Raw genomic sequence first — 288,358 nt, 5'->3', positions numbered from 1 at the left:
GAGTCTGTTTTGCCCGTGACCATAATTGCTGAATAATCCCTCCCTGTCCTTGTCTCAGCTCTTGAGCCTTTTGTTATATTTTCATCTCTCCATCCCACTGGGGGAGGGGAGAGAGATCAGTGAGCAGTTGCGTGGTGCTTAGTTGTCAGCTGCGCTAAACCACAACATCTCGTTACATGTGCATAAATGAAGGAGAATTTTCATATGCCCAAGGTGGAACATGGGTGAATAAAAGACTTCAGACATTATATAATAACAGCTGAAAGTAGAGACCTTTGCATTACAAGTGAAAAGTGACCTTTATGGTTTTAGTTCCTATTTTTTCTCATTGAACGTGATCTGTCTTTTTTTCTCCCACTGGCAAAAAAGGATTGTAAAAATTTAGGGCCTGACTTTCTAGAATAGCTTTCAGAAGGCTATTCGAAGTGACCAGGTGTTGTTGATGCTTGGCATTTTTTAAATTCAAAAGCAAACAAGTAAGCATATCTGAGATGTATCAGGTCCTGAATAAATTTCCAATATGCAGGAAAGGACTTAGGGGTCTTAGTCATCAAGGAGTTGAACATGAGTCAGTAGCATGCTCTTGAACCAAAAAAGGCCAAATGCATCCTGGGCTGTATCAACAAAAGCATAGCCAAAAATGTGAGAGATTATTTTTTCCCACTGTTTGTCTTTTGCAAGATTGCACCAGGAGTACTGTGTCCAGTTTGGGTCTTCCCAGTACAAGAAAGACATGTATAAACTAGGAATAGTCCAGCAGAATGCCATCAAGAACATTAGGAAGCAGGAGCGTGACATACACACAGAGAACTGGGTTGTTCAGCCTTAAGGACAGAAGGACAAGAGGAGAATCTTAATTTTATTTTCAGCTTTCTAACAGGATGGTGCAGAGAAGATGGAGTCAGACTCTTTAGAGACATCTAGTGATTGGGCAAGAGACAACAGCTGTAACAAGGGAAACCCCATTCGGATACTGGGAAAAATAAATTTCATGATGAGAATGGTCAAATATTGAAACAGGGGCCCAGAAAGTCTGTGAAATCTCTGTGCTTGGAGATACTAAAAACACGACAAGTCATGGCCCTGCTCTAAGCATATCCTGCTTTGGGTGGGGCTGGGACCAGATGACTTTCATTGGTGCCTTCAAACCTATATCGGTCTATGATCCTATGATAACATCTTGACTGGATTTCTCTGGACCTGCTAAATGCAGGAGAAATGCAACAGTGGTAAGGCATCTGGGAGTAGCCAGAATTTCCACTGTGGTCATGGACTATGTGGATGCTAGCTGGTTAGCTTGATATCATTAAACTGAGGTAGGTAAAATTAAAATTAATAAATGTATTTAATTACTAAATCACAAGTTAGAGAAACAACCATCTCCTCTTCCCCTTTCGCTACACTACATAGATCAGCATCAAAATGTGTCTTCTTCCTTCTGCAGTCATCTGTTTAAGTGGTAGATGCTCAAAACTCTGGTTATAAAATTCTGAGAGTGCAAATGGAAAATTTGTACCAAATCTGAGGAAATCAATGCCATTCTAACAGACATATGAAAACTATATAAAGTGAACACAACTTTGAAGACTCAGGCTATTCCAACACCAAGTTTGTCCTGTTCTGACAAAATGGTATGGAAAAGAAATGAGCTTCAGTAAAACACAAAGATTACTTCAGCTAAGATTTTCTTTCTTTAAAACTTTAATAGCATATGTATCTTTTAAAGAACAGATTATGCTAATTATATCTCTTGCTTGCAGTAACTTAACTTTTTAAATAATGCAGCTTCTGATAATCACAGTTTCAACGTAACTGTTGAAGGAAATAGCTCCAGTGGTGGATATCATTCCCAGAGTGCTTCAGGCTATAATGCCTAACAGTTTTCTAATTCCATTCACAGAAAGCACAAATCAGGATTAGATTTCAGTAATTTGCCCATGCTCTGACAGTGATTAGCACAGTGTGCAATATGGACTGCAATCTTCAGAGAAAGTTCATACGAGTAACTGCATCGACACAGGAATGAATTCGATCACCTTTCCTGGTACAGAGCAAAGACTGAATTCTCACTGGGATGGAAAGCATTGCTTTGAACAAGGACCCATCATGGCAAGAACATATCCAGGTGTTCCTTTATCTCAAATGCAGAGATATTAATAGACTATTTAACTTTTACTAAAAAGAGAGCTAGTAACAGAGTCTTACTTTTAATTTATGGTTCGTTAGGTCTATTGCTTAATGTGATTAATGACATATCACTACTTAAAGCACAGGACATTCATCAGCAGAACTGCATGCCCTTAAAACAGGTGTTGAGGGAATTTGAGAACATTACAATGCAAAGTTTTACTATTTCTATAATAGTCTAAAATGACAAATTGCCAAAGAACAGAAACCATTACAGTCTTGAAAAAGGAATTAATTTTTGTGTATTTATTTTGACATATTTTTCTCTAAAATTGCACAGCTTTCATAAATCTGTATGGAGAGGACATATGACTGTAGATGTAAATATGAATATAGGAAAGCTACAGAATAAGAAAGAGTTCAAATTTCAAAATTTTCCAGTGCAGAATGTGAGAACACAGGAAAATGGAACCTTTCTTAAAGCTAGAAACAAGCTTTGGTCAAGATTGGTCCTTCTTAATGGAGGAATCATGTTTTGCATCTTGATTATTGGGAAAAGAAAATAAGAGATATTGGAAGAAGAAAGAAAATCTAGAATATAACTATGAAGAATTAACAACTATGGAGATTACTGACCTAGAGCATGTTCTACATATAATCCAAAAATAATACAACTGACTTGTAAGAATCTCTGTAATTAGAGCATGAAAGATCAGTTCTCAAAATTAGTTATTTATTGCACAAAATAAGTAATGAAATAACTGTCCACAGAGGACACTACTGATAAAATTGAAAAGTAGACCCGATAAGCCAAAGATCCTAAGGACAAAGGCCCTCAAAATTCTCAGAGAAATAGAAAACACCCTAAAAAGTAGATAGAGGCAGTGAGTCTCATTCCCTAAAATGTTCAGAAAGCTAGGAAATTAAATAATTATAAATAATTGAAGTATATACTATTAATTATTACTTTTTTTCTAAAATCTGTGCACCTAAGAACATTTCTGATCAGATATCATATTTTAAAATTCATGTTTCTTGTTTTACCAGGAGTCATCAGTGACTTTTGCTTTTCTGCTCAGATCTGTTCATTTTTTATTTTATCTTCCTTCTGTTCCCCCAACCCTGATTGTCTGTCTTGCTTTGTTATTTCATCTTCTCTTTCATGTATATTGTAAATTCTCTGGAGTAAAAACTTGTTTCTTTGTTATAGGTCTGCAGAGAGCCTTGCATAACCTAGCCATGATCTACAAATGGGAGGTTTAAGTGATAGCATACAATTAAATGAATAAAAGAATGTTTATTACACTTACATCCCAGCAGAAATAGATGACTAATAGATATTAAACACTCATGTTATTAATTTAGAAAAACAACTAAGGAAAATCCTGTTGATAAATAAATCTTTAAAAAAATATTTCAACACAATCTGTTGAAGTTATCACCAGAAAACCCTCCTGGTTCTGCCTTCAAAGGCAGAGCATATCCTGAAAGAATGAAAAAGTGAAAAAAAAAGAAAAAAGCAATAAGCTGTACTGTCTGTCAAAAGGAGACCTGTGAATTATGCAGTGCCTTAGTGTCCTGACCGCTGTGGAAGACTGAAGACTGACTCTTTGGAATTGAAATTAAAGAGATGTTGCAAAGTTTGACCCCAAATAAACATTTTTCATGGGTCCAATTTATTCAGAAATGGCCATTATAAAAATGTACATTAATAATAGAATGCAACTTTTTTTTATTATTTAATCATTGAGCAGCTGGTGAAGAAGTGCAAATGTCAAATATTAATAATTCCAGTCTGAGATTTCTCACCTGAATGATGACTTCCAGCCATTGTTTCAATTCAGGTCGTGCAAGGAACCAGAGCCTGTCTGGACCCTAGGCAGATCCAGGACTAGGAACAGAGAAGTAGCTTAGATCTACCCTCCCTTCAGCTTCACTAGACTGGACTTTTGATCAGCTAAGGGTCTTGATTTCCACAGTCATTCTTACTTGTAAAACAAAGAATATAATTTTTAATACATCTGCAATTTTATTCAATATATCACAAACTCCTTTCAGAACATCAGTGAAAAACAAAACTTTAGCCAACATACCATAATTGTCCATGTGTTTTTGTCTACCATTCAAGAACACCTCGGCTTCCTGGATTCCTGACACAGTTCAGCCCAGGAAAAAAAAAATCTGGGATCTGTAAATGGTGAAATAATAAAAAGGGACATCAAAAAGAAGACTTTGAAGTGCAAGCGTAACTACATCTCTGTTGTCTTTGTGGACTTTGTCAGGGAGAGATCCTTGATCTCTGAGCCACTCGGTATGGTGAAAATCATACTAGGGCTAGTTTCTTCCAAATCACATCAGTGTCACAGACCAACCCAAGTGGGTGGTTTTCTTTGTAGCATGATATATGCTGGATAATGTTGATTGCTGTGCAAGAACGTTTGAGAATGACTGATACTATGCCAAGATGCTGGAAAAGCTCTCAAATGGGACATTTTACTTCTCATATCCATGTCGTTTCTTATGTTTCTTTCCAAATCTGATTTCTAATTCATCCTCGTAAGTATTTCTAAAATAATGGTACTCTACAATAACAATTGCTAAAACTTTTCATGGTTTATTTTACCTCATTAACAACCGTACTTACAAAATTATTCTCATCTCTACTTTGATATTCTTCCCCTCTTTAAAAATCAACAATCTGCTAATAATAGATACTTCACAAAAGATGTGTTAACTGGTCTTTCACATGTGATGTTTTATAGCAACAGATTACTGATAACATGCCAGCCATCTAAATCAGAATATGCTTTAATACAGAAATGGAAGATTACCTTGTTTGAGTAATAAATATAAACTTTGTATTTAACTTTTTGTGTATTTAACTTTATATATATTTCCATTTTCAGTTATTCAATATCTCGAAAATCAGAATAATTCTGTACCTGTTTTAGACTGAAACAAAACAAAAATGGTTTTTTTTGCTGCTTCTTCAAGATGCTGTCTTTCACTGGCTGACCATACATCTCAATGCACACTTCTACACAGGCAAGGCCAGGAATGAAGTTGTATCTGTCTCTCAGGGATGTAGTCCTATTTGCCCAGTTTTCCAGTTTTGACTGGCTGGAACACAATATCTGTTGCTTTTCCAAGCCATGCAACTGGAGGTTGAACATCGTTATGAGCTTTTCAAAAAGTTAAACCCTGAAGTTTTTCTGATAGTGTTTGAAAAAACCCTCAACTTAACAGACCAATGCTGTTCTACTATTGCTCACCATCAGCATGTCTTTCTGGACAATGTCAACCACAGTACCACTCTGTGTAATTTTTGTTGGAAAAACAGAATGCAGAGCAAATTAACAAAGAAGAAACGATCATTTTTGTTGGCTTTAAGTCATCTATTGGCTTTCATCTATTCAAGTAGTCATACATAGAAAAGTAAGAGAATATTAGCACAATTTATTTAGGTTTTTGCATATGATAAAAGTCACTTTTACTCATCATTGGGAAAAAAATTTGTAGCAACAGAATTTGGGTTTATTTTTCTCCTTCCTGTGTTAAAATTTTAGCAGTCCATTTTTATTTGTCCTGGTCAACTTCTGACCAACATGCTATTTTAGAAGTATTCGAAGATCTTGTTTTTAATTTTTGTTTCCAAGCAATTAAAAGTATTTGTCCTCAATGTATTTGTCCTGTTTATGTGATTGCTCCTTTGATTACAGACTGTCTGGTCAAGTTTTTCTCTGACACTACATGAGAAGTACTGTAGAGACAGCGTTGTTTCTGCTTGTGAAACATCTGCGCCATGAAAAGATATTGCCTGGGAAATGAATTAGGCATGAATCAGTTTTTATATCCTCATATAAAACAAATATGAAATAAATCAAATTATTGTTTAATATACTTAATTACCTTTTAATGTGTCTCAAGTCACATAGCATATGTCCTGTAAAAAGCACTTGGTTTGGTCCTCTGAACATGTCATGTATATGTTAATGATGAGAGATGGCACAACACATTCCTGCCAGAGTCAGAATCATCTGGGAAAAAATGAGTTCCAAAATAGAGTCCTACTCTAAAAACTGTGATAGTGTAGGCATATTTGATTTTGAAAAGGGTTGTATTAATTAGAAATTCCTTTCTCTGAATGCAGCGAATAATACATTTTACTGACTAATATTTATCGTAGAATTGTTGACATTGGAAGGGACCTCCTGAGCTCAGCTACTTCAACCCCCGTGCCCAAAGCAGGTCAACTACAAGAGGCTGCCAAGGGCCTTGGTCCTATCTCTTTGCGTATGCAAGAACGCATATTTCACAGCCCACCCGGGCAAACCTGTGTGGTCACCTTAATTGCAAAAAAAAGGGGTTTTTTATGTTTAACGTTGATTTCCTGTATCATGATTTGTTACCATTACCTCTCACCCTGTCACTGGGCACCACTGACATCTGGTTGTCATTTTCAAAGGGACTTAATTCTAATAATAGTTTATACAGGAAAAAAAATTGTAAATAAATTAAAAAAAAATATTTGCAGTTCTGGAAAAATGCAAAAGGTGCCACTTAGTTCAAAGTGTATTGTATCCACAACTGAACTCTTGGTGAACACTGGACTCTCAAAATAGGTAAAGCACCTTTCAGTAATAAATTCATTAAAGGACTTTGAAAATTAAAAGAAATAGCAGTTTATTTGTAAATAATCTAATAGTGTTTGCTTGGCTCTAAACAAAAATGTGGCATAGTCCAAATTATTTTGTGGCCTAATAACACTGCGATCAGCAAAATTCTGTTACAGAAGTTCACAGTCACTAAAATCTAGATTCTGGGTTACACTAACTATACATACTTTTACTTTGCCTATATACGCTCACACTCACAAATGTATATATCTACACTTGTAATGTCATGTATTCAGTTGGGCAACATTTGCATTTACTAAGCTCTCCATTTTTAACGAGCCTGATCTAAGGAACCTGTTAAATGTCTACAATATGTTCACCTTTCACAGTGCATAATAAAGTCAAACACACTCTTACAGCTACTTCATTGCAAACATACTGGCAAAGAAATGAAATCTTTAACGGAGAGAACTCATTGGAAGGTGGTGATTGAAAGCATTTTCACATCTCAGGAAAGGAGCATTTTAACATTGCTTGTCACAGACATCCTGTCAGGCCTTCATGTGTTCCCGATAACACCTTTGGTACAGCGTCTTCAAGCATCAGAGTGAACTTTTGCCATTGATTCTACTGTAAAATTAGATTAATGCATTGTACTCATGGGTTGTTGTATTCAAATGATAATTTTTGCTTGCTTCTCGCTATTCACTGAGAAATAACCAGTTCCATATGACTCATCATGTTGTGGGAGTTCAATGCCAAGCCTGCTTGCACACAAAAGAAAATTACATAATTATACTAAATTTTGCAAATCAAAAACTTCTTTGTAATTGCCTTAAGATTATTTTATATTCCATTTTCAGAAGATGCTTCCCTGTGTAGCTATTTAGCAGGAACATTTATTGTAAAAGTTAATTATAGTTTCTTAAAGAATTAAAGAGGGTTTTTGGTTCTTTTGGATTTTTTTTTTAACCAAAGACTATCGCTGTTATACACATTTCTGAATTTTGGGGTTATGATTTGGTTTTGCCCACATTCCTGACAATTCAATTAAGGAGGTGTCATTTATTTTTACTGTACATGTATCTGATGAGTACTTCATATTTTATTGAAAAGACATACTAGTGGGAAAAAAAAACCCAAACAAATGAGCACTGCTGTTCTTAACAGTCTCTGCACTACTTCAATCTAAGAAAAATATATTAAAATTAATAAGGAATAGAAAAATTACTGAAACATTTTAAATAACATATTATTTCAACATAGAAATGAAAACATACAGCACTTCCAAAACACCACTTTGTTGGAGGAAAGAAGGGCCAGGGAAAAAATTGATTAAAAAATAAAGTTTTTCCACTTTCTGACATTTATTTTTGTCTTCCTGGTCTTCTTGGAGTCCAACACTGCCAATCCAGCAATCAGCAGTTATTTCTGATGTGTTGCTTCCTAACTTAACCACGGACTGTCACTTTAATCTCTAGAGAATGTTATTGCCTAGGAAGACTGAACTGGTAAGAGGGAGAAAGAAATCAAGAAAATCACTTCTAATTACTGTTATGTCAATTTGGAGACTGACTGGAAACATCAAAAATCTATTCTTATTTCTTACAATAGAGTAGAACAAAATAGAAGTCTTAACTTCTTGAGCCACAGCTCTGTCTGGTTCCTGGAAATGCCAGTTTCACTAAACAGGATTTCTAAACCAAAGGCAAGTGGGGAGAGGTAATAAAGGACTTCTCATTATTTAATGATAACCGGTCACAGAGTTCTGCTTAGCCAATTCTAACGCTTCAGAAAATTGGATTTTGATGAGGTTTCTGCACCTTAATTTCCTCTCCCTATGCATTTCCTACAAAGGACTATTACATAAAATACTGACTGCAAGGTAGCCCACACGCTGCATACTTCAAGATGTTTTATTGCCTTTGTGAACATTAGACACCCTGCTTAGATTTACCACCTCCTAACAGGACAGGGCAGAAAATAAAATACATGCTGTGAAACTCACTGATAGTTTCTCCTATCTTTGGCACTTTCCTCTGCCTTTCTTTGAACGTTCTGCAAAGCAGCTCTCTCTATTTCTCACTTTTCCCCTTTACCTCCGTACGTTAAAAGCAGAGAAAGGGAACAGAATTCTTAGCCTAATACTGTGTAGGTGACAAAACAGTTCTTTTCCCTCGACTTTGGGGACAACTTTGAGATGTTTCATAGCTGCTTGACAGATCCACGACTCCTCCTGCCTGAATCCTGGCTGAATTCCAGTCTCCTAATTACACTCCACCTACCTAAAATTCTCCCTTTAGTTCAAGCGGGATAGTGTGCCATTTTCTGAGCTCTGTTACTTTGCTTATAAACTCCCACCGAAACTAAAGAGAAAGGCAGGCAGGATTCGGTTCACTGGTCTAAAAACATTATATACAATGAACCAATTGTTCAGCAAAGCTCGTGAAACTATTTCCATAGACCTAGGCTGGAATACTGAATCAAAAGCTGTTGCTGACCAATTAACATACTGGTCTGTGACAGCATTTAAGCTCCTGTTCTACTCGATTCAAAGTGGTGTGGAATGAAAATCTTTTGATATGGAATCTGGAACTCATAAGCCAATGCCCAATATAAACTTTGCAATAGCATTCCCATTTTCTGAAAACAATTAAGTGGCTCCATTGTTGTTTCAGAAAACTTTATTTTCCAGGAAAGAGAAATGTCAGTCACTAGTGGAATTTGCATTTCAGATCCCATTGTAAATCCCATTCTTGGATCAGAGGAGTAACTTAAATCTTCTATAAGTTCTAAGCTTTCCTTTCTTTATTAACATCTTCCAGTCATCTGAATTTTCATTCATTCTAGAAAAATATTGCTAAACATTTGCAACGTTCTAACTCCTGATTACTAAATACTCATGAAACCTAAAAGAAGATCAACCAGTTTAGACAGTAGAAGGACTGACATTTGCAAGATATAAGTAGATCAACATGAGTTAAATATGAACTATTAAGTAGTAAGATTTTTGAAACTTCCAAGATCTTTTGGTGTTTAAGCATTAAAGCCAGAACAGAGAAGAATAATTAGTAAGAGGAATAAAGGTAGCATCTTGATGCATATGACAAAAGCGGCTATAACTATGGATGCAAAAAACTGATCTTGGAGAAAGAACAATCATCAGAAAATTAATAAAATGAGAAAAATTATATGAGCTAGTGTTCAGACAGACAAAAGAAAGTTAAAAATGAGGACAGTAAAAGGTAAATTGATGTCATCTCTTGCTTAGGGTTTCAATTAATTCTTGTCCTTTAGCTTATGGCAAAACCATGTATCCAGCATTTTCTTTTATCATGTTCATCCTAGTAAAATTTGTGGTGTTTAGATTTGTCAGTAATTTGCTTTGGTTGCTTAGTGATTGCCAGTCTGTTGTGATATATATTCACACAGAACATATTTGTTTGCCTACTGAGTAGGAGGAATGGAAAGAGGAGAAAAAAATCATTGAGGACATGGTGACCTCCACTGTGAATTTTACTAAATGACTTAATGGTTGCTGTGAATTTGTGTGACTGTCATGCTCTTTTACAAACAGTGTCACAGACCTGATGGCTATACACAGCACACACACAAATGACACATTTTCCCCTTTGTATCAATGATATCCTCCCAAGAAAGCACTTTGAAACATGCTGAGTACTGAGTGCAGAGTTGGCTTGATCTGATGGCTAATAACATGAAACTGGGAGCCAGAAAAGCCTGTCTTAATTTGTTTTTTCCTCCACCAACTCTTATGCCTTAGGGAAAGTCACTGAACTTCACTAAGAACCTCCTGTACCTCCAAGGGAAAAAAAAAAAGTTTTCCAAAACAGATTCTGGGTCTCAGCAACTTTACAAGATGAAGACAAGATTTCATCTGCTACTTGGAAAATGTAAAAACTAACAAATGCTGGATGTCTGGGGTTTTATGTACTTTAACAAATGAACAAAATTCATATTACAGTCATTTATGTGCATGTGGAAATAGTTGTCTTTCTACTGCAAATGCATTGAGCGTCAAATTCTGATCTTAGGGATGAGTACTTATCAGTACGAGGCCAAGGACACAGGACAATTACCGTATTTATCAATGTTCACTAATTGCATACCACACAAAAATTACATCTACACTCAGTAAGTAAATACATTACATTAGAAGTCAGAGAAATCAAACATTTTCTATCAAGCTGGAAATGAGAATTGTCATTAGACTTTCTCCTGTAGACTCTTTTGCAGTTCCTCTAACAGTTCGGTGTGACAAGACAAGCAACAACTATTTTTCCTGGGCATCACTGAGCTTCCTAAAGCAGTCTAGCTCACTTGCTTTTCAGTTATTAATAACATTTGCATCTGCTGTACCTGGTCTTCTCTGATCGTTTTGTCTACTGCTAATGTTTCACCTTTTCCTTTTGAATTACTGCAGATGTTTGCTGATCATATGCAAACTGCAGCTGCCTTTTAAACAAGCTACAAATTTATCAGGAAATGCACTGGACATCAGAAGAAAACTTCACTAGCAAACAGGTTTTCCAGATGATGAAGAGACAGAATGCTAAGAAAATCTAATTTACTTTTTGTGTGAGGTAGAAGGGTTATATTCCTCTGGGCCTGTATTCCTGTACATGCCACTTTGCAAATGAAACACATCACATGAGTGCTGCATGAAGAAAAGCATCATGAATACTAAGTCAGCCTTGAGTTTCACAGGAGCATAAAATGCATTGGTTCTACTTAAAATCAATTTCACCTTGGAAAAAAGTATTGGATTCACTTTCTCTCTCTCCTCAAAACACTTAGACGGATGGAAAATACCACTGTAGCTGCTGTATATTAAAGTGGTAAATATACAATCAAGCAATCCAGAAATCTGGTTGGTAGTTTCAGTAAAACCCATTATCATTGTTTCACTGCAAAGAGGTACAGCCTCTCGAATGAATTCACAGAGTTAATCTGTGTTGATTCAAAAAATGAGCAATTCCTTTCTCCCCACCCAGTACTAAAAAGGTATAATTGGAGCAGAGCAGTTTCCAGAAGTTTGGAGTCACTAGTTACTATGGGATTATCAAAAGAAAGGAGGAGAAGTAATGGAACAGGAGCCACTCACGGAATCCATCCCATTTATGTTCTGAGCAGAATTTTTTTTTAAGTTTTTCATTTTCAAAAAAGTTCAGGAAGGAAAGGGCCTGTATGAAATTATAGAAACAATTTTGTGTACTGCAGTAATAAATACAGCAGCTGCTGAATTCTTCACGCTTCCCTTCATATTAAGTTAAAATAAATTACCGATCTAAAATTTTTTAGTAATTACCGACTTTAAGTAAAGACACTGATGAGTATTAATGAGATTAGGTACACTAATAGAACTCAGTTTTCACAATCTTTTGAAGGCCCAAATGCCTTTGAATATCTTAACCCTGTAAAATGAATTCAAATATTTTTCCCACGTGAAAGCTGGAATTATAGTACTTGACAAAGATTTTCAAGCTTTTCATGTGGACTTCTTCACAGTCTGTATGAAACTGAACCATACAACCGATTTCTGCTATATTGTAAAATATTCAACAGTATTTAAAGAACTGAGAAGACGTTTTGCCTAGGATACTTCAGGTGGATAAATAGCCACCAGAGTTCACCGATACAGCTCATCAGAAGTCTAAGATACATCTGTGAGATCACAGAGATCTTGGCCAGGCATAAAGGAGATGATGTATGCTCTAGTATTTCAGGCTTGGACTATAAACTATTAATGAAAAAATTTGGTGAAAATTTTCTGTAAAGCTGATTAGGTGTGAGTTGTGAAACATGAGTAAAGAATGAAAAGAGAACTGTAAGGTATTGGAAGTGAGGAAAAAACATTTACTTCTAAGATGAAAATTGAAACAGAATTGTGTGTGAAACTAGGACACAAAACTTGGAAAGAACATTCTCCAGCCCAAGAAACCTCCTGCCTACTGCCAAACACTGCAGATAGGAAACACCCACTGTGTTGGTGAACACAGTGTGCTACAGCTCTAGTACATGGACGACACTGGCGTGCATTAACACAGCAGGTGCTGTGCAGTGAAGGAATTAAATGTTGTAAGAGTCTTCACTCAGCAGAATCTGTTGCTTCTCCACCTCCCAGCTGTTTTTCTCTTTCACTGTGAATGTCAGAGGACTGCACAATCTGGTTTGAAGCATGGCAAAAGTCATTATCTTTCTATTGTAATTCCTATTTTCTCTTGTGTTCTCTGTGAGGCTTCTGCAAATCCATCCACTATTTCTCTGCTGCGTTGTATAAATGGCAAATATTTGCCTTTAAAGATTAACTAATATTTTCTTGAATTTGCATGCAAACTGTTATGAACGGAGAATGCTCTTCTGTTCAATTTTATACTTCTGCACTAGGCCTTTTTGTATTATGTTACACCACACATTTACCTTATTACTTAATCAAACTGCAGCTAATAACTATAACAAAACACTTACTCATTTCTCTATCCTTTTAGTGTACATTTGATTCTTTATATGAAATGCCACATTTTGCATATCTGTGCCAAACTCTCCCATAGTCGAATTCTGAGCTTCAGAGCTTTACACTGTATGAAATGTCATTCTTCAGGGTTGAATACATTCTAATAAAATACAGAGATTTATTTTCCCAGCTCCCCAAAATACATCCTTTTCCCTGAAAAATCTCCAAAGCTTTCTGTAAATTATTCACTTTGTGATTATACATACTCTTTCAACATATGGAAAAGCGCTTGTTCGAACTAAGAATTAGCTGTCTGTTACCATTCCTTTCTCTCCCTGGATCTCAGACATATGCACACAGACCCACACAGTCCTCTACACTTTTAAAAATGAAACCAATTTGTCTGCTATTCTGATGTAAGATACAGCAGGAGAATAACACTTCCAAGAAATCTGGGTGAAAACGCTTGAGAGATGTACAAGATTAGCTTGTTTAAGATTGGATTTTCTGTTTGGTAGACTTAACATTTTTCCAAAATGACCTGGCACAGAAATGATCACTTTGCTTTGCCTAGTTGAGCATGGTGAATAGTATCTCTTGTATAATTCTCCTGGGGAAAGATACTGAGATAATGAGACATATTCATGTACATGAAGTATATCCAGTTAATGTGGATTCACAATTACAAGAAATTAAATTCTAAATGCTCCTGTATTAAAAACACACCTCTGAAAGCCTCACCAAGGGCAGAGAGAGACCTTATAAAGGATAAGACAGTCATCTAATTAAGGGAAAAAAGAAGTGATATTTTGGGGGTGGGAATTGAGATGATCATAAAAAAATAGTTGCAAGTTTTGTCTTAGTCCTTACACGTGTCTATTATTACAACACCTGAGTGCCTTCAAACATCTTCTGGGACATTTTTAGAGTCTACTAAATTTCCAAATAAAATAAGTGGTTAAACTACAGTTAAGTTGGAAAAGTTAAAGTATAGTTTTTAAAGAAGCTGAAAATTGATAAAAATCATTGCTGTTCAGTGTTTTCTCTGACTATGATTTACTTAGTTAACAGTTTTTCACTTATTTCCTATATACAGTTGAAAATACTTTAAAAATATGCTTCCTTTGCAGAATAAAATATCAAATCTGCCCTTCACAGTTCACTTTTGAGTTTAAGAATTCCTAAATCTAGGACAACAGATGTCTTGCATTTGGGAAGACATTAAAGTGCTTGTCCCACTTGCATTTAGAAGTTGTAAATCTAAACATGGTTTTAAGCCTTTGTATTTTTCTGAAGCAAAGTCTAATCATCAATCATTACACTCACTTTTGCTTTTATTCTGCAAATCAAACTATTTAAGCATATTAGACCTGGAGGTTTAGGTTTACACCTGTATCAAGCTCGTCAATAATGGCACTTGTGTAACTGATGTCATGTACTGTGCCTTTTGGGAAGTGTGTAGCATCTCTTCTTAGGATGCTTATTTTCCACCGGAGAAGGCAGACTGTGTCTTCTGTGGATTTTGCCTGCCCAAAACATATCAGGCAGAACTCATGATAGTTTCTGTTTGTTGAAAATATGAGTGCAGTTTGGCTCAATAATCCTGTTGTATAGAAGTAATGTAAAATAGAGATTATAACATAAGATGTTCATTTTACACTTCACTGACTATATAAAGAAAACAAATTATCAGAGAGAAGTAGACTTGCATTTTGTGCATTGACTTGTAATCTGGACATAACGAATCTTTACCTGTTTAATTAGTAACAGTCTTATAGCATAATGATATCAGCAACAGCCTATTTTAGGGACCTGAAATATATTATCCTCCTTTCAGATATTAACAAAGGCTGCCTTGGATTTGAATCCATTTTGCCAGTTTCACCCTAAGAATATGATTCAGAGCTAGCTTATTGCAGGAACTTAAGTTGCACCAATAACCACACACCTTATTAGAAGGCAGAGTTAATTCTTACCTCTTCTTGGCATCAACTGTTTGAAGAGCTGTGGTACATAAGAGAGACAGAATGTGTCTTAAAAATATTACGCTTGAAAGAACAGCACATGGGATTAAATATCGAATTGATCATTGTGCTTGAAGAAACGGCCCAGAGAAGCCAGATAACTGAAAAGCTTTATTTTTCACTCATCTTCTTCCAATCTGTTTTTACTCTTTGTCACTTGTTAATGTTTCTTATAGTTACGGAAAGTTTGAGATTGCACCATTTTCATAACATAAAACACTAAAATGAATGCTTCTCCTTGAAAGTTCATTGTGTTACCAGTGGGTCTTCTGCTTAACTACTAAAGGATGTACTTTAAGATAATTTTTCAGATAGATTTTAATAAAAGCCAAATAGTACAAATATTCACTTAATTTAGAACACTGAAAAAAATATTTAGAGAACTTTTAACTGAGGTTTCCAGTATTACCTTCTCCAGGCTGAGCTAAATAGATAAAAGTAATTATCATAGACATAATGTGACACTTTACCATTTATTAATTATGAAAGAATAAGGGTGGAGAAAAACAACCCACACATCTTTCAGGTGTCCATGTGTGTTTATTTCTTGATATGTAATAACTAACTTCCTTACGAGATTGCATATAGCGTACATCTGTTTGAACTTGACTTCAATCAAGCCTTTTCAAAGTCACTTACTTTGTCCTAAAAGTGATAAATTATAGAAGGGTAGAAAAGCAGAACAAAGACAGGAAGTCTTCAGAACAAATTGCCAGACACCCATTGCTATACATTTACATAAGAGCCGCTCATGTAGTACTAATATGGAATTCATAGCTAAATCTCAGATTTAAAAGAGGTCACACACCACATGACAGATTTCTTGTAGAACAATCTTGATAATTTATTCATCAAGATGGTATCAACTAGGATATGACAGTGGGGAAGGGAAGCAGAAACAGAAACAGCAGGATGGGGAAAGATGTGGTAGAATTGTAATACACTGTACAGTTTCTAGAACAGGAGGAGAACATTATTAGTAGGAGTCAAAGACTAAAAGCAGGTAAAATAATATAATAAAGGAAGGTAATAAGATAGCATCATGTCAGTATAATAATTATAGTGACAAAAAACTGGAATGAAAGCAAAAAGCACTACAGTTGGAAAATACAATACAAAAGATAAAGCAAACTATAAAACTGTGATTGAAGGGCACACAGCAACAAGCACAACAACGTGGAGAGAGCATAACATATATTTAGAACAAAACACCAGCATAGAAGCACTTGAGGAAATCTTCATTAGTTCAGATGTAGGAAAAGGACAAATGTTATGTTGCTGATGTCAAATTGTTGAATAAAATATGAAAGGAGAGGAACAGGCAGTTAAAAAATGTTAGCTATTTGCAGGACCTAAACAAAGATGAAGAATAAAGATAAACAATGCACTCTATAAACAAGTGATAAATTAATAGAGAGTTATATCACAAAACAGGAAAACAAACAATGTCTTGCAGAAATAAAAAGAAAAAATACAGTATATCAATCGCATGGACAGAAATTCTTAGGTTCAGAAGCTATTAAAGAGTTACTAAAAATTAAATGTGGTAACATCATCTGCAAAAACAACAAATTAATTATTGACTGAGAAAAAATGATGATGCAGTTTTGCTGTACTTCATCTTGCCAATTAGTAAAATTATTATTTGTTATAGAAATTCTTAGGAGTTCTGTATTGAAAAAGGCAACGCAGAAACATACACAATTTGCTACTTCTATTGCTCAACGGATTTCTCTAAAAGCCTTTAAAAATGGGGAAAATATACGTTGAAAATTGTACTTTAGTTCACTGAAGATTACAGAAATATCTCTGACTTCAGCAGAAATCAGGTTAGATGATCAGAAGAGACTCACTGTTCCCTGTGGGAGTACTGTCTGAGAGAACACAGCCGTATTTTGCCCTGCCCAGTAACCGAAGTCCAAGTCTAGTGGCTCTCAGGAAACAACACACTCACTCGCTTATCCTTCAGTTATTCTTGACAATAACTTCAGCTAGCTGTTAGCTTGCAAGATGAGTATGGGCAGCCAGAATTACACAGTTTACTTGGTGGAGAAATTGCAACAAATCTGTTTTTAAGCATGACTGTTGCATGCTCGAGTTCTGAATAAGACTTTTAAATACCCATTGAAAACACCTGAACGGTGTTTGCTTTTCAGATGAAATAAAAAAAAAAAAACAAACAAAACAAAAACCTAAGTTTGAGAAAAATCTGGCAGGTTTTTCTCTTTTTTTCCAGATATGGGCAGCTTTCAACAAAGACCCAATAATTTCTAAGTCCCAAAATGGAAAATCATTCCGTTTCTGTCAAGGTAGATTTCAATAGCCATTGAGAGAAGACAGAAACTAATTCAGTAGCAGTTCTTCATGCCTCAGTTATAGGTCTATTCTCTTTCTGAAATCTGTCTGAGCACATAACACAACTTGACTGGATGGTCTGGAAAACAACAAATGAGGAACTTAAGTTCTGGCATAAACATGTTGGAAGCAGTTGTTCTATTATATACTCACATCAAGCAATGCCAATCAACCATAGTTCAGACACTGAATCAAGGATACATTTTGGCACCAAAGGATGCTTGAAAACAGAAACATATTAACAGTTATCTCCGAACTAATCCTTTTTCCCCCTCTATAACACATCTTGTCAGGTTTTTCTATCGCAGCCCAGAAAGCCAACCGTGTCCTGGACTGCATCAAAAGCAGCGCGGCCAGCAGGTCGAGGGAGGTGATTCTGCCCCTCTACTCAGCTCTCGTGAGACCCCACTTGGAATACTGCATTCAGCTCTGGAGTCCTCAGCACAGGAAAGACATGGACCTGTTGGAGCAGGTCCAGAGGAGGGCCACAAAAATGATCACAGGGATGGAAAGCCTCTCCTATGAAGAAAGGCTAAGAGAGTTGAGGTTGCTCAGCCTGGAGAAGAGAAGGCTCCAGGGAGACCTTATTGCAGCCTTTCAATAATTAAAGGGGGTTTATAAGAAAGACGGAGACAGACTTTTTAGCAGGGCTTGTAGCATAGGACAAGGGGTAACGGTTCTAAACTAAAAGAGGGTAGATTCAGACTGGACATAAAGAAGACATTGTTTACGATGAGGGTGGTGAAACACTGGAACAGGTTGCCCAGAGAGGTGGTAGATGCCCCATCCCTGGAAATATTCAAGGTCAGGTTTGATGGGGCTCTGAGCAATGGCATGAAGGTTGAAGATGTCCCTGCTCACTGCAGGGGGGTTGGACTAGATGACCTTTAAATCTCCCTTCCAGCCCAAACCATTCTATGATTCCATCAATCGGCAGCAGCAACAGCCTAGAGAAGTGCAGGTAAATTTAACATAAATAACAAATGGAAGAAAAATGCTGACTGCTCACAAAACATCAAGGCTTCAGTCAGCCATTCAAATATTGTCTGGTGTAGAGCATAGACAGAGAAGTATCATAGCAGGAAGCCAAAATCTGCAAAGCTATGACATTAGCTTATCAAACAAATGACCGTGATAACTCACCAGCACAGGCTTTATCTACTGTGAGAACAGAAACAAGATGAAGAACTGGTTCTCAGTCATGGCTCTTATGCATTCTAGGAATTCTGTGTCCACCACCACCTAAATCAGGCCAGAGGAAAAAAAAAATAACTGCCCCAGAATCACAGAAATTCTCAATTTTTCAAATTCTATTTTTCATGTGCTGCTGCAAATATCTTTTTTTAGTGAACGTTACAAAAAAAAAAGTAGTCAGAGAAACTGTCAGCTAAACATTTTTTTAGATCCCTTAGCTATTAAAAATTGATTAGGCTGAGTTTCTAACTTCTTGCTTTTTCCGATGGGAGACTAATGCAGGAAATTAAACACCTTTCATATAGAGTCTTCAGTTAATCTGAGCAGAAACTGTAAGCAAAATATGACAGCAAAGTCTGCCTAATTCCAAACAATAGTACTGGCCTGGGCAGAAAGCTATTGTAACAGCCAAACTGGTATTTTCAGTTTAAAATATAGCTTTGGTTAAAAAAAGGTAAGCTAAAAACATCTTAAAAATCCACATGGAATACAAATATTTTCAGACTAGACTGTAAGAACTCCCTCCCTTCCATTGTGGGCACTTTTAATTAGAAAGGTGCTTTGTTGAGTTAGCAGACAAAAACAAAGGCTGAGGGAAGGAGGAAAGGTCAGCAGTTTCTGTCAGTCTCAGTAGTGTCCCACTTTGCCAGCTGAAGTGGCAGCATACACTATGAGCATCACTTTTCTTACTGTAAGTCAATATAAAATCCTTCCATTTTACTCATAAAAATGTTAGTGTTAAAATTGTGTAAGAAGTAAATAAAGGATAGCAAGATATTGAACTAACTTAAAATTATCTTAGAAAAAGACTATCGATTCAAATGAAAACTTTTTGAGAAGAGACTAATTAGCAAAACTTTCCTTAATACATACAAGTAAACTATCAGTAAAAATGTGTATCATGTACTACTTTTTATCTAAAAATAGCATGCTCCTTAACACCACGACAAAAGGTAAAACTTTGTGATGTGTCTCTAGAGATGTAAAAGAAAGAATTCTGCACAGAAAGCAAACAAGATGATGACTCCATATGTGGGAAACATGTATGCATCAGCAGAGTATACCAGCATGGAAATTCCTTTTTATACAGAGGTGTAAGAAATCTTAAGCAGGATTTTAAGAACCTCTGCAGAAAAGAATTCTTTCCTATATTTGTCCTTCCATAGTTGTCCATGCCCGCCAACATGACAAGTCCTTTCCACAATCCCAAATGCCCTGAGTAAGGAGGATTATACTGCAAGTCATGAGGTACCACAATTATCAGAATGTCTAATTTGATCAACTTGTAGCGGATAAATTACCTTCAGCAGGAGGTGTAATCTAAAGCAGTATGTCTTCATATTGCTTCCTTATATTTTGCAATAGTATTAGAAGAAAACATGAAAGAAACAAAGAAACATCTTACTTGGCTGCAGGGATTAGGTCAGTGTAACTGCTCAGTATACGTTCCTCTGAGACTGGTGGTATCAGTGATACAAATGGTGCGTTCATCAACTCCTGTCTAAATTACTCTGAGCACATTTTTATATTCCTGGGAAATTTCAGTCCAGGTGTTTCCATGCTTTTCATTATTTGAAGTTTTGTACTGATAGCAGGAAGACACTGTAAAGTTGGAGATGAGAGATCAAATCAAAACTTCTATGTTTAAGCTCTGTCCTTCTAAAAAACGTAGCTGAGTACCCTCAAATACAATTAAATACATAACAAGACACAATCAAATCCTCTGGACAGTAGCATTAAGGACAAGATAGGAAGCTTTTTTTAGAGAACAGATTTTGAAGTACCTGAATTTGATTAATAGTGCACAAGTAGTCAATATGCGTTTTGTGATCATGACAGCCATGGCCAGTTCATTCTGCTGCCTGCTAATGTGCAAACTGATCCTATGTTGCAGAGGCAGGGGATCAGGAACAAACTTCAGGCAGTTGGTACCGCGGACTGTGTGGGTAGGCAAAATGAGTGCTTCCCGGGAGAAATGTGTGAGCTTAGTCTACTCTTGAAAGTTTCCAATCCATGTTCTACTTCTTATATTGAATTGAGACTGGCTTTTATGCAAAAGCAATCAGATGCAAAAGTGCTGGCCAAGCAGATACCATGAATATAAACAAGGGATAGAACAGGAATGCTAGATGACTACGTTTCCATTCAATTAAAACTTCTGGACTGTTGTATTGGAATTTCCAGCGAAGTGGAATAACATATTTGAATTTTGTTGGTCAACTACCTGGACAATCCTCTAGTCCACCTGGCAGATGACAAATAGCAAGCTAGCCAGCACCTTGCCTTCCCAACTCCCCAGAGTTTTCTGTCTTCCTGGAAAAAAAAATGAAAGCATATCAGGGCAATCAACTACTTGATTTCTACTGAAAACTTTAACAATCATGCATCCTCGAAAAACAGACCCACTGATTCTATGAAATCTGCATTTTGTATTAGAAAATTGCTTCCCTAGAAACAACTTCAGTATAAGCTTCTCTCTCTATTCCAATTCCATTTCACATGTTGTGCCACAGTAGGAAGTGATGTCTGAGGAACACTGCACACATGTATTAATCTAGATATTTTGTTCCCATAAAGGAACTAAAATATATCTGGATCGATTTTTTTTTCTGAAATGGAAAACTATTTCATTTACCCTAAAACTAACCATCCTAAATAGCAGTGCAAAATGTGCTTATTTACTAATATAGTAAGCAACAATTTTGCACACTGCTGAGTAGGATTCCAGTTTTGTTTTCTCCTCTGGCAGGTTGAAATTATTGTCTTGGTTGATAAACAAAAACTTACAGGAAGCCCTGTAATTTAATTAATCTTTTTAGTTCTCTATTAAATAGCAAAAAATATGTGTGTTGGTATAACCTCGCCATAACTCGCAACAACTCCAGCTGTAATGGGTCTCCTGTATTCTCAAAAAATTATAATAAAGTAGAAACCATGATGAGTAGGAAGTGAATAAGCTTACATCCTGGCTTCAAAATCCAAAAGGCTTTAAGATTCTTCAAAAGAATCCAAGATTCTCCAGACTTCTCAGCACAAAGCCCACCTGAAATATTTTTCTAGGTTTTAAAAATAGTCAAACTGTGCAAGTAAAGGCAGTGACTTTTTCTGTACCTTTTAGCCATTTTCATCTATAGTTTTATAACACCATTTCTGGTTCTTTACTGCAGCTATTAATAGATCTGTGCAAAAGATCAGTTGTAGTTTGCTCATACAGAAAGACATTTTATTGAATTAATGAGATTATGATTCTTTGGTTTGGAATACTTGTAGTAATTAGACTTAATACAAGAATTCTCACAGGAGATCAGAGGTGCGAAAGGTATCTTATAATTAAGACATATATAACACCACATTGTCTGTACTTTTCAGCTGCTCGGTCATACATCAACAGATTATATAGGCTACTTAACAGTTTGTGTTGTGAATACCTTATTGCAAGAAAAAAAGACAGAAATATCTTGCATTCCTTATCAAGAACATTATATTTCTAAGCATTTTTTCTCATGGTGCTCTATCATCAAATTTAGCGAAAAAGGAACACTGATCCAGAGATAATAGCTTTGCTATTACCAACAAATAGAATCTTAATCAGTAAATCTGAAAGACAGCTGACATTTAATCACTGACAAATTCTTGCTGTTTTTTAAATGCAATCTGTATGAAGCTTTTAAAATTATACATATTGATAAGCTGATCTTTGACTTAGCAAAATGTCCAGCAGCTTTGTATTCTGACGGATTCAAAACGCAGCGCACCATGAAATGTTCAGCAATGAGGTGCCTTTTCATTGTGATATCAATTGTCTAAAAAGCAGTTATTTATTGTGGCCACTTAATGTTTAGTCACTGTAGGAACTGAAAGACTAGTATCCCTCCCTTGATAGATCAATATTTTAGCTTTGGGAAGAAACTTGTGGTACATCGATGTCCAATTACATGAAAAGAGGCAGAAATTACTATGGATGCCTAAAATGCATTGATTAATTTATGTGCCATCAGTCAGCTCTACACTAATTTCTGATACTGCATGGACGAGCTTGAGCATGTGAAACCAAATATTTAAACTCTTCCACTAATATTTATAGACAAAATGTCATTTTTCATAAATATTGATTCAGTTTCACCTATTTTTATATGTAGCATAAGTACCCAAAATGCATAAAATTCCCAGAGCTGTGTTCTACTGTGTAGGTATTAAAACAAAATTGCTTTTCTTAGATCTTCAGTCGCTACTGACAGTGAATACTTTAAACTACAGGGAAGGATACAGACATAAATTCCAAAATAAGCTTTGAGTTTCTTCCTTCCAAAAATCTGCAACTTTTAAAACACAGGTGAGAGTTCTGCTCCTCAGTAGATAGTAATTCTGGCATGCCATATACAAAGATGCAAGTGGCATTATGAAGCATCTAGTTAACAACAAACCCATCTTTAGATACTGCCAGTTTCACTAAAGGTTACTCAGAAATGGTAAATCGCACTGATGTATGCTAGAATGGACGGAAAAAAATTCCCAAAATTTTCAGTTTCTTTTAATACAGAAACAAACATTTTAGAATCTCCTCAAAAAAAACCCACAACTTATACCAAAATGTACACTTGGTTTTCTTTAGAATGTAATAATAGTTATTTCTTCACAAAGGTATAGTGTTTACTAAGAAATCTGCTCCGAGGGTAAGCTATTATAACTTCAGCAGTCTCCAGGCTCCAAAAGGAATGAAAATAATTTCAAAGATGCAGGATGTTCATGAAATGGAGAAATGGATGATGAACTTGTGCTACTTACTGCACCTTGACAACTGTTTGCTTTTCATCATAAACTGAAAAGACTGCACAGACCAGCCACATTGAAGCACGGCCAGTCTGAGGACTAGGGAAAAGAGGAGGCTGCCTAACCTAGCAAGAAATGAACAATAGCAACAGAAGCAAATCTGGTAGCATGGAACATCTAGGATTCACCTGCAGTAATTTGTTGCCTGACAAGAGCTGATGAATCCAATTTTGAGAGTATTTTACCAAGAATTAAGAAGTTTACAAAGGAATATCGGTACAAATATTCTTTCCTGTTTTAGAAAGAATCTAAAGTCATCACTGGAAATCTGTCATTTTTGATAACCTGACCAGAGTTAAATCAATGGTCAGCATCCAGCTGGAGATGGGAATGTTGAAATTTCTTAGGCAAAGGTCTGCTTCACTCTCGGATGGTACAGGAGAAGAAGCAGAAGAGATGAAAGGGAGAGGTTCTGGTTCACTGCAGGTGATCTGGAGCATGGTGAAAGGTCTTCCTCAATCACAAAAAGGGTGGCATCTGAAACTATTGCCAGATAATCCTTCCAGCATACCAAAATCACACTTCTTACAGCAGTGACTGAGAATAGCAATACACAAGCTGGTTTTATCATCAGCATTTTGCAATGGCCTAAATTCGTTTCAACTGAAATTAATACTATGGCATCATGGGTAGGACAGTTACAGGAGGATCTTTCTCTTTTTTTTTTAGCTCATCAGCATATATAGTGTAAAATATGCGACTTGTCCCATTAACACCACAAATACAGGAAAAACGCTCGTACATGCACTGGATCTATATCCGGTTTTGTGCCAGCTTTCTAAAAATTTGTCTACAAAAGGAAGATTTTCGTAACAAATAGAATTCATGTGTTGGCTAATACACTGGGGAACAGACAGAATCTCTACTTCATCCAGCAAAGCAGAAAGAAGCAAACCAATCTCAATTTTCTTTTTTTTTTTTCTGTGCCATAGGACTAAAGTTAGCACAAATGTTGTTCATAATAAAAACCTAAGTTTATTGATCTTGAGAGTGACATGATGGTAACTAAATTGAAAAGTTTTGTTCATAAATGCTGACTTGTCAAGTAAAGAAACAAATCTTTTAAAATAAGGAATTAATCACTCTTAGAATTTTAATGTCTAATAAAATAAAAACTCATTTCACTATTACTCTGACTTCTTATTATGAGCTACAATTTATACCATATTACAAATCCTCCTAAAGGTAATAAATTTGACATAGAAAAAATTAATACAAAATCTAATTATATTTAATTTGATTAAATTAGAATGGACTTTTTCTGTAATCTCATTTAATTCAAGACATTTGTAAAACAGTAAAATTACTAAAAATGCCTGAAAAAAAAACCACATAAAAAGTTATAGACTTTATCAACTGTCTACCTTCCTCTCCACTATAGGAGAGATGAGAATGGAAATCTCATGTTCTGGGCCAAATTCTGCCATAGGCAGCCACTTTCTACGCTCCGCTGACCTGAATCTGCGTTACTTGGATCTATAGTTCTAAAGGCAGAGAAGAAATAGGGCACAGGGAGGGCAGAGTATTTCTATAACTCACTATTTCTCTGAAAATGTACAGGAACCTCACTGCTGTTTCTCTGAAAATGAAAAAGAATCTCACTGCTTGTCTCATCACATTTACCCTAAAAGAATTCCCAATTCACACTAGTAAAACCTTTTCCTTTTCAGGAAAGGAGCTTTGTTCTGACACAAGCCTGGGTCTGATGTTCCTTGCTGATATTGCCGATCTTAATATATGTGGGATGGGATGGTCATGCACTGTATTGCCCAACTGAGGAGTTACATCTTCAGTCATCTAATGGAAGACCACAGCACAAAATCTACTGAACTCCTCTTGTGTGCTTTTCATTTAACCTAGCAATTTAGCCTAGCTGAAAACCCTGGGTACTCAAACTTCACCAGGAAGAACTTTTTAGAATGCTGTTTTTCTCTGTGTGCCAACAAAGTCGACTTTGTAAGTTCTCTGATGATTATTCTCAAAACAGATTCCTCTGAAGAGATTTGATGCTTCCTTCTTGAAGTGTTTTGCTAATCATGCCTTTTAACTTTGTTCACTAAAGACACAGTCAGTCAAAGAAACTTACTTTGTGTCAAAAACATTTTGCATAGGTACCATTAGTAGGATGAAACGGTAATTAGTTTCTATTGTTGACAACCAGTCTTTTCAACTACCAATTCCTGATCTATCTGGAGGTCTGTTTTTTTGTTTTGTTTTGTTTTTTTTTTGTTATGTATGAAAAGTTGAGTTAGGCATCTTACATATCTACAGAACAATCTAAGCAAAGCTCTTCTCCCATTACTTGTCTTTCTTCCAATCTTTGTGTGCTGCAGAACTGGCTTTTAAAATACCAGCACAAACTAGTCATTAAAAGAAAACCAAATCTAGTTGTGAGAAAGAACAGCCACCATTTTTACACAGTACATACAAAAATGTGTTCAACACAGAAAAGGTTTAGGCAGATTTTTTAAATTAACAGCAGTGCTAAGGCTTTCTTAAAGATTTATTCACTTCAATGACTCAGTATCTCATGTTTTTTTCTCTTTTTTTTTTTTTAATTTCTGTGCCACAATAAATCAGGCTGTGAAATAAGCTTGGTTTAAGTAGCAAAAACATTATGATTTCACATTCAGCAGCATAAAAACTGCCTTATGTTCAAATTCATGCTTCTCAGTAAGGTTCCCAGATACCTTCCACAGAATGGCAGTTTATTATCAGAACAGAAAAATGCTTCCTATGGGCAAAGTAAGGCTTGCCATCACAAGCTGCGATCGTATGTATTGACGAGACGCCAGAACCTGAAGGAATTTTAGGTTTGTATTTGGTATTCACTAAATTAAGTTTGTGGCAATCAGCTGAGATTATATCTAAATTAACTTACACAGTTTTGTTTGATGATTATTAGAACTTTCCAACTTGAATATATATATATGTAAGCAACCTCCAGCAAACCAAAGTCTTAATGTACTCCCACAAAAATAAGCCAATACAATTGCTAAAGATAGCAAGTTTCTTGTGCACACAAAATTAAATTCTGAATGTGTTAATAGGTTGTACTCGATACTAGTCAAGTTCAATGACAAAATGGAAAAATTCCAGTTAATATTTACTTTGGGTTAGAATGAAATTCAATGACAGTTTTGTATTTTTTGAAAATGGCTGGAAATCTGAGAAAAATCTGAAAATCTTAATAATGTTAAGCTATTCAAAGTTTCCCATATTAATATTCATATTCAAATAGATAACAGAAAAAAAAAAAACAAGATCAAAAAAAATGAAGCAAACAGAAAGCTAGATGAACCAAAAAACTCCTTCTGAAAATTAAACATTTCAGCATTATTGACATGAAATATGTTCATAATTTCAAATAAAAATATAAATAGCTACAATATTTTAGCTTGGTTTAGTTATTCCCTATTTTCAAATAAATGCTTTTTCGTAAAGGGCTTTTTTTTTTAGAAAAATATTTTAACAGTTCTATGTATAAGATTTATAGCTGTGTCTACATGCTTGTGATTACAACTGTGATATATGTATACAAAATTGTGATTGTATCATATTTGAGTCAAGGACTGAATTTTATTTAATTAACTGAAGTAATTAAAAATTTAATTCCATCTCAAGATGCCTTCCTTTGGATATCATTCCTATAGTTACTATTTAGTATTTTTTCAGTCTTGATATGTCATAACTGTTTTATAAGGATGGCCTCAAAACTTTATGCTTCACTGTTACAGCTTCATAAATGAAAAGAAACCTCAACCGCATAAACTAATGAATACTGAAAAGAAAGCTTGTTCTTTGTAATCTTTAAGACAAAAGGAAAAGCTCAGAAGACGTATTCCAGCAACACATATCCACTCCAGACTTAGCAACTCTTACCAGAAAACATGGATCATGTCTTCCTGCCCATTAAAAATATCATCCTATTTCCACAGGTTTCAGAAGCAGTAGAATAATTTATTCACGAGAGAAGTGAAATATAAAGCTTGTGTTAAAATATATTAACTAGAAATTGCATTCTGTAAGTAAAGCCTTCAAAACCTGCAACTGTGCTTAGGAAACACAGCAATGAATGAGGAATACAAACCTTTTAGAAATATCACTGCTCTGGAAGTCTGAAGATATCAGAATGAGCATTCATAAGACATTTGTTCTTTTACTTCAAGACACGATGATGAGCATTTCTTTTAACACCTTCCTACATGGATATTTGAGCATCCAGGCATTTAAAAACAGATGGGAAGGGGGAGAGGCAAAAGTCTTAATGTGACCAAAATAGTAATTTTTCCTAAGAGTTTCAAGAGTTCTGAACAATCGCTCTTTGGATCTGACCTAATGGGCTTGAAATGATACCGAGCACTAAGCTGGGAAGTAAACATATTTTGGCCTACATACTGTGATACATAGAGAATATCTGGGATGCTCTAAGGAGAAAAATTACTGCCAGGATGAGTCTGCATGTTAGGTTTTATTTATTTTGAATGTAACCTTTATATATTACAAGCCCTTCTGTAGGTAGCAAGCAGCATACTTAAGACATTTATTTTACCAGAAGAAAATAAATGGTAAACTACATACCACTGAAGTGAACGCTTTGCTTTATCGCTAAAATGTTCTAGCAGTAAAGAATGGGTGTGCAGAATGCACCACTTTTCACATCTCATAATCTTTCACAATACTTAAATATTGTTTAAACACAAGCAAATAAAAGGAACACTTAATATGAAAATAATTAATGAACTGATAACATGGTTCAGTAACTGAAGAATATTTTACGTTCTTTTTGTTTGTCCATTATACTAACTACATCAAGATGGCATGTGACCATCTTCAGTAGGGTGGAAGAGGGAAAACACAGCATAAGTGCATAGGAGGGAAAATATTTGGCACACATATGCTATCTCTGCCTCCTGTATTGCAATTACTGCAATAGCAATTTACATAAAATACAAATTTGCAAAATACAAAAATACCTTTTTGCTGCATGTTTGCATTTATTTCATGCTGTATATGCAAATGCAAAAGTGACCATTGCTAAAGTTCATCATCTGGAACGCCCAAGATCACTGATGCTGACTACAGAAGAAAGGCATCAAAAAGAATTAGCCAAGGACAGTATCCAGCTTTATATCAGTTCCATCGGAAAGAGAGATTGGGATAAAATCAGAAAGCTGTTTCTTAGATTAAAGCCAGAGCATAATGGCCATTCTTTTCTGTGTACAAAAAGTAGCATCAGCCTAGATGGTTGACCACACGGTCAATGTACCAACAACAACAAAATAGCTGTCCACTATTCTCAAATACAACCAGAAACTGGAGCTGCAACCAGCTCACTGTTGCCAAGCCTCATTATAGTGCAGGCAAGTTTTTACCAGTCAGGGAGATACAGCTGCCATCCAACAGCTTTGCAAATTTTCTTCTAAATCTTATGGAACTGCACACACATGAACTGTCTCTGCCCAGCTCTTGTAAAAACTATCTTTCAACAATGCCATAGAGTGATATCCTTCTGAGAAGAAGTAAAGAATATCCAGGTACGTTATTGTTATATTATTGCTGAACCATTTCTAGAAGGAAGTTCCCATCCACATATGGGAATTTCACTTGGTATGCTTCAAACACCCTCTTTAATAGGCTTGATCTTAAGGGAAAACATTCTCACCAAATTTTCAGTGATGATCACATTTTCCTGACTCACAAATATTGTTTATTCAGAAATGGAAGACACCTCTGCATCCTTGGATAACTGCAAAAGAGATGCCAAAATCGCCTTTATAGCCAGGTTTCTGTACAAATAGTAATGCACTATTTGGCTTGTAGAAAAATATACATTAGCTAGTACACAAAACAGCAACTTCAGTGTTATCTCCATGAAGGTCTTTCCAAAAGGGAAAACATATGTATATTTTATTTTTTAACATTAAATATTCACAGAATGTTTATTAAGACAAATACATAGCCTCATCAAGATGAAAGACTTGGGAAGACTTGTGATTTTTTAAAATTAAAAATAAAACCATAATGTTAATAGAACTTAATGGCATAGTTAAACATTTAAAATACATCTGTGGAAAAACTCTTTTAATGCCTAGATAGCTAAATAGATTTTTCTCTATGAAACAACATCAGCTACCAAAATCTTGTGGTGCATCAGCTGACTTAATCAAAATGGACTTTTTTTATGCTCTCTTACAGTTTCTGTCTTCTTCACACATAAATAATGCACATTTCTTCTGAATCAGCTGGCTAAGACAGATAAAGCTTACAGAAATAGATATTGCACCACATTTTAGATATATTAGGCATCACAGTTCTCCAAACAGAGACTTGAAACATACTGCTTTCTGTGCAAACTTGTTTGCATTGTTTATATTATGCTACTTGAAATCCATGCCAAATGGAAAATCAAGTAGGTAAATTATTTCATACATCCTAATGTTGTATAGTTATTTATAAGATAGGTCCTACAAGAGGACTATGGCTACTTTGTTCCAGATAGTGGCACAGATAACAATCAGTAAGAGCAGGATTAATTGCCATGGTGAAATCTAACTATCGGCATTGTTTGCTTTTTTATGGCTAGATCAATGATGAGATTTGTGACCATTCCTTAAAATATTCCTTGATGCTTAAGTTTGCCTTCTCGGCTGTTGCTAGAATTAGCTCTTATGGGGATCGTGATCATCAGTCATTTCAGATTCATTAGAGAAATATTCATTCACAGACGTATCTTTAGACAAAAAGGCATGTAGAAACAGCAGCTAAGCTCTGTAACACTTGATGTCTTTATTCAGGACATTTTCATAAAATTACTTTAAAATAATGTTTAAATAAAACAGTTCTATCAATCTTTGACCTCTGTTCTTAAAATTTAGATGAAAATAGATGAGTAAACTTTGCTGGAAGTGCCTGAAATGAAAATCAGAGTTTTAAATTACTTGATCATTCAACCCAGGGATCACTAACTTTCTCATGCTTCTTTTGGAAAAGGTCTGATGGCCAATGCTTTTCACTGAAAAAAAAAAAAAAATCTTCTTGAAGCTGTAAACAAAGAGCTTTGTCTTCACGATCATTATAAGGAGGGAGAAACGAGCGTGGGTTGTACAATAAGACTATCGGAAGGATTCAGCCCACCAAACTATACATACTTCCTGGCACTCTTCTTCACTTGGAATATGACAGAAACATTATACTAGCCAGATCTTTTGTTTAGCTCTGACTTTACTGATTGCCAAAGTGGTAAGCACAATGCCTTAACGTAGCCCCTAAAACTGCTTAAGCAGTCTGTTCACCAATGGCTGAACACGGTTTCCACTTCGTCCACACAACTTTTGCAAAAACAGAAAAACGACTGTGAAAATGGAGTGTGTCTCACTGTTTCCTCTCAGCTGTATTGACATTCTACCAAGAAAATGACATCAGTGTCCATCTTTAAAGTGTCAGTCCCTGGCTTGATCTTTAATTTGATTAGTTTTAAATCCTAAAGGTTTAAACTGAATCCTGTACTTCTGCAAAAACAAAGTGATGCTAGATTGCTGCATTAAACACAGATGTCGCTGATCTGCACAGTGATCCTGAAATCATGTTTTTCATTTCTTGTTCAAAAACTAGTGTGATCTTTAAACAGCTGCTTTGTTGAGTCCCACAGGTAGCTGCACTTTATTTTGAGAGAAATAATTCCTATATATAGCGTCCATATGTTCCTTTTCTTTCAAAGACTTAGTGGAATTTAGGTAAACAAACAAAATTCCCACTTCAAACTGCACTTTACAGGCTATCCTCTGCCTCTATACAGATGCTAGAAAGCTTTCTGTGAAGACCATGGAGTCCCATAGCAGTATAAAGGTGGTAAATGGGGTCAAAAATCTCTCAATTTACAGCTGACCTTTAATGTTAAAGTCAATAGAGCTTATTTACGTTTAAAGCCTGCCACATGAGTAAGTACCCTGCAATATCGGGACTTTCATGGAGAGTTAAGATTTTCAATGTGTTTTCAGATGAGCAGTGAAAAAGTAGTAATGGATTGAAATAAGATTTTTTACCACATTCAAATCTGCATTACAAAAAAAAAAAAAAAAAAAAAAGCAATAGCTCCAAGACCAAGAACAAGAAGCATTTGAAGAAATGGGGTCACGAGCCTTATCATTCTAAGTTAAAGATTACCTTCTCTATTTTTCTCCAGTACATTGCCACACAAATTGCAAGATAGTATTTATTTCATTCTTAGATAACTACAAAAGAGGTTCCTATCAATTCACTCCTGTTCAAGTTTCAGCTCCTACAGTATTTGATTTCAATTCTTGTATCATTTTTTTTACAATTTTTGCTTGATTTGATTCTTATATTTGTGCCGGGTCACACCACCACAAAAAAATCTGTTCAATTTATGATGTGGGCAAAAAAAACTTTGATGCATCTGACGTTCAATCCCAGCTTAATTTGTAAGTGATAAGTTAGGAGGTTTAATCTCAGTGCCCATATGTCACATCTCAAAACCAGATCACACTTTGGCATGAATGGCAGGCTCTGCTTAGCAAAGCTCTAGATTGACATACTGGAATGGGTTTGGGAGATGCTCCTGGGGAAAGCTTATTCATCTTTCATCACTGGTGGAAATATTCATACTTCCGATATCTCATGTGGAAAAGCAGCATTTTCAAATCAAAGGATTCTTATGGACAACTATGAAATCAGTTTTTTCTTAGAGTCAGTGATCTATGTGTAAGGATGGTTTTTAACCTGAGCCAGTGCTCTAAATAAAAGGAACAGCTTCCATCTAGCAGTTTCTGGTCCCATAGTTATGAAAACAGAATACAGACAGGCAAGAACAATCAAAAGACGCAGGGTGCAGACTTCCATGTAATTACTAGTTCAATAAAATCTTTTTTTTTTTTCTACTAAACATGTTCCTGTCTATACTTCAGACTTTTGTAAGGCAGTAAAACACTATGTACAGCACATGACTACTCAAATACCACATTTGAGTATGTTTATTCACTGTTCCAAAACTAGTTGTAAAAATTATCTCAGAAATTTAGAGGAAGAGAAAACTAACCCCTAAACCACATAATCCAGTTCCTAACAATGTAAGAGTAATAGAAAGACCGTTGTTTTTTTCATTTAGGCAATACATATTAGTATTGAATAAAATTAACCTGTGCCTGTATAGTCTATTTTAATTTTTGTGTATCATGGTGTTTGATCTTAATAGTATTTATTGCAGAGAATAGTATTAAAGAGGTACAGATTCTTCCATTCAGTGCCATTTACTTGCTTAATCACACTGAAACCTCCCACCGGAACTCAATCCTACTGTTTCCTCATCCATACAGTTTTAGACCAAATTCTATGTTTTCCTTTTACAAACAAATGGAACGTACTGCAGTGCATCCCAAACCCTGAAGTTTCAAACACAATCTTCTGCAGCTTCAAAAGCTAAGCATGGCCAGCTAGCTATCACATCTTCAACTCATCCTCAGACAACCCTTACTAAACCAGCCGTTTGCTAGGACTGGGGTCACAACAGACGTTTTGTTTGCTGTTCTCTAAACACCAGCTTATGCCAGAATGGAAACATTTTGTGCCCAGAAACGCATCTTAAATCAAGTTTTCTGAGGACTCTAAACTCACTACTTGCAATCACATTATAAAGAAATGCATTCCAATTGCCAGGAGTAGATAGAGAGAACTTTTCTTTGGGGTTGTTTCCCCCACCCAAGTGTGTCTTAACAACTTTATAAGGAAATGGAAAGCCATTATGAGCAAAATACTATGAAATATTATGGCCACAGCATTAGTCATCTGATACATAAATGAATGATTAGGAAGGCTATAGAATTAGCCCATTTCACTGCAAAAAAAAACCCCAAAATTTGCCAGTGGTCTTTGTTTCCTTCATTAGATGATTAAAAGAACAGAATTCTTTAATTCTACCTTTTCGGGCAGAAGGGTTTAAAGGGAGGATAGTTGGAAAGGGAGACATTACAAGATCTGATATGATGGATCAAGATAAACTAGAACATGACAACATGAAATACCTTTAAAGAGAATTTTATTTTAACAGAAACTTTTTCTCTATCTTTTCTGCAAATAATGAAGCAGTGTAGTAGAAGAGTTACGAACATAGAAAAACGAACTCACGTGTCGTAGCTCATATGATTACTGGGTCAGATTCTGTTATGCTGTTGCCCGAGGGTTAGGTGGTTTCCCGAGTCATGCAGCACTCCTGTAAGCTGTGCAACCCTGCTAGACAGAACTAAGCACAAAATAGAAGAGGTCTTCACATTCTACTGTGTATGACTGCCATCATTTCAATTCTGGCAGATTTGCTCTGATATGCACCGGAATTGAAACTGGGGCTAAGATTTGTACAATATCGTAGATTCCAATTTTAACCTTTGCTCTAGCCCTGTGGCATAGTTCAGCATTTCACATTGCTTTGCAGAGACTGAATTCTATTATTTTGGGGTTTTTTTTTGTTTCTATTTTACCCTTTCCTTCTACAAACCTCCTGTTGAATGAAATCTGATGTTGCCTTCTTATTTCCTTAAACCTCACAAGAAACCGTGTCCAACTCACGCAGTGCTTTCAGGAATTCTGTTCTGCCAGTTGCTCAGCTCCGTTACAAAAGCACTCGCAGTAATTTTTCACTGTTTCTCTCATGAGCTCGGCTGTATGTAAGGAGATGGGTTAGAGGTATTCCCATGGAATATGAAGCAGTGACTGGCCGGATGAAGCTGACTATGTGGATAATGATCATCTCTGATATTTCTTCATCATTCCTGGAGAGCACAGCTATCAATCCGTGCCTAATCTAGGTAATATATTTCTAACATAAAGCCCCCATATAGCAGGGAATGACAACTGCGAAAGCTGATTTATCCAAGCTGCTCTGCTAGTTCCTATTCCATGACAGAATAGCTAATATGCTGACAGACAGACAGCTTAAGGCTGAGCTGTTACTTGATCTCATTTTGTGCCAGCTGATGCAAGTTAGCAATCAAAGTAGTAAACTGTCACATAGACAAACAAAACTTTCACAACAGCTAGTAGAAATAGTTTAAAGCTAAAGCCAATAAACTTTCTTTCATTTGTATTCTTGAAAAGTAGCTTAAAAGTTGACCGGTGACACTACAGCTTCTTTTGGGATAATTTAAATCAAAGCTGCTATACCAGAGAAATATTTTGAAGAATAGCATTTCACTAGGTTTCATGCATGCTTAAATTCGAAATTATTAGTGATTGATTAGACCCAGTTATATCTAGGTCAAAATGTTAAATATAGATGTAGCCGTTTGCCTGAGAAGTGCTTGGAGAGACATTTATTCCCGATTCTTGTGCAAAATACCAACGTGGTCTGACTCCATTCCCTTCTAGACAAAGCAAAGCAGAACTTGATTTTTGTGGTGAAGCATCAGCAGTAATACTACAGACTGTCAGAGTCTGTGGGATGATTTCACAGACGCAGTGCTGTCTTACTTCATCGACAAGGTAGTCAGTTGTATCTGAAACTTGTAATCTCACAGAAGCAGGAAAAAGACAAGAGCTCCCTATTTGAATAATATGGGGATTTGCCTATATTTGTGAGTCTTCTCAACAATGATACAATTTTCAACAAAAAAACATTTTCAACAGCATGTTAAAAATTAAGAAAACAAATTAGTGTTAATCCTGGAAAACAAATACAATATTTACAATTTTATTTTTCCCTGTACCTTTCACTGACTTCGAAAGTCAATCCTATTTCCTGGCTTCATTTTGACACTTCATTAGCCAGCAGGTCACCACCTTTTGCTCCACTGACTAGTTGTTATTTTTCATGCCAACACAGATAGAAGATTCAGACCTGATTTGTATTGCAGTTAATAAATGGTAATTATCTGCACCTTTTTTCTGATGTGAATCACTGTCTCTGCATCAGAGGAACTAAATCTTTGTAACTTTGATGACGGCGGATTATAGTATAACCAGTCTTTCTCCGGTGTACTTACTGGGGCAAAGACTTAGAGGTCAGGCATTCAATTTTGTGCAATTACTGTCAGTTTAATGATGAAGACGAAAGAAGGTAGTGTATACTTAATCAAGCAGATAAGCATATGAAGCTTTTGCATTAAAGATTTAATGGAACAATAGATACAGAACTGGAAAATGGACAGTGGGCAATGCATGTCCCTTCTGCGACTGCTCATGCTTTACTCAGAAAAATCAGGACAAACAGTAAATACTTTCTTCTTTTTCCTTCATTCTTTTTCTAAAAATGCTATAATGAAAATCAGGAATATAAGAGGTCAAGAAAAACTTCAGGAAGTGCAGCTGAATTCCACATTTTTTCCTTTAGAATATAATTGTGAAAAGTGCCAGAGTAGATGCATTAGGGTCTGAAATTATCCACAGAACAGAGACAACACTGACACAACGGCATAAGCTTTGTTTTCCCTGACTGTGATGCTATCACAAGCAGAAATGAAATCTGACATAGTTCATTTATTTAAAATTCAAAACTTTTATTCTATTTATCTTCATAGCACTGGTAATCACTGTAGTGTCTACAGTGTACAAAGTTCTACCTTTCCTCATACTCGAAAGGACCACACTCTTAGGACTGCCTTTTACTAGACTGAGGGGCTCAGCACAGGTGTCACATCTAAACCCACCCAAGCTGCCTGTCCCTTCTGTGTAACACATCCCAGTGGGCTTTTCCTGGCCAGACTGTACATGCATTATCATGCTCTGCAGGAAACACAGCAAGCACAGCAGCTTGCCACAGTAAAAGCAGTCGGCTAGGGCTTCTTGTAATGCAGTGGTTCAACAGTTGAAAGGATTGTCTGTACGTTTTACAGAGAGGAAAAAAAAAATTGTTGAATAAACATATTCCATGGAGCAGGAACATGAGCATGAGCCTACAGTGCTATAGAGAAATGCTAACACAAAGCTAGTGTAATGCTACCACCTGTTTCTGGGAAGATTATTTCAACTACTCAAGAAAATGATAGGGCCACAAAGTTACTATATGAAAGGAGACAGCATGGCAGCAAACTGAGTCCAGGTCCCTTGAATCTCAGGCTGTGTCCCACTTGCTGGCCTCTTTGTCCCTCAGAAAGCAGCACTGATAAAGAGCAATGAGTCCGAATCTAACTGGATCCTGAAGATCATTATATTTTCTAGTTTGTACAGATTAGTCCACTAAAATGGTGACGGCAATTCTCAACTATATTTGAATATACGAACTGGAAATGTGAAGTTCTGTTACTCATTTTACAAGCTCATGAAATTTCAAGGGGATACAGTTCTAATTACCTCTCATATCCAATTTGCCAAGATAAGTAATAATTTCTACTCTTCTATTAAATGCAGATGTAAGGAGCATGTCAAACAGCTCAAGAGTACAGTGCTCCCCAGATGCTACACCTGTTTCTCATATATCATCTTCCTCTGTTTCATCGCTTGTGTTTACCAGAAGGTTATGAATAGCTAAACTCGGCCACCAGGGAAGGTCATCTCTGAATGATTCTTATTACTTATTACTACTATTTACTTACCTTTTATTAACGGTCCAAAGGCTTTACTCAGGATCTAACTTGGCTGAACATTATAAGAACATATGGTGAACTGCCCCTGCTGAACTTTCTAAGTAGAGAAAGATAACTGACTGGAAAATGCTATACTGGAATGATTATGAAAACAGGTTGACATATTAGTTCTGTTCTCTCTACTTATCCTTACTTCTAAATATCTGTCCATAAAATCAAATATTAGGTTATACTTCTGTTGCATTTAAGCTACAATTATGTTAAAAAACCAAACCAAACAGGGACCAGGACAATAAAAGAGAAGTTCAGTGAACAAGTGACAACGTCAAGAGGAGATGAATTGCTTTAGACTTCTGGCATCCCTTGGGAAGGAGCTTCCACCGCTGTTTTCGATAAAGTTACACAAAAGTGTGTTGACATATTTACTTATACAGAAACAATGGGTCTTTTCTCCTATTGTTAGAAACTGTTTCAGGCATATATTCTCCCTGGATTTTGGACTCATCAACTTCCTCACAGATTTAGTGGGCTTCAGGTCTGATGTCAAGGTTCAGAGTCATCAAAAGAGACTTAGTTGGATAAAGTCTGTATTAGACCAAAAGCCAGGGGCTTTGTAGTTGCCATCATTTTGTTCAGACTGATGATCTGGACCTGACACACAATTCTGTGAAAGAAGAGTGCTACTGTAGAATACAGTATTTAGAGCAATATTAGTTATTTGCTCCATCTAGTTAGAGCCTCTAAAAGCAGTGGTACTGAAATTCCAGAGATAACTGGCAACAGAGGCAAGGCAAGGATAACAAGGTAAACAAGGGAGAGGTACACTGTAGGTTTTCCAAACATCAAATAATTGTGAGATAAGACTTAGTAAAATATCTTACTGTGTCATTTCTATTTCTGAATGCAATTCTTCACCTTCTGCCACGATGGCTCTGTTTACCAGTGCAGCACTAGTGGTTAAATATCTCTTGTCTGCAACATCTGTTAAGAACTGGAGGGGTTTCAGACTGTGAACTGTAAAACTCTGACAACAAGACAGTAAGCCTGGCCCGGTGACCCAAAACAAAGGAAGCAATGAACGTAAAAGGGTAATGCTGGGAGAAAGAAGGAAAGTTCTGAATTAACCTGGGATGATTATGTGTTCTGACAGAATGAAGTAACTCCTACTCGCTATACAAAAGCTACATGGCAGCAGAAGGGAACAAAAACAGATGTAGACTTTGCATGCAGCAGATAATGGAGTATCTTCTCTCATACATGTGTAAGTAGAGCTGCTGGAATAAATTCTGTCAACAGCCACTAAAAATACAAGTAATTAGACATGTATTTAATATAGCAGACTTAATACATATCCTTATGGAAAAGACCATAAAGGTATAGCATAAAATCACAAAGGAGCATGCATACTTTCCATAAGATGTTTTGTTATGTTTATCTACAAAATATATTCTTATTATTATCCCTATTACAGCAGCTCCTCATGCAGCTTTGCATTATCCACATATCATTTCTATTAAAACTATGGAATAGCTGTATAAAGAAGGGTTTGTTTTAATCTTGCAGCGCACCTGCTGGCTCTTCCAATTCATACCCCTTACAGTTAGAGGGACTAACAGAAGCAATAACCCACATACTGGGTTCCACTGGACCAGGATCTGGACCAGGATCTCTTCCTTTTCCCAGAAGGATGATTACTTGTCTACCTTAGATCTCCCACTCTCACTGGAGTCAGTTGGCACTGTTGAGCAAATTTGTGTTACCTAAGTAGCAGTAAAAGTAATACCATATTGTGCAAATAGCACTCAGCTGTGCTCCCCAGCCCATGCACTTCCCTGGCCTCTAACCACCTTCACCACGGTGAAATGGAGTGCAAACAAAACTATGCAAGCAACATAAGCACATCTCTAGCAATTAACCATGGAACCCTTACTGCTCTTACTGCTTGGATCCACATGGCCACTGCTACGCAGATATTAGCCTCGCCTGAAAGCCAGACTTGGACGTGACACAGTTTAATATCTGCACATTGACGGACTATACGCTTAAAAGCATATTACAATCATCTTAGATGGCCTGTATATTGCTTGGCCGAACACTCTCAGCAAAGAAAAGGTCAGTAGGATCCAAATAAACAGGTATTGTTTCACTGGTCACTTCGGGAGTTGAAGAGTTTTGAGGCAGATCTGGTCAAGACATACTGGCAACAGTTTTCAAGGCAGCTAAGTGCTGTAGGAACAGTAGAGTCAATGGTGCTGTGTGGTATCTGCCACTCAGAGCAATTCCAAGGTCAGGACACAGCTGCCCATTTTTCATACTCAGAGTTGGCAACAAAGTACTAACAGGCATTAAGATAGGTGAAGTTTACGCAAGCAAACTTGAAAGGCAGAAGAGTGAAATTCCAGACTCCTCTGTGTGTTTCTCTCCCACAATCACTATTGATTTCCCCAGAGCTTGCTAATGCCAAATACAGTGGCCATGTTTGCATACACCCTATGTGAATACACACCCCTTCGTGTTCTTAGACACAGCCTCCTGGCTAATGGCTCCCTCCTGGCTTTCAGGATTAAACTTCAGTTAAAGGCCTATGGAAACCCCAAGCACTTACAGTTGTTCTTGCTATTATCCAGTGTTTGAGGAGAGCCAAAAAGAACAGCAATACATTTGAAAGGTAACCTTCATATGGGGAAGAATGAAAGCCCGATGCTGTTACTGTTTTTAAACCAAAGTGTGGGAGTTTGTGGAAAAGAACATAAACAGCCAAAGGACACTAGTCTTTTTAGGTGTGTACTATCCGCCCAGACTGCCAATTTTCCATTTGCCTTGTCAACTTTCTTGTGTTAGTTTTAAATGTTAGATATTGTTAGCCCCAAATAAATACGGTAGCAATGGTTGTACCTTTTCATGGGGATAAAAAAAAAAAAAAAAAGCACTATACCCTGTAAGATTCTTTTTCTTCTACTCAGGAATTTACTAAAGCTAATTTTGAACTATGAGAATCTTCTCTGGGTTCTAATTTGAGCCAAGGCTCTTAAAGGACCGGTCTATTGCGTTTATTAAAGCTTCATAGTTTGATTTGCACACTTGAGGAAAGTGAAGTGATGCTTGACTTGATATAACTGTAGTTTGTAAATATTTCAATACGATAATGGTTGAAATTCTGGTCATCACTGGATCTCAGAGAAATTATGTCTTAGAATGTCATGTTAGTGGTTGAAAACGCGGATAGTAGCATCAAGTTATGAAAGACACATTAAGTGAAAACAAAAATAGTAATTCCCCAAATGCCAGTGTAATAAATAATATTACAAGAAACATTTGAAAAGATTTAAATCTATCCTCTGAAAATTTCCTTTTGTGACATTCACCTCAAGACACAGGAAGGGGCTTTTTGTGGAATTACTTTACAAATACTTCTAAATAAATATTGTCAGTATATAATACCCTTCTTTTCTTGCATCCCCTAGAGTTAAAATGTTCGCTATCATTCTGCTCCAGAACACTTTCTGTGATCAAGGAATTCCTGAAGCTTGCTGGCTTACCATGATGGAAACGGTACCCAGGTTTGTGCCTGAAAGGGATCCCAAGAAAGCTGTCATGCAGACGAAAATTTGACAGTTGTCCCATTATCAGTGTAATTCACTGATGTGTCAATGTGGGAAGGAAACCTGTGTTTATTTATTTGAGGAGTTTCTTTGGTTCAGCAACTGTCCTCTCCTGATACTACTGCATACCCCTAATATCAAATGGAATATCTGAGCCTTACTTTTCTGTAGGAGTGTGCTGTAGCACGGTAAAATGTTAAGTTAGGCATGCATAAATGTTTCTTATGTGAATCCAGTGGAGGATGCCTGACTGACAGACAGAGAGAGAAAAGTCTATTTATATAAAAACAGGCAGTGTTGATGGACGCTTCCTCCTCTTCTGCCATTTCTTCCCCAGTGCCTTGCCAACATATCTTACGCTTAATTTGCATGGCCTACAATGGCAGGCAAAAGAGCAGTTCAGTCTTGAGTCCATTCAGCCTTTAACCTCTCTTCCAAAATTGCAAATAAGCTTGCAGATGTCTCTGTAAACTGTTGGGATCATCAGTCACCAAAGGTATATTTGACTGTTGATGATTTGACCCACTATCAGATAGTCAGATAAAGACTCTGCATGCCAGTTAGGAGAAGATAAAGATCAAGCCAAACATCATCTATCCAGCATTCAGGATTCTCTTCCTGCACCTTTATCTATGAGCAAAGAAAGTCACCTGCAAATGCCTCTCAGCCTAAGGATTAACATTATTGTACAAATGTTTCACTCCCAGTGACCATTCTCCAGTCAATAGGATGAACTCGACATACAAGCTAATGAATCCATACAGTGAAGAAGAGTTACTCCACTGTGGCGACAGATCTTAAGATCCCAAAGCCTTACAAGAGCAATTCAGAACTGAGAACAGAGGGACTAATGTTAAGAGTCTTACTTTAAATTTTACCTTCCCAGTTTTCTAGGCAAAGAAGGTACAATGACAAATGGACTACACGTTAAAAGTGGATGCCATTACGTGGAAAAGTTGCAAGAATAACACTACTGTCCAGTAAACCAGGAGAATATGGCATGGTTTAAATCTCTGCATTCTCCTAAAATATCTTTTGCTATTGTTAAAATACATAAGCTGAAACACTGCAAATATTAGAAAGCTGGTTTATTCTGTTTTACACGTTCTTAGAGATCCTTTCTGCCATTAGCCTTAATGTCTGTTGTGATTATGGGGTGTTTTTCTATCCTGCACAAAATGTCTGGCTTGAAGCAAAAATATTGTGGTATGTCAAATAAAACAAATTTAATACCAATCAGCTGCACTAATTGGAATGACAGTGACATTCTGCACTACACATAAGAGCGGAAATACCTTACAGACAAGAAGCCTGACATTTGACTGAGATTCCACAGTTAGACTTACTGCATTGCTTGTTTAGAAATGCAACCCCTAAAATTGCAATCATAGGAAGCAAAATATATCACCACAATTACAGTATTTGTAAAATGTTAAACCTTTCACACAAGAAATTCTGCTTATTGACAGAGTAGTTCCCCCCTTACTCTGTGAAAGAATGCTCTCCTTTTATATTAACATTTTCTTTCTTTTTTTTGAGACAAGCAAGAAATTCTTTCTGTCAGTTAGTAGTGAAAAATGGTAGTCATTTGCCTGCAGGAGGAGTCCTTGCCAGTTCACACACATCTATAAAGTCCTCATCTCAGGGAGACGAGACTGAGACTAGGCATAAACTGCTGCTTAGTTTGCATTGCCTAGTCAGTCACTGGTAAGACTAAATGTCAAGACTGGTGGAATTTTTGTAGTCTAGACACTTGGTCACTAAAAAACAATCAATACTAGCAAGGAGAATTGCATAAGAAAGAAATTATAAACCCAAAAGAAATAACAGTTAATAGTAACTATTAACTGGATTAAAAGCTGTTTTGGGATGGAGTTCACTCTCTTTTCCAGATAGCATCTCTCAGAAGATCGATTCATGGCAATTCACAAATGCTAGGAAACAAAACCGAATTGGGATAAAAGAACATTTTCACAAGCCAGAATTCTGGGAATAAAACTCTGGAATTCTTAGTTAACTCTGGACAGCAATCACAGACCACATTTCTGAAGAAATCTCTAGAACAGATAGCTCAATTGTGACACAAACCACTGACGTAGATGACAGCTGCAACACCTTTGCCTTTCAGTAGGAATCTTGGGTGCTGAATTTCCCCCAGCATAATTCTATAAGCATCTAAAACTGAGAACAAAATCAACATGACTAAAACGATGTCTGAAATCCAGATCACAATCTTTCTGCACTTTTCCTTCTCCTAGCAATTAAATAGGATAAATGTTTAATTAAAAAATGTTTAAAAAAAGCATACTCCACAGAGCTAAGGACGTTAAAAACTTATAACAATAAAGAAGTTCAGAGCATTCTGCCAAGTTAGTTCACTGATGCTTAAATGGGTTTAAATATTAGCTATAGTTAGAGCTGTGCAAAATAGACTTTGTTTTTCAGGAATTACACAGAACTTTTCAATTTCATAGAATTCTGCACTGCCTCAGTTATGGGCTTCATTTGCAGTGTTGATTAAGTAGACTTTTGCATCAAAAATGCAAATGTATACACATATTTGATGCAAAACATTCTTTGCTTGAATGCTGTTACGTCTGCTATGATACTGGCCTGTTTGTGCTCAACAAATATTTCTGTGTTACTGAAACTTCACAGTACATTATGGGCTCAGAACAGACCCACTTGGGGATAAAGAAAACATCCTTAAAGTTATGCAAAATATTCATAACAAAATGCAAATACTGTTTACAGTTTTCACCATCTCAGCATAGCAACTCATTCTAAATTGCAACGAGCTATATGGAAAACTTTTTAATCAGTCTCTGTGCTGGATACTTATATCATTGTCTTGTACAACAAATGTTGCAAAAAGGCTGAGCACAGCATCAGGTATAAAAATACTAGTTTTAGAGTAAGATAGTGGTTTTAGATACATTTAACATTGACTCATTCAGAATGAGTTTCATTTTTACTGAGAAGATTTTCTAAGAAGGGCATTCAGCCAGACAGGGGACTGTTTCCTCTGGGGAAGACAAAACCTATAGTTAAAGGATTGGATTTTAATTCCACCAATGTTGAATTGCACCAAAAATGAATTGAGGCCAAAATAATTATTCACATCACACACTGCTGGGCAGTTATAGATTGACGTATTTACATTTTGCCAGAATAAGCAAATATTCTTGAGCATATATTTCTGAGAAATATAAACCTCTGCTTCTTTTACCTTTGCATCATTGATGAATGCAATTCTTGTCATTGCTCGCTGACACAGTGATCATACATCCTCTCATCCTTCCATGCATATTTACCTTGCTGTCTTCCTTGCACTAAGTAAAAAGTCCTCCACGTCTAGGACACAATGTTCTGCTTCCTAGTGTGCTGCATCAATAAACCAATGACACTTCTGTCCGTCTCTCTTGTGGTCAATTCTGCCTCCTCAAGACACGTCCGTAAAACTGACTATTTCTCTCCACTGTACCTCACTCAGCCTCACTGATTCGCAAAATGATTCTGGAGAGCGAGAAAGACAAAACAGTTATATTGCAAACGTCTGTCGGCTTGCAGAAAAAGAAACACAGGAAGCTATATGAATGAGATCTCCACTGTACTAAGATCCTTGTTTAATCCTGCACCTCATGTAATAGTCATTTTCAACGAGTAGAGATAAAGGCAGCATGTTTTAAAAGTATAGACTAACATGTAGGGCTTCATTGGGCTGAAGTCTACCTGTATGAGTGAAGACAGCTTCCATGAAAATTTCAAGGACCTAGTCTCACTCCGTTTGCTGAATTTTGTTTCTTTAGAAAATTCTCCAAGACATTCTGCTGAATACTCCCTGTTTTTCCAGTCTGAAAATGTGTAGTGCAGATGTTCACTGATAACTTCAATCCTCTGCTATGCAAAGGACGGCCACCACCACAGTGGCAACTGAAATCATATGGAGAGAGACTAACTGAAAGAATACTGGAGGAAACACACAGAGGAAGCAAAAGATTGCAGAATTTGTTCCACAGGTGAAAAAAAACATAAAGTTCAATAGAAACCTTTTGGTTTAAATTAGGCATCAGATCCTACCTGATCTTTCACTTCTGTTCCTTTTTAGACTCAGGCAGCTGCAACTGATCGTCCATGAAAGAAATACGATCAAAATCAAAATGAAAGAAAATTATGACTGCATTGGTACGGGATTGTACCAAAATAGCTAGCTATGTCCTCATTACAAGCAAATGCTTTCTTAATGCAGGAAAACTAGTATACTTCATAAAGAAAATAACTTGATGATGACAGATCTTTGTTTTCTATAATTGGGTTCCTTGATTATATAGTATATTACACATCAGAATTTACATTGAAGGCTTCCCCTGCTTAACTACATCAGTAGAGACTGGTGTCTCTTACCTACCTTGATCAATGACATGCATTAGCTGAAATTGGCAGGGTACACCTCTCCTCAAATGTAATAGTGTTCATCAGTCTGACTCAAACTGAAAGCCAATAACGGTGACATTAGTGAGCAACGACAGAAACTTGGTTATGTGAATAATCCTAGTAATATCTAAGACTAATCCTGGCATAAGTCTTCTACCAGGTATTTTAACAACATGCATGAACAGATTTTATTCAAGGCCAAAATTTTCTAACAGTCCAACCAAACCAAAGACATCAGAGATAGCATTCAACAGATGCATTTTCATTACATTCCGAGTTCTGTTTTCTTCACAAGAAATTGTGCTTGACCCTCAGATTTGAGTCTGTGTAGCTCATAGATAAATAGCTGCAAGTCTGAATCACTTGGTGGACAACACAAGGGAACAGATCAAGAGACCTTTCATCTACTATGTCAGTTCTTTGCCAAACGCAGGAATCAAGAACGCTCAAGATTTTATAGGGCAAAACACATCGTGAGCTCAAGGCAAACACAGTAACTAAATGAATGGGAAAAGACACTTCCTGACACAGTTCACTGAAACCCATAAAAATGAAGTTTATCCTTTTTAAACTGTTCCTTTGTGTAAAAGGGATTATACCGCCTATGATTTAGTGCTTCTTTAAATGGTTGCTGCTGTAAAAGTAAGATTACAGAAATGAAATTATTTAGGAAGAAAATACAAGGACAGATGCAAAAAGCCCCCAGAAGCACTTGAAATAGTTTTTGCTGAATTATTTAGCACAGTTATGCTCTTGTCCCCTTTTGTAACTGCCATAGTTTAGCCAGGCTGGCAACTAAACGGTACCCAGCCGCTCACTCACCCTTCCCCGGTCCCAGGGGATAGGGAAGACAAGTAAAGGGGAAAAGGGAAGGAGACCTGTGGGTTGAGATAAGAACAATTTAATAACAATAATAATAAAAAATGTGTGTAATGTTAATAATACATAAAAACAAGTGATGCACAGTGTAATTGCTCATCACCCGATGACCAATGCCTGTCCTGTCCCAGCAAACAATCCCGAAACTGTTAAGTCCCAACATCACAATCCTGGATGGGTGAGAGGCCCAAAAAGAGAGCGAGAACGAGATAGCACTCAGAGTTTGAGATTGAGAGCCCCTGGCAGAGCACAGGCCATTCTTTCCGGTCAGCCCTCATCTATATCCTGGGCATAACGTTGCATGATATGGATGGAATACTTCATTGGCCAGTTGAGTCCTCAATCCTAAGTCTAAGTTCAAATCACAAGGGGAGTTGTGGACCCTTTGTCCCGGCCATGCTCCCCTCAGCCTGTTGTGCTCCTGCACATTGGCAAGAACACGGGAAACTGAAAAGTCCTCGAGGTCTCAGTGCCTACTGTAAACATCAGTGCACTACCAACATTATTCTCATAATGAATCCCAGACTAAAACCACAACACAGAGCTCTTCTAGCTGCTTAGAAGAAGAACTAACTCTGTCCCAGCCAAAGCCAGGACAGTAACTTGAGTCTACTTCAGTTTATGGTTATCATATTCTGGAAAAATTCCGTTTTAAAAAAGCACTAAGTCACCTCACTTCAGCATGTACAGGAGTCTAAGAATAGAGAAGTATTTCAGTGGCAAAGCAGTTTCTCCTGTTTCCACATTTTAAAAAGTTAAATATAAGGTGGAATTAGATATCTAAGAAACATTCTTTAAATCAAATTTAGCTTTATGTATTGTAAGGTGACATTAGAGAAACCCATTTTCTAAGCTATGTCTGCTTGTTAATGGCATTTCTTAAGTGATTTCTTACGAGAATACTCACAGCTTGTATGTGGTCTGCTTTACAGAGATGTGGGCTGAGTTTTGTTAGTGAAGTGCTGTGGCAGTAACGCCTAAAGATGACCACCAAATCTCAGCAGGCAGGAAAATAATGGTTCTTATTTTTAAAATGCAATTTAGACCCAGTTCTGGCTGACTGAGCAAATTAACCCCTACCCTTTGCTCTTCCCCACACTGGCACCTTTCACGAGCTGTGCAACAGTATTAACCTCATGGACAAACATGCTGGTGCTTTATACTGCAAACTGAAGGATGAGAGCTGAGCAACACCTTGTGTTAGATGATAAAACTAACCATATGCTGTGCATTTGCTCCTTTTCTTCCTTAACATAGCAGAACTTTCCTCTCTGTGCTACCAATTTCCATGTTTTCTCTTTGAGGCATTTACATATTTTCATTTCTTTCTGAAAAGCTTTCATAAATCACTTTATAACACTATTTTATGTCTATTTTGTTCTTCCTCGTTATTTCTTTCCTATCCTTTCTGGCATTATTCACTATACCAAATGTTGCTTTCCAGTGTAAATCATAAAGTTCCTTGAGATATTTTCACCAGTATGATTGAGAGCTGAGACTGACAGCTGATTATCACCGTTCCACTTCCTTTTTTTTGCCGATCCTCCACCAGTAAAAAGTTAGATGCTTGTCTCCCACTCACTTCAATTGGAGATAGCTCTTTTCTATCAATGTATACCTTGAATATCCAGCTGGGCAGGAAGGCTATAATTAAGTAATTATTAAGTTATGTTGTTGTGAATGACTGCAGATTATTCACTTCTGTTAAATGACTGTACTGTGCAAACGTAACAGATGATTCAAAAGGCATTTTCATTATGTTAATTTCACAATAGCTAGATACTTCGAAATATTTTCTCCCAAACAGAATCCATGCCCAGTTTTGTGATTAAAAAAATGTATAAAATAATTTTTAACCACCTGATACTACAATTAAGTTTACCTTTAAACTTCAGAATATGAGTATTCAAATGTGGGGAACCAGCTACTTTTAGCAACTAATGAGATAAAACAATCTGTGTAATAAACCAGCACATATTCTATTAGTAAATAAAGGGTATTAAAGAAAGCAACAAATTTCAATAAATTTATAAAATTGATATTACCTATTTTTTTACCCAATTTAATCATGCTTCAAGAATTAAAACTCATATAAAGTTAAATATTTATGTGGGTACTTGCAGATAGTTTGGGGAAATTTTTTATATAACGAAACTTTGCCTTCGACAGAAAACTTACCTTTCATTAAAATTATAGATATGGATAACTGTAATTTCACATACAGATGGGGAATGATTCTGAAGTCCACAGAAAAGCTGCAATTTATTTCATCCAGTGTCAGAGTATCATCCTGAAATCAGCAGAGCCAGGCTTGATATGCATAACCTACACAGCAGCAGCCAGATGACTGACTATAGCACACCAACACTGCAATATTACATTAGGTAACTGCTCTAATAACACTAAACTGAAAAGCATTTTGGATGTCTGGCTTGCCATATTAACCAGACCTAAAGATCCAAATATGAACTAATTAAGGCTTTCTATAAATTATACCAGTTACATTTGGTACCTTATCGCTACGTAACAAAAATTGATGTGCTTTTGTGTCTTATTAGCTCTTGAAGTAGGGTTTTGTTTCCCCTAAGGCCTGCATTTTAGCTTGTGGTACCAGTAGGTCATAAGAGACTATAAATTACCCTCATTACCTTAATAATCACAGGATTGCTGAATAAGCTCCATTCCATCATAACATAATCACATTCCAGCATCTGCATCAGGCTTTAAGACTTCCTACTGCTCATGAAGAATAGCGGGCTGAGTCAATCAATACAGAAAGCATTAACATTGTGCAACATATTGTATATGCGATAGAGACACTTGCATTCATTACAGCAGCAATACCTCAATGATAAAATTATGTATCTCAAGTAAATCAATACAAATTTTTGTTTCAAATAACACGTGCAGGTCATAGCAACAAAATTTGTTTGCTGTATTTTATCTGAGGGCATTACTATTTTCAGTATTTTTGTTCTTTCCACTGCAATTCACTGTTCAGAATTCTACAGATGTTAGTGCTGAGGAAATGTAAATGGGTTTGCAGATTAAATACAGAAATCTGCTAATGTTTCACTTAGGAGAGGGAAGACAAAATGAACTTGTACCAATTAATCTAGTCAATACAAGGAACAATATCTTTGCCAACCTTTCAAAAATCAATCTGATAACAGCATAATCTTGTGCAGGTTTTGCTAATCTATCTTTACTTTAAAGGTGATGAAATTAAAGTCAGAGTCTAAGTTACTAAGAATCAAAGGACCATGATCACCAGCTCTCTGTATCTATATGCAGGGCTCTTGTATTGCACAGAATTCCTCCACGTTGTTCAAGTGTAACTAAAAATCATCCTTTTATTTTAAATTGTTCTTAACCTTTACGGTGCAGAGAAAGCTGAAACATGTAAACAAACCACTGCAATAACACCTGCTTGAGTCTGCAGTGTGAAACTGTGACTTGGAGGAAGCAACAGCTCTTTGCATCTCATAGCATCCAAGATAGCAGAGAGCATTCCCTTTCTCCTGCTTTGTCTTCCTGCCCTGCTGGGAACCGGCTTGCAGCACCATTTTGCTTTCTAAAATTCCTTTCCAAGACGTGTCAATGAAAATGCAACACATGCCTCCTGCACTGCTCCAAAGGCAGACAACAGGACCTCCCAGAAGCACAGCCTGAGGAGCAGACACAGCTGTCTGCTCAAACTGCCCAGTGCTGAAGCTACCCTGCTACGTGTGTCAGTGGTTTGGGTCTTCACTTGCGTAAGATTGGGTTAAAAAGTGAAGACTACAACAGGAAAATAAGAGTCACTGTTGTACTGATGTTGATCTTCTTTCCACATCCTTCTCATTCACTAGTTGCGTAATTTTTTCCCTGAGTGCTTCTCAGCTGTAATAATTAAACGTCAGCTTTTTCTGCTTTTCATTTGACGGTGAGATGTCTGCCATCAATAATTTTTCTCAAAAAAAGAAAACTAAAAAGATACAGTTCAAAGCATTTCAAATAATCTGTGACTACTTTCTGAGGAAAAAAAAAAGACAAAAGACAGACACACACCAAAAAAAGACAGCATTATCACCATTATAGAAACTATGTAACCCACCAGTTCACAATTTTTGATTTTATACTTTTCATGAACAGTGAGTAAAATATCTATTTAGACGTAATGATGCCACAACAACTGACTCACATTGCGACACTACTCCCATTGCTAAGCTTTGTTGCTAACTGCCAACATCCTGTGATGAGCTAAATTCTCCAAGTAAAAAAAACCTCAAACCACCTTATAAAAACATAAAAATCACAATCTCAATCATTATCAGTTTATTCTCATGCTCCAAAAATCTTTGCAAAAAAGGCAATTCATTGAGCAGACTGCTTGGAACACTCTATGTTCCTCTCCCCCTCCACAAATAACACACTGGCAGACTTCTGCAGTCAGGCAGCCTGCAAGCCTCATCTTAATTTCTTAGCACTCAAAAATTTGAGTACAACTCTGGGCAGTGAAATGCAATAGAGAACACAAATATATTCTGGTGAAATGTAAAAACTCTCTTAGTTTTGACTTATGTTATCTGAAATAAAAATAATTTTATTAATGTTTGCAAGTGCATCTTGTCCTAAGAAAGAAAAACATGCTATGACTCTTTCGAGACCTGTCACCTAGACATAAAATAAATAAGCTATATAAAATATTGTGTTACTTTATTTTAGGTACTATTTGAAACTTATTCAATATTGCTCAAATTGTGGTTTACTGGAATTAAAATTATAGCTTATTGGAAGAGATTTTAATTAGTTTCAGGTAAAATACATATTACATCTGCACATACATTGTCAGAGATTAAATTAGATCCTTCTTGGGTTAACAGAATTTTGAAATATTTCTGGAAACAAAATTTTCATTTGGCCATTCTATGTTACCACAGCTTTCAATATCCCACAATATTCATTAAAATCAGACCAACTTCAAAATCTATTATGCACAGCGCCAATGCATGTAGGCAAATTTGCTCCTCTTGTTTTTCTGTTTGGTTTTAGTACTACTCATTACATGTAGTGCCTTTTGACAGGTTTGTCATATTTTGCCTTTGTAATCTCCTTTCTCTTCATGGCAATGAATTCAATCATTGAATTCTCTTTTTTTTTTTAATTTATTCTGTTGGGGTTTTTTTTAATCTGCAAATGACTAGTTCTTTAAATTGACCAATCCTGTACCACTTAAGTAGAAGAACTTCACTTGAATAGGCATGGAATTAAGCTGTGGTGCATTTAAAATGTTATTTATTTAAATAGTGTTTTATTCATAGTTTATTCATAGTTTATAATACACATACCTTTGTGTATAACCAAACACTGTGTTTTATCTCTTCAAAGTAATCCTTTTCCCTTTTTACTACTCCAGTAGATAAAGAATGTTTGAGAAAGTGGGATCCTTAACAATTTCTTCCACAAATGGAATAGCCTTCTGAGCCACTTCAGGGTATCTGCATCACCAAAATGCTAAAACAACCACAGCCTGACATGAATTTCTAACACCACTGAATCGCCAGTCTGGTAACTATTCATCAAGTCATTCTTGTACTCTCAAAGTCTGTTTTAAAAAGTTAATTTCTGAGTGTTGCAGGAGTAACTTCTGCAGGTCAGAGGCCTGGATATGTGGTGTAATGACAGTGGAGAATTAGAATTAGTCTGCATCAGATCTGACCAATGCTGTCTCGGGATAAGGTCTCTCTTTATTTTTTTTTTCTTAAGGACTTGGGCACTTTAAAAAGCAGATAAGCACTCACAGGGCCTTTCAGTCATCTGCTCCTCCCAAATAATTTGCCCCTTAAGACTCAGGGATCAATTATTTCAATGGAAGAAAGTAGGGCACATTGCCCTTATAAAAACCTGGCCCCAAGACCTGGCCAGTGCACCGACAGCAGCATGCTGCAGGCTGACCCGAGCCTGCTCTACACGTGCCCTGAGCAGGCAGAGGGAGAGCCACATAAAACCAAAAAGCTGCGTGATTTTGTTAGAATGGCCCCTGAGATAATGTCCTTTGCCTCTCAGATGGGTTTCTTAGGTCGGCCTTGTTACTCCACTAACACAAATAAACAGCTTTCAGTACCTTGTGAATTTAAGTGGACTAAATTAGGGTTTGCTCACAGCCTACAGGCAAAAAAACTCAACGCTTATTTGGATTTTCCTTCTTAATCTTAGTTTCACATCTATTGAAAGGGATTAATTACGGCTATTAAATACTCAAATGCTTCTGAGCAAATAAATTGAATGTTTTAATAATTTTACTACAGCCCAGTAATATTGACTTCCTTAACATGTAGAAAGGCTAATTTTGAGATGATGACTGGAAGAACTAACAGAGAGGAGGAGTATAGCTCAATTTTACAGAAAGTATCCAAAGATAAGAAAGAAAACCATCTATGTGGCAGAGTGCCACAACTTGCTAAAAATCTGAAGTTCCCATACACGATTTCTTAGGCATCTGATGAAACAGCAGAAATAATACACTGACAAAGGTATTAAGGTACCTGATACTTGTTTCAGGACAAATTCTGCCTGCCAATCTCCCCAAAGGAAAAATATCTCAGAGGATGATGGGAATCCCAGACTCCCACACTAGAAAGCCAAGAACATTTACCTAAAAGTAAGGAACAAGAATATGGTATATGTGGGATACCATTACTACATTTTTCTTAATCGTGACAATCACAGCATTTACATCTATAGTTGGCACTTAGAAGTTTTCTTTTTTTTTTTTTGTTATTCCCATAAGAAGATAAACCTCTGCTGCTTCACCATATATCAAATCATGCATTCATTAGAAATAAAATGGTGCCTTTGACCATCCCTTGGCATATCTTTTCCACATATAGATGTTACTTAAGGATTGTTATATCAACATGGCTGAGTGTATTTATTAGAATCCCATTCAGTTAGAATCTTAAGTATTTATTGCAGAAATATAATGCTACCTCTCTACACTGTCGTGCAGTTCAGTCTGTTATGGTGACATCATTAAGTTGCTTAAGGTGCAATATAGGTCCTCCTCCATTGGAAAAGGCATTTTTCCCCCAAATTCCAGTCAAATACACTTGACACCTTAGAGGGGGAAAAAAACCCTAGAGATCCATAAAACGTCAGTAGGCTAAAACAGAAAGTAATTTCAGCATAATTTTATATAACACACACATTTTGAGGTGATGGCATTCAATAGGTAATAATCATTATAAACAAGTGAGACATTGGCGCACCTAGCAAAATCATGTCATGGATATCTTTATTACAGTTTTCAGAATACATGGATTAACAATGGCCAGGCTGTGATTTCATCAAATTCCTATTTTAAACATTACATACAAACACAAAGCTGTTTAAAAAATAGAAATGCATGAGTTTTGTCACTTTTTTTTTTTTTTTTTGGCATCAGGAGTCATATGACTTCCAAAAGGGAAACCAAATGGTGCATGACAGCAGACTGACTAAACTGTAATAGATTATTGTTCACTTTCTGTGGCATATGTATCACCTCAAACAGTGCTAAAAGCAGCACTACAAGAACAAATCTTTCTCCTTTAACATTCTCCTAATGACATCAGTGGGTGCTGAGTGACAGCTTGCAGGACTGCAGAATTCACAGGCTTACACAACTCCCTTTCTTGTGCACAAAAGCAATATGTGATCTGAAATAGAGACACCTGAAGCTGAGGGATTTGGCTTTATCTGCTTGGATTTTTTTATTATTTATTTACATTTTGTGTGCATGCGTGGGCGTCTGTGTACATACTGCAGAATAAGAGATGTAGAGGTTTCTCACAATACTTATTTGAAAATGAATAACTTGCAAATACAGTATGGCACATAAGAGGTGTGCTTTACAGTGCTTTATCACATACATTTGTTATGCCTGACCTCTCAGCAATTTGAAGGCAAACATTAAAGTATAATTCAGCCAAGCCTTTGTTTAATGGATAAGAAGCAATTTACATACATAGGTAAGTTTGCTCCCACGTTACTATTACCAGCTTTAAATATTTACTAGCTATATCATTCTCAATATAGGAAGTACTAAATTCACCCATCAAAGCAGGATTTGCCTGAGGGATGCAAAAGCTGAACATTGCAAAGTTTTCTTAATGAAAGCTACAGGAGGATTTCCACAGCCAAACCTAAAACTCAGCCAGATTCTCAGAGTTTTGCAAACCATTTGTATATCGTGGGATGAATTTAAAGTAGGTCACTGATGAATTGTGGTTTGGATAAAAACCATGAAAACATTATGTTTTTTACAGCATTTGTCTGAGGTAGTACATATACCACACACAAAAATATACAGATATAACTATTTGCATATTACAGAAGGGAACTATGGGACTGCTTGCATTTGTATCTGAATTTTCAAGAAAGAACAGATGATTTTAGATAACATTTTTCGTATTGACCATGGTTGTCTAAAACCAGAACAAATGATGTAATAGTATTTCTGGGAATACTTCCTGAAGCTGTTAGTCAATGCCCTCTGAGGCACTAATTTTGTTTTGGCTTTAGAATCAGTTCATAATATGATTAACACTTAAACCAAACACCACTTATGTGTTGGGAAAGGATATTTGTTGAATCACAAACAAACATACATGACAAACTGTGTTGCACATTTTTCCTCAGTAAACTGCATAAAACTTGAGCAAAAAATCTCTAGTGTCTTTACATTTTTGATCTATACAGCCAGTAGTTGAGCAACAGAGATGTATATTTGTATATGATTTAAGCATTTCATTCCCATGTCAATTGCAAATTTAGTTCAATTCATTGCAAAGGTAAGATTATCTTTCTCTTAAATAAACTAAGAAATGTAAACAGTGTAACATCATTAAAAAAAAAAAATCTCTTCAGTACTTGTAACTGGTAAAATGTGAATGCAAACAGATGTGCTGGTATATTGTTAACGTAATGTCTCAGAGGACAGAGTGAAACATAATTATCAAGAAATTTATGTATGAACCCTCCAGCGATTTTCTTTCTGGGACTACTTTGAATACAAATATAATTTAACTGATATATTTCATTTTTTAAAATTAGAAAATAAGGCAAGTGCATTGCTGAAAAAGGTGCTACTCTTCTACACTTCTAGATAAACATGTGACACCTCTGAAAATTAGATCAATAATAAAAACATTAAAAATATCTGCAATTTAATATAGACTGAAAAACTATCAAAAGACAAAGTGACCAGCATCAATTTCAGAAAATATTTTAGACTTCATAAATACGAGCACCCTATATTTACATAAATTATCTTCTAAACTAGTTTCGCCTTGAAAGACACTTTTGTTCTAACAGATATGTCCATTAAATTATATAAATGTTTCAAATACGAAAAAATAGTAGTAAAATAGAAGCATCAGATGATGTTATTTTGGAATTGCTTTTTTTTTTCCCCAAGATTTGGTTCTTGAAAATCTGTAGTCAGCTTTCACAGAGCTTTAAGAAAAATATAACCCATGGAAATGAAAAACTCGTGCACTAATAACTACCGCTACAGTATAAAGATTCTGTCATGAGCTTTTGAGTTTTCCCATATAAAGATTATACCAATACTTGTAAATCCCAGCAAAATGCTCATTTTAAAATTTGAATTCTAATACACTGTTGATTGTAGTATAAATTTATAAAGACATTATGAACCTAATCCTTCTGAACCGGCTTTGTACATTAAGCACATGTTTATAACTGTAAATGTAATAGTTCCGTTCTAAAAAGTTATGCTTCAATACAAGGTTGATGTTGACCTTACATGAAACAGGATGTAATTCTTTGTATCTCTTACTGATAAACAAGGAGAGAGAATCCTTGCATGCATTTTTTAAGTACCATACAACTCTTTAGTTTGTTACTAAAAACACAAAAAACCCCAAACAGTTTAGGAAGAGTATTAGTTGACAGCACACATTTCACTAGGCTTCAGTCATATTCCTATGTTTAGAGATATAGCAACGGGCAAAACCCATGTTTCCTTTGAAGATAAGTTTTTCAAAAAATTGTTTCAATACCAGATTGAAAAGGAGCTGTATCTTTCCTTACAATAATTGGATATTGATCACTGTAGTTTGAAATTGTGAGAATTTATTCCAAACTAGTCAGATAGTCTTAGGAGTATCTTACCAGAGAAGCAAAAAGCATGTACTGTACAAAGACGCTTGGCTCAAGCAGTAGTGCAAAGTTACACTGCCCCACTATGGAATGCTCCTCTAGAGCTAGCAGTTTGTGCACAGAAAACAACGTGACACCTTACCTTCCAAATATTCTTTATACAACTTAAAAAAAAAAGTTCCCCATAACACCAGATAATAAAAGTATTCATAATAATTCATGAATCAGTGAAAAGCAAAGATAATTTGAGAACAAGTGCCATCTACTACATTGTATCTCATTTTTTAAAATATCATAGCTGAGCAACATACGAGTAGTTCCACTGGAACTCCCTCTTAAAATCCTCCTTCCCATCCAGATAAGCAATGAATCTTTAGCAAAAAGGATGGTGAAGACTGCCCTGAACACCAAATGGACTGTACATTCAACTAGAGTCTGGGGAGAAAGGGAACTACAGCTTCCCGTCGAGTGGCAGAACATACACAGTGTCAGCTACTAAACTGACTGCTCACCTGAGGTACTGCAGTGCAGGGGCCTGTACACAAAGGAGAACAGGAGGAGCTTTCCGAAAAATCAGACTGCTGCAACCATTGATCACTGCTAGATAGTGCTCCAGGTGGAAAATTTCTTAGCTGCTAAACCCTCAGCACTAAAATCCACCAGTAGAGATCCCGCTACATATTTTACCTGAGAAACAGAGGAAAAACTCAGAGGCAGTTCTGAATAACTTCATGATGTGTCTTGTCTCTACAAACCTACACAAAGGTATTTTTAGCATAATTAAAATAGGACAATCATATTTTCCCCCAAATATCTTTATAAAGAATATATAAGTGCATAATTAGAAAAATCCCTCCTTAGTTACAGCTAAAAACATATCCTGTCCTTGATATAATTTAATTTTGGTAAAATCCTATGCTCTGTTTTATTTAAATATTTTTTTAGCAGTGGTAAGTAACTATACATCATCATATCACCAAAAATGTAGATATGTGGTATATCCTACTTGCAGCCAAAACAGCTGAATCGACCAGGCTTTACATTGAGATAAGATTTTCAGCAACCTGACTGGGGTTGTGTTGGTTTTTTATGGTTACAAAAAAGATTCTGATAATGTACACCAGCTCATCTCTGAATTCATTAACATACAATTTTATTATTTTTTCCTTTCATGTCCAGATCAGAACTGCAAATGGAATCCACAGCTGTATTCTTTCAACAACTTTGTATTTTCTTATCCATATAAAACATAACCTAGAAATCCCCAACTCCTTTCATGTAAGTTGCCAGCGTTTTTTTTTTTTAAAAAAAAAGGGGGGAGAAAAAAAAAAGAACGAACATAAGAAAATAAGATGTATATCTTACTGTTTAACACTGTTTACAGATCTTGGTAGTTGGGGTAATAAGATACAGTATGTGGATTATTTAGCAATACCTTGAAAAATACATACTATTTATACACCTTCTCATTTAATCAACACCAGTATTCCTTTATGATCATTGCCAATTTGTATGATAAACTCTTTTCAAAGTATATCCATTTAATTGTAAATAAAACAATTCACTAATTCTTTGGCATCAGAAGAATCATACAGCTGCAATTGTTCCATTGTGGCGAGAACGAGACCTTTCCAAAGTTACTCGTCTGTTATCTGTAATACAAAGAGAGGAAAAAACAAATCACCATAAGATTTGAAACATGGATAATGCAATGTCAAGAGGTTTTCAAACAGCCCTGAAAATAATTTCAAATGATATGTAAATAAGTAACTGGGAGACTGGATCAGAGAAGTTTTACACTGCAGCTGCCAGGCTGAGTTCAAGAGTTCTGCAATCAGCAATAAATTACTTTCTTGATCAGAGAAGCTGGGTGATAAAAGCATTAAGAGAATCCTGAAACACAGTCCCCTTGGAAACAGCACACAATACCTAAAATTCTAGGTAAAAGTCTTATTTTATAAACAATTTACACACAAAAGCTCTGGAAAAACACACTTCATGTTTCATGAGAAGGTACTGACCTGCGTGGTGGTGAAAAGCCTACTAGATGCTACAAGTATAAAAGCACTAACACTGTTCACCATAATTTGGTACAGAGTTAAAAATAGAACAGTTAAATCAGCCACTTCCTAAGCATTTCCTGAATGAACAACTTTTAGTATAAAATATTACACAGTAATTATTGCAATGAATAATAAATATGTCTCTATCACAGGAAAACAATCATGAAGTACCAGCCACACTCATAAATGGCTTTAAAATAAAATTTTAAAGCGATGAATATACACACGCACACACACAAAAAGGGGCAGAAAATTAACCTCCATTTGGTTTTCTGGAGGTTTTGATCGTTCTTTTAGAAAACGTGGTCCTGCCATGCCATTTTTTTTATATTTTTTTTTTCGGTGCCTGATGGCTTTTGACCTAGCCTTTTCTATTCCTTCATGTCATATTCATGTTGCTGCTTCTTGTTTGCATCAGTACAGTATCTACATTGCTACAGCACCAAGGTGTCCCAATATATGGCTGGAACTCTGATGTAGTACTGAAATATTATAAAACAACCGTTACTTCAGAAGCAAAAAGTCTAACAGACAATCTGCTGGCAAACATGTTTTCTCAGCTTTTTTTCAAATGGTTGGCTTAGTTGGTTTAGTTCTGTTTCCACAGTGCAACAGACCATAAAAAGCGTGTGTTACTGGTACTGCTGTGGCACAGCACGAAACTTAGGCCAAGGCAGAAGGTTCAGGCATAAAGCACGAGACCCCAACACATCTGATGGGTAGAAATAATCCTCTGAAAAAGCTATTTACTGAATCGCTATGTTCTAGAGATAGGGGGGAAAAGGTTGGAGCAAAGACCAATCTGGGATCTCATCAAAGTACACAAATACCTGGAGGGAGGGTGCAAAGAGGCCGGAGCCTCTGGAGAAGACAAAGAAAGTCATCTCTGTGATCTGCTTCTGGACAAAGAACAGAGGATGCTGTGGAGACTGCACGGGCTCTGCAAAATCAACCTTCCTTTTCCCTGTTCAACGAAAGCGTCTCCAATGCTTTAGGGAATTAACGGCTCCTTTAGCAAGATTATTAGTTCTTTTTATAGTTCTGCCTTGCCTCCTCTTCCTAATGAATCTATCCATGCATAAAGTATTCAAATTACCCTAAGTCAATCTGTTTTGCATGGGAATAAATCTCTGCACTGGTTGCAGTGTCACTAGGCGCTGGAAATTAAAGCACAAAAATTCCGTCGAAAACCCAAGAAGGAGAGTTATCATCTCAAATGTGCTGCTGTTCCTCTAGAACAGTGAATAGTAATGAGTCCAGTGATACTTGCTCTCAGTGGGGAGAAATACCTTCACCAGTAAACTATTTCTTGATATAATTTCAAGATTGTCAACTGCATAGATTAAAAACAGATAAAGAGAGTCTAGGAACTGTTGATTTTTCTCTTTTCTGGTGTTTTGTGGTTTTTTATCATAGTAAAGACAAACATTTTCTGCAAATGACAGTTCAGATTGTCCTATAATTGCACAACTGAGCTGGGACTTAAATAAAACACAAAACAAAACTGTACAAATAAAACTGTAAAAACCAGAAGCATTATCATTTCCTTCTTCAGCTGATGACAAAGTATTTCCCCAATTATTAGAAGTAAGCTATTCTTTTCAATTACTTCCAGTTTCTAAATGGAAGTAATTACATTTTCTAGAGATACAAAATCTGAAAGATTCAAGAGAGATTGGAAAGAACCACAAGGTTCTTATAGTCAAGGAAACTGGGATACAATCGTCCAGTTATTACCAGTAAAAAACAACGTCAGTACTAGCAAGTGATTTTCCTGCAAAGCTTGGAGTGCTTTATAGTGAACCTTACCAAACCAAAGGCAAGTAGGATATAAATTACACTTTGATAAAATTTTCAGCTCATTATAAAAAATGGATGGGAGGATTAGATTTAGTTATTATTAACATGAAAGCTTTAACACGTTCAAAAATTTTTGAGGTTAATATGAAGTATTTCTTGTTTTTTAGGAAGATATTTATTTTACCCAACAGTGACTCTGCAAGCAACCTTGTGTGTGTATGCATATTTAAATCTGGTTAAAAAAGAAGCATTAGTATGTGTGCATACATATATACATACACATAAAGAAATTGCTCATTCCCTCACTAGATATAAAAAGTGCCTGTAGAAGTATAAACATATTTGTTAGATTAAAACAAAAGGTTTCATATTGGGATCTGAAACTGGATTGGGCTGGTATTTCAGTGACTCAAGCAAAATTTTTTAAAAATCATGACATTTATTACACTTTCAACATACACATTCAGTTATCTCCAACAGCTGTATTTACATTTTTTTATGTTACAGACCATATTGAATACAGCACAAAGCAAGACTGGCTTATAAACATGACTATTCTAGCATAAATCGATGTATAACTTCAATAAATGATAAAACTATTTACTTGTATTGTGAGGGGGTGGGGAGGGAAAATAAAAAGCATCAGTAGTAACCTAAGAGTATTTAAAATTAAGCCAAAAATCATTGCCAAAAAGCTCAGGTCTGCACTTTGGAAGTATGTAAAAATGACCAGAAAACATTATACTAGTTTCTGTGTGAATCAGTCACGCCTTCTGGGCAACTGATCTACCTGTGTACATGAAAACTTTGTTTCTTACTTTACTGTCAGAAGTCTCTCTTTGAAAAGTAATTTAAGAAGCATCCACAATGCTTGCATTAGAGAAATTGAAATCTGCCTCAGAAATGAACACATGAACTTAAAAATGGTCTCTTAATCAAATGAATGGACCTTTTCTTGTGGCAGTACAAGTTAAAGCAGTGAAGGATTAAAACGGAAAACAAAGCATGTTTCTATATCATAAAATAACCTTTATCTTTTAGCTAGCTGCATCAAATTCAAACGAAGTAAATATACAATGAAATACTGAGAAATCAGATCAGTAGTTCCTTTTTAATATCTATAATACTGGAATGTAATCTTGACCATGCAAACGCCACACCTCCACTGGAAGAAATATACGGACTTCGTTGTAACGACAATTACTGGCTCAAGTCTTCTTGCACTCAATATAGTACTGAGATGGAAATAACTAATATCTACATTATACAAGATATTTGTAGAGGTTCTTTTGATACATACACATCATTCACCAACTGATATGAACCTACTCATGTAAAAAATATAAGCACAACCACAAAAAGTTTAGTACAATAAATATATGCCATGAAGTAAACAAAAAAAAATAATCTAAACAGTTATTTTTACACAATGTGTTTTAATTTTATGGAATTTGACAACTTCACCCTTAAGACATTCTCCCTCACACTCTGTATGTATAAAGCATTAGAAATTATGATCAATTAAAAACACATTGGTAGGGGAGGGGAAAATATTTTCACAACAACTATACCCTGCAAAATGTATTTTTCCTTTCCTTAATGTTCCTTCATTAGTTCTGTTATTAAAAGAAAATTCTCAATAGCTGCAATAGATTTATTAACTCATTAGGTTGTTACCAACATAAAACTCAGCTGTATTAGGAGAAAAATAAATTATATTTTGCAGAACTGCAATACTAAGATTAAGTGACTTTTCTATTTCACTTTCTTCTTATCCACTCTTCCAGGTAGTAACTCTGTACTCTCCTAATTATAAACCTTACTTTTTATGAGCAATCAATGCTAATAATAATATAGATGTTGTGCAATCGAATGGACTAGTCATGATACTGAGATCTCTGATAATAGAAAAAGACAGTCTACAAAACCATACTTCAAGGATACTCAATTAGAATTTGTATTATCCTGTAACCACCAGAAAAAAAAAAAAGTTCTCTCTTTGACATGCTTGTTATTAAATTTATACATGCATTATAAACTGCCACCTTGGGCTTGGTACCTTAGTTGACTAACTCCCTAAGATTAATTTTTCTTTTTTCAGTGAATTAAAGCATTAAAAGTGTTTCTTTGTGCCTTAATTACAGCAGTCAATTCAAACACTAGACAGATTTTGAAATCTTATTTCCCTGTAGACTTTTCTAGAGTGCTCATCAGGAGACTAAGTTCCTCCCAAATGTAAATAATTGCAGCACCCCTGCATTAGCATTATAAACCCAACAACAAACCCCAAAACCACACAAAAAAACCCAGAAAACCACCAACCAAACATGGCCAGTACAGATAACTACTTTTTGCTTTTTTTTTTAAACTCAAAAGGTTGAAACGTTTATCTATAAGCAGAAGATGAAGCATCTAAATGTTGCAGGAAAACGGGCTAAAAAGAATACTGAGGTTTTCAGGAATGAGTCCCACCAGAACTATTTTGCCTTCTTCAAAGACAGTGGTCACAGGACCCTCACACCTGAACAACACATATTTTAAAGAGTGTCTTAGTTAATAAATGCTATGTTGATCACATGGATAAGAGCTTAAAATAATGTCAAAATGTTGAATCTGGAAGAGGGGTAGTGCACGGCACTAGGTGCCCACGAACAACTGTTGTGCTGAAGCAGATGCTGGAGGGCATGAGCCCCAGTAAGTAGAACTCTGAAATGCTGATTTATTTAAAAAGCTCACACCATTATCCTACACAATCACTACACATTTTTTTCTTTTTTTTTTTCCTGTTCCTGACTCCAAGGTGAAAGAATTAACCTTCCTATAGCTGGCAATTATAAAAGGTGTTTAATGCTCAGAGAAAGAAGGTACCAGCTTGAGCTGATTTGAAAATGACCATATAAAGAAGGTAGAACACTCAGCAATGAATAAAATATTTAAAATTTCATCTTTGTGAAATAATTTTGACTATGCAAAAGATGCAGAAATGCATGTTGTAAGGGATTTTGTGTAGTCTATGCCTTTGGGAATCAAGGAAAGCATTTACATAAAATATTTATTTATTCATTCATGTAAAATTTTGTTCACTGGCAAATCTTACTGAAACACATCTTGTTTTCATGAGCAACCTCAGAGAAAACACTAACACAGGCGCAGGTACTTCAGCAAGCACCATAAACATATATAACATGGAAACAATCAGAAGAGCAAGATAATTTCCTATAAGTATGGAATAATTACACAAAAAATGAGTAAGCTGGTCATTTCAGAATGTTTTAAATGGATAAACTGTGACAAGAGATGATAATTCCAATGGGCCAACTGCATCTTTGATATCGATGACACTGGTATGTCGTCTAGAAAAAGGTGGAAATCTGAACTGCACTCTACAAGTGTCCCTTTTTTCTTACAGAAATAACTAAATATTTTCTGTATAGGGTCATTGATTAGAATTAGGACAAGTTAGAAGAAATTTATATCACTATATAGCCTGGGTAGCCTCTAGTTTTCCCCTTGAGCCATCTACACATAGCGAAAACTGAAGCCAAGTTACAATGTCATTTATGTAACAGCATATTATCAATTGCTTTAAAGAGCAACCCATGACAAGAATTAACTTTATTATTTTTTCCTCTATTGACCACATGCACCTTCATCAGCGTAGCTTACCAACAATGAAAGGCAAATCTTTTTAGAAATAGGAACTGATAGAACATAAGACAGAAACAGAATTGATACAGTGCAAGACAGCAGGGAAGCCCGTCCATCTCCAGCACCTCTTTAACAGCTACGGCAGAACACCGTTCCCTGTATTTCCTGGCCTGGGCCTATGACATTATTGGAGAATACCAACTGAGAAACAAGCTAGTCAAGGAAATTAAGAGCTTCAAAACCGTTGTCGGTGTCTAGGACACAATCCTTTTGAGAAACAGCACCTTGAGGGAAAAACGGCTCTCCTAACCTCAACTCTGTTAAGATTCAGTCCATCTCTGTGAGATTTGATTTCAAATTGATCCCTCAAAATGTGTGGCCTGTATAAAAAAAATAGCAATGAGGTAAAAATGAGTTATGGGAGAAATGCAGTCAAAATAAGACCTCAGAAAGCACTCTCTGGAATAGCACTTTCAAAAGATCTTTATTGCAAATAGATGAAACAAGCAAATAAAAGTTTATAGAAAAATAAAAGTTTTCTAACCGGGTTAAGGGAAACTGCACAGGAAATATGCAGTTTATTTTTAAAATTTATTTTAATCCTTTAGTATTTTAAACACTCTTATTTCAACCTCAACAGGCACCCTACACATGCCTGGCAAAATCTGAACTAGACTCTATAATCATCACACTGGGTCACTTCACATTCCTTCGGATTTGGTATTTTTGTAACCAAAAATGAGAAAAGATCAAGTGATACAACATCCCTGTTCTCAACTTTTTTGTCTCAAACAGAATCTAAAATTCTTGACAATCAAATGACAGCTAAAATGGTTATTTTAGCATCAATTTCAAAGAAAACACAGATATTTCAAGCAAACTCTGTAGCTGTGAGGTTAAATTCCATAAAGCCTGTTTTATTTTGGTTTAGGTCCAACCCCAGACTTTCAAGTGAAAGCTGAGTGATAACCTGAGCATTCACACAGTGTATGTTGCTACAATGGAGGAAAAGAAACTTACCCTTAGGCCAAAGAAATCAGGGGTTTTGGTTTGGTTGGTTTTCGTTGGGGTTTTTTGTGTGTGGTTTTGTTTTTTTTTTAAAGCCCTCAAAACCAATCAGCACATATAAACAGCCCAAACACGTTAATTATAAATGCATCCTGTGTTGATCTTACGATAATTTAAAAATGATGTTCTTGACCTAGTTAGTGGGATGCTTACCAATATATTGACACATAGGAAAAGGTGTCGAAGAGTAAGAAAGTTGTTCGAAGAAATAAGGAGGAAGAAAAAAAAATGGGTCTGTGTAGCTATTAAGAAGATTTCTAGGATAGGAAGAGAAAGTACTAAGAATTGTAATGGACTTAAAAGGATGTCTCTCAAGACTGAATAGTTCCTCCTCAGAAAAAAAGTGGAAAACCACACATCTCCTGAGTTATCTGCAGAAGTCAGGAGTGCCAAAATTATCATCAAAACGTAGTGAGCCTTAAGATAAGATAGATTTGTATGTAGATATGTATTCTGTTTGAAACTATTTCCTTCAAAAGCATTAGTCATTTAGATAACACACAGCATCCTCAGTTTAAGAAGGTTCCCAGACCAGCCTATGTGCACAATTTCTCATTGAGAAGATACGTGGATGCCTGGATTCTTTTTAACTTGCTAAATAAAAGTCATTAATATCCAGAAGCACTGTTGTACAGAGCCAGGTCTAAAATACAGAGAACTGAAGGATTTAAGTCCTGACACAAAGGGGTTTCACTCAGATTAAAAGGGAACAAAGACACGTCTAATCTTACTGCTGCCACTCCGACCCGGCTTGCAGGGCGCTGTTAATTGTAGCCTTTGAGTTGTATGAAAAGGCAGAACATCAGTAGAAAACCATTTATTTACGTTCTATGAGTTATACATAAAAACGCTTTGAAAATGACAAACGTGACAAGTTTTCATGTTAAACAGCATGTCTGATGACATTTACCAGCTCAGCGCAATCCAGCTGTGACCACAGCCCATACAGTACGGGAGCACAATAAAAGCAACACTTTTACAACCAAAATCTAGGATGTTGACCATCTGTATCGCAATTTCATTAAGCAAATAAATACTTATCCTACTTAGAGCTGAAGAAAATAAAGTACTTATAGAATAAAAATGGATTTGTAAACCCTACTTTCATGTAATCCGTTTAAAATAAATTTTACTATTGCTTACTCCATGACTTCAAGATTTTTAAAAAAAACAACGCCGAATTGTCCCAATAAGCTAAGATTCCTTAAACCGTTCAATGATCTATTTAATATTTTAATTTGACTTTGCTTTCTTTGTTAATAGCACCACTTGGGATATGCATTGAAAGTTCTTCCACAAGAGTTGCAATGGAAAAGCCTTACTTTGAGACAACACATGCCTGCCTCAGGGGCTACAAGACAAATCAATCTATTTTTCTCCTTTCCTCCAAGGGTAATTGGCCTTTAAAATTACAGAGGAAAATAGGTCTTCATGTCAGTACAATGCTGGCACATATACAGCCATTTTCCATTTCTTTTTCAGTTTGAATTCTCAGCTGAGAACTAAACTTATAAAGGTGGGAAAATAAAAAGAAGATGAAGAGGAACGATTGTATCAGTTCAGATCCTCTCCAATAATAAGCAGCACTGTGACCAGCATCTGGAATTTACTGAAACCTGCTCTGAATAGCTGTCATTTTCCTAGTCAGTATTTTTTTATTCTTCTTTGTAATAAAACTTGAGTTTTTGTGACAGCCTGTACCACCAGTACTCATGGAGATTTGCCACAGAATTTAGTTAAACTGAGAAGTTAAAATTGTTGCTTTATTTCTCATACAATCTCAAAAAATAATGCTGATTTTTACGTCATCCTTATGAAATTGCCTTTTTCAAGCAACAATCATGGCTATGAGCATCCCTGCAATCCTGATGCTGTGCTACACACAATCACATATAAACTTGCGTGTTTCAGACTTTGAATACTGTTGAATTGCATACAGTAAATTTCAACTTGGTTAATAAATTGTTTCAAAGCAGTGAAACTCAGATGACAGTCTTCATATTTTTCTGATTGCTATTAAATATGATTTGTAATACATTACTCATATCATACCCTTAGTAAGAAATTCTCATGCAAAAATATTTTCCAGTGCATAAAGATGAGTAATCAGCTAAAAGGCAACTAATAAACAAAAACAACAACAAAAAAGTTGAAGAAAGTCAAAACAACTTAGCCTTTTAAAAACAGTACTAAAATCTCCTTGAAACAGAGTATTGAAAATGTACCACTAAACCTTTAATGTGAACTTGCTCACTGGGAGAGTGTATACAGGTGTAAAGCAATTATTAGATTTGATATCTGAATGAACTCAGGTTCCCATCAGAGCTTGAATGCTTCAATGACCCTATTTTCCTTCCAATGCTCCCAGACCTGATCAACTTAATTATTCTGACTAGTGAAACATTTAGGACATGAATGTATGATTTGTTTTAAACCAAATGAGACCACTGAAAGTACTTGATGAAATAACACAAAAAATAGAACAAGGTATGTGATGTGTCAAATCCTGGAAGGAGGTCAGGTCTAAGTAACAGTAACAAAGAAACAGAAAGTGAGATCTACTGCAATAAAATTATATTTATTGAGGCGTTTTCCCTTGAACTTCTAATTTGTAACCTTCTTTGAATTTCATGTACAGTGCAAAAGGTATGTCTTAGGAATCAGAAGGGAAAAACATACTTCAGAGAATAAATAAACTAGATCTACTTCAGTTAGGAAAAAAACTAAACCTCAAAACACAGAGAACATGTCTCTCCCTTCATGACTACACACATGCTTTTAGCAGTTGTTCAAAAGTAAAGTTAGATCCTCTAATAAAAAACATTACATGTCAGAGGACAGATTTGCTGATGTAAAAGATGTGTTTCCCTATTTTAAATTTACCTACTATTTTACTGCTAAAGTGTGTGACATTGTGAAAATATGCATTCACATTTTCAACAGCTTTGATCTGATGGTAATAAACCATCCTCTTCACAAATAATGTAATTTTAAAATGGCTTCCAAAATGTCCTGTTCCCAGCTCCCCTATTAACCCTACTGCTTTTAGAATTTGTATTTGCTTTAAAAATATGTTGACTGTAAGGTTACAAACAGGACAAAGAAATAAAGACACTAATAGATTCTGAACTTCAAGTATACAAGGAGCCATAAAGTTAGCATCTTCTCATCCGAACGCATTTGTCCTTAAAAAGAATCAAACTGACACCAAAGTGGTCCCCTTGCCCCCTGCCTCCTTTCACTAATGATACGTAATGGCTGCTGAGCCTGCAATAAACGTGTTTATGTCCAGCCAGATTGCCATCATTTTACAATCTAATCTGAGACTTTTAAGAAAGAAGAAAGTCGCGAGAGACCAGCACCAGCTTGTGCTGAAGGCATTTCTTGACATCAGCCTTCACTTCGCACTTCAAATGGAAGTATTTGATTTGACAAAACGTACAGAAAGTCAAGAGAGAAAGCTCTTCACCTCTTCTCCAAAATTGCCTGATAGAAGTCAATACCAATTCCTTCACAAAGTTACAATCAAAACCTGCCAGATGAAAGTCAAAGGGGAAGCTTTCTAGCTATTCCTTACAATATTTTATTAAAGAGTGGTGTACGAACGTGGTTGCCTCAGTGGGATCACCCCCACTTCTCGTTTTTACCGGTTGGTAGTTTAAATACTGGAAGTTACATTTCCCATGCACAGATGCTTTATTCTTTGCATAGAACATGAAAATAATGAACTCAAAGATAGGGTAAAAAAGAGAAAGCTCTCTTTTCTGTAAAGGAATTTCTTTCAGAACAGGAGTTGTATCACACTCCTGAAAAGCAAGTATTTCCTGCTGTTCCACATAAACTGGCTACCGTACTTTTTCTCATTACTCTGACAATTGACAGCCCTTGTCAAAAGCAAATAATTTTCCTTGTAGCCTGCAAAAGTCCATCTCCTGTATTTTTTATGTATCAGAAACAAATTCTCTTTATATATATATATATAAAAATAACTCTGCAATAACTTGTATTCCACATGTAAAATGAAATATTTTAAATAATACAATAAAGGCAGACTATCCATAATTATTTTTGATTAAATAAAATATCAGCATTTTTTATTTATGGCTAGGTTAACATTTACAATTCAGCATTTTGCAATATTTAAACGGAACTGAATATGCTATGAGAAAACTTAAAACTACATCACTTCTGTATGACCGGCTGGCACAGGCTGTCGTCTGCTGTGCCTGTCTGCACCTTCGCTGCGTAACATTAAAGAAAAGCCCCTGTCTGAGCCTGGTAAGAAGATCTCATCACTACCTGTTACTTGTCCACACACCCCAGCTAACTGAATAGAATAACTAGACACTGCATGTGATTTTTCTATAAATTATTTGCAACGAAGGCACATGCAAGTTATGTGAAACTTGCTTATTAAAAGAATTCATACAAGAAATTAATTTAGACTACACATGACAGGCTCGGAGGTAAAATACAACACCTTTTGGGGACTTAGGAGTTAAATTTGCACAGACAACTCCTTTACAATTCAGTGTGAGACCTCTGTGCTCACATAGGGCAGAATTTGACCCTTTATGTTCACATAAAGAATAAAAGTATAGAAGCAGTTAATGCTGTAAGAGGGCAACAAGTTTTCATTAAAGAGCTCAGAATAGTTTCTATTTACTAATACTTGTATTGATGAGCATCATTTTCTAAGGCTTCCTGTGCCATTTCAGTAACAACTCTCTCACATTAGCGGAACTCAAAAATTAACACTTGATCACTCCATAATCCTATTCTGCTTGCAAATTCTGCCCATGTATCCCTTCCCCATCAATACAGTTCCTAATAATAGCAAGGACCTCAAAGGGAGAAGGGCAGGAGCGGCATGTGGTTACAGCACATGCATCTGTTATTCAGATGGTTCCTAAAATCCTCTGAGGATTTTAGGACTGCCTTAAAAACCTTTTTGCAAAGACTAAGGGGATAATGATGTTTAGGTGTGCTATTACTGTCTGCTTTTTAAAAACAGGTGTAAAAATTCCAGGGCTTTTTAAGACTATAGGCCAAAATATTACTTCGAAATGAGACTGACTACCTAAACGAATCCCTATTTAGAAAAAAAAAATGCAATTATATAAATAGGGAAATAACTGTTTCAGAAGCAAAATACCTGCATACACATGATCACTTCTTTCTGAGGTCAAGCTTTTCTACTTTTCCCAGATGTTTAACTACAAACCCTTTACTAAACAGTGAGCTGTGACAGTGCTGATAGCCTGTATTAATGTTATCATCTGTACTAAAAGAATGATCAGGTCTGGCTTGATAGACATTAAAGAACACATCCAATTAGTAACAAGAATATGTAGCAAATTCTGAATGCAAGTTCCAGAAGTTTTAAATAACAATTTCACTTTATTTTAAGAGAAAAAACAAACAACACAGAGCTAAAAAGAAGTTAAGCTCTTCTAACCGACTGAGATTTCTTCATCCCACTATTTCTACCTAAAAAGCTCTTGAGGTCACCAGTTAACAGATGATATCTTATTACAATCCACAAGTGTTGCACTCTCAACAAACGCCAGAAATGGAAAACTAATTGGCATCTTTCAAGCTCTCAATATCAGAGCTATAAACTTTTATGAAATTACTTACCACTTATGAAAGAAACCCCAGAGCAAGCAATGCCAAGGTTAACATTGATTGCCATTGGTTTTGTCAGATAGTGATACAATCTTAATATTGCTTACACATTTAAAAAAATATTTTGTTAAATGTTTGTATGTTGTCTTTTAGGCACTTTTAGTTGAAATTAACTTACACTACAATTCAAAGCTAGGTAACAGATGAATGAGTTAAGAGAAGTATTTTTCCACGAGTTTTTAAATATTATTCTGACTCAAAAACAACTATACCCAAATGCTAATGCCAACATTCATAATATGAATAAAAATATTTTTACATGCATGATGCTAAGAAAGTAAAATTATAGTAATGTGCTGACCACATCTGAAAATTAGTCCTTCTTTCGTAACTTCAGGCACGACCTTCTTTTAAATAATGTACTCATCCAAAAAGTTCCTGGCAATAGTCTACAGTTTTTCTCCTGGAGATCTTACATAAATAGAAACAGATACTTCTCTGTCCCTTTTGGTGTTGAAGAAGTTTATCTAGTTACCTAATCTTAATTAAGATAAGATAGAACTGCTGGTTATGGACATCTACCATGCAGTCTGGCTTTTCTGCATCTTTACTGCCCCTCCTGCTCACTGAAGAATTCTAGCTATGCTGTGTTGGAAAATACACTTCTACACCTCCTCTGAGCAGTGAGAACTGCTATTCTATGCTTTTAAGTCTCACTTAATTACTGCATTGTTTCTGAAAGTTAAACTACTTCATATCAATTGCTCACAATCCTCCTGTGTTCTCTGACCTCTTTATCAGTTACTAATTCCCTTAATACATTGTCTATGTTATTCTTCCCTGACATACTAAACTCACAGTACGTTAAAATTGTCTTTAAGATAACACTGATACCATGCTCCAACTTCTACACTGATAACTGAAAATGAGCTGCATATAGAACTATGAACAGACGAACTGAGCAGATCTATTTTGAGCAGGAATAGAAAATCATTTGTACTTTCTCAACTCTTGCACAAGCCAGATAACACAAATTCTAGGTAACAAAGACAACTATAAGGAATCCTGTATTTCACCTTTTTGTTTAGCTAATCAACACTCACTAGATGCTTTTGTCACTTATTTATGCTTCTATCAGTAAGAATCTGAAACACAGCACCAACAAAGGACTGGTTAAGTATGTTTCCCCAACTGATTACACCACAGGAGAACATAAATTCCCATGATTGTACTTTCATGGTTCCAACAGTGACCAAGACAGACAGGAGAGGGAAAAAAAAAAGAAAAAAAGAAAAAAAGAAAAAAAAAACACTATCTCGTACATTCCCTTACTTCATTAGTAGGAATGACAAGGTCAGTCTCATTTCTCTTACTGTTTGTTTCAACTCCTCTCCCATTCTCAGCCTTTTCACCACAGAACATGAAACATAACTATTACACAGACTTCAAATCTTTTTGGAGTTCTCCATCAACTTCCTTTCCACACTGAACCCATTCTACCCATACACCTGATTTTGCTTTCATTTGTAGGTCAATCAGGTTCATTTTTACCTGCTTTTCCCTCTCAGCATTTTCAGAACACAGCAATATTGCCTTTCTTCCGAAAATGTTGGTTGGTATCCACAACACTAGGTAAGCTTCCCACCATTCCCCATGCCACTCCATATCTTGGAGGAGGCAGTCAGTCAGTCTTTTTATCTATCCTGATGCAGTGGGACAAAACCAGCCCACTTATTCGGCTCGTGCAATGCGTGTGAATGTAAAGCTTCTAGAAATATTTTCATATTCTCTTGGGCTGTATGAGTGACACCTTATACCAAGACGTTTAGGAAGATTTTGGAATTTAAATTCTGCTCTTCATCCTCCTCCAGACTGAAGCGACAAAAAGGGAAGGATAGGGCAAGGGTAGTTTGGCTGTGGATAAGGCAGCAGCAGAGGCTCAGAACAGGTCACTGCTGAGCGTGCAGAAAAATGAGCGAGTCATTCAGGGACAAATCTTGGCCTTAAGCATCTTCTTGAGCACAGAGGCCAAGATTTGCTAGTAAGGATGAGGGTTGTCGGGTGATCTTTTTCACTGTCACATGGAAGAGACTTGAGAATCCCACGTCTCCTCTTAGATGCCTTCTAGCCTTGAAAATGTTTTGTGCTGCAAAATAAACATCATTTTTCTTTCCAACATTTTTTATCTTTTAGAAATCTAGTTTACAGTACCACTCCCAAACTAGTTTTACCATACAAACAAGGAAATTATAAATTTAGGTGGAAGAAAAGAATGTCAGGAGCTTCTGTCTGGGGTGGGAGAGAGTAGGAACTTCTACAGATTTTGCTGCCAGATAAAATGATTAGGAAAATACATCCTTAATGCCACTAAAATAACATTAATCCATCAGATATTTTTTGCCCAAAGCTGGCAATGTCCTTTAGAATTATGTTTTGCTGTATGTAAACACTTTTAACTACAAGCTCCTTCAATTTCATCTGAGGGAAAATTTTTTCATGCTTGAACTAGTTTCATCTGTACAAATAACAAAGTCAGTGGGTTAACAGCTTACACCTATTTGTGATTCACTAGGCACTGTGGCCTTTTAATTATCACCCACCTCTTCCTCGTATTGTCTTATAACTCCTAAAAGCAAAGAATTCTGCTTGCTTTTAAAGCCAAAGCAATGAAAATCATGAAAATCATGAACATCTTGTCCCTTGTCCACCAGAAGCAGAGTGAATGAGATTGCAGTGCACAAAATGCAAAACCTGTTTTGTTGAATTAAACTTTATCACAGGATGTTACCTTTTTTTGTTTGTATTATCTTTAACTAGATGTTCAAGACAGCATTTTCTGCAAAACAGGCTGAGACTTTGCTGAACATTGATGATAATTCCTGTTGATGTCCAAGTACTTCTCTTGCACTAGATGCTCAAGGAACCAATGATGTAAATGTAAAGAACTAATGACATTTTTGAGGCTCTTAAACTACTTCGTCAGCTGTTTATGATGAATGAAAAAATCAATTAGCAAACTTCTCCAATTTTCCAACCTAATATATCAACAGAAAACTGCAAGAAAAACAATAGTAAACGAAAGAGAGCCTGCATTTCAGCTTAACAACTTGACTTGCAAGTTAGCCAGGCTTTGGATAGACAAAGTCACCTCTACAGACTTTTTTTTTGTGAGGATCAGAACTTTTTAAATTATTTTTTTTTTTTATTTCTATGAAATTTACATCTGCAATTTTGGAATATCCTACTCAGCAGTAATGGAAAAACAAACGGTAAATGAAAATTTTCAAAAGCTTTAATATAAAATTTGTTACACAGATTATTTTTTTTTATAAAGTACACAAATCTTGCACTTACATTCCAAGTGTTTTACTGTCTGCAGACTAAGGCAAATAATAATTTCATAAAATGGCATGCTTGCAGAAGGCTGAAAATGATATCTCTAATACAGAAGGGGGAAAAAAGGAAGATAAATACTCTGAGGTACGCAAAGTATTTTCATATTCTCTTTTTAAATTTTTGACAAGAATGCATTTAAATATTCTTTGAATGATACAGATGCTTGAACAGTAAAAAAGAGTCAAAGTGCGAACTGCAATTTGATTTATTGTGTTTGTTTTGAGTTATAGTTCAAAATCAAGCCTTATGTACTTCAAGTCAAGCACAGCGTGAGACAGCCATAATGTCTGGAAAGTCCAGTGGGAAGGATTAGTAAATGTCACAACACCTTCAGGGCACAGTAGCTCCTTAAAATAGGTAACGATTCAAGCGTTTAAACAGGAAAAGTACAGCAGGACGCCTCGGAAAAAAAAAAAAATCTGCATCAGGCTGAAAGGTCTACTAACTTAAGCTTAATGAGGAGCAAACTAAAAGGTCACTCCGCGTTGTGACCAGCGGATGTTGAGTTACAGCTGTTGGATGTGACTGATGCAATCATTCGGCAGCCCAGCGAAAGAACTACCCAAACGGTTCAAGTCACACGGTACCTCTTAAAAAAAGATCATCCCCTTTCCTTCTACGTTATCACACACATCTATGAGGACACGACTGTTCACAGAAGGGACCTTTTGAACATGAAATAAAAATGCTTTACATACTCTAAAATAAGTGTATCTGTTTATGTGTATATAAACGCATTTTATCATTTAGAGAAACAATGTCTTTTAACATGCAAAGTCTCACTGTAAAAAATGACACAGTAGTTAATCTAAATAGTTAATATCCAAGACTTCTGATTTTTATTTACAACATAGGTAATGACTACCTGTATGATGCCTAGAAATTAATAAGCTTTATAACAATGCAGTAAAGATAGTTATCATCTATATTACTGTTCACATGTGGTCTTTTGAACATGGTCTAGTATATGAAAACAATTATGATTTTGCAGTTTAAAGACACTATGAGCAAATCACTTTCCAACTAGTTGTAAATTTTAGCTCTTTAAAAATGCTCTCAAAGTAGGGCATTTCAAAAATCTTTGCCATCTGAAATCGCAATAAAAAACATACAGGTCTAAAAACGTTCTCAAAAAATTCCTAGAAATAATATTAAAATGAAGTTTTGATAAACTGACTAAATGAAGAATGAAAACCCTTTCCTTTAAAAAAAGCTGAAATGGAATATTGAACCATTTTCAACACTTTTCCTAAAATATTTTTGAAACAGAGAAGTCAACTTTAGGTTTAGGGCAACTACAGGTTTCTGTAAACAATATGGTTCCAGCAAGTTATAAGTTTGCTGAAAACACTTTATCAAAGTTTATTTCCTCCTCCTTAGGAAGACTGTTAAGTACTGACACAATTCAGTTTTCCTTGGCTGCTCCCCATCCAGTCTTCCCTGTCAGCTTTGCAGACAAGACAGCTGATATAATGGGAATATTTTGTGCAACAGCTGCTGAGAATATTAGTTTCATTCTCATTTGCCTTCCCTCGATCTCTCAACTCTAATTAAGGGGTTAATAACATACTGCTACATTTTATTATGAAATATCTATGTTCATTTACAGATTATTTCAAGTTTGTACACTTCTGGGTTTCTTTTTAGTGTCTTCTGAGTTTGCTTGTAAACAAATTATTTTTTTTCAAATTATTTTATTTCTGCTTCATAAAAGGAAGTACAAAGGTTAAATTTGCTGCTAAATGTTTGTCTCTTTAGAGAACAATAAGGAGATGCAATAGAAAGTTTCAGAATCTTTGCAAAAACCAAAACAAAGCAACAGTAACCACGAGGCCTTAATATTTTAATTTCTTTTTGTGAATGGGGATCATTAACAGGAGTTTAGCCTGCAGTTTGCCAAGGGCTAATTGATAAGATTCATGACAGAGATAAGCCTCAGAAAGACTGTTTTGTACATTAAATTGTGTCACCAAAACCCCCTCAGGTTTCTCAAAAAAAAAAAGTAAACATCTTCACAGCAGTTTATCACTAAGAAAAATAATTTATATCCCACCAAGCCCATTTCCTCACAATATTACATTTTGAAGTCTCCAACAAACGCATAGCACTCATACTTCTGTAAATAAAGGATTAGTTAACTTAGTAGTTAACTTGTAGAGCAGTGAGATCTACATCTACAATCTCATTTCACCTAAGCTGTTTAACAACACAATTTAGCCACTCTAGAAAAGAAAGGTGAATATATAGGAGAGACCAATGGGAGAAACAAATTGAGTGTTGCACTATATGGAAGGCTGCTAAGACTATAAAATAACAGCAGTGGGCAAATACACAGGGCTATACTGCTAACAGTCTAGGCAAACAGAGATGTTGGCTGCAACACAAGAAGAGGAAAGAACGGGCACAGCAGCACCAGAGTGGCCTTTACCCACCCCGTACACGTTGGACTGTTACGTAGAGACCAACCTTTTCAGCACTATCAGTGACCATCCCATGGAGCAGCCCAAAAGAGGAAAGGCAACCTTTAGGTTGGTGCACAATGGCTTTTAGAGGATCTAGTTTGAGACCCATGCTGTAACAGTAACCATGTGGTACTGTGACTTGACATCCTCACACGAGCAAAACCACACCAAAAATTGGCTAGTTCTGTTCAACTTGAACAAGGAGGCCTATACAAAAACAAACAAACAAAAAAGAGGAAAGTTGTTAAAGTTAAGGGACAGATTATTCGCTGCTTACAGACGGCATGAAGAATGCTTAAACATACCGTATTCGGAAATACACAGTAAAGACATACCAAGTAACAGCAACAGCTTTAAGACATGAGGGGGGAAAAAAGTGTGATTATGCAGTAAGATACCAGAAATTGTTATAAACAAGCAGGTATCCTTCCAAATGCTTGACTCTTGTCTAAATTAACGAAACAAGCATAATCTTTGCACCATAACTGCAGCACTAGGTACGTATTACACATACACACAGCACAATAACAAAAATTTACAAAGACAAAACAAAATCTGATAAAAAAATAGTTATTTCCATGACTATTTCCACTATAGCATACAACAAAGGGCAAGAGCATAAAGCTTTTTGAAAACCTCCCCAACACCTTATAGATGTCTAACACAATTATTTCCTGTACATTTAAGTGGTGCTGAAAACCTCACTAAGTATCTCTACAAAATCCAAGGTCAAATGCAGAGTCAGTTTCTAAGCAAACCACTTAGCCCCAGATATTCTGGGTCTAATCCTAACAGTTTAGCCAGCAGTTAAGCTGTCTTTCCTTCTTTCACTCTGAAAATGGCTTACTCATCCAGTCTGGCTTTATGCAATCAAAAATCTCCCTGCTTGTGACTGAAAACTGATGTAACTAAACGTTAATGCTCATCCTACAGAATTTATGTTTAATCTATAATACCAATATTGACCATATGCAGATAATACACTAAAATCATTGATTCTTACATCTCCAATCCCTCTGCCTTTGCAAAATTTACTTTTTGTACAAAACCCCAAATTAATCCTATCATACAGCCTCTGTATTTCTTCCTCATGAAAGGAAGAAAATTCAGTTTCTTAATATGTTTTGTCTTGCTTTTTCTTTCAGGTGACCTATGAGATGACTGTTCACATGAACTACCAAGAGACTGATGAAGTTGGACTTCTTGGCTCTTGTGAAGAGAAGAGCTAAGGAGGGATCAAACAGCAGCCTTCGGCTGCCTGAAGGTGAATCACAAAACTCTGAGTCAAATGCTTCTTGGTTGTAGCAGAAGATAAAATAAGAGACAGCAGTCTAAATCTGCAGCTTAAATGTTAGGGGAAAAAAAAATTCTATGCAAGGAATGCAGGACAGCACTAGAATGGGTTACTCAGGAGGTTATGCAGGTTTCCAGGACTTGGTTTGACAAGTCACAGCTGACTCCATCTAGTGTGGTGATAATCCTGTTTCAAGCAGGAGGCTGTACCAAACGCTTTCCAAAAGCCCTTCCAAACATTTCTCACACCCTATCAAATCCCTGATTCTTGGCAAGAACATATCAAGGATTCATAAATAATAAGTATTAACACTAGTTATTTTTGGCTTGTCATTAGTATTTACATCCATACTCTTAGCAGCTCTAAATGCCAAGGCTTTGGTTTCAGCGATATTTTTCAAATAGGAAAGGGCATTTTTGCCAATTTATCATTCCTAATCGGTTCAAATCTTCAGCCATAATTCTTCAGTGAGACTTCTTCATAAGTAGCTGTACATAATGAAAATAAACTAACATCTATTATTTAGCTTTGTTCTTAAAATAGTTAACATACGCCTGCAGGCTAAAGCATATATTGAAAAAATAAACAAAAGTTATAGATAGCAGATCTTCCCTGCTCTCTGAGGACTCAGTGATAAGATAGGGTAGAACCAGGACTCAGGCTAGCTGCCTGATAAATTCCTGATTGCACAAAACTACCACTAATGGTTCAGAATTTAACAGATGCAAAATACTACTACTAACATATTCATAACTACAACAGTCGTAGTTAGGAATGATTGAACCCGTAACAGGCATTGAAGAAGTGCTTCTATGGATATGGTGCTGGAGTTCTATGGTTTTGGCTATGTTTATTTCACAGTATTTTATACTCCTGCATCCATGGTGTATGTGCTGGCCACATCCTAGTTACAGAGCAGATGCATTCCTCAGCAAGGCACCCTACTCATTTTATTTGGGGTACCCTGTAGAGAATAAGCCAGGTCACTTCTGGCTTGTGTGTCTGAGTTTCCTTCCAAATTGCCCGGAGGAATACTGTGCATCAGGATGCAGATGCAGTGAACATGTGGACCAAGGCTCTTGAAGATGCCATGAAACATCTGTCCATGCCACAGACACAGCCAAAGGGACTTCAGTCAGCACTGCAATGGGGAGAACAGCCTCCCTGGTTTATGCAAAAGTAAATAAATAAAAAGCTCTTGAGATTGTCTCCCATCATCTTCAGCTAAAAGCCAAGAGAGGAAGTTGTGCAAGGATAATGAAGGGGTGGAGGGAGAAAAGTGGAAGACCGAGAAAACTTAGTTATCCTTCCTTAATTTGATTATGCCTAGATTTCTAAAAGATTTCACCAAAGAAACACGTACTGCCAGAATCTGCTCTATAACAACAAAGAAGAAGAATCTACCAAGAAGACAAGTAAGCTTTGACAAATTCTTGAGATGTCACCGAGATTCCTGAACGTTGTGTACCATAGGAAAAAAGATATATAACTGAGAAAAGTCAGTGTGGAAAACAGAAGGAAATTAAAATGTTAAAAGAAACCAATGGAGGGGAAAAAAAAAAATAGAGCACTGACTGCTTTATGAAATACCAAGAGAAAATAGATTTCTGGTATCTGTATGGAGTTTTGGTGTGGTAGGTTTTTTTGGTGGCTTTTTTTATATGTTGTTCTGTTACTTTTTTTGGCCTTATTACAGCAAAGATTGTATCTGTAAGGACAAGAGTGACTGACAAATGTCCCTCCACCTCCAGTGTGCATGATCTGAAAATATGAAGCACAAGTAATTTCAGCATCACTTTATTCTAAATATATGACATATGCTAAATGTATTTAAAAAAAACCTTATAGGGCAACTTCAAGGAAATCATCAATTATTTCATCTAAAACTGTCATGATCATCTTGTTGATTCTGCTTTTGAGCTGCTGTATAAGTATCAGTCACCACTGAAAACTGCATCTGCCAAGAAAACTATTGTTCAGGGCAGAATTACAGTCCAAACAGGACTGAAGAGAGGAATCACCAAGAGGTACGAGAGAGTAATATGCTGTCATCCTACGTGCCTGCAAAGTTTGAATATGCATGGATGTTGGGGTTAAAACCCTAAGGAGTCCTGTGTGGAATGCAAACAAATCCATTTCAGGTGAAATTGCACCAAATTCTCCTGTATCTGTCTAGGGAGATTTTGTGCTCTTTGTCTCAAAGACATAATGGGGAAAAAAGTCTCCAACTAAAAAACATTATTAAAAAGAGCTTTTATTCTAGAAAGTATAAATATTATTTTATATAGAAAGACTAGGCATTAACAACAGGAAGGTAAAATAAGACATAAACTAACTTTTATGATAGTACAACATAGTAATTTTGACCTTCTGACTACATATTTTCCTGTAGCTTTTAGTAAACTTGCTTGTTATCCCAAAAAGTATTAATTTCCACTGTCGTTACATCTAAAATTTAAAATAAACATTCAGATTTAATTGCAAATACGCCTTTGCTTGTAGTTCATGGTTTTCGAAGCTGGATTTCAGAAACTAAAACACGATTTAGATTTGGAAAATCACTGAGGGCTGAATATCATATCCTCAAGCTCAGCCTAAACACAGGAGGAACAACAAAATCCAGGCGAGTCATTTTATTTATTTTAGAAGGACAGACGGGATGGCATATGGGTTCAAAACACTGTGGGGACTCCAAGCCTAAAGCTACAAACACATACATGATATGTACATTTACGATGTATGCACTGTATGCATATTATGTATATAGGTATACAAATATATATGGGATAAACACATGAGATTTGGGAAAGTTGATCAGAAATCTGTCACACTAGGAAAAATCAGGAAAAGAAGCTAATTAACGGGAAATAATATAGCTCAGGAAAACATTTTCACACAGGTTCAGAAAAGACAATAAATGGTGTGCAGCAGCACATACCAGTTAAAGAAACAAAATAAAGCAAGCAGAGAATAAAACTGCCTCCCATCTCTTGTAAATATAATGCCACACTATGTGGTTGTTGGACATACTGTGTCAATAAAAGCATCCTGTTACGTCACTCCAAGAGAATATAAGGTGTGGGGACAACATGGCTCTGTATTCACCGATACCTCAGACACAAAAATACATAAAACATGAAACAGATTATAAAAATCTCTTAAAAGTTTTTGCAGCTTAATTGATTTTTCTCTCAAAGGTCCTTGTGATTGTGATTGAGGAGTGAAAATATATCTAATTCATAAAAATACAGCCATTGAACATAAATACAATAATAGACAATAACCAGAAACACAGGCTCTAACGTTAAGTGACAGTTTCTTGTAAGATACTATTAGAATATGAAAGTATTTCCTCTAAATTTAGCTTTCCTTTAAAGTTGATCAATTCACCCAGAAGCCAATTCTTATTTTATTCCACTGATTTTTTGTTTAACCTTTAAGATAACATTACGTGTGATCTACACATATGGCTACATAAGTTCTTTATTAGAACATGCATAAAAAGGTGTTCTAGAAACAAGGCGCCCAAGCAGCAATCCCCACCTGAAATCATGTACATTTTTAACCCAGTTGGGGGGAATATTAAAAATGCAAAGAAGGATTTATGAATTGAATTTATTTTTTATCTACTAGTCGAAACATGAATAACTGATTTAACACTGAAATGTTATTCAAATATTTGACTCCAATCCCCTATTGCTTCTAAATTCACTCAGAAGTCAAGATTATTAATTCTTCCTGACAGAAAATCAAGATTTAATGATCATCTTATAACCCTTAGGAATTACAAAGTAAACTTAGATGATAATTCAGAGAAAATAAAATTATTTTACATATGTAAGAAAAACATGATGCAGAATGTTTGTTTTGGGGCAGTAACTAATTTTTAAGAAAATACAGAGCAAAAAAGCATGTTTCCATGTTTACAGTAAAAATACAAGAAAAAGAGGACCTTTATTAATATCTGGACCTTTTACCATGCTAGCCCCTACTTAGATAAAACAGACAAGCAGAACCCCATCAAGCACACCTTCAAAAGAGCCTATGGTAGGAAAACGTATGAAATAATTTTTACTCAATGACCTTGTTGCAATAATAACATTTACTTTAAGACCACGTCACATTTAAGACCAAGCTGTCTATTCACCAAGGCCCATCAGGCCAAAATTGTTAAGATAATGTGCTTGGTACAATTTTATAGAGAAACTGATTTCAACTTAGCAAAAATGATATGGCGTAAATTATTTTTAGATAAATTTTTAGCTTTCAGGTCACGTCTGAAGGGAAGTAACATTAGAACTAACAGTGGTGTGAAAAATGGAGATGCAGAAACTGTACAGCCTGTGCATTGATTTTTCTTTTTTTGCCCCAGAGTCCTCTTTGCCAGCAGAAACACTTTAAAACAAAGTACAAGCCAATGACAATCTATCTATATATGTCTGTGTTCATTTTTTATTTTATATATTTTTAATGAAATTTATACTTCAACACAATTAAAACTGAATCTCTCCACTGTACGTACATTGCCTTTTCCTTGATGCAAAGTTACTATAAACACAAAAAATTCAACCAGGGCAGCATTCTGTCTGGCACTGAGTAAAAGATAATTTAAGAGCCGAAGTAAACGCTATCCAGCACATTCTGGCTGCAATAAAAAATCCTGACAGACGCTTCTCTGAAATCCTCTAGTTGTACAAATTTGAAACAGGATTTAGAGGTTCCTACTCATCTGACTTGTGAAAAAAAATATTCTGATGCCAAATCTATTTGTTTTACCCTGACCACTTCAGCAATACACATCAAATGGAAGAAAGAGGGTGGGAGCATCCCCTTCTCTGCAACACTGTGTAAAGCTTCAGGGAGGGAGACAAAAACAGCTAAGAGACCTTCCCTGATCTCAGGCACTAATATATAAGTGGTTAAGAAATGCTAATTCCTTGAATGAGAACCACAGCAAAATCTCAAGTTTTTGCCTTCCATAAAATCTTAAGACATCAATGTGAAACACAAACTTTCATAAAGCACAGTTTGTTTTTTTTTCTTAACGTTTTTGTACAACAATCAACAAAAGATTTTGGAGACCTTCTTTATATCTGCAGAAATTATGGGTGAAGATGAAAGACAAAACCAGCATTTCCGTTTCCCTTATTGAAACTCCTTTAGCATTTTTGCCCCGTCATCATGTATTTCACCTAAATGCAGCTTTATTTTTAACAGTATGTTTCTGACATTGGCAAAGGGCTTCCACATATTTCTATGACATTCACCACACATTTAAATTGTGCATTTAATCCATTTAATTTTTTGATCTGTATATAGGTCTTGATTTGTATACAACACTAGTATTAAGTGGATTGCAAAATACAGACTTAGTTAAAGGTGAAAGCTTCTTTGAGTTGTCCTTCATTCTGACTTTATATGACTTCTGGGTTCCCTAGTGATGCCATTCTTACCTATAAAATCTATTTCTTTGCTATTTTAAACATAAAACTTAAAAGGCACACTGAAAAGTGCTGAATATCTTAAGTAGTATATGAGGAACTTGGGACTTGCAGGAAGTAATTAACTCTCTTTTGCCTTCAAACCTCTCCCTTACTCTATCTTCCCATTCAGCTTTGTTAATTTGAAAAAGTATTTTGAGATACCATCTAGCTATTAAAGAGAGTGGAAGAGGGAGACTTTAAAAGCAGACACAGTAATGATAAAAAACACAGTCACCCAGTACCTGCACCAAAAAAGAATGGCCAAAATAATTTATTGTTCAATCATAGAATCATAGAATCATAGAATGGTTAGGGCTGGAAGGGACCTTCAAAGGTCATCTAGTCCAACCCCCCTGCAAGGAACAGGGATATCTCCAACTAGATCAGGTTGCTCAGGGCCTCATCCAACCGGGCCTTGAACGTCTCCAGGGATGGAGCATCCACCACCTCTCTGGGCAACCTGTTCCAGTGTTCTACAACTCTCATGGTAAAAAATTTTTTCCTAATATCCAACCTGAATCTACCTCCCTCTATTTTAAAACCATTACCCCTTTTTTTCTTCACCTAGGGCTTACAGTAAAAGCAAGAAAAGCAACATGAAACCTGTTTTTAAAATCCATTTAGTATTTTTTTGATTTAGGTTTTAGGTAAGTTTTCCAATACATATGACTTTTCAGAAGTACATGGACTTGATCTAATCCTAAGAGTTACCCCTGAAACTTCCTCCTCCTGCCCCCATCCCCAAACATTCTGAATTGAATTACATCATTTTAACGAGCATTGAGCATTGGATTGAAACGCCAACAGAATTTGGGGATAAAATTCCTACAAAAGCTCATATAACAAAACAACAATAAACAAAACTTCCAACAGAAAACATTTTAGACTGATAATCTGAACATATTTGCACACTAATCAAGTACCTCTAAGAATTACCACAAAAAGCAAAGATACACCTATATTTATTATAAAGATCAGTACTACTTTATCTACTATGCATGTTATGACTAAGGAAACAAATCCCATCAGACATGTTCTAGACAGGAAGGGCTGATGATTGAAAAGAACATGATTTTGTTCTCAAATACAAAAATAAGTTTCAATGCCTGTGTCCTGTGACAGATTTCAGCAAAAATAACCACTTTCCACATCTGTATTCAGCCATGAATTTGATTTAGCCATGAATTTGCTTGGTCAAGTCCTTGCTACTTTTCTCTATGAATTTCTCCATCTCCAAAGCATTTTATTTGTACATGAATCTACAAAACAAAGTAACTATTTTATGTGAAGACCCTTCCTCGAGGATACCTGCACGACTGGAATGCATATTCTATTAACAGCTGTCTAGAACAGATCGCTTTGACACACAGCGTTGATATATGGTGTGTGCATCTCCCTAAAGCTTCTATACAGGGAAATTCAGCATTACATACAGAAGTTTAAGTAAATGTTGGTTCAAGTTAATCTTTCTCCTTTTAAGTACATGCAGAGGTAATGGGTGCGTGTGTGTGGCGTTAAAAGTCAATGACACGAGGACAAAACTGTAATGCAGGTTGCATTGAATATGTGAAATAGAAATAATAAGGAAGTACCTAGGAAGTTTAGTGAGGAATATAAAAATATATCAAAGTTCAAACATGCAGTGAACTTGGTCTATAAAAGTAACCAAACTTATGACCCTCTACAGTCACAGAACTTGATTTCAGTAATGCTACTAGATAGTAACCTGAGTTCCTAGGGAAACAACATCAGTTGTAAGATTTAAGATCATTTTGACATTTTTAATACAGCTTCTCATACCATCATAGTAAGTGAAGAAAGACAGGTAAAAATACAAAGATCTAAAGTGGCAATGCATACACAAAAAAATCTGAAAATATATAGGTCAGAGTGATCACAGAGGAAAAAAATAAAATAAATGCCAGTATTTCTTTAAGAGAACTTAGTAATCTTTGCTACTCAATAGCAATACATATGCATCATTCTGTCATCAAGGAATAATATTTTCCCTTCATAAAGGATAAACATAAAACATTGAACTTATAGAAGGAACTGGATAAATTTAAACAATCAAACACAGGAACTTTAAAACATTGTAATATTTACTGAAAATGAAAAGCAGACATTTTCTTGAAGTATTTCTAAAGAAACGCTATTTTTTCCCTAAGCTCTTTCTATACACAAACATTCATTTATATAGGTTATGAAAAATATTTCTGGCTAGCAGTATACATCCATCTTCTAAATACTAAATTTGAACTTTGAATAAGGCTCAAGTTTACGCCAGCCTTAAGTGCTGGATGATGATGTTTTGCCAGCAAGCTGCTTTCAAGTACATAATGATATAGGGGTTTTAAATGTAAAAATATACAGAGTTCATATGTTAAAAACTTAATGCAGTAAATCTAAGCTTTTATGTGGAAGGTGTTCTGCATGGATTAATGAACCCTGGTAAGAGTTTGGACAAGAAACTTCTTATGAAAGATGCTTTAAAATTCTTTGATATCACCTTTCCTGTTTCAGCATATAAATCTTTATGTGCTTTAACTTAAAATTGCTAGCAGTTCATGTCAAGAATATTAGAAAATGAGCAGGAAATAAGTTTTGATATTTATTGTACATTTTGGCAGCTGCTCAGGAGAGCAGTGCTTAATCCACCCCTGTTCATCTCATGAGGATATAGGCAGAAGAACAACCCTTTTTTCTGCATAAAGTGTTAAGAGGATATATACTGCTGTCTTTGTTGGGAATCAGCTTGCCTTACAGCTTTCTTAAACCATGAGAACCACAGTCCTGCTCCTGAAGAGCTTTAAACTTTGCAGGCCAAGCATTAACTCCCCTCCTAACTTCCCTCCTTTCCCCCACAGAGTTGCTGTCTGAAATTTTAAATGCCAAAGTTGTAACATAAAAAATTACAGATGTTGACATTTGTGGAATTGAGGTAATTGCTGTCTTCCATGCAGTAAATAGAAGTGATAATGATAAACGATGCTAACAATTATGCTGTTATGGTTTTAAATTAACTACAAACACAAAATTTCCCTTTAGATTAACATTCCCTAAACCCTTTATATTAGACTGGTCAAAAAAAAACTAACATCTTGAATATTTTAATAAAAATGCCTACCTCATACTACTTTCCTATGTTAACTTCCTAGGAAAAAAAACCTACTTCAAGGGCAAAAGCCGAGATCCGTGTTTGCAAAACATATTTCTGTACATGATGAAAAAAAAAGTGAACTTTTCACTAGAAACTTTTTTCAATCTCAATATAGAAGAGAAAATTCTTTGACGTGTGTCAATGAAACCTTTGAATAACTAACTTGTAATAAGTATAACCTACAGTATAGTCCCTAAACACATTCCCTACAATTCCTTCATTAAATCTAAATTCCTATCTCCACCTGCTCCTCTGTTGCTGTTTACTGTCCCCTCGTTGTGCTGAGGAAGCTGTTTTGTAGAGTCACAATTTATACAGAACCACACATCACTGGGTACTAACCACAGCCAATCACAGACAGAACATCATCCTGAGATGCCAATGACTAACAGAGCAGGAATTGCACATTTCAAAAGTCATTAATATTTTATTAAAAGTATTAAATTAGAGAATCCGTTATTTCTAGAAGATCTGTGACCAAACTTCAGATTCCTATATTGACAGCACTATATGTATATATACGTATGCAGATATATACATACAAAAGTGGGATTGTGCATACATATATACACACATACACACCTAACACACACACATTTTGTTCTTTCAGACATTATCGAAATGGTGAAAAGCTGATTTTACATATGTATCACTGTTAAATGATGCTGAAGTGGCTTTTTTCTCCTTCACACTATATGTGTATATTTTATGTTTCTAATAGCAAATTATATTTGACATTTAATTTAAAAAACAAGTTACCCAAATCTAGAGCTCTGCTACAACATCACTGATGAAGCTTTCCATAGGACAAAACCATTTTTTTTTAATTTAAGATAATTTTAGTCACAAGTAATTGAAACCGTAATTTAGAATTCATTACTTTGCGTGGTTAATTACAGCAAAACAGTTCCAAAAGATGATGATCCAATAAAGTAATCATTTTCCCTCTGAAACATTGTATCAGAGTAAATAAAATGCAAATTAATAGGAATATTTGAATTATATTGAAAACATTAAACGTATACCAACATAATCCAGTCCTGATGCTTAATATTACACCTACAGGCACGTTCTAGCAATTTATAAAACTGAACAATCTAGACAAATCTACAAAACTTGTAACAGGCAGTTCTTACATCCTCAAATCATCACAAGGACAAAATGGTTTCATTCAATTATGACCATGCAATTAGTCCACAACTCTTCTGGAGCTGAGAAGAATGTATTTCCTAACCTCATCAGCTGCAGAACACAAGGCAGACAAGGCTTTATCTCCATTCTCTATTAATTTTGTACCTCTCTCTTCAAAAAGAAAATAGAGGATATGTGTTTAACCAAAATATCTGACTTAGAAAGATAATGAAAATTCTTTTGCAGCGATTGAGTCCAATCCACCTGCAGCTGTTTAGCAGCAGCAGAACCCGTGACCTTATTCCTCTTTCATAAAGGGCACAGAAGCTAAATGAACTCCTTGTCCATGTCCATGAAAACAGAAGTCTGAATTAACCTAAAAATTTTTGCATCAGTCCCCAAAGTCAGTATCTTTTTTCTATCTCACTTCAGCAGTTTGGAACATTATCAGTAAGTACAGGCTTGCTGCAATTAAATCCTTCTGAATGTTTTTGTCTGAAGATCACAGCTGAGCAGAAAACAACTGTCATGCATGACCACACAAGACATTTGCTGTGCTGAGATATATGGCTCATTTTAAAATTGCCATTATCACACCTGAAGTTAAATTTTCTATTTTGGTAATGCAAGATGTCTTAGTCTGGCCTAAAATATGGATTTTCCTAATAAAATTAGGGCATAGTTAATTTTAAACTCAGAATTTCATCTTCCCAAGGATGTGTGTCCCTACAGAAAGTCTGTAGCCTCTGTGTTTACTCTAAAGGATGGTTTCATGATAGATTATACCTGACAATACTTAGCAAGAATGTCACATATCACAAATATTGGCCAATAAGGCACAGTGCAAAGGCTGCAAATGTCAGTATAATATTAAGAGGTATCACAACGCTAAACCACAGCATCAGAAACATTTGCAGAGACACTGTCATGATACCACAACTAGTGCACAACAGTGCTTTCAAGACAAGTTTATTAGGATGTCTTTAAATACTTAGCTTTATAAAACATAAATACCATGTTCCTGTCTATTTTCATTTGCACATAATCCAGCGAGGGGATGTGAAAGTCAAGTTGCCTGTGGGTTTTGTTATGGTAAGTCACCTTGACTATACCACCACACTGCTGCTGAAAGCAGAGACTGCACAACATTAACAGCCAAGTCACCAAGGTTGTCTCTCGTCACATTTGTATTGCTCTTTTCCACCTCTCTCTCCTAAAAGCCTTAAATACTTCATTTCAAAACTGTAAGATCTATTTCATTATGGTCACAATCATATTCTACTTTAAAGAATTGTTTTAAAGAATCAGACTATATTTGAAGTTGCATGAGAAGAGTCAAGCAAGGTATTTCAATTTATTAATTTTGAGGTTATAACTTTAAAATGAACACCGTCTTAAAGAAAACTTGTTGCTCTTTACATAAGATGAATTTTGTTAGAATAAAATGACCATTATAGCTTTATCAGTATGGAAGTCACTTCCAAGCTGAACTTCCTCAAAGAGCATCTAAAAATCTACACTATGTAGCCAAATTAAAAACAAACTAAACAAAGAAATAGGCAAAGATTTTTTTTTTTTTTTTTTTTTTTTGTTCTGGGGTTGGTGTTTTTTTGTTTTGTTTTGTTCCCCCCTCTCCCCCTCAAACAGCCAATGACACCTGTACTCATATAAGTGGCTAAAATCAAGATGGAATCAGATTACTAAGTATGGGAAATCACTTGAGTTCGAAGTGTCAATGGATCATTTGCTCTTTCATTAATAGCTGAGAAAATGCTAAATTAAGAAAACCTAAAATCAGAAATACAGCAATATAAACTATACTGAACTAGCTACTGCCTTGTGAAGGAGTATGGAAGCCTGATTACTAAGAGTTGATATAATTTAAGTACTCTTCCCTTGATCAATAACTGAAAGTATTGAAAATATCTTTCTTTTTGCCTGCCTAAGTCAACAAAGCTGTAGAATGTGGAAGAAATTTCGTAAGAAATGAAAATGGTACAGTTAATGTATAAAAACATAACAAACAAAAAGTACACATATTGAACATTGCTGCTTAAAATTTCACAGCAAAAAAAAACAGTAGCAAGATACTTGTGTAGAAAATAAGGAACAAAGACAAATCAAATATTCAAAGAAATAATTACAATTACTTTGTAATTTAAACATTTGCTCGAAGTATAACAATCAGAGAGATAAATGGGGAAGTGACACTAAAATTAACAGGCAGCATGGATTATCATAAAAGTAAAATTTACAAGCCAGATAAACTGAAAGTTTATAAACTGAAACTACACATCAGCTTTCTCACACAGATTATTTGATATTTTGGTTTATTTCATCATGCAGAGTCAGTTTTGAACTAAAGTCTGCTTAGGGTCAATATAGAATTTTATAGCTTCACAAAATATTTGTGCCAGGACAGAACTTTTATATATGTATGTGTGTGTCTTTATGACACACACATACATTTGCACACATATAATATGTATACAGACACATATTTTTCAGTCTCATTTTCTGCACAGCAAAAATTACTTTTAAGACCTGCATATTCCCATTACACGGCATCAAGATGAAGTGAATGATAAAAAGACATGGTATTTTTTGAGTAAGAAAATGTTTTGACATTTACTTTGAAAGTGTTTTACCTCTCACATCTGCAATTTGCACCACAGACAGGTTGCCTAAAATATGTTCCTAAATAGATCAGTCTCACTTATGGAGCATTTTACTCAAAGATTTGTCTGCTACATTCAAATATTATCCGAGGTACTCCTATGTATAACATGACATCAAGGATTTCTTTATCATTCCTGAAATTTGCTAGAATCAGGACAACAGCACACTGTCAAACACAAAGATCATCATCACTCTCTATGATTTTGAGGTAGATGTAACAAAAGGCATCCAAAGATCCTAAATAATGGAACTAAAGTATAATAGAGACATGACATTTGCTCCAGAATACTACTTTTTTCCCCCTTTTGGATTATCGCAAAATTCAAAACACACTGAAAAAATAAATTATTTATTTTAAGTTTGCCACTGTTTCTTTAACATACTTGAACTACAAACCATGATGGTTTTCATTACATGCTGAACACAATTTTGATAATCATATCTGCACAGTTACAGGTTCAAACTGGGCTGAAAATGAAGCTCTCATGATTAAAAACTTCTCATCCTCAACCATGATGTTTGAACATAGCTGAGATCACAATTGTCATAAGCTTTTTCAACAGTAATATTTCACACATATCTGTAAAAAGTAGTCCTGTATAAGGCAAATGTTTAATACTCCCATTAAATTACAGTTTCATAATGAACTGCAGAGTTGGGTTTTCTTGTTCTGTCCTCTGACCAGGAATCATAATAGGCTCATATTCTTAGAGCATTTTACTTTTGGACATTTCTGTTTAGAAATTTCTACAGTTTCTTGGACAACGTATTTTTTAGAAGTAAGATAGTAAGTATTGATTTACAAGGGAATCAGTGTTTTATTTCTAAATAATTCACCAATGATCAGAGGTAAAACTTGATATACCAACTTATATCTTCACCTTCCTTTGTAGTGGCTTCCTTTGCCATATGGCTGGATTTTCTGACTCTTCATCAAGAGGTTTAGGAGCCTGTTTACCTTTTTTTTTAAACTTTAAGTTTGAAAATCTAAATGCTTAATTACCAAATATGTTCTATTAAAATTTACTTAAATAATGACTTGTAAAGAAGCATAGCTACATGAATGATGGAGTCCTATACAATGTTACAACTTAAACATCTTCAATACGTATATCCAGAGTGAAATCTTTAATATTCATTTGAGGCATTTAAGCAGTATCTCAATCTATATGCAACAACCACTGTCCATCTGAACCCAGGAAAGTCAGGGATTCCCAATCACTGAGTTTGTACAAAGAAACTCATAACCTTTTCTCACCCACATACCTATAGCTCATAAAAAGTTCAGTATTTGAGAGTACAGTGAGAACAATAGATCCTCAGAATGATTTCAAACTATGGGTAATCTCTTATCAAATTATGAGTAATCATTATCTTTTATGAAAATAAACAGTCCATGACATTTTAGCTACAGAATACATAACTATATACATGTATAATTAAATGTATAGTTCACTACTTGGAAAACTTTATACCTCCACTTTGATTATTCTTCTCTAATACTAATTGTAGAGGACATTTGTAGAAACAGTAACTAAATGATACGCTCATACTTCTTCCATGCAACACTGCAGTTCTTTTGTAGTTCACAATACACTAATATTTAAACAGAATGTCTAGAGATCTCATAAGATATATATCTCATATTTATTGTTGATAGATAATTATCAGGTTGATTTGCTCTCCAAATTCACAGGTAATGTGCTATATAAATTATGAATTTATTTAGTATTACATCAAGACGCACTCTGCTATTATAACAGCTGTTTGAAATAGCTCATAAGTGAGAAATTCTGTAAGCGCTAAGTACTTCAAAACTAATAAAAAATGAGTACACCTTCTAAATTTTGCCCATATATGTAAGTACAAAAACACAGGCCTCATACTTCTGAGACATGAGAGCATTCACAAAACAAAGCATAAAAGCACAGAAAATATGCAGAGAACAAGTCCATAGTCTCTATATGTCTTCAGAGATATGGCCAAATTTTCAGTGTAGTTAAGTCTTATTTCTTGACAAATGCTCACAAAAAAAATCCCACCAGACCAGTGTGAAAGCCAGCAAGACCATAGTTACAGTTACATTCCCATGTAAAAACGCAGAACTTTTAGAAGAACACAGGGAGGACATGAAGATTACATTATTGTCACTGCATTTTTTATAATTTCTTAGAAGTGATCACATTATACACTGAAATATGCACATTGCTGTCTTCAATATTAGTAATAGATTACAGTATCCAAACTGCAAAGAAACTCAGTTTACAACTTAAGAGCTACTCACTTGAATATTTGCAATTTTGAATGTGTAAAAAAACTCTGCAAAATATTATTTCCAGTTAAATTACCACTGTACTGTTAGTAAGTTAACAAATCTTTACAAAGATCAGACATTGAGGAGGACGTATGATTATATTTCTGATGGAAGGAAATGGTACGGTTAGGGAGGATGGTTCTTTCTGCATCTTGAGGATGTGTAAAAAAAAGTTTCTGTCTTAATTTATGCTGTTTGAAAGCCCTGAACTAGTTTTCAAAACTTTATCCTTCAAAGGCATTCTTAATATTCAAAAAGACCTTGCTAATTAACTCCCAAAACTACCTCAAGTCCAACCTGCTTTTCCCGCTCCTTAGAAAAGTTTTAATTACACAGATTAAGCACTGGAATTCCAGCTGTCACCTTCCAATAGCTTTCTTCCTTTTTAAATAAGGTGCTTTTGTGCTGATCTCTCCTTTGCTTTGAGAAGAGCTTTGGACGGGTTGTTTTTATGATTTAGCAATTCCACATGACTATTAAAAATGATGTGACAGTATGGAAAGCACATTTAACCACGTACAGAACACGTAGCTCTTTTCTGAAATGTTATGACATCTGGCGATCACAGTAGTTTTTACCTAACACAGACACAGAATTATTTGAATACCTAAATGGTAGAGAAGGTAGGTAGAGAAGATCATGGCACCATCACCACCAGGGCGCATGATGACAGGACAAGGGGCAAAAAGCATGAGTTCCTTCAGGGTGAATTACTTCTTTGCGTAAGAAAAAATAACTCCATTGTGACAGCAGTTAAACATAACAGGCTTCCCAGACAAGTGTCAGAAACTGTTTTGCTAGAAATACTCCAGACATTTTGACAGGGAAGCAGACCCTAATCTATAGCCCTTCTTTCAGCAGAAGGATTTCAATCAGATGCCCTCCAGAGGTCCCTTCCAGACTAGACTTTTCTATGATCCTGTGAACACATCATGCATCAGGCTGCACAAACCACCACCACTGCAGTTCTCCCCCCCTTTCTCTATAACCGTTTGGAGGAAGATGGCTAGAAGAATATTTCAAAGGATGAAGGGGATTTTATCTATGCAATTTCAGCTACCCTTACTGTATATATAAAGAAGGCAGTGCAGTGGGACCAGCTCCATGGAAATGTACTTAGTTGTGAAAAGGTCTCTGGATTACTTTTCCCAGTGTGGAGGCCTCCTCATGTCAGGCTACATGACAGGGCCTGCACAAGATATATGTGCATATAAGACAAGTAATGCAGCAGTGGCCACCATCTTCCATTTACACACAGTGCTCTCCAGCTTGGAGAGGGCCATCTCCTGGATTTCCTTTGGCTTTAAGCCTTGTGCGGGTCACGGGCTGACTAGATACGCCTGAGACGTAGGCACATGCAATTAGTGAAGGACGGTGATGCTGACCAATTTGAAAATAGAATAAAAATCATTAGAAATGCCTAAAAAACCCTGGACCAGAAATTATTATTAATACAATAGCTCACACAGAATTTGCAGTAAAAATCTAAACTACTTAAACTATATTTTAATCAAAGCCTGCTGATATTTACTACAGTGCGCTTAGTAGGAAGCACTTTCCTAGTTCCAGCTCCAATAATTAGGGAAAGCAGTAATCTGTCACAAATGTCTCCAAAAACATTGAAAGTACGTACACACTTCCCCACAAATCCGAAAGAGAATTCATGCATTTTGGAGTTAATGTAAAATTTATCTGGGGTTCAGATCCAGACTAACTCAGCACTGGCAGACAAATGATCCAGAGTCAGGTTAATCCAGGCAACTCTCCTCATCAGCTGGGCATTCTTCCTGCCATCACCTTCTAGCTGTCTGGATGAATTTCTCATGGCTAAATAATGTGAACTTTTCAATTCCCACTAGTCCCACCTTCCTTGCTACATCATTTCTAGCTCACTGTGAACAATACAAGCATCATCCCTGCTACCGAACTTCAGCATTACCTTCAAGCTAAGACTTCTTAAAGTTTCTTCTGAGAAGGTACACAAACAGCATTCCTTTCAAACATAAGTAGGCAGATATGTTATAATTTTCAGTTACTGCAAATCTATGCTGGTATTTATCTAAACTGGGTATTTATCTTCATGAGAATAACACAGAAATTAGTAGTTATATGTTGCAGTTCAATTATCTACAGCCCTTAAAAGTGAAACTTAAGACAGAAAAAAAAAAATTTACTATAAACAGTACTACTTCTATATAGAATATTCTCTTGCTTACTGTTATCAGAAAATACCAGAAACACTCTAAAATAGTTTCATATTATGAAGATACATTTTTCTTTACTTCTTTGACAGCTCAAAACCAGGGTGTAACTTGTGGTATTAACATTTTTTAAATTATAAAATACACTGAAACGCAACAACACTCACTTAAAGGAAATAGTTTCATAAAACCTTTTGAAGACATCAAAACAACATTTTCAGTATAAAGCAAGAGACTGAGATTTCAAGAAAAAGATATAATCTATGGGCATTAAACATACACCTCTGCAAAGAGAGTATCAACACGTTAAGCTCCAAGGATGTGTAACAATAAAATAAACTATTTCCCCAGGTAATCAGATAGTTATGGATGCAACAACTAGTCATGTCTATGACTGAGAATTCACTTCAACATTAAGACTCAAATCAATTCCCAACAGCTGCCAACAACTAGACCTCCTGTAAAAAAAAATTTTCTTCCTTTACCAAAAATACGATAAATATTCTCTTCAAATTTCTTTTGCACAAAAGCCAGAAAGGGAGATTTGGACAAATACCACAATTTTAAAATATTTGCAAGTTGTCAGAAAGGATAGTTTTATCTTTTGGTAGAAAACGCCATAGCATTCTAGTCACTAACTAGCTGACAGTATATCCTGCTTTCCTAGAGTTCTTGAAACAGCAGATTGCAAAGGTTTTACTGTTGAAATGGGAGTATATTTTAGGCCAATAATTTCTGGCCAGGCTATCTGTGGAAAATGTGATCATCTTCAAACCATGATAACTCTTTCTACAACACATTGTACAATTTGTGTGCTTATATAGCTAGAAATGCATTTGCACAAAAGTGTTTCAATGCACATTTATATATTGTAATAAATATTTCTGCTAATTACGTGTCAAAAGATAAAATTCTGGGAAGTATGTATGCTCCACTAGTATCAGATCATACCTAAGAATGACCAGATGATTTCTAGCAATGTAATACAAACGATAACACTATACACTTACCATAAAAATTCAGGAATATATGTAATTACTTCTTGTAACCTGAATCAACTTCAGAGAAATAAGAGTGTAACGACTGAGTTCAACAGCAGCAGAATCAGACACTAAGACTGCTTTAATGCAAAGACAGCACTGCCACTGGAGTCCTTCTCTCATTTGGTTTTGAAACTTTCTGAAAATTCTTAGAGATGGAACAGATACCATGCTTGAAATCCTACAGCTTTCTACACAGCAGTGAAAGCCTTTGCCAGCCATCAGCTGGATAACATAGCAGGAAAAAAAAAATCCAGTGATAAGTAGAACAAATCTTGAAAGACAGACGGGCTGCAGAAATATGCAACCCTTAAACTGGGGCAGTACTATTACAAAAAAAAAAAATCTCAATATGCATACTGGTTTTCAATCAAAATGAGGTTCCTTTGCAGATAAAAATACATATTTATTAAAATATTTCATATAAAAATGACATAGCCCGGATTTCAGACTGATCACAGGTAATGGTTCATTTGCACAGTGATACCAGCATGACTGAGTCCTGCTCAAATACACTGTCTTGCAAAAAATTCTTTCATCATCATCCCTCTTCAATCAAGCAAAAACAACTACAGATGTTCACAAGACAGGTATGAGAGAGATAAAGGAATAAAGCTGATAAACCTCAGCTTTCCTGAGCTAGACTATTTTTTCTTTTAATGTAGCAAACACACAACAACTGGAAAAGACAAGGAAAAAACACATAAAGGGGAGAAGTAGTGCAGGAAAAATAGAAAAAGTGACCGGGAATAACTTAAATATTGGTGAGAGGTAATGAATTTGGCAGTGAATTAGGTATTGCAAGCTGATGCTCCACCACAGCCAGAAAGGATCAAGGGTCCTGGGCATAAATTTCTACATTTGTGCAGCAATTATTTCTTTTAAGGTACAGATACCATCTTCATTTCCTTGCACCCAGGGAGAGAGGTAGAAATCAGATATACATCCCATTAAGGGGATGAATTTTGAGATCTGTTTATTTGACATGTAGGCCATTTAATACCTCACTAAACTGTTTCTGCATGTGCACAGGAAGTCACATGAGAGTAAGATTGGTCAATTCTTCATTAAATCTTCATTAAGTGTCAGTTTTTCTGATGCATCTGGGTTTCATTTTTGTACCTCTCCTCAAACAACAAGGAAGGATCTAAAAGCAGCAGTATAGATCATTCAACGTTTCATGCCACGTGTGATGTCTGTTTCCTGTCCATAAATTTAATGGAGTGTTTTAAAACTTAGAAGTTTTCTAGGTAAGTGGATAGAAAGCCAGAAAGAATTCGAAGGAATAGACATACACATTCTCCCACTTTTGGATGCTTAACATATTGGCAAATTGTGAGCTTCTGCTTCCAGTATAGAAAAATGGAATTTTAAAAGTCATAATAAAGAAAATTTAAATATTCTCCTAATAAATTAGTATGTCTTTTTTGTAACTTCCTTTATATGTCTAGATTATTTGCCTGCTTACACCAACTATTAGCTCATTAAGACAGGCAAGGTACTTCCAAAAACTGAAAATTAGAGACAGTAACATTTATATATGACCTGGAAGAGCATACTTACAACCTCCTGCTATTTCAGCAAGCTCCTCTTTTTCAGTTTTTACTGTTAAATTACAGTTACCTCTGCTTTGCTGTGTATAAAAGATTTAAGACTATGAATACAAAGAGTTCAGCAAAGCTGAAGGACCACACTGTTTTTGCAAGTAAATATGCATCACTCAAAAGACAAACCAGTTCTGATTACAGTGTTGTGTTTCGATAGCTCATGTCTTTTATCTGGTTTTGTCTGGTTTTCTAAATTGATGACAGGGTGCATAGTTGAGCTGGCAGTCGTGATTAAGAGGTCAAGCATTGAATTCAAAAGTTTTTTAATCCACTTTTTTCCTCAACTAGCATTTTAGTGTCCTAAGTTATTCATATCAGCAGGAGGCTATGGGTGAACACTACCCCCTAGTCAAAAATACAGAGACAAGCTTCATTATCATCTATTGCTTGAAGTAAATAAACTCAACAGGAGTTTGGATAATCCAAGCACAGATATTGCCTTTCGAATTCAATAATTGCTTTCTCTTCCTTCTTCCGAACTATCAATTCCTCTTTGAAAGCTTAAAAAAAATTCAGTGTTGTTTTCATTTTTCTTTAGGAAAGGGAACCTCTTTTGTCGTTACACAAAAAAAGCAGTAAAAAAGGTACTCCCATGGACAGAGTCCGTTAAAAATCAGATTATTTCCACAGCATTCTCCTATTATTCACCTGCCAGTAAAATATGTCCACTTATTGTCTCTGTTTGAATGCCTATTTTTATCTGACTGAGGCTATATGGTCATTTTTGTATTTATTACTGAGTTACTAAGTTTTTTTTCTTCCTTCTTCTAAAGCATGTTTTTCTGTTCTCAAAAACTGGGCCACATGCCTCTGAGGAGAAAGTAGTGCATTATTTCATTCCCACCTTTTCTTCTTTTTTGGCATCTCTGAGGCCTGCTATGCCCAGAAGTGCTTCCACTCAAGCTGGACCATCAAATCAATTATCACAGCAGTCTGCTTTCTAAATATGAATGGCAATGAATGACAACAGGCAAGGCGAACTTTCAGCTTTGATTTGTCATTGGTAATGTAAATTTTTTTGTTTTGTTTTATAGATGTTTGTTATAGTGGCAATTTGACCAAACTCTTCCCCCTGCTGTCTGCAGCTGCATTGCATACATCCCAAGATTAAAAGCTTCACCTTTGCTAAGTCAAAGACACAAGAGAAAACATGGGATAGGGAACCATTATCAACATAAAAGTTCTCTTTTCTGCTAATCTTTTATTATGATCATTACTGACAATAAAAAAAAACGCACAATAACTAACTTCATCTGTTTCCATTACTAGGTGTTCCACAATTTCCAGGTGCAATTGTTTTTTACTGCTATTGCATCATTTCACAACAATCTCCATTGACAGTAATATGTTTCAGGTTTTTGCAGCTAGAATTAGCACGGCCTTGTGACAGTACTAAAAGATTAATAAGTGTATAAAAGCATTCATGTATAAGAGCTAAAGTATAACACAATGCAAGCAAACACAATAAATAAGAAAAAAAAGAGGTCTTATCCCTTATTCACAATCATGGTTTGAAATTGATGGTTTCTCCAACGAGGACTCATTGTTTTAAGAAGAGAATTAAGTTACATAAATATAAATAGTGATTCTGAAAATGTATTTTTAGTGCTTTCCTGCATTGACACTACTGGTTCCAAAAATGTACAAAACTGCAGTTTATATTAAAAGTCTGAATTATTTTTGAAGAACTGGTTACATACGATGAAAGTGGATTTTAGACAACAACTGGGACACATACTCAAAAAACTTCAGTGAGTACACCTGAAAGTTGGCATTATTGTCAGTAATATAATCTCAGTAGTATTGGAAAAAACATATTGCCTCGTTTAGTGAAAACAATTTCAACCAAGCAGGTAGCAATTTATTTCTGCATTTACAAAAAAAAAAAAAAAAGTCTTTATTTAAGTCCTTTTAAAACATTCTTTGATTGCTAGTCAGTTGTAATACTCTGAAAAAGGGAGGTTTAATGGTACCACCTAGTGGTGTCCACAGACATATGGACCAAGTGGGTATCACACGGACAAGCACTAGGAAAGAATCTCAGTCCCTTCAGCCAAACCCTACAACTCTTAATGACATCACCTGAACCCTGACTTCAGATGCTATTTGAGCACAAAGCCTTTGAAATATTCTACTCCAGGAAGGTAACCAGGCTTTTTTTCCCTGCATAGTATTGAAATCTTATGTAAAATAGATTATAACTGATTTCCAAACAAGCAATTCTATTTAAAATTATTTTTTCATACATGCTACTAATCTGACCATTAAAAGGCTATGCCTTTAAAAGGCATGAGGATACAGCAAAATGAAATCTCACACTACTTCATTCATCTAGAAATAAGACTTCATGAAACATAAAGATTCTTGTAGTAGGACAAATACTACCGGGATTGGAGTATTTGTCCCAGAATATCCCAGAAGCACAAGCAGTATCGAGTGATTGCCATTTTAAAAACAAAACACAATTTTTCTTTTCCCCACAGACATATTATTACCAAGTAGTTTGAACTTTTCTACACGCATACTTGCAAGCAAATGCAGAACTGTATAACGCCCCATCATATTCAAACCAAACTGATCCAGAAGAGCAGTTCTGAAAATGGGATTAACCTTACATCTATGATTCTTATACCAAAACACAGCACTTCAAAAAGAACATTTAATACTGTAATTAATGTAACACATAACTAAGAAGTAACTTCATCTGTACATGAATACCTGCAGCACCAGTCTCTCAGATTCAGTACAAGTACAAATACACAGTCATTTAAAATCCAGTTTAATATTTTCATGACAAAAAAAGGGTTTTTACGAGAATGATGAGGTCCACACTACCACTTATTTATATAGTCTAAAGTTGTGAGAAAACTACTGGTTTGGAGAGTTTTCAAAAGTGTCAATAAATTTTTATTTTATTTTTTTAAAATACTTTTCCTTTTATGTTTCTGGTGAGGTTTGCATCGAAAGGCTTCCATTGTTTTTGCTTATCCTAGAAAACTGTAAAACCAAGGAGAATGCAATTGCAGGCTTTTCTGTATGGGTTAAAAAGATTGGCCATAACTGGAACAGGTGACAGGCAAATTAACAGCACATGAACTAGGAAAAGACAGATCCCTCCAAGCGCATACTAAACACAAATCTGGATTAAAGCATTTGTAGACAACAAAGAGGTATGCTCAGTTTTGAAGCTCTCTTTTATAGTTTTCATATGCCTATAGATCTATCAAGTATTTAAAGGATAAGCTTTGAATTTGCACAAGTTTTTCAGATCAGTTATTCACTTGCTTAGAAATAATTTTAATTGTAAACTAGAATTCAAGACGAAATCATTTTCTCCTTAAACCAGGGTTCTCCCCCTGTGTCCCTTCCAATTGCTAAAAAGTTAAAGCTTCTACAATGAATTGTTGGAATATTCTGTGTAGTTAAAGACAACATTTGTGGATCCTTTTGGTTTTTTTAAACATCTTGTTCTCTTCTATGGCCAAGGAACAATTTCTTTCCGGATCAAACTACTTCAGTAACTTCATGAAAAAAGGGTTTGCTGCTGGGTACTTGAATGTTCTCTCAAGAAAGCTTCTTTCACCAAGTGAGCATTTTGCATGCATCAGCACATGAATTTGAAGACCATGTACCTTGGTTTCAATGACTTATACCTACCAACCTATGGAGAGACAGTCTTTGGTAAAAGATTTTTGATTCTTTGATTCTTCTGTATGTCTGCAGCAACAGCAGATATTCAGAAACAATTCATCACTTTCCTTTCAAATAAAATCTACAGATATCTTAGATTACAAGCTGAATTTAAAAAAAAATTATTTAGCTACAGACCATGAGTACCTCTCTTGTGAAGACATTTTAACGATAATCTTCTGGAATTATGCAATATTCTGGAAATGCAAAATGTTAAAAATTGCTTGTAATAAAAACTTCTTGCAGAATATTATTTATAACAGAGCACAGTTAAAGATACATATTTCAGAATATACAGCCCTAAGAGTTTACAGTAACCAAAACATGCTATGTTTGAGCGTGTTTAGCCATGTAAACAATCCTGAAACACAGGAATGGGAGCTGCACCCACATCTACAAACCATTTCATACTGCATGAAAGAAGGAAAGGAAGGCTTGGAACATTTCCTGTGGACCTCCCCACTTTCCATATGCCAGTTGTGAATTATGCTTCATAAGATAAATAACTAGTCAAGAGTGAAGAGATGAGCTGCTTCAGAGCACATCCTCAGGCTTGATGGGCTGACTACCTGTCAGATAATGTTGAAAGCAGGATTATGTCTGAAAAGGTTGACAGACCACAGATTTATCTCTCTAAATCAAACACTGTTTTTTTAGCTAAACTCAGTGAACTTTAACTAATTAACCCATCATTAGAGTAAATTCCTATTGAATAGTTTTCAAAAGGCTAAATCCAGAGCCTATACTGCATATACTTAACTTGAAATACTGATAGTAAAGCAAAGTGTTATCAGAGACTTTTTACTACAAATTTCAACTGAAAAAACAGCAAATGCAACTTTTTTATCCTAATCATTCAAGATGAAGCCTCTTCTAAAAAAGACATTAAAAATAATTGAAAAAAATATATACACACACAAAACATGCTGCTAGATTTGAAGGTGGAAATCAAAAGATAATGCAGTCCTATACACATTTTGTTCTCTAGTATGTTTAGTATTTTATACCAAGTTCTAAATTCACGAAAAAAAATACCGAGGAACAGGAATCTCACTTGAAGAGAAGAACATTATAAAGATATTAAAATCTACAAGATAAATCTATTGAAAAAAATAAAATCTAAATTGCAGAAACACTTTTGGAAAAAAAAAATGAAGAAACATGATTATCTTCCAGTTTACAGTGGCACGAAAGTGTTCTTATTGGAATAGGGTATACGTAACAAATGCAAGGAGTGTTAAAAAAGAAATAGAGATCTTCTGTGCTTGGTAAGCATAGCAGAGTTGTTGTTGGACTTCTCCAAATGTTCTCCTTTCTTTGTTACTGACTTGTGAAACAGGCAGTCATGAAAGAACAGGAAATACAACACAGCAGAGGTGGAGCCTTCTGGCTGAGTACAGAAAGCTTCAAGACTGCACTTGAAACAAAAAATATGATGGGGAGAATATTTGTCCAATTTAAGAGTTCTGTATCTGCTCTTTAATATTTATTTCTATTGAAAGAGTACAGAAATGAAGAGGAAGAATATGCCGCCTCCAGTTCTCTGCATTTCAGAGAAAAACAAAGTCTCTTCAAGCTAAGGAGGACCTTATTTCTCCTGCTGCCCACAACAATTCTACAAGTGAATCGTGGTGAGGAGCAGAAGGGCCACTCCAGTACAAAGTATCACAATCTGCATGCACATACTTATCTTCAACAGACAACGATGCGTTTGCTTGAACACGCTCACTCATCTTTCAAGTACCTAGTTCTACTGTTTCTGTTCACTTTCACTCAAGATCACATCACTTCGTCACCTGCATCAATACAACCACCACATTTCTGAGCTCATTTTTAGCAAGATAAACCAGAGCACTCTGTATTTCAATTTCAACCAGAGCACACTCTGTATTTCAGTTTCTGATACAATCCTTACAGAACACATCAGCTGTTAATTTGTAGATAAAAGATTAGCTGCTTTTTTTTTTTTTTTTTTTTTTTAAGAACTGCTCTGTTCAGATTTGGTCACTATTTCTCACTGGTTTTGTAATCAAAAAATTGAGTACAAGATTTCAACTGCTTCTAAACAATCCTACAAACTTAAAACATTTATATATGTAATCGACAGTGGTCCTTGTTTCTGTATTAAATGCAATCTGCTAATATCTTGGATCTGCAATTTTTTTCTTTCTTGTTTTCAGACTGCTTCTATTGAGATTAAACTATTTTTTCCACTTCTAAGTAAAAATGATGTTTTAGGAAAGAATACATCTTCATATCTTATAAACAGAATAATGAAACAGATACATCACTGAAGCAGAAGACACCCTTTTACCCAACATGCATCTGGATTCATGGCATTCCTTGTAACAACAATAAAGGTGTATACAAGAAGCTGGTAATGTATTGTGGCCTAAATTTAAAAGACCTGTCTGAAAACGTTGTATAGTTGTAGACCTAGGATGTCTGAGCATTGTTTCTAATTCTGTTTTTTTGTCATTTAGTCTACTATATTCCTCCTTAATCCTTGGAAGAAAAAAAATAAATAAATTACATTTTAAGGAAAGCTCCTACTTCCATTTAAAATAAGCTGTGCCATATTTGAATTCTGGTAGTCCAAACCCTACAAAAGTATTTTATACTTGAAAACACAAACTGTTCGAACAATATTTTCCAAATGTACTCTACCTACTATCCTTAATAGGTCCATTTATAAGTAAGCTTTTAAAAAGTCCTTAGCAGTCTAAAGTTAAGGCCATCCTATCTAAAGATGACAATTTGCAATTAAAATCCGTCGATACAGGCTTTACACATGTGTACACATATAATTCTCAGACTAACACTGCCTTATTATCAATATTTTGCAAAACCTTTTCTCTCAGATTCATGTTTAAGAATCCTCTTGCACCTTTTTCCTTTAGGAAATGTTTCGATCTCTTGGCAGCATTAGGATAATGCTCTCTGGTATACACCACTAAAAGAGGACACAACTGAAAGACAGCTAGTGGGTAAAGAATTTGCAGTAAACCTTTGCTTTTTACTCTGAGACATTTTTAAAGTTTTTCCATAGTACATGAACATCTTTGAAACAAAAGACAGGAATATTCAAGCTTGCATTGATCTTTCTGTTCTTCAGTATAAATAAACTGTAAAGAAACTGCAAGCCGTGGGAGACGTGTTTTGGGAACATGGGAAATTCCAAGACACATCAAAATTTGAACAGATTCTAGACTATTTTTGTCATGTTGCAACTATCTTCTTGGGTTTACTGACAACTCTATTCCTGACTACATGGGCCAGATAACACCTCCAGGATCTGAAGGCATTAAACAACAATTTTTTGGAGTTTTGTTGGTTGTTTTTTAGTTTTGGTTGTTTCGGGGTTTTTTAAATAAAAAATATGAAATTTTATCTCCAGTTATAGAGACTTTTTGACTTTTTAAAACTTTGTTTTCCTGAAAATACCAGAAGATTTTTCCAAGTCAGGGATGCTAGCCACACAAGAGAATGAAAATTATATTGAAGATGTTACTACTGACATCTGGAGGGCAGAATGCACTCCAAAATGAGGCACTGGACTCCCAGTAAGTGAAGAGTTACCTGTGAGTCAGTATAATAAATGTGGTGCTTTAAGAGGTTTCAAATAGAACATGAGCAATTGCTTGCTAAGAAACACAAGGTGCTTTATGTTTTGTTAGTTATGTCCCTTGCTCTATAATAATTTGTCTAATGTTAAGTTTTACTTTTATTTATGAGACCTTATTGTATTCATCCTGAAAGAAAATAATACTGCAGGTATGACAAAGCAAGCATGAAACAATCACAGGAAATTACAGAGCACTTTTTCTCAAAATTCTGCAGGAGAACAAAACCTACAAAGGATGGCATCTAATGACCTGTATCCAGAAAACTATCAGTAATAATTCAAAAACAATCTTTATATTATGTGAAGCTTCAGTGCAGAAAAAAAAGATTCAGACAATTTCAGAAAGCTCCCTGAACATTAAATGTTCCTGTGATATGCCAGCAAAGCAAAAACCCACATCATTTATGCTATTCTGGAAGACAAAAAAACCCACCCAACAGCATACAATGTATTGACGCTGTTCAGGATATTTTTACCAGGAAATCTGTACACATGTGCACTCCCTCTCACACACACCATCTCACCCCCATATGGCAAGAGATAAATGTTTCAGTGGATATTTAAATACACAGGTGCTGTTTGCAAATGTGTGGCCTTAATACCAAACGACAAGGTCAGCTACGCATTCGCACCAGTCCCTGCCTGCAGGCTCACCCAGACAGGTACCTGTCTGGTGTCTTCCTAACAGAACTTCAATGCCTGCCAATTGACAGTGCATTGAGAACAAAATGTTTTTGTTTTTCTCTCTCATGATATAATTTTATCCTCCATTATACTTTATGTGGCCAGAATTACAGAATTTTCTGCAGAACTTGGCCTTTATCTCCATACAATGAAGAGCAATTTCTCTATGGGTTTTATGTTCCATTAGATTGCTTTGTCTTTGAACGTTGCATCCATTCAACTACTTTTCTAACAATGAGAGCACTAACAGCAATGCAATTCCAGCAAACTGCTAAAAAAGCTTTTTAAAAGCTTATACATACCCCTAAATTCTCTCCTCTAACTGCTACAAAACTTTCAAATTATTTAACAATACATTTTAAAAAAATTTTAAGCACAACACAGAAATAGATCCGAACTCTGTTCACTTAGATGATATGTTGTTAATGTTTTAAAGGAAAATCATGATTGCCTTCAGTGAAGAGATATCACCTTTTTCTGAATTGTATATTCCTTAGAAAAGAAAAAAAGTATTCAAAAGGCTCCATAAACATAATTCTATCTTCCTTCAGAGTGGCTGTCCATTAGGAGAAGAAATGAAACTTTTAGTAAATCTCTCTTTAAGGTTCTCACTCTAGTAAAGAAGACTTTAAAATAAAATATGCTTTTTCCAAGTCCACCTTGTAATGAGCAGTGTTTATATGTGAAGAAATTATGAAGCATCTTTGGTATGTCTGACAAAAGTGATAAACTATTTTTCAGGAGTGAATCATCAGATATCCTTAATTATTATTTTTTTTTGTTAAGGTAATCGTTAATTAATTTCCAAATAGTTGATTCAACACCTTGCTGGATTTTAATCAGCATCCAATAATGGCGAAATTTGGTTTTGTTCTCAAATCAACTTAATTCAAACTCAATCTATGCTCTATGAAGTTATAAGGACCTTTTATGTCCTCCATCATTCCTGTAGAGCTTAAAGGTACATAATTTGACAATGTCACTCGATTACAGAATAAGAATGCTGTACCCCCATTAAAGTTGGATTATTTCTCCCTCCGCCTTTTACTGAGGAAAAATCCCAAACACATTCTCTTGCCTGTGTAGTCTGACTGACAGCTTCTATAGACTGACCTAAAGAACCTTTTAGCCCGAGAGCTTTCACACATCCCTTGAGTAAGTGGTGCACTAAAGTTTTACCTTGGGCATTCTCTCATAAGCCACCAATTATATCACTGTAGTTCCAAGGTCTCCAAAAGAACCTCACTGTAAACACTTCAGGAAGATAAGCTCCTGCAGGAACACTGTCAATAAATTTTTTTTTTTCTTCTATTCTGTTGTTTTAGAAATCTGTTCACTTTCAAATAAAAAAAAATCCTCGCAATAACTGAACATTTTCCCTATTTCAATGTGATATGTCTATTTTTCTCTGTAACTTACATTTGTAGAAAAAAATGCAGAACGGCTAACATTCCACTCCAGTAATATATTAATGGAGTTACAGGCACATAGACACTGTCACACAATTTTATATACCTGACATAATTATTTAAATAGAATCCTCTTCAACAATAGAAGAAATACCTAATGCATTAACAGAAAATGGAAGAAAAAACCACAGAAATCACACAGAAAATGAGAAGTAAACATAATATAGATCTAACGTGAAGAACTCCAGTATCTTGTTTATTTTTAGACATCCATCTGGAAGACACTATACAGTATGTATACAGTTTTTCAATAACAATATTATATGTTATATACTTCCATGAGAAGGTAAAAGAGGACAAGCTAATGCACACACTGATAAATAGACTAGTTGCAATATTCTCACAAAATCTTACAGCCTATATCACTTTTTCTTAAAAAAAAAGAAATCAGAAGTGTAATATGAAGAGATCTTCTCCTAAGAAAAAAATAGCAAATCATATCAAAGGTTATCTCCCGCAGTATGTTTTGAAGAGGACTAAACAAAATCAACTCTTTCAAGGTTGGTGTCTTGTTTTTACAAAATATAGATCATTCTAGATTTGGAATTAGAGTTACTCAAAATATATCACTATTAGAATTATTATTAACCTACATCATTGATATCTCACATCTGCTTTTATTCATCATTAAGAATAACTTCACCCTAATTGTAGAACCCTTTAAAATATAAGAGTATTCAAATTGAAACAATTTAGTAACACATTTGTGTTGCAATTAACTAGCACTGATAGTTTTTAGGATGTGACAGCAATTTTAGAACTACATGTGTTACAACGGTAACAACTCAGCGCCATTATGCGGAAGCAATAACGCGCAATAATTAGAGGAACCACCTGTGCTACAGTTTCAGAAATGCAATGAAGATACAAGGCAATGAAGTTGTGTTAAAAACATTGATTGACCAGGTCTCAATATGCTCCCTGAAATTTAAACTTGCCTGCAGCACAACAGTAGGAAATGTACTCCAACAAAGTGCATTGCCATGCAAAGTCAGACCTGTACTCCTTTAAGATCAATATATTATGAATGAATTGTCGAAGATGCTTTGGAGAAGGATCCAAAAAAGCATAGCACTTGCCAATACACAAAATACCTTCCTAAAATTATCTTCTTCAAAATTCCTAGAAGCATAAAAGCAATCGAGTTCAAGCCAAGAAGATATTACAAAACTCTACACCCCAAAATTGGTAAAATTTTCCACTTTTAATAAGCTACAAAGATCAAAGTAGGTTTTTTGGTAGCATGCCTCTAATTAACATCATCATAATAGCAAAAAATTAAGCATAGAAAAAAATAACACATATCATAAAAAGTCTTATCTATAACTCTAACAAAGACAAGTTTGCTTCCTCAGCTAAACTATTATTTTTCACAGGGAAGTTCTTCTGTTTCATGATATTTTCTGTTGTCTATCATTGACCTCCATTCTTTGATCTTGTATTTGCAATAGTACTCTCCAGTTCAGTAGCTTAATCATTCATTACAGTATGCTAAAAATACATTAAGAATTGCTCTTTTAATGAATATCTTAATAGGAACATACAGACTTGACCAGTATCATCTAACCAACAGCATATTTCCATAAGAAACCATTAATGTTTGTCTAGAAACAGTCTTCTGTGAAAATTAAGCTAAATGAGTATTACACAAGTCAGTGAACAGGAAAAATATTGAGACACAAATGTTTATAAGGGATTGATAAATATACATAAACTACTCAGCTCTCCCAAGAATTAACCTACTGGACGCTATGTAAAACAAAAACTAAAAAAAAAAGTTTCTCCCCTGTTGCTGAAACTTTGAGAAGAAAAACAGTAATACCCTCAAATTAGTCTCAGCTGACGTACCTAAGAAAGGCCTTCAGCCAGCTGCTGAAGGTCGCCATCACAAAGACATGGCTTCAGAACAGCTGGCTGTTCAGCCTACTCCTGCCTGCAATATACTCTGGACTTATGTACAGCTGTTTGCATGAAGAACAGACCCTCTAGACAGTCAAATAAAGGTTTGGGCTAGTCACAAAGTCAAACTGAATCATGGAATTCATTACAAGCTTAAAAAAAAAAAAAATAATAAGCTGCCAGAGCAAGACTGCTCTTTCGGCACTAGTGCTAGGGTATGCCAGCTTTGAAAGATGGCAGAACTACAGCATTTGTTTATTCATCTGTTAAATGATGGAAAGAAGAGTAGTGCCCACTTCCATAAAGAGTTTTCAGATTTTCAGATAAAGACAACACAATGAATACAGAGTAATACCACCAATATCCTCTTTTATACACATCGCTTGTTTGACTTCAGAATAAAACATGAGGCACTGAGCCAGGAATCCATTAGACTGCTATTAACAAACTTTCTCCCAGATAACAAGTTTAAAACATTGAGAATCCCCTGTAACTGAAAAATAAAAGACTATGGTTTCAGGACAAGAGTATTTCAGATAAAGTACTGTAAAAAAGTATGAACAAGTTGCTAGAGAAAGGGGTTAAGACAAAGATTGTACAGTACGTTCAAAATATCTTGACGTTTTGTTGGGTTTTTTTTTTGAGAATCATGCACTTGAAAAATAAAAGTATATAGAGAAGACAGTATTTCTAAAAAAAGAAGCAAAGTTGGTGGGTTACATTGTCAAGTCCATATGTACTGTCCTCCTATCCTTCTCTTGGCAGAGCTTTTCTATCATTTTTAGAAATCTTTTTAGCCTGTTTCTTCAACAGCAACTGCTGGCCTCTACCTGTCCTTCTGTCATTAGACACCCTGGCTTAGATTCTTAATTTAACCTACCATGGATTACTAAACTAAAAATATCAGTATAGTAAAAAGAGTTGTGGCAATATACAACAACTGAGATTCTAGCTACTCACACAAGGACTTAACCACCTAACTACTAACATTGTCTACTGCTAGGATGACATCAGTGCTTTGTAACTAAACACTATTATTTTGGGTATGCTGAGCAGAGGATCTCATTTTCTCCTGATAAGGCAACAAGAAAAATCAGAATTTCTGTGATTCGTTCTGTTACGCCATAACCAGTAGGGTGAATGTTGTCTTTGTAGAAAGTAAACTAATTAAAATGTTACAGCCAAGATGACAAGCACTAGGAAAAAACATGGGACAGCCTCTCTGTGCTGAGGTTAGAGGACTGTCAATTCTACACTACATGTCTAAAACAGGATGGAACACCTCTATCTGCAAAATAACCATTTTGACCTAATGTCAATTAAATTTATATACCAAGTCATACACAGCAACAATGACTTTCATCTCTTTCCTTTATTTTAGGTTCATTATGTATATATAAAAATATTAAAGCTAATGTGCATTACTTCAGTAAACAGTACTGTGGTAGAAAATTTTTCAAATAGAAGTGTTCCACAAGAAATGCAAGATAAGTGTTTGTGCTGACAAAGAAAATTCAAATGTCTAAAAGAAAATGGAGTTAGCCTTGCGTGTCATTCATCACTACTTATGTAGCTGGTAAATTAATGCATGAATATCCATTGTCTGTGGGTAAAAGTCGTTCCTCTAACTTCAGCTACTGCATACAGATGTAGCCAAAACTCAGTTATCCTCTAGAAGTGGAGGCCTTAACATCTAGCAAGACACACCTCATTAAAACAGAACAGTTTTCAGATTCAGTGTGAATTCAGTAAAAAAAAAAATAATTTAAAAATTCAGAACTATGGGTGACTTCCAAATCACAGAAAATTCTACCGTGTGAATTTGGCAGCCTCCTTCTGGATTATGCTTTTTGAGAGGCTGATTACTATGAAGAATTCTCTAGTTCTCAGAAAAGCCTTGTTTTAATTCTAAAAAAAAAATCTATTTCACAACGTCAGACATTCAAAAAGGCTTCTGGAATTCTAAAGGCTTTTAAAAGCTTCAGAAGCAAATGTGCCAAGTCAACTCCCAGAAAAAGAAACTCTAAAACTCTATAGCTGTTCTGGGTACCTGCAAAGCCCTGTGATGAAGTGACTGGCACAGTGCTGCAACTGGCTGGCATAAGCTCAGATCTTATGTGATGCAATTTACAAATGTCACAAGGCTGGAGAATAATCTCAGTACTTCCATGTAATTCTCATCATCATTAATGGGCAATGTGTTTTTACTTCAAAGGGAAACAGGCATTCTAGTACGTCTTAGAGTCACAAAAAATTGGAACTTATATATTTTGTGATCTTCGGATAACTGATGAGTAAAGTAACAATGGTGTTGACTTTTTAAAACACTAAAACTTGAAAAACATTCTAATACTTTCAGTGTAAAATTTTACGTAAGGCTTTTCCAGAAGAACTTACAAGAAATATTTTCTTATACTATGCTGAAATGTATTTTGAAGCACTTATACCAATAAAAGCACGGGGCACATAACCTGCCGTAGCCTATGTAAGTTATTAAATGCTTTAGATGAATGACAAACTCAGATGCAAATACTAACAATTATACAGAATCATCTTTTTGAAGGACATTTTTCAGAATGTGTATATGATTTTCCGATTTCATGGCATATTTTCATTTATTCAGGTAAAATTCCTGCCTCAGGAAAAAAAAAAAAAAAACTTAATGGCAAGAAACAAGTTAGAATTAGGTAAAGTAGCAGCAATACATACAAATTCTAGAGTTCACAACAACACTTCTCTAAGTCTGTCTAGCTTACCACACATTCGTAAGGATTTTGCACGGTCTATCTCAACATGTGAACAATCTCATGCATACCAAGATGAGAAAATCAATTTGAAAGAAAAATCAATCTTCAACACTTGCACCAGAGAAGGGTAATTACTACAATAACACAGGTGAAAACAATTATTCAAACATGCACAATTCTTGAACTTTTGTCTTGATTATGAGGTGTTTTCAGAGCTTCTTCATTCCCTGCATGCTGAAGGGTGTTGTCCATCTAAAAACCTGGAGAATCCTGTCTAAGTAAGCTGGAGGCTAAAGTTTGCTTTAGTTCCCTTTTCACCACCACTCCTTCAGCCTGCTTGTAAGTAGAATCCCTTGGAAATGCTAAGCAAAACCTTTGTATAATACAGCTGTTGCTTTCATGCTGAACCACCAGAATAATGTATTATCTAATAATACTCCTTAGTTACAAAAATCATAAGCCAAAATGCATACACAGTAAAAACAGATTACACCACAAATAGCTATTTTTAAACAGCTTTGGGCCTGTTTATGGAGCTCTCTGGACTAAAGCAATTTGCTAAGACTCTATTTGAATGGTACCATCAATACATTTTCCTTATACAGCTCATCTTTAATATTTAGAAATAAAAGCAAACTTAAATCTCACAATCATGCCTTGACGGCAAAACCAGTAGATTTATTATTGGTGATCTTTGTTTAGCTCTTGCTATCATAGTTGTGATAATTCTGTGCACTTAGATCATACGTGTAAGTCTCATTAGTCCATGATTCCTGACTGTAAGCAAAAAGCCTCCATTATATAACTTCTGCAGCAAACATGCTTTTAAATACTCAGCTTCTCAAAGTAAAATAACAAAAAATTACGGGATGCTAGCTGAACATAACAATACGACTATTAGTTCTTTAGCATGGAATGTTTAAAAAGATGACCAAATACATATTATATCTTAAATCTTGAGACTAGCATTTTTATAGTCCATTGTGGATATTTCTATCTTCATAATAGACACTTAATGATGAAGACAATGGCACACTGTTCAACTGAAAGACAGCCCACAAGGCCACTCAAACACCGTAATAGCTGAGTACAAATCATGATCTATTAAAACTGCACCTACCACCTTTTTGGATTTAAACACTGATAAATCTTCTCATCAACTCACAGACTGATGTAAGCATGTCAAAAATCAGGTTATTTATAACACTGCCACATACAAAAGATTCATGATGCTTTCAGTAAAGCAGATAAGCTTTGACTGAAGATTTTTATCTGAATCTGTTTTAGATAAATAAGGATTGTGCACCCAGAAACCTAACTTTCATGACTTTATTTAATATAATCAATGCAAACGTAAATATAGAAGTCAGTCTTTAATTTTAAGAATAGATATGTGTTCAAGCAGAAGACACAAAATTCCTAAAACTATAACTTTTTTATCAGAATTCTGATGAACTTCAATATAAAATACGCACATAGTTTTGGTTTTTGTTTGTTTGTTTTTAAAGTATGTTTTAAATTAAAGGAAGTGTCTGAACGTCATTTGAAAATGATCAAAAGTCATTAAAAAGTAGTTATTCCATTGCCTCAACTCCTTTTTTATTTTACAGAAGTTAAACAAGTGGTGGCAGCACTTCAGATGGCTTGCATAAAAGAGTCAAATTAGATGTTGAAATTGAACAAGGAAGGTTCATTCTTGCTCTCTCAAGGTGTATTGCTATTATAGAAATAGTAATGACAGTTGTCATGGTCTGATGCGGAGGGGGTGGGGGTTCTGGTGGCAGGAAAGGGGTTTTGCTCCCTGCGACCTCCCCGGTTTTGGAACCAGGTTAGGCTTAGTTCTGGCCACCAGGTCAGACTGCCATCCCCCTCGGGATTGAGCCAATAGGGCGCCTCTGCGAATTGCCCTATTTAAGTCAGGACAAGGGAACCGGAAAAGGTGCTTCGCCCAGGATCGACCAGAGAAGGGAGGAGGGCACTGCCCCCGCTCCCTGGCTCCCGGCTGGGCGGCTGCCTGCGTCGGGCCGGCGCCGCCCACGGAGAATGGCGGCGGCGGAGCCAGCTGGGGAACTCGGGGGCACCCCACTCCCGGGGTGCCCACTGGGCTGAGTTCACCTGGAGAGGACTGAGACCTGAGAGAAACAGCCGCATCGACAGCAGGTCAGTGAGGATGGAGCGGGAGGAGGTGTGCCGGAGCCGAGTTTCCCCTGCGGCTGATGGTGAGACAGCAGGCGGCCCCCCTGCAACCAGGACGGCCTCGGTGGAGCAGAGACCCACTCGCAGCCCGTGGGGAGAAGATGCCTGAGCCCGAGGATGGTCGTGTTGGGGTGCACGACACGGCAGAGAGGCATCTGGAGTCTGCGTGACGACCCACGCCGGAGCGAGTGGCTACAGCTCCCTAAGTACCCGAGACTGTGGTAAAGCCCACACCGGAGCAATCTGTGGGGAGGATTGTTTCCAGTGGGCTGGACTCACGCTGGAGAAGTTTGTGGATTTTTCCTCGTGGGTAGGGGATCCACTGGAGCAGGGGAAAAGGGTGTAAGGACTCCTTCTCCTTTAAGAAAGAAGCAGCAGTAACAGCACGGAATGAACTGACCTGCACTCCCCCAGTCCCTGCCCCCTGTGCTGCTGGGGGGAGGAGGTAGAGCCGGGAGGAAAAGGAAAGGTGGGGGGGGGGAAGGTGTCGGTTTTAAGATCTGGTTTTGTTTCTTTCTGTCCTCTCGAGTAACCGGTTTTGTTTCTCTTTGTCCTTCTAAGTAACCATTAATAAATTGTTTTGCTTTTAAGAAAGCCCTGTCTTTTTTGCCCAGGACCATGGTTGGTGGGTGCTCCCTCTGTTCTCGTCTCATCCCTCAGTCCCTTTATTATATTTTTTTTCTCCTCTCCACTTTACTGGAGAAGGAGAGACTGTGTGAGTTTTAGTTTCTAGATCAGCCTAAAACCACGACAACAGTGTAGCAATTCTCAATAAAATCAAATCCAGAAGTTGCTAAATTGTTCCTACTATGCATCTCACTATACTGATTTGATTTTGATGCATGGATTAAAAAATAACCCAAAACATGTACTAACAGACCGCATTAAATAATTGATATTCTTCACACTGCAATCTAAAGCAGAAAGAACCTGCTTACAGCTAGGTTTTCCCAGTAGTGAAAGACTATAGAAATAATAGCACATATTACTATTGCAGTTGCAGTAATTTGGATATATAGGAGAGGGCATTAGTTATTAACGTTTCTGAAAATATTAAACTTAAATTCCATGGCAAAAAATTTAGCAGCTTAACAGAAAAAACTCTAACTGAATAGTTAGCTCTGTGCAGAAATTTGCTTAAACTAATATTAGAGAGAAAATATTCCTGAATCAGTCTTTTGTAATAATATCATACCCTGAGGCCAGAAAAAAGGTCAGGGATAATTGGTGCAATAGCAGTGCTGGAAACATATTTTTAAACTGGTACCCTGTGATGAATGCCACCTAACACCATTCTTTATTATACTCTCATTCCAATACTAGCAAACTTGCAAAAAGCAAGTATATTTTTGGAAGAGGAAGCAACATTTCTAGAAACTGATTTCTAATTATTATTTTATAGCCTCTATAAGCAAAGCAATCTAATGAAAGGACAAACTCTATACTTAAAATGCAGTAGCTAGAAACAATAAAGATACAGCAATAAGCTTAGGAGAGAGAAACCACACATGGAAAAGTCTACATAAAAAAGAACACATAAGAGTACAATGAAATGAAAAACTGAGGGAGGAGGACAAGAATCTTTTATTATTACTTCCATGACCTGACAACAAAAAAATTTTTACTGGAAAAGTCTAGTTATAATGCCATCCATTGAAGTGTAGCTTTTCATTTACAAGCGTAGCAAACAATCAAAACCAATGCAGTTAAGGATATTTCAAATTAGTTTTACTTTTCCAAACCTGTCTGTACATTTCACCAACATTGTTTTGCCTAGTAAGAAAACTGCAGTATCAAGTAGTTCCCCTGCACAGGACGGCCATTCTAGACGAACAGAGCACCATTCCCTTCCTATCTCCCTCTCTTAACCAGTCTGTCTCTTATTCTTTTAATATTTTAAAGATATGACCACGTGAGCACAAACACGTTACAAAGTACACCACTGACCTCTGTAAAAACGGCTAATTTAACAGGTGTCTGTGGCAGAATAACATTCTTCTGAGGTTGGTGTAGGCCTATAGTAATTGTTAGTATAAGTTATCCAAATGAAATGATCCTTCTTGGGTCCAACCTACTCGCCTAAAGCCTAAAAGTGAACACATGCCATTGTAGAGGTTTTCCTTCTGGCAAGTTGTGGAGTTTCTTTCCTTTTCAGCCAAACTGATCAAGAATGCCACTAGTAGCAACGCTATAGTTTGCTCCTTTGAGTTAAATTGGAAGAAAATACAACAGAAGTCAAGTTTTCATGGTCTACTTGTTGTAACCATTGAGAGGGTTATAACCTTCTCTAGTTTATATTTTCAATCTGAGTAGGTGCAAAAAGAATAAGCAAATTTGCAGCAAGACATAATCTAGAGCACATGAAAATGTACACAAGTGAACTTACTGTATTGCTCACCATTTTTGGGGGGCATTTTCTTGTTTGTGGTTTAGTAGTTTGTTTTAGTTTGAGGCTTTCTGTAGTGGCTACCTGTTACCAAGTAATTAATAAAACTGCAAAGTAAACAAGCAAAAGTTGTTTTTTCTCCTCACTAGATTTAAACTACCAGCCACAACTGACACCGAAAAATTAAATTGGTGTCCAAACCAGCAGAAAACAACAATTTTTCTTCTCAGACCACGGCGGCTACCAAGACAAGTTCAAGCTCAAAACTTTGCTGTACAAGTCTAACTTTCAAAATTGCAGCATCTATTCCCCCCCCCCAGGTATGTTAAGAATACATGCTGATTACAGAGACAGTGCAGCAAGTTATCAATAATGCACAGAAAACTCCCACATTGTGCACCGTGTACAGACAGTACGATTTGCCATATGCTTTCCAATCGCAATCAAATGACCCAGCAAGCCCAGAAATCCCCCAATCTCCTCCTTCCATAGCTTTTATTTACTTTTTCTTCCTTCCACTGAATCATGGGAGGCATGGAGTTAACAGTTTACTAAAAATCCCACTGGATGGATTTCTCCAGAACAGAGTCTATTGGTGGTACCAATGAGAAAATTGTCATTGTCCCCGCCATTTTTTAAGGAGAGAGATGGAAGTTTGTAAACACGGTCTCTCCTTTTTTAATGGTATATTTCACTGTTTAGAAATGTCATAACCATATTTTAAAGTGTCTTCTGGTTCCTAGACAAGTTACTGACTACATGTCATGTATGTTCCTAAATCACATGAGGAAGTTTACGTAATAGCGTAAATCAGATACTTGACTGGGACTAACATTTATTGCCTCTTGTCTAAATTTTTAGCTACCCCTGAAAACTTTACATAATGGTCTTATCCACTTATGAGATGACCTACAGTTGGCCAGAATTTGGAAATGCTTTACCTAGACCTCTTCTTCACAGTAAGTTCCCCAAAGTCAGTAAACTCCTTAAATTTAAAGGCCAGACCTCACTAGAACATCAACTGACACAATGAAATTGCAAACACACAGAAGTCAAAGTGACTATATGAAACAGAAGACAAATAAAAGGGATTTTTAATTAGCTCTGGCCCCTATTGTTGTAGAGGAGTCACTGGTTTTGGACCTGGGTTCAGTCATCTCCTTGTCTTTCTCAGTTGCAGCAGATTTTGCACAATCTCCTCTGGTCCCTGGGAAGCTTTTCTTTGTCACCACTGGGTGACAAATCTCTCCTCACGCCACAACACAGAGAGACCATCTCTCACATTGATATTTCTCAAGATATGGAAAAAACCCACATTTTGATCGAAGAGTTCTTTCAATTCTGATCTGAGAGCAGAAACAAGCTCTGAATTAAGAATGATACTGGAACTCTAGTAGAATTCATTGCTTAGTATGAACAAATTATGTAACTTATTTTTTCCATAAGATCGACGTGAAGCAAATTAAAAGTAATTACATTCCATTTTTGCTAGCTAGATGAAAGAGGATAGTAGAACTTGCCTTTACTCTTCAGTTCCTCTCAAAAAAACCCAATCAGCCAACATGAATCTGATTTTAGCTCATTGAGGATTAAGTAGGTAAACATGCTTATTTACAAAATAAAATGACTTCATTTTGCCAAACCTGTAGCAGCACATATCTAACATAAGCTTTTGATTTTATGCCAAATACCTATAATTTTTCAACTGTAAATTTTTAAGACTGTATTTTTTGCTCTAAGACTTTTTTAAATGAAAAATTGCAAAATACAGTATACTACTATGACCTTTGATGAAAAGTAAACGCAGTTCTCAAACTTCATGCAACTGGCATATCACAAGCAGAGGAGCTGTCTCTCAAGAAAGTGAAGCTACTTGATTGCAATTTGACTTTATGACTACATACACTATAACTTCCAACCAAACCACAACATATCTAAGACCACTGCTTGGAAAAGACTATCAGCTATATGCCCAAACTATATGCATTTTTCACAGTGCCACCTACAATAAATTAATTATACTTATGGTTTTGAAGACTAAGATAAGCATACTTTGTGAAGCCATGTTTTAAATGCCATTTCAAACACGACAGGAACCCTTATCATATCTTAGAGCACAGAGTTATCCAAAGATAGCGCTATCAAGTTAAAAATTCGTGACCAGAAAGAGCATGCTGAGTTTCCACAGCAGCTCAATGACCAACAGTAGCTCAACCGTTTCCAGTGAAAACTCTTAGTAAATCTTTGCTAAACAACTTTTGCCCACTCAGTTTATAACAAAAAGGTTTTAGAAAGCATCTTACCTTGTGCTCTTGGTGTTCGTTTCCTGCGATCTCTGAATGCTGCTCCTGACTGCAAGGCCTCAAGCAGACTATCCATCACTCCTGTCTCATCGCCCTCTGAGAATAGGAGAAAAATAATATTAATCTCAGTGCAAGTGAAATCAGACTTTAGAAAGAATAAAAGTGTTGTCAAGTTTACATAATGCTTCCAAGTAAGAGACGTATACATTTTAATGTAATGGATGCTGTCAGTGCTTCAGGTATCACTGTCTAGTGTGTGTATGATGCTCTATTAAGCAAAATTGATGCCAATCCTACAGTTCTTTCAACTTAGAGATGTTTTCTTGTGCATTATTGATGACACCTTCAGCATGCAGATAGACATCTGCTGGTGAGTGACTGCTGTTTCACCACTAAGTTCTTTTAAGACTGTAGAAACAGGTCATCTCTTTTTGATTTAATCAATGCACATGGAAAATCTGATGAAACCGAATGGCACAAAGTTAAATATTAGCAATACTGCAAATATTTTATATGTTGCCTCCCATCCTCATGATGCATTAAATCTTTGAAAAAAAGTTATCTATATAACATGTGAGGATACATATTCCATATGCCACACATGTAACAGTATAGCACGGATGATTTAAGTTAAGGTAAGGAAAGAACAAACAGGGGAGGAACCACGCAGTGAAACTAGGTGGCACAATGTTTCTTACAAGCTGAATTCTACTTCTGCTAAATCTTTCTCTTGCTTTTTTTTCATATCTAAGGTAATCTGTAGCCTTTAAATTGCTGGACTTCATAGTGCCTAATGGAAATCTGGGTAGAAAGATTATGTCCTTTTTACGTCTAAGTCTTTAACTTCCTTTGCGTTTCAGACTGTTAATAACAGTTGATAACAGCATTCAACAGCAAGAGAAATAGAGGTCAAAGAACAGGAATGTTACAAAACTATTGATGAATGCCTCTTTTGTCTTCAGTTATAACCCCAAACTAAAATACAGACTAGACTCAGCAGGTAGGTGGGCATTCTATTCACATCTTTCAGACTTCAAGTTAATATACATTTCCCCATCACAGAGTGGGAAGATAATTACTCTATGCATAAGATTTACATTACAGTTAAACACTTCTGACTCACACAAAGTGTAGGAGGTTAAATGTACATTCAAGCTCTCAAATGTTCAAGTTTAAAAGCAGCTTATTAACGTGAAAGGTATTCTGCCCTGGTTTTCTATTACATTTAGATTTATTAGACGAAATCCAGACCTCATATAAGAGCACACCAATCCTAAAACAGTACCTGGTTCAAATTTCTACACGATGATCATCAGTGTAACTACTTGATATATTTAAATTATACATCAATGTAATTTAAACCATTATGTATAATATATAACACAAAGTCCTTTCCAGTGTAAGATGAAAGGGAGAAGAGCAAGAGTGACAACCAACAGAGGACTCCAAAATACCAGTTTTAATTACATTCCATCTAAAACCCTTAAAAAACTAAGTTCCTGCAAAATAAATGAGTAAATTAGCTTCTCGAGTCACACTCAAATATACAAGGCCAGAATCTCATCGAAAGCATGCAACATAATTATTTTTCTTCATGTTCCTTATCCTACACATGCTTATTCATTGGTTTACTGTTGGCTCCGTATTAAATTTAGTTTTCAAATCAAAGGCCTGTGAATACAGTTTGTTCAAACTAATATACACCAAGTTGGCCTGAAAATTTAATGAATATGACTGTAATACACAAAATGAGTTAATATATTAGATTATTTTATATGTAGAAAACATTACACTATCATTCGATCTTCATTAAAAATAAGAGTTGGCAGATTTCATTCAAAAAGACAAAAATCCTTCAATACTTCATGGATGTTTATGTAGCCTTCCACTTATTTTTTTCTGAGTGTGCTATTCTACCTGCTAATTACTGCAACTTCTAAAAAACGCCCTATTTTTGGAATATCAAAATATACGATATAAAGACAAATGTATTAAGGAAGCTGTAGAACACAGTGATGAGACAAAGTAGGTCTGACCTCAGCACTGCATCTTAACCGAAGTAGTCAAGTGATTAAGTGGGAACTGGAGAAAGAACTGGATTTTCTGTTGGCCTTTGTTAAAATTCAACAGAAATTTCAGCCTTTCCCCACAGTTCTTGCTGAGGTACTTCACATATTACCAGCTATCTCCTTCATTTGCCTGTTGTCTTATACTACCTATAGCAACTTGCAGACACACATCAGAAACAAAGACAAAAACTACCAGAAGTTTCTAAACTGAGAAAGTTATTTCCAGTAGAATTTGCCAGTGGAAATAAAACATATAATCCTCATTTATCCTTTAGATATCTTCCATTGTACGCAAGGATAGGGGTTTCACCTGGAACACGTAATTTTCTTGCTCATTCTTTCTTTTCCAAGTTGGTCCCAAACATTAAAGAGGTAGCAAATGCATGATGCAGAAAAATTTGCAAGTTGTTTCCATCTTACGACTGGCTCTATAAGGCTTTGATTAGCCTTAGCAAAGAGCCAGATTTACTACAGGTATTAAACAGAACTGAAAAGGCAAAAACCACCAAACTTCATTGTTATTTGATGTGTTAAGTACAAGTCTAATTTGGTTTCATTTGGATTTCACACGAATTTCAGACTTGGTTAGCAGATACACTCAGTTTTGAAAAAGGGTATGGTTTTAGGAAGTTACAGTAAGACTTGTCCTCTCGCAGGTCCCACAATTGAGACCAGTGTTAATCAACAGATATTGGCCATTTTCAATGATAATAATGAAGACAAAAATAACTTTCTTTTTCTATAGAACAATATTATTGCTTCTTACTGCTGAAGAGTCCCAAGGAAACTGAGAGGTACAGACAGAGAAAAAAAGATATAATACAACGAACAAATAAAGTTACGTTTGAGATGAGGGAAACTTGGTATCAAGATACCTGAACTTTTCATAGTTTTTCAGCAGTTACAGGAAACAGAACAGAAGAAGGGAAAAAGAAACAGGAATTACAGTAGGCCATAACATGAGAGCGTATACGAAAAAGACTGGCATAGCCTCCATCAACCTACGAATGCTGAGGAATAGTCATGTCATATGCATCTACAAACAAATTTGCCATGTATAAAGGCAATACTCTGGACTTTACACTTTGCTTTTATAAATAACAGACTTGAGATGAACTCATCAAGCATTTAGTATTTGTGGTCAGATTTTTATGTTAAATGACATTCTAAACACTAGAACTCGAACTATGCCAGTTTCAAAAAAGGAGATACATGATAAACCATAAGAAATTAAATCAGAATCTGAATATTTGGATGTACAAAAGGGTGGAGGGTGAAGAGTGGAAAACAGTATTACACACAGAACAGTGACTATTGCTAGAGATGTATAATAATCCCAACACATTCAAACTGACCGAACTTTTCACATCAATGTTAACACACATAAATAGAACTATCCCTTGGAACAAAGACAAGATGGATAAATGACCACAGATAAGTAATTCCAAATCAGATAAGATCAGAACATGTGTAAGATTTGGAATATAAATCCAATATAAAAAGGTGACCAAACAAACAATAATGAACTACGAAACTTGATCAGTGTGTTGAAAAGTCAGCACACTTGTTTCCAGCGGCAGTGGCGTACAAGCCTGATTATGGCGTTCACAGAAGACAAATCACAACTGGAAAAGCCTTTACAATAACCAGGGGAGTGGATTCTAAGAAGAAATGCCTAAGGCAGCACAATTTCTTTAGACTACATAAAGCAGTCACTGAAAAGAGCTATGACAACCTCCTCCGGTGCTTAGAATCTGTAAAGTCCCAAGAGAAAAAACTGATCCCAACAGATAATTTCCCCAGGAGAGGGCTGTTTTGGCACTGCAGCAAACAGGAAAACACACAGGCTAGGTTAGTGGAAGTATCTTTGCAATCAAAAATGATGTTCTAGAATGCATTCCCAAACACGTAGGAATGAAGAGGTCTAGAGATTTTCAGGACAAAACAAAGAATTCTGAAAGGAATTATACACATAGTACAGGCAATAGCAGGAGTATAAGTCACATGATCTTTTCAATCCACCGTACCAAAAGCATCAATCTGCAACTCTTTACTGATGGTGTATCTTTAAAAGGGGTACGTGGCAAAATGGGGAATGACAGTGCAAGGAAATAATTATTGGCACTTCGGCTGCCACACAAGTTACAGTGTGAAGAACACAATTCCTGGATATCTGGTGTTGTGAACTAAGCCTTTACTTTTGACCAAGCGTTTTCATTTTCAAATGTCTTCTAGTGCAGATATAACCTTTATATTTATGAGGAAAAGCATCCTTCCAAATAATAATTGTTTAAAGTATTTATCAAGACAGAAATATATCAGAAAATATATAATGAGATACGACTAGTCTGTCTTGATTCTTCTTCACATAACACACTGAATTCAGAACTTTCCAACCAATTAGTAGGTTAATTCTAATGTAATGTGAAGTACTTCCCAAAGATGTAAACATCAGACAGAAACAAAGTATATAATCTATTTCCAGAACATTATTTTTAAACTTCAGCTTTCCATAGATGGATAAACTGTCCAAATGCAAGTCATTCTTTATATTTTATTCATCAGTAAATGGCACATAGAAGGATAATACTAACTTTACAATTGTAAATATTTAGAAACAAGGTAGGAAAAGAAACATCTTTTAAAAGATAAAAACAATGTTCCTCTGCATATGCAATACTGTCCTGGGTTAGGCTGCTCCAGCAACAGAACCCCCACAGCCGGTCACTCACCCTCCCCCACCCCCAGGAATGAGGGAGAGAATTAAAGGATAAACGGGAAACCCGTGGGTTGAGATAAGAACAATTTAATACAGATAAGTAATACACAGTGCAGATGCTCACCACCCCCACTTATTCGCAGCCCGTCTCGTCCCGAAGCTGCAATCCCAGACGAACACGAGGCCCCGAAATAGAGAGGGGCAGAGAGAGAGAGAGAGAGATAGTACTCCGAGAGTGGGAGTACTGGGGGGGGGGGGGGGGGGGGGGGGAAGGCAATAGAGCAACAGCGCAGCAAGCGCTAAAGAGCAAAAGCGGCGAAAGAGCCAAAGCCCTTCTGTCCGGCTGCCCCTCGCTTTTATACTGGGCATGACGCTGCGTGATATGGAATACTAATTGGCCAGTTTGGCCCTCAATCTTAAGTTCCACCACAAATCACAAGGGGAATCGTGGCCCCCTTGTCCCAGCTATGCTCCCCCCTTATCCCGCCGTGCTTCTGCACTCCGGCACACTGAAAAGTCCTTGGAGTTTCACGTCCAACCACAAACATCAACTTGCTATCAGCATTCTTCTCAGAGCAAGTCTCTGGGTAAAACCAAAACACGGAGCTCTTCCAGCTGCTAAAAAGAAGAGCTAACCCGGTCCCAGCTAAAACCAGGACGAATACTATTCCCGGAAAGACTGCAATAGATTACACAATCCTTAATCCTCCCCTATGTAAAACAAAATCAAGATTTTTAAAAATAATAATAAATATGTAAAGGACTAAAATTTTTTCAAGCATGCTTTTAGACAAGTCCTGTTATCACTGAGTTTCTCTTCTGCATTGTAGGTACAATTAAGTTTTCAAATTGGCACTCTCCTTACACAGAACTGACTCTTTGACAAATACTTAAGATAGGAAATGCTAAAAAAAAAATATATAAAAATTAAGGTGCTTTGCTCTTCTGTATGCCTTACATGGCTTGCATCCACTGTACGAGAATTTGTGTAAACACAGTTCAAGCAGTTAACACAGCCCAGAGAGCAAGCTCATCGAGCACATCAGGTCTTTAACCCAACACAAATAAGTCTATGGAGTTGACATTCAACCTGCCTCTGGAACACAGCAGAGGGATTAAACTACCTTCACTTTTTAAAATAATTTTTGAAACCGTCTGCTCTCGCACTGTATTATGACTATATCTGACATAGATGTAGAACCAAGATTCCTCAGCATAGGTAAGTAATTTATTTTAGCATAACCTGTACACTGCTAAATTAACCATGAGACTGTGTTGTAAAGGTAGAAAACAAACACATTGAAATGATAAAGAATGTTTACTTCATCTTATTTTTCACACAGCAAATGCAATCTTTCACCTGCTTCTGTAGCCATTTTCTCTGTTTCAGCAGGATTCCTCTGAAACAGAGGAATCATTTCAACATGGAGATGAAGACAAAATATTTCCCTTTGCTATCACTGCTAGCACCTTATGAAATACAACCCTTAAGTTAGATTTAGCATCCTTTTTGTCGATATTACATTCCTTTATCACTTCCTGACAAACCTCATCTAAACGCCAAAAAGAGACCCCAACATCCCTATCTCCTGATATTACATGTAAAATAATCTTCTTTTCTATTTATAACTGATATAATGAAAATGAAAATTGAAGTTGACAAATAACAAAGTATCACTTTTGCTAGCCTGAGTAGCAATAACAGCTACAGATGAGCCAGGACAACAAGTTTTACTGTCTTGTCTTATTTTTTGAAAATAACTGTTGCTAAAATTTCATACTGGAAACTGAAATATGTTTAGTCTGTTGTAGCCTAGGAGGCTTTTATAGTCATTCTTGCAAATAAGAGAGCACTGTTGAAAGATCACACTAGAAAGCATGTGGTAGTGCTCTGTTTAGGGACTAAGCTGAACCATGAATGACTAATGTACATCAAATCAAAGCTCTTTCACAGAGTTTACATAAAGATGAGAATAACTCTTGGGTTGCCTCTGATTCAGTAGGTGTTCTTGAACTTGCTTCTGTGGTAGTGGCCAGCTCTGATGATTTCAGCATCACGGGAGTTGTTAGTTTCTCTCCTCTAACTGAATTGTCCTAAAAATAGGTCCTTAGCTTCCTCAAGAAGACAAGTATCAATTTTCTTGAAGCCAAGCTCATTTCTTATGAGCTATTTTTAAATTAATTCTTAAAGTATTTAGCTTCCTTTTTTTACTCAATTTTTTTTAATAAAAGTACTGAAATATTTTCACTTACTTCTTTCTCCTCTCATCCCCCCTTACGGAACACAAAGAAAGAATAGATTTAAGTGAGGTCTTAAAGTAAATTTGTAATAGGCTTTATTCTAAACATTGCCTCCAAATGTCAGCTATGTTTCCAAGCACTAAAGAAACAGTCATGTTTTCCTGGGCTCAAAACATTCACTACATACTCGAGACGGGATTCAGAAATACAACTTATTTTCTGATTTAGATTTGAAGAACTAGAAACTTGGTGAGAACAATTTCAGTTTCTTTTTGTGGCCTCTACTGCATAAAGTTTTACCTCCGCCTTCAGCATATTATCATGTATCAAAAAGGCCGGAATAAGCATCTTCTAGCAGATTTTCTCAGGACCTTCACGATGACTGCTACTTCAGTTTGCACTAGTAAGGAGGCTATTTTGATTAGAACACAAAAAAAACCAATAACTACCACTGTTCTTAAATAAAATTTAAAAATTGAGCACTATTGGTGGTAAAATGAATCAACAATCAAAATCCAAAACACGATCCACCTCCTATCTGCTTGGTTTCTTCAGTTCAGATTCACAGCTAAGCCTCCAAAAGGGCCTGGGAACACACTCTTGTTTCTGGAGTGTTGTGCTGCCTTTCATTTGACTTGTCTGCACAGATTACTACAGGAATATCCATGTATTTTACTGGTGCACTTCCAGTAAAGGCAATACACATACTTTGCAAAACATCTTTTACTCTTACTATTACAAATATATTATTTGTGAACTAATCAAAGTTAATAAAACATCGAAGTATTGCACAGCAATTTGGTCAAAAGTTTACAGGAAATTCCCAGGAAATTATTCATAAATTTAGACCCTTACTGAAAGAGTCCAGTCAAATATCATGTTAGGTAACACATGCTGCCTACCTGCTTGCTTCTCCAAATGGTTTCAAAATTATCCTTCTATTCAGATCTTGCACTACTCTGTTTTGTTTTGAACTTTCAAGTACTTTTCATAAGTCTAATGCGTGTCCAATATAAACTTTCAAACAAGAGTTTTTATTCATAATCAGCACCAGAATTTTTAATTGCAATAAATTCACTTTAAAAGGTCAGTTTTCAGTGTCTTTGGAAAGTGTTTTTGTTTTCTTCTCATACTATTTGCATTTTATTCATTTGCTAAATTCATTTTGCATGCACAATAAATATCTTCAGGAAGCAGTCTTCCTCAGCATTTTGCACTAGAATACAATCTCATGACTGTTATTTACTTTTTAATTAAAAGAGAACAAGTCAGGGCAGTATGACCGATAAGTGAACCTATAGCTCATGTCAGTTTATAAAACAAGGCAAGTCCGTACTTACTTACCAATTAAGCTCATTGTTTATGATAACATGATCTCAGGCTTACATAAAGTTAATAGAATGCAAAAAAATCTGCTTTGTTGTACTGGCAGGTTATTGAAAACAATTTTTGAAATGCACATTTTTTCATTTTTAGAAAATGTCACAATGGTCAAGGTCTACTTCAGCAGAAATATATTTAATTGAAATGCATCAGCAAAACCCCTCGGACCTCATTCTTAATGGACTTATGCCCCTTGCAAAGATGATTTTTACTAAACTTAAAAACTCCTAGGTTTTAAAGTGAATTACTTAGTAATAAATGGGAAGACATTGCCTCTATGTGGGAAGGAAAAGATTATGAAGCTCAAAAAAATGAAAAAAAATGACCATATGATACCTAAAAAATTTAATGCGTTTGTAATAAAGCTGTACTACTATTTGAAGGCCAAGTAACTTTTAATTTGTGATTAGCAGATATGTAAGGCAGCACAAAATCATCATGCTTTCAGCATTAGAAAATAATTTTCTTTTAAAAATTGCTTAGACTTGAACAACAAAGAAACCTCTCTGACACAGAATATTCATCAGATAGTAAATGCTTTATATGAGCCTTTCTACCTTTTAGAAGAAAACCTCTGTAGCTGACCTTTTCTTATTACAGAGTTTGCAATAAAGAAAACTTTTAAAAACTATATTTTATTCTAGAGGAAAAGCGCCCTGCATGCCCATATGATAGAGAATCAATTACCTTTCAGCAAACAGCTTACAGAATTTTTGGCCAGCTCCTGACAGCCCTATCAGTGTATGTTCACTTTTATCACATGTTTAATCTCAAAAAAAGGGGAAGCAACTAGTTCAGACTAAACTGCCAAACTTCATTTCTTAGCCTGATACCTCACAATATATCCAGTTTGAAAAAATTTTAAAAATCAATTCAAAGGATATTTATTAAGCTTCATTTTTGTGAATTAGCTTTTTCAATAGGGGTTGGAAAGTCAAGCATGCTATTTCAGGACTTTCAGCAACACTTGTTACTGTACAGTAAATAGTCCCCAGGAAACGTATTTTTAAGAGAAAATAAACCAATTGTTCTTTCTTCACCTGTAATTATCTCAACCTCAGATTTCACAGAGTCTATTAACTTTTTTCCCCTCACAAATTACCTCATTAAATCAGTTTACTTGGAAGGTACCACATGGCATATTCATAAACAAATTTTTCCATAGCAAAATTTTAAAAGGTGAAATGAAATTTTAAACTGTAATTTCTTTCTTACTTCCCATCTATGCTCACAACTATTTGCACTTCTCTTGTGCTGGTTTTGACTTATACTAATAACATTTACAGTAACTTTGACATGCCCCCCCATAATCAAGACGGCTTCAAACTCCTGCATAAATAAATCTTAAAAAATTTTGAGCAACTCATGCTTAATTGCTTTGAGAAAGAAAAAAAAAAAAAAACACATACTTCATCCTGGTTCTATAAATGCTCACATTTAAGCATAATGTAAATCTCTATCTAATTTTTTTCTATGAATTTTATATTTCAGGAAAAGTGCAGCACATTCAAACAGACTACCAACACCAATATGAAAGACAATGACTTCTCAAAGGAATTGTAATACTCGCCTCTCTGGTATCCAGCACCATAAACAAATAATTTGTAGTAGAAAGTAAATAAGGCCCCACTTTTATTACTCCAGGTACCCCATGCAATCAGTAGCCAATATATAAATACAAAGGATTAAGGCTAAGACATTTACAGAATTATACGTAACTCACAATAAACTGAGTATGGATTTCTGTTCATGTTAAAGGATACAGAAAGAAGACATTAACAATCAAGAAAGAACATAATCATTAGAAAACCGTAGTAAAAGTGACCTTCTTGAATCGTATCCTGCAATAGTCAACGCAAGCGTAACAACAGTTCAAGGAAACACAACAGGAGTACAGCTGATACTAGTACCTACTTGTCTGAATAAATAGCATATGAATTCTTATGTAAGAGTACTTGAAAAGGAAAGTAGGAATATCCATTAACCGCTAGCACAGAACTTCATTTCCATTATCTTCATCTGCATTAGGCAAGAATGCTAGTACATCTTCAAAACAATTAATTCAATACTAATTGGGACTGAGGAAGCTCATTCTATCTTTTATCCTAACACTGGTAGTTAAAAGGTGATTTTAATTGCCATAGTAATCAGATATAATGAAGAGCAAAACTGTTTCTGATTAAATAACATTTGCATCAGAATTGCTGCTATACGCTTTTCAGCTCCTAGAAGGCTGTCTTCAGTTCTTTTTATCGCTCTCTTGTTCAGATATGCACATGGAAGCAATGCTGCAAGAATTTTGCAGATGTTAAGTCAGATGGAAGTCATGAAAAACTATGTATACATGTATCATAGCCCAGTCTGCTACAGCCCTCAAAAAATAGGAAACACTGCTGAAAAACACCTATAAAGAATGTTCTCTATAAAGCCAGTGAAGGCTAAAGAAGAGAATGTTAAGCCCCTTTCCTACAAAATTCCTCTCCCATAACGAGAAAGAATGGTTCATGACTTAAGAAGGTGAAATTAAAGATCTCTAGGTGTGTTGGTGAATCACCCACATCTTTCTATGCCTTCATGCTTCAGCAGGAGAACAGGCATACAGAAGCACCTTACTAGTCCAGGAAATATAACAAATAGATGTATAAATAATAACAGAGTGAAAAGAATGCCAAAAAAGACCAAATATTCCCAAGCCCTACAACTGAGGAGGTGGAGCTGACCATCCACAGTAGTATTGTTTGGAAGTAACACGAGTACAACAGTTGCTGGAATGTCTTGCTCTGGTTTTGACTGTGTCACAGATCAACTACACCTCAGATCACAGTGAGAATAGTTCGGGCACTACATAATGGAAAATACATATCAATAGAAGAATTTTTTAAATACAGGCTTTAATATTAAACAAGTGTCACTATAAATAGTTTTAAGGTTTAGTTTTAAATCAACGTTATATGAAATACACTTTTTCACTAAGAATAGTTTAGAATTTAATCCGAAAAACATTAACGCAAGTAAGTGTTGAATTCCATGACAATATCAAAATTTACTTCTCAGCCAAATTCAACCAATTCTACAAATTTTATTTTTTTTAATTGCAATTTTTATTCAGTCTTTAAACAATCACTTCTATATGATTGTTCACATCTTTCTCAAAACTGCCTGAGCATGTCATAGATAGGAAAAAATGGTGTTAACTTTTCAAAATATCTCAGAAATGTTGAGGTGTTTCATAGGTTGAGCACTACATAATGCCTTATGCATCATGCTGTTTTTATAGGGAGTCACAAAAGTTGCCTTTGACTCAAGCTATTACACAGCCTTTTCTGTCCAAAACTTCTCATTTGTATCAACAATTTTATCCCAAATAACACCAAATCCATTGACTACAAATGAAGAAAACTTGCAAATAGAACTGACTTCAAGATAAGCCACAGGCTTAAAATATCTTATCCTCACTTAATATTTGATTTTGTTCAATGGAGAACCACTTAGCCTTTCTGAACGTATTACTGTGCTTATTTACAAAAAATAATACACATGGATATCATGACATCATCTTGAGGCAAGGAGAAGTGTACATGTTGGATAAGTTCCTACTGTAATTTTTTGTTTTAGAAGGAGCAAGCTGATTTTGTCACCTATCAGCCTGCTTTCAGTTTTGCACAAAAGAACTTGTACTTTGAAACATGGATGTGTTTTAAGATTTAGAATTACTTCAGTTTGTACGATGCCTTCCAGTGTAAATCACTTCAAAGTTAATATGGAGTGGAGAGCTTTTCTATATTTTTTTACATTCATCTTTACTCTACACGTTTTGGAATACAGAACAGGATTTTTCTCAGTTTACACATAGTATTTCTGTGGCATCTCAGTTACACAAAGCATAAAACACCAAACTGAGTAACCTGGTCTTTAAAATATTGGCAACTCCAAGATTAGTTCATAATTAGGTATTTTACAGGACAGGTCTTGATTCTGGCCACACTGCAGTTTTCTGCTCTCTCAGTCACACCACGAAAGAGGTATTATTTTGAATATTTAATTAATTCTAAATAATTATAACCTGGATTCTCCAGTGGCCACAAAAAAAGCTGTAACTGCGTAACCAGGTAACAGCAAAAAAATACATATTATAGAACTACACACTAAAAGGCTGAAAAATGTAGGAACCCTATTGCTCTGACCTGAAAGGCTGCAGCAATGCATAACATTTTATTCTTGAAGATATAGCTAGAGAAATAACTACGAGAGTTAGGTTAAAACACCCTTTAGGTGAAAATCACCTTGTCAAAATGACAGCTTGAGAGGACATCTGCCTCCTTCCTCTCAGTCTTCTGTGTCACATTCACTTAGACAAATTTACAAACTATATATAAGCAGTAATGAGCACACAGGAGTAGATGTATCAAGAAAAAAGTTACTTGGCAAAAATAGTTAATTGTATATCAACGTTGTGGAAACCAGTGGGGATGGAGCTATTCCCCTGCTTCCTATCATGGCAACAGAGTTGTAACATGCAAAATGGATATTTCAAGACACTTAAAAATTTGAAAAAATATTTTAGAAGTATTAAGCTAACTTCGTGTCACTGATTTAGAAACAATAGCTACTTAAGTGGCAGTTTCGGTGCATTTGGCCATGTACAGTTATTCATATATTTCAGTAAAAAAGAAATGTAATGCAAAATTAAACTTTAGTTGTATCTGTTGATAGGAAAAGTCTTTCATGACAAAAAGCAAAAAGCTGCAAGTATACTGAGGCACCTATGCTATTACTGAACATGGTCTACTCCTCATCTGATTAAAAAATAAACAAATGTAGAAAGGCATGCTCTCACTGATGGAGCTGAAGCACTTCAGGAAGATGTAACTGATCTGTTAGCTACAGTCTTTAAACACAGACCAATTCACTGATAACAGTAAGTGATCTACTTTTCCACAGCTAATAAAACACATTAACTTACATTGTCTTCAGTGGTAGTTTAAACTAACCTCTCTGGGTGTGTCTTCAAGCACACCAGTAGAGAGGAGGGTGATGATGGGATTTTTAGGTGTTTTTTACCCTACTCACAGTAAAGTGCCTGTCCCTATCACAAAGGACATTTTTTTTAATCAGGTGACAGATATTAAAGAAAGATCAGTCAAATGTTGAAAGAATGGATTAGAAAAGTCTCATTAGACATCTCCATGAGCTTAACTTCACAAACTATAGGAAATGTACTTATGCATCACCTGTATTTAAATTTTATATTTTGTTCATACTTAAACTGAAATTATTAGAAAAATCTTTGTATTGTATGAAATTTAAGTTTGTAAATTCAAAGATCTTGTCCACTGAAACTTCTGCTACAGTACGTTCCATGCAGCGTCACTGCCACTGCAAGCAAGGCTAGAAATAACAGGATTTGTGACACCACTGCAGGAACCCTCCCAACCAGCCCTAGAGAAGTCACTTTAAAAGCAACAGAAACAAATCAAATAAAGAGCAAAACTTGGAGGCTTTGCGATAAAGTGATGTACACAATTACAGGAGAATTTTTAAAGGATTCCCACATAAATAACTTGTCTTCAACCGTGGTATTCAAATTACAGTACATGAATATAAATTCATTTTAAAACTCTGAATGCAAAGAATGAAGTATTGGGAAAAACAATTTATCACAATGAGCAAACACAATAGCAAACTCAATTTATGAATTCCTAAAATATAATAATACATATAAAGTGATCACAGAAAGATTTTTCAATTGTAAATAAAACTTGTTCTCACTTTGTCTACTTCTTTGTTTTTGCAGATTTATACACGGGTTGCCTATTTTTACCAAATTTCAACTGTGGAATTTCTGAGCAGAAAAAAAGCACACAGTTGTGCCGCTTGTATGGATATATCAATAAAGATAAACCAGCACAACCTGCTGAAATCATTGTAAATATGATTCAGTCTGACAAAGTAATGCTTAAATAGATAATATATTTATAAGATATATTGATATAAGTGTAACTAAATTCTAGAAAAATATGGTTGCCAAACAGGAAGGGGAGGTTGGCTGGCTAATGTTCCTTCAGGGCTGGCTGTCCACACGCAAGTCATAGATTTTTCAGGAGTGATGGGAAATTTAGTGATATGCCAGAAATACTGGCATTCTAAATACACTGGGCACCAAACAGTATCGTGAGTATCACGGGACAATATTTCTGCACTACCACGTTATCAGTGATGGAAACCCTGACCAGTACCACGTCTTTTCATGGCTCTGTGTTCACCCCCACAGTCATTCTCTTAAATATCAGAGTGGGTCAGTTTGCCGAGTCCAGTATTTTTTCACCCGTGTATAAATTGACTTTACAGATGCTGTATGTATGCCCTTGAAAGGCAGTGTTATTCCTAAACTCACCTCCATTCAATCAATCTCCAGCGTAGCACTAGGTTAGTATTCCACAATTACATGGTTTACTGCAATATCATCCTTACACAAAGTTAATATATCACCACATCTCCCAAAAAGTCCATTGTAACCAAAAAACAAACAGCATTTCTCCATGAGTATGTACTTGTTAGACTGTTCAGTGGATAAAAAGGACAAGTGTTTTATAGCTGGGTCAGATTAGCAGATGAACAAAAACTCCTGAAAACTGAACAAAAAATTACAGTCTCAAGTAACCTCTTGCACAATCTAATGTACAGTTTTACCACCTGTACTTACGTTTCGGGTACAAAGAGGTAAAGAATAAAGGCTATATTTTATCACCTTCTGGAAATCTGCACAGCATCAATATCAGGGCCACTTGATTCCTCCTGCTTTCTTACTTTCCTCTCTCTTAGGATAACCTCATGCAAAACAGAATATTCTCACAGCTGACAAGCTCAACACATGGCTTTTTATGCCGAAATATCACTCTGTACTCAGGCTCCAAGCTCAACCAGATTTTCCATCTCCTAATAGGACCGTTGGGAGAATATCTATTATAACATAGAGCCTCCAAGCCCAAAAAGAAAGATGTTAATTGCCACACTACTTTGATTATAGAGGTGTTTACAGAATGAAATTAACAACAAAGCAAGAAAGAGACTTCTTCTTGCAAGTAAATCCCTATGAATAAAAATCAATTAACTGCTACAAATAAAAAAAGCCAATAATTCACAACAAAATGCCTGGAAAGGAACATTGCACACATTAAGTGGTAGATATGGAATTACACGATCAGGTAGGCTAAAAGAAAACAGAATTTTCAATGAAAAAGTTCACCTTTTTTCCAGCTTTCAAAACAGACAGGAAGTGGTTTCCATATTGATCAGGAATAGCCTTTTGTTTGTTACTCCTTACTTTCTTTTTCTTTTAACAAATCTCTCTACTAAAAATGGTGCCTTACCTTTGTTCATATCAATCAACTTCTGCTTCTTTGCCTGTCGCTCCAGTTTCTCTCGTTCAGCCTTCTCTTTAGCCAATTTGGCTCTCTTTGTTTTCTCCTCCAGTTCTCTTCTTTTGTTGTTTTCTTTTAGCGCCTCCTGCATTAGATAAAATGAACATGGATGTCTAAATACCGAGGAAAACTAGGAACAAAAATAACCTTGTTTTCATAGATATTGTATTTACATCCAACGGGGGGGAGGGAACAAAGACTGGCGCCCAATACTTCAGGTATCTTCAGAAATCTTAGAGGGAACATAACTTACCATACTATTTGTACACATTAGCATTATTAGATAATCAGGATAATTAAAACTGAAATAGCTTTACATTGATGGTGAATGAAAAAGTTGCAAAATTTTTCAGCAGCAACATGTTTGGTTTTTTTTCCCCCTATCAAGACTGTAAGTCTAGCTTAAACTTGTATCTTGCTGTTAGGAGGGATGAAGCCAAGTTTGCACTATAATGGACTTCAATTACAAGTAATTGAAACTCAGTTACTGCAATTTAAGCCATAATTCTTCAAATATTTAAATACCTAAATTAAATACCTAAAGCAGTCTGGATCACTTCAATACACAAACCACATCAAAAGTAATGGAAAGCAGTTGAATTTATAAATTAAGACTCCAAACCTAAAGTCTCTGAGACAACAGGTTACACAAATACCAAACTAAAAACTACAAATGTATGCAAACATGCCTGGATTTAAAAAAAAAAAAAGCACCCCCCCCCCCCCCAAAAAAAAAAAAAAAAAACAAACAAAACCAACAAACACACAACACAAAACCTACCCCAAAACCACCAACAATCACTTCCCACGATTTTGCCACCACCTGGTCTAGAAGATATCCTCCTTTTCCAGAGGAGGTTAATCTCAATTTCTTGCTGTGGTGGGTTGACCTTGGCTGGCTACCAGACACCCACCAAGCCCCTCTCTCCCTCACACCCTCAACAGGAAGGGGAGGAAGAAAGATGACAAGCACATGGGTTGGGATAAGACAGGGAGATCACTCATCAGTTACTGTAATGGGCAAAACACCTGGGGAAGACTAATTTAATTTATTGCTAATTAAAATACTGCTCGCTGGTGAGAAACAGACAAAAAAGAACACGTCTCCCCTCTCTCTTTTCTTCTTGGGCTCAACTTCACTCCTCCATTCCCAGCTCCTCTACACCTCCACACACCCCCCTCAAGCGATATCTTCATAATCCCCTATTACATTGCTTGCTCTCTCAAAAAAGAGAAATATTTTAATTCCCTTCAGCTGTTACCCAAGATCCTAAATTTCTCCTTAGCTTTGCCTTTCCTAAGATTCATTTATCATGGAGAAATTCACTGAAATGCATCATGATGGAATTTCACCCAATGTCACAGACAGACATGATAAATGTTGGGGATAATTTCCTTATTTTTACTCACAACAGCTAAAAATTTACTGCTCCCTTTCCTCTCTAACTTACAGTATACCAACATCCCCTACCTGCATGTGCTGTAGGTCTGGGCTTCAGGTGATTTTGGGCATCCCAACACATTATGTCCAAAAAGGAGTAATAATAGTAAAGAAGATACTGGATCCAAAAATGTCCAGACTTAACACAGTATGTGATCATTAACATTTCAGCTTAAAATGCTGAACAGTCAATACTTACTGTATCTTATGCCCTGTGCTTAGTAAGCATTGACATGGACTACTTATTTCCTATGCAATTTAATCATGCCTTAAAAATTAGGAAAATCATAAATGTTCACAAATACAAGCAAAGAAGATTTCTTTGTGAATGTCTTTGCCAATATATCAGTTATTATTCCACAATTAAAAGTCCCTGAAGAGACTTGGGGCAGACTCGTATTACAGAGTCCGATATGTTCCTCAAAACTGGCATTTCAAATGTTTTTAAACGAAGATGACTATTCACCTCACTGCGTACATGCTAGGAAGGAACTATGGACAAAAATTGTTACTTCCAAAAAAAATTCTTATCTGAAGCACCTTTAATTGTTCAGTTTTATATAAATTATATCAGTATTTTGTAATCTAAAGATTACAAATGCCTCCCAAAACAGAATATTCACTCCGTCAAGGCAGAGCATATTTCATTGTGCATGTGTCAGTTTATTGAGGTAAAACGCTACGTATGGCCCCTTCTTTAACAGCTGATGCTGTTTTGCAGAGATGCTGGATACCACAGTTAGCAGTGATGTTACTTGCAGACACACTTGAAAATTGGATGAAAAACTGCATTTGCTGTACCATCACTAACCGATTGCACTGAGAAACACCTTTTCTTTCAGAAAAGAGAAAAGATAATTAAAGGAGAAAAATAAGTGTTTTGTCCTTTTTTATTTTGGACAGTTCTGTCTCTGCACATTCAATCACACTTGACAGAGATTTCATTTTAGTGCAACTTCACAGGTGGGTACAAAAGTAAATGGCCACAATCTTATGAGAGAAAGCAAGTAAGAAATGTCATGGCTGAACTGGTAGCACACTAGCAATTGACATATCGTGATTAGATCATAGATTGTGTCACATTTTTTAACAGGAAGACTATAGCAGACTGAACTAAACAAGCTCTAAAGTTATTGTATCTGGAAATTCACTCTGAGTCAGACTCTACAAGTCCCAGCTGAAGAGAGATTATATGAGAATACAGATTGCACTTCATGAAATATGCTGGCTACCAATGACGATTCAAACAAAAGCCATTCAAAATAAAGGTTTAATCTTCCTGAAGAACAGTAAGATAACAAAATACTGATAACTGTGTGTGAGTGCCTACCTTCATTTACCTGCACCCACCCCTTCACATACATGCACATGTACATACAAACAAACCCAAAATCCATCCTTCCAACACATGCAGCACAGGAAGTACAAAGCGGTCAGATGGGCCTCGTCCATTATTTCCTCAAAATGCACATTTCCTCATATTTTATTTTCTTCCAGGATGTAAATGCTTAGGAGTATCTTCACATATAGTCTCTTTCCAAAGACTACAAAGGAAGAGTCAGGGACAGCAAGTAAAAAGCCACTAAGTGCTATCCTCAAATAGCAGAGCTTTTTCCAAAAAACTTGTTGCCACAACACATAGAGGTTGCAGCAAAGGGGCACTAATATCCAGCAATTTCTGCAGTGGTCAAATTGGGAACTCTGCATGGCTCCAACACCCACACAGCTCTGGGGCTCTTGGTCTCCAGATTGGCCGTTTCAGAACTAACAGCCCAATGCAGCACTGCACACATGCAGCTGCAGAAGCATTTTCATAACAACATAAAAAGGTTATTATAGAGGGGAAAAAAAAGTGTCTGATCTGCTCTTAGCTTTCCTGTAGTACTCTAGTAACTGCTCGGTAACAGCTCTAGTATTTCTAATTAGTATTTAGTGGATTCTTTGCTGCCATACCCAATTCTCTTGAACCTCCTACCCACTCTGTTTTATATCACATTACTTACAATTTAACACATCTTCTTTTCAGCTACATACAAAATGAATATTGTGAAAAAAATACAAAGATTATCTATTTCAATAGATATCTATTTCTATCTAATAGATTATCTATTTCAATCACCACCCTCATTCACTGCATGCAATCTCTTTCCTTCATAAAGAGATATCTCAGAACCAAACCACCTGGAACGTACTTGTTTGTTATTACTCTCCATCAGGTAGTCTGACTCTTAACCATTTCACATTTTTTTTGTCATTTACTACTATTCATTTAGTCAGTCGGATAAAAGCCTGAAATAATTTGCACGAACATACTCCTAGACATTTTCAAGTTAAGTGCTGAAAGTAAAATACATATTAATCTCTATTTATAAACATACTTTATATTGTAATTAATATTGCCAACAAATTTGATCATAGTTTTTCTAAGCTGATTGAAGATGACTCTAAATAAAAGGCAAAACAAATTTTGATTCAGATGTACAGAGGTTTCTACAACATTTACTCTAAATAAAAGGCAAAACAAATTTTGATTCAGATGTACAGAGGTTTCTACAACATTTACTCTGCCTGAACTGTACCACCAATCCTTGCAGTGAAAACTATGGAAAAGGAAACTTAAAAGGATGATTCTTCTCCCTCATGTAGCTTCAATTACTTCATTATTTACTACTTCCTCACTTTCTAGACTTCCAGACTGTGGACAAGCCTAACAATTTCTAACACAAAGGTGACATGATCCTGCATCTGCCTTACCATGGTGTTATTTAGGCCCCACCAATCTGAAGTTAAGCCTTAATTTACAAGAAATCTGGACATCATCTCATGCTTTCACCTCTCTTTTCTTTGCCATACTACTTTCAAACTCCTCTATAGCTATTTCTTTTCCAAACTCCTGAGTTTCAGTGGACTTCTTTTAATAGAGAACAATGCTATTTTGGGTTATTGGGTTATTTTTAAGTACCAAATGCCAGTTATATCCTTTCTGTGCACATCTGCAGACTAAATTACCTAATCGCTGAAAGGTAGAGATCAGTTTGATCACTGAAAAAAAGACCTCTGTAATTGGCATTGCTTTTAAAAGGGCAAAAAAGAAAAAAAAAAAAAGCAGCTTTGATACTGCAATGTAGCTCAACAGTGACAAAGTACATAATAGTGTTCATAGGTATACACTATACAACTATATTTATTCTCTAATTAAACAATAAAAATAAACTAATAAACAGTTACAAATCAGACAAATGTCACAAAGCAAGCAGCTATCCGGAGTTAAGAAGAAAAGCTGTCCCAACAGCTTTGGAAAACATTTTGAAAAGTACTCATCTAGATATCGTTTTTTCAGAACACGTAAGTGCATGTAAAAACTGAAATCGTTTTCAAGTGAATCTCAATAGACTGAAATATTTTAATGTATACAACCTCTTTTTTTGATGTGTTATTCACAACCCTCTAGTTTTGGTTGGTGCATAACAGCATGCAGTTTTGCTATTTCAAATGCAAATTAAAAGTTACAGAAAGTTTGAGTGTGGGTTTTGGGTTTGGTTTTTTTTGAAGAAAAACAAAATCAAATTATTCTCTCTCCTAGCAGAGAAATGGATTCAGCAAGAAATATTATCTCTTGTTAAGGGAGCTACTTGAAGGGGCACTTAGCCTGACGTGCCCCCCTGTGTTTATTAGGATTCACTGAAGTAAGGCTCTTGCACTCCGGACTGCCAGCTCATAGCTTGGCTTCCTTACAAAGCAAATAAAAAATTAATGTGTCTCTTGCATTCTGTACATATCTTAAATTTTGACAGACAAACAGTTATTCACATACCAGCATAGTTGTAAATAGACTCTCAAAGGTAAATTATTAAAAGCAAGAAGAAAGAAAACAAACTAATGCACAAATCTCCTTGGATATAAAAGATGCAGGTGGCTACAAAGCGGTCATGCACTGATAACGAAGGCTGCCTGTGATCCCTCAAGCCTTCCCTAAATTTGCCATGCAACTGCAAAATATGGGAACTGAAGTCCCAATGGAAACAAATAAAAATAATCTTTTTCCATCACAACTCATTAGGAACAACGAACTCAGATTAACTGGAAGTTAATCTACAGAAATAAAGAGAGTTAAAATACAGCAGATTGAGCAATCAGTTTACATGTAAAAGACAGATCTTTCATGAATATTCCTTGGAGGATAACACATTCAAATACATTGTTATCCTTATGAAAATCATGAAAGAGAGATGCAATGAGCTGGTATTAAACAAGAGCAGACAAATTGAATTTCCTGATGGCTGGTCATGGAACAGTAACAACAAAAGATTATGTTTGGGATATGGTCCCATGGTCCAGGCATCAGGGCCATGACATGTCTTTGGCATGCCATTACGGATTAGATTTTTGGCAAGTGTAGCTGCTGTTGTATTTTCAGGTAGGGAGAAGGATTTTGCTGCTGGCTTATCAGCTGAGTTGCAAAAACATTTAATACTGTCTAGCAATGGAAGGTAGAAGAGGTTTTCACTGTTTACTGAACCAAGTTTAAGGCTACGAATGAAAAACTACATTGTATGTCTTAATTACTTAACAGTATAGGTTTGAATAATTACTAAATAGCCCTCAAATGGACAGATTTAGGACTGTTTTAATAGCTCCTTTAAATCAATATTTGGATACAAGAATAAACATGCATGCCTAATTCACATTACTCCTGAAAGAGACAGAGGGCTGAAATACACAGATACTAACAAAACTGTGTTATCGTCACTAAAAAAACCAAACCAAACAAACAAAAAAAAAAGCAATCCAACAAACCACCAAACCAACCACAACATTTAAGAAAACCAGCAAAAACAAGTTAGCTGTTTTGGGTACAATAAGAGAAGAGAAATCAAGGACCACAGCAGACGAACAATTGTTTTGTTCAAAAAGTGATCTTTCTGTGTCAAGGAAGAGACAAATCAATAGGTTGGCACATGAAGCCTTGCGTCATGGTGCAAGCACAACCCTTCAGATCCTGTAACAAAAATTTACTCTTTCTACAGTCTATCTGTAAAATCTACTCCTATAAAAGCCTAAATCCAGTAGAACAAGTGTGGGTTTGTTTCGGTTTGTGGGTTGTTTTTTTTTTTAAACAGCAGGATCTTGAATATGAAATGTTGAGAGGTTTCAAAGTTTCTGGCTAGAAATTCTCAACAAATTCTAATAGAGGCTGTGAGAATTAAACACAACGTAGTGTATATCGAAAGCATTTAAATAACAAAATAAAACTGCCTGGGTTTGAAAGATTTTGCATGCTTCCTTCAAGACAGGGCTAAAGGACTATCAGAAGAAAATATTCCAGAAGTTGTGTGGCATTGCACTCTAAAGAAATGATAAATGTAAAAAAGCCAACACTGAAGGGATATGCTTACTCATTTGCAATCTTTTTCTTGAGGTTTCTTACACCTTCCACTTCATGCTTCACATTATATTTTGAAAGGATAATCCAATTCTATTAGCTAGCTTTGGATTTTCCTAAACACGATAAGCAAGCAAATATGAACTCAAGGAAGTGAACGAGTTATAATTTACTACAACATCAGCAAGATAATTGAAGATGCAATAATGCAGTGATCAATCTGAAATCACAACAAAAACATGGATTCAAATTATCTTAATATGATATATGAACACACAGAATGATGAAACTAAGACTATATGAAACACCCTTGTGGAGATTTTCGAGAGAAGTCAGATTCCTTCTAACTCGTGATGGGTTTTCAGACATATGTTAGGTGCAGATGTAAGCATCTGCAGCCTGCAACCATCTTCGATGGAAAGGTCTCTTCAGACTTAGAATCTTGCCAAAAGGGGGTCACGTAGAGCAGGAAATAAAGTTTACCGCTTTAGAAGATGTTTTCAATATCTTGGTTAGATTCACGTCTTAAGAATTGCGATAGTCAAACTCTCAAACTATGTCTGGTTTCCAGACTGAAATGAAGATTCAAAAATCCTCATTTAAATATTATAAACTTCCAAGATAATGTCTAGGAATAATGAGAGTGTACTTGGTTGGACTCACTGCCATCAGCACTGAATGAAGAGTCTGTTTAAAACTATTAAATGGAAAATTCTAAAGAAAAGTTTTTAATCCTGTTCCTTTCCCAGGAACTGAACTTCATCATTTCCTCTTGACCATGTTTTCCTGTATTTCTTCTGAAAACATCACTTGATCAAAGGCATCACTCGCGTGAAATACAATATCTATTGTTTTTACCCCATCCACAGAGCAGTCATATCGCCACAGAGACAAGTTCAACTTTTTGGAAACAAATCCCAACCCCATCTATTGCTGCCTGTTATTTCTACTCTTGTCTACCTTTAAGTGGTTGCCAATGCAGTGTACTGTCATTCAGTTTAATTTCTTTTATTATTATTTATTTTCACATCTACTTATGTAGCAGCACTAACGGCTTGTTAATAAAGTTGATGAGTGATCACTCCTGTGTGAATTCTTTGTTTCTGATTCCATTACTTATAAACTTCCCTAGCCTACATCTAATTCCTGATTTGTTCAAAACATCATTAAAAAAAAATCATCCTCAGAACCAGCTGGATGTGTACACTCAGATGAGACTTTAGAGAGCTTATAAGAGGCTCTTGGTGTGGGTTTTTGGGGTGGATGGGAAGGTCTAGCTATATACTGCTTGTTAATAAGGACAATGTTTCATTTTTGATATTACCTACCTCTTGGGAAATTTCGCTGGAGAAAATACTTCTTGCTCATTATTCTTTATTTTTTCATAGCTTCCTGCTAGCTAGAAAATGTTATCTTTCACATTACATTAAAGAACTGTTACTTTTTAAGCAGAAGGGAGAAACCTTATTCCCAGACAAATAACCAGGGAAAACAATGAATAAATACAGCCTTTCTTATAAACCACTCCTGAATGACAAACTCAATTTATGACTTTGAAAGATGGGAATTTAGCTTGGCTGTGTATTGCATTTCATAGTAAATCATATGTTTGTTATGTATTAATTTATGTATTGTATATTCATTGGTTTCTGTTCTTGTAGTCAATGACCTGCTGTATTCAAGGGACATTTCAAAAAAGCCACAGAAAAAACTTCTGAGCCATGGAGCTTGAAAGTTACTTTGAAACAAGTTAGAAGCAAACAAATATTAGAAAGAAGAAAAGGTCTTACAGGTACATTTGTACTCAAGATGCTGAATCCACAGTGGTGAAAGCTTTTTTCTTATGAAGGCAATATAACAGATGTTTTGTTTCCCATCTGGCACATGGCATGAATCTTACAAAATCTTGAAACACCAGGGCAGTGGTCACCCAACAAAAAGTATTAGTTCACTGATCATTTAATATGCCTTATCATTTTGGGGGGGATTTTCACTTTCTGAATCTTGTATTACAGGATTACTGCAAAGAACCTCAGCCACACAGCAGTCACCAACTAATAGCCAGTTTTGATACAAGAGGGCAGTTTATTTCCTAGGCTTTTTTCAAGAACCTGTCTCTCATACTGCCAGCTGATGAGTTACTCAAATCTGCTTAAATATTTACTTATACTAGAATACAACCCTTTTCCCTAAGTACATTTATAATGTAATTTCAAGGTTTAATTCCTTATTCAAAGAGCTGCATTTATGCAAATGTGAGGGAAGCAGTCACCACTGACAAAACTGTTGACCAGACATACAAGAATATCATTTCACTGAAGGAAAAAGCTTCTCTGCATTCTGTAACAACTATGCCCATAAATGCCCATTGTTGCTGCTTCACATTTTACCCAACTATTCTTATAGGCATTATTACGATGTTGTTTTTTTAGACTCAAACCTTTACGATTATCTGCATTAAAGAGGGCCCACAGAGCAAACATCTAAGAATTGCCTAAGAAAAAAGAACATTTCCCTTCTACTGCTGAAGTAGGCATTTCATACAACTTCCATGGAGCACACAATCTGATTATAAGGAAGTTTATGTCCATTTCCGAATGTAGGCATGACAGATTTGGTGGATATTTTTAAAACACTCTAGTACTAACAGAAACAAAAATTCAGAAAGTGACATTAAAAATATTTCAGATGATTTGATATAAGCTCTGTGAGACAGCAGATTAAAGTGAAGAACCAAAACAGAAAGCAAATTGGCATCTTGCTTCAGGCAATTGATTAATCGTTATTTGATAAGAGCCTGAAACTATATCAAACCAAAACATATCAGGTTGCAATTGTCCTCAAGGACAACAGAAATTTGTGTTTACTTTCAATAGAAGAAAGGACTAAATCAATAAAATCTAAGAAACATTTATTTTTCAAAATAGTCCTAAACATAAAAGGCATATTATTCTTCAGTGGACCTATTATTTAACTGCAAAGAGAAAAAACCCACAAACAAACCCAACAAAAAAACCTTATTAGAACTTATTGCTATTTTTAATTCAATTTCTAAGTAACCGTCAGCTCCAAGAGAAGAATAAATACATCTTTTTTTTTTTCCCCAGGTTTGATTTTGAATTGTGTTTGATTTGCAAAGGAAAGTCATGCTGAAGTGCTTTACTTATTTCTTGTGATACGCCTTGAATACAAAGAGGTTATCAAGACATACTTAAGCACAAAATCAAAGTAGTAAACACAGACAGAGGTGACAAAAGTAGCAGCAAAAATCTAGTTAAAAGCTCACTTCAAAGGTTTAAATATTTTACCTAATTAAAAAAAAAAAAAAAAAAAGATGGAGCAAGAAGCAGCATAGCTATGAGGGACCATACGGGATAAGATTTCTATCTGTAAGAGGCAGAGGGGTAAAGTGATGCAAACTTCATTTTGTCATCTCACTACATCCTTGGCTCCAATTATGTTTCCTGCAAAAATGGTAAGAGAAGGCTGTGGATAAAATGGGAGCAGATATACAATAACCTGATCTCCTATCTGCATGTCTCGGTTGATTCACTATATTGCAGCTCATTGAACTGAAATGGCTCTCATGGAATATTTGGTGGGATTATCCGTCAGTGGTGCTCTAAGTTTATTTGGGTATTTGCAACCCTATGAATGGCAGTTTTAATGGGGTCACTTAGACTGTAAATTCCTAACTACGCAGTGCTTTTTTCTCCTCCTAACATCACAGACTAGCCCAAAAAATACTTATTCTCTCACACAAAGACAGGCAGATGTTGATAAAAATTAAGTACAAAAGATAAATTTGGGATTTGACTGGAAACTTTATATCTGGACAGTTTTAAAGACATAAAACAATTAATACCAAAATGTCCACAAATAAGTCAATTTCTGGAGTAATTGTCTACTGCTAAGAAAAGTATAGAAAGTGTTCCAACGGCGACCAATGTGTCTCACAAAAACTGAGAGAGGTCAGCTACTGTATCAGCCCACACTGTCTACTTATCTCCTTTCCTCCTGTTGTTTAGGGATAGCAAAATAACAACTTATTTATATGGAAAATTGTGTTGGAAAATAACTTGAAAAGAAACTACTGGAACCAAAGGAATATCACTGTATTGCTCATATACTTTGATCAGGAGAATGAAAAACAACATTGACTGTTACAGAATTTTTTTTCTGATACACTCTGCATCTTGTCATTTGGCCTAGCAATTTCTGAAGGCTTAGACCATGTGGAGATGCATTTATTAAATATTGTTTCTGTCCAACTTGCAAAAGGCAAGCAACTATAAAAGTTGATGAGCATATATATATTTTATTTCAAGCAAGCAAAAATGGACATTATTTTCCATGATATATGGCACATTCTCTAATGATCATCAAAAGTGTCCAACATGAGCTGTCAAAATACCAGATGTTTTCTTAACATTAAAACAGTTTGATACAAGCATCACAAGACAAGCACATATAAAGACCAATATACTTTTGTGTGTGTATTATGTATGTATACACACACGCAGAAAATTTTCTCTGTGATCTGGGGATGTGCTGTTTAGAATTTTTTTTCTGATTTAATTCTTTTAGATTCATATTTTAAAACATTCATATATATTCTGTCTTTTTCAAATACACTAGCTGAATTGCACAATTCTGTAACATAAGACATTCTTATCTTTAGTTTCAAATGAAAAAAAGAAAAATTGTCATTACAATCAACCTATTTAGTCAGTATTCTCACTTTTACATAGCAGAAGGGCAGACAAAGGAAGATGAAGGAAAACATAAGTCTGGTGCTGAATGGCACCTAAGAGGCTGAGGGTCTCTGGGCTGCCTACATCTCAGCCTTTGTCATCACTGTCTCACAGGCATTTCGGGCAACTCACTGACGTCACTGCTGGGCCTCTATTTCATCAAAAAGTTGTGGGACTCAGGGACATCACCAATGCCTAGAAAAGGCCAAGATTATGCTCGTCTTCAAAACTGAGGAAAGACTGGTAAACTACACCGTAATCAGCCATCAGTTCTGTTTTCGGGCACACCACAGAGCAATTCCTTCTGGAAACCATTTCCAGAAGTGTTAAAGGACAAGATGGTGACTGAAAACAGCTAGACTGGACTTATCAAGGGTAAATTGTTCCTCACCAGCCTGACTGCCTTCTCTAATGGGATGAATGACTCCATGGATGAGGGGATGGCAAAGGATGTTGGTTACTTTGGCTTTAGCAAAGCCTTCAATACAGTCTCCCACAGTGGTTGTATCTTCATTCACGGAGATAAATCAAAATTCAGTTGGCCAAGGTCCCATGCAGTTTCAAATAACTTCTACACTAGCCCTGCTTTGAGCAGGATGTCAAACTCTAACTCTTTTAGCGTCTCCCTCCAACCTAAAATACCTTATGATTCTATGTTATATCTTGTCATCAGAAATGTTCACACCAGAAATATTAGCAATAAAAACAGAAGCAGCAGTCTTAAGAACTTCTGAGTTTCTAAGTTAAAATTGCTAGTAGCAAAAGAAACAAGCTTTATTAGAAGACAGGCAGTAGAAATAACAGGAGAACAACAAACAGGAAGAAATAAGTAATCAATATTTCAAAAATATCTGGAATTATATTTCAGTCATTTACAAAAATACTAAAAAAGTTAACATGATCACTTAAAGAAAGCATGTAGGCATTAAAATAGTCTGAACTGGACATACTTATAATAAAAATTTATGCTCTAGGGAATAGTTGCATAGGCTGTACATCCTCAATCTTTTCCGATTGCTTCTCAACTCTTATCAGTAGTTATGACTTCTTTTTTTTTTTACAGTAAATTCCACAGATTATATGAGTTGCAGTGATTTCTGATTTTTATCTTTAAATCTAATGTCTTTTTCCTTTGGGGAAACTTCTCACAAGAATCAAAATTTTGCAGAATATCTTACTTGGGTTTTTTTTTGGCAATTTTTTTCCTTATAGAAAAAACAATAACTGTACTGTGAAATTTTAATGCTTGCCCTAGGCCTTCTTCAAGTGTCTGGAAAAAAATTAATCCCTAACCAAGAATCTTTATGCCACTAAAGTCTAAAAAGTTCTGCTGGAGTGGATAAAAAAGTCAATAAATTCTCCAAAGACCTAATTATAATTACTACTACTACTATTGTATATACCTGAATAAGTGAGTTGACTGAAGCACAAATGATGCCAAAGAAAAGTGTCTCCTTAAGCTATGTAAGTCTCAGATTTCATTTTTTTATATTGAAGCATTACTGTTTAAATTAGTATGTATCATACATATGGTCCAAGTTCACTTCCTTATTTAATAACTTTTTTTAAAAAGACGCTTTGAAGATAAAAAGACAGATAAAACTTTTAAAGACTACAGCATCAAATTAACTATTTAGACCAACATGTAGCATTAGAACAGTATCCTAGCAAATTATTTTGTCTACTTCCTAAAATTAGAAAGGAATGTAAGAAATTAGCCCTACTTTTCTGGGAAACTCAGAAAGACTATTTGTGCTATATCCTGTCTATTTGGAATGCAAGTTTAACAATCCAAACCAGAATACAGATCTTGACAGTTCTGTTTTGATAAACTAGATTAATTTACAGAGACTTAGTCTTTGGGATAATTTTCCACCCTAGAAAAGCATTTTATTGAAGTTAGTTATTAGGTAAAACGTAAATGTCAAAATGTCATATCAATATCCTAAGGAAAACTGACCGTACATAGGTTTGTAGAAACACCAAAAGCAGAAAGGGTCCCAGGCCCTGACTTTTGCTAGGAGATGTAACAGAAGTTTCTATCTATGATTATTTCCTCTGAACACAGGAGGCACTTTATGTCAATTAGGTAACTATACATTTATGTCTTGTAATGCATTAATTTATTGAGTGTATTGACACCACAAGATGAAAAGTTTTGATGAGATGTTCAGAACACGACAATCTCTTATCAAGGACTGTAAGAACGTTCTTGTGATCCTCAATAACAAGCGACCACTAGTTCATGACTACAGAGACACTATCAGAAGGAGGCCTTACTCTCGATTTGTCCATAGCTATTCCTTGTATCAAAATTTTAAAAAGAAGAAGAGATTAGTCAGATCTTTAGAAAGCCAAAAGGAAGGAAAATAAAAACATAATTGGAAACATTTTCATTCTAATACGCCTTCTAGAAAACATTTGTCCTCTTGCTTCTATCACCATCACAGTCCTTGAAACACATACTTGAGGACAGACTTTCATCAAAATATTTGGACATTGCTAGTCTGAAGTCTGTTTCAAGTAGTTACAATAGAGAAGATTTCCAAATTCTGATACCCATATTTGAAAATGTAAGCCTTGGATTTATGAAAAAATAAATGCACTGAAATATCTCGTGACAACTACTCCTGTTCTTGACAAGCCTTCACGCAGATGCGTTGGCGTACTTACTAATTATAAAAGCACTGGTGATTTGCTTATGAAAAAAAAAAAGAAATTTCAGCAAATTTAAAATGAATAGTTAGATATACCGTAGTAAAAGTTTTCTAATAAAGTCAGCTTGGTATGAAAATTATGTTTCAAAGTAGTTGTTCCTCCATCACATTGAAACTGAAAGTCCTTATGATTAGATGATAAATTAAGCCAGCTACTGGCAACAGACAGATCAGTGAGCCACAGCTGTATGGTAAACAGTGGTATTTCCAAGCGATGTTAATATTCTCCAGAGACACGATGTGACATTCTAGGCATCTGTTTTCCCTGTACATTTCCTATGGTGCAGCTAATTATGGCTTCCAGACAGCCACTAGGAAAGATGAAATTAAACCCATTTAAAAAAAAAAAAAAACCACAAAACAACTAGCTGTTTAAAATGAAATTTTTAAATTCCTTCATAAAAAAGCCATACCCTGACATCAATCACACTGGATGACTGAAAACAGTAATGCAAGCATCTAAGTGAACTTCATGAGTTCAGTCAGCAATACAGAGCTCATCTTGAAAGTCTCAGCCTTAGTATCACAGCATCATTAAAGCATCAGCCAGATTCTAACACAACATGAATGTTGACGCATCTATTTAGGTCTTGATTTAACATAATTTTCAGCATCACGCCTGTTTGTTGTGCATCAACCAACAGGCAAGTTTTTTAAAAGAGGAAAAATATTTTCTAATTATCCATATGTCTCAACCACAATGACAGCTGAGTTTGCAATTTACAAACTGGAGGATGATGGCTGTCAGTGACCAAAACCTAAATAATTCCGGAAACATTAATCCAATTTCCTGCCACAGAATAAAACATGGAATTTACTATAACACAAGACATAGAGAGAAGAGGAAAGAATTAAAATCAAGAGAAAGAGGAAATAACGTTTTGCAGATATTACTCACCAAAAACAGAGTTCTGAAGTTGCTCAGATCACCAAAGAATTCTTCTATGCTTATTGCTTTGGGATCAAAGGTAAAGTATTCTCCCAAACTTTCATACAATTTAGTCATGTTGTTGTGCATGTTGGACAATTTTTCATATTGCTCTCGAGCACTCTCAGCAAAGCTGTAAGGTTTTGTTAAGGAAAATGACTGAAATCGAGTCCAATCTAGCAGTAAAAAAAAAATATAAAGAAAACTCAGTACAAAGGTTAGAACTGGAAAATTTCCTAGTGCTGTTCTGCTTTCAAATATGACATTGTCATGTTCTAATGTTTACACATCCACAAATTCATACCAACATAAGCTGGTGGCACATTTTTCCATTAACTGATTCCTTAATTAAGGAAGATTAATAGACTGCCATTAATAGACTATACAACTGACTTCATAAAATTTCCAAATCTTAGAAACTTTTCTTCTAATAAATGATTAATTTTGTAAAATACATTCTATGAAAAGACATATTGAAAATTAGTTTGCTGTGAGAATCTACAGTGCTCCACTCTGTTCAAGTTATTCCACGTTGCCTGTACTACGTACATATATTTTATACGTAAAATTTGCATTGTGATTAACTAACAACGACAAAATTATATAGTATGGTGTCCAATTTTCTTTGCCTTTTTTATAGATGTGTCTTCTTTGTGGATTCTTTAATGCCTAGCCACATAGCTCAGCCTACACCTCAGGCTTCCTGTACTAGGTACACTCATTTGGGGCACTCTCTCAACTAGGCAATTTCACAGAATTTAGAGAAATGGAATATCCACCCACCTGCCGCAGTCGACTGATAAACAGCTTTGAAAAAATATTAGTTAGAAAAACACCACACAACATCATAAGTCTTTATTCCCCATTAGGAAGTATGGAAGTCTAGATATGAAACTGAGATTGACTTCCATCCCAGCAGTCATCATTAAAAGTTTGACATAAACCTTTTAAATAGAAAAATGGGGCATTTTTTCCCCTATATGAAAAAACATTTTTAGTACAATTCATTTGCAAACACGGGAAGGGTGCAAGCTGCTAAGGGTAATATTAGTTTGCCTTGAAGCAAGTAAGCTTCAGTCTGCTGTTTTCTTCCGTTGTTGTTGTTTATATCCACAAAGATTCCAAGTTCCAAATCACTATTAAAAAAAACAGCTAGTACGTGATTATACCAGTTCTGCTGATACTGAATTGTAGCTGATGAAAGTGTTGTGCTGTACGGATCAAAACCCAAGAACAAAAGACACAAGTTATTCCCTGAACTACAAAATTCATGCAGCCTGGCTCCCTGTGGCTTTTACTTGTAACAACTCTCTTACATGCGGATCCTCTTTCCTAATACAGCAGAGCTCATGCTTCAACATTTCCTCATACTTGAGTCTCTAATTTTAGAGACTATCTATTTTCTATCTTTCTGTAAAACAACAAGTAATCTGGAAAGTAATTTAGGGAAGGAGACATACAGAGAAATCGTATAAACCATTTATTTTTTAGATTAGACTAAACTCAACAATGATTCTTCAGAAAATAATCAACAAATTGCAGAATAAAGAAAGGAAATTCAGGTGGATATTCTATTCATAACATTTCCATAGTGTTCGGAAGCTGTTGAGCTTAAAAAAGGCTGTCATTTCACAAGCTAAATGAAGAGTAATAAGGCTGAAAATCTCTACCATTGGAAAGAGGCTTATTATTTCACTTGGATTTTCCTGTTGTAATTAATGCGAGGGTGTGTAAATAGTAATTTAAAAATTGGGTTTAAAAAGTATGATCAAAAACTTTATATAATGTAAATTATCCTCCTAAGAAACCTATTTTCCAAGTAATCCTCTCTTCTTCATTAACGCCTCAGTAGCGGAAAAGGAAAACTGTATTCTTCAGTTAGCTCATAATGTTCATTTAGAACGGCAAAAAGAAGAAACTAACAGATCTGTGACAGATCTTAATATATAAATATCAAGATTTTGTAACAGTAATATCCACTTGTATAGTTTCATAACAGTGCAAACACAGGAGTAATACCTATATTTTCAGTTTATTGAAGTGAAGTTTAACCTGCTTAGTTAGAATTTCAAGCTCGGACTGTCGAATCGCTCATCTTAATACAAGACAAACTTGACATAATTCAGCCTTCAATGACATTTAACTGTAGAAAAGGAAATGCAAGTTTAATGGCAAGAATACATTAAATGGGTAACAATGCCATATTAATGAATTATGGAGCACAGCCTAAAAATTTTAGAAAACCATGGATTGCCTTAGAGTCAGACGACTAACTGTCTTGAAAAACTCACCAAAAATACTAGGAAAAATAAATACAAAGGTATATAATTATACAAATTGCATCTGTGGTTTTATATTATAATATATAATATAATATATTCTATATTTATATTATAATATAAAACTAAATTAATATATTAAAAATTACTGAAAAGTCTGAAACAAAAAAAAGAAAAAAAAAACAGAGTCAAATTCTCCATTGAGGTTGCACATTCAATATGAGAAATAACAGTAATCACTAAAAAGAAAAAAACAATACTGCTACTGAAACTAGAACATATTTTTAAGTAACACTATAGAAGCATATACTGTGATTTCACCATTATTACTTTTTATCTAATAAGTACCAAACTGCAAATAAGAAATATCATTAACAGATAGCTTGTAAGACAAAAGAATGACAGTAAGATGGATGAATAAGCTGAGAAAAGAGAGAATAGAGTATTTTAACTATCCTTAATTTTGAAGAAAACAAGTCAAGTGCTGTAGAGACAGTAGTTTCCAAAGTCACATATCATGTCATGTTAACCCAGTTAACACTTTCTGCCACACTGTATATGCTTCATACTTATAAAATTTTAGTAACTTGAAACATCACCTTGAAGTCTACTACTTCAAGTCATTGCAAAGTCTTAGCCAATACAATAATCCCAGAGAAGGAAAGCCATACTTGCCTACATTATTTCACAAAAAAAAAAAAAAAGAAAAACTTAAGTTATCAACCTTGCATAACAGAAATACTTAATTCTAAGAGTTTTCATTAATATCAATTGAAGCTTTAATGAGTGCTCATTTAAAAACTGTAAACAAGGTTTCATTCTTACAATTTGAACCAAACCAAAGTATTATACTACAAATGGATTAACTCCTAACAGAGAGCAAAACCACAAGGACAAAAGAAAATAAAGGCCCACTGGGAGTAGAGATGGAAGATGATCTCATTTATCAATATACTCAACCTGAAGGGAAAGAATAAATGGATTTGGGGTATTATATAAACTAGCACTATAACAAGGAGGTAGAAAATAATCAGCTTGGGATTTTCTAGGAGTCTGGTAAGAAAAGCCACCTAAACTTTATTTATTTAATTATCTGGTCTACTTATTTTTCACCTAACTTCAGTTTTACTGAAGGTAAAGGTTTCTTATTCTACTATATGCACTGATTCTAATATTCTTTCTAGACAGAAACTCAATAGACAGCACAGCATCATCAAAAAAAACCCAGAAACATAGCTTCATTCTAAATCTCCATATAATTTCCTTTAAATTTGTCCACACCAGTCTTTTTAGGTGCATTTCTCTTTGCTCCTACAGTTAGATCTTACATGACACACTGGTTTTATATAGAAATTATAGTCAATCATAATTTATAATTTACTACAGGAAAACTGGTAATCCATTTACTATTTCTGATGTAAAGAACTTTTTTCTTCAAGTAATGCATTTTTGAAAAATATGCAGTGTGTGTTAGCTTTAAGTTGCAGATTAACTCACACTGAAGAATGCAAAATGTCCATGAACTATGGATCATTATCCAATGATAAAGCTCCGAGCCTTTACAATGCGAAATGCTGCAACACTGAAAATATCTATGTCAACGTGTATTCTGTCACGCTTCACTAAAATTTACTATTTGAAATCATTTTTTATTCTGTTAGCTATTCCAAACTCGACTACTCATTTACTGTTCTGAAAATGGACAATTTCCATCAGAATGTTCTGTGTCTCAGATAACACAGTTTAATTAAAACTGGCTTATTAAAATTTCCATGACAAATTATATGTTTGAATGTTTCTCTCCTGTCCTGAGCTGAACTACAGAATTAATGTCAGCAGTACTTGAAGCAGAAGGGAATGCAGCCGCATACCACAATGCCACCTTATTATTCTGGAGATACACACTCACCCCACAACTCCTTAAAGCGGCAGATATATCGGGAACAACATACCAGTAGTTCATGCTTGGATTAATAATGAAGTTATAATTTTATCAAACACAGAGTATTTAAATTCTAACAGCATAAAACCAATCTATTATCTTTGTTGCTTATTCTATTTTACAGAAATAGCAGTTTTACTTCCGTTTAGTGAATACATAACATGGTACTGCAGACACTGGAAAACTAATAAAGATGCTGAAAAACCGCCTATTCAAAACGCTTTAAAGTAAAATTGTTGGAGCCCCAAATGACAGAGTTGGGGGAGAACTAATTAGGCAGCAATAATTACGTGAATAATCACATAACGGCTGGTTTTTTTGTTTGTATGCCTTTATGATGCTTGAGATAAAGCATATAAGAGAGGGATTAAAAAACATTTGTGGCACCACTCATCGTAAGTGTTGCCTTTTACTACTATCAATGTGTGGATCACCAGATCTGCTTGCAAATTAACCACACTCATAGGTAGCACTTGACATTAAGTGTACAGTACAGCATGCAAAAAATCAGAAAACAATTAGAAGCCTCTGCTTCCACAGAGGGGTCTGCATCTGTACCTAAAGGTAATTTAATGAAAATTGACAACCTAATTCATATTTGGCCTTCTACATTTCTGAGTCTGAATCAAGTGCTGACTAACAGCCCAGCTAAGTTTAACGGGTGACTGAGCACCAGAACCGTTGTCCAGAGAATTCTGGAGATATTCAAAAGCAATCTGGACACTGTTGTGTAAGCCTGCTCTAGATGGCTCTACTTGAGCAGGGGGGTTGGACAAGATGACCTCCTGCAGTCCCGTCCAACCTCAACCATCCTGTGATTCTGGGAAATCTAAGTAAGCAAGGCTTTGGTTACTCTGCTTATACATATGATCTCAAATAACTTCATTCCCTCCAAGATATATGTAGAATGCAACTTAATTCCATTAAAAAAAAATCTCAAATTTACAAATAAGTGTTACACACTGTACTTTACCCAAACATAGCTTTTCTCACTCCAAGCATACCAAAATTAAATCAGATTATGAGCACTGCTGAAGAGAAACATGAAACACTAAGAACAAACCAGTTGTCAGAATCCTCACTATGAAGCATAAGCATCCAGTTTTAAAATTACCTTGCTGAATAGTTCGTTATTTCAACAAATCAAGTGGTCTTTTTTTTCAGTAAGATTATATTTTCATAATCATCAGAATTTCACAAGATACTAACAAAATTGATACTAACTTTGCTAAAGCAAGTGTAAGGAGCAAATAATTGAGTTTGTTTATCTGCACTGGGTTTGATTTAGCTTCCTACCCACAGTTAAGCCAACTCATTGTCTGACTGTACAAAAAAACAACCAAACCTATGCTTCAAACTCATCCATGAAAATCATGTAATCCCTTGGCATGATCACCTGAAATTAAAACCATAGGCAGAATGTTTGCTAATCTATTGTCATAGAGTGTTCATAGAGCAGAACACTACGCGCCCCCCCCGAAGGTACATTTATCTACCACTAATATTAACGAAATACACTTCAACAAATACAAAAACTAGCACTAAATGTGAAAATATTAAAAATATTTCAAGCACACGAACTAGATTTTGTCACTTCAAAACTCTTGCATACCATTGCAGATCAGGATTTTGGATCAAGAAACTGTCAAACTAGGCAAAAAATATTTTTTTTTAGCTAGAAGAGAAAGTTTAATTCAATGGTGTCATCATCTTTAATGAAGGATGTATCAATGCTCTTAGGTTTAATTCTCCAAGCTCATTCATAATAGAGCATTCTTTGAACTGGAGAAACACAAACAAAACTTATTAGCTCAAGACAGAAATTCAGCTTTAATAACACTAAGTCATTTACACTGATTGCTTTATTTTCACCTGCTATCAATATGTAAACAGATGTTAACAATTTTATCTTTCACACTACATACATAATGCATCTCTGTGACTGCACAGAAGACAAGACTTCTGGAACATACACAGATAATTATGAATCACAATTATACACCTAATCTTTTCTTCCTGTTGTGTTTTTTTTTTTTTCCCCAGAAAAAAAGAAAAAAATAGAAATCTTCATTACAAGACACTTCATCTACCAAATTAGAAACCAAAATATCCAAGACTGGTAGAATGAGCTTACACAAAATCATGTACTTCTGAAGAGCTTAAAGATTCACTAATAAAATACCTGTTTAAAAGCTCAGTGAGAATTTCTCTCTCATTACAAAGCAAATTATCTCATCCTTCAGCATTCTGACAGAACAGCCCAGGAAAAAAATAAATAAAACAAAACACCAAAACAAACAAACAAAAAACCCAACCCAAACACAAAAGAACAGTTGCTTCTCAATTATCACGCAGCAAAAAGGTCTGTTCCTCTCCCTGGCTTTCATGACACTAGTACCTGAAGAAGTCATTAACCATCAGAATTATTTAATACAACTGCATTCACTGTGTACAGACACTATTTCAGTGCTTATGCTCATGAAAATGGAGCACAGAAATATTGTAACCATCTGATAACAATTCTAGCTGTGACCTGCTCCTTCACACTAAATTGCAGAATCATACTTAAATTCATGTCAATTAAGATGAGGCTTTCTGACTTGTCTCTAAACAGCCATAAAACTTTCATCTTGATAAACACTAGAAAAATCTGTCAATGTTTACTTACTCCCAGCTCCAAGTAATCATATCAATTCCTAGTTTTCGTGCATTCAAACTTCTCAATAATGAAAAGACTATTTCCATTGATTCTACATACACCACTTTGCCATACACAAGAGAAAGCTTATCTCAACATAATTTCAATACTGCCTTTTTTATTTAGACTTCTGTTAATCAGGATGCAAAGATCAGCGCTCGTTTCTCAAAAAGTCCCACAGGAACTCTCTAGGCAAAAACTGATAAACAAGGGCCTATTTTATAAAATATTCATTCCAAGGAACAAGGCTCCATAGGCTGTTTCTTAAATTGGTTTATATTGGAAAAGCCTGCTCAAAGACTTACGATGCCAATTCAGGAATTTCCTGTGGTAGCATGAAGAAGAAAACTTTAAAAGTAAATAAGAGCACTTGGCTCCTCAAGCAGAACGCATAAAAGGCAGCATTTATAAAGCCACAGGCTAGAAAGAAAACCTTATCTTAAATAAAAATATTTTTTAAAATTGGAAAAACTCCCAAATTAGAGCTAGGTATTAACCTAAAACCAATATTTTTTTCCCCTTGACAGAAAAAGACAGTTGATGACCTTGGAAGTTAAGGGGTTTTTCCATAATTGTAACAGGCAAATAATCCCCAAAGTTCATACTCTCATATTTAACAGGAGACAGAAAGATCAAAACAATTTCTAGAAGATGCAGAATTGAAAGCAAAACAAATCTTTCATCCTGACAAAAAACAAAGCTTTTTTTCAACTGATGAAGTCACTAGAATTTTGGAAACGCTTTTGCAAAAACAAGCTCAGAGAAACTGAATTTACTGACACCAACTTACAGGTGAAAAACATCCTTTTAAGACAATGGCAAAATGCCATTCATGAATGAAAGAGGTGGACTATTTAGCTTCATTCGTTCTGAAATTAAAGCTTTGAGAAATGTTGAAAATAAGGAAAAAAAGATTATACTTGATGAAGAACAAGAGACGGATGCAAATATAGATAAAACTTCACACCCAGTCTATGTTGGTTACATATTCCATTGTTCAGATCCTTCAAAAGCCATCACATTTTTGCCTGGAATGCCATACTCAGAAGTCTGAAAAGCAGTCACTCCATATATACTTTACGTAGCTGCTTTTAGAGCACCTTTTACAATAGAGATCTACTACTTAGCTCAATTCTTATTTCTGATATTTTGGTTTAAAAATAATTTGAAACAGTAAGAAAAGTGGTATTTCTAGCTTTTCAAACTCAAATGTCTATTTTTTTGTGGTGGCAAACAATTCTAATCACTATGCATGCATTAATTGGAAAGCAACACAGAAGACATGATAGTCAAGAATATATCAAATAGAAAATGTTGCAAGAGTAATGGATTTCTGGCATACCTTCCCTCAAGAACAACTACATAAAAACCAGTTTAGATGAATAAAAACAAGAAAGGAAACAACTAAAACGTAGCTAGTACAAACAAAATTATTCTGCAAAATTTGTTTAGCATATTATATTCAAGTTAAGTAAATGTGACTGTTTTAAATAACACAAAGCATTGATAAACAATGTTTTAACAACAACAATAAAAAAAACCAGTTGTTGATAACTATTTCAGCAAAGCCATGGTAAGGTAGCCACTCCTAGAAATATTATATTAGCTTTGGAAAACACAATGAGAAGCCTTAAACAGTAATTACAGCTTTGTGTGCCCTAAATCTTTCAGAGAAATTGCAACCACATTCACTTTCTCTTTGATCGTGCAGTTTTTCCTCACTTCATCTGGATTTAATTAAGAGAGCAATGTCTCAGCTGTCAGTTGTACCCTGTTCTACCAAGCTTCAATCAGTAGATCTGATGGTTACTTCATCTAGATAAAGTTTTTTGTTAAAGTGTGGGGAAGGAAAAGAGAAGTGGCTCCTTATATTTTAGGTTTCCTTTAATGCAACAATGTCAGAAGTCCTCATTTTCTTTTTTTAGAAATCTGAAAACGTTCAGATCATATAATGTTTCGAGAGCCTAGATGTTCAGAATCAAGGAGGAAAAGAAATTATTTTATGTCACCTGATAAAAAAGCATAAAATAAATTTATTAACATTGAGATGTCTTCAGTGCAATGTTGTAATGAAGTGTTCACATATTCAAGTACAGGAGAAAATGAGAGTCAAAGACTACACTCTAAAACTAATGAGAGTACTTTGCACCTAAACAGCATTTTGAATACCAGTTGCACAGTTAAAACCACATATCATATATGATTTTAGTAGGGTGGTGCACATCCTTTCCCTCCTTCCTCTCTCCTCTCCAGATATTAATACCAAAAATATGTAACCATAATTTATTGGGCAGTTGTTTGCTAAGAACTCACCATCATATGCACATACATGAGCCTTGCCCCAAATGACCAGGATTAAAACAAAGAGTCAGGAAACTGAAGTAATCACTCAAATTTCCATCTCGGCCAGTAAACACTTCAGGATATTTCTTAAACAAATGTTCTGGTCACAAAGAAAAACAAAGAGCACAATCACAGGGCAATCAGGATCTGAAACGGAAGGTTTTTTTATGCTCAGATACACTGCTTTAAAAAAATTGAGTATACTTTCTCCAAAAAGTTTTTGTGTTAAAGTTCATTTTGTTTTTGGGGAGTGGAGAAGGGTAGAGGGCCAAAAGCAGTTCCATTCACACCAACATTTTTGACAAAGCAATGTCTCATGACAGTGTGATTTTGATATCTAATGTTGCAGCTCCAGGGATTTATAGAGTGCACTCCTCCTTTAATTTCAGATTTTAAAATAAGCATAAAGCAATTAGAAAATGGATCTCTAATGAATTATCATTCTATCAGTCTACAATTCTTTACAAAAAGATCTTTCAATGATCTGGACAACTTGGTTTAATATAAATTTAAGGATGAAAGCCCAGTTTCCCTCAGGCAACTACTCACAATCAAGAAGTCTTTAGATTTCCATGTACTTAACTAGATTTTTGTTCACAGAATATATGTATTTCAAAAAATAAAAATCGGAAAAACAAACTATTTGAAGTTCTTTGAACCTGTTGCATTTCATTACATCTCCCCGTTCATAGCATTTGTCCAATTTTTTCCTTTATTCATACTATAAAAGAATGTACAGATTGATTGTACACTCCTGTTCACAGGATTTATGGTACAGCCCAATACGAATGAAATCGATATAATCTGAGGGTCTCTCTTATCAGGGCTTTCCCTCTTAATAATAAATTAATATCTGAAGGTAGAAATATACTGTAAAAAAAATAAAATTGATAACCTGCTTTGTATAACACTTTTTTCATTTATAATGTTCCATAGTTCTCATATTTCAAATATTAACTTTATGAAAACCGTACCTTAGTCTAGACCAGTTAAAATTCAAAGGATCATTTTCCAAAGAGATTTGTCATTTCTTTTACTGATATCAAATAATTGTAAAAGAAATGAACATTATGCACTAAAACTAACACTTTATTAGGTGATTTTCAAGTTCAATCTAAATAATGATTATACTTATATAATCCTATAGTTATCACTTGGAACATTGTGACGTTTTTAATTTGCTTCAAGAAAGATTATTCAAATGGGAAAAATAAAGAAAAGAAAGAATGTATGATGAAGGAAGTGGAAAGCTTTTGAAAAAAGCACTATGTGTTGAACATGGCAGAAAGACATTTTGTGTATGATTCAATTTTTCCTGCATACACCTGAATGAAGGGGAAAACAAGACGGAAAGAGAAGAGTCTTTTAAAGAGCAACAATAAAGAAACAAAAAACAAGTGTCAACTGACTCTGAAAATCCAGATGAACTCAGTAAATTCACCATCTGGGAAGAAAAGTTTTTCAAAAAAGCTTCTAATGGTCATAACTGGGGGCATTTAAGCACAAAGTTTTAATTTAATTCACATATTGAACACTTACGAAAAACCATATGATTTTCATGAAGTTAATAACACTTTTCTCTCATATTTTTTGGCTCTATAGAGGAAACTCATTCGATTAGGACAGTAAAATAACTTGCCTTGTTTCAGCAATATATCTTTAAGTCAACTTTGTACAAAGATTAACAGCTCTCATCTGCTGCACATTACAGCAAACAATGGGAAAATCTGTTGCAGGTCTAGAGTATTCACATGCAGCAGAAACATTATATTTAACCTTCTATTAAGTTAATGATGTCTATTGATCTTCACCACAAATATCTAGTCATACAAAATGTGACACCAGTCATGCAAATATTTCAAAGCAATTTTAGTGGAGGATTTACTCTTTTTTTTTTTTCAGGGTGAAAATTTAGGTAAGTGAAAGGATTAGTAAATGCCACGAGGCCATACTGATATTTCTCAGTAGAAATGAAATTGAGTAGCAACAGTTTGTTCATGACTGTCACTGATCAACAGAATCTCCTAAAAAAAATATAAAATATAAAAAAAATAAATTACACCTTCTGGGATTGTCTCTGTGTGAGCGCTGCTGTGCTGCTCAGGACTAAGATCTTCAGAATGTGTTTCTGATGTTGTGCCTTCTAATTGCAATAGAACCTGGCCATATTTCTGACCTGCTGATTACCTAATTTTTAAATTGGTACCTATAAAAAGGCTAGTCTGCACAGGCAGATCATTTTATTTGCTGGGGAGACATAACTCTCTAAAGGGTAAGTAAACAACTTAAGTATATTTGAGCTCGGCAACATCAAATAGCAGTCTTTTTTCCCCCTATAGCTTAAAAATGTCAATTGAATATACATAACTAAACATTAAAAAGCACAAATTGCTTTTAATCTGATTTTCAACTTGGCAGGGTCAGTTCTTCAACAGGATTCACAATGCTGAGATGTTATGAGCTTGAAGAATTAGCAATGCAAAAACGGAAAAAGAAAACACTGTCTATTCATTGATGCCCTGAATTTTCTAACAAAGCCACTAGTTTGGAAAAGAGCAGATTATACATACGTACTAATTCTTCTTATCTTCTCACAGTGCTTTCAGAAGTGTGATTTTCTGCCTATGCAGATGAAATACATCGTCCTTCCAGATGAAATACATAGACCTTCAGATGTACTTCTAAGAATTAGTGTGTCTTGGTTGCTTTAGCACACCTATTTAAATATAATGTGAGTACTCAGACATAAAAGGTTTCTAAATGTAACCTTTCATTCAATAACACACTGTTGATTTCCTTTTCAAAAGTGCATTTTAGTGATTCTTTTCTTGCATTTGGGGCAACACAAAATAATGCGAATTTGGGGCATACACATTTGGTGGCTGTCAGTTGAGCAGCCAAGCAACTCAATCAAGTCTCAAATCTCACACTCAAGTCACAAATTTAGCTTTCTTAGAGGTTTATGAACTTAGAGCATTCTGAATGCAAAATTTAGTGTACACCAACCACGTGATTACTTTTATTTTTGCTCATCATGTCAATCACCTGCACAAATTCGAGTAAAATGCCTACAGATTACGTAGTATAAGGTGGAAGTTCTTAAGAGCATTTTAGTATCTCCTTAACAACGAATTCAAATTGACCCAAGTCTGTAATGGGAGAGAAGAGTATTCCTAGTACTTAAATCTGTGTTCTACTTCAAAAAAGTTCCATTTATATACTTGGGAATACACTAGGATAAGAGAAATCCAGAGAACTCAAACATCAAACAGGAGAAAAAGTTGCCTACCAGTCAAAAGCACATCTTAAGTATAAAATGAATTGTTAAGCAAAAGAAGTACAGTGTAATAGGACTTATATTTACTGCTTAAAGCATTTTCCATTTTAAAAGTACTAAGCATATACTGAGAATAGTTCACAAAGCAGCAAAACACATTTGTAACTTTCAGAGTGTAGGCAGAAAGAAAAAGTTTGTGTCTTTTTCTCATGTTGAATTTTTCCTGCCACTAATAAGAGTATTTCTAAACCTTGTCATTCCGAGACTGTGCCCCTTATCTCAAAACCTGGATTCTCAGTCTTCATCCTTCCATCCACTGGCTACTTTCCATTCTCCTCCTATATTGTCTTCCAAACTTTCTCTAGCTGATTGCTGATTCTCACTTCCCTTTCTGTTATTTTACACATCTGACTAGAACAGAACAATGAAATGAAAGTGATTAGACAGGAAGCTCCGCAGAATTATAGCTTCAAAATTAATTCCATTCACATTCCTACTTCAGCAGTTCTCCTCAGCTTGTAAGAATCGGAAGTCAAATAGGAAATCAGCATAGAATTACTCAACATATAGGATGATTTCACATTTCATGCAACATAGTATTTTTGGCTGTACTCTTCTCAGAGAGAAAATTAAAGGGAACCAGAGGACTTTCAATTCAAGAAAATTATTTATGGATCACTGTATTTCTAATATACTGCATATACTTGCATATTGAGAAGGCAACTGTACTGTCTCTCTTTATCAAGAAGGTATGTATGACCTTAGAAGATCTTATCTGTTCTCCTTCCAAGGGCTTGTAAGCCACAAGTAAGTAAAAAAAGACACTGAAACAACACAAGATGCAGTTTAAACATAAAACTCCATAAACCAAAGATTCATCAGCAAATACATGGTTACTTTTCTGGGCTGTATCTTCAGTAGTCATAGAATCATAGAATGGTTAGGGCTGGAAGGGACCTTCAAAGGTCATCTAGTCCAACCCCCCTGCAAGGAACAGGGATATCTCCAACTAGATCATATCCCTGTCAGAGCTAAGTCTTTTTCTTCTTCCACTTATTATTTAATTTTGAAAAAAATAGGGGTTTTCTTTTGTGTTGCTAACAAAAAGTTAAATTAATCACAAGTTTATTTTTGAAGGAATAATTTAGCTCATACTTAAGTGTAAACAACTACAAAAATTATATATTCTTAAATAATCAATACCAAATGGGAGAAGTCTCATTAAATGCTGTAGAGTACCAGCACTCCTACTAGATGCTCTTTATAACCTGCTGATATTAAGCAAGATCCTAAAATTTCAACAAGTTCATAATTGTTTCATTGGTGATAACAAAATAGACCATATAATGGCCTCTTAAGAAACAAGTAAATCAAAGTTCAAAAGAGTAGGGTAAAGCTTAAAGTAGCCCATTTTGCCCCACTGGAAAAAAAATAGATTCTAAAGTTCCATTGTTTCTAGGCTTTCCTCATTTATAAAGAAATCCAAGAATTTAGTGTTATTTCTTCTGTTTTCTCTATATTAGCACGGAAGACTAACAATTGAAGGTTAAAAAAAATAAAATAGCTTGACTAAGCATTTAATCAAGTCTTATTTTTCTCTGAGGTAAGACTTGGAGAGAAGAGCTGACATTTTGATCTCTTAAACTAGAATAAATCACTCCTGTTTCATTTCCTTCACTGCATGCACTCACAAGTCTTCTTAAACAAGACGCTATTCCCTGGTGCAAGCACATCTTAAGACATTTGCTTTCTGCTGACTGTTCCTTGGAGTTTGTTTTTAATTGTAAGCAGAAGGCTTAACTTGCAACAAATTTTCAACACTAAGAGTAACAAAACACCCTGATGACACCTGTATAAAGTAAAAGTAATTAAAACGCCATGCTATATGTAGAAGCTAGGGTTTTCTGTTCCTTCATTATTCTTCACAGAACTTAATACTGTAGTTTGAAAGTTACGAAGGAAGTGCTTTTCTCTGCCTTTTTTGGAACACATAGATTTTCTCACTTGGATGGAGGGGGAGAAGAGAGAAAGAGAGGGAAGTAGGGAGAGGAAAAGAACCACGTTCTTTAAGAAGCCCAGAAAAAAAAAAAAAAACCACAACAAAAAAAACCCAACCCCTCTTATTGACGTGCAAACTTCAGTAAGGTGTACCTTCTTTCCCTAGACACTATTTAAGAAAAGTATTTTATCTGGATAAAAAAACCCCATTATTTTCCCAAAATACCTCTTTTTAGTCAAGAACTGCATTTTCCAATGAAAGTGTTTTCAAATGCCATTTTTGTAGACAGCAAGAATGAAAACTTTCTATAAATATTGCAAGAAAAGGCACATGTATAAAATGGTCTTAAGGATTATACATGACCTAGTATTGGAGAAATTATTGAACGGTTCTGTTCCAGTTCCTAAAGTACTGAAAAATGGCTCTACATTAAAACCACATTCAAATACATTCAGGCAAAAGATAGTTACTTCAAATGTAGGGGCATATACAAAAGTTCCTAGAAATTTCCCCCCTTTGGAGTTATTTTTTGAGAAGCCACTAGTTATGAGCAAATTCAGATATTAATGTACATTCTCTTGCAGAAATGAAGGTGCCAGTGCATTTTAAAATGTCTGAAAAACAAAAACAGACTGCTAAAAATGTCATCTCAAAACACTTTAAGTGAATTATTTTTCCATAACAAGCTAGGAGGAAATCCCAACCAAGCGTTAAGAGATGACAAGAGTGTTAATGCCATTAACATTCTTTCAGCACTCCGAGTTGGTGTGTAAATGATGTCCTGCTGCTCAGTCACTATGAAAGAGGAAAAAAGGTTCACAGCCATTTCCAGATGCTGGGATTCCAATTGAGAGTGTATGTGCTCCTTCCCCAGTGGCCTGCTGCAGGAGATTCTGCAGTACAGTGGTTCGTACAAGAGAATTGTCAGTCGCTGTTTATGCCCATTAAATATTGCCTAACATTATCCGAGCATAAAAGTCACAGGCACACTTAAAGCAGACTTCTCCCCAGATCATTGCACTACCACGGAAGTATATCAAGTAAGGAACTAAGAAAACTCATGTTTAGTTGTGAGGCAGTAGTTATTACATAGAACTATGAGTGAGAATATGTGCCTTTTAAGAAGGCAGATTTATTTCTTAAAAAGCATTCTGTTTTAATGAATGGTGTTTCTTTCTGAAAATTAAAATCAGTTCACAAATGGCTCTTCTATTTAATGACAACACAAATACACACTGCTTCGAAAATTTTTTGTCTGCAGTAATTTTTGTTCTTTCATTTATGGTTTCCTTAATTTTGCAATTCTTTAAAAATAAGCTTTTAATTCTTCACATGCATGCAATCAGTTAGAAAAAAAATAGTGGCACCATTTATTGCTGTGGCAGGCAAAAGATTTTAACAAGACCAGGCATGTTAATACCTAACGAAATGACAGTCTGATATGTTTCCAGTTAGCAGACGGCAGTCAAAACTACAGGAACTTAATTCCAACAGTTTTAATTCAAAGCTGTTTAATCAATGGAGTATATTTACCTCAACATATTACTCCTGCAATATATTGCAACTTTTTAAACAGGTTTTGGAATAGTAATAAACCACTCTTTGTATATAATTCCTAAAGTAGTTTCAAGTTATTCTTAAGCGTTCAGGAGTTACATGAAGCAGTATGCACTGAGATGAATGATTGTATGCGCTAAATAAACCTTCTGTGCATTTACTTCTAAATTACAAATATTAATTCATTTTATTATTATAAATGAATATTATCAATGGTATTTTTATTGTAATTTATCTCCTACCTTAGTATGAGACAAAGCAGCATTCCTTTCATATCCTCTGAAGAAGTTCTCATCCCAATTACCAGTATACAGCTTTGTTTATTAGCAGAAATGGGATAGAAAAACTAACCATTTAATTATGGTATAATTCCTCCATCCTAAAACTCTCTACTGAGAGATGATTTATGTTCAGACACGTCTCAAATTCTCTGCAACACTCTAGCAGAGAGCTGTTCAGCCTGAAATTCTCTAACTTTCTAATCTCAGTATGCATTATCAACAGCAATTCCTCAAAAAGCTGTCAGAAACAAAATACATACTGAAGAGTAAGATGTCGTTCCTCATCCCACCCCCCTTAACATCTATTCTTCAGTCTAAAAAAACATACAGGAATGTAGAAAATTTAAAAACATTCAATGATAAGCAGAAACAAATTTGATCACTTGACATAACTAGAGATGACTTTCTAAAAAAGAAAAACACTATTTATCAGGTCATCTATTAATTATGAAAACATAAATCCTTAGGCAGAATCAGTTCATTTCTTACAGTCTTATCAATTTTGTCAAGCCACCAAATTCACTAGTATGATAAAAGCTGTCAGACACCTACAGTTCAGGGTGCCCATTTTAATTACCAGGAAGTGGTAATCTAGCTGTGAAATCAGTGTACGTGCACCAAGGCAAAGCTGCCCAGGAAACTTACAACAATTAATTTCCCAAAATTTCATGGGATCCTCGTATTTCTTCTGATACGAATAACATACATAACCTGTAAAACAGAGCTGTCAAGTTCAACAAGAAAACACAGTTGCAAAAGGTGTATTTCACTGTATTGGCTTCATTTATGAACAGAAATGGGACTGACTTGACAGTATTCAGCCTACGCACATGCTGAGAAGGCAAAGGACCATTATAAGGCAATATTGTAAGATTTTCTTATGTGAATGTATCTCAGGAAATTATAAGGTGTTTTATTAGCAAAATTGATCACTACTAAGTCTCCTAACCTTGCAAATAAAACAAGGTGGAAGAGAATGTAAGTAACAAGAAACAATCTTCAACTTAGTCATGAGTTGTTTCCTTTAAGCTGCTTTTCTGCAGACTTGTCAGAAACTTAAAATAAATTCATATAGAGAAGATATTAAATATCTTCTTGTGAATTTCTGTCACTGAATCCATTCAGACAGTTAATCCCACTAAAACTTAGTTTCCAAATACACAGTATTTAGGGGAACCTCTTCATTACATCCAACTACTAAATGTGATAAGCAGCCACGAAGGGCTCTAGACATCAATTCTCTTTTTTTTTTTAACCCCTTTGAAAAACTCACAAAACCATGACTTCTGCCTGGTTGCAGTAAGAGAATAGATGTCACATGAATTATCTGAGCTTCTATAAACACACAAAATGCCTTGGACTTAGCCATGTACTATACTCAAAATACTTCCACATACACAGAAGCATGCTTTGTGCAAAATAAAACTCTGCAAATTTCGTTTAACAAAAAAAGGACTTTGACTTAGTCTGCCTCACAATTTTGTAAGCTTCTTGCATCTACAGTACACTTTACTTGTTACTTTATACTTTTGAGCAAAAGTAAAGCTGGATATACGAAAATTTTGGAAGGAAAACGGGCTAGAAAGACATAATTTGGTATTCTCCCACAGATTCTACTTACAAATGCTTAAAGAATCTACAGTCTCTACTCCCTACAGAATTAAAAAACAACTCTCTACTGATAACAGAAAATGTAAATATTTTTTCTCTAAAATGATCTGTGAAAAAAAAAAATAAAAAACATTACCAAAAGTAATACTCTCCCCTTCAAAGAACAACACATCTGAAGCTATAATAATAAATACTCTCAACTCTACTGCTGACAGTTTTCTAGATTGAAATGATTCAACAATTATCATTAAATACTGCTCTTTAAGACAAAAAAAAAAACCCATACTACTATTTTTAAGACCAGTCACTATAACTACTTCCTTAAAGAAAGCTATTTGGTTTCCCCCTTGGAAGTCTGATTACAAATGCTTTAAGTTATACTCAGTTACATGTTTTCTTACATTCAGTGTGTTCTATTACGCTTTTTCTCTGCGTTAGAATAAAAACATGGAAGAATAGACTTAAAACTTATTTTCAAGTGCTGTAAATACTTAACCATACGATCAGAATGTTCACATCACCATCGAAGACAGACAAAAAGGATATGCTCATCTTTTCTACAAATTTATCATGTTCATCTTGTGTTTTAGGGAAATTCTCAATGTCTTTTTCTAGGCGCTGGATCTGCTGGTTCATTGAATCAAGGTTGCTCTTCAGAGTCTGGGCTGAAACTAAGAAAAAAATGACAAAGATTAAAAGCTTCCAAATTCCAGAAAGGGTATCAGAAGGGGAAAAACAATCAGTGTAAATAGTCTTAAGGAGAATGATTCCATTAAGCGGACTCATATTATTCTGAATTACTGCTCATAAAAATTCTACTCTTCATAAAAATTAAGTGAAAACATCTAAAGTAACATACCAAATCATCACACTTAATGTTGAAATGTCACCGCTTACTTCCACTATTAGTTCAAATTATTCAATTTCTATTTAAATTTATTGGTAAAATTCTAACATTTCATTCTTTTAAATCTAATTCAAAGATTAAAAAGTAACTAAAGTTCAAAGAGTTTTACCTTATTAATGCATTCGTACTTGTTGTAACATTAATGCACTTCGTTAAATGAATGATCTTATTAATGCACGTACTCAGTTACAGAAATTATTTGAGGAATAGACATGGAGAAAAGATCAAATATTTTTCTTTTATTGAAATTAAAATTTCTGGAAACCAGCATCTGTGAAACCCTCTGTTAACATCAAAGGTAGATTTGAATAACAAAAGCTACTGATAATTAAAAAGAAGTAAAGGACTCACAAGTACAGCACCAAAAATGAGAGGCTACTCTAAAGAAACACTGCTTACTCTGTCATATGCTGTTCTCATGTAAACCACTATTTCTGTAACTTGTATGAAACAACCACTAATTAATACCTTATGAGAGAAATCTCCACTGGAAATCATGACATCACTATTTGAAGGTGAAGCAATACCACACCACAAGTAAATTCCAGAACCAGATGAAAAGTGCCAGTCTCTGCAGGGAAGTCCCTTATCAAATTGTAACATTCAAACAAACTGAATTTATAATATTGAGCTTTATGACATAATCCATAAAGTCCACTTATCATTCTCAGTTTAATCATAAAGAGCAGTTTGACAAGCACTTCCTCTCAATTTAAAGATGTATTTTAGAACCAAATTCTATGTTCCGTTCTTTGCCTCCTCTTGCATAGTTTACAAATACGAGCTTTCAAGAACACGCAGACCATCTCAACACCACCTTTCCCCAAAGAGCACTGTAACATTTGCACCATTTTACATCTGTCCCCTAAACTAAGAACAGAATATTTCAATATACCATTTCAGAGGCGATTTATACTCTACAACTACTTCATCTTTAATGACAGTGCATAAAATACTGGTCAGTTATTAAAAAGACAGTGCCACAACCAACTTTTGATATGTGGAATCAGAGGTGAGAACATCCAGCACGTTGCCTGCTCTTCAGTAGTTGGTAAAGTCAACGCTCTTTATTGACTGCAGGCAGCTGCTCTACAAAGCTAACACTGCAGATTCACATCCCAGCTAATCCAAGGATTCTTTGTGTAGTCAAGATAAGCACATAACTTTTTTTAAAGCCATTTGTCCAAACTTGGCATAGTTTGTTGTTTTGTTTGGTTGTTTTGTGTTTTTTTTTTTTTTCCAAAAGAACGGTTTATTTTCCTATTTCTCTACAATCTAAATAATTGTGCTGTGACTCTATGACATTAAACCATGGCAGGAGTTTAATTCAACATAGCTTGTAAACAGTATATAGGAAATAAAAATCCAGTCAATAAGGAAACTGTTCCCAGAACAGAATTAATACTATCATCTTTCTAAGTAATGATTCATATCAGCCGTAAGACCACTGATTTAACTTTTCACAAGCACGTTCAAACACACCAGGCAGCAATACAGCTGTCTTTATCACAGACATAATCTTGATTTTATTTTCAATTTTTTCTACTTTATAGTGGGTATCAAAGGAACTAGTAATTATGTAATCTTAAAATTATAGTGAAACAGTTTTTTAAGCTTAACTGAACTGGGAGGAAAAAAAACCACAAATAAATCTATGCTGACCATAGCATCCTTGTAGCTATTAACTTAACATTCAAGAGTGAACCTTGAAATCAACCACTAAAGCAGTCTGAATTATCAACATCATCAGAGCTTTTAGGTTATGGCTGCACTAGTTTAATCATTTGATATTATTGTCAGAAAAGCAGCGCACGTTTTTACTTGAAATGAAGAACCTGAATTACTATAATATTTTTATAGGCTGTTAGTACTTGGATAGAGAGACAAACAGCACTGAAGTAAAACGCTAGAACTGAAAAATAAATTACGAGGATGGAAATGGTAATTTTGTTGGTAGAATGTATAGCAGCTAGTAAGTAAGTAGGCAACATAGATAAAATTTAACTGTTTTCAGCAGTTTGGAAATATTTAAATATTAGCAAGAGTAGTAGTTTATTTTTGTCTGAAATTTATAAGTGCAAAGAAATTCAGCAAGCAATGACAAATAAGAAGTCATAGTGTCTGTGATTAAAATAGAAGAAAAGCGTTTTCAGTAACTCTTTTATAAAACTAAGTTCAGAAACAGATTAAATCAGGTGCACACTGACTTGGAAATTACGAAGGAACTTGATCCAAGCAAGAAGGCTGCATTCAAAAGCTGTGCTTCCCATAACTAACTCCTGTATTCACACTGAATTATCAAAAAGCATTGCAGAATATTAATTTTCGTTCACATTTTTTTTGCCTAGCCCAGGCAAAGGTACAAGTTCCTGTTCAAACAATTTATGAAGCTGTTCTGCAAGACAAGCTTAAAAAGACTACGTGACAGGAAACATATCTATAGTCTATAACAAAATATCTGCATTTCCTCCTATAAACCGTTTTATTAGAGATTTAATACTTCAGTAATTTGAAAAAGAGGCAACATTATTATCTTTTACTCTTTCAGGGAAAATCATGTGAATATCTTAAAAGTCTTGCAAGGTTTTACTTTATGAAAGCATAAACTCTATTTGCAGCAAAATGCCATTTCTTTGAAACTATAAATGCACGTACTGAAAAGACTGTCCCCATCACTACACTCCTCAAGGGCGGTGAGCACAAGACAAAAGCTTGTGGAATGATTTGCCCCTCATCCCACATGAAAATTCGGCATCTTAGTAGAATTAGTCTAAAAATCTATGTGAAAGGTAGCATTTCATATTCAGTGGCACACAAGCACTGTTCAAGAACTATTACCAGGAAAGCCTCTCCATGGCAGTAATTACAACTCTATTCCATTTAATGTTGCAGCAGGAGAAAGCAACCAAGTAAAATCCATTACATAAATATCTGATTTCAGGATAGAAACAATGAGGCAAACAATAAAACAGGAAAGAGAAAAAAAGCCCCCCAGCAACAACAAACAGAAAAAACCCTCCATAACCACCATCCCTCCCACTCCAGAATGAACAGTCCCAAAAAAATGAAGCAGCCTATAACCACCTGGCCGTTTCACTGTATTAGCATCAAAGATGAAATATTAGCCACATTTCAAAAGTAAAATAAATCAAAAGCAATAAACAACCTATCTCACAACCCTCACGGCTTTATAGGGAGAATGAAGACTCCTATCCATAGGGGAAGGGTCAGCATTTTAGAAATGGGAAAGTGTGAGAAATCCAATCTGCTGACACAGGGAACACAAGAGGAGATGGCATAAACAAGTTTTGAAAAGGATTATTTAGATTCATGTACAACAGGTCCATGCACAGGTATCAAAAGGAAAAAGCAGGGATGTAACATGTGCGGACAGTGGGGGAACAGAGCGGAGGAATTGCGATGTTCTCCCTAAATAGCGTCTCTTGCTGCCAGCACTGGAGAGAGCACCAGGCTGTGTGGACCACTGGGCTCTTAGCACATTCTTATGCCTTAAGTCAAAAAACACATAAACCCCACAATCTATATACAGGCCCATCTTCGAGGCCAAAGAGAGGAAAAAACGCAGCAAGATTTCTTAATCTGCACTGAACTGATTCAGACTGACCTCTCATTTAGCAATAAGAAAAGACTGGCTCGTGGAAAGCTGATGCAACTCTAAGATGGAAAGAAATACAGCATCTGGAACATGAACACCTCAAACAACTACAAACAAAGGATTTGAGATAGAGGGAAAACCCAATACCGGAAATTAAATAGGTATGTTTCAACTAACTGAAGAATTATCACATAGAATTACTATAAACATACAGGACTAGTGTAAACAAGGTGAAGTTATGCATATTAATGTATTGCCAGATTATCTTTCATGTCAGTGGAAGACTAATGTAAGCACCTAGATTTATCAATACTCTCTGCACAAATACTGAATGAAGCTCAGCTCTTCATGCATCGTTAAATCTATGACTGATTAAAAGATTATTTTGTATATTACTACTTATTCATAACAGAAATCCACAGTCATTGAAAAGAAGGTACAATGCCATTTTGACATGAAATGTGATGATTTTTTTTCTTCAACTTTACTATTTTCCCTATATTAATTGCTCCTCTGTAAAAAAAAAAAAAAAAAAACCACACACAAAAAATACCCCAAACAAAAATCCCATCCACTTATTTTGGAGAAAGCAGTTGCACAGACTGCACGCTACAGAAGGCTTAGTGAATGTCTGGTAGACCACTTTAGTCCTAGAAAAATGCTCCAACCAGTTAATCTCATGTTAATGTGAAATGCTAGCTAGTGCCCACAGTCAAGCTAAACATCTCATATTCACAGTAATAGCACCAGAAAACAGATTAATTCTTTCCAAAATAAGATTGTGCCAGACTAAGAGTCCTCCCCTAAAACAAGAGGTGAAATGATACGTTTTTATTAGGTGCAGTGTCTCTTGCGTACTAATTCAAAGGGTCTCTAATCACGATGCAAAACAGGGATGGCCATGTCCACGTTTAGTAAAAACCCTAAAATGGGAGTTAATGATATAAACGACTTCAGTAAGCAAAGGCAAGTCTGTATGAAGCAAATGAACTAGTGAATTTGTAAATCTAGATATTATCTGTGCCATAACTACATTCTGAGCATACTAATGATTATTTATTTCTTATTGCCGGAGGGCAGATGAAAGTAGTCTTTCACAAAAGTCTGAAAAACAGATTTTTTGAGGGGAAATGGGTGAGCAAGTACACAATCTGCAGGAATTACAATCAATGCTTACTCAATTCATACCACTAAGTAAGTTTGTATTTATTAAGAGAATAAATGTTCAGTTGGAGTTAGGTGAACAGAGCTGCTACAGCCTACTTGGGGATTCTGAGCACCACCGTGTGTGTGCGCACGCTCGCATCTCCGCGTACGCCTCTATGTTACATACGTGTGTCTGTACATGTACATACACTGTGATAACACTCTCTTGCAGGTATACACCTATGTACACGTTTATATATGTATTTTTGGTGTGATACAAGTGTACCATGATATGTATATCTCACAGGCATGTATGTACACGTCTCTATCTGTGATATCTAGCACAGTATGCCTGTATTACACAAGATAACCAACAGATCTCCCTTTAGGCTCTCGTAACAAATTTTTGGTCTCTCCCAATTAACTGAACATCAAAGGATGCTTCCAGAGGTATAACAACCTTTCTTACATCAATTAAATCACGAATTCAAGCACAGATAAGGAAGAAGAAAAGAAGTAGGTGCTGTTTTGTAGCTTTCACCTCTCTCTAGTGGCGGGTATTATGGAATTCTAAATGGATTACATAATTTGAGAAGTCTTCAAATTTGAATTGGTTTAACTACAGTGAGAAATTCTTAAATGCTTTAATTTCTTTAATAAGCAACAGCCCATGAGAGTCATTTGCACTATTCTTTAATTTTGCCCTTGATATTTACACTTCAGGGAGAAAACTAGATCCTTAAAATGCATGCAATAGAAAATAACTTTGTTTAAAGTAGAATCCAAACTGTAGCTTCAAAATGTAGCTTCAGAATTCAGAATTACTGTGATTTTGCACCCCATTTACTACACATTAGAAGACAGAAACTAAATAAATCCTCAAAATCTTCACAGCCTGGAAAAATTTAGTAAGCAATTTTGCAGACTGTAAGCCAATCCAGAATCCTACTGAGTCTCCAACAGGATCTCTTTGAGAAACTGCACCATTGAACTACAACAGAAAAACTGAAGATTTTCCTTTCCTGTCCTCCTCACTGATACTTGCCAATGAAGGAGAACATGTCTGTCAAAAAACTTCTAATGAGATAACGCATAAGCTACCGTCAATATGGTGATGCTATATGCAAATACAGGAGCGTTACCAGAGAAAAAAGTCTTCTAGCATTTGATGGACCTAACAGTGTATTTACCACATTCAGAAAAACACATTGAGAGAGTTTCTGACATTTCAATATTGCAGTTTATTCGAATGAAAAGAATGATAGAAGTCACTATACAGTGCAAGATTGACTTTTGATTATGATGCAAAATGCCAACTTCGGATTCTATTATGGAGAGAAAAGTCACAGATGCAGGCATTAAATTTCTCATGCCAGAAGGCATTGTCTATTTTATATCCACTAATGTGCCAGATTGGGCAAAATCTGTTTCAGCAATTTAAACTGTGCAAGGTGGAAAATACTGCAGATCTCTTTGTTAAAACACAGTTTCTTCCACTGCAACAAACTATAAAACTTTGGTTTGACAGAAAAATGACTGCTACTTATGAGTATGTTTTAAATTGCTATACCTCAAAGCACCAATGGCACACAATGTTTTAAAATATTTTCCCTACTCTAAAATTATAGCATTAAATCACAGTGAAGTACCTGTACAGAATTTAAAAATTCGTATTTGCGTATTTTAGTAATATATTAAGTATATACATATTTGCATTCCACAGTGCTTCTGATGGCTAATGTCCTTTCTAGAGAGATGCCTCAACCGTCAGAACCATATGCTTGCAAATTAAAGAAATAAATTTTTTTGTGTCAACATGACTTGAGAAATCTGTACTCGTTATTAGTACTTTCTAGTCTACTACACAGACATAATTCATCTCCCCTAAGGCATCTTTCACTTGATTTTACTCAGAATGCTGTGCTTCTTTTAACAGTACTTTAAAAGAATTATTAAGTGGTATAACTTTATATCAGGCACAGAATTCTGTACGTTAAGCACTGCAAAAAACCCTCATGATTCCTGGAAACAGACTTCATAATCTGTACTGAATTCACAGTTAAGCTCAGCCCTTCGCTTGGAGTTGAACTGATCTTGAGAGTCCTTCGTAACTGCTCAGCTAACCTCAAAATCCATGTTGTCTCTATACATACAAGGTATAACTTCACCTTATCCAACAGGTAAGGAAAACACATTGAATGGCCAATGGCCAAGCACAGACAACAACATTCTATGTCCACTCATTTCTTAAGTCAACACTAGGGAGACAACACGAGCTCACAAAATTTCATATGATTCTACGCAATCTAGTGCCTCTCGGTAGACAAATCAGGCAGGTAACCTGAGTATGTCAAGAACTGTTAAGTTTGGGGGGAACTGAACACAACATCCAACTGATAAAGACACAGTTATGTTTTATTTTAAATACAGGCACGATGTTTCAACCATGAACTACGATCTTAAAGGAGCAAGAACTCTTGCTCTTAAGATCTGAAATTCAGTTGTTATAAAATATATGGGTAATGTTCCTCCTCTTAATTTTATGTATTACGTATTTCTTTGTATCGTTTCCAGGAGGCTTGACAATCAGAGGAGTTTCCAGCTAAAAAACATGTATATTTTCTAACGAATTCCAAATTGTAATGTTACAATATGATTTTGTCTACAAATCCCAAACTTGTTATCTGACTTTATTAAGGTACCTTTTGGTTTTGTTTTGAAGTCTGTGTTTGACTGAACCTGCAGAAAGGGATGGGAATTTGTCACGTGTTTAATAAAATCACAGATCATAAAATGGTAAGAGCAAATACCATGAAAAACAGCAACTGGAATAATAAGCAAAGTGAAGAAGGTAGAAAGATGAATAAAAGCTTTGCATAGTTTCAACTGTAGGGGAACAAGAGGAAAACACTGCAGACTGGGGGAAAGTGAGTGAATATCACTTCCATCAAAGCATCCAGTTTGTCATAATCTTGTGAATTTGTTTTATCGGTCTTCCTTTCATACAGTCTGCTTCTAATAAGAAGGAAAGCCTTTCCAATAATGTCTTGATAGTTAATCAGTTTGACCTTTGCTTATACTTTCCAGAATAAAACTGTTTCCTAATTTATTTTTGCTTTTCATAAACCTCTATGTTGATCCTCCATCTTTAAAAAGATTAAGTATCTTATTATACCTAATATCAGATTATTGAAGAATTTAGTACATGCATGGGCAGTTCATATAATCCCATTGACCTTTCATATTAAAATCCAGTTTATGCTTTATCTGCTATTTGTTAAAAAAAAATCTTATATCCACTGTTCAGATGTTGGTTCTTTATTCTTATATAAAATTAAAGTAAAAAATACTTTCCTTTTATTTAAATGGAACTGAGAAAATGCACCCAAGATTTAAACAAAGTTGAACGTGGTAAGTCTTGTATTTTGCATTTTATGTATAGTTCAAACTATGAGGCTTCCTTTTGCCTAAAAAGTCAGAAGCATACATCTCAAGAAATCAGACTGTCATCTGTTTTGCTCATATTTCCTTATTTAAAATTCATACAGAGATAATATTTGCCGGTAGATCTAAGCTGTATCTGTAGCTATTTCATTCCAAAATAATCCTCCTACAGGAAAAATAAACCTAACTATCCATTCCTGAAGCCACTGGTTTATAAAACACCAAACAATAAATGGAAAGTTAACATCTTCCCTTCCACACAAAGCATGTTAGCATCCTACACAGGAAAAAAGTGACCACACATGACAGAGCAGATGAACATTACAATTAAACAAAAATCAGAAAGTACCATGGGGAACAGCTGAAGCAAGTTGCACAAATCATGTTTATTCTGCCAAAAATCTTCTTTGTAACAGAAACTAAAGAAGGGCTGAAAGGGAAGTTTAGGTCATTGAAAATGAACAGTCATTTATGCTTCTGATAAGAAGTCAGCACTGTTTATAGGCAACTTACTGAGCTTTTATCTTGCAGAATGAAACAAACCTAACTGCAATAAAATCTTTTTCTTATATATTCCAAGCATCAGGATTATTAGTGACTTTGCTCCCATTAATATGCCTTCTCTCTTCTGGATGCTGTAGCTTAAATAAACTTTACTAACTCTTTTTGTTTAATTTGTCAAGTCAACTTACAGAATATCAGAGGCTTTGAATCAAGCTACAAAAATCTGAAAGCTGCAGGGTAAAGTGTTAGCCCCAGGAGAAAACTGATAAAAGATCATCAATGTGCCTGGTAAACCATAAGGCTTTGTAAAGAATTTAACAAGAGAATTTTTATTTTTTTTTAAGCTTAAAAAAACACTTCCAGAAAACAACTATCATGTGGGAGAAAACATTTCTGGAATTTATCTAAGATGACAAAATATTTGTAAAAAAAAAAAAAAAAAAAAAATTAATCACTGTTACTCTTGTGAACGCACTGGCCAGACCAGTGACACTTACTGGGCAAGTTAAGGGGTGGGGAGAAAGATCAGTTTGAGGAAGTTCTCTGACTCCGTATCAGAGACCAGGGAAAAAAAACATCAACAGCAAACAGCAAAGTTGATAATAAATGTAACAATTCTTTGTGTAATATCCACGGTAGTGCCCAGTAGTGCCCAGATACAAGCAGCCAGTTGTATGCTGTTTAAGCATGCATCTTTACTTATATATGCATGTGTGTATATGTATATATATATATATATATATATGGTGCATTCAAGACAGTAATGTACAAGTTACCTCTTCAGTCTCTATACTGCCTTAAAACACAATAACATCCTCACCCTTAAATAGACAGATCAGTTCCATCTCATCAAGAGGCATTCATGCCAGTGAAGCATTCATCAGCAAAGAGCAAAGTGAAGCATGGAGACATTTAAGCGACACAAATAAAATTTAGCTTACATACAGGAAGGAAAAAGAAAAACATGAAAGGTACTTGTAACGTGTGAGAAACAGTGAAAAAAAGTATGACAAAGACAATCATATAAATCTGTAAATATGTCGGAGATGAAACAAGAGCAAGGTTAGGTTGACTGATGAACTATCTCCTAAGAACCTGGGGAAACAGGAGTTCTGCTCTGCCTAGACCAAGTTTGAGATAGAAGAGGACAAAGTGATAGAAAACAATGCCCTAAAAAAAAAAAAACAACACACCACGACAAAAAAAACACCACCTTATGTAACAGCTAACCACTGCACTACAGAGACACACTGGCTGATAACACTGAAACAAGGAGACAAAAATTTCCAAGAGAAAACCTGGACAGAGCTAGCAGAAACAAGTATCCAACTTATTTTTCCTCTCTCTTTCCCTTCATCTTGTGCTCCCCCAAGTATTTATCTTTGGATGAATCAGCATGCCCAGTCAACATAAACCAGTTTGTGCTATCTTGATCAACCATTATTATTACCCAGCCTTCGCCTTCCAGAGCTCAGCAACAAGGGCGCCTCGCAGCACGGCGTATTTCATACAAAAAGACACCCAACAACAAATGGATTATGTTTTCTACCACATTGACAGGGCTATACTGCTGACTGACCAAGAATAAAATCGGTATTAATCATAGACTATACAGTATAATTAAACTATCTATTTCATATACAGTCTGGGAGCTTCAGAAAGTAAATTTACTGCTCTATATTCAGGTGTTAAATCAAATGTTAAAACAGAGGAACATATTGTGTGTGTACACATACACACACTCACGGGTCTTCACTCTCAAGAAACAAGACAGCAAAGACTTAAGGGTAAACTGATCATCATCATTACACTGCTCACACAACTTCTAATATGTGATTTTTTAAGTACTTCACCGAAATATGCTGTATTATTTCCACAACCTGCTTCAGAAGAAAAAGTTACTTTATTACTGGTTTTCTCCTCCTCACCTTTACTCAGGTCAATAAATACCAGAAGAGCAAAATCCATGTGGATTATCAATGCTTAAATGTTACTCAACCCTACAATCTCAAATGAAATGTTGGAAGTATTTAACATCAAAGCACAGTGCCATTACCTGTAGGTGTTTCATCTATTTGCTTACCTTTACTTGCTCTCTCAACATGCTGCAATTCATCTGGAAATTTTAAGATGTCCCGGTAATTCTCCTCACAGATTTCTGCCAGAAAATGCAACAGGGTAGTTTTCTGATCTGATGATTTAGTATCTCGAATCTAAAAAGTGGACACAGGAGAAAAACAGAAAAAATATCACCTTTTGGTTTTTTAGTAAAATGTTTAAATAAAGTCAATATTGCAGATGTAAAGTCATTAGCAAAAAGTTAAATACACTGGTTGTCTGAAAATGAAACAAACTATTTAAAAAATTAAATCTCTGCAACTCTTTATAATCTCAGACTTATATCTGGGAAGGGATCCATCCGTATGCTGTATTTTTTAAAGAATAGAATCATAGAATGGTTAGGGCTGGAAGGGACCTTCGAAGGTCATCTAGTCCAACCCCCTGCAAGGAACAGGGATATCTCCAACTAGATCAGGTTGCTCAGGGCCTTGTCCAACCTGGCCTTGAACGTCTCCAGGGATGGAGCATCCACCACCTCTCTGGGCAACCTGTTCCAGTGTTCAATACTTAATTTTGCTGAGAACAAAATCTGAAGACAGTCCATAACATTCTGAGATTTTCGCAACATCAGTTCAGCATGCTCACTGTGATTAAAAAAACCAAATAATAAATGGCTGCGAATGGAGATGAAACAGAACACAGTTCAGTTCATTCCTTCAATGCCTCCCACTGCCAGATTTCTGAAGGAATCCCTCTGAAATGCCACATAGCTGGACAGCATGCTAAAAGTCAGAATTTGCTCTTTTACCAGCCAAGTTAAAGAAACTCCTTGTCGTAAATCCACAATTTTTTATTGAAGCAAAATCTAAACCCTGCTGCTTTATCCTAAAGACTTTCAGACAAATTTTATAGACACATGAAATAAGTGTATCTTGTCTTACTGGAATCCAAACCAGAAAATATGTCCGATTTTATTTTCAAAAAGCTATGTGAAAATTGTGCACAGTGCAAAGGAATACGTAATTGCATGTTTTCACTATCCTCTTAACTGCAGAGGCAATTCCTAGTGGTCTGAAATGAACTCGTCCTCTTGAAGGTGGTAAGACGCTCTGTTCTCCATTAACCTAAGTGCATTAATTGCTAGAATCAGTTTATTATTTCAAGAAAATAATTCTGAAATAATTGTTAAAAAACAGGCCTAGTGGGAAATTTCCAGGTGAACATATACCTGTGGCTAAATCCCATTGCAGAGCGCATGTGTGTATGCAAAGGAACATCGTGAACTTAAGAGAATGAATTGAAGTCCAAATTTAGTTTCTCCATTTTTATGCGGACATGAAAAAATGAACGTATGAGTTGATTGAAGATTTAGTGGAAGTAGAGATTACTCCTTATGTACAAAGGCAAGAGATTAGGTGTATGCAAGAGTTTAAGATGAGTGTACTTCACTTTCTATAGAGAATTAGTATTACAAGGTTATCTGAAAATATTTTTTTCAACTGCATTTTACTAACTCATCTAGTAGAGCCCTTACACCAGCTCTAGTAGAGCAAGCTACAACATATACAACAAATGAAATCAAGGATTTATTTAAGAAGAATACATAAATGTGCATGTAAAATCTCCTATTTGTTTTCTCATTCTCTAAATCACTAGAAGTTCTAATTCTATAATCCTTGTGACAGGCTTGCCATCGATGTTCAATTTAATACAGGCCTTTCGGCTTTAAGGATTACCCTGTTAAGAATAAATGAGTGCAGCTGAAAAACAGGCTTTTAAAAATATAAGGTATTTAGGCAATTAAGAATGCAATTTAATTCATACCAACTCGGTGATTAAAGACTAAACAATGCTCAATAATGGTATGCAGTTAAAAGGTTTTAACGTGCTACATATATATAAGTTTTTCCAACTTAAAAACCCCCATAGATTTAGCGGCTAAACATCTGCATGGTAAAAAGAAATTACATTTCAATTTGCCTGTGAACAAGAACTGTGGGATTTGCAGTCTTTGATCTCTCTGACATCAAGTGGATAAAGCATTTTTTTTCCTAAATGGACAAAATTATTTTGCCTTCAGATTACAATAGAAACATGTTTTGTCAGCAACAGTAACATCATATTAACAAGAGTTAATACTAGCACCTGCTGAGTTGTTTAAAACCTGTAGTAAACATTCATTCAGATCTTAACCAACTGTGTCAAATTCACTTCTTTGGCCTAATCAAGAAACACCCCTCGACCACATTCTGTAACATATAGCTCTGTTGGATCTTTAGAAGCAATATATATACTTTAAAAATCAAGTTCTAGGCCTACTAATATAACGAGAAACTAAGGAAGACAAGTGGGTTTTCAGTGCAGTTCAGTAGGTATTATTTAAATACAAAAATAGACATGAAAGACGGGAACTGGATGCTAAAACCAGCATGGTTGTGTCTTTACATTCTCCATATTCACAGAGCATACTTTATTCAGAGCAAATCTTTTGTTTCATCTCTCTTTTTATTCTTGGGTGCAATTTCATATTTTTGACTTTATGGAAAAAACAATTACATGTATTTTTAATTAAAAAGTTATGTATTAAGAAAGTGAAATATATTTTCTCTTATATCCACTTACAGCGTCCCTGGTTTCAGTTTACAGCCTGTCTCATTCTTTCACTGTACACTTCGCTACAAAGCCTGGCTCCACCTTTATAGTAAATTATTTGTTATTGCGATGTTGTTACAGGTCCTCTCCAAAACCTTTGTTTCTCTGAACCAGACAAGCGCAGTTCCATCAGCCTTTCCTCAGTGCTACAGCCTCTGACCAGCGTGGTGGTCCTCCACTCAAGTTTATCAACAAAGATTTTTTGTACCGAATATTGAACTTCATGCTCCATGTGCAGCCCAGTAAATTCTAAGTTAAGTCACTACCTGTGATCTGTTGACTATGCCCCTATCAATAAAGCCCAGGATGCTGCCAGGGCACACTACAGACTCAGCTTTTTCCACTTAGGACAGACTCCATGTTTTCTGCAGAGTCACTTCCCACGCTCAACACAAAACCTTCACAGAAGTTTAAGCCTGTCCCAAGTGCGGGACTTTGCATGCAGTACATCAAAAGTATCACCATGTTAAGTATAAAATCAACTTTATAGTATTATTATTGCCCTTCAGCATAAAGCTAAATTGTCCTTTTATAAGCAAGAGCTCTGGAAAAGGTCAAGTTTAAGATGCTAGCCTTACAAACACAATACACTTAATGGCCTCTGTTACATTAAAAGGTTAATAAACAGAAAATCAAGACTAAGTATCTAGTTTCTGATAACAAGACTGCCATTTACAAAAAAAACTGAGACAGCTGACATTTAGTCAGTCTCTTTTCAACTAAAGAAGTGTCTTACTTGATTTAGCACACTAAGAGAAAAATATGGGTGGAGCAAAATTTTCTATGTTTTTTCTCTGCTGCTTTTCATGCCATGCACTTTTACTTGTTACTTTCACAGATGATAAAAGGAGCAGAGGTTCACAGTAAATATTGATTACAACTTTAAAAAAATAATACAGTGGCTCTTCAATACATCTTAACAGACAACTGAACCAGAAACACACAGAAATATTCTAGAGGTTCTAAATATTATAGGTTCATATGGGAGCAAAAAAGGAAAAATGACATCCCTTTCAGTCTTGAGTTCTAGGTACGTATGGACATAGGCCAGAACAAAACCAAAATAATAATCAGCAGATCAGTGTAGGCTTCAGAAAGCAGATTCCCACTGAAAGTTGAAGCATCAATTTGAGTGGTCAATATGATCAGATTCATTGCTTGGGAAAGGATTAAAGCTTAATATACACAGAACATAACAGCACACTCACTGAAATCAAGTAATAACAGAGTATGATGTTTAGGTCTGTAGCTCAGCAATAACATCAATATAACAAAAATCTCCTTAGCATGTAGTATCTCAGTAAAGCATTTAAAACATGCAAATCATACCATAACCCACTTCCAGAATATTTTTTTTTTTAATAGGTACTTTTGGATTCGGTTTTCAGGTGTAAGGCTTAAAAGTGACAGCCAAATAAGGGAAAAAAAAAAAAGTATGTTTTAACTACCACTAGAGTGACATTTGATTACTATAGCTATAAAAAAAGCTTTCTAAAGATTTTTATGACATTAAATAACTTCTCATTTCCTAGAAATCTTTCCCACCTTAACAGAAAAGGGGCTGGTAGACAACTAATAAATGTACACTAGACAGTAATACTCAACTAGATAACCAGCTTGTCTTTACTATTTGAGTTATGAACAAGGAGGAACACAATATTACTAATTACATAAAATACAAAATTCATCCAGCTAGAATATTGCAAAAGCTATATTACAACAGAGGATGCTCGCTGTTAGTCGTTGTATTAATTCACCACAAAAAGAACAGAAGTTGTACTCTATATATGCCTAAAGCAAACCTCTTTTGCATCAATTAAATTTCTGCCTAGCATAACTTTACACAACTATGAGGTTTCTCCTCTCCTCCTGCAGACAGTAGCTGCTGCAATAAGAGCTCAGAATAGCAGTTTGATCATGCGCACACATTAATCAAACACAACAATTGGTAAAAAGATTCATCGTTAGTGAATTACTACAGCAGCCTCTCTGAACTTTACGACTTTTTCTGCCACGTTTATATTTCCACAGAGCACTTGGCACTTGGCAATCAGGAATGCTCTGTGCACGCATCAGACCACTCGCCAGTCTTGGTACCGCGCATGAATTCGAATGTTGGTCTCTCTCATCTGAACAAAATTAAGTTCTCTGTTGTGTGCCAAAGGTTGTTTAAAAGTCATTTCTTTCTTCAATAACATCATACACTGCAATATAACATCCAGAGAGATAATCTGTTTTTAAGGATTTGCAATTATTATACAAGCATGAGCTTTTTTAGCTACGACCAGACAGGTTTGAATTCATGTTTTCATAGAAGTTGTTACACAATAACAGATTTCTGTGTATGAAATGACCAGCTCTGTTTTGAGAACATTTGCTTCACAAAACCAAACGTTTATCCCAGATCAATACTTGTCTTTTTCCCTTTCTTTTTTTTCAGATCATATAATGCAAGTACTACACCTACTGAACAGACAATTAACTTTAAGGTTGTTCAAGGATGACCAAAAAAAAAATCCAAAACCCAATACGAAAATGAGGTTTTATTGAAAAGTGAATTCATTGCATTAGGATATCTCATCATTAAAACAACTCTAATTTTTATGTGTATTCTACACTTAGAAGAATACATGTGTTCTACCTTGCTGACAGTCGGCTCAAAAAAATAAAATAAAATAAAAGCTCTCTTCTCATGGGCAGAAAGTCCACTGATATTAAAGACAGTTTAAGTCACTGGTCTAAAAGAGGAAAAAAACACAACTCACAAATTAAAGGCTTGATGCTTCTAAGTTTTTAAAAATCTTTGATCAAATATGCACTGGTTAGATTCCCCTTATCCTAATATTTTTTCTGGTTATTTTTTGAGAGACTTAAATCCTTGTCTTCAGGCAAAACATCAACATACAGTAAAGAATAGCTAAAAACGAAACATATGAGTGAAGTCAGCTATATTTATTGTCATTTCTGTTCACATAACAGCTAAAGACCTTTCAAAAGAACAATATTCAGAGGATAATACTGTTATGTAACTTATATCTGACTTGGTCCTATCAAGCATCTTACAATGAGTCACCAAAAAAAGTCAAAAAAACTTAGACAAAGAAATGACCAACATCTTAAAACATTAAGCCAGATTGTCTTAGTTGATTTTAAAACTCCTACTGAAACAGTTTTTGCTTTAAGCAATTATTGTCTAAAACCGGTAAGAAACTCTTCTCATTCTCAAGTTGCTTAAAAAAAAAAAAAAAGTAGCAAAACAAAAAACTGGGAGAAATTTTCTTTGGCATGTTATATCTGACTTCACAAGAAGATTTCAGTAAACAAGACAATACACTTACCATACCATCCTCATACATACAGAAATGCTTATTTTCACAGTGAAGGCCAATTATTGACCAACAATCCTAAATTTTGAGACTGTTTGAATCAAGTAATAAAGCTGGTAAGTGCCTGTAGACAGATAGGAAACCTGGTGCTTATAAAAGATGTTGCCACCTGATACAATTTAATGTTTTATACTATTTACAACGCTTCACAAAGGCCTGTCGGACTGTAGTCTTACTTAATAACATGAAGCCAATAAAGTCATCTCACTATTTGGGTGGAAAATGGGAGGGCAAAATTTGAAAGCTGTTAAACAAAGAAACCAAATGCAATTATCAGTTGAAAAGAATGAATGCATAAAGTCATTAAACAAATATAAATTTGGATTATTAAGAGTAATTTAAAAAATCATTGCAAATATGAATTGGGTAAGCACCTCTTGTTTATGAAACTAAACATCAATGAGTAGAAGGTTACTTCTCTAAATATGATACTAAAGCATTAGTTCAGGTGCAAAACCTATTGAAAAAAACTCCACAAGACTCTTGCAAAAGTACACATTATTACACTAATCTGATATAAATTAGAATGGCAAATTAAAGCAATGAACACCGGGGCTTTAAATAGCAGAAAATATCTTTTAACTTAGGTAATAAACAATAAATTTAAATAGCAGAGAATGCACATGTCACTCCATCCAGAGAAACTTACCTACATTTCCATTACTTTCAGTGACTTGTTCTGAGTTTGGAACTTAGGAGTGATAATTTACAAGGTTTAATCAATAGCTAGAGCTATTAGTGATACAATTTCATGTCAGGGTTTTTTTGGTGAGACCTTTTTTGCTCCAACCACCATCACTGTCTTTGTGACTATTTTATTTTTAGACATCACTTTATAAGAAAATATACCTAGTACCTAGAAGCAACAGCACAGTCGACATTTTATTAGGGAGAATGTTGATGCATTTTCTCTAGTCTCGCAGGGTTAAAAAAAAATACAACCAAAAAACCAACACACTTCCTTCAGAAACACGTCTTGAAAACAAAAACTGAAATAGATTTTGTTTCTGAGGGCAAGACTGATTTAAATAGTCATAGATTTTTATCTCAGTTATTTTAAATGGAATTTAGCTGTAAGCACAGATAGCTATGCTTCAGCAATTATTCAGTTGAGTAGAGAACAATTTGCAGGATTAGTCAGTCTACATTAGCTGTGTCAACATCTGTGGGATTTGCACCGAGGGCAATTCATAAATCTATCACCTGGAGTGCAGAATATCTTCTCAAATCTATGCTATGCTACAGTACCATTCACATACAGTCATTATTTCCCCTCCCCCTCATTAACAAGTAGTTTTCTACTTAAAACATTCATTTCCCTTTAGATTTCACTACTACCAGAATGAAAATGCAGCACTAGATTTATGAAAAAAAAAAAAAAATCCTTCAACTTGGCCTCTCTTTAACGAAAGCTATTAAAGTATTTCTCAGATGATAGTTTTTATTTTATTAGAAGTTAGCAACACCTTCGTATTAAACTACAGCAAGCAGAGTCTTCTCTACTTAAATATGGCAGATCAGACTTGCTCTGTATTTAAAATACTCTTCCCCCACAAGGTTAAATCTCCTTGAGGTGCACATTAGATTTCCTCATGGTGTCCAAAAAGGCACTTGAAACCCAGACCCTCTGATTAGACCAAACAAAAAATAACTGAAGAATTCCTCTGCAAGATTTATGTGGGTTTTTTTTTAGATCTGTTTACAAATGTTGCATCCCTTTATTTTAAAGATAATTTCAAAAGTACTTGACAAACTGAGATGGTCTAGTTCAGATCAATGCCTTAGACACATTTTACCATATAAATAAACAAGCACTACACATTAAATCCTGACTGCTATAGATTCTGAAGTTCTAGTTGCATCACATATTTGGCCACCACAATTGAAGTTAAACCTGGGATAACAATGTCCATCTTTAATCCCAAGTACTTATTTCGGTGACACTGCTTGAGGGATGGCTGGGTAAAAGATGAGACGACAGATGAGTAGCTAGAGCTATTTAACATACTCAGAGCTCTGTGTATATTCTGCTGATGAGATGATAGTTGAACAAATTCAAATCTAAAAAGCTGTTCTGCTCCCACACTCCAGAAAGATTCAGAACAGACTTACAATTAAACAACTGCCTTAAATCACCATTGCCCTGAGAAAGACAGCTAGAGCAAGGGACCATCCCAGAAACGTTTACTCTGTATTTGTATATTTGTTGTAAAAAATGGAGAAGCAGTCAGTAAACTACACTGACTGAATGTTTTTCCCTATTTAGGGCACTTTCTCATGTGTAGCGAGTTTCATCAATTAAAAGTTTTATAGCTCCATCTTACCTTGCAAAGAAAACTGATGTTAAAACCAAGAGACTGTGCGTTTCTGGAGCCAGAGTTCATGTAGTTCCCAAGGAACAGAACTAATTCTAAAAGTTTACTGAAGTTTTCACTTTTCTTCAGCTCTTCGCAAGCCAGTGTAACCGCCATAATGTCAGGTTTGATATTGTTTACGTGCTCTTCAAACATGAGTCTGAAAAGGATCCCATTGAGACGTGACCGCAACATTTTCACTGAACTCATCTACAAAATAAAAGACATTAAATCAGAACAGAAGAACTTGAAAGCTTATTTATGCCAAACAGCTTATACTAACCACCAACATTGTGAAGCCAGCAAGTCTATAGTTTCTGTATGTTTTTATGGCCTATTTTTGATTTTCAGGAATCTGTACCTGCCCACAAGTATTTTTGCTCAAACCATATGCTTTGCCTGAAAAAATTCAGTAAAGCAACATTTTGAAAAATACGAGAGGGTTTTGTGTTATCAAACCATTTAACTTGTGAATTCCAAACTCGCTGGCAATAAACGCACACTGCCAAAACCCTTCCCCCCAGCACAGGAAATGTAAGCCAAATCCACCAGTTAAAAAGAACTGAAAATCAGCCTGAAGTTACACGCAGCAAACATTTCATCACATCTCCAGTGAAGTTATCCTTGAACTCTGGTATTTACCAGTTTCCTAAAACTAAACTTGTAGTTTTTTTTCCCTTCAGAAATGGTACAACAATCTCTCAAGTGTGCGTGCACTGATATCAGCACAAACGCAAACAGCTACACTTCAGTCTGATCTAAAGAATTACACTTTCCCTTTTTAGACTCTCTTTCTGAGCTGATGCATAGCTCTCAACTGGCTCCTGGGCCCTGGGAGAGATGATAAATTCTTAGGGACCCTTGGGGAAGGACATCAGAATATCTATGTGAGATTGAGACACAGGACATCAAGCTTCCTTAGTCAGATATTTATAGAAAGCTTGGTCACATCAGTTTTATCATTCATAAAATATTTTCTGCCATTGTACTGATGTGAGCTGTTAATTGTGATATTTACAGATGACATCAGTCCTACATCTTAGCAAGGCGTTTATTTTTGCAGTTTTTAATTAAAATGTAATTGTTCAGTTATTATCTACACTTACAGCAAGTTATAAAACAAATGTTATGAATCCTACCAGTATTGATAGTTACCAAGCAAGCTCAAAGGTACTTAAAATATACACTATGATATATATTTATCCTAAGACTTTTCAAGTTCACACCATCAAAAAGTCCCAATCTCTGTATCTCAGAGAATGATCAGATTCAGGAGGTGGATAAAGGTTTTATATAAAGAAGTAATATACCTAGAGATACTAAAGCAAGCACATACTTCTGATATACTCTTCACTTCTGATCCCATGACATCATATTTTGTAGGCAACATACTACTTGCTTTTTAACCTCTTGTGTTTTTGACCTTTTAAACAAATTTTCTAAAACTACTGCTCAAGATAGTATCACCTTTATGTTTCAGATACTTTGCAAAAGGAAGTATTGGACTCATTCCTTCCTGACCTGATAAAAAGATGGGAGATTATAAATCACAGCATTGTAACATGGTAAATGACAAAGATACTGAGAATTATCTAAAACAGGGATTCATTAGTTTAAATACTCAAAACCAATTTCATTAGACTAGCTACAAAAATACGTCCCTTTCTTTCATATTTTGCACAAGTAATCAGTAATATTTCCTTCTGCTTAGTAGTGGACTATTTTTCCCAAGAGATATTTAATTTTAAGAGAAAAATATGTACTGAAAATTTTTAATCCACTTAAAAATTTTCATTTAAATGTAAGAATGATTACCTTCCAAATCTAACTCCTAATTTTAATTAGCAGAATACAGAAAGATTTCTCCCTCAATGTATTCACTATCAGTGGTGTTCCTGAAGCACTTTGTCCCCCTGAAAGAAAAGCTTCGTTATGTGACAAATCACAGATCTTGGCTATCAAAACAGAAACAAAGACTTTTATGTGCTCATGTCCCTGTTGCCCAAACCTTTACCATGGCTACTTAAGGAACCATGATTTTCCTACTGGTGTTATCTACCAACAACAGCTATCAGAAGCAGCAGTAGCAATAACTTCCACAGGAAAGACTTGGGTGGCCTGAATAATGATGAATTCATACTAAAATGAAAATAAATACGAAGGCACTCCAGATGGTCTCAAACAATTCATATGATCAGACTGAAACGAGGAAAAGGAAAGGATCAGAAAAGAAGCGTTTCAGCTTAACTTGCAATCTTTTTTTATACATCTCCATTGTCGCAAATTTCTCTGTGAGCCTCTATAAGCCAACATTGTGCAAAGTCTTAAATTATTATTCTTCTAATCATTCTGTATTTCAGAAATATCATACTGAAAACATCTGCCTTGAGAGGATCTACCTTCACTGAGCTGCAGTAGATGGAAATCAAAATTAATCACATAATTTGCTATAACTTTTGTAGAACAACGTCCAATTACTGATTTTACTCTAAATTGCCCAGAAAATGTTGTCAAAAGCTTTAGATCCTGAAAACAGAGTGCAACAAAACATTTACAAATCAATAGAACAGCTTGACTTTAAACACTTGTGAAGAATAATCCTTTACAACACTTCAGCCAATTGGTACGTACTTTATTTTTTTAATGCTGTGAAGTGTCACGGAACACTGACCGTTTACTTTTCTGCAAGGTAGTTCAAGTACCAAACCAGTAGTAAGTTTTAATTTTATTTGCTGATCTGCATAATATTTTTTAAATATCTTGACAATTTCGTAAGAGCTGTTTCAAGTGGGTTGTTTCCTTAGAATTCAAAACATTTTTATATACATTATGCTCTTCAGGTATCCATAGAAGATGATCACAAATGCTATTTTATTTCCTCTTTCCCCACCCTGCCCCAGTTACTCTTTCATATGTATGTTTCTAAATACACGTTTAACATACTCAACTTAGAGGAAACTTCTGAAAACTGGTAAGGTGCGAAGACTATACCCACTGAGAAAAGGGTCAAACTGTTTATAGTTCTACAAAATTAGTGTCAAAGGCACATAAGAAATAACACATTCAGACAGGCACATGTAACAGCAAGCATTAGCTTTCACCACAAAGAGTTAAAGCAGAAAGAAAATGGGTATTTCTTCTCCAGTTAACTGTAAGCACTGGACTGCATGCCATTATTTTGCCTTCCAGGCTTTCATAAAGGTCCTTGACTGAATTCTATACCTAATCAAGTTCTTTATTCAGTTCTTTATTCTTTATTATCATCATTGAATTCTCAAGCCTTGTACTAAAACTAGGATCAAAGGTTATTGGAGAAAGAGGCAAAAAGCACAATTAAATTTGCTTCACTCCCTAAGGAAAAAAGCTGACATTCCTATAATACAAATTTGTCAACTTACTCAGACAACTTACTCAGCCTTTTACCTATAAGATATTAAACAGTTGCCTTGCTTTTTTCCTAGCAATGTTCTAAACGATTAATACTTCAGCAGCTCTAGAAATTACAAAGAGGCAAAACAAGTGGCAAATAAATTCAATTAAAAGGACCGAATTACTGTAAAGCAATGCAAGCGCAGTAAACTTGTGTACAATTCTTCCCACTTCACCCATCTCTCAGCAAGGACTGGTCAGAACAGCTAAGCCTGATTACACAGCGAAAAGGGTCACAGAATCTGCAAGTCTCTACAACTACAACTACCCAGTGAAATTTATCCTCTTGCATTAACGATGAAATCACTGATAACCCATTTCTTAACAGCTGAAGGAAGTTTCATATTCACTAGAAAGCAGCAAAAAAACCCTCCCGCTTTTCCAGAACACACACCAGGAAGGGAATTCTTTGGTCAGTTCCAGTCACTTCTTTTGTGGGTTCACTAAAGAATTATTAACTTAAATTTGCACCATATAATTGTGGGGTAATCTTTTTAAAAGTGGAAATACTCTTAACTCGACTTCAAAACTCACAGTTGGTAAAGTGAGCAAAGTTCACTGAGTTTAAATACTACTGACACTGAAAAAAAAAAATTTTTTTTAGACTGTCCTCTGAGTTGAGGGGAAATGGCTGGTACTCTCACTTGATTACACAGATGAGACTTATGCTTTTGTGATACTTAAACCATTCAACTGGCACTGAAATTGAAAGTAAGTATCCTTATTGAAGGAAGGGTACACATTTTAAATGCTACTTAACACAGTCTTTCTGTCATCTTCTGTTCCTAAACATATTCTTCTTAACATCAAGGTTAAGATTATTCTTAATGAAAAACTCTGAAATTAATTTGACACATTGCTAAAAAGGACTCCAGTTAAGTAAGGAGCTTAAGTTCAACTGCATTTCCTCCACTTTAATGGACTGTTCAATTAAATCAAAATTGGAAACAAAACCAGCACTTCGGTAGTATAAATGTAGTTAGAGGACTCTAAAAATAAGACAGAATCACTAACCATAAGGAAATGTAATGTTTTCTATTAAAGCAGATGGTAAAGTTGAATAAGCAAACAAGCTTCAGGAAACTTAGTCCCTTCATATTTGGCAATGTTTGATTAAGCAGTTTTTTCTAATTAACATTCCATTAAATACTTTAAAATTCCTTCTCAACTTTTTGCAGTTGGTCATTCCTCAAAAGAACGAACGAACAAGTGATCATGACTACATTGGTACTGTCAGAAAATAGGGATGCTTTTATGACTTTTCCAATATAATTGAGTGAAAAAACAAAGACCATTTAGTTTCAACCCAGTAGTCATCGTAAGTCAGATAAGTGCATGATTCACAGGTATGTACAACAACAAATAGAGATGATAGAGATGTCTTTCATTTACACTTGTATAATTTTCTGGGAAAGAAACTGCCAGCAGAATTAGAATGAAAGATTACAAGAAAGAAACAAAGCATACTACTACATTAAAAAGAATGAGGAAATAAGAGTAAGTACTAGACCTAACTGATAGACAACTGGAAAAACAAAACCAAAACCAACAAAAAACCACCAACCAACCAAAAAGAAAAAACCCAACAACAAAACAAAACCAAAACCAAACTATCCATTATCAGCAAAAAAAACCCAAGGCTATTCTTCTCAGTTTATGTGGTTTTCAGATATCTATCAGTAAAACATAAATTGACCTGAATTCAAACTCTGGTAAAAAGTGTACTTAAAACACTTACTAGCTACACATACTTAATACACACTACTTGCACATTGGCAACTTAATTAAATGCATCTTGTTTTATCAGTACATAAGACAAAGCAAAAGAACCATTCCTTCTAATCTGTGGTCTTCTGAATCAGAGGTAAATAATCTTCCAAATTACAGAACTTGGAGAACCAAAACATTCTCCAAGTGTTCTCATAAACTCAAGTTTTGTAGTATCTCCATACTTGACAGTTGATGACAGAAAACTTAGTTTTTGCACTATCATTTATACTCATTGTGCAGCCAATTCATATACAAACAGGTAAACTAGAGTATCCATTACATTCTTTCACTTACCAAATTCAAAGATGAAGCAAACTAGGCAAAGAGACATCCCATACAAGGTAATGCTCAGTAACAAAACGTGGAAGAGGGGTTTAGCCATCTTTTGCTTGGGAACTGGCTCTACATCAACTCTACACATGAGAAACAGTGAGTATGTCTGGTTTATTTCTTGGTGTTTGTTTTCTCTCTTTTTTCTTTCACTTGTCCTTCACTTCTTAAACTATTTTTACTCTCAACCCATGGGTTTCCTCACTTTCACTCTTCCCTTCTTCAGCCATCCCATTGGGGATGGGAGAGGGAAGCGAGTACGCATCTGTGCGGTGCTTAGCTGCCGACACCAGGGCTAATCCGCAAGACCTGTTCTGTTCTGAATAGCTGCTCTTAACTCTGTTAAGTGTTTCCACCTCAAGGGAAAGTACAGAGAAGATGGAACCAGAGGATTCTTGAAGGTGCAAGGTGATAAGACAAGAAGTAAAATACAAGACTGTACTCAGATAATTTTGACTGTATATAAAGAAAACACTGTTGACCACAAGGGTGGCTGAATATTGAATGCAGTTCCACTGTCACAGCTTTCCTCAGCAGAAGGGTAATTTACTACTACCCATCATCAAGCAGCATAATGAGAGGATGCAGATAAATCATATACTCATCCAGAAATATCTTTATATAAAAGCAATGCAGTAAAACTAAATAGGAGAGGAAAACATAAAACAGAAGAGACAAGGTAGGCATGATGTTTATAAAAGGGAAATGTGCAGCAGAAGAAGGGATCGAGTCGAGAAAGGATTCAAGTTACAAAGATCAAGAGTGGAACATTAAGGAAATTATAGCAGTAAAATGGAGGAATGCCTATAGAGTCTTTTAAATCTAGGTCATTATGCACAATTTTCTGAATTTCTTTGCTTTATTTTACATAGTTAACTGAATAGAATCCATAGTCTCCATTTGTCCAAGTGCCTTCAACTTGCTTGCTTCCATTCTGTAATTCCTTAGACACAGGTCAGAAATTCTCCTTGCACAAAATCTGATTTCCCGCTTTTCTGGCATAATTTACACGGGAGGGAAATAAGGAAACATTCATTTGGTAAATCAGTCACTCCCTGGTATCCTTCACTCCCTGCCCTTTCAAAAATATCTTATTGTAGGGCTGGAAGTGCTACTAAGATTTCATCACAAAGTCACTTTAAAAGTGTGTGTCACAAGACAAAGAAGGAACAAAGTATTCCTCCAGTGCTTTTGAACAGATTTTTTTAGATATACATACACATCTATATGTGTATATACACACGCACACACGTATACATTATATATATACGCACACACATACATTTTTATTTAGTTTTTTTTAACCAAAGGGTAAAGCAAGACATGAGATTTTATGGGCATATTAACTCAGCTGTGTACAGTTCTCAGTACAGCAGAATAAATTTATTGAAGTTCTCAATGCCATTGAGTTAATGACTGTTATGAACTCTTAGAAGTTTAACTCCTTGAACCTAGAGTGTTCTTCGTAACTGTTTAATAAACATACAAGACTTACATAGAAGACAAGACAGTCAGACTTAAGATTTGGTCTAGCACAGAAGTGCCTGTTGCTCTACACTGCACACCATAATTCCTTCCAGAAAAATACCTAATAAGTATCCACAGAGATTTTTAGATTATTTCTCATCAATAAATAGATGGTAACTTTTTCCTACTGCAGAACTTGCAAAAGCACTAACCAAAATAATGTAAACCTAAATTTTTTCTTTTTAATCTACTTGACAAAACAGAACTCCCCAGTTAATTATTGCACTAATACATACCACAACTCCAAACTGTTCTGACTCAGCAAGATCGTTATATTCATCCTTTAATTCGGCTAAGGCATTGAGTTCTTTCTGCTCAGGAAGATTCTTCACTAGATTCTAAAACAAACAAGGCATTATATTAAATTTGTTATATTAAACTAGCTCAGATCTTAAAATAACACACTTAAAACACCACAACATGGGAAGGCATGAGAAAATTATGGGAAGCTTATTTTATTTACGTAGCTTTAACACTATATAAACATCAAATCAAGCCAGTAATTATTTAATACAGACATCAGCACCTCCATTACAATCTCTTAATTTGAAGAATGCCTTCTCAGCATTAAAAAGTTAGACAAAAAACTTTTTGACGCTGTCACAGCCTGAACAATTATATTCTATATACAATGGTTTTTTGCCATCATGATTGCATATTGGTCATTAAATCTTAATCAAGAAATAACTGGTCTGTGTAAAGTAAGACACAACTACCTAAAAAAATAAATAAGATCTTCAGACATTATTCAAAACAGCTGTACACAAATGTCACTTAAAAACACCTTACACAAAAAAAAGCAACATCTCAAAACTGTACAGATCCTCTGGATGGCAAATACACTGTAACTCAGTAGAAAGTAGAACTTGCCCGAAATTTTATCCATGTCCCCAGAGAAAATGATACAATTTATTATACGATCTTAACATCTCAAAATACAGATGTGCTACATGTATTAAATATTTATATGAAAGCTGATGAATACTTTGTTTTAACAGACACTCAGTAAAAGTTTAGGTTGTGTTTAAATTTTGATACATATGTTAATTGAAAACAAAACAGTAATGCAATTCTTCAAGGGAAAAAAGTATACATTTAGGTTCAAGCAAGCAAGAGTCAAAAGGCCTTCTTTGTTCAAAAAGGTTCATAAAAAACCGAAGTGAAATAAAATACTATTAGCTGATATGATTACATTATGGCTGTCCACACAGAGGGTGCCCCTTTACTTCATTTCCCAGCTCCACAAACTGCCTTTGTTCACATAAAAGACTTACAGGAAAAATTAAGAAATAAAAATAATGTAATATTTTGGATACTGGATATGGGATCCAAAACACTGTCATAGCTTGGAAGCAAGTGTGATTCTGTGGAATTTCAAAGGGCACTGAGTTACAGGCAAGCACTACCACACAAGAAATCAAAGGGACTGAACTGGAAACATTTACCTACAGACAAGAGGCAGAGATATCTCCAGATCCAGGCGGACACAGTGTCCCTCCTGCTTTCCCACTGCAGCCCTTAGGAGGATTTTTGGCAGGGTAATTGCCTAACCACATAATAAAATGAGGCAACCTGGTTTTGTACGCTGTGTTGGATAATCTATAGACACTTAACATGCATTAGAGAAGCCAAAGTAGTGCACTTGTGTTATTAATAACTTCTGAAAAATCAACATGAGATTTACCCAACTCCACAGTGCGATGATTCCTGTACCAAGCAACTAAGCAAAAAATATGCCTTCACATGGAAATCAGTTTTTCTTCTACATAAACACAGTGAGTCCCCAAGTATTAAAGAGAAAATGGGTAAGCACTTTCTATATGCTCAGTTATGCTATACTCGTTTAGCTTTCACCACTTTGATACTTAGAACAAAGCAGTTTCTACATCTGCATTTTTCCAAAGTATGAGTTTTGCTAAGCATGAAAGAAAGTTTTGCTTTCTAAAATTTTTCCAATCAGTAGTATTGAAAACTGTTAAACTGGTAAATTAGTTAATAACTCTGTTGAAAGATTAGAATAAAAATACACCAGAATAGACAGAACATGAAATAGATGGTATGGTCCATTTACCTTAGTACATTTCTAAGAATATCTGTAAAACACAGAAGAAATCTCCTCCAGGTTATCAGATAAATCTCCCTGCTATTAGAAGCAACTCTGCCACACCACTCCCTTCGGAAACGCATCAGTCCCCAAACCCTCAGTTTTTTGAGGATTACAGGCAGCTGAGTTTTGAGCTAGTTGCATTTGTGGTGAATTCATATACATTTATTCTGGTACTAACATTGCCTTTTACTTATGCAACTTCATTTTTCTCTCCAATGCTTATGCATATCACTTTTATGTAGTCATCTCCCCTCTCAGCTATTTATATTGCTAATCTAATCAAGCCAACATTCTCTGGCTTCCTTCTACAGACTGTTTCTCTATCCCTCAATCACCGTAAGTAGTTTTTAAGTTCAGCTTCTCTATTTTAAATTCATTTTTGAGAAATGTAACGAATATTTTAGATAAGGTCTTATAAGAGCATTATTCAAAATGCATATTAATTATCCTCTCTACTGGGAATACTTGACCTGATACACCTCACAATCACATTTGCCTTTTTTGCAGTATACGGGGTCTGGCTTGGATGAAGTTAATTTTATTCCTAGCAGCCCATACGGTCCTGTTTTGACTCGTGAGCAAAACAGTGGTGACAACACACCCATGTTTTAGCTACTACTGAACAGAGTTTGTGCAGCTTTGAGGCCACCTCTGCTTCTCGTCCCTCTAGCAGGCCAGGACTGGGCAACCTGCACCCCCCGCCGACGCACCAGCCAGGCAAGGGGTTAGGACCAGGTGAGAGTTTAGCTGCTGGCCAGGGTGAGCCCTCCACATAGAGCTACACCCAGTGCTAGCTACACCTGTCCTGCTGAGCATAGACTCACTATTAACTTCTCCTCAATCATTTCCAACTGATAAGCAACCATTACAACATTAGATACCAACATTTTACAATTAGCATGCCAGATCATGACCTTACACTTCAGCGTAACATATTACATCCTACTCTGATAATCCAGGTCTCAAGATAACTCTACATTTGTAGAGATAACCAATATGAAACTATTCTGCATTTGAGATATTCAAGGTGGGGTTTCTTCTCCCCGCTGATTTTTTTACTTTACTAATCCTGTAGGCTTCTCAATCAAATCATCTGATACGCCTGATCAGTAAACATAAACTTAAGGCTTCTTAATTCCAAATACTATGTATCATGTGCATAAGCTTTTTCTAAGATGACATAATCTACTAAAAATACTATCTTTGGCCATTATGTGAATACATGTTCGACATGCGTTTTATTTAATTTTAGAGTCCATATCCAAAACCAATCAATTTCATGTCGACACAGCATGCAGCAGGACACCATAATGAAACACATCAAATAAAGATTGCAAATAGTTTCCCATCAAATGGGAACCTCCAAAACCATTATGCCATAGCAAGCCCCGCCCCCACCCAAAATAATCAAGTATTATCCCAAATTAGATATGCATATCAAGTATTATCCCAAAATAAATATGCATGAGAACTTTGGATACTGAATCTCTATTTTCAAGCACATTAGGTTAGGTGGTACAAGTCCCAGAATATGACACTAGGAGAAAATATAACTGCATGTACTGCTGTGAGTACAACAGTTTGAGGTCTATAAGAAAACAGCAGCTTTTCCTTTAGAACCTCAAGAAAGCAAAATTCAAGAAACATAGGAGGGCCTTGATGAGACAAGAAAACCTGCAAAGGACAGGGAAAATCAGTTTAAGAAATTTAATTCTATTTTCACTGTATGTTTTGCAACATAGTAATTCTGTTAAAAAATATGTTAAATTTTGAAGTAGTTATGAATTTCATAACTAACTGTGAAAAGACTAGGAACTCAGTTTAACCCAGTGTCCCTGGAATAACCATTTTCCAGGTTCAAGAAAGGGAGAAGAAATTAATTTAGAAAGCCTTGGGGGGACAGGAGTGTAAGTAGGAGACAGAGAAGGACAAAAGAATAAGTAGAAGTTGAGTATGCTAGCTAGAATAAATCTGTGTGTGACATTAAAATAAACCAGTTCAACATCAGTCTCGCTGGTGTGCCACACCTGCATACCATTTCAAATTTACATGTTTCTCTGCTGCAGTCTGTCGTGCCCCAGAGATCAGGAGAGGCACTGTACGCACTTGCTCTCCTCCTACTGTGAGAAAATCAGAGAGGGATGTAAAGAAGCTGTATTCCATACTTTCTTCTCTCCAGTTGAGAGATTTGGGGCTTAAAATAAGACCAAACCAGCTTGAGAGCAGGTTTGATTTACAGATGGTTTTTGGTTGTAGCAGTATCCTGAAACATTCAAGTAGTTTCATCTATCACTAGTGACAAGCAGAGCTGTTTCCACAAGACGACTGATGAAACTTCATTATCCACCAGCCTAAATCTGGTAAACGCTTGTCTTTGAAACTGTAAAACTATAGAGTTATCAGAGATTTATTTCTGAAAGAGAAACTTCGTAAAGTTAGAGATTCAAAAGTACTTTTGTTAATAGTGTCTTTAAAGACCATTTTACTGTTATAATCGACCATATTCAAAAGCAGAAGTGAAATAAACAAAACAGTAAACACAACTGATGAATTTGTAGCTGATACCCAGAATCTTCTGATTACTTTTGAATCCTTATACCTTTACAGCATTTTTATGTGGAAAACAATCTGTGAACAAAACCAGAAACATTTTCACGTACCTGAATCAAGGATTCACTCAGCTTCTCTTCATCAACTTCTAAAATTATATTTTTTATTTCTTCATAAGGCAAACGGAAAGAACCCAAAAATATTGCTGAAATTCAGTAACAAATAATTAGAATCAAAAAGATTGACGTAAGAAGGCAAACAATTTCTAGCAACTCAAAAATCATATCTTCATAGAATCATAGAATGGTTAGAGTTGGAAGGGACCTCAAGATCATCTAGTTCCAACCCCCCTGCCATGGGCAGGGAAACCCTCCACTACACCAGGTTGCCCAAATTAAGGTGATCCACAATGAAGAATTTTTCTATATAAAACAAGCAGTAGATGAGGCACACTATCGCAGTTTGACTTACGAATTTTACTTCCAAGAAATGACTATGACAACAGTTTTAACTGTTTTATCAGCCTCAGTTGCTCCCTAGTAGTGTCACTCATCTCCAGCAATAAAGGTCTATTTTTATGAATGGCAACAGATCTGCATTACTACTTTACCAGACTTATTCAGCCACTAGAAGACTCTAGCTATTATTTTTTGTTTTCATAACCATGTACGAATAACTGCAATGCATTTACAGTTGGTTGAGTCATATTTACATGACATTCTAAAAAAAAAAAAAAGCCATGCCAAAAAAAACCATTCTTAACTCCATCACTTTTTAGGGTAACTAAACTTATACAAGAGACTATGTATATTTTATACCCTTCAAACATGGGAGTTCTCAAAGCAATTTGATTTCAGGATGTTGTAACATCTCAACAGAGCCCCATTCAATAAACTACAAGGTATTCGTAATGCAGATGGATTAGCATACCATTTTAATGAAGTGCTATATATTCAACCTGACTACTATGGCTAATTTTCCTATATCCATATTTTCAAAACTTAAGTTTTATATCAGTTCTGCATGGTGCAATTTCTACTTAAGAAAACGTGCTCATGGACGTGGTAAAAAACGATGCACAGGTTTGGTTTCACACACTCCATTTGCCAGGGGCAAAGACGGATTAGTGACATTTTATGGTGTTTCTAATTCAAATCAAAGAATCTACTACTCTTAATAACTGATTGCACTCCATAAGTAAAATAAGAAGCAGCAGCTTTGAAAAAGAGGTGGGGCTGTTTTCCTTACAATTTGTAGTAGTAGTACTTGCACCTAACTTATCCTATTCCTTAATATTTATGTCTTAAGAAGTCTAACCCCATCAAGCTCTATTTCTCCATTAGTCTGACCATAAAGAACCATTAGGGATAGCCTCTTGAGCACAACCCGCAAAACCTACCAATGCTGTGCCCTTCCCTGAAGCAGTGCTTATCATTTAATTATACTTCCAGTCTACAGTAATTAATGAAAGAATAAAATTTTTGTTACCAAAAAAATATACTTCATTAACATTTAAGTCTACAATGTTTTTCCATGTCACTTTTTAAGTTTTTTCGAGTTGTATAGTGAATTTAAATCACATGTATGTAAAACATTTCTGAACTTAAGACTTATGTTCACATTAGCCAGTTTTCAGAAGAAAAATATTGCACATATAAACAAAAAAACCTTTTAAGAACACTCGTGTGTGTACATGCTAATTAAATATTCACCCAATGCATTTGACATCACTTACATAAATTTTGTGCGGTTTTTCCATCCAAAATTCTTAATTCTTTAATCTTTTTCTTTGACTGAACTGTTTTCTTTTCTTCCGAATCTTCTACTGCCTTTTTAGCTGGAAAGAAGATCTTTATTAAATTCTGATGCATTATTACAACTGTTCAATCTTAACAGACTAATAGCAACTCAGCTAGAAAGTCACAGTAATATGCACCTATTAGAATTAGTTCAAAGCAATGTTCACTGCCTGAACATACTGTAAAATATCCAAAGAAACAAGGCAAATTTAGAAAACTAGGAGGAACATGACATGAAAATTTTAGTATGACAATGACCAATTTTCCTAAGTACTATCAAATTATATTTATACATTTTAGGCCACGAAATTTGTTATCTTCAGTTCCAGTTTATTCCAACTACTTTTAAAAATACAGTGATTTGGTGTTACCTCAAAGCACTTGAGTGCCCTCTGTTGAAATATCAGTAACTCAAATACCATCTGAAGTTCTTCATCCCAAACCAATAAGATAAATTACTTGATTTATCACACTACACAAAGGTAAGTTTTTACTAATTATTGTTTCATTGGTAAGGAGAATAAGCAAATTGCATATATTTTAAAATGATTTCTTTTTAATTAGCAAGGATTCCTAGCCTTATATTCAGTACTTAAAGTTCTATAGAAAATAATGTGGTATTAAGATATTTAAAATATATGCTGATTTTTTGCATAACTTTGGTGTTAATTAAGTAAACCCATTAACAAGGATCTATTTCCTTTTAAATATCACATAACATCTTCGGCACTGAAGGAATAGAAACTTAACGTGCTTCACATAAATTAAACTTAATGAACATTTTAAGTCATTCAAATGTAACTGAAAAACTTGAAAGTCAAATTAAGATGAAGTTTTAAGCAGACTAAATATGTTTTTCTTCTCTGAACATTGTTTTTTGCTGTACTGACTTCATCAGCATGGGTTTCATTACAAGTATGTCCTAAGAAAATGTGATAATTTTTAGTGTGAAGAATAACATCAAAACCTCAGTTTCAACCTCCTAAAAAAAAAAACAAACACAAACAGAACCAAGAAAACACTTATTTTTCTCCTTATATACATTACCACTAGGAAAATATCTGAAATAAAATAATTCTACTAGGTTTATTCCACTTGAATAACTAGTTTATATTGGGTATTTTCATACTAGCATTAACTATGCTAGTACAAAATAGTTCCCTCATCTCCAGCTATCTCTAAAAAGTCTAAAGCAGAAAAAGCTAAACAGAAAAGACGATTCAACAACAATGCAACACTTGTTCTCCCCTTGCCCTATCATTATTCTGCAAGTCTAACTACAGAATATGACCAGGTTGCTTTATATTTGTGAAGGGACAGAGCTACACATCAACTTGATAATACACAGATATTTCATAATTCAGATAGAATCAAAATTCCCACCAGCACTGACCCTTTAACTACAACAAACTACCATTTAAATCCTGAAGTGACACTCCACGAAATAATCACACCCTCATCACTAATTGTTCTCAATTAAACAAGGAAATAAAAACAGGTGCTCAACAAAACAAACAAAAAACACCCAAGAGTTAAAAATTAGTCATCCCATGAGAAGGCACTAAACTTAATGAGTTCTGTTCTATGAACAGATGCTATTGAAAAGCCTCGATTTGCGTCGAGACAGGTGAGAGAAATGATTCCAAGAAGATGAGTGACCTATTCCAAACTTCGTGTGTTTTACGGATTAAACTGTCTGGGTTTCCATACATGACCAGGTCTTTAAAGTGCTAACAAACACACACTCTTACAATTTGCTCACAGAGTACTACACTTGTCGCAGCTGTTGTGAACTCTGAAGACAAACCTGTTCTGTACCCAGCTAAGCTAGTACACACGCGGCTTGCGAGACTGCAGAGGTAACAAAAATACTTAGTAGTAAGAGAAAACGAGATAAACTTAAATGTTTTTGTTAATGAATGTCACCGCACAGAAAGGTAACTTTTTTCCTACAGTGGTAATTCACATACACCTGATCAGACACAGCAAGGGAGAGAAACACCTTTGTGAGCAAGAGCTCGCAGGCAAAGGTGTTACACGAGCCCAACTTACAACACGTATTAAGTCACTCAGCTACCACAGTGTAAAAAAGGAAAAGTAGTTTTAGGGGTTCAGTTTTTAAGTACGCAATATTTTACAGAGAGACACACACAGGATGGGCTGAGTCAGAATTCACAATGGTAACTGCCCCCACAGGCCAAACAACCAATTTGCGTTACTATCCCTCCTCCCCTCTTCCCAGACTGCATCCTCTAACAGCGGTGAAACTAGTAACCACATTAAGAACGCAGAAGACCAAATGTTCAATAGTTTTGTAACAAATCATGGCTACTCTTACCAGCTTAAGCCTGAAGGGCTGCAACACCACTGCTTATAAATCATCCATTTTATAAATATTTAATGTCTAGGTTAGATTAAAACTTTTCCATTTGGAAAAGACCAGAGAAGACATTCTTTCCAAAGGTTCTTACCTTTTCAAGCATGAGACTTTATGCCAATTCATAAAAAACATGGAGAAATACTAAAAGGATGCTTACAGAACCGTACCTAAGTCACAATATAAGATCAACACTGATCTTACCAACCTGAGACTTGTAGGCAGAAAGAGACATCCAATTACTAGAATTTCTCCAACACAGTTTGACTCAAGCATTAGGTTATTTTAAGCATCAGATAGCTATCCAAAGTTATGCTCTTCCCTCTTCTGTTAGTGGATCTCTCCCCTCTGATCACATGGTCCATTTCAGCAGTGACTTGACCAACAGGACCATGGATCACAGAATTTTAAGAAATAATTTAATAAAAAGCTACTTGATACATCATTTCAGAATCAACATGCTATTGCTGACCAACATCCCAACCTTTTCCATGTACTCCCTTCACCTATGCCTGTTTAAAGATGAGAAATGCTTTTTGATTTGATGCCACAGATCCAGAGGGAGAGATGAAAAAAGGATTTTACAGCAGTCTATGTAGAGTAGCTCGAAAAAGCAAGATGAAAAAAAAAAAATCAATCTGGAAGCTGAAGTATCTGTATTAATTTATACAGACCTTGGAGTTTAGTGCTGCAATTATTCATTACAGCACTTGGATAATAGCACTGGCTGACACCTTCATTCAAAATCAGCTTTTTTTCAAACCAACAAGTCTTACAGACAGTACCTAGAGCTAGTGACAGTCATTCTCAGGTTTCCATAACAAAGATGGTGGTATTTTAGGAGAAAAAGGTGTAGCAGAAGGGAAGTTTCCTTACGTTCTGATCACAAGAACTGGTTAAGCAATAGGACACTGAAAGAAACAGGTCAGCTCTCTAAGTATGAAGCTTTATGCCACAGGGCCCATCTACCCTACTCTGCTGAGGTAGCCATCCACCTCTGAGTACCCTGCCTGCTTGAGTTTGCCTCTCGTTTCAGAGCACATGATGCGATTTTTCCCACTTTAAATAAGGCTTGATCCAAATTCAGCCCTCCAAATTCATGGCTCACCTGTTTCACTTCCCAGAATATACACACTAATCAAGTTTATGTCAGACCTCCACTGCATTAACAGTCCTGGAACAATGGGAGAATCCTCCAATAAGTGGTTAAGCCTGTCCAGGTAGTCAAGCAAGTCACTATGCACAAGTGACGAGTATCTCCTTCCCAAGTTCTCAGTAAGAGAGTCCAGGAGCCCAAGTATTTTGTCATCACATGAGAGAAGCATGCCTACCAGCAGGGTAGAGTTCAGACTCAAAAAGCTCTGTCGGGTTGTGCTCTTGTATTTCAAATCACTGTGTCTGTGATAACAGACAGAGCTAATGCACTTCTGTTGTGTTGATGCAAAGCATTCTTAAATCTCCAGCCCTACATCTGTTTTTCTTAATGAAAGTTAATCCTTTTCACACAAATTTATGTAGATTAGTATTTGGACTATCTGGAATACATATATATATACACACATACATACATATATATATATATATACATAGACACGCACATTGAAGAAGTAGGAAAGAAGCAAGCATTTTTTTTTAAAAAAGCAATAAACAGTCACTGAAACAACAAACTACCTACCACTGCATAAGTATCTCACACTGGTTATACCTATAGAATGTTTTGGTTGGGTTTACTTTTCTTTACTGTCTACCTCAAACAGAGAGGAGAGGGAAAGGGAAAGAGAGACAACATGATAAAAGGTAAAAGTTTTAGCATATGCATACATCTCTTTGAAGACCAGAAAATACAGATCTAAACACCAGCGTTATGTAACCTACAATTTTTTTTCATTTAGAGTTCTATTTTGTTAGTAACTACCTATTTGTTTATCAGTGTTGGAGGAAAAAAGCTGATGCAACATGTTGCAATGGATTGTTTTTTGTTCATCTTATATTATGCAACGCACGTGCAGCTCAAGTGTGGGTACCTTTAGCAATACCTTCAACTGGGAACTCATTTAATCCCACAAAGTGCACTGCTTGAAACCCGTGTAGGGTTTAAAGAGAAAACAGCAACACTAAACAAAATGTTGAAGAAGTCTAAAATACATAAAGCAAAACTAACGATAATCACAGCAAAGAACATACACAAACATGGTGAAATACTTCAGAGACATAATTAAGAAAAAAATCCCACCATCAGTACTTTTGTACTTCTGTAGAAAAAAAGTGCAAATGACTCTTTAAAATTACCATTCTACACTTGTTCATCAATTCAGCTTCTGAACATCGTTAAAAGTCATCACGACAAACTTTTAGAAACACATACGCTTTTACTCAATGCAACTGGAGCTGTTAAAGCATTTCATTCTGAGCTGAAATGTCCAGTTCAATTTCATCTCCCTCTTTCTTTTTTTAAATAAGCAGTGAATAATGTTAATAAAAATAACAGTAAAAACTGTCAGTCATGAACATCACGAGGATGAAATTAAAGGGAGACAAAAAGAGGGACATTGAATTACAGCGTGGAGTAAGCAGAGATTTTGGTGAACTTTAGCCGATCTGAACCTGAGCCTTAATCTCCAATTTCTATCACATCTGTACCCACAGTGAACAACGGCCCTTGTATTGTCACAGGAAATGAATGAGTAATTTTATCTTATTTCCATCTGGTAAGTGGCTTACCAATTGCATTTACTAGTACTTGGCAGAAAAAAAGTAAATATACAAAATAAATTAATTGCTTTATTATTCCCTTTACCTGAAAGTTATATGGCTAATACAGAAGTATAGCACCAAAAAAAAAAAAAAAATTAAGCGTACATATAGTTTAAACGGATGTAAACTACACATACAGGAGTCTACTTGAACAGCTGAAACTATTAATTACACTGAGAAGTTCCCTCAAAAACAATTCCATGTAAAACTTGGTAGAAAAATGAAATAAGGAGCTAGGAATGCCATTGAAAAATTAGAAGGTATTTTGTAGCATAAAAAATAAGTAAATTCTATTGCACCATAGTACAACTTCTTCAAGCCTGGCTAAACTATTGATAGTTTTCTATTTCTTTGTTATTTCTAGAGGCACCCAAGAATGGAAATAAAAGTCAGAGACAAGGAGGAAAGTCAAAAATAATGCAGTCTCAAATTTGCACTTATTCTCTTCCCTCACCAATAGACCAACTCTGAGTCTTTCCATTTTCCTGACTCCATAATTTTCATGCTCAAACAGAGCAGCAGTTCACCCATCAGGCCTCGTTAGCTCAGCGTTAGCATAAGCATGTGAACTTCACCAACCACTTGTTTCAGTTCAGCAGGTGAAATATGACCAACCTCTTGTTCCAGACAGCAGAATGAACTCTGCCAAGTTTTGTGTGCTCATGGAAACAGATAGCCAAACTAAGCAAACAACCTGTTGATCATCAAGAGACGCAAGTGTGTCCAGAAACATCCTGAACAAGCAGAGCCCTGACAATGGCAACAAGTCAGAAAACAACAGTGCAAGCTAAACGGACCAGAGACCAAGGAGATATTCTCTATCCAATTCTACAACCAATGCAACTACAGCATATTCAATGGATTCCAGAGGAGAGACTCTGGGAGATGCCATGGTTTGCACAGCTGAAGCCACAGCTTCTCTCCTGGACCACATCATATCTCCTACAGAACATATATGTCATGCAATTTGTGAACTGCACAAACTGAGATTAAAGTGGTTTCATATTCAAATTCATTTACAGTCTTCACGCTGTCATTTGGTCTTAAACTTTGGGAAATAGCAAACCATTTCCCCAAATATCTAGAGATAAATACAAGAGCAGTAACAGATGCTAGCTGCGACCTCTTGTCAATTAAGTTAACAGCTGTGTGATCTCATGTTTATTCCCAATGCCACCTGGCATTTTTCAGTTCACCTAAAATCACTCACTTATCCATTCCTGAAGTAAAATTAATTAAGCACTCCTGCTGTCACTCTGTCCTTTCTGCAATCAGAAGAGCTAAATACTTGGTACGAAGTTGAAAATAAAAAAAATAAATAAAGAAAGAATTATTAAAAAGAAAGTGAGCAATTGATCTGAAAGTGGATCTCAGTTTGAGCTCTCAAGATAAAAGAAACCAAAACTGACAGGGGAAGAAAATATGGGACCTCTTGCAATCTCTTAAGTTTTTTGCTTAATTAATGTAATGAAGCTGAAGAAAGTGACATCAACCCAACAGATTACGCCCTCTGGAATCAAAAAGTAATTAGTTTTAAAAATCAGTTTTATCAAAAAATAGCAGGAGATCTATATTCCTATTATTTGTTCTTATAATACAATTGATTGTTATAATATTTGATCACCATATTTAATGATCACAAGAAATATTTCTTGTTCTATTAAAATTCCCCTAAAATGTTTGTAACCAGTCAATTTTCAAGTGCAATTTGAAAGTCTGCAACAGGAACTTGTGCATTAAAGTTATACAGCTAAAGTTAAAGTGCACTTAATTAACCACTCCATATCACAGTTGCTTTCAGCTTTCTATCAACAGCTTGAAATTAAGATGATGTCTGGGTCACAAACACTTTATTTAAAAACAAACAAACAAACAAAAAACCACAACACAAAACCCAAACACACAACTGATTTTGCCCCCTTCCATTTACCCTGCTTAAGACCAACATAAAAGATGTTGCTTTTGCTGAAAGACAGTGAGTATTAACAATTCATCACATACAAATGGCCACAGAAACACAAGCAAGTGCTCCTTCTGAACATTAGGAATCAAACAACAGCAGGCAAACAATGATTAAACCGAAAACATCCTCAATGGGCCTACTTAACTGTGCCGTACATGTGCTGTAAGAAGCTGGAATAAAAGCTAGTAGCCTTTTTGATGAACTCTTCTCTCACATTGCCTCTATGAATATTTATACAAAAAAAAGCCTCAGGACTGTCCACCCCATTTCTCCCTTTGCCACTGCTTCAACATCGGCAACACTTAACATGAACATGTTGGGTTTTGCTCCAAAGAGATGCTTATCCTTGGTGGGTTGTGCTGGGCACTGAGTTATTACGTGTCTCTGCTGCCCATATATTAGTGCCTGGCTCAAGAGATCAGTCCGTGCATTTCAAAAGTAACACACTAAGTTGTCATGTGGGTCAGAGAAGACATTTGCCTATAAAAAAATAACATGCTGCCTATAACGGTGTTTCTAATTTAGACAGTCTCATGTCCTAGTTACATTTTCTCCTCTGATATCAGGCCATCATCACTACAGAACTGTGAGACAGAAGAGCTATAATTATATTCCAGATTCTAACTGGTACACCTGTTATTCATATAACTCTCAAAAGTAAAAGTACCAAGATTCAGACCAAAAAAAAGTAAAACAAAATGTCAAAAACCTATCATGTTTTAATTAAGATTTTAATAAACTTGTTTTCAGTTATTACAGAGTTTATTTACTAAGTCTAGTAAACAAAAAGTTTTTTAGATTAATAGTTCAGCTATTCTTCCTCTTCCTTGATTAGGCTTGTTAGAGGCGTATCTTTCCCAACAAAGACACTTAGGGGAATCACATTTTCCAACAGATTTTTAGAAATCATGAAGATAAAACGATCCCAAGATCCAAAAATCCTTTTATATAGTCAAGTTAAGTAGGTATTCACGTTCAACGGAACAGACTAAAATTTTAGCAAAAATTGAAGTGCCAAATTGATTTATTTTCCTCTTTCACTGTGATATTCGATATATAGAGCTCCCGACCAAACGTTTAAAAACTAAGACACACATTACCAAATCATATTCCAGTATCCTCTCCCTTTTGAAGTATTTCTCTACCATCAAGGTTTTAAACAAACATGCATGAAAACTTGTTTCACTTCTACATATCTAAGTCCCAAAACCTTCATTTTCTTCACCACCTTCGAGATCTACTGTAGTTTTTGAAGTGTAATGTGGTACAGTGAAATACACAATGTTATACTTCCATTCACTTAGTACTTCAGAAATTTTATTTCATGTCTAGTAAAGAGTTCTACTCTCCTACTAATTTAGAGATTAAAAAAAATATTGGTAATTAGCTGGTATTTATTGTTTTATTAAGCCAGTAGAACTCGAAGGGATGCTTTCACATGTATCATGTCCAAAGCGTAATTTCACAGGGGAAAAGGATCATATTAAAACTAATTGGGAAATTATCTGTCTTAACAGATTCTATTAATTTCTATAACCAGTAAGCACTGCCCTGTGAAGCTGACCAGTAATCACAGCTTTGACAGTTACTAAATACAAATAGTAACTGTAATCCTTATTTATAAAATTTTGGTAAGTTAAGTCTTCCATAAACAAATGTTTCAAATTGTGGCATCGTAGTGGACGGTATCAAATAAATCTAATTAGTTGCATATCATCTATAACAAGCACACCTTTCAATCTAATCATATGTGAGGACAAATGTTTTTCTACATGTCAGTGGCAGGAACACAGGCTGCTGCAACCTGTAGATTAGAATTACTTACAGTTTTGACCAGACACATTGGAGGGCAGCGACTTGTTTGGAACAGGAACTGCCACACCGCACATTGTCACAGCGAAGACGGATTGCACCTTTCCACATTACAATCATTCTGACTAATGATCGTTCTAACTAAGGTCATCCCAATAGAATTTCCATGGAGTATGACAGAGAAACGTTTCTGGCGTACTACCATAACTCTCAAAAACAAACTGTAATTGAGACATTTCATGATTCCATATTAAGACAAGCAAAACCATGAGGTTCCCCTCCAATAACTGAGGTAGATCGACTGATACTTATTAAATAATGGCCATCATTCAATGATGTATTACTGTTGGTTTTTTGTGTATCATGTACAATTTTGGTCTTCTCCTCTGTAGTCTTTGAAAATACGAGAACATAAATATAAATTAGCAATTAACGAAACTTGCAAAGACAGAAAAAGGAGGCAATAAACCAGGAAGACTAGCAAGCAGCAGGACTGAAACACTGGAAAACTACTTGTTTGTTTGAAATACAGAGAAGATCCATGCCAGAGGTTACAAATGCTAAAAGATCACGAGTTCACTGAAGAAAAAACACATTGAAGATTTAACTCTGTATAAAGATGTGACCTCTGGCTCAGAAAAAACTGTCTACTGTTGGGACCTGGGTTTATGCTGTCCATGCACATACAGACATAGACATTTAACACATATTAGCTAACATGTATTTACTCTTCCGCCAAAGCATCTGCTCTCCATCACCTGTTGAAGACAAAATACTGGGCTCAACCAGCCTGAAGAAAACCCTGTATGGTTGTATATGTTATTACTACCTTCCAACAGATCAAACTTGGAAAACCTTTCTTGAGATCCAAGTATCTCAAAGAGGCTTGAAAAAACCCAGGTGCTCACTTAATACATGCACAATGATTATCTGCCTTCAAGAGGTAGAAGATAAATTACTTTCACACTAAAAGATTAGTCTTAGGGGACCTACCAGAGTATTAGATTAAGACACTTGCACCGAAGCAGACTAAAAATAGTCCTGAAACACACAGCTACCCATCTCTTACTGTTATCAACTTGGTCAAGTCTCACTTTTCACCTCAACACATTTTAAGCATATAGGCATACAGAATCCACAGTATATTCTCAATTTAGCAGATGCAATCTATGTTCTGCTTACCTTTATATTACCTATATAAGCAAAATTTGGCTCAAATGATTCATTCAGAAGGCAGTATCCCAGTGCTAATGATCCAAATGTCTTAAATGCAAAAACAAAAAGCGTTGCAAGAAAGACCTCCAAGCTTATTCCACACATACTACTGTTCAGAATATGCAACTTACAGAGAGGTCCTCATTGATTTATAAAAATAAGCCAGTGTACCATGTGGACTTTTTACTTTTAGAAAGTCTATAAGCCATAAATTTCTTATTCCCCTGCCTCTTCACCTTGCGAAATTATTCCATACTAGTATTCTAAAATAATTATATTCCCACCTTACAAAACAGTAAAAGTTATCTGAAAGAATGAAGTTTCAGACAAGTTTCAGTTTCCCACAACTACACAAGGCACACAGCACTTAAAGTTAAAATTACAATTTTGCATACTCTTTACATCCTTTACAGATCATTAACATGTAATTCAAAAATTCAACAAAATTATCTGCTTTTTATCTGTGTTAATGCCTATATACCTAGCACTTTTAGTTTCTCAATGAATTCAGAATCTTAATAGCATGATTGCTAACTTTGAATGCTTTATATCGTTTTTTAATGTATCTTTCTCCAAAGAAACTTTAATCATTTAGATAACAAATCTATCCTTACTCCCTGTATACATGGCGGAAACTCTTGCAAAGACAGATATTCTGTTCAAAGCATCTCCTAGCAAAATTACGGTTGAAACTACTATCAATCAGATAAAAGTTGCAATCTCAAAAGCAGATGATGAATTTATTTCTTTTGACAGTAAAAAAGGAAGAAAAATCAGTTTTGCACATAAAACCAACAGGCATGGGGGGGGAGCATTTTTTGTATATACATCATTGCTGGTCAGCACAACACGTAACTGGAACTAGGCCATGAATCAGATGAGATTTTGTTATTTTTACATAAAAAATAATGTAGAATTTTCTGTAAGAGAAATTTGAGAGGAAGTACATTTAGGAACTAATGTAAATGTACTAGCTATGGTGTTGCTGAAAGATGGAGGGTACATCTCTAATACAGACTTAAAAGAATTATTTCCCAAGTAAGGCCATGAATGCCACAAATTTTGCTTATAACTACGTCTTTATTTAAACAAATACACAGCTATTCCTGGAACTCTGCTGGAAGCTTTCAGGATATTAAAATCTAGGTGCATAGCCTATTTCATAGTCAGCACAAACTTCCCTGGTAACTCATACATCTGTTTTCCATCCTTTCCTCCAGACTTATTATCTAACCCCCTGGCCCCCTCACTTTCACTTGGGTCACAAATTCACAGCCAACTGCATGACTTGACTTCAGCTGCAGAACCTGCATCAGAACACTCAGCTTTCTAGTAGTAACTACATATGGAGCATATGGAGCTTCTTTTACCAATATTCAGAAAGTTTCCAGAACAACATGGCTACAGCTCAAAATAACACATCAGAAGGCAAAAGATACTTTTAAAACCATCCTGAATAGAATTATAGAACACAGACCTAGAATGACAAGTGATTGTCCTCCAACTCATTATCAGTGTATTTTATGTATATACATAGATATAAATTCTTACACATCAAAGATACATGCTTCAGGAAAATTTCCTCAACAGATAACCTTAACAGTTCATTTAACAAAAAATTACTGTGAAATCCATGGAATGTGCTATTTAATGATGTTCTGAGTAACTAGCTTCAAATTAAATAGATTTTCCTAGTATCTAACTTAAATTCCCTTGCAAAAAAGTGAAGCTGAAAAAAAAACAAAAAAAAAAAACAAAAACTTGAAGAGGAGTGTCTTTTAAGGGTTATTTTTTCTGTTTTGACATTAGAGAAAGAAATCTTTTCAGTCTAATCTTTTTACCTATTCACACAAAACATGTTTTATTCCAGGAACACAGATTTTTATTTGTTTAAAAACAAACAAAACCCACTTCTTTTTTCAGTTCAACTTCTGAATTTCTTTTTCCTCAAATTCATAGAAGAAATATGCTCTGTAAAAGCATTATAGATCAAGACGACTTCATGAATGTATTCATATTTCATGCTAATTAGTCTTTGTACACAATCCCTTTCCCTGGTGTGCCTCGTACACGTGTCTCTGTCCTCAACTGCTCGTTAAATGTGCTATAGTTTATTTGAGCACTGCATCATTGCAACCGAAATAGACATTTCGGAATACATAACTGGCTTTCTTCATCTCCTATATTTTATAAAGCTGCTACAAACAAAATCTCTATTTTCCTTAGAAAAACAAGGCATAGAGTAGGCACAGAATGTACTAACTACTGATAGAGTTATCACACAGCAGGCTGGAATTTCAAACTTGCTGAATATATGTATGTGGGTAACACACTTTTCTGCAGATGACAAGTAGTGATCCTCACTCTTTTCTAATGGGGACTTCTGAGAGACTAAATGTAGAAAAAAAACAAAGCATGCCTTTGAGAGTTTACCTCCCCTTCACTTTTCTTTATAGTTAGAATTGACTCTTCCACATTTCCTCTTCAAGATTTTAGATTTCAAATTCTGAGAACTTGGGCCAAACTAATATATGAATTCTGTAAGTTACCACCAAAACCTCACAACATTAAAACTAAGACAGATCAGTCACAAAATCGTTCAACACACATACAAGAGATCTTTTAAGACAGTACACAACTGTTCTCACTCCAGTATTTTTGAAGTCTTTAACACAAAAGACTACTCTACAAGTTCACCAGAACCCCAACACCAACCTCACTTTCTGAATATCAGATACTGAATATCAGTTACTCGCATTTCCAAAACCAGATTTTTATGAATGAAACAATACAGAAGAGGTTCATTAATATATTAAATTTTTATAATTACCAAGCAGTTCCCAAAGTTTACTGAAGGCATACCAACAAATACCTAAAATTACTCAAGCACTAAAACTATTACACTTTATTTAACCAGAAAGACTATGAGAGTAAAACTTTCATACTTGAGAAAAACAAAAATGACCCGCCCTAAATTCTACTGCTGAAACGGAGCAGCAGGGGTTTATTAATATTCTTCAGAAACACTTCCACAGATTTCTTAACCAAATGATAGTCTTACCACAAACATATAAACACGTGACATCCTCTACAGTCTCGGTTTCATGCCTAGCACTAAAAAAGTCAGAAAATCAGCCCGTATCTGTACAAGTAACACGATCATGAAGTAACTAGTAGGGTTTGCTATTTTGTATCCTTGCTCCTCAAGTCTTCAGTGGAGAAGGCTAACACGTACTCTAGTAACACTCCAAAGAGTTAAGCAGTGCTAATTAAACTAAAATTAAAGGAACCACCTCCACATTAGAGCATTTGACCTGGATTCAGAAGAGATAGAATGCTGATTTTCAAAATGAACTCAATTTCTATAGGAAACATGTGGAATACATTATGATTTATCTCAAGCAACCAATGAATAAAGTTAGCAAATGTCAAATATCCCAGATCTCAACTTATTTCCCATCTGTCTCTCAATCTGAATATAATTTAATTCACATACAGACTACACGTATTTCCTTTTTTGAAGCCGCAATTATTACAGTCCTTTATGTAACGCTAACCAAGCTAATATCCAAACTACTCCATCTGAAACCTTCTCATACAATACCAATGCTCTGAAAAAATACTAATTAGTGGATATGCAAAGCAAGCTAGCTCCAGGAATAACAAATAGGAGGCCTAGGAAAAATGCATGTCTGACCCGTCCCTCACTAATTTTTCCCCTATGAATACACCACGAAACTTTTAAGACCAGAGTCCTAAAGACAGACATAATTAAAATGTACCACAGCCTGAGATCTCCAGTAAAATTCCTGCATCTGTTCAACCCTATGGCACGAATAAAAAAAGCAAAAATAACACAACATAGATGGATCCAAACTTCTGAGAAAGTCTAAATAGATTTTTTTTTAATCTCAGAGATTCTTCATTCACTGTCACATGATAAAGACAAGTCTACAGTCCCAAACTGGGATGGGGGGGGAATTTCAAACTGTCTGCATGTTTCAAACCATAGTCTTCACAAAGTATTAGTGCTCCCTCACATTAGTCCACCACAAACAAAATTTGCAGTCAAAATATTAGCATCCAAATAATCTACAAAAAGAAAGCCTTCATTTGTTCCCAGCAATACTTGTGATAACGCCCAGCAGTACATCTCATCATACAACACTCTGTTTTATCATACAGAATTCGTGTTAAATACAATCAACACAGAACTGTTAGGCAGTCCTAACTAAAGTGAGTAAAAGACTTCTTTGTTACACTGTCTTTTAAATCTAAATTTGGGGGTGAATATTAAGCTTCTAATCTACTTCTAGCAAATAAGTAGTATAATCGCTAGTAGGTCATACCAACAGTACATCTATTTTACTTAGTGTGTTTTTTCAAAATAAGATATGTATTCTTTGAGACTCATTGTTACAAATTACTTTCCACATAGAAAAGGAATCATTTAAGTGTGCTAAAATGCTATTTGAAATACAAGATGAAGAACTAAAATTTACAAACATTGCCTCCTAACTGGAAGCTTGCTTTATTTTGGCCCCTTCAGAACGTTATTCTCATTTTAGTCCTTTTACACTAAAATGAATGAAATGAGTACTGATGCTCTTGAAGTAAAAGACAATGCTCCCTTCAACAGGAGCACGTGCTATCGAACAGCTATCATTTGCACAGTGGCTTCCTCAAACAAAAAAATTTTACACAGTAACATATATACAAGTAATTCTTGGGAGGCCTCATTTGTGATCCTCCTGAACAATAGCCCAGCTGCAGCAAAACTACATGCATCATTCCTAAGGTCAATTCGGAAACTATGCTTTTCTGTGTAACTACTAAAAGTTTATAAATAAAGTATAACTATTAAGGGTCAACTTCTGCAGTTAAGCCTTACTACCTGACGCAAAACTGAATACAAAGAACAGATGTGCCGCCTTCTCCTCACTTCTTTTCTCTCTTGATACTTTAAACATAGCAAGACTGGGTATCGTTATCTGGCACAAATCGCCTTGACAATTCTGGGCAGAAAAGCTATTAATTCAATGGTAATTATATACAAATATTTTTTCCTTAATCAAGAAATATATTCTTCAGCTTTTACTGTGATTGTTACTTAAACAATTCTAAGATCATTTTAGAAAGAAAAAAAGCAAATATATATATATAAATACAAGTACAGACACACACATATATAAACCTATGCCAAGTGATAATAATTTCAGGTAGCAGTTTATTTAAATAATTAAAAGCTTTGTCCATTCCTGATTTTGACTGTTTACCTATTGGATAAATCCAGTTGAGAAGGAAAAGAAAAGATTAAAAACGGCAAACTAATACCTTATTCTTTCTTCTTTATAGTACTTCAATTTATTCTGTTGTTGAAAAAGAACAATTGCAAATTCACTGAAAGATGAAAACAAACCAGCCTACTTCACTTCTATGTGAAACTGAGATATGAAGACTGATCACCTAAGCATGCAATCTAAATAAATGAAACTCATCTAAAACCCAGAAACATTAGGCTGCCCTCCATTGCAAAGCATTATCTTCCTTTGGTTTGGATTCCTACACTTCGGAAAAGGAGAGGGCAAGGAGAGAAAGGAAACAAACATATATGTGCTGAATTAATCCGAAGACCAAGGGAGCCACCTGCAGTTTGCAATCCAGAAACAAAAACACTGTGAGTTTGTGGGTTTTATTCTTTCTGTTCATTTCACCAAAGCCATGCATACAGTTGAGCTAGTACAACATATCTGCGCTTCAGAACAGAGATGTCTCTATTAAACTGAAGTTTGTTGTCTCCAGCCTACAAATACAGCTGGGATACAGGAACTTTGGACAAAACTGAGTCCATTTAAAGCTTGTAAAAGTTTAAGTTCGCTGATGAATTTGATCTGGGATTTTAGCATATCAAATTCAGATACATTTTTCAAAAGTATTAATCCCTATTCCTTTTATTTATAACTACCAAATATAAATGAATGCACACAGTTCTCCTTCAAGCAGAACAGTGCATAAACCTCATTCTTTGGCTGCTACTTATCTCTTTACTAAGAAACAGCTGAAAAGGAAGATAAGTACGATTTTTTTTCTTCCAACTAAAAATGTTTCATTACGTTAAGTAAAAGGGAAGGGCTGAAGAAGAATGAGGTGTATTTCATATTGTCATTTGTCAGTCAAGAGTAACACTGAATATCAGCTTTGTAATATTGACAGAGGAACATTACACAGAGGTATAACCGCCCTTGAATTATTACATCACTTCAATAGCCGAAAAACAAAACTTTAAAACCACATTAATGCATTCAAATCTAATTATTTCAATGAGAATGTTTGAAACTAAAACATCCCCTCTGATCAAAGAACACTACCTGCTTCAGTAGACTAACTGGTCACAGAAGAACTTAAAAATAATAAAATTCATGTCAGAAAGACATACCTGTTACCTAGAGGGGCAAGAGAAAGGAGCAAAAAGTTAACTATCTACTTAATAATACTAACTTAATAATATCTACTAACTTACACTGAAACTCGCCTGCCTTACTTTCTTCTTCCCTCTCATCAATATCTGGTAGAGGTATAAATAGAAAGACTCTAAGTTACTCTAGAATTTAAAAAACCCTCAAAATAACACAGTATCCTTTAAGAATGAGTGCTTTTACAGAAGAAAAAAATTACACACTATTTTCTTCAGGAGATCAAAAATCAGCCTGCTTTGTATCAGACGTAGAACACAAAAGATACAGCTTTAAAATGCCCTTCCTGACTAGATGACTTCATAGTCAGTTCTACATTCTCCTCTTGCATAAAGGTACCCAGCACAATTGAAATTTAGAAGGTGCACTAAGGCCCAAAAGACGCAAAGTACTGTGAACATTCAATGGCTCAACAAGTAGCAGCAAAAGGGCCTTCAAGAAAACTCACTGAAAACTGCACTTGAGTATTCCACATGTGAACATAATGTGAACATCTGCACGATGTTCATGACGAAGACTACGCTATTTACTTGCACGTGGACATTACAGAATTTACATGTTAACAGTAGGAACAAAACATGTTAAAACCAGAAGGCCTGTTTTAATTAAACTCCGATGAAAATTTATTAAGGACATTGTATCTTCCCGGTTTAAATGCTCTAACTTGTTCAGCACATATGAGGAAAATAAAAACAGACAGTTGTGTCTTTTATACTGCTGTACTATACATCTTTTTGAGGAAGGACAGTTTCGAATAGTGAAGTAGGTAAGTTGTTTAAGTTTTCTGGCATGTTTTCCTAACAATGGAAAATATAAATTTAAGCTATAATAAGGTGTTCTGGTGGATGTCACAAGCAAGGGAAAACAAAAGTTAAAGTGGGTGGGGATAGTAGCCCACCTATACTGGCCTTTATTTCTCCACCCTAAGAAAGCTGACATTTAGACCTCAAGTGACATGTATCCACAGAAAATAGGAGACAATCAAAAGACTACCACAGCTCAAGTGCCAATAGTTCAATTTAATTAGAATGTAGTCATTCAAACACTTCAAGCCAGTGAAGAATAAAGTACAGAAATTTTACCAGAACTGAAGAAAGTCTTGGATAAGCTACCCTAATCTACAAATGCAAACAGAAGACCCTGGTCAATGATCTACTAACAGAAAGAAAATTGTCAATATCTTTTAAATATTGTTTTACCAGAAGGCTAGAAGAACTGCAAGCAGACTTAAAAGGAAAAAAAAAGCCTCTGCAGTAAGATCATAAAACTTGTGGTAAGGAACTCGAGATGCTGATGACTTGCTGCAACACCATTTGACCTTCACTCTTTAGGAAGATATAGGATGGGTGAGCACATCATCAGAAAAAAGAAGGGGTGGATGATAAGTTTATATTTGAGTGCTAGTATCAGTGTAACTGGAATAATGACGTCTGTTGTATTTTGATTAGACTTAATATTTAAATAAAGGACAAAAGTGTTGAAGTCTCCATTATAAGGGTTGTGTACTTTTTGTTCACGAAAACATTGAGTTAAAAAAGAATATTTACCTTATAATGTTTACAATAAACTCATTTAGATAAGCATTGTTATCTACTTATAGTACAGTTTCCTGAACTGTTTGTAGTCTTACCTTTACAGCCTAAAAAAGAAACTATCACCTTCAAGTAAGTATTATTAATAATGTTGACAAAAGAAGAGACGTTGATATCGTCACTGTAGTTAGTCTTATCTAAACATCACTTTTTTCTTAATCTCATCATGTCACACGTTGTGTCTTCCTCAGAAGCAAGGTTTTTTCCCTGGACTGCTCCTCAGCTTTTTTCATATGTTTATTACACTCTTTCTTAAATTTTTCCAACAAAACTTTTCACACTACATTCAGCTCCCCATTTCAACCCTCTTACTCCTCAACCAACACAACAATTTTAGATACAAAAACCCTGGCACTGACCCAAAACATGAACAAGTTAAAACTAAGTTTTAGTTAATCCTATCAACGTTTTATTAATTTTTCATGATTACTAATATTTTAAAACTAAGCTACGGATGAGTCCTAAAAGTTGTTCACAGAGGGAGATATCAAAGGTAGGGCTGGACGGCCACCTAAGTTTTCATATTGTAATTATTAAAACTAGACCATATTAAACAAAGCTATTTAATATATTTTATAGTATGTATATATTATTACATCATATATATAAAAAAAACCCTGAATATTTTGTTCATCTTTTGTTCAATTATGGTTTACATGCAAGTTTCGATTTTCTCTTGTCCTTTCTCACTCAAACTCCTGTAATGTGAAAAATACAACTTAGCTATTAAAACCTTACTTCGATTTTGAAAACATATCAAAATGATTGTTGAATCGTATTTTAAAAGTCTAATCATAAAGAAGCAACAGAACACTGATCGAGAAGTTTTCCCTTGAGGTAAGCTGGATGGATAATGAATTCTGCACTCGAACAATCCCAGCAGTTACAGACTATTATGTACTAATTACTACCTTTACAGATCTACTGTACACATAATTAATTTCTTCAGAGCACTACTATCATTCTTGACTGGCAAAATACACAACCTAAATTACAAGAGCCAGAAATTAACATGATCCTTTAGGGAGAAGGCATTAACTTGCTTTGCAGTGTTTTGCAATTAGACTATCAATCAAACAGTGAAAAGTGATTTTGATAGCAGCAGGCCAGAAACAGTCAGTATTGTCACATTATTACAAAGTTATCTGCGGCTGCAAGCATATGATGTATCACAACTTATCTACAGAGCCATAACATTTGGATCCTTTACTTCTACCTGCTAGAAAATACTTCATCATACAATTCTGTATGTATTTAATATTCACAAAATTAAATACCAACATAGGGAGGTTTTGAGATCATATTCCACACAGCACTGCAGACATCACACTGGTTTGAAAGATTTGCTATTAAGTAGGTTCTTGTCAAGAACACTAACATTTTAAACACTCCATTTTAATAGTTTGGGTTTTTTTTTTAAGAGACATTCTACAGAAATACAAACATACGCAGCCCCAAGCCCACCAAAAAGCAGTAGCCCAAGTTTCCAGAGATATATAACCAGACTGGATTAATACCCTAAGCATAAATTCTTATTCAACTTCATTACAACATTTCCTTCACTAGAAAATTACTACTGTGTATTTAATCAAAAATGGGTGGGTTTTTAGTTTTAGAATTTTGATAGTGGGATCATGTAAAGACAGCAACAAGAAGGCATTCTTAGCTGACAAGACACCTCATAATTTCACTGCGTATTAACAGAAATTAATGGCTTAGGGTCACATAATAGACTCCCAAGGACGAGATGCATTAATCTGATCACACGGATCTCCTCTCTTCAGTTATTGAGAAATACTACAGAGCTCATACTATGTAATCCAGCTAAGGAGGATTGTTCATTGAGTTTATTTTACATTTTCTTTATACTCCATAAACTGGAAAGGTGGGGATTTTTTAAGTAATAAAATATTTAAGTGATAACATAAAGCTTAAAATTGATCACACGAGTTTTAAAAAGGAAAAAGCCTCACTATGTAAAGGTTATCCTCCCTGTTAAAAACAAACAAAAACAAAACAACAACAACAAAAAAAAAAACACACACACACAAAAAAAAAAAAAAACGAAAAAACCACAACAAAACTTGTCTGAAAAGCTGGTGCTTGCAGGTAAGATTTAACTGTTTTAAAAATAAGAAGACAACATTGAGCTAACAACACCTCAATAGAATTCCTTCCTCTTGCTTCTAATTCCTTATAGAAACACAAATAAATCCATGATAAGATTATTTTGCAAACCAAATACTACTGAGCCTGAAATTTTCAAGTCATGACTCAAAAACTGGAAAAGGATGACGGATGTTTTCACCAGCAAAATCACTGCTTTCACTTTTAGGCAACACGATTCACAAAAAGTTCTGGATAATATCAGATTCTCTCTTAGAATTAACCAGGTCAAAAGAAAACAAGTAATTGATTGGAAACGAATACTATCTTTACTCCTCTTTGCAGCTACACAAGGGAATACACATCTATGTGTTTCATTGCCACCCAAAACGCAGTAATTGTTCCACATCTTAATGCTACCCAACCCATTAACACCCACCACAGTTGCCCATTCATTTTCAAGTGTGCCTGATCTATCACTTACTTGCCAAAATCAACTGTGAGACTACAATCATTGTTTCCATTTCTGCGTCTAGAAGCACAATTCCAAGCTCAAAACACTTATCTAAGATCTTTAATGAAAATTTGAATCCCTGTAGTCCATTTGTCAGAGGCCCTTTAAGAGGAATTCGATCATCTGTATTTCTCTTGAAGAAAAATGGAGAAAATCCTTCCAGACTGAACTGAGACAGTGTTAACTAGATCTCAATTAACTTAGTTCAAACCCCAAGATCCCAGAATCCTGTAAAGTCTGAAAGGGAACGATTTTTCATGTTTCCATGGCTCCTCGTACAACAGATGTTTTCATAACTGTGCTCAGTAACTGATTTCACAGAACAAATACTGCAGTTTGACTGTTAGTACTAATTTGAATCTAACTCAAAACATAGAATCATAGAATCATAGAATGGTTAGGGCTGGAAGGGACCTTCAAAGGTCATCTAGTCCAACCCCCCTGCAAGGAACAGGGATATCTCCAACTAGATCAGGTTGCTCAGGGCCTTGTCCAACCTGGCCTTGAACGTCTCCATTCTACATATTCACAGGGCACCAGTATTAAAAATCTAATCTTACAGTAGCAAGTAAAGATTTAACCTTATGCATAATTTTTAGAAGAAAATTGGGATGTGAGTATACGTAAAGTTATTTTATCAGTGAGAGAATATTCCTTTTTGCTTCTGGTGCTCTATGATTAAACATTCTTGTTTCACAAGCAGTTAACTGACGAATGCAATAATTCGTTAACTAATGAAAATTGTGCTTCAGAAGTGTCTTATTGTGACTTCCTCCCTGCCTGTCCTCTACTTTTGGTCTTCAAAAGCACTGCTTCCCTGCAGCTTTGGCTGCCTTCCTTGAAAACAGGTAGTACTCAGATAGCAAGGCAGCACATAGTGTAGTAACAACCAACATTAAGTTACTCTTGGAGTACCTTAAAACTATAATAATGAGGCAAAACCTCAAAGTTTAATTCTCATTGTGCCAGAGAATCAAGAATAGAATTCAGAGGTTTAATCAAATTTGAGTGCTGCAACATATATGGAATTGCAAATTTTTAGTAAGTGTGTATACTATCGTTTGGTTTACTTGAGTTACTATTCCCATTGGCATTCCAAAATGCCACGAAATACAAGATAGCAAACACTAAGTCATCACAATTGCTTTTGGCAATTGTCAGTTTTCTTCCATTCATCCATTTATTTGTTTTACATGCCGACCGTGCTCTCGAGAGAATATAAAATGCATTTCTATTTGTCTTTCTATCATTCTCCTGTAATATATTAGGAGACCACACCAAGAAATGGGACAAAGTAGAAGAGAAACTTGATCCTAGATTACGCTTGAAATAAGTATTTTGGGGATCAATGAGCTGTCTGTGACTGTTAAGGCCAAAGGTGAGGAAGAAGAGTGAATATCATTTAATGCTTCCTTTCACAGACAGCAGTTGCAGAAAAGTTGCTTGTGGAATGCAATTATTTGAGCCTGTGCTGCAACTGAATGCTCTGAGACTCTCCTTGACTTCGAGTAGGTTTTCAAGTTTTAAGAAAAACTTGAACTTAAAGAAAGACGACATTGACTTTCTCTACAAGTCAGCCAAATAAGATTTTAATATCCTGGGTAATATGTAGCAGCATTTTTAACAGTCTTCTCATCCTTTCATATGACATGCTATTTTCTACAACCAGGAACTGAGAACAACATAAGGAAGAACAAGAAAAATATCTTCAAGGCTATCACCACAGTAAGCTATTTGGACAACTTCTGTTGTTAGTAGTTTCAAAACTGTGCAACTATGTCAAGAAGAATTTCCTCTCACACAAAAACAACAGCTCTGTCAAAAATTTCAGGAGGAGTTTTTCAGTATTTTTAATGAAGAAGATTTTCAGGAATTCAGAAATATTTCTTCACATTTCTGATGAGAGAATTCAGCTCAAGGCAGAAGCTTATTGTTTTCATTAAGAAAGGTCTCATTCCGTTGTGTTATCTGCTGCTAGGGGTTCTTTCCCTTAAAGGTTTGCCTTTCTTGCTATCACACTGAAACCAGTGACAAACCCCACACATTTTAACGTCACTGCAAGGCTATAAGCCAAGAATCTATCAAACTTCAGTATGGAAAAAAGCATTAAATAACTGCAGATGTTGCTTTTGTATTACTGCATGTAATATCTGAACATCTAGAGCAGAAAGTGGGAAGCATTGTAAAAGCAGAATACTAATGGCTCAGATTCAGTAACTACTGAAAAGAGCAAGAGCTCTGAGTGAAAGAATTGTATATTTATCTTATGAAAAACACGGCTATGACTAACTCTTTGCAGGAGTTTCAAAAAAGCACAGAAAAAGACATACTCAGAAATAACTCAAGGAATGTACTCGAGAAATGGTTCAGGAAAGTTACAGTCCTCTGAGAGACGCGAGCTAACTTTCCAAACACTGTAGTAGTATAAGTCGCGGTTTTTATTCCTGAAATTCAGACAATAGCCAGGACACCAAACCTCTATGTGTAATACAACTCAATTTTCAAATAATAAAATCCTCAAGTAATTGATAGAATTTAGAGCATTCTAGTGGTTCAAATTAAAACAGAAGACTCTCTCTGGTTAAAATAAAGCATCACATGAATTGTTAATTCTCAAAGTCGAAAAATTAAAGAAAAAAAAAGGCAGCACAAAAATGCTTACAGTCAGTACATAAATGCACTTTAAAACCTTAAGTGTGTTTTCCTTTATTCATATTTGGCCTATGAACACTTGATACATCTGACTCTATCCACCTTCCACAAATGCATATCCCTAAAGTATATCGTATTCTAACTCTTTGATAAATGAATAAAAGATTTGTAGTTATATCAATCAGGAATTCATTCTTTCAGTATCTACCACTTTTTGAACTCCAATTTGTTGGGCTTCCTCATTAGCTCCTGAGTAAGCTCCTGTTGAACCCTACTTCAGCGCTACTCGCTTCTTTTCAGTGCCTGAAACAAACTACCAGTAAACGGCCACATACGAAATACTGATCAATTGACCATTAACCACAGATAATAATGAAAAGACTTGAAGAGGCTGTCTGCAGCTTCAGAAGTACTTAAAGACCATCTGAAATGTATGAACAGTTGAGGATGGTATTAAAGTATCAAAATCATAACCGATATTCAGTTGTTAGAAACTGCATTCCCATGTCGAGATACAAATATTATCATCATATCTCCTATTGAAGGAATTAAGTGTTTGAGAAATTATTTTTTTTTCTCTAAAACCAGTAGCAGAAGAGCTACTTACATGATATACTGAGCAGCTTCAGTTACACTTGACAAAAAGCTCCAGCATAGTTTTTATTCTCACCATATTGTTCTCTCTAGTAGTCACACAGACCCATTTCACGCTGCGTTCCAACAAAAATTGGTAGACTACTGGACACTTTCCCATGGCATTATGCAAACTGTTTAAAGAGCGTGCATTCATGCATTCAACCCTTGGAAAACTAACTTACATCATTCACTAATGACACTAACAACGTAATTTTACTGTATATAACTTGGGGGACAGATGCTTCTTAGATTACACAATACACATTTAAATACTAATTAAAGGAGTATATTTAAAGACTTTTGTCTTAAATGAGAGCTCCATATAGTATTAAAAAAGTGAAAGCAAAGACTAAGGACACTAAGAACTTTGAAAAGAATGATGGTTTCAACCCACATATTCTAGAATCATGACAGTAGGCATATTATAGAGTTGTGATTTTGCGATTCAACTGCATATTGCAATTGTTACATTCTGCATCTTACTTGCATTTGTAGAGGATTTTGATTTAGCAAAGTAATGCAAGCAAGTAAATTTTTGTTACACAACAAACCCTCCATGTATGGAATAGACAACTTACAGTTCCTGCAGCTAGGAACATTAATGCAGATGAGCAAGATTTTAGGATTAGAATTTAAATTTAATTTTAATTTAATCTGAAGAAAATTCACGTCTGTCTTCAACATACCCTTCACTTTTAAGTGTTATTACGCTGTAAAGTGGAGGAGGAGCAATTCTTGTACTAGGCTGCTATGCTTAATAAAACCACACATTTTTAAATCATTTTCCTGCTATAAAACCATATATTAATTCCATGGTATTGCACAAAGCATAGAAAAGACTGTCATTGCACACTTTTAAACTCAATGAAAGCATAACACAAAGTAAAAGAACATACCTTTAATTTGTGTTCCAAAGGTAAGTGCCAATTTTGCAAACAATTCTGGGTTTTCAAATTTATCTTCTTCAGCTTTCACCCAAAAGCTGTTTTCTGTTATCTCTTGAGGCTCAATCTGAAACAAAAATGGCATCTCCAAAGTTAATAACTAGTATTTTCAATAGCCAAGTTAAAGCCAATACTACTGGACTTCTGTGATAATAGGACTGAATTGAGTTTAGGTATGTTCCAGTATTATGTTCTCTTAAAGATGCTTCTTGAACAAAACACAACTGGATGAACGGCCCTCTATCTACACAATTATTTTTATCATATTTCTCCCATTTCCAAACAGGCTTTGATACTGGCTATATGAAAAGAAAAAAGTACTCTGCAACATTGAAGCTGAAAGCCAATTTTACTCTTCATGTATGATTTAGAATAGCTATTTTCTTTTCAAAATATATTCCTCTTCCAGGTTTTGAAGTCTTGTCAATTCTTATTTTTAAGTTTGCTTAAATGGCAATTAATTTTTAAGGGCTATTTAACACCAAGATGATATTCAATAAATTTATCAATACTGTATTTGTGAGTCTCACTAGGATTTCACTGCAATACCTTGGTCCTCCATCTTGCACCGCATGATCAAGCTGTTAACATGCACCTGCTTTACCCCCAGCTGCAGGTCAGCCATTTTTAAAAGCCACCTCAATCCAACACTGATGGTGAACACAGTTACAACAACAGGCACTAAATTAAATAGTAAGAAATTTATTCCCAAAATGATGGCTCCTTAAAAGCGATGATCAAACAGACTTTCCTTTTTTTCAGTATGCAGATCTTTGGCACTGTTCCCAGAGCACTCAAGCAAAGCGTCCATCTGCAGTTACTTTCCACCATCACACACAGTGTTCAGATGTACACTTTATAAATTACTTCTATAAGCACATGAACATAATTGATTACAATGAATTGGCTGCAGTAACGGGCTGAGAGAGTTGGGGCTGTTCAGCCTGCAGAAGAGAAGGCTCCGGGGTGATCTTATAGCAGCTTTCCAGTACCTAAAGGGGGCCTACAGGAAAGCTGGAGAGGGACTTTTGACAAGGGCGTGTGGTGATAAGACAAGGGGCAACAGATTTAAACTGAAAGAGGGGAGATTTAGATTGGATATAAGGAAGAAATTTCTCACTCAGAGGGTGGTGAGGCACTGGAACAGGTTGCCCAGAGAAGTTGTGGATGTCCCATCCCTGGAAGTGTTCAAGGCCAGGTTGGATGAGACTTTGAGCATCCTGATCTAGGGGAAGGTGTCCCTGCTCATGGCAGGGGGGTTGGAACTAGATGATCTTTAAGGTCCCTTCCAACCCAAACCATTCTATGATTCTATGAACTAAAAGGTTAATTTTTCTGTATGTTTACAGGATAGTAGTCTGAGTATGTTTCACAGTCACAAAACTAGCGCAACTGACTCTAGAATCAGTTACTACTTGACAAGGACAACTGTGTGGAAAGCCTAAGTTACATGTACGGCAGGAAGTCTTCCCTGCTTAAGATGTCTAAATAAGTTAAGAAGACAAATGAATTGTAGGAGTGAAACTATCCTAACCAGACAAAGCAGTGGTGAGTCAAAAATGAGCAGCAATTTAGGAGAGAATAATACAGCCAATGGCATACAAAGTTTCTTTCCCCCCTAAGAAAATTGGCAAAATATAAACAAGAATATGTGATTTCTTTTCAATTCAGAAGCGTTAAAGTTAGTATTTATTCTCAAAAAATTGTCCAGTTTTCTGGAAATGCACTGAGAATTATGTGGAAATAAACAAAGAAAAGCCCTCATCAATGTCATTTTGCTGCACTCTCTGGTTACTTGTAACAACACCCTCATCTGCAAATCTCTGTAATGAGCCTGAATTTCCAGCACTATCATGTTGTACTGTAGCACTAAGAAAGTGCACTGACGTGCGTCAACCAAAACCAAAGATTTGGTTCAGCCAGGAGCAACATCTGGCATCTCATGTCATCCAGCTCCGTCCAGGACAACTTGATAACACCCACCTTGGTAAGAAGATGTACATCTACATCCATATGAATTTTACAACAGTTTTACCAGCTGCAAAACATCCTGAAAAAAAACCTGCACTATTTCAGAGTCAGATTTGAACACACATTGAACAGTTGTTCCGTGTGTCAAATTACAACTTAAAGTCAGCAATGACCATCTGTTAAGCCACTTAACAGCTTCGTTCCATCAACAATTTGATTCTACTAAGTTCTTGGTACCAACCCACTGTTGACATAGAATATGGTTTTCAAGGAAAGTATCAGACACTAGCTGGTAGTCCCAAGTAGCAGACATCCAGTCAAACTACACTGAAGTCCAAGGTAGAGCTCAAACCAGATGGCATGCAATACATCAAGGTCCTCCTTTGACTTGCCTTGTTGATTAGGTGACTTATATATTTTTTCCTACAGCAAACTTCAATACATCTATCACATTTTATCACTAAAAAACTGCCAACCACAAACTGTCTTTTAAGATGTGACTGCTTAGTCTTGATGATAGGTGCAGTTATCTAGTACACCAAATTTATTTCCTTCATATGGAAGGAGCAGTGGCTATACTGATCAAAAAGGGATGTGAAGCAGCACAGATGCAAACACACACCTGGACACCTGCATAACCTCTCTTGTCACAATGTGACCAACTATATTGAGAGGCAAGCAATGACTCGTAACTGCTCTTACAGGTTAGTCTGGCAAACCAGAGACTGTGCTTGCAGTTTACTGCTCAAGTAAGTGTGCATATTGTAAGATGTTTTAAAAAATGAAATTTGATTGAATATAACCATGTTAAGACTCTGCAGCAGCTCATGGAAGTTACTGGTGCCCAAACATTTCACTCGAGTGGTCCCGTAGCTCCTCCCAGTGGCCACACACCTGCCCTGGCACATTACTCATTTACAACTAATAAACCTCTCAGATTAATAACCTACAGATACCATTACAGCACGGACACCAGCATTCTCTGAACTCAGAGCTATGTTAGACTTCACAAACACGAGACGGTTCCTACATGAAATAGCACGCTGTTACCTACGTTTGCTTTAGAATCATTCCTAATGGTTCGGATATACGTACGCAGCTTAACGCAAAGCCACGGTCATGTTCACTGCCGTAGCAGAACAGTGCCTCATCTTTTCATTTGAGTCAGCACACTTCCTCTCTGCTTTCACATTGACCAACAATACAAGAAACTCTCTGCAGAACCATGAAATTCCGTGAGCCTTCACCCACCGATCATACTCCATTCATTTCCCCTGTGCTAAAACCCAGTAATCCCATATGGGCTCTTGGCAGCATTAAACACTCTCAGCTTACTCCACAGCATAAAGTGGTTTTGAAAACCAATACCAACTGAACCACAATCACTGCATCCAAAATATTTTGGATAAAGACTGGAATGAATTCCCCAAACTTCATGAGTACTCATAACAACCTAATGTAAACCCTGGTCAATTACCTCCTTCTTCCTCAAGAGTCATTTTTCATTGATGGGAATAAAAACAAATATTGTAGTACCTTTGACCAGTTGATTCTCTTCATTGAGACTTCTAGCTTATACTTTTTCTTCTCCTTCATCCCATGTGGTAATGCTGGTATCACCGGAAAAGGAGCAAAAGGAACACCTCCAAGAGCTGGTGGCATCGGAGGCCCACCAAAAGGCAGTGGTGGAGGAGGTGGCGCTGCTCCACCAGGTAGCGGAGGTGGAGGAGGTGGTATTGCTCCACCAGGTAGCGGAGGAGCTGGAGGTGGTACTGCCCCACCAGGTAGCGGAGGAGCTGGAGGTGGTACTGCCCCACCAGGTAGCGGAGGAGCTGGAGGTGGTACTGCCCCACCAGGTAGCGGAGGAGCTGGAGGTGGTACTGCCCCACCAGGTAGTGGAGGAGCTGGAGGTGGTACTGCCCCACCAGGTAGCGGAGGAGCTGGAGGTGGTATTGCCCCACCAGGTAGCGGAGGAGCTGGAGGTGGTATTGCTCCACCAGGTAGCGGAGGAGCTGGAGGTGGCACTGCTCCACCAGGCAGCGGAGGAGCTGGAGGAGGAGGGGGAGGTATTGCTCCACCAGGTAGAGGAGGCGCTGGAGGGGGTGCTGCTCCACCAGGTAGTGGAGGCAGTGGAGGAGGAGGAGGTATTGCTCCACCAGGTAGAAGAGGCGCTGGAGGTGGTGGCACATTCTCACTTGGTAGGGCTGGAGGTAATGGTGCTACTTCTGTCAGTTTACTTGCCAGGCCTGGGCCCTGAAACATAAAAAAAATGAAATCTTTTCATCAGGGAGGGGAGGAGATTAATATGAAGTTGAACCAATCAGGAAGCCTTGAAGTCAACAGCACCTCAAGAAAGGAAGAAATGCAACCATTCTACTATTTAAATGAGAAGCAATAACAATAGATTATACCACGCACCATAAAACTGCCAAGTAAACTGAAGAACCTAGCATTTTTATAAAAACAAATTGTTTCCATTTTACAGAAAATTTAATAGTAGCAGTAACATTTAAGTGAACAGAAGAGCATTTTATTTCTTACCAATGCACAAAACATTTATCCCACTTAGGATATCCCAGCAAGCTGGGGCAGAGATGGCAATAATCATGCCAAATTTTAAAAGCAGTAATCTGGTGGTGCAAAATTTTCCACAGCAATCACCGAAGCAGCTATTGCAGTGCAAAGGTTATGGGACCACAGTTGTTCATAACTATCCCGACATCTTGTGGGGGCAGGGGGGGTTTGGAAAGGTAGAAAAACAGTCATGCTTTCTTTTAAGTCTGTCTGCAGTTGTTTCTGTAGTGATAGGAAGAAAGAGCAATGACAATATCCATTCTAATAAGTTGTAAAAGGAACAATGAAGAGAAACAGCAGCATGTTAAACCCTCAGAGAGGTTTCTGTAGCGATAACATGATCCTAGCCTAGCACAAATTCCTTACAGATTTTTGTCCTTCAAGACTGTCTATTAAAAAGCAAGATCAGGAGCTATGCACAAATTGCCATACAAATTCACATTCCATTTCCTCTACTTTTTTATTATGAAATTATTATGTAATATAGGCTGCTCACTTAATCTGATTTGCATACTATTTCCCTATACAATTATTTAATGTTTCTAGTTTAAAGGAAGCAAGTCTGTCAAAAAAAAAAAATCAAGCTGAGAGAAATCAGTGCATCTAAAAATAAGTGCCACAATACATTGTAGGGGGAGCATTAACACTACAAGAAAAAAGGCACAGATACTAGAAACTCCCTGTACATTGCTTTTAATTGTACCATTATTGTGAATGAGCTGTAATGTCTGGATAATCTGAACTGTGTTAGAATCAATGTAACAGTATTAATAATTAATTAGACTAAAAATAAATTTTTGGCTTTGTACAGGCTTGTGTTTCTTTGGCACACAAACTACTACACAAGTTATAATGCAACAGTTGGCAGAAAACTCATTAAAACAGACTGTCAGATTTCCCTGTAACATTGTCTTGCAACAAACATTAAAATTCGTAAGAACGAAGTAAGAACAGAAACCTCTGTGAGTGAAAACAAAATAAGAAACACCCTGTACCACAGGGTACAACAGTGACTTGTATTGACAGCAAAGGACACAATGACAACGAACAGCAACCCAACTGTCAAATGCAATGTAACGTTGAGATGAGAAGGTCAGTGCTATGATAAGGCTACAGCACAGACAACTTCTCAGCAGAAGACCAGCATCCTGAAAGCAGGATGATGGCAACCAAGTTATAGTACATTACATGCTCTCCTTCCTCTTATTACTCACATAGAAAGTGAAATTATAGGCATTGAGATATCCACACTAAGGAAAAAAGTCAATGGGTGGACCTTGCCTAGCAGTGAGGGAGTAGGAAATAAGTCAGGCTGAGGCAAAAACGTCAAACCATAGTATCTGTTGGTTCCGAAAGGGTATAAAAGACCTGTCTAAAACCCAATTCATTGTCAGTAAATAAAAGGAACCCAAGAGACCTTGCGAGGGCTCAACAAGCATCATTCCTTGTCATCTCTGCTTCACAAGTGAACCTGGACAGATCACCTGAAGATACGGTTTTTGTGCTTGTGAGCACAATTTATGAGAAACCTAATGCAGGTAAAATCAGCTTTGCTGAAACTAACTATTACCTTCACCTTCCATGAAGACTTGCACTTTGTTTTATTTACCTATGAGACTGTATAAAGCTAGTTTAATATTCATTTCAGAAATGGCTACGCAGTCTGATATCCAGAGTTAAAAAAAAAAAAGATGTTATCAATTGCCTGTATGTGCTGAAAGGTATGTATACTGTGCCCATACAGCTATCATGATTTGTACCTTTGCAATTCAAGCAAAAGGCCTTCCAAAACAAACACTTTGTGCAAAACATACAGAAGTAGTCATGTTAAAACATAAACAAATACTTGAAGGAAAAAAGGTCAGGCTGGATTCTAACTTTTCATAGCCTACAGAAATTTTTTTCCTCAATAAAACAATTATCTGTGACAGGTGTTGAATATACCACTATTAGAAAAATGTTACCTCCATATACTATCTTTAGTACTTTATGCTGGCTTAAAAACAAATCAATACAACTATAACATACATTTGCAACTCCATAAAGACAATATATTCCAGGACAACTTTTTTCCAATGTTTAAAAAAAAAATTCAACTGTGAAACTTATTGTGCTTTAGTTTTATTACCTGGGTTCGTAGCTGTTTGATTTCTGTTTCAAGTTCTTTGATTTTCTCTTCTCTTTTCTGAAGCTCTGCTTGTGCCTCTTGTCGAGCTGTGAACTCTTCATCAAACTGTAATGATTAATGATCAACAAATTCAGAAGTGTTTGTCCGTTCACATCCACTAGATAATATATTTTCAGGAATTCTTTGAACAGTATCACAACTAGAGCAATAGATGCACTTTTAACTCTCAAAAAAAAGAATTTTTCCAATATGTGTTCTTCTAGTAACATGTAATTTCTTTTATCAATAAATCATGACACAGAACCACTCAGATTCAGCTACTTAGCAGTTTTAAGTTTGACAGACTTTTCCCCCCCAACAGAACACTGCAGACGTCTCAGACTGAACTCGAGTACACGTCTCATGCAGCAAGCTTAAATCTGAAGAGAGATGCATGCAGCTTCAGCAGTGTCATCCATAAAGTAATGTGAGAAAGGAGGTATCCAAATAAGCCAGCGCGTCTTGATGTCTCCATATAAAACAGAAGTCTAGTTTACAACATGATTGTGGGAAATTTTCATCCTACCACAGTTTGCTAGGCTGAGCAGATTATTAGCATCTTTAAAAGCTTCTGTTCTTCATTATTGCACAGGACAAACAAGTTATCACTAGCAGGAACATGTGTTGACTGCCACTAACAAAGCAGATTATGATAAATAACTCTGCCAGGGAAGCATCACAACAATTAGCTTTCTATCAAGCTCAGCCAATGTAACTTCTGTTAGTAACACACCCACATTTCACATTGAAGAGACACAAGCTAATGACTTCATTCAACCCTTCATCTGAAATTTGTCATCATCATGTTCCATAACACGTACTGACTTTTGACCCGCAAAAGGCTTCTTAGACCAGAGCAGCAAAAATAAAAATTTTGAATGCTTTTAATACACAACAACATGGTATTAGGAGCCTTGAATATTTTCCTCACTTCATTTTATTTTTAAGTATATACCTGCACTTTAGGTATTCAACTATGACAAAGTATTTCAGGACAAAACAGCAAAAAGTGAAATTTTTCCCATCAGTTATCTACAGCAGAAGAATACAACTGAAGATACGTACAGCTAACACTCTGAATTCAAAAGCAGACGAGCAGCAAGCTGAATCTGAGCCTTGCACACACACACACAGAAAAACCCAAAACCCACAGAGCTATTAAATGTGAAAGAACATCCTGCCTGTGAGATACACTATTTCCCCGTTTCACTAAGCTTCTGCTGGGAAATAAGCCTACTGTGTTCCTGTCAGGTTTCTGTTCCGTACCTTAAGAGTGATGATTAAGACTTACCTTTCTGGAAAATTCTGCTGCTTTCTTTTCACTCTCTTCTACTTTAGCTTTGTCCACACATGCATCTAGAATTTAAATAAAATATCACACACAAGTCAGGTAAAACATATCACAGCTCCGAGGTGCCTTCCAACCATAAATTACTCTATGATTCCATGACACAAAGCAATAGACAAAAAATACAATGAATTATTAGGTTGATCTGACCTAAAATTTGGTGAATTATTTTGATGAGCCAAATTTCTAAAAAAAGTGGTGAGGACACATGATTAAAATCTGAAGATGAATCATTATAGTTGTTCAGTCTGACAGATGTGAGTTTGCATGCTCTTCTCTTTTATATGAATCTACTACGAAATAAGAAAAAAAGTATTTCACATTAAGTATGAACTAACAGCTACTTCTGAGGTTTCAAACCAGAAAGCATCCTTTCCAGATTAGGAATCCAAACCCAAATATTTCCTTATTTCAGTAAAATTATTTTGTAGGCAAGGAGAATTTGGACAGACTGTGAAGCACAGATTTCTTCACTCAACAATGGCAAAAAGTACTTCTATTTACTTTTCATGCATTATAAAACTCTAAATGTTATAGGTAGGAATTGGCATAGAGAAACAAAACAGTTATCCCTAAAACTGGCAGGTCAGTGGAAACAGAAGGCAAGGTGAAGCAAGATCTTAATGTAAGATCAAGTGATCACGTTCCTAGAGTCACAAGTGAATAGAAAATGTAGAAATATTTCTTAGATATGCAGGGTATCTTTCAGAAAGCAATTCCCACCCCCACCCCAAAAAAAAGTCAATCTGTTCAACATCCTTTCTATGCTCCGTTTGTCACATCACCAAATGGTTTTCCCAAATGAAGGTGTTCTCCAGCAGCAATTACTTCCCCCTAAGAAATATTTACTCCAGAGATGCCCTTGTATTTTGAGAATACAATTTTCCCACCAATCTTCAAAAAAGCATAAAACAACATTTCTAAATGCTGCTAACTGCCATTTCAATGATATAGTATTTATTCAACTGCTTCTTTCCCATGCCATGAACATCCACAGTCTCTCAACGCTTCAACTGATTAGTTTACCTTAAAGTAACCTCAAATACTTGGAAAATACTACAGAAAATAATCTTAGAATGAACCATATAACGATTATAAACCCACTGATAATGAACACTAATGTAATTTTTTATATTTGTCACAGATCTGAAATTCACAGGATTTATGAATAAGCAATTTTTGCTTATTAGGACTACCGTATTCAGATATATGTCAAGACAAATTTGAAGAAGGAAACTTCATCAGTGCCATTTTATTGAAGGGTGCAGAGCTTAATCTGGCCTTCTCCACAAGAACACCTGTAGCTTACATGCATACTTACAGAAAACTGAAAAATTTCAGTGTCAATTTAAGTTTAGACAGAAGCATACAAAGAAAAACATGAACTTCAGTAAAAGAAGGTAAAATTGGTCATAGTATACAAACCAACAAGATGAGTAAAATCCACATCCATTCTTCCTCTGCATTTAAAATCTGGGTCCATGCCACTGCAGTGCAATACTATCTGTGATACGCATTCTTCTATTATCTTGTAATACTGAGGTCTATCAAAGAAAACATTTTACAAGATAAGAACATGAACAATCATTTATGCAACACGGAGGGGGAAAAGGGGCAACTCCTAATATATGAATCACACAACTGCCAGTAAAAGGATCAAGTTAAAAGTCTTGTTTGTACTTTGGTCACTAAATCAGTCGCCAGTTTCTCAGAAGGCTATCTGAAGTTCTGGACTCACAGAAAATTGTGCACTTTTCATTTATCCTTTGCCAGACAATAATCAAACTACGTCTTTAGTATTTTCAATATATGCTGCAAGAATTATTTAGCATATTCTGAACACAGTGAATTCCATCACTGGCAAAAGTGCCAGTATTCAATCACTTAGAAAATGAGTTAATTATTAACTTAATTACTTAATATACATCTCTACACAACAACACCAGGAACCTCTAAGATTAGAGGATTCTGTACTCGAAATTATTAGTTCTTACCAGTGCAAAGTATTACATCTCAATTTCACATATCACTGAGCTCACAAAGTAGGAAACCCTCAAACCTAAATGATGATACTCCAAACTTTCAAATTAAAAAACAATATATATAAATTGAAGCTTTCTCAGGTTATATTTTACTTCTTAATTTTATCCTCTTGCATATAAATTCTTTTTATCATTCCTTTACAACAACAACAAAAAATTACTTCTTAAAACAAGATTTTGTATGTTGTACTTTGATACTGCTAAGACACTATGAGGTGCACATAAGTGAAGTTGAAATTGAAAAGACAAGACATAAGGCACTCTGGGAGTGTTTTCTATGAGCTGCACAATTAACTTTCAAGTTCTTTGAAGTCATTAAATTATCAAACTTGAATAAAGGAAAAAGTGCTCAACAAGTTTGGAGATTTTGGGATGAGAGCGTTAGAGTAAGGTTCAAGTCTTTGAAATAAGCATTATTATATTTAAGAAGATGTTTTCAATACTAACATCGAGCAGAAAGACAAATAACAAACCAGTTACAGAGCAACTACTCATGCATGATTATGAGCTACTCGGTTTACCACGGTCTTGATTTCTATTCTTCCCCCTACACACTCAAAAAAAACAACAAGAAAACAACAACAAAAACAACAAAAAAACCCCCACCACCACACCTGATAGCTGACACTTACCGGACATAGTAATCACTCCTGATGAGAAGGAAATGTTGGAGAATTGACAGGAAATAATTTTCAGAGGAAGTATCTTTCAACATATTATACAGCAGATGAAATACTTCATTCACATCAGTGCAAACATTGTTAAGGAAATGTGAGGACTTAACAAAATAATAATTTAAAAACCAACCAAACAAAAAAGACAAAAAACTGTACTACACAACAAAAAACCCACCCCACTCCAAACCCAGTTCCTGACATGGTGTTCATATTGTTCAAATAAAACTTGTCAACACAAAAGCTACTATTCTTATTAGTGAATATCCTTTTTCCACCAAGACTATCCACAGAAACTGCCCCCTGTTTAATAATTGAGCTGTGTTTCATTACTACTCAGAAAAACCATACTACATACTTACTATCATGGAATCCTGTAAACGTATTTCACACAAAGTTTTCATTTTCATTCTGAAGTGAGCCAGGTGACCGGCAAATACACACTAGTCACTCATTTTAATTTCTTAAAGAAGAGAGTTACCTGTAATTACCTCTTCTGTAACGCAACATTACTACTTAGTGATTTTATATGCCTCTTACTGATTCCATCTACCTTCCTCTGCTTCTCACGTACCAGCTACTACTCTTAAAAACTGCACGCAACCATTCTCAACTCAGGTAACTTTCAGTTTACTGCTTCTTCACAACCAGAGACGGCATGCATCTTCGGTGCTTCAGAAACTACTGGAAACTTTGTTCCAACTTAGATATCAAAACTCATTTTTCTTTGAACTCATTTCTTCACAGGTGTAATTTGATATCTTCAAGTATTACAAGCCAGAGTCTAGCTTAGTAAATGTTACTTATGAAAAATTACTTCAGTTCCCAATGACGCATTTGAAATGCAAAGTATTTATTTTCTAAATAAGTTTTTAACAAAAAAGAAGTGAAAGACATCTGCTTGAGAAAGTCCCCGGTAAGATACACAACTGTGATAAATAAACTGCACGTAGAGCATTCTAACTTACATTTAATAAAGTTATTAAATGATGCAACAAGTTATAACACCATTTCTATAAAGGATATTCCATTTCAGCTCTGATATCATTGAGACGATGTGACAGTTCAATTAAGTCGTCTTCTTTGTTCTCATCAAACACTTTCAGCTGAATATCGAGCTCCTCATTATCCTTATCTTTCAAGCCCTATTTTTCAAGGCATAGTATATCTTAATTTTACCTTTTTTAAAGCAAAAACTCCCCCCCTTCAAAGATTATATCATGACAAAATATAACACATGAACCTTTGGAACAGGAGTAAGCTCTAACTCAGTGCCTGTTTTTTTTTAATATAATTGCACAGCTGAGAAAAATTAAGGCACAGTATCAGCAAACAGACAGTATGGGCTGCAGAACAAACATGAAGCTTTCTAACCAAGCTGAGAAACCCTAAGAAAAATTAACATACATACACCAGTAACAGTTTCAAATCTGTGTTAAAAACTGAAGATTTTTATTCCTGACAAATGTTGACAATTCAAAACTTTGTATCTTAAAAGTTATAGCAGCATAAATTTCTCTTCAGACAAATAAAAGCAGGATTCTTTAATTTCTCGCATCTTTGGTGAGAAGTTGAGTAGCTTAATTATACATATTTTTGGTGTAAGCACCAGAATAGTTTCATGGTTAAGAGCTATAAATCTACCCCAAAATCACAAATATTCATACAAAACTACCCATAAAGGCATGCTTCTGTGTAGCTGCATGAAGACATGCAGTCTCAAAGTGAACGAAGTAATCAATTTGATTTCTCCTGAAACACTCCAAATGCATTTTCAGAAAGCAGATTAAAGAAAAACAAATTTCACAGAAAACCATAGGAACAGGATATACAAAGAAAGTTAATCGAAGATTGGTTCCACAGCCAGATTCACTTTTACTGCATCGGATGCTTTGAGCTCATTATAATAAATTTGATCACCCTAATTTAATTTCTAACGTATTGACTAGTTTCAACTCCCGTTCTGGTTTACAAAAATAACGACAGCCTAAATTTGCAACTATGCAGAATGAAAACAGATTTGGATTGATAGTCCTTTCCAGGTGTGGCGTTCCCCACCCCAAATCTTTCACATCTGCTATTCTCAGTAAAATAACTTGGTTATCTTCAACACTGAAGCAGTTGACTGTGATCAACTCCTATAAGACAAATGACTTACAGGCAATATTTTCTTCAGGCCACAACGTAAAAACTCATTTCTCAGGTGTATCCTGAAATCAAGATCTTCTGGAGATGTAACAAGGGCATTGATGAGCTGCATACATGCTACCTGTTATTGGAAATATAAGTGAAAACTTTTAGTATGTATAGGATGAAAATAAAGACTGTCTTTGACTATTTCAGTTTAATCATAAAACTATATGTCAAGAAGTAGACTTTGGTTAATTTAAGCAATATCAAATAGTGCTCTGTACCACTAAGGGATCATACTCTATTTCAGAAAGTTATTCCCACACTACATACAACTCCTTCTCTTTCTTCTCAGTATTCACCAATTTGAAAATAACCAGGTTTTAAAGTAATAGAAAATTTAAAATAACAAACAAACAAATAAAAAAAACACCCCAAAAACATCCATACAGGAAATAATTCACATCACCAGGTGTCTTTTCTACGCCGGCACAGCACTTTTGCAAAATGCCTTAAGTCTCAGGATGCTGGCTAATGCTTTAATTGAACAGCTGTGCACTTTAATTGATTTGCTTTAAAACAGGTAGACAATAGCATAACGCCAAGTGCTGATCCACGTTAAAAGACTAAAATGAGGCTCCAGGGAAATACTAAGTTTGGTAAAAGATGTTAACTGCAAAAAGAAGTAGTATTAGAGTAGGAAAAAAATAAATAAATAAAAATCAATAGCTGCAGAGAAAAAGTCAGATAAAAGCACCCTTCCTCTTTTAATTACATTCGCTATTTAGTTTTAATGGAACACCTTATGGAGTCTTAAATTTCTATTAAAACACGCTTTCAAAGGCGCTCCCTTTATATAGCTGCATCTTCAGATAATGTAGTATCATCACGCTCGCTTGAATGATTCTTGTTATTTTACTACTATGACATGACTTAACAAGCCAAAGTACATGTCCAATCTGAAATTAATAGAGAGAAGAGGTGCCATCTGCTGTGATTGCTTTTGCCAGAAGAGACTCTGGCTTAATGGCTTGTGCTAATACATTGCAAGTAAAGAATGATTTTGTCAGAAACAACTTAATGAGTCTTGCAATTGTACCTTTACTGACGTCTAAGCGAGGTTTCGAGGGGGATGGGGGGGAACAGTGTTGTGTGATTGGTTTTCTCTGTTTTAAATCAACAAGGTCATAAAGTGGGAGACAAAAATGAATTCTTTTGTGATAGCACTGTTAAGAACAGAATGTCACTTAAAGAAACATTGAACACCATTAATTCATCAGCTCGGAAACAAGAGCTACTGATGGTAAACATAGCATTAAGACAACTATAGCTGACACATATATGATCTAAAAATAGAAAAAGACACACAATGCATGCAGGTATACCTGCCCTGCCTGTGTTCTACTTCTCTGTATCTTTCAGCCATGGCAGCTTAGCAATACAATGTATAAATACTGTATTACGAGAAGGAAATAAGACAAAGTCATCCTTTAGTATGATATTCAGCCACTTAGTCTCTATGCAAAAACTCACAGATACAAAAAAAAAGGTAATTTAAAAAGCCTGAATTCTAACAGCAAACAAAACTCTTGGGCTATTCTGGTGTACACAGAGAAGAAAAAGTCTATCCACTGACACAGAAGCAGCAATGAACATGTGATGTAGGACATTATTTCTGAATTAATAGCAAGCATATGAAAAAGTAAACCCACCTGCAGTTGAAGAAATTCATGGTTTTCCAGTCCTTCAACAATCTGGGAAAAACGTTCCCTATTGTGCCTTTCAGCAGCAGTTGTTATAGCACCTAAAAGCTTGTCCAGACTAAGAGAAAGATAAACTGTCAGAAAGCATACCACTGTCTACATCCTCATTTTAAAGACACCTAAGTCTCCTATTTACAAAACTCAAGCACTGACAGGGAATCTGAATGCATTATCTACACTTATCTATATGAAGTTCAAAACAAACCAAGAACCAAGGATTACAACATCTACAAGAGTGAGGTTGAATTAAAAACAAGGGGATTAAATGTCTAAATTATTGTGACATTCAGCTAAGAAACAAGCAATGAAGGGAAAGAAAAAAAAAATCACTACCTTTGCAAGACTGTGTACTAGGTACTAGCTGACATGTTTGACATCTGGGAATTCTAATTGTCTTTTCAGAAATCAAAATGGTTTCATCTACTTATTGCACACCAGACATACAGTTTGCCATTGTTAACCTTTAATAAACTAAGACACTCAGAAATTCAAAGCAAACACATGTCAACTGATCATCTGTTATAACAAACTCATGGACATGTGCTACATAACTCCATAACTACTCAAAACTTCAGGTATAAATGTAAACTTTTTGCTCCTGTCAATTTTGTTATGTGCAGATAGAAGTGATATTTTAATAAAATCCATAAATATATTTATTTCTATGTTATTAATATTATCTTCTAAAATAATGAAAAATCTTAACATATGGTGTCAAACCAGTAATTTTCAAACATAGTAAATTCATCTCCGCTCCTCAGGGAAGATGTCCCAATTCCAATCCTCCCCACGACAATAGGCTCAGCACCACCCCATGCTAACACACATTGTTCTAAACTGTCTTTAAATCTGACAGCTTTCCTTGTGGCAATTAAAAGTTCACAATTCCTGACCATACTCATTGGAGACATATGAAATAAGTAGTCGCTGAAATATAAGTTATGAACAGTTATGGCTCACTAAGTCTTCTCTACAGTAAGCAATCATAGTCCTTTCAGACCTTCCACTTAAGCCACAGTTTGTAGATCTCTGCTCATCTGCTTTTGTCTGATTTTATACTGGATTAATGCATCAGAACAGGTGGAAGGCCCTTTTCATTTAAACTATATTAAACAAGTAAAGACTTAACAGGTTACATTTGTTTCACTGACAACTTTTCTCACTTGTGTCCAAACTGACAACTCATGAGCATGCAAAAAAAAAAAGTTTCAATATCTTACTTACATATTTTCCTCTCCAACAATGCAGATAGCAGAAAGTATTTTCACTGTTTCAGTCATCATGTGTGGTTGCTTTGGATCAATTGCTCTTGATAACAGCAAGAGACTTCTTTCATCTCCTAGAAACCTTTGCAATCCGTACTTAAAGAAACAAAAAGCTTACAGTGAGAAGATGGCATTTGCTTTGAATACTCATCATCATCTTTGGGCTTTAGATCTTTAGGAATACACACACACATCCCTCTCCATATGAAGTCTGGCAACATTCACCTAAAACCTACTGGCTATTACCGGCCTGCGGACACACATCAGTCTTCCCAATCCTACATTTGAGGTTTTCTCCTAAGGAAGTGAGTCAGATCCTAAGGAAGATACCTCATCCTGTAAAATCAGGTATCCACCAAAAGACAAACCGGTTCTTGTTTTCTGTATCTGAAACACCACAACAGTACCAAAAATTCATTCCCCCCCACTGTAACAGCTCCCAGCAAGTTGAAAGAATATTTTGCACACCATGACCAACAGAGGTTGAAATTCTTTTTTGAAACAACTATCTTCTCTTTATTGTATATTCTATTTCACTTTCTGCACAAATAAATTGAAAAACTTAAACATTGGCATTTATTAAAAAAAAATTATTTTTTCTTTTTCATTTTCATTAACTACAGGATAGTTGGTAAACCTGATATCTAATTGCTTGAAGTCACACTGTAAGTGCAGGAATAGCGAAGGGAAGCATGAGACCATTTAAGTTTACTTTTCCCACTTCATCAGTTAGACTTCAGTAAAATATCACTTACAGAACTAAGTAACAATAGTTAAAAGTAATTTTAATGCACATTTATATCTGTTAAGAGCGATGTTACTTTGTGAACACGAGTAACCCATGTTAGAAACAAGATACAACTTAAACTAGATGAAAGTTTTATCCTTTACCCACTACCTACCATCTCAAAAATATAGCTAAAAAGATATTAAATGATACTTAATTTAAAAATCAGGTGAACAGTACATTATATTAACAAAAACAATCATGTATTGAAACCAGAATTTAGAAATAATATTTACCTTTCAATTTCACAAGCAATTAATTTCCTAATTCACTTACTTAAATCCATACTATCACCCTCTGTTTGCCAAGTATTTGACTTTCAAAAATCAATTATACTTAATGAAACTAAGACAAAATGTATATTCATAAGTTTTATGAACAAGACTCTCAACAAAAAGTTACACTAAGTTACAACCTACATTTCCAAAGCATCAGCTGACACGGGATATACAAGCCCTCCTTCCTTTTCTGAGATTCAACACACTAGATAGATCTTGAAGTCCACAAAAACTAATCATGCTAGAAGTATCTGAATTTAAACTATTTCTTACCTTATTGTTCATAAATGCTTTGAGGCACTGGATGAGTTTATGTTGATTCTTCTTATCAATACTTTCTTGCCTTGAAAGGGAAGAGGAAAATAATATAAGTACAAACAATCTTCACAAGCTCCCCCACCTCTCCCTTCGAATGATCCGAGTCCTTACTGTTTCTTGTCCAGAAGCTTTTCCAAGACATCCAACAAAAGTCCAAGACCTTCATGTCCAAAATTGTTAACCCAGCTGGAAAAACGAAGAAAAACGCTTTTAATTATTTCTTAATCAAATGTAAAACCTGCAAAGTTATGTCTACAACACTGCTTCTACATCTCTTCATAGACACTGCTTAAAGTCTCATTTCCCAGGAAGACCTGATCAACCATTAAAACAAATGCTTAGTTCCAACAACCAGAAGTTGCTGAGAACCACTTTGAAAGATGAGAAGATACTGCAGACAGTTGCAAACATCCTTTTCCAGTGTGCTGAGAACTACTTTCTTGTGCAAACAAGTATTAGCACTATTACTCTGATTTAAAAAGAAAAAGAAAAAGAACACACAAAACCACCACTATTCTTTATCGCTAAGCAAAAACAGCATGATGAAAACTACAGCAGAAATAATTACTTACCTGACTGGATTGCTAGTTAGAGACACTCTCAAAGACTCTAGACAATTAAGAAGCTTTTCCTCTGAAATTCCAGATCGCAATTCATGAATATATTCTTGTGAGGACAGTGTGCATTCATGCTTGCTGTTTTTCAGTCCACCCTATCACAGAAGACAGAATGCAGCTTAATGTTTTATCGATCACAGTAGCGTTCACACGATAACACGTAAGGCAAGTATTTCCACACGAATTTTAAAATCACTGTTTTCCCTGTACAACTATTAAAGACACCCGACAACTTCCATTTGTCCTAAGTGTTTAATAGTTTAGGTTTTGCATCACAAGAGTAAATGTTTTTCTGGAATCTTCTTCACTTCTTTGAATAAAGTGCATGTACTATATCTTCAATATAAAAATTTAATTCCATCATTCAGCTGTATTAACATGTTTAACTGCTACACACCCTTATTTAACATCTCCTTCACAACACTGTAGCAGAAACAACCACAAACACAGAGACATAAACCCCCCCCACATGTTATTAAGCTTTTCTGATCATTCCCACTTTACCCATCTTCTGTTTTAAAAAAACTGTGCATTATCACTATGGACATATCCTGACTCTCAAATTAGTTCTCTATTCTTCAAAAGAAAGGAAGAAGATAAGCCACTGAAAATTACTTTGAAAAGGAGTTAATATCCACCAACTGTTAAATCAGCGTTTTCAAAATTATGCAAATACATGACTTGACTTCTTGCTGTACCATAATTCCATGTTTGGCCACTAATAGAGGTCTCTAGAGGATCATGTTTGCTACAAAAGAATCACATGGAAGATTTGACAGAGAGCTCATTTCCCTGCTGAAGTGTCATTACAGAAGACTGACTACCTACAATGTATTTCAGTATTGAAATGCTTGACAATCAGGTTTTTGGACCTGTAGTATTCAAAACCATGAACAATATACAACATTTTACCAAAGGGTGCAACTAATCTTTAGTATAGCTCTGACAAGTTGCAGAAAAGTAGGCTTATCTTAGAAGGTCGGTGATGGTTAATATGCGGTTCCTAAAGCACCTTAACTCCCAACAGTCTGTTGAAGAGAACCTGATGAAGATGTGTCATGGGTGGAAAGGCAGTATGAAAAGTGCCTTACCTAGAATAGGATTTATATGTATTTGGTTTTAATTCTATCAGGAACTTCTCTGACTACTGTAATCTTCTAATTGTCTCTCTTCCAAAAAATTACACTTCTAATGAAGTTTCTCATTTGCTCTATTGAAATTCTTACCATTCGTTTTGCAAAAATGGCACTCAGTATGGATGATGACAAAATGACTTGTCTACATCTAAGTGAATTATTTTGACCTACATACATTTCAGTATTAATACACATAACAGAAATACGTAAATGTTCACAACGTACTTTCAGATTGTTTGTCCTCAAAACAAATATCTGAAACAGACTGTGAATGCATTAAGACAAGAGTGCCCTCTCGACTATGTCAACTTTGAAGATGTTTCTTGCTAAAAGCATAGCACCTTTAGTTGGACAATGCATGCTAGTTATACATCAAAGGTGCAAGGCAGACATAATGATGAGTAAATAGGATATAAAGGAACTACAATCTGTCACTGTCAACCTCCTAAACAAAGAGATGCTCTTCTACCAAAGGAAAAAGAAATAAATGGGTGAAGGTTATCTTTATAAGAGTAGAAGCTTACTTTAAATCAGAGAAGCATATTAGTACTACATCTTAAAAATCATAATAGCACAGTAAAACCATCACTCAAAGAACATAACATAAAAAACTAGAAAAGAGGAACAGCTTTATGCCATTCATTACACTGGATGGAAACCAAAAAAGATAGCATGTGTAACTAATGTACACAATACTGAACACTGGTTTTGTCATTTCAGGCAACAGCCGTTCCCAAAACCCTAAGAGTAAAAGAAGAAAACAAGCACTGCTGTAAGTCACAAAAATCTGTAAAGAGATGAGGTAATGGAAACTTCAGTCAAACGTCATTACATGTTAAGCTAGACCTTGAAAAACACTGTAGAAAGCAAGATTTTTTTTTTTTTTCCCAGCAAACTGTAGTCTGCTACAAGCTCCAATGAAGATACTATTCAGATGAGGCATTTAAGGTCATAGCTACGTTTCCTTTCATATTTAAACCAAGGTGTGCTCTTGCTGTCTTAGCTTTCCACGTGCCTAGGACATTAGTGAGGACTCTACTCTGTCCAGCTCTTTGTTTTCAGAAGACCTATGATTCCTTCAAAAACAGCTGAAATAGGTTAAAAGGGAGAGAAATGGGATGCATGGTCTCCTAAGCCTCCTTTCCATGCCTTACAGGACAGGCACACTTCTCCACCGTATGTCTAAGCACCTTTAACTGCATAGCAATAAGGAACCATCTCCTTTTGTTCCCCTCCTTCTCAAAACAGATGATCACTAAAGATGGTTCATAAAAATCCATTCTCAAAACTCTTAAGTACTCATGTTCATGCTAGAGAATTCTCAACAGGATTACTTTCTGTTATTTTCTGCAATCAACTTTTCCATCTCAATCCACTCTTACCTATAGCCATGCTAATTGGAGGGCTACAACCAAGTGCCATTTCTTTTATTTCCCTATTCAAAGAGAGTTTGATTCCAAGACTGTTTTTAAGTAATGCTATGCCTTTACACTGATCACATTTTATTATACATACGCTTCTCATTTACTTTGAAGTACAAGGTCTCAGTGAACATTATACCTTATGTGAGAGCATCTAAGAAAGACAATGGCAAAAGTAAAGCACAAAGAAACTCAGAGGATTAGATCCCACACCAGAACTTTCAGAGACTAAATCAATGCCTAAGATGAAAAATCTCAGAAATTACTTTATGATCAGTCATCTTGCCAGTATTACAATTAAGGCATAGAATTATTCATTCATGACAACTCAAACGAAAGCCTGGACCACACATTTAAAATCCTTTTCTGGGGAAGTTAAAAGTGATGAAGTTTTAGTGAAAAACTAAGCTTAAGGGAACTCCTAGAATTCTCACAAAAAAACCCAATTATATTAAAGACAATCTAGCTTGCTTTCCCATTAAGACGGTAAATGTAATCAATTCAAATCTGCGTGTAGGACACATTTCAGGGTTTAAGGGACAACAGTGACAGAGAGACAGGACAGACACCTTGCAGTGCAGGATACAGTGAAAAAATAACTTAAGTATAGTTTTCTCTCTACACAAACTGTTTTTTTTAATATTTAGAAAACCAGGCAACAACTAAGTATTTTAGATATTTTCATTTCAGTTTATCTTACTCTACTTTGACTCCAGATGATTTCAAAGTTGCTAGTTAGACAAAGAAACTCCTCACCCAGGACCTTCGTAAATATTAGAAGAGACTTAGCAAATGTCCAGTTTTATAAACTACTCACATGTGTCACCAGAGGCCTGTAAACAAGTTAGAGAACCAATATCTAACATAGGAAAGCAAAAGCATATTGCTCTCCATGAGGAAGAAGCAGATATTCTATTTGCTTGATGGTAAAGAAATGCAGAGCACACCTGCACTAAATGGATGGGCTGTAACAGTTAAAATACCAGATCAGAAAAACTTGCACAAACTACTCCTCTTCAAAGCACCAAACAATTCAGATTTCATTAGGTCTTAAACTAAAGCTGAGTGCAGCTGAAGTATATTGCTTCCATGAGACAGTGTTTATTTCAGTGAGAATGTTGGCAGCCAGTATATCGAATAGAAATCTCACAATATCATAGGTGGTCACTTCTGTCCAACTCACTACACTATTCCATAATTTAGGGAAAAAAAATATCATCACTCTTTAAACAAACAAGTAACTAGTACTACCATAACTATTAAAGAAGTGGAATAACTTATAATTCCCCCCCACAATGATTAACTGAAGAGCTTTTGCATACTCTCTATTAATACAATTGTTTGTATCTCAAGCAAAGATACCACTACATTTTAATTAGAGTACAAGAAAGTCAGACAAGACAAGTTGTTTGGGGAGGTGATTGGTTTGCTTGTTAGGAAAGCAATAAAAGCATTTTCAATGTTTGGTTTTTGGGGTTTTTTAACCCACATATAGTCTAGCTGTTGCACATCTGACTGGGAAAAGCAGTGTCCTTGTTCAAACTATGAGGAAATACTCTACCAGCTCCTGAACCAGAAATTGGAAGTTTACACAGTTCATATGCTCTTCCCCTGTAGATACTAGCCAAACTAACCCATTAAAAACAGAACCAACAAGCTAATCCTTCTTCAGACATCTACATTAAAGGCCTGACAGATAAACAGCAGATGTGCAGCTGCTGTTTCAGTACAATTATCATTATTATATACAATTATATACATAATACAATTATCACTATCTATAAAAGCAAAGAAAGGTTACTTTGCAGGCAGTTCAAATGACATGTGGCCACCAATGCTTGAGATGCCAAGTAAAACTCAAATAAGTTAAAGCTCTAAACTGCCCATTAACAGGCAAACCTCTTCTCCGCAATTGTCACTACAATCCAACAGTACTACCATCAACAGCTCAAAATTCTTATCCTTCCTGACCACCGTAAATCTGTACATCTTCAGGAAAACAACTACGTATACCAGCAGATGCAACCAACTCCCAAAGGATGAATACTGTAAAAACATGTACTGAGAAGAAGGCTCACCAAGACGCACGCATTCTTTAAGCAATAATATGCAGAAGCCACACTTTAAGAGCAGCGTTTCTGATTTTCATGTTTTGCAAGTTATCTGTGCAAAAACATGCTCTTAATACATGACTATTCTTGCTCTCTATCAGACTCCAAATTAAAAGGCATGGGGAAGAAAACAGATACCATAGGGTTTCCCCACTGCTCATTCTGCATATACCAGTTTCCTTTATAAAATAATTATCTTTATTATAAAATAAAAGAAAATAATCTTCACAAAGCAGCTGTTCAGGCTAATTCATATCATACAGAATTTACACGGCAGCAAGAATTACTTAAAACTGTTTCTAATGCACTGAACTGGAGAATTAATAATTTGGCCCCTCAAGATCAAATACCTTTAAATGGGTTCCTTGTGCTTCCGTATTTTCTCAGTTGGCACAAGAACACAGAACTGTGTACAAAACTAAAGGGCACTGGCAAATACAGACAAAAAAGTCTGTTTAAAGACTGCTCCGAATAAAACAGAGCCAAGACCAATTTCTTCAGCCTTACGCGCTATATCCCTTAAACACTTAAGTACATCTGAGCTAATGATTAGACAGTTATAAGTCATAGGTTGTTCTTTATTATTTTTACTACAAAATTTAAGTACTGAGTATGACCTAAACAAAAAACCTGCCAGTACCTGAAAAGCTTGATTTAGCTGCAATCAAAAATAAAGTCATAGAATCATAGAATGCCATAGGCTGGAAGGGGCCTCAGAGATCATCTAATCCAACCTCCCTGTCATGGGCAGGGACGCCTCTCAACTAGACGAGGCTACTCAAGGCTCCGTCCAACCTGGTCTTGAACACCTCCATCTATAAAAAATAGTATCTTTGCTTTCAGCAAATATAATTACATATACATTTAAAATGTATCATATACATTTAAAATGTATATGTAATTATTCCCAAAAAATTTCTTTTTTCCAGGAAACAAACTTGCTGAATTCAGTCCAACAAATTAAGTCCCAAATACTTGTTTCAAAAAAAAAAAAAAAATCACTAAATTCAATCATGAGAACATAAAATATAGCTGAGCACTTAAGAGGAAAGTTACTCTGTGAGTGATCTCATCTTAGGTTTATTAATTGACCTTCTGAATCCTCTATATCAATCTTATTCTCACACTGATATCCAGCAGCTAACACTTCTGCAATAAACTACAAATTCTAACAATTAGGACGTGAAAAATATCCATATCTAAACAAATCAAATAAACCAAACACTGTAAATTTAAAGTTTTGAGTGATTGCCTCCAGTAAAAAGCAAGACAAGTCTAAATTGTTATTTGTTGCTCACAAGGAACAGATGAGTTCGCAGTGAGTCTGAAGTATTTGGAAACAGATTCCTGAAAAGTTAAGAACAAATCCCTCAAAAGTGCAATCAATGATGTTATATTGGCAAGATAAACATGACTGAGGTAATTGATAACTATTTTGATAAAACAAGGACTCAGTGCCCACTGAACTTTTAAATCTAAGATAAAAGTCCAAAATATTCCAGCCTAATCTCTAAAAATGGAAGTGTATTCACAAGAAAATACAAAACTATCATGTTCATACTCACCGGAACTTTACTTCCGACTATCTGCATGCAGTGGTCAGCCAAGAGAGGTTATTGTGTAAAAAAGATAATAATAATACATAAATAAACACAACAAGGTACTTAGTAGGATGTAGCATCACACAAAGTTTTCAGTGTTTAATCATTAGTAGTAGTTACATTATTTTATTACTTTATCAAACTGTTCAAGAGTTGCAGCTTCTCAACAGGAAAACAGTAGGAGAAATAATTCAAAATTCTTAAATTCTACTCCTGAATCATCAGTATTTTACACATTTACAAATAACTCCATACCTAGCTTGACATCTGGATCTTGAAAGATTAGCAGATATGCCATTTTGTTAAAATTATCAGGTCAGACATTTTACATATGACACTGAGAAAACTACAGAAAAAAACCTAATGGCATACTGACTTCCTTGTACGTTTAACAACTCTACTATGGAGCTTTTCATCTATTTAGATGATGTCATCACTGAATTTAATTAAGTTTTCGTAATCAAAAACATAGCCTACAGTTATAAATCTAACTTGCATCTCAGAAAATCTCATGTGGCATTTTTCTTCAAATGCTCAGTACAGATGCTTTTAATTACATGGATAATTAAACAGTGATTTACAGAAAGACATCATCTTTTTTTACCATTGAACAGCATTTCTGCATATTCATGAACACGAAGTTGACTACACACAGCAGAAACTCTGTAAAAAGGCAGCACATGTCTGCACTGTTCCATGACTTTGCACAAATGACCACATTCCTGGCAACGCCAGGACTATGGACTTCTGCCTAAATACCGTAGGCCTTTCCGTGTTGGCTATTTGCTGCAATCTGATAGCAGCCAGTTTACTGAATAACCACTTTTATCTGATTAAGATCCTGAGACGGTATGATTTTGTTCTGAGATCTGCATTCGATGATATCTGTTCGGCCTCCACCTACTTCATTTTCTACTCTTATCTCTTCCATTATTCTTTTAGGAAGTCTTTGAGAAGACAGAAGTTCCTGCAAGTCTTTCAAAATCACCTCTCGTCTTCCTGATGAAGCTTCCTCTAGAAGCACAAGATGGACTGTCATCACCAGACAATCTCTGTCCCTAATTTACTACCTTCTCTCACCTATGTTCAACTCAATCAATAAGAGATGAGACATCATCAAGTTCAGTTCTGAAACAGAATTCTGAGCTATTGCCATTTCCCAAGTACAATTTCCAGTCTTTCTCTTGGCGTGAGAGAAGGAATCAGAAGCACAGATAATCACTTCACACGAAAGCGTCCAGCTTATTAGCTTCTATCCTTCCTCTGTCCCCCAAGGAAAATGCAAGCTTTTTTTCATCCATTGAAACCAAAGTTACTTTCTTCTCACTCGAACTCTGAAGACAGTCTGGTGTTTCAGAAAAGCACGGTCAACATGCTGCAGACAGCACACAAGGCAGAGAAAATGAAGCACCAAATTTAAAAATAATTTGGTTAAGACAACATCAGCAAATGAGAGTGATTTTTTCAAGTGAGTGGAGAGAGCTCAAAAGCCTAACTAAAACAAACACAAAATGAACTGGAAAAGTCACAAACTGTTAAGTGTGTTTCATTAGCTCTAAGCAGAGGAAAAGGCCCAAGTATTTTCAGTATAAAAAGGAAGACAGCTGAACAATTATCTACGACCAAAGAAAAATGTAGAAAATTTTAAGAAAGATCATTTTGAATGCGAGCAGCATTTTCATGGAAGACAAGCCTGAAGATGGCCTGAAGGAAAGAAACTTGGACGATTCATGATGCAGTAAAAATTGGTTAGAGCTTGAACTCAACTAGGCAGAACAGCAGTTTAACTAAACAGAAGACAAAATTAACAGTGAAAATGAGGTTCTGCTTTATTCTAAGAACCCAATCAACATTCTACAATTATCTGTACTTTTAATACTTTTTAAATCAGTTAAGATGTTAAATTCAAAGATAAATTAGATAACACACTACAGAAAGATCATTCATATTTCTGAACAATCTTAAATTATTCCATTCAAATGCTGTGATTCAATTGCAAGAAGGACTTACTGAAGCACACAAACTTGGATACAAGCCCTTTTTCCATTACGAAAAACATTCTGCGCATGTACGAAACATCCACACTGGGGCTGACTTACGTTCAAAGCGCATATTCCTGCATGAGGACATTTGGGGATCATTTTTTATTTTTTTACTTTATTGGTGCATTTTGGCAAACATATCCCCAGTCCTGTTAAGCTTCCCATGCTGCAGCACATACGGTAGCAGTAATGCAATGTTAAAATTTTCAGCAGTTAGACATGCAATGACAGCCATGCTTTTCCTACTCAGCTACAAAATCATGGTATTTGAGGCAGCTACATTTCAATATTGTTATGTACAAGAGATCATCATCGTCCAACTACTTTTTGGGAAAGAACTGCAAGTACTTCCATTGCGAAAGTTTCTACTGCTTCAATAAAATATTTTGCTTACTAAGGAAAATTTAACATCGATCATCAAGTGAATGCAAAAACCTTACAACACATAATCAATAGCTCCCAAAGATAGTCTAGGCAAAGTACAGTAACATGAAATTTCGTAATATTCACTGCATAAGCTTGAATAATTCTCCAATAACTTGCATGATTAGCTAGACCATACACTGGATTCCTTCCAGGACAGAACAAAGGACTGTGGATTTTCTTTAAGATTAACTCATGCAGAAACACCACTCCTCTCAAAAACATAAATCACCATTTTCACATTATAATGCAAGTTTTTTCCTCACTTCAGGTTATAAAGTTTAACACAAAGTATTTACATTTAATAATTGCATGTCATTGTAGATTTAATTTTTTGAATTTTAACTCTGCAGAGCTGATTTTAAAGCTTAAAAGAAAAACAAACCAACTGTACTGCTTGCAGTCCATGCTTACCAATTCATCAGGCAGACACCAACATAAAGTTATTTGCCAGTTTATTTCACTAAGAAATAGATGATTATTTAATGGTATCTGTATTTAGCACTCAAACTCAGCTCTGTAGAACTGCTAGCAGTATTGCCATTACGTATTTTAACAATTATTCTACACATAGTCTTCATATCCAGTAACCTTTCATTGCACACAAGAACTTTGCCATGAGAAGATGAGATTCATCCTCATTTCCAAATAAAGTTATATGCATTACCTAATTTTATTGAAGAACTATGCTATAGCAAATTTTACCACTCGAAGCATACTGCTGCTCTGAGGATACACAGAGCTATCCGTCACCACTGCTTCTCCCCAGTACTGTAATACGTTCAGTTCCTCAGAATTCACCACCAGCTTCCTTAAAATTCTTTGTTCAACAACTAGTGGCGCAAATCAGGACAAAATCTACTTCTAGGGAAATCACGACAGATACCTATCTATCTGTTTCTTCCAACGTTCATGAATTTTTGTGGCATGTTCTCCTTTTATATGATAACTATATTTGCTATAATCAATTTTTAACATACAACAATTATTACTGCTTATTTTATAACTAATTAGCACTAATGGTCCCACTACTATTCATCCCACTGCAGAAAAAAACCTGTAGCTCTTCACTATTTGAATTATTTCTCCACTCCAACAAATGTTGGGGCATCCAGTGGTTCTCATACCTCTGGCACCTTGAAGCAGACAGACTTCAAAAATTCTGCATTAAGGATCCATCAACTAAGGGTTAATCAACTTAAGTACAGAGAATACTCAACACAAGTGAAAGATATTTTTTTTTCTACTCAAAATACAATTTGAAAGTCGTTTTAAGACCATCTTTTCACTAAAGGAATCATTTTATTTACCTTCAGAACATTTCTCAGCAGAACATTTAATGCAGTCTTCAAGCCAGCTACAGTACTCAACATATTCAAATTAAACTAAAATACTCACTTTACTTCAATTTTAAATACTTTCAATATTTTTATTCCCCTGTTTCTAACGCTGTAAATTGTACATCCAGTATGTATGCCGTTAGTGAAACCGTAAAGTCACGATATCCCTTCCAAAAAGTTTGGGTACCAAAAACTCGTAAGATGAACTCCATGGAAACATGCTCATGTTCCACCCTTTACTCTGCATCGTTGGATTCGCAATTTCTTACTGTTCACAAGAAAGTATCAAGTTTTTACATTGCCCAACAACTGCAATACAAACTCAAGCTTCAGACACAGCTGAATGCATCTAAAAGCATACTACTAACTACAGATTTGTGGATTTTTTCCCTACCTCTCTTAAAAGATAAACCCAGACACCAAAAATGGAAAGTTTCAAGCTTGAGAAGTGTAACACTCATGAAGCTAAGCTTCTTTCATCCATCTTGGAGAGCTGACTACTTACAGATTTGGCAGTTGCAGAAATGTATTGGACAACCATCTCTCGTTTTGTGGTCAAGTCTTTGTCTCTCAAAGGAGCTTTACGTTCTTCATTTAGATTCATGTCTTCCTGTAAAGAAACAGACACACAACATCAGGACTCTTCTTCGTGCTTTTTACTAGTCTTTGTTATTTTTATACTCCTTTTCTTAAACAAACAGTTCATTTTTAAACAAACAGAAGTGACTTTTTCCAGCTCATCTGTGTTTCAGTTTGTTTAATTCTGAGTTACTCACTTTTCTCATTTATGTCTGTTACTTCAAGTGTTTGCTGTTTTCAAGACTCAGCCTAAATTATAATTGCATCAAAGGTAGTTACCGTTAGTGAAATTTGGCTCATGAAATAAAACTAGAGGGCAGGACCAAAAATTCTACACCTCAAGTTCATCATGTGTTAACTCTTGTGAAGTTCCTGTGTTTCTGATAAAATCTCATCACAACAGACACTACTCCTGTACTACCTAATCAGAAGGCTGTTATTACTTAGATCATCATCTTGTGGCAGAGGTAGGTGTGAATATGTTCCAACTGATGTATTTAAAACAAACCTAAAAATAGAAATATTTTGCTAGACCAAATCTAAAGATGCCTGTTCCAACTTAATAACTGATTAAATACCACATTACTAGTCATGACTCGTCTTGCCAATAAAAGTCAAAGTAACTTCAGATTAACAACTACGACCAGTAAATATTATTGTAACAACTTACTAGCGAACGGCTTTTTCAAAGAATCTGTCTGGGAGACAGAACTATTATGTGCTTCAATTAACATTACTTGGAAAAGTTAAAAATTAATTCCTTAATCTAACAAGCAAATCAAGCGAGCATTAATTAACACTGATCCAATCTATCAGAAGAGATTCACAGCTTCACTGAACAGGACAGTTCTTCGACCATACTGTGGAATTTTACAACAACTTTGAAGAATGATACAAAAAAATGCATTTCCAACAACATTGAAAGCGTCCCATTTCCCTATAGTTCATGTATCAGCACCAATGTGCATGGCAGAATTAATACACGTCTACTTCAAAAGTTGGCTTCTGTATTACTAATAGAAAAGCTTGCTTGTAAAGGGAATCACAGACCTCGACATGTGACACTAACACAGAAAATATGCAAGACGACACAAAAATTCAGCTTTCTATACATTAAGATTTTATTAAAGGAAATGACTATTTTCCAAAGGTATTTACTTAAGTTTATTAAAAACTACCCTCTAACAGTAGTATCTAACTACTGTAACTAAGGTCTCTAGAGCTTATCTTAATGAAGTATTCAACAGTTTAATATTTTTACTTTTGGCTTTTTGTCTTTGTTTTCTCTGTAGAATTAGACCAAATAACTTAAACATATATGCCACTAGCGTTCTATAAGTTACTAAATTGTTCATGTGCCAATTTAGAAAGGTCTATCAGGCCTATGCAATGCCCTCCCAAGTAGTTAATATTTCCAAAATGACAACGTTTGAAAATCACTACTACATAATAAATGCCAACATGAAAGCAAATTAAAACCTTATAAAACCATGTAGCACATCATCTTACCATCATTTTTTCAAAGAGATCCATGACTTCTTTTTCTGATAAGTTCATGCAACGCTCATCAACAAGTGTCTGGGCAAGCGGGATTTCACTTATAGAAGGTTGAGAGTCAATTGGATGCTGAATGAGAGGTTTCTCTTTTTTCACTGCCGATTTTCTGAAGCTTGTTATTCTGTCACGCTGCAAAAACATCCATTTAAAAATAAGCCAAAACAGAAATATAGGAAAGCAGCCATTTACATGGCAGTAATACACACATTTTTTAGTTAATCCAAGCAGCAGAGTTAAAACTCAAACTGAACTGTAAGTAAAAATACTCTGACATTCAGAGATTACTTCTCATAGTAAGACAAAAACATCTAAGGCAAATTCATGACAAGTCACATGCAAAAGGGATATAACTATGTCTCACAGTTTCCAAAGTATACCATCAATGTTAAACTCTTAGCATTTCAAAATCTTGAGTTCACCTGCTCACATTACTCCCTAATTATCCTGATAGTGAATAAATATGGTACCACAAAGGTAATGTCCAAGCGTTCCTTCACCTGAAGAGCTATAAGTCTTTGGAGGACAACTGACAAAGCCAGCGTTGGGAAGGAGGTACTCACAAGTTCATCGGGCTTATAAAAAAATCCTGCTAAAGTAAAATAAAGTTTGTAGAGGAATTAATGCTCCAATTATAGTTCACAATTCCTTGAAGTGTTTTTGAGTATGGACTCCTGAAATTAGTGCATAATTTTAAAAAGCCAGGTAATGGATTACTCACACAGAAGCAGCCATCCATAGTTAAATACACGGAACAGACATTAGTGAAAGCATATCATACAGTCTGCAACACGTTTCACTGGTTAAGGCTAACTTGGTTTATACCTTCTACCAAACCCCCACCTCTTTTTTTTTTCTTTTTTAAAGCATGCTTACTCAGTTAATTTGTTAATACTGGAAACAACCAACAGAAGCACCTTCCTTATAAGGCCATTTATTACTGTACTATTAAAATATAACTCTGCTCTCAATAGAGGAATTTTTTTTTTTTATTTAATAATACTGTCTTTAAAATATATAGATGTATGTTCATTCTGAGAACATTATGTCCACAGAGATTTTTCTAAATTGTTTGCATCAACAAATACCAGTGTATTTGTTCCAGGCACTGAACAGCCTTATGAAGACGTGCTTTCATCTACCAGCAGCTTATGTAGGGTTACCAGTGTCATCGATAGCAGTTATCACAATCTCTAGAAAGACATGTACACGAAAATTTGTATTTTCTATAATTAAACCTCCATCAAGCGTGAAAAGTTTAACGGATTGTTTCATTTATGGGAAATTTCATTTTAGATTAGTCCAGTCAGTCAGGAGTGCATAAATTCGACCAAGTGCTGTGGAACATGAGGAAGAAAGTTTATATTTTTGTTGTTGTTTGATTTCTTTTTGTTTGTTTGTTTTGCTGTTGGGTTTGTTTTACTGTTGTTTTTTGAGATCCTACAAGAGTATCTTAAATTTCTGAAGGTAAAGTATCCCTAGATAAGCTGCATGCCCTCTGAATTTATTTGGAGATATTTTTGTTTGTGTTTTTAAGGGGAGGGAGGTTAGGTTTGGGTTTTCTTCTTCCTTAGAGGTCTTATATTTGTGGACAGAAACACATTACATACAAGGATACTGTTAATGTCTTTAACAAGGTAAGAACTTTACTTTAATCCCATTTTTTCCTTATTAAAATAGTTCACATTTACATTTTCTGAAACTAAAATCGAGGCATAGCCTATTGAAAAGGCCAAAGATACGACATAATGACTGAAAGGCAGCATCCAAAATCAGCCAATACACATCAAATGCAGTTTTACTCTTCATTTACATTAAAATGCCCATTCAGCAGTCACCAAAAAAAAAGAAAAGCCACTTAAGATCAATTTCACCACACTGTAATCTGTTTCAAGTATAACTTATTAACAACAACTGTTTTAGTCAGGTTGCAATTGTGAGATCACTTTAAAGCCATAAATTAATCTTCTATGTGATTACTAGCTACCATTTCTTAATTTCAGACATGCAAGTGATGATCAAATAAGTGGCCAGTGTGGGTTAACTATTATACACAGAAAATAAAAGTTCATCATTTTACTGAAATCAATTTTGATATGTATCTGTAAAAATACGTTGCAGCAGTTTCAAAGTATTCAGAATTATGAAGTCAGTGCTACTGAATACAAACTCGTTTTTTGACATACAATACATAGCTATTATCCAAAGTGGTTTCACTTGAAATATGTGGCAACTAACTTGGAAGAACCACTGCAGATCCTTTACTGCTAAAAAGAAGGTCAAGAGAAATAAGACTTGAACTGTTGAATAACAGTTTCAACATATCCACAGTATTACTTAAGTATTTAGGATGTGGTTAAAGAAGCTTCTCCAAATAGATACCATTAATTACTCTCCTTCAACTTTAGTTACAGATTAAGATCTTAAGGAATAGCAATCCAATTTTTCATTCAGAAAATTCAGAAACATGAATTTTCTGAAATCTAATACTTAATATCCTTATAAGAACATGTTACATTGTCCACAACATTTTAAAAGTAAAATAGCATGCAGCGTGGAGTTACCATTGCAAAGTAAGATGTTACAAAGACCTTACCACATCATCTGCCAAAGTTTTTATTTGAATATTCTATTAAAAAAAAAAAACAACACACACAAATCAAGAAAAAAAGGCAATGTTACCTACTGTTTCAGAATAAAGTTGTCTTTATTTCATGTTTTCTAACATTAAAACGCACTTGACATTTCAATAAGTGTTTTAACAAAACTGCAGCTGAATGAGCATGGACTCTGCTGTGTTTTACATGGAAAAGTAGGCTTGCATCACGTTTCACCTTGGCTTTTGTCTGTGCAACTCATGTACCTGAAACTTACAGCTCTAGCACCCCATTATTTCAGAAAAATGCAGCAAGTTCTCCTAGAAAGCTTCCCAAAACAGACATGGACTACTGAACCTCAAACCAAGTCAGCAGATAGCTACATGGCACTCTCAGTCTTGACAGAGTCGTTGAGACTCAGAGAGTTGAGTACTTCCTGTGCCCTAGCTTCTGGAGCCTTCTGCAACTTCTCCTTAACACCGAGTAATGTGAATTGATAGATGAACTGATTAAAGCCAGTGTACTGATGATGCACAGACCAGTCACTACTATCTCTTCCTCCCCAGGGAGTCACTACTCCTAGTAGTAGTGTGAGTCCCAGTCACTACTATATCTTCTCCTTAAAACTTTTTTTTTGGGGGGGTAGGGTGAGGTGGAAATTCAAGAAAAAAAGAACTGCTGTATATGAAGAAGCATCTTATTTGATCCCCACAGCCCCACAAGTCATCAGATAGGAAACAGTGACCCTATTCTCTCCAACAGCAAGGTTTCAGATTCCTTGGTGATGTCCTCATGGGCCGAAATGATGAAGGTGCTTCTATTCAAAATCCCACAGCACCATGTATTGTTAACACAATGGGGGAGTTCAGCATTACTGGAAATGAACCTCTAGCTGTTCAGCATACACCACACAGCTTGGTGGAAGATATCAATGCAACATGCTCCTTCTACCTTCTCTTGGCTACAGTTGTCACTAGTGGAAGGAGGGGCAACAAGTCCATGCTTTAGATGAGCATTCAGAGATATGCAGGACAATGTGGTGGATCAACCCTGGCTGGCACTTGCTCATTTTCTGACAGGGGGATCAGAAGTGCAAAAACAAGAAAAACTCATTGGTTGAGATAAAGGAAGTTTAACAAGTGAAGGAGAAAATGGGTAACGAACCAGAGGATGTAAAAGTCATCACTCGCCACCAGCAGATCAAGACCTACTCAGCCTCTAACCAACTGCTGCTTTGCAAAAACACTCCACCTCCCCATGCCGCCACTCCTAGTTTTATCACGGAGCATGATGTTTTCTGGTATGGAGTCTTTCTTTGGTCAGTTTGGATCAGCTCTCCTGGCTGATCCTCCCAGCCTCCGGCCCACCCCATCATGCTCCTGGGGAGGGCACACTAAGAAACAGTAAGCCTTGACACTGGGTAAGCACTGGTTTAACACTGGTGTTAAACCAACACTGGTTTATTCACAAATCTAGAACATAGCACCATATGGGATGGGCAGCTATTAAGAAAACTGTCTCCATCCCAGCCTGACCCAGTGCAGACAGCTGTGATAAAAATATTTTTCTCTTACTACTCCAGATGTTGACACCAACCATTCACCTTCCTAACTGCTCTACCTCAAACCTCTTCCTTACAGCTGCATCTCTCATGTATTTTCATTACCTGGACTTAGTACGGAGTTAAAAGAGGAAGTAATACTCTAATCTTGAAATCAAAACTAAGATGTCCTTGCTCTAGTAAACAGACTTTTTATTTTAAATGCAGATTATTGAGCAAGAAGGCCAAATGAAGTAAGGCCTGACTACGACTTCAACCCAGAGACAGCTAGGTAAGCAAGAAGTTGTAAAACTCTGTATCCGTTTTAGCAGTCACTTGTACTAGAAATATTTTTTTTTTCCCCTTCTCATTTAAGTACTGTCAATCTCTCTCAGAACCTGGAACAGGATAATCAACTCCATCTCTACATTTATATTGCATTTGTCACTTAAACTCCTCTGGGCAAAATACATAATACTAAAGCAAGACAGCACACGGCATTTTTTCAGACATCTCAAGCTCACTTCCCAGATCTCCTTATGGTGCATAAGCCATACTGCTGCCAGCAGCTACTCAAGATAAGCAACACATTTAGCAGGTAGAAGAGAAACTGCAAGTAGCTGGAGGCAGAGGCAAGGTAGTTATGTACCTGCAGGTCCTCATTGAGACACAATTTTGACAGTCTCTTATGCTAACAAAGAAGTCACGCTTCCAGTTACATTCAAGAACATAAACCACAAGTAGTTTACCTCCCGGGAGGAAGTTTAAGATATTGCAGTGTTTGCAGTCAGACCTCTAGCATTAGTCTTTAACCTATCTATAAGACAGCCAGAGCATCCCAAGACAAAATAAACCCTTTCCTAGCTTCATGGAGACACTAACTCCCAAATTTTAGAAGCAGCCCAAAGGCAAAGGTTTTGCAAAAATCTCTATGGGAAAACATTTGCAGATAAGGGACAGCGAATTAATATTTATATCTACAAACACACATACCATTTAAGACAGCAGCATATTATCTCTCTCTCCTAGCTTTTAATATCAACACAAACCATGGAACTTCATCAACTGCTATACCAAAGAACTATTTCCTACTGATTGACTTAGTCCTTCACTTAGAAGATTTAAGTGGCAGTTTCTCTCTTTCAAACATAGTCTTTCCAGTCCATCAATAGCTAAAAGTATCACTTTCTATTTACTCCTCTCAATTTTAGTTCCCTGTAAGTATCCTACTACTTGCATAAATACTGACAGATCATGACAGTAAGGCACACAAAAATCACAGCAAATACTAATGTAACTGCACCACATCATTGTTTTATCCTAAAAGGTCCATCTCACCCGTGTTAAATTCAGAGTCATTGAAATCTTGCATATAAAAAACAGTAGATAGATTTTCACCATAGTTCACTACATTTATTGGTATAAAAATCACTATTTCTTCATCCAAGCTCAGTTCAGGCTACTGCAGTAACAATGCCAACATTCAAAGAACTAAACGACTCGAGATTATTGCATTAACTTTTAACGCAAAACTCGCAGCAAGTCTACTTTTTTTGAATCTTCTTCTAACTTATGTATTAATAAAACCTTCCAGATCACTTGAGCTGGCCATGAGTTGTAAATTAAGGTGAGCTTACATGAGTTAATTGAACTTTCCATTATATTTAAGTATTACTTTGCCACGTTCTTCAACGTTACACTCAAAACTCTCACTTTCACCACAAAAATAAAATCAAAACCAATTCACAGTTTACCATACGTATAATGAAACAACAATCATCTGGATAACTTCTAAATCTAACTGCAATTTTCACTCCACTGCACAGAACAAATCAGGCAAATGGTGGCATGCTGCAATACCCGCTTCTGCACACTGGCTACAACGTCGGTAACAGCTCCGACTGCTAGCAACCCTAACTTTCCAAGAGTAACAAACAGAAACATGACCTTCTGCTAAGTTTCTTGTGTTTAAACTAAGATGATACGACTGTTTTCTAAAATTTACCCGGACTACAACACCTGCAAAAGACTTTGCAAAACTCACTTCAAGGATAAGTGTTTTTTAAATGGCTGCAGATAAATGGGCATACAACCAGGAAGGGAATAACTTCCCATACGAGTACCTGAACCAAAGGAGTTTAAAGGAACAAAACCCAAAACTGGTTAATATCTGAAGTACAAAACATTGTGTGCAATTTGAGTCTAGGTCTTCAAGTCACTAAAACAACTCACTCCTGCAACCTCTGTTCTTCAATACAGAGAATGAGTAACGTTCTCATTAGACAAATAAACTACCTGTTAATATATTCAATTTTGTAATTAAATGTAAAAAAGTACCTAGGAAATTGTGAAAAGTACTCAAGTCACATTAGTTGATATGCAGAAACTAGAATCACACACTCATTTAAGACTTTCAAGATCTTTATCCATGACAAAGTATTCCTAGCAATAAAATTAGTAAAAATATAATTCACAAAAACGTTTGCTTTATAGTAATTTTTTTGGCACTTCAAGAAGCATTCACCGTGCTTTGTAAAAAAGCTCTACATTATTTTTGTAATCCATCAGGTGGAACAAAGACAGTTGAAACTAGCAAAACTAACAGTTTTGTTACTGTTGTTGCACATTTGCATTTCGTCTAGATGACACCAATGGAAAACTCCTGTTTGCTTCACAGCTGTTCACAAAGTCCTTAAATATGTGTTGCTTAAATTATTACACCAAGGCTGATCTATAACCTGAGCATGAAGGCAAACATTCCCTGAGGCTCTACAAAGGGAGACCAAGGAGCCTGTGAACATCTTACGCCACGCTGTTAAAATGAAGCTGGAAAGTTATTCCCATTCTTCCCCAGGAGACTGACCATCCAGAAACGAGCAACACGAGGAAAAGAAGTTAGACAATTCCTCATGCTAAATAAAGCCAGAAGGTCACCCAAACTGGTAATCACTAACAGCAGAGGGCACTAATTCTTTAGTCACAGTGCTGAAAGATTGGGTGTCTCAGCACAGCTCCCAAACAGGGAGGAGGGGAAAACGGGCCAGAGACACATCCATCATGTTGGACAAACCCTCACAAATGGCACTGATCCTCAAGGGATGAAGGAAAGGGGCACCTGCACACCGTGCCTCTGTGCCAGAGGAATAGAGAGACCCTATGGAGCAGTCTGATCTGACTGAAAATGGAGGTTGAGAGAAACCAAGACAGCTTCCTCATTTTTCTCTGATTTGGCAGAACACTATCATGCTCCAAAAGCAAATGGACTGTTCCAAAAACTGCATTTTCCCAGATAACTTCAAGGAAGCCTTTACCAAAAAGCAGATTGATTCAGGAGTTGAAAAAAAAAAAATAACTGTAAACTAACTTAGCTAGCCTTAATTTCAACAGTTTTGTAACTGAAGATAAAGTAGTTGAGGAAGACAATTCACCTAACATCTTTTTATTTTCTTTGTAGCTCAAATTGCCACTACTGTTTTGAAAAAGTTTGTTTCAGACAACAATTTATTGATGTCTATTGATAAGTAAGCTTTAAAAATCAGAGCAAAATTAAAAGCTTATTCCAAAAGCTGCAGTTCCATGTCAGCCTAAGCCAACGAAACTGCTGGTTGTGAGACGAAGGGCAAGGGTGGCACCAGGACAGGGGGCAGTCAGAGCAGCTTAGACTACTGCAGAAACAATTCCAGAAAGCCTATTAGAAGAGGCAGTTTGCATGTTAGCCAGGGCAGAGGCAAATAAAGTAAATTTTCGTATTTTCCAGAGCTACTGCTAGGACTCTGAACATTTCCCATGAAGTCTCTGCACCAACCATATCAGGTAAGTTATCAGCATTACAGCAGCACGGGAGCATTGGAGTTTACAGCAGTTACGCCACATGACTGGCGAGTTCTTTATACAGCCAGGATCTGTTCTTATTTTGACATCTAGTGATCATGCGAGACATTCCCTTCGAGCATCTTGGGAAGATGTAACAGTACAGCATGCTTTTCAGTACAGGTGAACACTGTCTCTCTTCAGGATGCTTTACAGCTTTTAAATTCCTCACTTAAAACTATCAAGCAGCAGTTCACTAGTTAAAACTTTTACAAACTAGACTTCTGGAAGAGCCAAGTCATAATTCCATTCATAAATTTCACAACGAACAAGAACTGCACTACTGCTTTTATGAAGTGCACACTAGCTTATTAGCCTCAATATGCAGGTTTAATGTTCTAGGAGATATTAAGCTAATCAACATCTTTACAAAGGTTAAGAGACATGGCAACCTTGCCCTTATAACAAAGACTTAAAGCCTTTTATTTTAGTTTGAAGCTTCCATTTTTATTCAGTTTTAACTACTGGCTTTAACGATTTAGAAACATGTGTGACATTATATAATCATTAATCATCAAAAGGTTTTATGGGACACATCTTAGGAAAAAAAACCAACAACGAAAACCAACCAACCAAACAAAACCACACCAACCATGACCCACACAGGTAAGCAGATACAAAACTCCATGGCTACATGTCCTTAAGACCCCAAGAGGCATAACTAACAATCCTCCGCTTCAGGAGTCTGGGCAATCTGGCAAATTGCCATAAAAGAAGTGTAGCAACAGAAACTGATACCAAGTTTCTGGATAAGAACTACAAGTGTTTTCAGGAAGACCTCACACCTTACATGCAGTGTCTCAATTGCAGTAGAGCAGGTCAGTATTTGCAGAGAAATGAAGAAGTCATATTTGACAACATCAAGACAGCAAGTGAGACTGCACCAATTGACATAAATAGGGAAATCAGTACAGAAATCCTAATCCTTCGTGTACTGTAATTTTCGGGCTAAGCACATGCACTGCTGCCATGTACAGTTTAATTTTTGGGTCATCTGCAAACTAGCATTCCATTTATTTCGGGTTTAGGTAATTTAACTTTGAAATCCAATAACCTTGGTAATGGATACTTGATACTTTAACATTCTTTCTTGAAGAACGCTGTATTTTGAAAAAGTAGGATTCATACAGTTAAGTGCCAATTACATCTCCTGCTTTGCTTGATAAGAAAGCTTGTTTGAAAAGCTGCACTTCCTAAGTTTCCTTCAGTAAAATTCTAGTAGACTAGAAGTGCATTGGCATAATTTCAAAAATCCTTTGATGCACTCATGTAGTTTTCTGTACACATATTTGGTGCCCGTAAAAGTGCCGGATACACTTTGTCAGACAAGAAGCCATGCATCCAAGTGGTTGCTACTATACTGGTGTTGGGCAGGATTGCTTGACAGTATCAGCATATTCTGTACTGCATCCACAGCAAGCAGTTGGTATGGAAGAAAATTAGAAAGTGTTTTTTTCCTAGGAAAACAGACTGGGATCACTTGCTAAACTAGTCACTTGAACTGTCATTAGATCAATTCCAAGACTCAGTTACAAACAAACACAGCACAGCTCCCAGCACAGCAAAAGGATGGTTTACATGTTACTGTGCTGGTCGCATGCCCGTTGCTTCTCTGCCAAGTGTGCCTGTCGGTACCACGTTCAGCCCCGTATCTCTACTGCTTGTTTTTCAAAAATGCAGTTACTTGACTTCTGAGCTTTGAGTTTTTAGGAGAGTCGGCTTTTGCATTTTTGGTATAATATTATCGTGAAGTGCTTTTGAAACATGCTGGAACAGTTAAACTGGAAAAACTATAGGAAAACAGCTCTTGACACAGTAAGCACAGACTCTATCTCAATTTTGCACTTAGATATAAGCTGTGGATTCGAGCTCTTTGCTTTAAACACAGCTGCAGAACGAAGCCAGTGTTGCTAGATAGCAATACTTGATGTGCATCAAATTGCTGTTCCTCTTCCTTCCTTGTTCTGCGCTCTCCTGAGTGCAAGTGGCTCCGTGTTTCATTCAGACACACCGTGGAGCTGCTCAGACTGAGTGAAAGCTATTGTAAAGCCACTGAGTTTGGTCAATTAAGAGTACTTAGAATGGGCCTCCTCCTTTCATATCTCACTTCCTAAAGAGAGACAACTTATTTACTGCGACAAGGTTCATCTTCTCTCTTATTGAAGCAGGTCTTAGTGTGTTTTTAGCCTTTCATAGACATGCAGCCCTTTTAGCTACAATTAAATGCTTTGAACCTGGCAGTAATCTTTTGCTGAAACCTAGGGTTTTCATTCAAGATGAGCAATGACCAGTTAACTTGACAGTGAGAGAGTTCTTTTGAAATCATTATGAAAAATAAAGTAGAAAATGCTTTGAGAAACTGATTTGAGAAAACTCTTCAGTACTTTTGCACAATTTATTTTTTTTTCATTCCTGTTTACTTGCAGGAACCCTATTTCACAGTTCTTGCAAGTATAGCCTAATACCTAATACAAGGGACAGGCTCAATTTCTATCTACTTTTCTTCCTGTTACATGCAGAGACAGTTTGGGGAAGATTTTTAACTGAGCATGCTGTTGGTTCCATAGAACACCTCTTGCTTTTGTGGGTACAGTAAACATTGGAATAAGTATCACAGTCCATTTGGATTTTCCTCTGCAACCATTTGAGGAGAGGATAAAATCAGTACAATGTATCTGCTGGGAGAGAATTGATACACTTAAAAATAAAGCAGAAGACCCAAAGCAAGCTGCTACCGTTGACAGAAAGTCTATACTGTGAAGAGCTTCCTTGGATACTGGGCGGCTCCTTGAAAACGGATTATTTTACTTTTGGTAGACTTTGAGGAAGTGAGGACATGTAATTGCTTTATTTGGGTTGTTTTTCAAATAGTAAGACAAAACCCACAAAATCCAGCCAACCGAAACATGGCCCACAAAGGAACTGGCAGTGGAAGGGATGCACCCAGCCAAAGCCGCAGAAATTACTTGTGAACATTACTCATTTTGTCTGTACCCAGCAGTCTTGGAACATATGGTCACGGGGATCATGTCAACAACTTCTTGGAATAACATTGCCTGTCTTCCAATACACAGACTTCCTAGCAAAGAACAAGAACAAGGTCAGAGCTGCATTTGATTCCTTCATTTAAAGAGTTGATGGTAAAGTTACTTTTTTTCTCCCCTAATAATAAATGATGTGATACTAAAACTTGGGAAAATGAGAACTGTTTCTGCCATAGCAAGAAACTTTGGCTTCTCCTTGAAGAACAGAAATTCTAGATCGAGTAATTTCAGCTAGCATGGACCATAATGTAACTCAATAGTCAAAGTATATTGGGCTAAACAATTCATAGCTGCTGTGATACACACATGGGCTTTCTGTTCCTTTTCCTATTCTTCCCTGTTTATAACAGCTTTCAGAAAAGATTATTTGTCCTTCAGGGAAGTCAGAAGTGAAGCAGCACACGAATAGAGAGGAACTGTATTGTACACAACAATGAGGAAGCCATCAGCATCGTTTGACTTCAGTACAGGTGATATTCCCTTTTAATAAGTAACAGGAATTCAGGAGGATTACAAATGCTTGTAACAGGTTGCAGATAATCTGTTATCTTCTGCTAAAGGAAAAAGTAACCAAAAAGGATGGTTTATCATAATATTGAAGTGTGGTATGTGCTTAGGATACTCATGAACACCCACACAAATTTTATAAAGGCCTTCCCTTAAATTCACAAAACAAGTTTTTTAAATATAATACATTAACTGATGGAACTACTGCTTATCTTACCAGTCATTTGGGAACTAGTCTTAATCACTCAGTACTGTAAACTAACCTTAATGGACTTAGGAAGTCTGTCTTATCCACCCAAGCTTTGTCTGAAGTTCAAACGTGAAGGCATATTTGTAAAACATGAAAATGAAAATTATTTTTCTAGTTTACAGGTTGAAATTTTACCAAAGCCTACAGCTGTACTCTTTACATTTCTAGTTTGGGAACACCTCCACTGAGCTGTAAATAAACTGGAGAATGAAAATGCAACTGCACTGCTGGAAGACTGTACAATAGAGAACGGTGGACTGTATTGTTTAGAGAGACAGCAGCAGACATTGCCTGCTGTATTTCTAGCTCAGCCAAGAAACTGAGTGCTGAACCCAAAGGAGTTTCCTCACCTCATTTTTTTATGTCAATGAGAATAAAGCAGTGGGAGACCCACTTGCCATACAGGAGTGGAAAGGAGGAACGAAAGTAGTTCTAGTGAAGTGGATTGCCTGGGAGCAACAGCTCTTGCTGCCTCACAGGGGAAGGGGAAGGGGAAGGGGAAAAAAGAATTTGGTTTTATGGTAGTTAAGACTAGCAGTTGTACCAGAAATAAAAGACTGTACTGACACCAAAGTCGGGATAAAATTGGTTACTAGGTGCTCCAGAGTTGAAGCTTTAGTTCCAACTTCTGTCTCAAGTCTGGTTATAAACTACCTCCTACTAATCTGTCATATTCATTAGTTCAATCCGAATCTGTGAGCGGCTAAGGCAACTACAAACAAAGGCTTGCGATGATTAGGAAAACAGTTCTTATTGTACATAAATTTTACCTCAGTGTATACAAAATTAGATAGAAATGCCACTGCATGGCTCACAAAGAAGGACAGACTCAGACTAAACTCTCTCAGCTAATCAGAGTTCTGTACTAACTTTTGAACTTGGCCAACTGACATGGGTTTACCCTTTGAGCTTCACATTTTGTATTTAAACCTTTTGGTTTTACTGTATTCTCTAAATGTGGCTGGCAAAAAAAATAAAATGTATATGGCATCAGTGTACATGCTTAGTCTGATACGCTGTCATCTTTTTTCTTTTTTATGTAAATACCTTTTCTAATGCAACCAGAACTCTGAATATAATCCTCTCAACTATTAGTAACTGTGAAGTTCTCATCTACTCATGCACTCACACAATTACAAATGCAAACATCAAGCACAGTTCCACTACAAAGCCACAGTATTTTATAAGCTACTTCATTTTATAGGTATAAAAATAATTCAGAGTAGGAAAATACAAAGAACCAAAATGCAACGAGAAAGCAGGAAACTCTACACTGTACAAGAACTAACTCCTTGTACTGATGTTAGGAGTCTAGAATCCAACGTATTTCACATTGGCTTAGTATTTGTTCCTCACAAAGCTACACTCATTTAAAACAAAAACAAATTAAAAAAAAAAAAACACGCAGGCATCTTTAAAGGTCATATTCTAACAACCATCATTAGCTCTTACCATAAAAAGAAAGAATAACAGACTGCAGAATTAACATTTTTCCTGACCAAAGTACTTATTTTGTCTTGCTCAATTATCCCTGAGACACCAACACAAATTTATACAGAGCCACTTGTAAACACATAACTAACTGGTTGGGGCAAAAAGGTACTGTCAAGAACATTTAAAGTCTGTGATTATTTCCTCTCATCTTCATGCCTAAATATGCATTATGATGTGGTTTCCCTAACGTGATCCCATACAGGACAAAAAGTCATTAACATTTGACCAGCTAACCCTTGAACAAACAAAGAGGAGAGAATGAGCCTGTGCACCGTCGAGCGTCCAGCAGTACCTTCACTGCAATTCTCTTGGCCTACGTAACCTAAAATTAGGCTGTACATCTACAGTCCTGGAGCTCTAAATATCAGGATTATACAGCACTATTAGCTGACTGCCTTAAACTTAACTTTTTATTTAGCCCTAAACTACTAGGTAGCACTGCTCAAAGTTTCACATTCCTCAAGCAAAGTCTCCTGTATTTATTCTCACATAAAAGGGTAAACTAAACGTGTTATTTTGGGTTTTTTTTTAATAAAGAGAAAACTTGCTATTTCCACAACAATTAGGAAAGCAGTAAGAGTACGTTTGGCAAAAAATATATACACCCACAAAAGTCTACAAGGAATAGAAAACAAGATTCTTTCCAATCAGACTTTTTTAATCAGCTGGTGACTTATATTCTACACTTTCAAAAGAAGTTTAAATACACTTAAATGTTCTAAAGTAGAAATAGAAAATATTTTTTAGTAATAAAAACATTTTCCATCTTTGATGCCCACCATATCTGATAACACTATGCAAGGAACACTTAAAAGCAGCAAATATGCATCATACATTCAGTATATCTAAAACTTTCTCCAATAACATCTTGTCTCCAATGATTTACTCTGAGGATCACTAAAAGGACCAAGAAGGAAACCTTACAAGAAAGCCACCTGTCATATGCACCACCTTGAACTTCCTCTTCTCCCACTCCCCCTAAACAGTCTGAAATGAATAAAAAAATACAGTTTCCTTTTTACACAGGAAGAGCCATATCTATTAGAAACTCTTAGGAACACTTTTGTTTTATATAACAGAAGAGCCATATCTATTAGAAACTCTTAAGAACATCATATAACAGAGAAGGTGTGGTGATATTACAGTATGTAGCACACCTTAAGACCAAACATTACCACACCCAGATGGATCAAATACCTTCAGTAGCTGTATCAAATCAGAAAACATTTCCCATGTGCGGGCCTGTTCCGAAATCGAGATTCCAAGGTAATTCTCAATTTCTGTAAATCGGATGACTTCATGGTTTAGATCACGATGTAGGTTACGAAATAATTTAACTGCCATGGCAGATCCTGGTCAGACCCGGCCACGTGCATACAACGTGCTGCTCTCACCCCGTGTCCAACTCAACAGCTATCATATGAAGGTGGCTGAAAAGCAGACACAATCATAATTTAACAGTACTAACGAATAAACTTCAGACAAACCAATAGAAAAGGAGGAAATCTAGTGTGCTGTGAAAAAATACTTAAGGAGAGGGTTTGACTGGTTCAGTTTCATCATCTTGTTTGTCCCACTGTCACACAAAAACTTAAGTCAGCAGAGCACCAGAGTGGGTGTGGAGACTTTAAGCCCACACTGCTGCCTCAAAAAACTCTCATGCTTTGTCATCTCTTTCTCCTATACAATTAATAAGTAGTTAACAAGCAGAATATATTCACTTTGCAGAGTGTGTTAGTACTACTTTCATCAAGCAAGGTTCAGCCTATCTACCTATCACGAAGTTACACTTGAAAGCAGAAGCCTAGAGGTGCTCACTCTACCAATACCGCTTGATTCACAAGACCTTAAGTAAAAGATCAGTTTGATACAAAAATAACATACAAGCTAGCTTTGTCTACCTGCAGCTTTATAAATTGCTGCAGAAATACCAAAGAAAATCTTCCAGCTGTTAATCATCTCTAAAAAGTATCTGCTCTACCACCATAGCCCTTTATAACAACAAAAAAAATATCTCCTCCAAAATAAAGTTACTGAATGATTAAAAAAAGCAATACTGAATTGAAAGAGTGGCTATGATATACCAGTTGTAAGGAACTGCGTAAAAACATTCATTTTAAGAATTTCCTAACTTCTTGTGGTTTTAAGGCTGAACAAGTCAACTGATGAATAACCAACTGAAACTGTCAGTTGCTTCAGCAGCAACTGCAATCTCTTGTTCTACTTCACCTCTAAATTTGGACAGGAATGAAAAGAATTAGAGGAAAGCTATTAGCTATTATTGCTTACCTCTAAAGAATTGCAATTGATGTGGAAAAGATGAAGTCATCCTGCAACTTTTTAAGCCTATCTTTTCCTTCTACTGGGTCATCAGCAAGCACAGTATCGTTAGCATGCATTACAGGCTATTTGTACTACAGAAACAAAAGTTTATCCTCAATGATGTGGATATTCATCACCACACTGCCTAAAATCTCAGAAAACATCACTTCTATCTGATGTGCACACTGTCAGTTGTCACTGTCAATGTCTTTCACACTGCCTAGATGCAATCTGCTCATTTGCAAAGCTTCCTGTATTGTACAGAAGAGCTCCACAGTTTTGTCTTACAAGCAGTAGTGCAGGAAGTTTAATTACCACAAGCAGATAAGCTTATCACTGTCTCCATCATCTCGTTTAAACAGTGTCAATATCAATTCACATTAAAAGCTGAAGCATTCCCCTAAACCTCAGCACCAAGCACGCCCTGCTCTGCCCTATTAGTGCCTAATCAGTACGCTTTCCAGCCACAGAATCAAGTTTTCCCAAGACATTAACTTCACTCTTCAGTAACAGTTGTGCCCGAACTAAACTCACTTGCTGGAATATCTTGACTTCGATTTAACAATGCCAAGAGTTTTCTAAAATACAAGCATTTCAGTTCTCTTCTTCCTCTTCCTTGAAGGAAGAACCCTCGGCAGGCGTGCACTGATTTTACTCAGAGACACTATGATCTCAAACGTAATATATTTTACTCATTTGCCAAAATCTCTGCTAAACCTGACTCACAGTTCACATATGCAGTATAGAAACATCCAACAAGTCGTGTATAAGGAGCACATGATCTCTCCACAGGAGAATGACATCCAACAGCCTTAGGAGTCAAAGGTGGTGCCACCATGTAGGTCTTGTAGCACACAGCCTGATGGTGACTGATACTCCTGACACGTAATTCAAGGCACTCCTTAAATCCAGCACTGATATGGGTGGAGCAACATACTGGGAAACCCATCCTCCCAAGCACACACAGTTTGTTCCTGTTTTTAAGCTACTTGATAAAAGCTTTTATTCCCCTGTTTGATGCTAGTTTGCGGCACGTTAGTCGGAATGTTGAGTTCATAGCTTTTGATTCATCTCAAAGCTCAGGGGGTTTAAAAGACTTCAGTACAAAGCAGAAACAATTTCTGCTTTTAAAACAAAGTATGAATTGCTCTTTTTTTGGATGAATCACTAAATCTAGTTGCTCTCCAATTAAATAAGCTCTCTTACCCCTAACAATTTGTTTTTCACGTCATGCAAGATTTTTCTCCCATCTCCTTTTAAAGGCAGCATCACACTTGGAACACAGCCCCTTTCAGGGATTTAGTTTGTAGCTGAGTATCTGTCACTGAACAATCACCACAGAAACCTGAAGTGAACCTGGGGCTAACAGAACATGCTTTTAGTGTGGCACTAGCCACTACATGCACAGAAATATTGCTATTTATGCTAAAACTAAACCAACACAATATATTATTAACTTGCATTTAAAAAAAAAAAAAAACACTAAACACAAAAACATGGGCCATACTAACTTCAAGTTAGCCAGTGTTCTAACAGTCAGGAAGCAGCACAAATCCTGTTGTAACACTTCTTTTCAAGTACTGATTCATAGAATCACAGACATTTGAAACCATCTCATTCCTTTCTCAGTTTAGTTCAAACTCCTGCTTAAAAGCAAGGTCAACATCAGAATCAAACCAGGCTGCTAAAGGCTTTGTTCAGGTTTCCAGGTCTTGAAAACTTCCAAGGACAGGGTTCCAGTGTCTCTGGCCAACCAACGCTTAATCATCCTTCAAATGATTTTTTTCCCCCGATATAATCAGTCTCCTGTCCAGTGACCTCTCCTGTTCCTTTTTATGACCTGTCTCCCATTCTTCTGCCATGAACTTCTGTAAAAAGGCTGCCTTCAACTTCTCAGCTGAAAAGATGACTGACTTGATAAGACCTGGGTTCAGCTAAGCTATGATAGCTATGTCAAATCACACCTGACATTTCCAAGCACTTCCTGGTTTCCAGGGTACCCAACAGAAATATACACTTCCCATGTGATACTGAAGTGTTATGGAGGGCAAACAACATCCAAGTTAAAGATTACCTAACACAGGAATCCCAGCAATCTCCCTAACAATCTTAATTCAGCCTGTTTCCCCTAGTAAAACAAGCAGTTTTAAACAAGCACATTGCCAAACCAAGTTAAGAATGTAACTGCTCATTGCCATCTCATGCCAGTCTATTCTCACGGCTGGCAAGAGATGAGATGATTGTTTGCCAAAACAATTGAATGTTTTTCTGCACATTTCAAAGCAAACAAAAATAAAAACAAAACCACCTAGCAGTCATTCCCACCTCCAGTCCTTATGCCAGGGTGGGGGGAAAAAAAAGACAAAAATCAGAGCTCTTTCAGCAGCTGTGATGTGTCAAGATGCTCCTAAGACAGACAACAAATTTTAGAAAAATACTTCCATTTACTACTATAAAATCTGGAACTAAACTCTCATTGTGCAGTTCTGTCACATTCAACAAATGATATGAAATCTGAATGACCCTCAAAATGACCCCAAGTAGGAAAACATGGAATCAGTAGTTCTACTATAGCCCATCTTCAATTATGTGATGCATACAGATGCATCAAATATCTTACAGAAAAATACTTTAAACCACCATTTTCTTTTCTAGAGTAGATCCTCTCTTGATAGCCTAGCCTTACTTCCTGTCAATGAGGAATAAATACCATTGATCAGGCTTCACTACTTAAAAAAAAAATACACACACAAACACACACCACCAAAAAACCAACACACACCAAACCACTATGCTTCTGCAGGCCAAGCACCATTGCCCACGTTTTAGTTTCAGATGGAGAAACAAAAACCTTCCACTTTCTTCTTCTTCTAGAGTCTCCCTTCCCTCAAAGCAACAACTTCAGCTTTCTCAGCTCCCTGTCATCTAGAGCCATTTTTAGTCTCTCATATAAAAATCATTCCCCTAGACTTCTTCCCAATGACTTGCCTAATTTCAGCTGCTATGCCAGGAACTAAAAATAAATCTTCTGTTACATGTAGTCGCACACCCTCTCCCACCAAGCCCTTGTTCAGCACTCCACTTGATGTGTGAAATAAGTTCTGAAAAAGGGACACACTCCTCTCAGCACACGGTGGCGTTCCTTGAATTACACGCAACAAACAGAGAGCACAGGTTGATTCATCCCTACAACTCTACTGAAACTTGACGAATTATAAGCTGTGAAGCTGAACCAAGAAAATCTCCACACCCAACTCTGAGAATCTGTATGTGAACTCAGTGACAACTTAACACTCTCACAAGTAGTGTGGCTTCTCTTACAGAAGTCCCAAATATACCTTCATCTTATTTGCCCAGCGAAGAGAGCAGGGATAAGGCACAAGGGAGGTTGCTTTCTGAGTACCTAAAGATACTGCTAGTCTCACCAGAATCATTTCCTCACTCAAAATTAAAGCCAGCAAAATTAAGTAAGATTATTCTCCTATATAATGGATGAGGCCTTTCCCTCATTAGTCTTGTTCTTCCCTCACAAACCCATGGCAGTAATTGATAAATCCAGCTGTCCTCCCCCACCACCTCAACTTAAAACACACCTGAATCCCACCCCTCTTCTTCCTCAGAGGTAAATCCCTCTTCATACCAGTTTTATATAACATTTGTGCATATCACGTCCAGATTGGAAAAAAAACTACTTCCCCATTCAACCCTTTCACTCAATTACATCATCAGAGGCTAGTCACTTGATCGCAGGGCAAAACTATCTTTCAGAAGGTATCTGGTTCAAGCAACTCTGATCCATGTTGCTGCTGGACTATAATTGTCTCCTCAAGAAACAAAAGCATATGACCGCATACAAAGTCAAATATTAACACAATTTACTTTTTCCACTACATGTAACAATAAAAGCCTACTCTAGTGATTCTAGAACAACTTAAAAAGACATGAAATGGAAATAGTTGTTCTGTTCAATCCAATTTTGAGCTCATTTCACTTTGATTTTTTAAATTATGTATTTCTTTCAGAACAAAGTATTCTCCTCTGCTAGAGTAAAATTCAAATTTCTGTCCACAGCTTCCAATAGAAGCACTTTCCTTTGTGATTTTTAAATCACTTCTCTGCAGGCAACTTCAAGCAGCCTTCCTAGTTACTTTAGCTAGGAAATAGTAAAGGTAGTATAAACAAATATCTTATTTATACAAAGAAGTTTGTTTATATTTATCTTGTGTAAGGAAGTATGAGTTTGTTTACACTAACAACACAGGAGAAAATAAGACATCATACTTGGTTACCTGTTGCTAAGATATGCATGGTCACTTTCAATACAAGGACACATCACTGTTCTAGCATTCTGTCATCCTTTTAAATAACTGTCACCTTCAGTAACTTTTTTAATGCCTCAAACATCACGAATTTAACAGTGACAAAAAAAAAAAAAACAAACTGTAGTTCTCAGGCCGATCAGTCCAAGGCTCTGCTGCACTATGCTCGATGAAAGGGACACAAGGTGGGAGCACTTATGTATTGACTTAGTTCATTACCTGTGAAGAACCTTGCACAGATTAAATGAAGTTTGCAGCCAGTATTGTATTCAATAATGAGTCAGGTAGGTTTTAAGAGTCTGCTACACTACTGCTCTTGAAAATCCATCAGGGAAGCGAGCTCAAACGAGTTGATTCAAAGTTAAAACAAAAAAGCGTAACACAAGAAAGTAAACAGTGTCATATTAACTGGGTTTGCTGCTACTGCATTTATAAAGTGAGATATAACCAGTGCTGTTGGCTTTGGAATGTGCTCATGTTTCAAGTTATCAGGCTTGTAAGTAGAAATATCTTCTTTTAAACCCAAAACAAGAAGCGTATTTAACAGCTTCTGCAATCCTAAAGAGGGGTTGTGTACTTAAAAGCTCGTCAGACCTTTCCAAGAAGACCAGACGACTTCCAAATTTTTAAATTATTTTCACGTTTAATTCAGAAGTCCACTCGGGAAGCGGATCGCTTGCATCATCACCGCCGATATCGTGGATGCTCAACGCAGACAGGGAAACACGCCGCGATCTCACTCAGAGCCGAAGGGAACAGGTCACACCACACTGCCCGTCCCCGTACGGGACAGCGCCGCTCTCCCGGGGCGGCCCAAGGGACACAGCACCCCGCACCGCGCCCCTCACCGCGCACCCCGGCTGCTGCCAGCGGCCGCCCCCGCCGCCAAGGCCCTCCGCGCGCCGCACGCCCCCTCCAGCTGTCATCGCCCTTTTCCACCCCAAAACCGCCACGGGAGCTCAAGGGATTTGTAAAAAGACATTTTAATTCCCGAAAGCCCGGCGCCCCCCGGGCCCGGCCACACGCCCCCTCCCCCCGCCCCACACTCGCTACTCAGGAAGCGAGACGGCACCCGAGCCCGCTCCTCCCCCGCCTGAGGCCGCCCCGTGCCCCGCTCCCAGCCCCAGGGCTCGCTCACCAGCTTGGGCTTGTTCCGGTTCTCCTCCTCCGCGGCGCGCCCGCTCCGCTTGGAGCTCATCCTGCCGGAGCTCAGCGGCTCCTCGCCACCGCCAGCGCCCGGCGCCGCCTGACCCTCCATCCTCCCGCCGGCTCGGCAAGAACGCCCTGTCTCCCCGGGGCTGTATCCTCAGCGCCCCATAGGGCCGGCACGCACCGCCGCCGCCTCCCCGTCCCCCCTCGGCCGCGGCCGGAGCAGTTCCCGATCCCGCTGCCCCACCGCCTCCTCCCAATCCACCGCCCTGAGACACCGGCCGCCTCCGCGCATGCGCGCCAGCGCTATTGCGCATGCGCGGGCGCGCTGCGCGTGCGCCGCCGGGAACGCTGAGGCGGAGGTCCCCCCCGCCCCCAGGGCGGCCGCGGAGCTTGCGCAGGAAATGGCGGCGCTCGGGGGTTTTCCGCTGAAACGCCCGTTCGAGAGGTGGGGCTTGAAAGAGAAGTGACGCGAGCCGGCATGTAGGTGGATTTCTCCCGAGGGTTCCCTGCTCTGCAGGTTGTGAGCAGGAGGAAGGGGCGACGCTGGTGCCTGGCTGTCCCCTTCCAGAGGCGGCTGGTCTGTGGGGGCCCGAGAGCTGAGGCGGCCGGAGCCCGCTGTGGTGGCCCGGGCTGTCGAGGAGGTGGGATGGCTCGCCATGGCCGTGGCAGGACGTGTTTTCGAGAGAAGCCTTGTCTCCATCTGCTCTGCTTCCCTCAGCAGCTGCCGGGCCGCACGTGCGGGGTGCCCAGATGCTTCACGTGGAGCATTTCCCAATGAGGTGGCTCTGGCCTACATACGTTTCCCTGTGTTTTATTTTGGAAACACGCAAGACACAATGGGGTAATTGGTGTTTTAACTAAAATTGAGCTATTGTTACCACGAAACAATTTTTTTTTTCTCTCAAATTTGAGAACGCTACTCCCCAATATGAGTCATCTACACATGCTCATGGTTCACAGCAATGAAAGAAATTGCTTGAACCGTTTCTGAGGATTAGAGAATCCCTTGGGCTGAGCCTCACTGTATTCACTGAAGATCTCTCAGCAGGTAAGTATCAGTGTGGATAGTGGAAACTAGAATCACGTGCCTGATTATTAGAGGGCTCATGTTGACAGATGTCTTCATATAAGTATAATTGTTATTTTAAAAAGAGCAAAATACAGATTTTGTCTTGGTATAGATAAATCTGTATCCGATACACTGAGAAAACAGTCATGAAAACAATCATCTGTTGTTTAGGTGGGAAAAATGCAATCCACAAATCGTTGGAGACCAAGTTTAGATACAAACGTATTACTCGATTGCCCCCTAGAAGAGGGTCCCAACTCAGCACTGCCTCCACAGTGGGCTCGTTCTTTTCCAAAAGGCAACCGAGAACAACACAGTGAATTTTCCCCATCTCTCTCTAATACACACATAGTTAAAGCATCCCTGAGATTCAATGAGCTGTTTGCGTTTCTTTTGACTCACTGAGACTTACCAGAGTACTGGATGAAACAATAATATTAAAAAAAAAAAAAACACAACAGTGAAAACCTGTTGATAAAATGTGACAATACCAGAATTCAAATAAAATGACAGCTCTAAAACTTGGAGGACTCTTAAAATCGGAGTAGAATCTGTGCAGCAGAAGTTAGTAGGCTATAAAACAGGCCAGCTCCATCAAGCAGCTCCACCCTAAACTTCCTTTGGGATGCACCTCTTCTTTTTAGTACAAATTTTCATTTTATTTAATTTTGCTGATTTTAGCAGTATTTGGGCATTGTTTATGCTGTCTTAACCACACATAACTTTGGAATTACGAAATTAATCAAGTAATCATCAATTTAATCACTTGTTTGCAGTGACAGGCAATGTAATGTTATTTCCAACTATGTCAATTCATAGTTTACAGTGCATCATTCTACAGCAATAGTTTGTCAACAAACAATTTGTTAGTTTCAGTTAAAAAGAAATGCTCAAGTCTGTTTTTTTCTTCTCTTGACTTAGCCCTAATGGCCATTTTGTTTTTCTGTGCTGTCTGTATCCTGTTCTTTGTCTGTATTAAGCAGCACCCATAACTGAAGCAGAAAGGTCAGTCATTCCAGAGTCGGAGAAAATAATTTCCAACCGCTTGACATCTCTGCACAAATTTAAGAGTTTTTAATCTAAACTCTGTAGCACTCTTTGTTCAGCATAACTCTTTAAGTGCTCAAGAGCTTTTTTCCCCAAAATTTTCAGTTTGCCACCATACAACTCGTACTTCTTTAGCCAAGCTTTCTTTAGTAAAACTTTTACGTTGGACTGACCTGTAAGATTCAAAAGCAGCAGGCAGAACATTACAAAAATCCTTTATGTATGACTGAAAACAAGTGCACGTGGCAGAATCCAAGAAAACTGAGCAAATGTACATTCAGTACGTTTAGGTTTTGATGGAGTAAAACTCAGATCACATTAATGATCTTAAGCAAAGCAGGAAAAAAGCACTGGAGTCAGGTTTAGGGGCTATGCAAATTACACTGAAAAGAAAACACAAAACATTTACTATTGTTAATGCTGGTATGCAATAGTAACTGTACCCTTGTCTGAGTGATGAAGATGTGCAACCATCAGGCTAGAGCTACAGCACATGATGAAAGAGCTACCCCGCAAGTACTCTTAGTTCCTCTTTCCCTCCTGCCATTTCCCTGCTCTTCTGGGACAAATGGTTGCTTGGTTAGCACAGTTATTGTCACCTTTTTTTTAACTCTGACTTACAAATGTTGTGCAAATCTCCACAGAGTGCTCAGCTGTGACCTAAAATTGTTGTCTGAGGCTGTACAAAACATTGCTACAGGATTTCCTGGAGAGCTGCTTTTGAATAGATCGCTGTAAATTGTGCAAGGTTCCAGAAGACAGACGCTCCAAGTATATCTGAAAAAGAAAAGGCTTCTGGATTTATGAGATTTTTAAAATTCAGTGATAGAATTTTCATTTGCCAGAGAAGGCACAGGCTTCTGCTTAATAACAGCAGTTCTAAAACAGCTAACTGGGCACCAAACCAGGTATTCGGATTTCAGTCTTTGAGGAATTTTATTCTCCAGGCTTCTAGCAGTGAAGAATTAAGCTAACGAGGTTGAAATCTTTGTCCTCACTGCACTGGGCAGGGAGGTGGGGAAGAAAAAAAGGAATTGTTCTGGATCCTACCACGAGAGAAGATACACAGTATTTAACTTGACCACAAACAGGACACGTGCTGCTAAGCCACCCAGTAGTGCATTCCCCATCTTCTCATCCAAAAATTCTCTATCATTACACAACAGAAAACATACCACATTACACCCAGTAGTACATTCCCCATCTTCTCATCCAAAAATTCTCTATCATTACACAACAGAAAACATTACCACAGAAAACACAGAAAACATACCACAATACTTCCACTGTTCCTGGTGAGTTGTAAGCTTGCTCCAAATTGTCTGTCTGTCCTCCTGATGGGTATCATCGCCGCAGTCAGTTTTCACTCTCCTGCCCCTTCCTTCTTTTTGTAGTTTTAGTTGGGATCTATTTACATTTAGGAATTTGAAAAATGCCAGAATTTATCTTCAGGAGGAAGTCAAAGATTGTTTACAGTGCGTGAGAATGTGGTAAATAATAAACAGGAAGTCACAGGGTATAGAGGTTATCTTAAAAGGTAGGAAAATAGGGTTAGGAATGTAAACTACTAAGCAATGAAAATCAATGAAGAGCGTTATTTGCATATGAACGGATGCTCCCCCTTGACAAAATAACCTCCCTGGGTAAAAACTACTCTCTTCGACTGCTTAATAAATAGGATTTTTTTTGCAAACCTAAATCCAGAGAAAATCCACTCACTGATAAGATAATTCCAAGAAATACTTGTTTGCTAAAGCTTTAATCTAAAACAATTTTCTGGCCTGTTACAGGCAATAATTCTACATTCTGTAGCATTTCTGTGAATTTAGTCACAAGAAGTTACTATCATATTTATACCAATTTTATGTTGGTGATTTGAAGTTACATTGAAACATCCTATATTAACCATTAAAACCAAGTGACAGTTCATGTTACAATCACGAACAGTATCACAAATGCTAATTAGAAGCACAGCTCATTATGAACATTTCTATAAATGGATAAGGTTTACATCTTCAGCAAGTTCAATTTTCTACAACTACAGCTAGATTTTAGTTTTAACCAGCTGTGAGGTGGCTGCAGAACAGTGCATCAATTTGGCTAAACACATTTCAATTTTAAATCAACTTACACATTTTGCCTGTACTTATTTATAGGAAGAGGAAGCTGCCAGCTTCCCACTTATTGTTTAAAGGAAGTTTTCATGTTGCTATGTTAGCCAGGTAATTATCTGTAGTCACAGCAGACGTATAGTTCAACTTTAGTCACTATGTCTAGCTCTAATTTATTAAAAACCTAAAGCACCGGGGCTAGATGAGGTGTCTGATTATTAAATGATTCATTAAAAGTACAGAGTCTACTTCTGTCAAGGCACTTTCTTCATTAAAGTGACATATAAACCCAGAAATAAACTGAAACCCAGAAATAAACTAAATATTGATTTTAATCCGAACAAATCTTTGATGATTTACTCCAGGCCAGGCTCCCCTAATGCTTCGGAATCAAAATGTCAGTACACCTTTTAGGTTTCTATTTTCCAATGTGTTACTTTTTTGTTAACAAGCATTTTTCCCTTTTGAAACAATCAACTGATGTAGGAGAATGCTGCTTTCAACATTTTCTGTATTTTGACCACTTAGTCTGTAATTGTAGATCACTACTAGGTTTATCTTCGCCAAATTATTTTGTATTTTCAGGTTTTAACAGAACAGTAAGAAAACAGCATTCATGCCCCATTCATGTTTTCTAGGACCAACACGTGTCTGAAAAAATGGTACAGGATTACTTCAGGGGATGGTGTAAAAAAAAAAAAAAGTAGGAAGAAATCTTTCTTCTTGATTTTGGGCTTGTCCAACAGGAAGAACAAAGAAAACAAACAGCTGATATATGACGTAGCCAATATACATAGTAAATAGTTAATTATTGATTCTCATTTTTCCACTTTGCTTTTGAAATAAAAATCTCTAGTCTTACCTGGTACAAGATGTGGTTATTAGTGCAATTGTTATCTAAACTTTGCATCTTCTGGTAATTTCTCAATATTGCTGGCAAGCAAAATGCCTACTGCCTATTTTTTTTTTTTTTTTTAATAGAATAATCCTGATAGTATTGTACAGAACTTCCTGGGTTAATACTTCACATTTTTCACAACATTTTATGGGCTGGGACACAAATACTCTTATGTGAATAAAAGACAGGTTTTTTTTAATTTGAGCCATACTCAAATTATAATACTGAGTTTTCTTTCCAACCTGAAAGAACTGGAGATGATCTATATATAGAGAAAATATGTAATATTGCCACTAAATGCTGTGTCTCCATTTTCAAACATACATTTAATATTATTCATATGTGCTGCCTTATCATTTTTAACAATATAGTACATCTTTTTGATTTAGACTCAAACCCCCAAAGTTATTGTTGATTTAAATAGAGTATTCAAGGTCTTAGCAAAGCTGCTAAATTTTTACACATTTTCTGTCATCACTAGTATTTTATACATTGAGCACCTGTGTGATATCTGCATTTGACAATGTGATTCGGAGAGCGTGTTCTGCCATGGCCTGCAGTTGTGCAGAAGGCAGCAGAGAGGAACAGATGTATCTTCAGAATGTAGCATTTATTTCCCTTCCGAGGCTGCTGGGACTCTCTGGTCTGTGTGCACACCTCCCTGCAGACCAATAGCCGAATTACAGAGCTCAGCAGGCTGCGTTGTGTTCCCCAAGTAGTTTAGAAAATGCCTTCTGATGCTCCTATCTCACAGCGTGATTTACCTCTCAAACATCACTGAACAAACAGTTCAGTGTAAACTCCTTTTATTTACTGCATGGGTTCCCTTGACCGTATTCAACTCTAGAGATTTTTCTGTGTATCTTTCTTTGCATCTTCGCAGCTTGTCATGAAAGCTGAGCACCCCAGTGCAGCCATTCTCTAGCAAAGCCCTCACACACACATCACCATTAGCTGAGGCTGGCCACACAACAGGACAGAACACAACTGGTTATTTAATGGGTAGGCTGCTCTACATGGCAACTTTTGTGCTTTGTTTATTTTGTCTACAAAGAAAGCTGTATCATGGGCAAATAATTTCTGCAAGTGATATGAGAGCTCAGTAAATGATAATTCTATGGTACAGGGAATTAATAATTGTCAGTGGAATACTTTTAAACGTATCTCACCATAGCCCATACTCCAACAAGTAGGTTTCTGGTTGGAATCAGTTAAAGAAGTTCATTTTGATGGACATGTGCATATGTTTAAGGCATTAGTAGATGCTAATGAAGAGCTTCCAGGCTGATGGACAAAAATAGGGCTGATTAAAGCTAAAAATCATGTTAAGAAATCTTTGTTCAAGTTGTTCAATGTAAGAATTAGGTAAAAACCTGTGGAATTTTCACCCATGGTAATTTCCTGTCCAGCTATTAATAATAGTTACCCTTACCAGAAAGAGACTGTTGGTTTGGGGTTTTTTAACTGTTCTTGTCCTTGAGTGTGGCATGTAGAATCATAGAGTCACAGACTGGTTTGGGTTGGAACGGACCTCAAAGATCATCTGGTTCCAACCCCCCTGCCATGGGCAGGGAAACTCTCCACTACACCAGGTTGCTCAAAGCCTCATCCACCCTGGCCTTGAACACTTCCAGGGATGGGGCAGCCACAGCTTCTCTGGGCAACCTGTTCCAGGGCCTCACCACCCTCTGAGCAAAAAAACATCTAATTTTTTTGTGTTATATACACTGTGTGGATGGATCACCATGACCAAGGCAGCAACAAGATTTTTTTCATAGCTGTGCCAACTCCACTAAAGACCATTTTTGGGGAGAATGGTGGGACATGTTTTAGAAGTGTGTCCTTTTACATGAGTTAGATTGTTTAAACAGCTTCTTTAAAGGGAGGTAAGCTAGTATATGATGCAGTTATTTAGTAGGTAAAGTAATGCTATTTTATTATATAATTTCTTCATAGTGTTTAAAGGATTTACTTAGTTAAATATCTTGAAAAGCTGGTATTGCAACTTTGAGGAACAATTACCCTGAGAAGGAATGTTTTGGTGCACTCCCTATGTAAGTTTTGGTTCACTTAGTATTTGTGTTTAACTTACAAGAATCTTTAATAACTACCACTGAATAAACTCAATGTCTAGCTTTTCTGTTGGAAAAACCTAGCTCTGAAGTCTAACATGCTTCCTTGACATCTAGCACAGTACTGGCAAAATGATATTGCATGAGGCTTGCAGAAGACAAAGTATCTGCTCTTGTTCTGCATTTTTGGTGTGGTCCGAATTATTCTTCCTTTTGCGTCTGTTAATTCCTTAAACATTGCTTGCAGTGAAGTTGTGGAAAGCAGAATTCTGGAACTCGTAATATAAATTCTTTGCTTGTCTACTTAGTCTTCTTTATAAATGAGTGAAGATGGAGTGTGGTAAAATAATACCAGTAAGAAGCAAGATTAACTGATCTTATCCTACATATGCACAATTGTATCTTTTTAGTCAGACAAGTGGCTGAGGATGAGTTTGAAGCTCAACCCAAGAGAATATGATTTTTCACGTTATGAGAAAACACATTAGACTTCATTTAGTGTAAGAGAAGATCACTCTTAGGGTGGTGAGTGGTATTTCCCTCTCTTTATCTACATGCGAAATATATTTGTTTAGCAAGCTTATGTGAGACAATTAAGAAATTAAAAAAAAAAAACAAACAACATTCTGCCAGATTAGTCTACTGAGCTAATTCACATGTCTGCAGTGTCCATAGCCCTGATATAAGGAATAGGGGACAAATATGGCAGTGAGAGATTACCAAACCAACAGTAATTTAATTCCAAACCCTCCTTGCTCTCACCTGTAGCTCTCCACTGACAGTGCTCTGATTCGTGAGATGTGGCAGTTTATGCTGCAACAATTGGCAAGATTTTTATCCCTTTCTTGTCTACCACATTCTGAAGTAGGAAAGAACACTGTGTACACTCAGGCTGCCACAATTCACAGCCATATATTTTAAGAGCAACTGAAATGGTGCAAAAAAAAAGCAAGGAGTGTAGGCTGGGGGGAAGTTAAGATCATCAGCTGGATCAGTGTAAATTATTGCTCGTTTCTGGGTCAGAACCCTGAGCAACAGGCACCTTTCTTTGGCGTTGTGTTCTCTGCTGAATCTTCCGTGATAAGAGTATGAATACAAAGCTGCCAAAACAGAACACTCTCCTGCATATTCCTCTCTGAAGGAACATGAGCAAATTGTGGGACAAGTGCTTTTCCTTTGCTTAATGTGTTATATGAAGGTGGCACAATGCTACCGTGATAAGGACGGTACGAGAACTGCGGGTTTCTTGTGTAGAAGAACATAGGTTCAATTCACAGGAATGATTACTATGCAGTTTTTTAAAAACTGATTTTTCAGACAATCTTACAATTTCAGAATAGAAATGATACGGAAATCTGTGGATGCAGTTCTCCAGGGAGAAGACAACAGGAAGAAAGAGTTAAAAGTCTAGAGGAAAGGGCTCTCTAATCTGTGTGGACAGCCGAAGAGCGAAGGTGAGACTATCCAAAAGAGTATGGGAAAAAGAGGTGGGAGCAATAGGAGGAAGCTGAGAGAGGGCAATGAGGTAGCTATGCAGTCAGCATCTAAAGGTGTCTCACGGCACAAGAAAGGTAAGGGTTTAGCTAGAAGGTCATTCCAGACTTTGCTGAGGGTGGTTTCACTGCAGCCAAAGGAAGGAGTTGAACTGGCACGGAGTCCCATGGCACTGTCTGCTGGAATTTGATGTTCTGTGGTCTAAACCATGCTTATTCCTGGGAGGAATTTGTCTCTTCAAATTCTCCAAGGACTTTTGAGCCTGTCATCCCCTTATTAAGGAAATAGTTTCAGCAACGTGAGGGCATTAGAAGTGTACACTGGTAGGAGACTGCTTATGTGCAGGTAATAGTTCACTTAATGCTGAAGTCTGTGCTGTGAACTTTTTGCTTTACTTTGCCTTATCTACATACAGTTCTTACAGTTCTACTGATGGAAAGTTATCAGTTGGAATTTGCTTCAAATTTTATTCAAACTGTGGTTTCACTTTAAAAAGTCGGTACTGCTGTCAAAAGAATATTTTTGTTTGTTGCCTGTTACCCTTTCTCGTCTCCTGGTGCTCCCTTTTGTGTACAGCAAACATTCATGTGACTGTTGTTAAGTGGATTGCAAAAGTGGTCTGGGTTAAAATTTACCTCATTTAAAAATATTTATTTGGTTTTAATGTAGCTTCAGTTCCTTGATCTTGCCTGTCACATGGTCTCAAATGCCTGCACTGGTGTAAGAGGGAAGATAGGTGAGAGGGCCGTGTAAATCCCTGTCGTCATGCAGCTGACCCTTTCAGGAATCCAGCTCCCTGCTCTGAACTGACCCAGCTGCGTCATCTTGGCTCAGGCTGCTGAGGAAATTGCTAAATTTTCAGGAACAGCTGTGAGAAAACTTGTAAAACAGAGCCATGTGAGATGATAAAAGCAAAGCTACAGGCTGAGGGAGACTTGGTGGTGGTTTGAGGATTAAAAAGGGAAAGTACTAATGTAGAGACGTGTGAAATTCCAACTGAAAAGACTAGGGACTTAATGAAAGGTGGTCATGTAACAGTGGTAAGGCTGTGCTGCTGCAGCCAGTGAAAGCTGATTTTTATTCCCTAGGCTTTGGCTTGTTTGGCCAGCAAGGATTCTGTGGGTGTTGGGTTAGCCTGGTGAGTGTACTACTCTTACTGAAGTGTTCCAAGTGATGTTTTATGTGTGTGAAGTTTTAAATTACTGCCTCGTATTTTTAAGCCGCATGTCTATCTTTGTGTGGTCTCTGTTCATGGCTGAAGGTGCCTGAAAAAGTGACCCAACCAGTGATGAGGGGTGTATTTTAGTGGTGCTGTGTAACTATGGAAAGGGATGGTGTTGACTCATTTGTATAGGAAGTATCAAAACACAGTGCTTCCAGTTTCATGACAACAGAAGAACTTCTCTGGATTTGATTCCTTTTAGACAAACCAGTTCATATAGTGGTAAATGTTTTTGTTTACTTCTGGACCTTTTTAGATCTTCATGTCGTATTTTAAATAAACTGAGGTTTTTAAGTCATCCTGTGAGTTCTAAATGGCGTTTGTGCTTTTCGTTAGTTATTTTCTTTACCCTCGTTTAATGAACCAAATGTAGCTGTCAGACACACTAATTTTCTTGAACACTTGTAGCTAACTCATAAAATACTAGCGTCTTAGTATGACTCAGATTTCCTTTCTCATCCTTTGTGATCTACTAATCTAATTTTGCTGTAATTTTACTAGTCGTGGTTAGCCAGTTAAATTAACCCTTGAAATTATTTCTCTGAAATAAATCTGCTCTTTAGCAAAGCTATTTCTTTTCCTCTCTCTGATAAACAAACGCCTGTCCCAAGGAAGTATCTATAGGTAAGAGTCTACTTAAAGCTTATTGAGAGACTGGTAGTAGTACACTGAGCTGAAACTCTTGTGTAGTTTCTAAGTTTAGGAAAAATAGTAAGAGTTAACTTAGTAAGTTCAAATTCTGTTCTGAATCAATCTGACTACCACATCATTGCAATCAAAGGAAGGTGTGGTTATCTGAAAGTACTATGAAGTACCCTTTTTTTTTTCCAGAAGAAAAATGAAAAGATATTGGTAGCTTGCACCCTCTCTTAAGGGTGCAATTTGATGATGATGTTTTCTTATTAGGTCTTGAATGACATCTAGGCAGACATGAGCAAGTCTTATAGTGTGTATGTTGAATGTGCATTGCAGTTGTTATCCTTTAGGAATAGTTTTCTTGATCTACGTGATGGGTATTAGAACATCATGGCTTCTCCAGATTGTATCTTGTATCACCATGTTTCCTGGATTTTTTTCTAACAATACAGAACTGTACTTCTGTTTGGAAGTTGTTTAAACAAGCACTGGCTGTGAGTGTGCTCAGACTGGCTAAGGCAGGATAAAGATCTTGATGCACAGCAGTACCTGATGTTAGCTTAGTGTAAAAAACATTAGTCAGCATATTACCAATATCAATGACATCACGTTAGACTCTGGACTGATTAGTCAGAGTTCTCGGGATTCTTGGTGTTGAGGCACACCTAAAGAAGCAAACATGGTATTGGGGTATGCTCCAGGAACTCTTACAATGCTTCTTTT

At 35.9% G+C, this 288,358-nt stretch overlaps 1 protein-coding gene across 2 annotated transcripts; it reads right to left on the bottom strand.

Annotated features, from left to right (window-relative positions):
• Nucleotides 1-53,348: 53,348 nt before the first annotated feature.
• On the bottom strand, nucleotides 53,349-277,192 carry DIAPH2 (diaphanous related formin 2). Of its 2 annotated transcripts, XM_086619412.1 has the most exons (29): nucleotides 277,073-277,192; nucleotides 258,588-258,620; nucleotides 255,947-256,123; nucleotides 254,364-254,468; nucleotides 250,018-250,038; nucleotides 243,740-243,879; nucleotides 243,279-243,353; nucleotides 243,123-243,192; nucleotides 241,744-241,880; nucleotides 240,469-240,577; nucleotides 238,785-238,895; nucleotides 237,653-237,771; nucleotides 236,585-236,701; nucleotides 235,336-235,454; nucleotides 233,854-233,918; nucleotides 232,524-232,628; nucleotides 229,936-230,074; nucleotides 229,358-229,893; nucleotides 225,803-225,917; nucleotides 200,749-200,850; nucleotides 199,124-199,218; nucleotides 194,593-194,694; nucleotides 187,271-187,510; nucleotides 178,931-179,060; nucleotides 167,777-167,901; nucleotides 149,214-149,378; nucleotides 133,970-134,105; nucleotides 118,188-118,283; nucleotides 53,349-57,866 (listed from the first exon to the last, which is right to left on the bottom strand). In XM_086619412.1, exons 1-29 carry the CDS (start codon nucleotides 277,190-277,192, stop codon nucleotides 57,802-57,804), a joined length of 3,669 nt encoding a protein of 1,222 aa, XP_086475538.1. In that variant the 3' UTR covers nucleotides 53,349-57,801. The 2 variants fall into 2 exon arrangements, with proteins under 2 accessions (XP_086475538.1, XP_086475537.1); XM_086619411.1 differs by having other exon boundaries at nucleotides 229,358-230,074.
• Nucleotides 277,193-288,358: the final 11,166 nt, after the last annotated feature.

The sequence above is a fragment of the Tauraco erythrolophus genome, chromosome 13 (assembly GCF_009769465.1).
Source record: "Tauraco erythrolophus isolate bTauEry1 chromosome 13, bTauEry1.pri, whole genome shotgun sequence".
NCBI classification, from domain to species: domain Eukaryota; kingdom Metazoa; phylum Chordata; class Aves; order Musophagiformes; family Musophagidae; genus Tauraco; species Tauraco erythrolophus.
The sequence above is the reverse complement of the archived record's forward strand: the minus strand, read 5'-3'. Positions and strand labels throughout refer to the sequence as shown.

What these genes read in the sequence shown, in the direction of transcription:
- DIAPH2 (XM_086619411.1), bottom strand. Translation starts at nt 277,192, where the DNA reads ATGGAGGGTCAGGCGGCGCCGGGCGCTGGCGGTGGCGAGGAGCCGCTG. An exon ending in AAAAACCGCACAAAATTTAT is followed by an intron (nt 199,219 to 200,748) that starts GTAAGTGATGTC and finishes ACTGAATTTCAG; the next exon opens with CAATATTTTTGGGTTCTTTC. An exon ending in CAGAACAGTTTGGAGTTGTG is followed by an intron (nt 187,511 to 194,592) that starts GTATGTATTAGT and finishes TTTATTTTGTAG; the next exon opens with ATGAGTTCAGTGAAAATGTT.